The 288,358-nt window shown below is 38.6% G+C and overlaps 1 long non-coding RNA gene across 1 annotated transcript; it reads left to right on the top strand.

Annotated features, from left to right (window-relative positions):
• Positions 1 to 67,048: 67,048 nt before the first annotated feature.
• Positions 67,049 to 243,911, top strand: LOC101050906 (uncharacterized). The gene is made up of 3 exons (XR_167075.4): positions 67,049 to 67,349; positions 74,623 to 74,723; positions 243,790 to 243,911. It is a non-coding gene; the product is annotated as an uncharacterized LOC101050906 (long non-coding RNA).
• The last annotated feature ends 44,447 nt before the right edge of the window (positions 243,912 to 288,358 follow it).

The raw sequence follows: 288,358 nt of genomic DNA, 5'->3' as shown, positions 1-288,358 counted from the left end.
AGGGGCTCCCCTTCCCTGGGCTACTCCACGTAGCGAGGCTCACAATCCTAGATCTTACTTGGGCAGTACAGAAAGTTAATCATTAACTCAGAGACCAGGTCAGCACTACACACAGACAGCTTTTAAAATATGGATGGCACAGGGTCTTTGGCTTAAGCTGCTTTGGCTGGTCTTTTCCAGGACTCTGACTTTGTCTTCAGTGTGAGCCAAAGGCAACACCAACCAGAGTAGCATCAGCCTGCCTTTCAGAGTTCATACAATGTCATGCTGTCTAGATTTTCATCATGAATGTTCCCAAGACTCAAATGCAAAAGGAATTGAGTTGATTTCAACTGGAAAATATTCCTGCCATCTCAACATTCTCTGGAATAACCTGACTGCAGCTGTCACGGGGCGGCCCCTTCTTGCAGTGCGTGGCTTTTCCAAGGCACAAGCTCCTGGGATTTGGAGGAAAAAAGGAGGAGGGGAGGGGACCAGATTCTGTACTGCCACCCCCTCCAAGCCTGGGTGGTGCTTACATTTTTCAGGCCTGGAATTGGATATCTGTATTTGGGGTTGCAGGTACGGAAGAGGGGCTCATGAAAAAGACCCCTGCTGGGTGGATCCCTGTTTGCAGCTGGTTGTATTTTTTCAATTGATTGGCTTCCAATAGAAAGAAGTCATCTTCTGACGAAGAAACAAATTTTCTTGAACAGAGACTCTGGCTGGCTAGGGTGCAGAACTGGGTTTAGGTCCTGGATCTGCCATCAACTTGAATTTTGACTTTAGGCAAATCAGCCATCATCTCTCTGTGCTTCAGCGTTTTCCCTTTAAAGTGAACTACTAATACTTGCTGTTCACATATAGGTAGTAACAACAGGGTGTGGGGAACACTGATGAATGTGCTAGAGAAAATGAAGGAATATCAGGAATTTTTTCTTACCTCTCGTCCTCACCCAGGGAACTAAACTAGTTGTACTTCTTTCATTTTACACTGTTCCATGGTGTTGGCAGAATGTCAGGTGATATAGTTGAGATATTTGTCTGCTCCAAATTTCTTGTTGAAGTTTGATTCCCAGTGTTAGAGATGGGGCCTAGTGGGAAGTATTTGAGTCATGGGAAGAGATCCTTTATGAAGGGCTTTGTGCCATCCTTGCACCAATAAATGTTTTCTTACTCTACTAGTTCCTGCAAGGACTGATTGTTAAAAAGAACCTGGTCCCTCCTTCCTCTTTGTCTTCCTTCCTCTCACCATGTAACATGCTGGCTCCTCTCTGCTTTTCCTTCAGGTTTCAGACAGGGCCCAGGTTGGAGTATGGAAGGACAAAGGCAGGAGACCGCATTTATCTTAATTTCCAGTTTGGGGTCCCTCCCTCAATATGAGTGGAAGATTCCTGAGGCCCTCACCAGAAGCAAATGCTGGTGCCATGCTTCTTGTACAGCCTGTAGAAGTGTCAGCTAAATAAACCTCTTTTTAAAAATAAATTACCAAGTCTCAAGTATTCCTTTATAGCAATGAAAAGTGAACTAAGACAGCAGGGTATGGGAAAGTCTCCAGCAATTTAGATGATCAGAAGGCAAAGGGAAAAATGGTTGTAAAAGTAGTAACATAAACTGATATGAAAGTGAGGATACCCTAAAATCTTAGCAGGGAAATGATGGAAGCCAGCTAGAAGCAAAGTCCTGTGAAAATGAGAAATTAGATATTGGAATTGGGGTGAAATCTAGGGTGCCAGGAAGGTGAAGAATGCTGCCAAGCTCCCACTACTCTTGCATTCTGGGCACTTACAGATTTAGCACTATGTGGATGACACCAAGACTTACTGTATGTGTCCCCTGGAGCAGTGGCCCAAGCAGTACCTGGGACCATTTAAACTGTGATTAGAAACCTAATGGTTGGGATTTGGGGAGCAGTGTCCCAAGGTGGTACAAATCAGCAGGATCCCAGGCTGTTCTCCTGAAGCTATTGTGTCCTCTGTGGCCTCTGGGCCTGTGATGGGCAGTGGCTTTGAAGATCTCTAAAATGCCGTTTGGACCTTTTCCCCATTGTCTTAACTATCAGCATTTAGCTTCCTTTTATCCATGATAATCTTATAGTAAGCAGCACCTTTGAATTTGTCTCTTGAAAATGCTCTTTCTGACTAGGCTCAGTGGCTCATGCCTGTAATCCTAGCACTTTGGGAGGCTGAGGTGGGTGGATCACCTCAGGTCAGGAGTTTAAGACCTGCCTGGCCAACATGGTGAAAACCCATCTCTACTGAAAATATAAGAATTAGCTGGGTGTGGTGGTGGGAGCCTGTAATTCTAGCTACTGGGGAAGCTGAGACAGGAGAAGCACTAGAATCCTGCAGGGGAGGTTGCAGTGAGCTATTGCACCACTTCACTATAGCCTGGGCAAAAGAGCAAAACTCCTTCTGAAAAAAAAGAAAGAAAGGAAGGAAGAAAGGAAGAAAGAAAGAAAAGAAAGAAAGAAAGAAAGAAAGAAAGAAAGAAAGAAAGAAAGAACGAGAAAGAAAGAAAATAAATGCTCTTTTCATCTCTACCAAATGGCCAGGCTGAAAATTTTCTAAATTTTTAGATTATATTTCCCTTTTAATTATAAATTCCAATTTTAGATTATCCTCTTGCTTCTATATCTGATTGTAATCTCCTAAAAGCAACTTACCATTTACTGAACACTTTGATGCTTAGAAATATATTTTGACAGATCTTCTAGGTAGTTACTCTTAAGTTTGGCATTCCACAAAGCCCTAGGGGGATGGACACAGTTCAGCCAAGTTCTTTGCTAAGGTATAGCATAGATAACCTTTGCTCTAGTTTAAAATAAGTTTCTCATTTCCATTTGAGACCTTGTCAGCCTGGCCTTTACTATCTATATTTCCATTAGCATTTTGGTCTCAACTACTTAACCAATCTATAAGAAGTTCCAAACCCTGGTCTTCCTGTCTTATTCTGAGTCCTCTAAACTCTTTCAACATCTGCCCATTACCCAGTTTCAAAGCTGTTTGCACGTTTTCAGGTATCTTTATATTAATACTCCACTCTTGGTACCAAAAATTATTAGTCTGTGTTGCTATAAATAAATACCTGAAGCTGTGTAATTTATACAGATAACAGATTTATTTGGCTCATGGTTCTGTTGGTTGTACAAGAAACATGGTACCAGCATCTGCTTCTTTTGAGAGTTTCACGATGATTCCAATCACAGCAGAAGGAAAAGGGGAGCCAGCATGTTCAGGCATTATATAGTGAAAAAAGAAACAAGAGAAAGAGAAGGGAGATACTCTAGGTTTTCTTTTTTATAGCAACCAGTTTTCATGGGAATAAATAGAACAGAAAGTTACTCATTACTGTGAGGACAGCACCAAACCATTCATGAGGGATCTTCTCCCATGACCGAAACACCTCCCATTAGGCACCACTTCCAAATTGGGAATCAAATTTTAACATGAACATTGATGGGTCAAATATTCAAACTGTAGCAGATGGCTTAGGAGAGCACAGCCCTTCTCTGAAATCTGAGAGCTCATATCCTACCAAGAGTAGTGTAACGTGCTCATTCTTTACAAGGACTCTACAGTTCCCATCAAGAGAAATGAAAAGGGAGAGTGATCTCTGCATTTCCAACTGTGGTATCAGGGACATCTCAATGGGACTGGTTGGATAATGGGTGTAGCCCAAGGAGGGCAAGCCAAGGCAGGTGGAGTGCTGCCTCACCTGGGAAGTGCAACGAAACAGAGGATGCCCACTTCCTAAGTAATGGAGGCCTTCAGGGGCTTTTCCAGCCACTCCGGCACTCTGGTCCATATACTGCACTTCTCCCATGGTCTTTGCAGCCCACAGACCAGGAGATACCCACTGGCCAACAAGCACCACGGGTTTCCAGCATAGCTGTTTCAGCTGGTAATGTGGGTTTCCAGCATAGCTGTTTCAGCTGGTACTGTGGGTTTCCAGCACAAAAACCTGCATAAATCTGGGTGGCAGTTTTAACTGATGCCTAGAATGCCTGGGAGACAGAGCTGCCCATTTAGGGCAGCTGGTTTGTGAAAAAGAGATTCGTGAAAAAGAGGGGGCTGAAAGCAGGGAGCAAGGTGATCTGGCTTATCAGGTCCCACCCCCACAAAGACCAGCAATCAGAAATGCACTGGCTTGAGCTTGACAGTTTTGCAGCCAGTACAGCAGTTTGAGCTTGACCTGGGATGGTAGAGCTCCATGGGGGTAAGGGCATCTGCCATTACCATGGCAGTCTGCAATTACCAAGGCAATCCACCATTACTGAAGCAGTCCACCATGACTGAGGCAGTCCAACATTACTGAGGCAGCTCTAACTTTACCTGTGTAAACAAAACCACAAGGAAGGTTATATAGCAGCAGGGTAGAGACCGTGGGAGCTCAGGAATGCCTCTGCAGGCAGACTGTGACTAGACTCCCTCCATCCTGGGCAGGGCAAATCTGAAATGGGAGCAGCACATCAGGGACATAGAAATAAAGCCCCACCTTCCCAGGACAGAGCACCTGGGAAAAGAGTTGATTGTGAGTACTGCTGCAGCAAACTTAAACGTCCTTGCTGAGCAGCTCTGAATGGAACAACAGAGCTCCCAGGATAGTACTTGAGCTCTGATAACGGAAAGACTGTTTCCTCAAGTGGCTCCCTGTATATCCAAAGAGGCACCACATAAAGGGGAGTTCTGGCTGACAACTGGCAGGTATCTTTCTGGGATGAAGATAGTAGAAGAAGGAACAGGTAGCACCCCTTACTGTTCTGCAGCACCCACAGGTGATTCCCAGGCAAGCAGGGTCTAGAGTAAGCATCCAGTAGTCCTGCAGAAGAGGGGTCTGACTGTTAGAAGGAAAACTAAAAATAAAAAAGAAATAGCTTCAACATCAACAGAAAGGATGTCCACTCAGAGACCCCATACAGCACACTAATAGGTCTTGACTTTTTATCCAATTTGCCAGTCTTTGTCTGAAACTCACCAACATCAAAGACCAAAGGTAGATAAATCCATGAAGATGGGAAGAAACCAGCACAAAAAGGATGAAATCATCAAAAACCAGAACACCTCTCCTCCTCCAAGGAATCAATACTCATCAGCAACAAGGGAACAAAACTGGATGGAGAATGAGTTTGATGAATTGACAGAAGCAGGCTTCAGAAAGTGGGTAATAACAAACTTCTCTGAGTTAAGGGAACATGTTCTAGCCCAACGCAAAGAAACTAAAAACCTTGAAAAAAGGTTTGATGAATTGCTAAATAGAATAACCAGCTTAGAGAAGAGCATAAATGACTTGATGGAGCTGAAAAACACAGCACAAGAACTTCAAGAAGCATACACAAGTTTTAATAGCTGAATCGATCAAGCAGAAAAAAGGAGAACAGAGACTGAAGACCAACTCAATGGAATAAAGTGAGAAGGCAAAATTAGAGAAAAAAGAATGAAAAGAAATGAACAAAGCATCCAAGAAATATGGGATTATGTGAAAAGATCTATTCTATGTCTGATAGGTGTACCTGAAAGTGACAAGGAGAATGAATCCAAGCTGGAAAACACTCTTCAGGATATTATCCAGGAAAACTTCCACAACCTGGCAAGGCAGGCCAACATTCAATTCCAGGAAACACAGAGAACACCACAAAGACTTTTCTCAAGAAGAGCAACCCCAAGGCATATAATCATCAGATTCACCAGGGTTGAAATGAAGGAAAAAATGCTAAGGGCAGCCAGAGAGAAAGATGCAGTTACCCACAAAGGGAAGCCATCAGACTCACAGTGGAACTCTCAGCAGAAATCCTACAAGCCACAAGAGAGTGGGGGCTAATGTTCAACATCCTTAAAGAAAAGAACTTTCAACTTATAATTTCATATCCAGCCAAACTAAGCTTTATAAGCAAAGGAGAAATAAAATCCTTAAGGACAAGCAATTGCTGAGCCATTTCATCACCACCAGGCCTGCCTTGCAAGAGCTCCTGAAGGAAACACTAAAGATGGAAAGGAAGAACCAGTACCAGTGACTGCAAAACTGTACCAAATGGTAAAATCTATACAGATAAAGAAAAGAGCTGCATCAACTAGTGGGTAAAACATCCAGCTAGCATCTAAATGATAGGATTAAATTCACACATAACAATTTTTTTTTCTTTTTTTTTTTTTTTTTTTTTTTGAGATGGAGTTTCACTGTTGTTACCCAGGCTGGAGTGCAATGGCGCGATCTCGGCTCACCGCAACCTCCGCCTCCTGGGTTCAGGCAATTCTGTCTCAGCCTCCTGAGTAGCTGGGATTACAGGCATGTGCCAACATGCTCAGCTAATTTTTTGTATTTTTCGTAGAGACGGGGTTTCACCATGTTGACCAGGATGGTCTCGATCTCTTGACCTCGTGATCCACCCACCTCGGCCTCCCAAAGTGCTGGGATTACAGGCTTGAGCCACCGCACCCGGCCACACATAACAATATTAATCTTAAATGTAAATGGGCTAAATGCCTCAATGAAAAAACAAAGACTGGCAAATTGGATAAAAAGTCAAGACTTATTGATGTGCTGTATTCAGGAGACACATCTCAGGTGCAAAGACACACATAGACTCAAAATAAAAAGATGGAGAAAGATTTAACAAGAAAATGGAAAGAAAAATAAAAAGCAGGGGTTGCAATCCTAGTCTCCGATAAAACAGACTTTAAACCAACAAAGATCAAAGGAGACAAAGAAGGGCATTATATAACGGTGAAGGGCTCACTGCCACAAGAAGAGCTAACAATCCTAAATATATATGCACCCAATACAGGAGCACCCAGATACATGAACCAAGTTCTTAATGAACTTTAAAGAGACTTAGAAGGAGAGAGATCCAAGATGGCCAATTAGACACAACTCCAGTGCACAACACCCAGCGAGAGAGATGCAGAAATCCAGAGATCTCCTAGCTCCAACTGAGGTACCAGGTAAATTTCAATGGGTCTGGTTCAATGGTGAGCAAAGCCCACTTCAGAGCAGACTGAGGTGGGAAGGGGTGCTGCTTCACCCAGAAAGTGCATCTGACCAGGAAGTCAGAGGCTCCCCTCTGGCACTCTGGTCCAGATACAGTGCTTCCCTCAAAGCCTCAGCAATACACAGAACAGGGGATCTTTGCAAGTCAAGTGCCAGGAATTACCAGTGAGGAGTTGAATAAGAGCTATTGCCCCCTCCCTCTCCCCAGAGACAGAGGGAGCTGTAAGCAGGAGCTGCTGGGTGGGCCCCTACTCCATGACTGGAGAGAGAGGAAGCTGAAAGAGGGAGAGGACCAGGTGCAGCTGGACAGGTCCCTACCCTCCCCTACAAATGTCAGAGGGCTTAAGTTCTGACTCAAGTGGGTTGCGCAGCCAGTGCCACAGTCTGAGATGAACCATGAATGATCCAGCCCAGTGGAGGAAGGGCACAATCCACTACTAGAGCGGTGGGACTGGGCTACATGTTTTAACAAAAAAACACAGGAAGCCTACATAGTAATGGGATGGCATTTTTGACAACCCAGCAGTGTCTATAGGTCAGGAAGAGGTGGGCCTAATCTCCCAGTATAAACAAAAAAGACACAGGAAGCTTCCCTAGTAAACTGAAAGAGTCCCTAGGAACCCAGTAGTGCCTCAACAGGCAGAGAAGTGACTTCATCAAGCAGCTCCCTGACACCACAGCCAGGTAAATCCATGAAGATGGGGAAAAAACAGCACGAAAAAGATGAAACCATCAAAGACCAGAACACCTCTTCTCCTTCAAGGGATGACAACTCCTCAACAACACAGGATCACAAGTTGACCAAGGAGTGCAACAAATTGACAAAAACAGGCTTCAGAAGGTGGATAACAACAAACTTTTCTGAGCTAAAGGAACACGTTCTAATACAATACAAAGAAACCAAAAACCTTGAAAAAAGGTTAGACGAAATGCTGACTAGAATAACCAGCTTAGAGAAGAACATAAATGACTTGATGGAGTTGAAAAACACAGCACAAGAACTATGTGAAGAAAACACAAGTTTTAATAGCTGAATCAATCAAGCAGAAGAAAAGATATCAGAGATTGAAGATCAACTCAATGAAATAAAAAGAGAAGGCAAGACAAGAGAAAAAAAGTGAAAAGAAATGAACAAAGCCTCCAAGAAATATGGGATTATGTGATAAGACCTAATCTACGCTTGATCTGTTTACCTGAATATGATTGGGAGAATGACTCCAAGCTGGAAACCATGCTCCAGGATATTATCCAGGAGAACATCCCAAGCCTAGAAAGACAGTCCAAATTTCAAATTCAAGAAATACAGAGAACTCCACAAAGATATACCTCAAGAAGAGCAACCCAAGGCACATAATTGTCAGATTCACCAGGATTGAAATGAAGGAAAAAAACGCTAAAGGCAGCCAGAGAAATAGGTCACATCACCCACAGAGGGAAGCCAATCAGACTCACAGCAGATCTCTCAGCAGAAACCCTTCAAGCCAGGAGAGAGTGGGGGCCAATATTCAACATCCTTAAAGAAAAGAACTTTCAATCCAGAATCTCATATCCAGCCAAACTATGCTTCATAAGTGAAGGAGAGATAAAATCCTTTACAGACAAGAAATTGTTGAGAGATTTTGTCTCCACCAGACCTACCCTACAAAAGCTCCTGAAAGAAACACTAAGCACAGAAAGAAACAAGTACCAGACACTGAAAAAGCAAACCAGTTGGCAAAGGCTAAAAATGCAATGAAGAAAATGAGTCAACTAATGGCAAAGAAAACCAGCCAGTAACAAAATGGCAGGATCAAATTCACATATAACAATATTAACATTGAATGTAAAGGACCTAAATGCCCTAAACAAAAGACACAGACTAGAAAACTGGATAAAAAGTCAGAACCCATTGTTGTGGTGTATTCAGGAAACCCATCTCACATACAGAGACACACATAGACTCAAAATAAAGGGATGGAAGAAGATTTACCAAGCAAATGGAGAACAAAAAAAAGCAGGGGTTGCAATCCTAGTCTCTGATAAAACAGACTTCAAACAAACAAAGATCAAAAGAGACAAAAAAGGATACTACATAATGGTAAAAGGATCAATACAACAGGAAGAGCTAACTATCCTATATATATATGACCCCAACACAGGAGCACCCAGTTACATAAAGCAAGTTCTTAATGACCTAAAACGAGATTTAGACTCCCACACAATAATAGTGGGAGACTTAAACACTCCACTGTCAGTACCAGACAGATCAATGAGACAGAAAATTAACAAGGATATCCAGGACTTGAATGCAGAGCTGGACCAATTGGACCTAATAGACATATACAGAATGCTCCACCCCAAATCCACAGAATATACATTTTTCTCAGGACCACATTGCAGTTACTCTAAAATCGACCACATCATTAGAAGCAAATCACTCCTCAGCAAGTGCAAAAGAACAGAAATCATAACAATCTATCAGATCACAGTGAAATCAGACTAGTACTCAGGGTCAAGAAACACACTCAAACCCACACAAGCACTTGGAAACCGAACAACTTTCTTCTGAATATCAACTGGATAAACAATGAAATGAAGGCAGAAATAAAGATGTTCTTCAAAACCAACCAGAATGAAGACACAACTTACCAGAATCTCTGGGGCACCTTTAAAGCAGTGTCGAGAGGGAAATTTAGAGCAATAAATGCCCACCAGAGAAGAGAAGAAAGATCTAAAATTGACACTCTATTGTCAAAATTGAAAGAGCTAGAGGAACAAGATTAAAAAAACTCAAAAGCTAGCAGAAGACAAGAAATGACTAAGATCAGAGCCAAACTGAAGGAGATAGAGACACAAAAAAACCCTTCAAAAAAATTAAATCCAGGAGCTGGTTTTTTGAAAAGATTAACAAAATAGACCGAGAGCTAGTCAGATTCATAAAAAAGAAAAGAGAAAAGAATCAAATAGATGCAATAAAAAATGGTAAAAGGGATATCACCACTGATCCCACAGAAATATGAACTACTGTCAGAGATTACTACAAACAGCTCTACTCACATAAACCAATAAACCAGAAAGAAATGGATAAATTCCTAGACACTTGTACTCCACCAAGACTAAGCCAGGAGAAAGTTGAAACCCTGAATAGACCAACAATAAGGGCTGAAGTAGAGGCAGCAATCAATAGCCTACCAACCAAAAAAAGTCCAGGTCCAGACAGCTTCACAGCCGAATTCTACCAAACATACAAAGAGGAACTGGCTCTATTCTTTCTGAAACTGCATCAAACAACATAAAAGGAGGGAATCCTCCCTAACTCAGTTTATGAGACCAACATCATCCTGATGTCAAAACCAGGCAGAGACTCAACTAAAAAAGAGAACTTCAGGCCAATATCCATGATGAACATCGACTCAAAAATCTTCAATAAAATACTGGCAAACAGATTGCAACAGCACATCAAGAAGCTTAGCCATCACGTTCAAGTGGATTTCATCATGGGGATGCAAGACTGGTTCAACATAAGCAAATTCATAAATGTAATCGGTCACATAAACAGAACCAAAGACAAAAACTACATGATAATCTCAATAGATACAGGGAAGGCCTTTGATAAAATTCAACAGCCCTTCATGCTAAAAACTCTGAATAAACTAGGTATCGATGGAACTTATCATAAAATCATAAAAGCTGTATATGACAAACCTACAGCCAATATCATACTTAGTGGACAAAAGCTGGAAGAATTCCCTTTGAAATTAGACACTAGACAAGGTTGCTCTCTCTTACCACTTCTATTCAACATAGTATTGGAAGTTCTAGCCAGAGCAATCAGGCAAGAAAAAGATATAAAGTGTATTCAATTAGAAAAGGAGGAAGTCAAATTGTCTCCATTTGCAGATGACATGATTGTATATCTAGAAGACCCCATCTTCTCAGCCCCAAATCTTCTCAAACTGATAAGCAACTTCAGCAGTCTCAAGATACAAAATTAATGTGCAGAAATCACAAGCATTCCTGTATACCAATAACAGACAAACAGAGAGCTAAATTAAGAGCAAACTCCCATTCACAATTACTACAAAGAGAATAAAATACTTAGGAATACAACTAAGAAAAGATGTAAAGGACCTCTTCGAGGAGAACCACAAACCACTGCTCAACGAAATGAGAGAAGACACAAACAGATGGAAAAATATTCCATGCTCATGGTTATGAAGAACCAATATTGTGAAAATGGTCATACTGCCCAAAGTAATCTATAGATTCAATGCTATCCCCATCAAGCTACCAATGATCTTCTTAACAGAATAGGAAAAAACTACTTTAAACTTCATATGGAATCACAAAAGACTCCACATAGCCAAGACAATCCTAAGCAAAAAGGACAAAGCCGGAGGCATCACACGGGCAGACTTCAAACTATACTACAAGGCTACAGTAATCAAAACAGCATGGTACTGGTACCAAAACAGAGATACAGACCAATGGAACAGAACAGAGACCCCAGGAGAAACACCACACATCTACAACCATCTGATCTTTGACAAACCCAGCAAAAACAAGAAATGGGAAAAGGACTTCATGTTTAATAAATGGTGTTGGGAAAACTGACTAGCAATGTGCAGAAAGCAGAAACTGGACCACTACCTATCACCTTACACTAAAATTAACTCCAGATGAATCAAAGTTTTAAACATAAAACCTAACAACACAAAAACACTAGAAGAAAATGTAGGCAAAACCATCCAGGACATAGGCATAGGCAAGGACTTCACGACTAAAACACCAAAAGCAATGGCAATAAAAGCCAAGACAGACAAATGGGATCTAATTAAACTACAGAGCTTCTGTACAGCAAAAGAAACCATCATTAGAGCGAATCAGCAACCAACAGAATGCGAAAAAATTTTTGCAATCTACCCATCTGACAAAGGGCTAATATACAGAATGTACAAGGAACTAAAACAGATATACAAAAAAAAAAAAAAAAAAAAAAAACCATTCAAAAGTGGGTGAAGAATATGAACAGGCACTTTTCAAAAGAAGACATACATGAGGCCAAAAAACATACATATGAAAAAATGCTCATCATCATTGGTCATTAGAGAAATGCAAATCAAAACCACACTGAGATATCATCTCACACCAGTTAGAATGGGAATCATTAAAAAATCTGGAGTCAACAGATGCTGGAGAGGATGTGGAGAAATAGGAACACTCTTACACAGTTGGTGGGAGTGTAAATTATTTCAACCATTGTGGGAGACAGTGTGGTGATTTCTCAAGGATCTAAAAATAGAAATTCCATTTGACCCAGCAATTCCATTAATAGGTATATAACCAAAGAACTATAAATTGTTCTACTATAAAGACACATACACACGTATGTTCATTGCAGCCCTATGTACAATAGCAGATACCTGGAACCAACCCAAATACCCATCAATGATAGACTGGACAAAGAAAATGTGGTACATATACGTCATGGAATATTACATAGCCATAACATACAATGAGTTCATGTTCTTTGTAGGGACTTGGATAAATCTGGAAACCATCACTCTCAGCAAACTGACACAAGAACAGAAAATCAAACACTGCATGTTCCACTCATAGGTGGGTGTTGAACAATGAGAACACATGGACTGAGGGAGAGGAACGTCACACACTGGGGGAAGTTCCGGGGTGTAGGGGATAGACAGTGGGGGGTTGGAAGGAAGGGGATGGTGTGGAGGAATAACATGGGGAGATGCCAAATATAATATACACCTAAAGTAAAATAAATAAATTTTTTAAAAAGTACAAGGATAGAAATTTAAAAAAAATAAAAGAAAAAGAAAAGAGACTTAGACTCTGACACAATAATAGTGGGAGACATTAACACTCAACTGTTAATATTAGACAGATCAATGAGACACAAAATTAACAAGGATATCCAGGACATGAACTCAGATCTGGACCAAGTGACCTAATAGCCACCTACAGAACTCTGCACCCCAAATTCACATAATAAACATTCTTCTCAGTCTGAGAGAATAGGTCCCTTTTTTACACCTTATACAAAAATTAACTCTATATAGATTAAAGATTTAAACATAAGACCTAACACCATAAAAACCCTATTTAGGACATAGGCATAGGCTAGGACTTCATGACAAAAACACTAAAGACAATGGCATCAAAAGCTGAAATAGACAAATAGGATCTAATTAAACTTAAGAGTTCTGGACAGCAAAAGAAAAAATCATTAGAATGAACCAGCAACCAGCAGAATGGAAAAAAATTTTGCAAGCTACTCAACTGACAAAGGGCTAATATCCAGAATCTACAAAGATGGCAAAAGATATGAACAGAAACTTTTCAAAATAAGGCATTTATGTGGCCAAAAAACATGAAAGATGCTCATCATCACTGTTTGTTAGAGAAATGCAAATCAAAATCACATTGAGATACCATTTCACAGCAGTTAGAATGGCAATCATTAAAAAATCTGGAGACAACAGATGCTGGAGAATATGTGGAGAAATTGGAATGCTTTTACACTGTTGGTTGGAGTGTGCATTAGTTTAACTATTGTGGAAGACAATGTGGCAATTCCTCAAGGATCTACAAGTAGAAATACCACTTGACCCAACAATCCCATTACTGGGTATATGCCCACAGGATTATAAATCTATATATTGTAAAGACACATGCACATGTATGTTCATTGTGGCACAGTTTACAATAACAAAGACTTGGAACCAACCCAAATGCCAATAAAGATAGACTAGGTAAAGAAAATGTGGCACATATACACGATGGAATACTATGCAGCCATAAAAAGGATGAGTTCGTGTTCTTTGCATGGACATGGATAAATCTGGAAACCATTATTCTTTTTTTTTTTTTTTTCTTTTTTTTTTATTGCATTTTAGGTTTTGGGGTACATGTGATGAACATGCAAGATTGTTGCATAGGTACACACATGGCAGTGTGCTTTGCTGCCTTCCGTCCCCTCACCTGTATCTGTCATTTCTCCCCATGCTATCTCTTCCCACCTCCCCACCCCCGCCCCTCCCCCATTTCCCCCCAACAGACCCCAGTGTGTAGTGCTCCCCTCCCTGTGTCCATGTGTTCTCATTGTTCAACACCCGCCTATGAGCGAGAATATATGGTGTTTGATTTTCTGCTCTTGTGTCAGTTTGCTGAGAATGATGGTTTCCAGGTTCATCCATGTCCCTATAAAGGACGTGAACTCATCGTTTTTGATGGCTGCATAATATTCCATGGTGTATATGTACCACATTTTCCCTATCCAGTCTATCATCGTTGGGCATTTGGGTTGGTTCCAGGTCTTTGCTATTGTAAACAGTGCTGCAATGAACATTCGTGTGCACGTGTCCTTGTAGTAGAATGATTTATAATCCTTTGGATATATACCCAGTAATGGGATTGCTGGGTCAAATGGGATTTCTATTTTTAGGTCCTTGAGGAATCGCCACACTGTCTTCCACAATGGTTGAATTAATTTACATTCCCACCAACAGTGTAAAAGTGTTCCTATTTCTCCACATCCTCTCCAGCATCTGTTGTTTCCCGATTTTTTAATGATCGCCATTCTAACTGGTGTGAGATGGTATCTCAATGTGGTTTTGATTTGCATTTCTCTGATGACCAGTGATGATGAGCATTTTTTCATATGTTTGTTGGCCTCCTGTATGTCTTCTTTTGTAAAGTATCTGTTCATATCCTTTGCCCATTTTTGAATGGGCTTGTTTGTTTTTTTCTTGTAGATCTGCTTTAGTTCTTTGTAAATTCTGGATATCAGCCCCTTGTCAGATGGGTAGACTGCAAAAATTTTTTCCCATTCTGTTGGTTGCCGATTCACTCTGCTGACTGTTTCTTCTGCCGTGCAGAAGCTGTGGAGTTTGATTAGGTCCCATTTGTCTATTTTGGCTTTTGTTGCCATTGCTTTTGGCGTTTTGGTCATGAAGTCCTTGCCTACACCTATGTCCTGAATGGTTTTGCCTAGATTTTCTTCTAAGGTTTTTATGGTATTAGGTCTGATGTTTAAGTCTTTAATCCATCTGGAGTTAATTTTGGTGTAAGGTGTCAGGAAGGGGTCCTGTTTCTGCTTTCTGCACATGGCTAGCCAGTTTTCCCAACACCATTTATTAAACAGGGAGTCCTTTCCCCATTGCTTGTTTTTTTCAGGTTTGTCGAAGATCAGATGGTTGTGAGTATGTTGTATTTCCTGTGAGGCCTCTGTTCTGTTCCATTGGTCTATATCTCTGTTTTGGTACCAGTACCATGCTGTTTTGATTACTGTAGCCTTGTAGTATAGTTTGAAGTCCGGTAGTGTGATGCCTCCCGCTTTGTTCTTTTTGCTTAGAATTGACTTGGCTATGTGGGCTCTCTTTTGGTTCCATATGAAGTTTAAGGTGTTTTTTTCCAGTTCTGTGAAGAAGGTCATCGGTAGCTTGATGGGAATAGCGTTGAATCTGTAAATTACTTTGGGCAGTATGGCCATTTTCACGATGTTGATTCTTCCTAACCATGAACATGGAATGTTTCTCCATCTGTTTGTATCCTCTCTTATTTCGTTGAGCAATGGCTTGTAGTTCTCCTTGAAGAGGTCCTTTACGTTCCTTGTTAGTTGTATTCCTAGGTACTTTATTCTCTTTGTAGCAATTGTGAATGGCAGTTCGTTCTTGATTTGGCTCTCTTGAAGTCTGTTACTGGTGTATAGGAATGCTTGTGATTTTTGCACGTTGATTTTGTATCCTGAGACTTTGCTGAAGTTGTTTATCAGTTTCAGGAGATTTTGGGCTGAGATGATGGGGTCTTCCAGATATACAATCATGTCATCTGCAAATAGAGACAATTTGATTTCCTCCTTTCCAATTTGGATACCCTTTATTTCTTTTTCTTGCCTGATTGCTCTGGCTAGAACTTCCAGTACTATATTGAATAGGAGTGGTGAGAGAGGGCATCCTTGTCTAGTGCCAGATTTCAAAGGGAATGCTTCCAGTTTTTGCCCATTCAGTATGATATTGGCTGTTGGTTTGTCGTAAATAGCTTTTATTGTTTTGAGATACGTTCCGTCAATACCTAGTTTATTGAGGGTTTTTAGCATAAAGGGTTGTTGAATTTTTTCAAAAGCCTTCTCTGCATCAATCGAGATAATCATGCGGTTTTTGTCTTTGGTTCTGTTTATGTGGTGAATTACGTTTATGGACTTGCGTATGTTGAACCAGCCTTGCATCCCCGGGATGAATCCTACTTGATCATGGTGGATGAGCTTTTTGATATGCTGTTGCAATCGGTTTGCCAGTATTTTATTGAAGATTTTTGCATCTATGTTCATCATGGATATTGGCCTGAAATTTTCTTTTCTTGTTGAGTCTCTGCCGGGTTTTGGTATCAGGATGATGTTTGTCTCGTAAAATGATTTGGGAAGGATTCCCTCTTTTTGGATTGTCTGGAATAGTTTCAGAAGGAATGGTATCAGCTCCTCCTTGTGTGTCTGGTAGAATTCAGCTGTGAACCCATCTGGACCTGGGCTTTTTTTGGGTGGTAGGCTCTTTATTGCTGCCTCGACTTCAGACCATGTTATTGGTCTATTCAGGGTTTCGGCTTCTTCCAGGTTTAGGCTTGGGAGGTTGCAGGTGTCCAGGAATTTATCCATTTCTTCCAGGTTTACTAGTTTATGTGCATAGAGTTGTTTGTAATAATCTCTGATGATGGTTTGGATTTCTGTGGAATCTGTGGTGATATCCCCTTTATCGTTTTTTATTGCATCAATTTGGTTATTCTCTCTTTTCTTTTTTATTAATCTGGCTAGTGGTCTGTCTATTTTGTTGATCTTTTCAAAAAACCAGCTCCTGGATTTATTGATTTTTTGAAGAGTTTTTTGTGTCTCTATTTCCTTCAGTTCTGCTCTGATCTTAGTTATTTCCTGTCTTCTGCTAGGTTTTGAGTTTTTTTGATCTTGCTCCTCTAGCTCTTTCAATTTTGATGATAGGGTGTCAATTTTAGATCTCTCCTTTCTTCTCATGTGGGCACTCATTGCTATATATTTTCCTCTAGAGACTGCTTTAAATGTGTCCCAGAGATTCTGGTATGTTGTGTCTTCGTTCTCATTGGTTTCGAAGAACATCTTTATTTCTGCCTTCATTTCATTGTTTATCCAGTCAACATTCAAGAGCAAGTTGTTCAGTTTCCATGAAGCTGTGCGGTTCTGAATTAGTTTCTGCATTCTGAGTTCTAACTCGATTGCACTGTGGTCTGAGAGACTGTTTGTTATGATTTCTGTTCTTTTGCATTTGCTGAGGAGTGATTTATTGCCAATTATGTGGTCAATTTTAGAGTAGGTGTGATGTGGTGCTGAGAAGAATGTATATTCTGTGGATTTGGGGTGGAGAGTTCTGTAAATGTCTATTAGGTTTGCTCGTTCCAGGTCTGTGTTCAGGTCCTGGATATCCTTGTTGATTTTCTGTCTGGTTGATCTGTCTAATATTGACAATGGGGTGTTAAAGTCTCCCACTATTATTGTGTGGGAGTCTAAGTCTCTATGTAAGTCATTAAGACCTTGCCTTATGTATCTGGGTGCTCCTGTATTGGGTGCATATATATTTAGGATCGTTAGCTCTTCTTGTTGCAGTGATCCTTTTACCATTATGTAATGTCCTTCTTTGTCTCTTTTGATCTTTGTTGCTTTAAAGTCTATTTTATCAGAGATGAGAATTGCAACTCCTGCCTTTTTTTGCTCTCCATTTGCTTGGTAGATCTTCCTCCATCCCTTTATTTTGAGCCTTTGTGTATCCTTGCATGTAAGATGGGTTTCCTGGATACAGCACACTGATGGGTTTTGGCTTTTTATCCAATTTGCCAGTCTGTGTCTTTTGATTGGGACATTTAGTCCATTGACATTTAGGGATAGTATTGTTATGTGTGAATTTGATGCTGTCATTTTGATGCTACCTGGCTGTTTTGTTGGTTAGTTGATGCAGATTCTTGATTGTGTTGCTGCTTTTTTACCATTTGGTGTGTTTTTGGAGTGCCTGGTACTGGTTGTTCCTTTATATGTGTAGAGCCTCTTTCAGGAGTTCTTGTAGAGCAGGTTTGGTGGTGATGAAATCTCTGAGTGCTTGCTTGTTCACAAAGGATTTTATTTTTCCTTCACTTATGAAGCTGAGTTTGGCTGGATAGGAGATTCTGGGTTGAAAGTTCTTTTCTTTAAGGATGTTGAATATTGGCCCCCAGTCTCTTCTGGCTTGTAGGGTTTCTGCTGAGAGATCTGCTGTGAGTCTAATGGGCTTCCCTTTGTGGGTAACCCGACCTTTCTCTCTGGCTGCCCTTAGCATTTTCTCTTTCATTTCAACCCTGGTGAATCTGACGATTATGTGCCTTGGGGTTGCTCTTCTTGAGGAATATCTCTGTGGTGTTCTCTGTATTTCCTGGATTTGAATATTGGTCTGCCTTGCTAGATTGGGGAAGTTTTCCTGGATAATATCCTGAAGAGTGTTTTCCAGCTTGGATTCATTCTCTTCATCACATTCAGGTACACCTATCAGACGTAGATTAGGTCTTTTCACATATTCCCACATTTCTTGAAGATTTTGTTCATTCCTTTTTGCGCTTTTTTCTCTGTTCTTGCCTTCTCTTTTTATTTCATTGAGTTGGTCTTCGACCTCTGATATCCTTTCTTCTGCTTGGTCAATTCGGCTGTTGAAGCTTGTGCATGCTTCACGAAGTTCTCGTGTTGCGTTTTTCAGCTCCATCAATTCACTTATTCTCCTCTCTATGCTGTCCATTCTCGTCAGCAGTTCGTCCAATCTTTTTTCAAGGTTCCTATTTTCTTTGCGATGGGTTAGAACATGTTCTTTTAGCTCATTGTAGTTTCTTACTACCCATCTTCTGAAGTCTGATTCTGTCATTTCATCACCCTCCTTCTCCATCCGGTCTGGTTCCCTTGCTGGTGAGGAGTTGTGATCACTTTTAGGAGGAGAGGTGTTCTGGTTTCGGGAGTTTTCATCCTTTTTACGCTGGTTTCTACCCATTTTTGTGGGTTTATCCACCTGTTGTCTGTCTCTGTCCCAGGGAGTTGGAGCTTTATGAGTTTCCATTGCACTACTGCCTTTTTTGATTTTTTTTTTTTCAGGTCGGACCCGCCCAGCTAGCAGCTCGCCTAGCCTCTGCCTGCCCGCAGGGGCTTTGCTGAGCTGCTGTGGGCTCCGCCCAGCTGCCCTGAGCTCTTCCCTGTAGTCCTTTTTATATGGGCATAGTTAGAACTGTCTGGGCAATGGTGGCCCCGCCTCTGTTATGGCGGACTCTCTCTGTTGTGGCAGGTTGCCTCGGCAACGGCGGGTTGCCTCGGCAACGGCAGCCTGCCTCCGTAGCGGTGGAGAGTCTCAGTAATGGCGGAAGCCCCTCCCCCACGGAGCCGGACCGTCCCTGTTCAGCTGTGCTTGGTTTGAAGGGCTCAACCCAGAGGGTTTCCAATTACTGTTTTTGTTTTCGTTGTTGTTGGGGGTGGAGGGGTAGGACCAACCGAGCCTGATCACCTGGCTCCCTGACTCATAGTCTTTTCTTTTAAGTTGAACGACCCCGCGTTCCGGTCGCTTGTTGAAAAGGCGCCGGGATCTCCCGTGCTGCGACTCACGGAGTCGGCTCGAACCGCGGCGCCGGCTCCTGGCGGATTTTTTGCCTAGGAATCTCCTGGCCTGACTCGCTATTTCAGATGAATGGGCTATTCTGCCGTCTCAAGGCTCTGCTCGCCAGCTAAGAGGGCTCCCAGACCAGTGGCTTTTGTACGGAGAACCGCAGCAACAGGGAGTGGTCACAGCAGCCGCGCGGGCGGAATCAGCCCTGCGGGGGCCAAAACAGCCGCACCGGCTGGGACTGCGACGCTGGCGACCCCTCTGCCTGGGTATCTCCTGGTCTGTGGGCAATAAGAGTTCGTCTGGAAATGCGGCGTCCACTCACCCTCTGCACTTTCACTGGGAGCTGAAGTCCTGAGCTGTTCTTAAGCGGCCATCTTGAAAGTCCAGAGCCCGGAAACCATTATTCTTAGCAGACTGACACAAGAACTGAAAAGCAAACACCCAATGTTCTCACTCATAAGTGGGTGTTGAACAATGAGAGCGTATGGACACAGAGAGGTGAACATCACACACTGAAGTCTGTTTGGGGGTGGGGGCTAGGTGAGGGATAGCAAGGGGTGGGGAGATTGGGGAGGAACAACATGAGGCGAAATCCCTAATGTACATGACAGGGGGATGGAGTCAGCAAACCCCCATGGCATGTGTATACCTATGTGACAATCCTGCAAGATCTGCACATGTACCCCAGAACTTAAAGTAAAATAAAAAACAAAAAATAAAAATAAATAAATAAATAAATAAAATCAAATAAAACCTGGGAGAGTGTGATTGGACTAGGCCTCACATTTTCTGGTGTGCATACACTTACCTTTGCACTGAATGTAAGCCCATGGATTATACTCCAGCCTCCTGGTTCATAGCCTTTTGTACTTTGGAAAGATCATCCACAGTCCTTTTTTCACTTGAGTCTTCTTAATATTTTGGAGAGAAATATGAAAAGATTTATCATATTTATTTGACACACAATGATACTGATGGTTAGCAAGGTAAAGTAATGGGCAAGAGCTTGTAGTTATTAAGTGATAGTGTAAGCCTGATAATTGAACAAGTTTGGACAACTTGCTTTTCTCCTTTCTCCCTATTTCTACTCTGATGTCATGTCTGGATGATTTCCTTTCCTCTGTTGTTCTGTTTTTTCAAAAATATAAATTTAGGGAGTATAATGCAGTTTTGATACAGGGATATATTGTTAATCGTGAACTCTGGGCTTTTACTGTAAACATTGCCTGAATAGTATACATTGCATCCATTTAGTAATTTATTATCCTCTCATCACTTCTCACCCTTCCAGGTCTCCAATGTCTACTATTCCACACTCTCTGTCCTTGTGTGCACATTGTCTATTAATAACAAAAACTGCAATTACATTTGCACCAACCTATATAGCTCCTGCTTATAGCTGAGAACATGTGGTATTTGAGTTTCTGTTTCTAAGTTGTTGGCTTAAAATAATGACACAAGTTCCATCCAAGTTTCTGCAAAAAAAATATTTTTATTCTTTTTATGACAGTAGTATTTCATGGATATACATATACTATATTTTCTTTAATCATCCATTGATGGACACTTAGTTTAATTTCATATCTTTGCTATTGTAAATAGTGCTGTGATAAACATATGAATGAAAATATCTTTTTGATATAATAATTTTTTTTTTCCTTTGGGTAGATACCCAGTAATGGGATTCTGGATCAAATGGTAGTTCTATTTATAGTTTTTCAAGAAATCCCCATATAGATTTCCATAGAGGTAGTACTAATTTACATTTCCACCAGCAGTGTATAAATGTTCAATTTTCTTTTCGTCTTCTTCAACATCTGTTATTTTATGGCTTTTTGATAATAGCTATTCTGACTGTGTACCTGCCTTGTCCACTTTTCTCCACCATCACTGTCACTGTATCCCAAGCCCTTCAGTCCATCCTTCAGTCTGTCTTTCATGCAGCCGAGTAGTCTTTCTAATATGTAAAGGTGGACTTGACACTCTTGTTTATTACACTTCCAGTTGCTCTTAGGATAAAGAACAATGTCTTGAATCTAGCCTATACATCCCGACATGGTCTTATTAGCTTAGGTCTCCACCCCTATCTTTTTGTACCCCTTCCTTGCACTCTTCTGTTTAATAACTTTGAAATTTTTTAGATCTTTGAAGATTCTTCACTTTCTTCTGATTCTAGTCTGTGCACTTTCTACTCCCTTTGTCTATTATACTCCATTCCCCACTTCTTTTCACTTGATAACTTTTTACTTGTCCTTCAAGACCTAGCTCCAGCATTGCCATCTCAGGGAAATTTTCACTGAGATTTTCTTCTATGCAAATTATGTTAAGTGCCCCTTCTCTGAACTTCCATGACACCCAGAACTTCTTGTTAATATAGGTGTTATTATGCCATATTATAATCATCTGTTGATGTGTAATTTCCAGTAGATTGTAGGGCTCATAATATTAAGAGCCATGCCAATTTTAACTGTCAACAATGTCTCCAGCACCAAGCATAGAGCATGGCACAAAATGAATACTTACAGATATTTCTTGATTAATTGAATGAATGAATGCATGAAGACATGTGAGAATAAATGAATGATGAATCCCATGTCACCCACCCTGCACCCTAGTGTTTTTTCTACTTGAATAACTTTTTTACAACTTTGGGTTGCTTTTCTTTACTTTCTCTTTTTTTAAAAAAATAAATTTATTGTTTTTATTTAAGGTTTACAACATGATTTAATAAGCTACATGTTTGCTATAGTAAAACAAATTAACCTGTCCATCGTCTAACATAGTTACCCATTTTCCCCGCTTTCCTCAGCAAGAACTGCTATAATATATTCATTTAGCAAAAGTACTGGATAAAATACACTAACTATAGCCCTCGTGGTGTACATTGGATCTTTCAACTTGTTTTTTCAACCGCTTATTTCAACCACTGTTTCATTAGGAAACTGAAGATCAGAGAGGCTAAGTCACTTGCCAAAGACCACAGAACCATTAAGTGGTAAAGCTGGGATTTAAGTAGTAATGTTGGGAAGCTGGGATTTCAATCTAAACTTGTATGATTTTAAAACATACATTCTGTGTTCAACTAACCCAGACCATGGTTACTTGAGAACAAGTTTTGCTTCCCTATTTTCTACATTATTGGATACCCAACAACAGATTAACACTTACTTGATGATGTTATCAATGACTCATTAAAGCAACAGCTTTTCAGCAGTTCATAGATTTACAGAGTGGGACAAGTTTCTCTGCACTGCCTTATCTTAGTTCTCTTCTCCTTTCAGCTGAAATTGGCATTTGTTAATAGAGGTCAGTACAGAACAAAAGGCTAGAAATTCCATGTTTGAATCCTGTCCAAAGGGGTAGCTGCAAAGGAAAGGCTGAGGTTGCCTTTCTCAGAGTGTGGCTGTGAGGATCAGACTAAGGTTTTATGTTACTAAAAATAATGACCCTCAGTTGCATAAGGAAATGCAATTTACAGATTATTTTGTCTCCTATTATACTTGAAACTTAGAACTTCATTTGATAGATGAAAAAACAGGTTCAAAGATACCACATCACTTGGTCAAGGTAACACAGAACTGGGATTTATAGGTTTCTCAACTCTAAAAAATACTACACAAATGGAAGGACTTAATTTTATTGGGCTTGTAATAATTGGCTGGGGAGAGAGGCTGGGCTGTTTCTCACAGCTATATGTGTGTTAGAAGGCAAGTAGTGGAAGAGTCAGGCTGTAGACAGCTTTTAAACCATGCATACATTTTTTCCTTTCTTTACTTTGAGAGGTATAGCCTGTTACTTGCTCAATATTAGTTCTCCTATTCTGTAGTAATAAAAATTTTAACTGAATGCAAGCCTGCTCAGCTCAAGACTGTGTTTCCAAGCCTCTCTTGGAGCTAGGTGTTACCATTTGACTAGGTTCTACCCAATGGAAGTGACATCTACAACTTTTGGGTTGCTTTTTTTACTTCATATTTTTTTTTAAAAAATAAATTGATTGTTTTTATTTAAGGTATACAACATGATGTGATAAGAAACATGGTTACTATACTAGAGCAAATTAACCTATCCATCATCTAAAATAGTTACTCATTTTCCCCTATTTCCCCCTGGCAAGAACAGCTATAATTTATTCATTTAGAACAGGCGTCCCCAAACTATGGCCTGCAGGCTGCATGCGGCCCCCTGAGGCCATTTATCCAGCCCCCCGCCACACTTCAGGAAGGGGCACCTCTTTCATTGGTGGCCAGTGAGAGGAGCACAGTATGTGGTGGCCCTCCAACGGTCTGAGGGACAGTGAACTGGCCCCCTGTGTAAAAAGTTTGGGGACGTCTGATTTAGAAAAAGTACTGAATAAAATACACTATTATTAACTATAGCCCTCATATTGTACATTGGATCTTTCAACTTGTTTATCCTACATATTTACTACTTTGTATCCTTTGATTTATATCTCCCTATTTCCTAGTTTCCTCTCACCCTGGTAACCACTGTTTTATTCTATATCTCTATATACTTGACCTATTTTTAAGATCCCACATATAAGTGTGATTATGCAATATTCTTCTCTCTGTGTCTGGTTTATTTCACTTAGCATGATGTCCTTCAGGTCCATTCATGTTATGGCAAATGGCAGGATCTCCTCCTTTATTAAGGCTGAATAATTTTCCATTGTATATATACAGCCATGTATTGCATAACAATGGAAATACATTCTGAGAAATGTGTTGTTAAGTGATTTCATCATTGTATGAACATCATAGAGTGTAGTTTCACAAACCCAGATGGTGTAGCCTACTATACACTTAGGCTATATTGTATAAATTATTGTTTCTAGGCCATAAACTCATACAGCATTGTAGTGTACTGAATGTTGTAGGCAACTTTTATACAATGGTGTTCGTGTATCTAAACATGTCTAAATGTAGAAAAGTACAGTAAAAGCATGATATTAAAATTATATGCAATCACCATTGCATATGCAGTTCATTGTTGACCAAAAATTCATTATGCAGTGCATAACTGTATATTACAGTTTCTTTATTCATTTGTCCTTTGATGCATACCTAGGTTGTTTTCATATCTTCGCTATTGTGAATAATGCTGCAATGAACATGGAAGTGCAGAAATCTTTATGAGGTTGTAATTTTACTTCCTTTTGGTATGTACCCAGAATAAGAATTGCTGAGTCATATGGCAATTCTAATTTTAAGTTATTTAGGAACCTTCATAGTGTTTTCTGTAATGGATGCACTAATTTACATTCCTACCAGTAGTATACCAGAGTTCCCGTTTCTCAACACCTTTTCATGTACCTGTTGGCCATTTTCGTATAATCTTTGGAAAAATGTTTATTTAAGCTCTTTGTCCATTTTAAAATTAGGTTATATATTTTTGGTCTATTGAGTTGCATGTATTCTTTATAAATCATGACTATTAACCTCATTTTATTTATGGTTTGCAAATATTTCTCTTCCTATCTGTAGGTTGCCCTTCCATTTTGTTGGTTGTTGTTAATGCTATGCAGAAGCTTACTTTGATGTAGTCCCATTTATTTATTTATATATTTATTTTGGCTTGAGATTTTGGTATGATATCCAAAAAATTGTTGCATAGACCAATGTCAAGGAGATTTTGCCTTATGCTCTTTCTTAAATATATATACATATACAAATATATATATATACACATAGATATGTATATATGTATGTATACATACATATATGTATATTCTTTTATTGTACTTTAGGTTCTGGGGTACATGTGCAGAAGATGAGGCATTGTTGCATAGGTACATACATGGCAATGTGATTTGCTGCCTCCATCCCCATGTCACCTATATCTGGCCTTTCTCCCCATGTTATCTCTCCCCAACCTCCCTACCCTCCACTGTCCCTCCCCTGTTCCACCCCAACAGACCCCAGTGTATGATGCTCTCCTCCCTGTGTCTATGAGTTCTCATTGTTCAATACTCTCCTATGAGTGAGAAGATGCAGTTTTTGATTTTCTGTTCTTGTGTCAGTGTGCTGAGAATGATGGTTTCCAGGTTCATTCATGTCCCTATAAAGGACACGAACTCACCATTTTTTATGGCTGCATAGTATTCCACGGTGTATATGTGCTACATTGTCCTTGTCTAGTCTATCATTGATGGGCATTTGAGTTGATTCCAGGTCTTTGCTATTGTAAACAGTGCCACAATGAACATACGTGTGCATGTGTCTTTATGATAGAATGATTTATAACCATTCAGATAGATACCCAGTAATGGGTCCAATGGAATTTCTATTTCTAGGTCCTTGAGGAATCACCACACTGTCTTCCCCAATGGTTGAACTCATTCACACTCCCATCAATAGTATAAAAGTGTTCCTATTTATCCACATCCTTTCTGGCATCTGTCTCCAGATTTTTTAATGATTACCATTCTAACTGGTGTGAGATGGTATCTCAATATGATTTTGATTTGCATTTCTCTAGTGACAAGTGATGAGAGCATTTTTTCATATGTTTATTGGCTTCATATATGTCTTCTTTTGAAAAGTGTCTGTTTATGTCCTTCACTCACATTTGAATGGGTTTGTTTGATTTTTTTTCCTTGTAAATCTGTTTTAGTTCTTTGTAGATTTTGGATATTAGCATTTTGTCAGATGGATAGATTGCAAACATTTTTTTCACATTCTATTGGTTACTGATTCACTCTAATGATTGTTTCTTTTGCTGTACAGAAGCTCTGGAGTTTAATTAGATACAATTTGTCTATTTTGGCTTTTGTTGCCAATGCTTTTGGTATTTTCGTTATGACGTCCTCGCCTATGCCTATGTCCTGAATGGTTTTGCCTAGGTTTTCTTCTAGGAATTTTATGGTGTTAGGTCTCATGTTTAAGTCTTTAATTAATTTTAGTGTAAGGTGTCAGGAAGGGGTCTAGCTTCTGCTTTCTGCACATTGCTAGTCAGTTTTCCCAACACCATTTATTAAACAGGAAATCCTTTCCCCATTGCTTGTTTTTGTCAGGTTTGTCAAAGATCAGATGGTTGCAGATGTGTGGCATTGCCTACAGGGCCTCTGTTCTCTTCCATTGGTCTATATCTCTGTTTTGGTAACAGTACCATGCTGTTTTAATTACTTTAGCCTTGTAGTATAGTTTAAAGTCAGGTAGCATGATACCTCCAGCTTTGTTCTTTTTGCTTAGGATTGTCTTGACTATGCAGGCTCCCTTTTGGTTCCATATGAAGGTTAAGGCTTTTTTTTTTTTTTTTTTTCTAGTTTTGTGAAGAAGGTTATAAGTAGTTAGATGGAGATAGCATTGAATCTACAAATTACTTTGGGCAGTATGGCCATTTTTATGATATTGATTCTTCCTAACCATGAGCATGAAATGTTTCCTGATCTGTTTGTGTCCTCTCTTATTTCCTGGAGCAGTGGTTTGTACTTCTCCTTGAAGAGGTCTTTTCCATCCTTTGTTAGTTGTATGCCTAGGTATTTTATTCTATTTTATTCTCTTTGTAGCAATTGAGAATGGCAGTTTGTTCTTGATTTGGCTCTCTTTTAGTCTGTTATTGGCATATAGGAATGTTTGTGATTTCTGCACCTTGATTTTATATGCTGAGACTTTGCTGAAGTTGCTTATCAGTTTAAGGAGATTTTGGGCTGAGATGATGAGGTCTTCTAAATACACAATCATGTCATCTGCAGATAGAGACAATTTGACTTCCTCCTTTCCTAACTGAATACGCTTTATTTCTTTTTCTTGCCTGATTGCTCTGGCTAGAACTTCCAATTCCATATTGAGTAGGAGTGGTGAGAGAGGGCATCCTTTAATAGTGCCAAATTTCTAAGGGAATGCTTCCAGTTTTTGCCCATTCAGTGTGATATTGGCTGTGGGTTTGTCATAAATAGCTTTTATTATTTTGAGATACTTTCCATTGATACCTAGTTTATTGAGAGTTTTTAGCATAAAGGGCTGTTGAATTTTTTTGAAGGCCTTCTTTGCATCTATTGAGATAATCATGTGGTTTATGTCTTTGGTTCTGTTTATTTGATGTATTGCCTTTATAGACTTACGTGTGTTGAACCAGCCTTACATCCCCGGGAGGGAGCCTACTTGATTATGATGGATAAGCTTTTTGATGTGCTGTTGCAATCAGTTTGCCAGTGTTTTAATGAAGATATTTGCACCAATGTTCATCATGGATATTGGCCTGTAGTTTTCTTTTTTTTGTTGAGTCTCTGCTGGGTTTTGGTATCAGGATGATGTTTGTCTCATAAAATGATTTGGGAAGGATTCCCTCTTTTTGAATTGTTTGCAGTAGTTTCAGAAGGAGTGATTCCTGCTCCTCTTTTTGTGCATGGTAGAATTTGGCTGTGTACCCATGTGGCCCTGGGCTTTTTTTGGTTGGTAGGCTATTAGTTGCTGCCCCAACTTCAGCCCTTCTTAGTGGTCTATTCAGGGTTTGACTTCTTCCTGGTTTAGGCTTGGGAGGATGCAGGTGTCCAGGAATTTAACCATTTATTTCAGGTTTACTGATTTATGTGCATAGAGTTGTTTGTAGTAATCTCCGATGGTGGTTTGTATTTCTGTGGAATCTGTGGTTATATCTTGTTTATTGTTTTTTATTGTATCTATTTGATTCTTCTCTCTTCTTTTTTATTAATTTGGCTAGCAGTTTGTGTATTTTGTTGATCTTTTAAAAAAACAAACTCCTGAATATATTGATTTTTTTGAAGTGATTTCTTTTTGTCTGTCTCTTTCAGTTCTGCTCTGATATTAGTTATTTCTTGTCTTCTGCTAGTTTTTGAGTTTTTTTTTTTTAATCTTGCTCCTCTAGCTCTTTCAATTTTGATGATAGGGTCTCGATTTTACATCTTTCCTTGCTTCTCATGTGTTCATTTTTTACTACAAATTTCCCTCTAGACATTGCTTTATAAGTGTCCCAGAAATTCTGATTTGTTGTGTCTTCATTCTGGTTGGTTTCAAAGAGCATATTTATTTCTGCCTTCATTTGGTTGTTTATCTATCCAACATTCAAGAGCCAGCTGTTCAGTTTTCGCGAAGTTGTGCAATTCTGAGTTAGTTCCTTAATCTTAATCCTGAGTTCTAATTTGAATGCACTGCAGTTTGAGAGACTGTTTGCTATAATTTTTGTTCTTTTACATTCACTGATAATTGATTTACTTCCAATTATGTGGTCAATTTTAGAGTAGGTGTGATGTGGTGCTGAGAAGAATGTATATTCTTTGGATTTGGGTTGGAGAGATATGTAGATGTCTATTAGGTTTGCTTGGTCCAGATCTGAGTTCAAGTCCTGGATATCCTTGTTAATTTTTTTTTCTTGTTGATCCATCTAATATTGACAATGGAGCATTAAAGTCTCTCACTATTATTGTGTGGAGATCTAAGTCTCTTTGTAGGTCATTAAGAACTTAATTTATGTATCTGGGTGCTCCTGTATTGAATGTGTATATATTTAAGATTGTTAATTCTTCTTGTTTCATTGATCCTTTTACCATTATGTAATGCCGTTCTTTGTCTCTTTTGATCTTTAATGGTTTAAAGTTTACTTTATCAAAGACTAGTATTGCAACTCCTTCTTTTTTTTTTCTCTCTCCATTTGCTTTATAAATCTTCATCCATCCCTTTATTTTGAGTCTATGTGTTTCTTTGCATGTGAGATAGGTTTCCTGTATACAGCACACTGATGGGTTTTGATTTTTTTTCAATTTGCCAGTCTGTGTCTTTTGACTGGAGTATTTAGCCATTTACATTTCAGGTTGATATTGTTATGTGTGAATTTGATCCTGCCATTTTGATGCTAGCTGGTTGTTTTGCCCATTAGTTGATGAAGTTTCTTCATTGTGATGCTCTTTACCATTTGGTACATTTTTGGAGTTGCTGGTACTGGTTGTTCTTTTCTATGTTTAGTGCTTGCTTCAGGAGCTCTTGTAAGGCAGGCCTGTTAGTGATGAAATTTCAGCAATTGCATGTTTGTAAAGGATTTTATTTGTCCTTCACTTATGAAGCTTAGTTTGGCTGGTTATAAAATTCTATGTTAAAAATTCTTTTCTTCAAGGATGTTGAATATTGGCCTGCACTCTCTTCTGGCTTGTAGGGTTTCTGTGGAGAGATCTGCTGTCAGTCTGATGGTCTTCCCTTTGTGGGTAACCCAACCTTTTTCTCTGGCTGCCATTGGCATTTTTTCCTTCATTTCAACCCTGGTGAATCTGAAAATTATGTGCCTTCGGTTTGCTCTTCTTGAGGAAAAGCTTTATGGTATTCTCTGTATTTCCTGGATTTGAATGTTGACCTGCCTTTCTAGGTTGGGGAAGCTTTCCTGGATAATATCCTGAAGAGTGTTTTCCAGCTTGGATTCATTCTCTCTGTCACATTCAGGTACATCTATCAAATGTAGATTAGGTCTTTTCACAAATCCCATATTTCTTGGAGGCTTTGTTAATTTCTTTTTACTCTTTTTTCTCTAATCTTGCTTTCTTTTATTTCATGGAGTTGGTCTTCAATCTCTGATATCCTTTCTTCTGCTTGGTTGATTTGGCTGTTGAAACTTGTGTATGCTTTTTGAAGTTCTTGTGTTGTGTTTTTCAGCTCCATCAAATCATTTATATTCTCCTCTAAGCTGTTTATTCTCGTTAGCATTGCATCAAACCTTTTTCAACGTTCTTGGTTTGTTTGTATTGGGTTAGAACATGATCTTTTAGCTCAGCAAATTTTGTCATTACCCACCATCTGAAGCTCGTTTCTGTCAATTTATGAGACTCATTCTCCATCTAGCTTTGTTCCCTTGCTTGTGAGGAGTTGTGATCCCTTGGAGAAGAGGCATTCTGGTTTTGGGTGTTTTCCTCCTTTTTGCACTGGTTTCTTCCCATCTTTGCGGATTTATGTGTTTGTGGTTTTTGTAGTTGGTGACTTTCTGATGGGGTCTCTGAGTTGATGTCCTTTTTGTTGATGTCGAAGGTATTTCTTTTTGTTATTTAGTTTTCCTTCTAGCAGTCAGGCCCCTTTGCTGTAGGACTGCTGGATGTCCACTCCAGACCCTGCTTGCCTGGGGATCACCTGCAGTGGCTGCAGAACATTAAGGGTTGCTGTCAGTTTCTTTTTCTGTTATCTTTTTCCCAGAAGGTTAACAACCAGATGTCAGCCTGAGCTCTCCTTTATGAGCTGTCTCTTTGGATAGATAGGGATTGGGGAGCTGCTTGAGGAGTCAGTCTGTCCCTTATAGGAGCTCAAGTGCTGTGCATGGAGCTGCATTGTTCCATTCAGATCTGCGGGGCAGGTACATTTAAGTATGCTGCAGCAGAACTCTTAACTGCCTTTTTCCCAGGTGCTTTGTCCTAGGAAGGTGGAGCTGTAGTTATATTTTCCTGATGTGCTGCTGTTTTTTTTTTTTTTTTTTTTTTTTTTTTTTTTTTTTTTTTTTTTTTTTTTTTTTTTTCAGAGATGCCCTGCCCAGCAGGGAGGTAGCCTAGTCACAGGCTGCCAGCAGAGGCATTGCTGAGCTGATGTGGGCTCTGCCCAGCTGCCGTGTAAAGTTCCTTGTGGTTTTGTTTTGGTCGTCTGCCTCAGTAATGGCAGACTGCTTCAGTAATGGTGGACTGCCTCAGTAATGGTCCATGCCCTTCCCCCGACAGATCTGGACCTTTCTGGATCCAGCAGTGCTTGCTGTGAAACTCTCAGTCCAGCGCTTTTCTGATTGCTTGTCTTTGTGTGGGTGGGACCCACCAAGCCAGACAACCTGGTTCCCTGTTTCAGCCCCCTTTTTTTCAGTTGAATGGGTGGCTCTGTATCCCTAGCATTCCAGGTGCCAGTTGAAACGACTGCCCAGATTTGTGTGAGTTTTTGTGTGGTGACCCACTGCATGGCTGAAACAGCCATGCTGGAAACTCGTGGTGCTTCTCAGCCTGGGAATCTCCTGGTCTGTGGGCGGTAAATACTTGTTTGGAAATACAGTGATCACTTACCCTCTGCATTGTTCTCACTGTGAACTGCACTCCAGAGCTGTTCCTATTTGGCCATCTTGGATCTGTCTTATGTTTTCTTTTAAGAGTTTTATGGTTTCAGGGCTTTCATTTAGGTCTTTTATTCATTTTGCATTAACTTTTTTATATGGTGAGTGATAAAGATTTAATTTCATTCTTTTGCATATAAAATACAGTTTTCTCAGCACTATTTATTGTAGAGATTATCGTTTTCTCATTGTGTCATTTTGGTGCTGTATTGAAATTAGTTGATGATTTTTAAAATTTATTTCTGGTCTTTCTATCCTATTCCACTGATCTATGTGACTGTTTTTATACAAGTACCATACTGTTTTGATTATTACAATTTTGTAATATAACTTGAAATCCAGTAAGTGTGGTGCCTCCAACTTTACTTTTTTCTTAGAATTGTTTTGGCTATTTTAAGTCTTTTGTGTTGTGGTTTCATTTGAATTTTAGGATTGCTTTTTCTATTTCTGTGAAGAATGCCATTAGAATTTTGATGCAGATTGCATTGAATTTTTGTATTGCTTCAGGTAGTGTGGCCATTCTAACAATATTCATTCTTTTGTTCAATGAGCATGGAATCCCTTTACATCTATTTGTATCCTCTGCAATTTATTTTATTAATATTTTACAGTTTTCAGTGAACAAGTCTTTTACCTCCTTGGATAAATTTATTTGTAAATATTCTGTTTTATTTGATGCTATTGTAAATGAAATTGGTTTGTTGATTTTCTTTTCAGTTAATTTCTTATGTTTATGCAAATGCCACAGTTTTTCGTATGTTAATTTTATATCCTGCAACTATTTGTTGAGTTTATTTACTAGATCTAATAGTTTTTTGGTGGAGTCTTTTGAAGTCTCTTCATATAAGATCATGTCATCTGAAAATGGAAATAATTTTCTTTCTTTCTGATTTGGATACGTTTTAGGTCTTATTTTTGTCTATTTGCTCTTGATAGCACTCCCAGTACTATGCTGAGTAAGTGGCAAAAGTGACCATCCTTGTTTTGCATGAGATAGTAGAGGAAAGGCTTTTCGTTTCTCCCCACTGATAATGATGTTAGCTGTGGGATTTTCATAAATGACCTTTATTATGCTGAGGAACTTTCCTTCTATATTTAAACTGTTAAGGGTCTTTATCAAGAAAGGATATTGAACCTCGTTGAATACTTTTTGTGTCAATTGGTGATCATATGGTTTTTATCTTTCAGTCTGTTGATGTAATGCAACATATTGATTGATTTGCATATATTAAACCAGCTGTGACTGCCAGGGTAACTCCCACTTGATCATGATGTATAATCTTTTTGATGTGCTGTTTAATTCAATGTGCCAATATTTTATTAAGAATTTCTGCATCAATATTTATAAGAAATATTGGCTTTTAGTTTTCTTTCATTTTGATGTCTCTGTCTGGCTTAGGTTTCAATGTAATGCTGGCCTTATAAAATGTGTTAGGAAATATTCTCTCTGCCTCTATTTTTTTTCTTCTGAGAAGTTTAAGAAATATTTGTATTAATTCTTCTACGAATGGTTGGTAGGTTTTAGCTGTAAAGCCATCTGATCCAAGACTTCTCTTTGTGAGGAAATTTAAAATTAATAATACAATCTTGACTGGCTGTGGTGGCTCACGCCTGTAATCCCAGCACCTTGGGAGGCTGAGGTAGGCAGGTCATCTGAGATCAGGAGTTTGAGACCAGCCTGGCCAACATAGTGAAACTCTGTCTCCACGAAAAAAAAAAAAAATAATAGACAGGTGCCTGTATTCCCAACTACTTGGGAGGCTGAGGCAAGAGAATCACTTGAACTCGGGAGGTGGAGGTTGCAGTGAGCTGAGATCATGCCACTGCACTTCAGCCTGGGCAACAGAGTGAGACTCCATCGCAAAACAAAAACAGAAACAAAAACAAAAACAAAAGCAAAAACAATCTCTTTGCTAGTGGTTTGTTCAGGCTTTCTGTTTCTTCCTGATTCATGGTCTCATTCTTTTTTATGGCTGGCTAGATGGAGAAAGACATGTAGCACATTTCTTTTATCCACATAAAGAAATGTAGGACTTTTTTTTAATGCAGACAACAGTTGATGGGCAGTTAGATTGATTCCATGACTTTGCTATTGTGAATAGTACTGCAATAAACATATGTCTTTAGTGCAGAAGGATTTTTATGGTGGAAGATTTTTTATTCCTTTGGGTATATACCCAACAATGAGATTGCTGGGTCAAATGATACTTTTGTTTTTACATCTCTGAATAATTACCACCCTGCTATCTACAATGGCTGAATTAATTTACATTCTCACTAGCAGTGTATAAGCCTACCTATGTCTCTACAGTCTTGCCAGCATCTGCTATTTTTTGACTTTTAATAATAGTCATTCTGACTGGTATGAGATACTATCTAATTGTGGTTTTGAATTGCACTTCTCTAATGATTAGTGATGTTAAGTATTTCTTATATGCTTGTTGGCTGCATATATGTCTTCTTTTGAAAACTGTCTGTTCATGCCCTTTGCCCACTTTTTAATTGGGTTGTTTGTTTTTTGCTTGTTAATTTGTCTAAGTTTTCCTTTTACAGATTCTAGATGTCAGATCTTTGTCAGACTGGTAGTTTGCAAACATTTTATCCCATTCTTTATGTTGTCTATTTACTATGTTGATAGTTTATTCTGTTGTGAAGAAAAGCTTTTTAGTTCAATTAGATCCCATTTATCAATTTTTGTTTTGTTGAAATTATTTTTGGCATCCCATCATAAAATATTTGCCAGGTCCTCTGTCCAGAATGGTATTGCCTAGGTTATCTTTCAGGGTTTCCATAGTTGTAGGTATTAAACTTAACTTTTTTTTTTTTTTTTTTTTTTTTTTTTTTTTTTTGCTTTTTTTTTTTTTTATTGCATTTTAGGTTTTGGGGTACATGTGATGAACATGCAAGATTGTTGCATAGGTACACACATGGCAGTGTGCTTTGCTGCCTTCCGTCCCCTCACCTGTATCTGTCATTTCTCCCCATGCTATCTCTTCCCACCCCCCCACCCCCCGCCCCTCCCCCATTTCCCCCCAACAGACCCCAGTGTGTAGTGCTCCCCTCCCTGTGTCCATGTGTTCTCATTGTTCAACACCCGCCTATGAGCGAGAATATATGGTGTTTGATTTTCTGCTCTTGTGTCAGTTTGCTGAGAATGATGGTTTCCAGGTTCATCCATGTCCCTATAAAGGACGTGAACTCATCGTTTTTGATGGCTGCATAATATTCCATGGTGTATATGTACCACATTTTCCCTATCCAGTCTATCATCGTTGGGCATTTGGGTTGGTTCCAGGTCTTTGCTATTGTAAACAGTGCTGCAATGAACATTCGTGTGCACGTGTCCTTGTAGTAGAATGATTTATAATCCTTTGGATATATACCCAGTAATGGGATTGCTGGGTCAAATGGGATTTCTATTTTTAGGTCCTTGAGGAATCGCCACACTGTCTTCCACAATGGTTGAATTAATTTACATTCCCACCAACAGTGTAAAAGTGTTCCTATTTCTCCACATCCTCTCCAGCATCTGTTGTTTCCCGATTTTTTAATGATCGCCATTCTAACTGGTGTGAGATGGTATCTCAATGTGGTTTTGATTTGCATTTCTCTAATGACCAGTGATGATGAGCATTTTTTCATATGTTTGTTGGCCTCCTGTATGTCTTCTTTTGTAAAGTATCTGTTCATATCCTTTGCCCATTTTTGAATGGGCTTGTTTGTTTTTTTCTTGTAGATCTGCTTTAGTTCTTTGTAAATTCTGGATATCAGCCCCTTGTCAGATGGGTAGACTGCAAAAATTTTTTCCCATTCTGTTGGTTGCCGATTCACTCTACTGACTGTTTCTTTTGCCGTGCAGAAGCTGTGGAGTTTGATTAGGTCCCATTTGTCTATTTTGGCTTTTGTTGCCATTGCTTTTGGCGTTTTGGTCATGAAGTCCTTGCCTACACCTATGTCCTGAATGGTTTTGCCTAGATTTTCTTCTAAGGTTTTTATGGTATTAGGTCTGATGTTTAAGTCTTTAATCCATCTGGAGTTAATTTTGGTGTAAGGTGTCAGGAAGGGGTCCTGTTTCTGCTTTCTGCACATGGCTAGCCAGTTTTCCCAACACCACTTATTAAACAGGGAGTCCTTTCCCCATTGCTTGTTTTTGTCAGGTTTGTCGAAGATCAGATGGTTGTGGGTATGTTGTATTTCCTGTGAGGCCTCTGTTCTGTTCCATTGGTCTATATCTCTGTTTTGGTACCAGTACCATGCTGTTTTGATTACTGTAGCCTTGTAGTATAGTTTGAAGTCCGGTAGTGTGATGCCTCCCGCTTTGTTCTTTTTGCTTAGAATTGACTTGGCTATGCGGGCTCTCTTTTGGTTCCATATGAAGTTTAAGGTGTTTTTTTCCAGTTCTGTGAAGAAGGTCATTGGTAACTTGATGGGAATAGCATTGAATCTGTAAATTACTTTGGGCAGTATGGCCATTTTCACGATGTTGATTCTTCCTAACCATGAACATGGAATGTTTCTCCATCTGTTTGTGTCCTCTCTTATTTCGTTGAGCAATGGCTTGTAGTTCTCCTTGAAGAGGTCCTTTACGTTCCTTGTTAGTTGTATTCCTAGGTACTTTATTCTCTTTGTAGCAATTGTGAATGGCAGTTCGTTCTTGATTTGGCTCTCTTGAAGTCTATTACTGGTGTATAGGAATGCTTGTGATTTTTGCACGTTGATTTTGTATCCTGAGACTTTGCTGAAGTTGTTTATCAGTTTCAGGAGATTTTGGGCTGAGATGATGGGGTCTTCCAGATATACAATCATGTCATCTGCAAATAGAGACAATTTGATTTCCTCCTTTCCAATTTGGATACCCTTTATTTCTTTTTCTTGCCTGATTGCTCTGGCTAGAACTTCCAGTACTATATTGAATAGGAGTGGTGAGAGAGGGCATCCTTGTCTAGTGCCAGATTTCAAAGGGAATGCTTCCAGTTTTTGCCCATTCAGTATGATATTGGCTGTTGGTTTGTCGTAAATAGCTTTTATTGTTTTGAGATACGTTCCGTCAATACCTAGTTTATTGAGGGTTTTTAGCATAAAGGGTTGTTGAATTTTTTCAAAAGCCTTCTCTGCATCAATCGAGATAATCATGCGGTTTTTGTCTTTGGTTCTGTTTATGTGGTGAATTACGTTTATGGACTTGCGTATGTTGAACCAGCCTTGCATCCCCGGGATGAATCCTACTTGATCATGGTGGATGAGCTTTTTGATATGCTGTTGCAATCGGTTTGCCAGTATTTTATTGAAGATTTTTGCATCTATGTTCATCATGGATATTGGCCTGAAATTTTCTTTTCTTGTTGAGTCTCTGCCGGGTTTTGGTATCAGGATGATGTTTGTCTCGTAAAATGATTTGGGAAGGATTCCCTCTTTTTGGATTGTCTGGAATAGTTTCAGAAGGAATGGTATCAGCTCCTCCTTGTATGTCTGGTAGAATTCAGCTGTGAACCCATCTGGACCTGGGCTTTTTTTGGGTGGTAGGCTCTTTATTGCTGCCTCGACTTCAGACCATGTTATTGGTCTATTCAGGGTTTCGGCTTCTTCCAGGTTTAGGCTTGGGAGGTTGCAGGTGTCCAGGAATTTATCCATTTCTTCCAGGTTTACTAGTTTATGTGCATAGAGTTGTTTGTAATAATCTCTGATGATGGTTTGGATTTCTGTGGAATCTGTGGTGATATCCCCTTTATCGTTTTTTATTGCATCAATTTGGTTATTCTCTCTTTTCTTTTTTATTAATCTGGCTAGTGGTCTGTCTATTTTGTTGATCTTTTCAAAAAACCAGCTCCTGGATTTATTGATTTTTTGAAGAGTTTTTTGTGTCTCTATTTCCTTCAGTTCTGCTCTGATCTTAGTTATTTCCTGTCTTCTGCGAGGTTTTGAGTTTTTTTGATCTTGCTCCTCTAGCTCTTTCAATTTTGATGATAGGGTGTCAATTTTAGATCTCTCCTTTCTTCTCATGTGGGCACTCATTGCTATATATTTTCCTCTAGAGACTGCTTTAAATGTGTCCCAGAGATTCTGGTATGTTGTGTCTTCGTTCTCATTGGTTTCGAAGAACATCTTTATTTCTGCCTTCATTTCATTGTTTATCCAGTCAACATTCAAGAGCAAGTTGTTCAGTTTCCATGAAGCTGTGCGGTTCTGAGTTAGTTTCTGCATTCTGAGTTCTAACTCGATTGCACTGTGGTCTGAGAGACTGTTTGTTATGATTTCTGTTCTTTTGCATTTGCTGAGGAGTGATTTATTGCCAATTATGTGGTCAATTTTAGAGTAGGTGTGATGTGGTGCTGAGAAGAATGTATATTCTGTGGATTTGGGGTGGAGAGTTCTGTAAATGTCTATTAGGTTTGCTCGTTCCAGGTCTGTGTTCAGGTCCTGGATATCCTTGTTGATTTTCTGTCTGGTTGATCTGTCTAATATTGACAATGGGGTGTTAAAGTCTCCCACTATTATTGTGTGGGAGTCTAAGTCTCTTTGTAAGTCATTAAGAACTTGCCTTATGTATCTGGGTGCTCCTGTATTGGGTGCATATATATTTAGGATCGTTAGCTCTTCTTGTTGCAGTGATCCTTTTACCATTATGTAATGTCCTTCTTTGTCTCTTTTGATCTTTGTTGCTTTAAAGTCTATTTTATCAGAGATGAGAATTGCAACTCCTGCCTTTTTTTGCTCTCCATTTGCTTGGTAGATCTTCCTCCATCCCTTTATTTTGAGCTTTTGTGTATCCTTGCATGTAAGATGGGTTTCCTGGATACAGCACACTGATGGGTTTTGGCTTTTTATCCAATTTGCCAGTCTGTGTCTTTTGATTGGGGCATTTAGTCCATTGACATTTAGGGATAGTATTGTTATGTGTGAATTTGATGCTGTCATTTTGATGCTACCTGGCTGTTTTGTTGGTTAGTTGATGCAGATTCTTGATTGTGTTGCTGCTTTTTTACCATTTGGTGTGTTTTTGGAGTGGCTGGTACTGGTTGTTCCTTTATATGTGTAGAGCCTCTTTCAGGAGTTCTTGTAGAGCAGGTTTGGTGGTGACGAAATCTCTGAGTGCTTGCTTGTTCACAAAGGATTTTATTTTTCCTTCACTTATGAAGCTGAGTTTGGCTGGATAGGAGATTCTGGGTTGAAAGTTCTTTTCTTTAAGGATGTTGAATATTGGCCCCCAGTCTCTTCTGGCTTGTAGGGTTTCTGCTGAGAGATCTGCTGTGAGTCTAATGGGCTTCCCTTTGTGGGTAACCCGCCCTTTCTCTCTGGCTGCCCTTAGCATTTTCTCTTTCATTTCAACCCTGGTGAATCTGACGATTATGTGCCTTGGGGTTGCTCTTCTTGAGGAATATCTCTGTGGTGTTCTCTGTATTTCCTGGATTTGAATATTGGTCTGTCTTGCTAGGTTGGGGAAGTTTTCCTGGATAATATCCTGAAGAGTATTTTCCAGCTTGGATTCATTCTCTTCATCACATTCAGGTACACCTATCAGACGTAGATTAGGTCTTTTCACATAGTCCCACATTTCTTGAAGATTTTGTTCATTCCTTTTTGCGCTTTTTTCTCTGTTCTTGCCTTCTCTTTTTATTTCATTGAGTTGGTCTTCGACCTCTGATATCCTTTCTTCTGCTTGGTCAATTCGGCTGTTGAAGCTTGTGCATGCTTCACGAAGTTCTCGTGTTGCGTTTTTCAGCTCCATCAATTCACTTATTCTCCTCTCTATGCTGTCCATTCTCGTCAGCAGTTCGTCCAATCTTTTTTCAAGGTTCCTATTTTCTTTGCGATGGGTTAGAACATGTTCTTTTAGCTCATTGTAGTTTCTTACTACCCATCTTCTGAAGTCTGATTCTGTCATTTCATCACCCTCCTTCTCCATCCGGTCTGGTTCCCTTGCTGGTGAGGAGTTGTGATCACTTTTAGGAGGAGAGGTGTTCTGGTTTCGGGAGTTTTCATCCTTTTTACGCTGGTTTCTACCCATTTTTGTGGGTTTATCCACCTGTTGTCTGTCTCTGTCCCAGGGAGTTGGAGCTTTATGAGTTTCCGTTGCACTACTGCCTTTTTTGATTTTTTTTTTTTTTTTTCAGGTCGGACCCGCCCAGCTAGCAGCACGCCTAGCCTCTGCCTGCCCGCAGGGGCTTTGCTGAGCTGCTGTGGGCTCCGCCCAGCTGCCCTGAGCTCTTCCCTGTAGTCCTTTTTATATGGGCGTAGTTAGAACTGTCTGGGCAATGGTGGCCCCGCCTCTGTTATGGCGGACTCTCTCTGTTGTGGCAGGTTGCCTCGGCAACGGCGGGTTGCCTCGGCAACGGCAGCCTGCCTCCGTAGCGGTGGAGAGTCTCAGTAATGGCGGAAGCCCCTCCCCCACGGAGCCGGACCGTCCCGGTTCAGCTGTGCTTGGTTTGAAGGGCTCAACCCAAAGGGTTTCCAATTACTGTTTTTGTTTTGGTTGTTGTTGGGGGTGGAGGGGTGGGACCAACCGAGCCTGATCACCTGGCTCCCTGACTCATAGTCTTTTCTTTTAAGTTGAACGACCCCGCGTTCCGGTCGCTTGTTGAAAAGGCGCCGGGATCTCCCGTGCTGCGACTCACGGAGTCGGCTCGAACCGCGGCGCCGGCTCCTGGCGGATTTTTTGCCTAGGAATCTCCTGGCCTGACTCGCTATTTCAGATGAATGGGCTATTCTGCCGTCTCAAGGCTCTGCTCGCCAGCTAAGAGGGCTCCCGGACCAGTGTCTTTTGTACGGAGAACCGCAGCAACAGGGAGTGGTCACAGCAGCCGCGCGGGCGGAATCAGCCCCGCGGGGGCCAAAACAGCCGCACCGGCTGGGACTGCGACGCTGGCGACCCCTCTGCCTGGGTATCTCCTGGTCTGTGGGCAATAAGAGTTCGTCTGGAATTGCGGCGTCCACTCACCCTCTGCACTTTCACTGGGAGCTGAAGTCCTGAGCTGTTCTTAGGCGGCCATCTTGAAAGTCCCTCTTGATTCTAAACTTAACTTTTAAATCCGTCTTAAGTTGATTTTTATATATGATGTAAGGAAGGAGATCCTCATTAATCTTCTGCCTATGGCTAGCTAATTATCCCAGTACCATTCACTGAATAGTGAGTTCTTTCCCAATTGCTTGTTTTTGTAAACTTCATGAAAGATCAGATGGTTCTAGGTGTGTAGCTTTATTTGTGGGCCCTCTATTCTGTCTCATTGGTTTGTGTGTCTGTTTTTGCATTAGTACCATGCTGTTTTGGTTAATATAGCCTTGTAATATTTTTTGAAGTCAGGTAATATGATACCTTCAGCTTTGTTCTTTTTCTTAGGGTTTCTTGGGCTATTCAGGGTCTTTTTTTGGTTCCATATGAATTTTAAAATAGATTTTTTTTAATTGCTAGAAATGACATTGGTAGTTTGATAGGAAGAGTGTCAAATCCATAGATTGCTTTGGCCAACATGGCAATTTTAACAATATTTATTTAACAATATTGATTCTTCCAATTCATAAAAATAGAATGTTTTCCATTTGTTTGTGTCATCTCTGATTTCTTTGAGCAGTGTTTTGTAATTCTTATTGTAGAGATCTTTCAGCTCCCTAGTTAGCTATATTTCTAGGTATTTTATTCATTTTATCATTGTTATGAATTGGATTGTAATTTTGATTTGGCTGTCAGCTTGGACGTTGTTGGTTCATAGAAATGCTACTAATTTTTGAACATTGATGTTGTAGCTTGGAACTTTGCCAAGGTTGGTTATCAGATCTAGGAGCTTTTGAGAAAAGACTATGAGGTAAACTTGGTATAGAATCATGTTGTCTGCAAAAAGAGAGTTTGCAGATACCCTTCCTATTTGGGTGCCTTTTATTTCTTTCCCTTGTCTGATTGCTCTGGCAAGAACTTGCAGTAGTATGGTGAATAATAGTTGTGAGAATGGGCATTTTTGTCTTGTTACAGGTCTCAAGAGGAATCTTTCCAGCGTTTTGCCCAGTCAGTATGATGTTGACTATGGGTTTGTCATACATGGCTCTTATTATTTTGAGATATGTTTCTTCAAGACCTAGTTTGTTGACGGCTTTTAAAGTGAAGATGTTGAATTTCATTGAAAGCCTTTTATATTCCTATTGAGACAATTATGTTTATATTTTTAGTTCACTTCATGTGATGAGTCACATTTATTGATTTGTGTATGTTTAACAGACCTTGCATTCCAAGGATAAGGCTTCTTTGATCTTGGGGAGATTAGCTTTTTTATGTGTTGCTGAAGTTGGTTTGCTAATATTTTGTTGAGAATTTTTGCACCTATGTTCATCAATGATATTGGACTAAATTTTTTGTTGTGCCTCTGCCAGGTTTTGGTATCAGGATGCTGCTGGCCTCATGGAATGAGTTAGGAAGGAGTTCTTCCTCAGTTTTTTGAGTTTCAGTAGGAATTGTTTCAGTTTTCTTTTTTTTTTTTTTTTTTTTTTTTTTTACATGTCTGGTAGAATTTGGCTGTGAATCCATCTGGTACTGAGCTTCTCCTGGTTGATAGGTTTTTATTACTGATTCAGTTTTGGAACTTGTTATTAGTCTGTCCAGGTTTCAATTTCTCCCTGTTTTTATTGTGGAAAATTACATCTTTCCATAAATTTATCCATTTTAAAAAATTTCCTATTTTCTCTGCATAAAGATTTTTATATTACTTTTTTTTCTTTTTTTAAATTGCATTTTAGGTTTTGGGGTACATGTGAAGAACATGCAAGATTGTTGCATAGGTATACACATGGCAGTGTGGTTTTCTGCCTTCTGTCCCCTCGCCTGTATCTGTCATTTCTCCCCATGCTATCTCTTATTACATTTAAAGAATTTTTTGTTTTACTGTGGGATCAGTGGTAATGTCCTCTTTGTCATTTCTGATTGTGCTCAATTGGATCTTCTCATTTTTTTTCTTTATTATTCTAGCTAACAATCTATCAATCTTATGTATTCTTTCAGAGTAACAGTTCCTGGATTTGTTGACCTTTTGTATTTATTTATTTATTTATTTTGCACCTCAATTTCTTTCAGTTTAGCTCTGATTTTGGATATTTCTTGTCTTCTGCTAGCTTTGAGATTTGTTTGCACTTGTTTCTCTGGTTTTTCTAGTGTGATCTTTCTAACTTTTTGCTGTTGGTGTTTAGTGCTATAAATTTTCTTCACACTGCTTTAGCTGAGTTGGAGAGATTCTGGTATGTTGAATCATTTTTCTTATTCGTTTCAAAGAATTTCTTGATTTCTGCTCTAATTTCATTGCTTATCTAAAAATTACTCAGGACCAGATGGTTTAATTTCCATGTAATTGTGTGCTTTTGAGTGATTTTCTTAATGTCAGTTTATATTTTTATTGTACTGCTGTCCATGAGTGAGTTTGGTATAGTTTTGTTATTTTTGAATTTGAATTTGCTGAAGATTGTTTTATGGCTTACTGTGTGGTCAATTTTAGAGTAAGTGGCATGTGCAGATGCAAAGAATGTACATTCTTTTGTGTTCACATGGATAGTTCTGTAGATGCCTGTTAAGCCCATTTGGTCTAATGTTGAGTTCCAGACCTGAACATTATTGTTGGATTTCTCCTTGATGATCTGTTTAATACTGTTAGTGAGGAGTTAAAGTTTCCCACTATTATTGTGTAATTAGCTAAGTCTGTTTGTATGTCTATAATAACTTGCCTTATAAATATAGGTGCTCCTGTGTTGGATGCATGCATATTTAGAAAAGTTATGTCTTCTTGCTGAATTGAAATTTTTACCATTATGTAATGCCCTTCCTTGTCTTCTTAAATCATTGTTGATTTAAAGTCTGTTTGGCCTGAAATTAGAATAACAACACCTGCCTTTTTTTCAGCTTTCTGTTTGCTTGGTAGATTTTTATCCATTCCTTTAATTTGAGCCTACTCATGTAATTGCATAAAAGGTGGGTCTCTTCTAAAGAGTTGGGTTTTGATATAGTGACCAGTAATGGCCTTTCCTTTCCATATCTAGCACACACTTCATGACCTCTTGTAAGGCAGGTCTGATAGTAACAAATTCTCTTAGCATTTGCTTATCTGAAAAGGATTTTATTTCTCTTTTGTTAATGAAGTTTAGTTTGATTGCATATGAAATTCTTAGTTGAAATTTGTTTTCTTCAAGAATTCTGAATATAGAACCCCAGCCTTTTCTCACTTTTCAGGTTTCTGCTAAAAGTTCTGGTTTTAGCCTAATGAAGCTCCCTTTGTACATAACCTACTCCTTCTTGCTAGCTGCATTTAACATTTTTTCTTTTATTTCTTCCTTGGAGAATCTGACATCTATGTGTCTTGGGGATGCTGATGAAGATTTTGTATAGTATTTCATGGGGGTTATCTGCATTTCCTGAAATTCAGTGTTGACCTTTAATAAGGTTGGAGAAGTTTTCATGCATTATATCCTAAAATATGCTTTCCAAGTTGCTTGTTTTCTCTCTATCTGTTTCTGGGATGTCAGAGATTTCTTATTTATTTATTTATTTTTGAGATGGATGTCCTTTGGATTTTGATCACAGTATAATGTGATTTCAGTCAACTGGCTTTTATTTTAATTTAATCCTGGGTTTTGGAGGAGACCCTTCTTATTAGTGTCTTTCTATTAATGTCTCCATGTACGTTTTTCTTTTCTTTCTTTTTGGATGTTTTGAGACACAGAGCTCTCTCAGGCAGGGGTTACAGTTGGGAAACAGGCAATATCTCTGCTGATTCAGCCCTAATCTGCTGTCTACATGCTTCCCAAGGGAATATGGGGTTGCACCTGCCCGCAGAATTCATAAAAAGTTATGCACTTGGGTTGGATGCTTTAGTGGTTTTGGCCCATCAGACTAACAAAGGAAGGGGTGAATGGAGTTGCCTGCCCTGCCTACTGGGTGTTTTCATAGCAATGTAAATCTGCACTCCTCGTCAGATTCAGAAAGAAGAGTAACCACTGGGCAGGAACCTCTAGCAGGCATGGCTTATCTTGTTATGATAGATGAGGGTGGTGTGGGTTACCCACCCTGCCATTTGGGTGCTTCCTGGGACAAGAGTAGGCTGCACCTTCTGGCTGAGTTCACACAGAAATAGCAACACTGAGCCAGAAGCTCTAGCAGGCATTGCCTACTTGGCTAGTAGTGGTGAGAGTCAGTTTCCTGGGACAACAGGAGGCTATGCTTCTGGCTCAGTTGACACAGACATGGGACCACTGGGCCAGAAGCTTTATCAGGCATTGCTCACCTGTCTACCAGTGTTGGCAGTGGGTGGGGTCGCTTGGCCTTCAGTCCAGGTGTTTCCTTGGACAACAGGTGACTGTGTTGTCTGCCTGAGTTCACATGGAAATGAGACCACTGGGCTAGAAGGTCTAGCAGGCATTGCTCACCTGTCTACCAGTGGCAGGGGTGGGTGGAGTTAACTGTCATGCCATCTAAGTATTTCCTGGTACAACAGCAGTCTCCACACTCTGGCTGAGTTCACACAGAAGCAGGACCACTGGGCTGGGAGCTCTAATAGTTGTTGTTTGCCTGGTTACCTGGGGCAGGGGTTGGTGGGGTCTCCTGCCCTGCTGTCTGGGTGTTTACTGGGAAAGCAGGAGGCTGAGCTCTCTGGCCGAGTTTACACAGAAGTGGGATTGCTAGGCTGGAAGCTGTAGCAGGTATTGTCCTATTGGCTATCAGGGACATGGGTGGGTGGGGCTGCCTGCCATTACATCTAGGTGCTTGCCAGGAGAACAGGAGACTGTGACCACCAACTGAGTCAACACAGAAGTGGATCAACTGGACTGAAAGCTCTAGAAGCTATCATTGCCTGGTTATCAGTGGTAGGTATGAATAAGGTTACCCACCCTGCCTTCTTGGTGTTTCCTGGTACAACATGAAACTCAACCATCTTGCTACAATTATATAGAAGCTCAGCCACTGGGCTGGAAGCCCTAGCAGGTGTTGCCCACCTGGCTTCCAGTTGTGGCAATGGATGGGGTCACCTGCCTTACTGTCCAGGTGCTTCCTGGGACAACAGGAGGCTGCATCTACTGACTGAGTCCACACAGAAGAGGGACTGCTGGGCTGGAAGCTCTAGCAGGTATTGCTGCCTGGCTAGCAGTGGTGGAGATGGGTGGGGTCACTCACCTTGCCATCAGGGTGTTTCCTGGGAGAACAGGAAGCTGTGCCCTTCTGCTTAGTTCACACAGAAGTGCAACCACTAGGCTGGAAGATCTAGCAGATGTTGCTTGCCTGACTACCGGTGATGCAGGTAGGTGGAATCACTTGCCCTGCCATCTGGGTGCTTCTCAAGACAACAGGAGGCTGCAACTGCCAGAGGAGTTCAAATAGAAGCTGGAGTATTGGGCTGGAAGCTGGTGCTGAAGGCCTGTCTAGCAAGGGAGTGGGTGGGTGGAACAATCTTAACTACTTCCAGCACTGTGAGTGAAGCATCTATTGGGACTATCGTGCTGGTACTGGTTTGCTCTGGGTCCCAAGACTTGTAGAGATCCCCTTGAGAGTTGCTTCTGCAAAACATCCAGCTGGCTCTCTGCCTCAGTCTAGAAATGCAGTGAGGAGGGTGCAGAGGTCCAGAGGGATTCTCCCATTTCTAGTCTTGTACTGGTCCCTCTGAAGAGCGTGAATCCCCTAGGGGACTTTCACTCACTCACCCCTTCCCATGCTGAAGAGGTTCTCCTGGTTCCGTGCTGAGCTCAGAGGGGCTGGTGATCAGCTTAACTTCTCTTTGATTTCTTTGTCCTCCTGCTGCCTTGATGGATTCTGATGTGAGTTTCTCAGATGATTGGCTGACAGGGTCAGTTTTAATAAGCCCTTTTGTTTCTTCTCTATGAGAGTGGTACATGTAAGCTGCTTATAGTCTGCCATCTTGGCCCCTCCTCATTGTATTTTGTATTTCTTACATAAGTGTAGTTATCACTTTTGACTGTTTTGACTTTTAGCCTTCATACTAGAGGTTTATATGATTTACAGAGAACTCTAACAGTATTGGAGTACCCCAGATTTGACAATGTATTTACCTTTATTAGTGAATATTATAGTTTTGCGTTTTCATGCTAGTAATTAACATCCTTTTGTTTCCACTTAAAAACTCCCTGCAGCATTTCTTGTAAAGAGGGTCTAGTGATGATGAATTCTCTCAAATTTTGCTTGTCTGGAAAATAATATTTCTGCTTTATTTTGGAATAACAGCTTTGCTGTCTATAGTATTTTAAACTGTCAGTTCATTATCATTCATGACTTTGAATTTATCATTCTATTCTCTCTTGGCCTATAAGGATTTCTGCGGAAAAATCTGCTTATAGTGGAATAAAAATTTCCCTATATGTTACTTGACACTTTCCTCTTGTTGCTTTTAAAATTCAATCTTTAAGATGACTAATAGAAACAGCTCCGGTCTGCCCATCGTAGCGAGACCAATGTAGAAGGCAGGTAATTGCTGCATTTTCAGCTGTAGTACCTCTTTCATCTCATTGGGTCTGGGTAGACAGTGGGTGCAGTCCACAGAGGGTAAGCAGTAGCAGGGTGAGGAGTCACCTCACTTGGGAAGTGCAAGGGATCAGGGAACTCCCTCTGCTAGGCAAGGGAAGCTGTGAAGGACTCTGCCATGAGGGGCAGTGCTATCTGACCCAGATACTATGCTTTTCTTACCATTTTGCAACCAGCAGAAGAGGAGATTCCCTTGGGTGCCTGTACCACCAAGGCCATGGGTTTCAAATACAAAACTTGCAGGCTGTTTGGAGAGACACCGAGCTAGCTGCAGGAGTGTTTTTTCCATACCTCAGTACCTCCTGGAAACCCAGCAAGAGAGAAACATTCACTCCCCTGGAAAGGGAACTAAAACCAGGGAGCCAAGAGGTCTTGCTTAGCAGGTCCCACCACCAAGATCTGCTGGCTTGAAATTCTTGCTGCCAGGACAACAGTCTGAATTGACCTGCAATGCTCGAACTTGAGGGGGGTGGTGAGGGACATGAGTAGGCAGTTTTTTCCTCAAAGTGAAAATAAAGCCCCTGGGAAGTCTGAATTGGGTGGAGCCCACTGCAGTGCCACAATGGCACTATAGCCAGACTGTTTCTCTAGATTTCTCCTCTCTGGGCAGGTCATTTCAGAAAGAAAGGGTGTGTTTTATGTGGTCAGTTTTAGAGAAGGTGCAATCCGGTGCTGAGAAGAATGTATATTTTGTGGATGTGGGGTGGAGATTTCTGTAGATGCCTATTAGGTCCGCTTGGTCCAGCTCAGAGTTCAAGTCCTGGATATCCTTGTTAATTTTCGGTCTCGTTGATCTGTCTAATATTGACACTAGAGTGTTAAAGTCTCCCACTATCATTATGTGGGAGTCTAAGTCTCTTTGTAGGTCGTTACAACTTGTTTTATGTTCCTGCGTATTCCTGTATTGGTTGTGTACATATTTAGAATCATTCATGCTTTCTGATGCATTGATCCTTTTACCATTATGTAATGTCTTTCTTTGTCACTTTTGATCTTTGTTGGTTTAAAGTCCATTTTATCAGACACTAGGATTGTAACTCCTCCTTTTTTTAGTTCTCCATTTGCTTGGTATACCTTCCTCCATCCTTTTATTTTGAGCCTATATGTATCCTTGCATATGAGATGGGTTTCCTGGATACAGCACACCAATGGGTTTTGACTTTTTATTCCATTTACCAGTCTATGTCTTTTGATTGGGGCATTTGGCCCATTTACAATTAAGGTTAATATTGTCATGTGTAAATTTGATCTTGCCATTTTGTTGCTAGCTGGATGTTTAGCCCATTAGTTGATGCAATTTCTTCATTGTGTCAATGGTCTTTACCATTTGGTATGCTTTTGGAGTGGCTGGTACTGGTTGTTCCTTTCTGTGTTTAGTGCTTCTTTCAGGAGCTTGTAAGGCAGGCCTGGTGGTGATGAAATCAGCAATTGCTTGTTCATAAATGATTTTATTTCTGCTTCACTTATGAAGCTTAGTTTGGCTGGATATGAGATTCTGGGTTGAAAGTTCTTTTCTTTAAGGATGTTGAATATTGGCTCGCACTCTCTTCTGGCTTGTAGGGTTTCTCTGGAGAGATCTGATGTTAGTCTGATGGGCTTCCCTTTGTGGGTAACCTGACCTTTCTCCCTGGCTGCCCTTAGCATTTTTTCCTTCATTTCAATCTTGGTGAATCTGACAATTATATGCCTTGGGATTGCTTTTCTTAAGGAATATTTCTGTGGTGTTCTCTGTTGTTCCTGGACTTGAATGTTGGCCTGGCTTGCAAGGCTGGGGAAGTACTCCTGGAAAATATCCTGAGGAGTGTTTTACAGGTTGGATTTATTCTCTCCATCACATTCAGGTACACCTATCAAATGTAGATTAGGTCTTTTTACATAATTCCATATGTCTTGAAAGCTTTGTTCATTTCTTTTCACTGTTTTTTTCTCTAATCTTGCTTTCTCATTTTATTTCATTGAGCTGATCTTCAATCTCTGATATCCTTCTTCTGCTTGATCAATTTGGCTATTGAAACTTGTGCATGCTTCCTGAAGTTCTTTTTCTGTGTTTTTCATCTCCATCAAGTTGTTTATATTCTTCTCCAAGCTGTTTATTCTAGTTAGCATCACAGCTAACCTTTTTTCTAGGTTGTTAGTTTCTTTGCATTGGGTTAGCATATGTTCTTTTAGCTCTGAGAAGTTTGTTATTACCCACCTTCTGAAACCTGTTTCTGTCAAATAATCAGATTCATTCTCCATCCATCTGTGATCCCTAGCTGGTGAGGAGCTGTGATCCTTTGGAGGAGGAGAGGCATTCTGGTTTTTGATGTTTTCATCCTTTTTGCACTAGTTTCTTCCCATCTTAGTGGCTTTATCTACCTGTGGTGTTTGTAGTTGGTGACTTTTGGATGGGGTCTCTGAGTTGACGTCCTTTTTGTTTTTGATGATGTTATGTCTTTCTCTTTCTTATTTTTCCTTCTAACAGGCCACTCTGCTGCATGACTGCTGGATGTCCACTTCAGGCCCTGCTTGCCTGGGCATCACCTACAGCAGCTGCAGAACAGTAAGGGTTACTGCCAGTTTCTTCTGTTATCTTCATCCCAGAAGAGTGCCTGCCAGATGTCTGCCTGAGCTCTCCTTTATGAGGTGTCTCTTTGGGTATATGGTGGTGGGGATCTTCTTGAGGAAGCAGTCTGTCCCTTATAGGAGCTCAAGTGCTGTGCTTGGAGCTCCATTGTTTTATCTGCTGTGCAGGTACTTTTAAGTCTCCTGCAGTGGAACTCAGAACTGCCTCTTTTCCCAGGTCCTCTGTTCTAGGAAGGTCAGCTTTATTTATAAGCTCCTGTCATGCTGCTTCCTTTTTTCATAGTTGTCCTGCCCCACCCAGAGTAGTCTAGTCACAGTCTGCCAGCAGAGGTGTTGCTGAGCTGCTGTAGGCTCTGACCAGCTGCTGTGTGAACTGCCTTGGTAGTGGCAGACTGCCTCAGTAGTGGTGGTTGTCCTTCCCCCTACTGAGCTGGACCATTGGTCCAGCTGTGCTTGCTGCAAAACTCTCAATCCTGAGCATTTCAGATTGCTTGTTTTTTGGGGGTGGTACCTGACAAGCCAAATTGCCTCACTCGCTGTCTTTGCCCTCTCCCTTTCAGGTGAATGGGCAACTTTGTCTCCCAGGCAGTCCAGGCACCAGTTGAAATGGCTGCCCAGATTTGTGTGAGTTTCTGTGCACTAAGCCAGCACTGGCTGAAACCACTGATCTGAAAACTTGTGGCACTTTTTGGCCCGGGAATTTCCTGCTCTGTGGACAGTAAAAATTTGTTTGGATATGCAGTGGGCACTCACCTTCTGCATTGTTCTTGCTGGGAACTGCACTCTGGAGCTGTTTCTTTTTGGCTGTCTTGGATCCCAACCCTGATGATTGCTTCTCAACATTCTTAAATAAAGGAATTCTCAACGCAGAATTTCATATGCAGCCAACTAAGCTTCATAAAAGAAGGAGAAATAAAATTCTTTATGGACAAGCAAATACTGAGGGATTTTGTCACCATCAGGCTTGTCTTACAAGAGTTCCTGAGGGAAGCACCAAATATGGAAAGGAACAACTGGTACCAGCCACTGCAAAAGCACAACAAAATATAAAGAACAATGACACTACGAAGCAACTGCAACTAATGTACAAAATAACCAGCTAGAATCATCATGACAGAATAAAATTCACACATAACAATATTAACCTTAAATGTAAATGGGCTATGTGTCCCAATTAAAGGACACAGACTGGCTAATTGGATACAGAGTCAAGCCCCATCGGTATGCTGTATTCAGGAGACCCATCTGAGATACAAAGACACACATAGGCTCAAAATAAAAGGATGGAGAAATATTTATCAAGCAAGTGGAAAGGAAAAACAAAAGCAGGGGTTGAAATTATAGTCTCTGATATAACAAACTTTAAACCAACAAAGATAAAAAAAAAAAAAGACAAAGAAGGGTATTGCATAATGGTCAAAGGAACAATGCCACAAGAAGAGCTAACTATCCTAAATATATATGCATTCAATACAGGAGCACCCAGGTTCATAAAGCAAGTTCTTAGAGACCTACAAAGAGGCTGAGACTCCCACACAATAGTAGTGGGAGACATTAACACCACACTGTATCAATATTAGACAGATCAATGAGACAGATTTTTTTTCCCTTTGAGATGGAGTCTAGCTTTGTGTTCTATACTGGAGTACAGTATAGAATTGTACAGTGACCTTGGCTCACTGCAACCTCTGCCTCCTGGGTTCAAGTGATTCATCTGCTTCAGCCACCTAACTAGCTTGGATTACAGATGTGCACCACCATCCTTGGCTAATTTTTGTATTTTTAGTAGAGTCAAGGTTTCATCATGTTTGCCAGGCTGGTCTCAAACACCTGACCCCATAATCTGCCTACCCCAGCCTCTCAAAGTTCTGAGATTACAGGGTAAGCCACCACATTTGGCCCAGAAAGTTTACAACAATATTCAGGACTTGAATTCAGCTCTGGACCAAGCAGAACTAATACACAGTTACAGGACTCTTCACCCCAAGTCAATAGAATACACATTCTTTTCAGCACCAAATGGCACTTATTCTAAAATTGAACACATAATTGGAAGTAAAACACTCCTAAGCAAATGTAACATAACAGAAATAATAACAAAATCTCTCAGACTATGGTGCATTCAAATTAGAACTTAGAATTAAGAAATGCACTAAAAACTGCACAAGTACATAGAAACTGAACAACCTGCTCCTGGGAAAATAACAAAATTAAGGCATAGATAAATACGTTATTTGAAACCAATGAGAGCAAAGACAGACCATACCAAAATCGCTGGGACATAGCTAAGGCTGTGTTTAGAGGGAAATTTATGGCACTAAATGTCCACATGAGTAAGTAGAAAACATCTAAAATTGACACCCTAACATCACAATAAAAATAACTAGAGAAGCAAGAGCAAACAAATTCAAAAGTTGGCAGAAGACAAAAAATAACTAAGATAAAAAAAGAACTGAAGGAGACAGAGACAGGAAAAACTCTTCAAAAAAATCAGTAAATTCAGGAGCTTTTTTTTTTATTTTTTTATTTTTTTTTAAAGAAGATTAGCAGGATAAATTGCTAGCTAGACTAATAAAAAGGAAAAGGCAGAAGAATCAAATAGACACATTAAAAATAATAAAAAGGATCTCACCACTGATCCCACAGAAATAAATTCTACCATCAGAGAATACTATAAACAAATCTATGCAAATGAACTATAAAATCTAGAAAAAAATAAATTCCTGGACACATATACCCTCCCAAGACTAATCCAGGAAGAATTTGAATTCCTGAATAGACAATAAAAAGTTCTAAAACTGAAGCAGTAATTAATAGCCTAGCAACAACAAAAAATGCCCTGGACCAGATGGATTCACAGCCAAATTCTACTGCAGGTACAAAGAGGAGCTGGAACCATTCATTCTGAAAATATTCCAAACAATAAAAAAGAGGGACTCCTCCCTAACTCATTTTTACAAGTCCAGCATTATCCTGACACCAAAACCTGGAAGAGACACAATAAAAAAAGAAAATTTCAGGCCAATATCCTTGACGAACATTGATGCAAAAATCCTCAATAAAATACTGGCAAACTGAATCCAGCAGCACATCAAAAACATTATCCAACATGTTCAAGTCAGCTTCATCCCTATGATGCAAGACTGGTTCAACATATGCAAATCAATAAATGTAATCCATCACATAAACAGAACCAATGACAAAAATCACCTAATTATCTCAATAGATGCAGAAAAAACCTTTGATAAAATTCAATATCACTTCATGCTAAAAACACTCAATAAACTATGTATTGATGAAACATATCTCAATAAGAGCTATTTATGACAAACCCACAGCCAATTTCTTACTAAATGGGCAAAAGCTGTAAACATTCCCTTTATAAATTGGCACAAGACAAGGATGCCCCTCTCTCACCACTCCTATTTAACATAATATTGGAAGTTCTAGCCAGGGCAATCAGGTCAGAGAAAGAAATAAAGGATATTTAAATAGGAAGAGAGAAAGTCAAATTGTCTCTGTTTGCACATGACATGATTGTATATTTAGAAAACCCCATTGCCTCAGTCCGAAACCTCCTTAAGCTGATAAGTAACTTTAGCAGAGTCTCGGAATGCATAATCAATGTGCAACAATCACTGGCATTCCTATACACCAATAATAGACAAACAGAAAGGCAAATAATGAGTGAACTGCCATTCACAACTGCTACAAAGAAAATAAAATACTTAGGAATACAATTTACAAAAAATGTAAAGGACTCCTTTAAGGAGAACTACAAACCACTGCTGAAGGAAATAAGAGAGGACACAAACAAATGGAAAAACATTCCATGCTTATAAATAGGAAAAACTGATATTGTAAAAATGACCATACTGCCCAAAGTAATTTGTAGATTCAATACTATTCCCATCAAGCTAGCATTGACTTTCTTCACAGAATTAGAAAAAACTACCTTAAATTCCATATGGAACCAAAAAAAGAACCTGTATAGCCAAGACAGTACAAAAACAAAAACAAAACAAACAATAAACAAAGCTGAAAACATCATGCTACCTGACTTCAAACTATACTACAAGGCTACAGTAACCAAAATAGCATGATACGAGTACCAAAACAGATATATAGACCAATGAAACAGAACAGAGGCCTCAGAAATAATACCACACATCTACAGCCATCTGATCTTTGACAACCTGACAAAAACAAGCAATGGGGAAAGGATTCCCTATTTAATAAATGATGTTGGGAAAACTGGCTAGCCATATGCAGAAAAATGAAGCTGGACCTCTTCCTTACATTTTATGCAAAAAAATAACTCAAGATGGATTAAATACTTAAATGTAAGACCTAAAACCATAAGTACCCTAAAACCTAGAAGAAAATCTAGGCAATACCATTCAGGACATAGTCATGGACAAAGACTTCATGACTAGAACACCAAAAGCAATGACAACAAAAGCCAAAATTGACAAATGGAATTTAATTAAACTAAAGTTTCTTCACAGTAAAAGAAACTATCATCAGAGTGAACAGGCAATCTATAGAATGAAAGAAAAATTTCGCAATCTATTCTTCTGACACAGGGATAGTATCCAGAATCTATAAGGAATGTAAACAAATTTAGAAGAAAAAAACAATCCCATCAAAAATTGGGTGAAGGATTTGAATAGGCACTTCTCAAAATAATGCATTTATGCAGCCAACAAACACAAAAAGAAGCTCATTATCACTGGTCATTAGAGAAATGCAAATCAGAACCACAATGAGATACCATCTCACACCAGTTGGAATGGTGATTGTTAAAAAATCTGGAAACCAGATGCTGGCAAGGATGTGGAGAAATAGGAACACTTTTACCGTGTTGGTGGGAGTATAAATTATTTCACCCATTGTGGAATATGCTGTGGCCATTCCTCAAGGATCTAGAAACAGAAATACCATTTGACCCAGCGATTCCACTTGTTATATACCCAAAGGAATATAAATCATTCTGTAAAGACAGATGCACATGTATGTTTATTGCAGCAGTATTTACAACAGCAAAGACTTGGAACCAACACAAATGTCCATCAATGATAGAATGGATAAAGAAAATGTGGCACATGTATACCATGGAATGCTATGCAGCTGTAAAAAGAATGAGTTTATGTCTTTTGCAGGGACATGGATGAAGCTGGAAACCATCATTCTCAGCAAACTAACTCAACAACAGAAAATGAAACACTGCGGATTCTCACTCCTAAGGAGTTGAACAATAAGAACATGTGGAAACAGAGAGGGGAACATCACACACTGGAGCATGTTGGGGGTGCAGTCCTAGGGAAGGAATAACATTAGGAGAAATACCTCATGTAGATGACAGGTTGATGGGTGCAGCATACCACCATGGCACTTGTATACCTAGGTAACAAACCTGCACGTGCTGCTTATGTATCCCAGAACTTAAAGTATAGTATAAAAAATAAATAAAAAAGAAAATAAAATTCTCTCTTTGACTTTTGACAGTTTAGTTATAATATGCCTCAAGAGAGAATCTCTTTGGGTTAAATCTTTTGAAGACATTTGCACTTAACAAATCTGGATGTCCATATTTTTTCCAAGACTTTGAAAGTTTTTGGTAATTATTTTATTAAATAAACCTTCTGTCCCTATCTCTGTCTTGCTATTTTCTGGAACTCCCATAATGTGAAAGTTTGTTAGCTTAATGGTGTTCCATAAGTCCAATAGGCTGTCTTTACTTTTTCCCATTCTTTTCACTTTTTGTTCTGACTGGGTAATTTCAAAACATCTTTCTTCAAGTTTAGAGATTCTTTCTTCTGCTTGATCTAGTCTGCTATTGAAACTCTTTATTGTATTTTTTTATTTAATTCTTTGAATTCTTGAGTACCAAAATTTCAGCTTTTTTAAAGTGATATCTTTCTGTTTGTTAAATTCCTCATTCAGATCATGAATTGATTTTCTGAATTCATTCTATTGTCTACCTCTATTTTTTTGTATATTGCCGATTTTTTTAAAGATCATTATTTTGAATTACTTTTCAGGCAATTTATAAATTTCCTTCTCTTTGGGGTCAGTTACTAAAGAATTATTGTTTTACCTTGTCAGCATCATGTTTTCTTGCTTTTTCATATTTCTTATGTCCTGCTGTTGATGCTGGTTTACTCCTTTTCTTCTTGCTGATTGGAACCTGGGTAATGGTAGGATACAGGGCAATCTTCTTGTACCATGAATTGAAAGTTACAATGTTGACAATGCCAGAACAAACAAATGGGAACTTTGGTTCTAAACATGTTCAAACCACCATTCTATTTATTCATTTCATAAATATTTATTTGGTGACATTATATATATATATATATATATATATATATATATATATATATATATATATATGCAAGACACTTTCCTAGGTATTGGGGATAAGGTAAGGAACAAAACAATAATTCTCACCATGATAAAGCTTATAGTGTGGCTGAAGGGGATGTTAAACAAGCAAGATAAGTAAGTAAAACATTTAGTATGTAAGATATGTTAAGTGCTGAGGGGAAAAATAAAACGGGTGAGAGATAGGTTATAGGTGTAAGGGTTGTAAATTTTGATAGAGTTTAAAAATCATAATGACATGATGGGAGCAGGAAACATTCAGTTGGTAAAGAATAAAGAAGAGACAGTAGCCGGGCATGGTGGCTGATGCCTGTAATCCCAGCACTCTAAGAGGGCAAGTTAAGAGGATTGCTTGAACCCAGGAGTAGAGCAACATAGTAAGACCTAGTTTCTACAAAATAAAAATTAGCTAGGTATGGTGTCATGTGTTTGGTGGAGGCTGAAGTGGGAGGATTGCTTGAGCCCAGGAGGTTGAGGTTGCAGTGAGCTGTGATTGCACCTCTGCACTTCAGCTTGGGTGACAGAGAAGATACTATCTCAAAAAAAGGAAGAGACAGGGAAAACTTCAGGCTTGTGAGCCTGGCAAATTGGTGATTCATCTACCAAAGATAATAAAGTAACTTGGCTGTTTTAGAACAGATATTCTAGCATAGATACAGTCTTTTAAATGTGTCCTATGCTAAAAAATAGTGGTATAATCCAAATGATGTCTTTGAGGTGTGGAAACATATAGAACCCATAAGTAAAAATAATGAACCTCTGAGAGAAGTGAATGTGCAAACCTAGATGAAATAAGACAGCTTGATTATAGCAGAAAGGGATGGGGAGGATAGTTAGGATGCCTGGGGTTAGACCATAAACTCTGTTTGTTACTGCGTAACTTTTCCTCTCTCTGTGCCCCAGCACTCTTATCTATGAATGAGAATACTCGGTTAGACAAATAATACTTGGTTGATTAGATGTTCTGTTGCACACTGGGCTGTGAAAAACACTGTCAGGAATTATTGACGTAGATATAGAGGGAGGAAAAACAGCCAGGGGCTGTTGCCTAATCCTCTGTTTTATCAGAATCAATCAATATTTATTGATATTTATTAGATGGTATTTGGATGTCTTCCAGCTCAGATACTTTGTGATTCTGCTTGCCTGGTGACAGCACTGGGAAACTCTGTTCACCTCTCTTTATAGTCTAAATAATTTTGGGTGGTTCCTTGAGTGATATGGGTGTCACAAGGATGAGTTAAAATTCAAGGGAGAGGATTGTAGCCTGTGGCATTGAGAGTTTTCTCTTAGTGACATTGCAGAGTGGAAATAGTGATTCCTCAGGCTTGGAAGTTGGGTTGGAGTGATTTCTGTGGTGCTGGTTATTGAATGTTGGCCCTTTCCATTTGGGCCAGTCTCAAATATTGCTAATATATTCCACCTGTTTAGTCTTGGCTTGTAGGCTTAAATGTTGCAGAACTATCAGGCTTTAGTTAGCCTGTCAGGGCTGCCCTAGCTATCCATGGGAATAGAGCAAGATCAATGGGCCATTGCACATAGTGGTCTTTTTAGTTGATGGACAATTCCTTAGTGTGATTTTACCATGCCAGGCTGTCTGAAATTAAACTGTTACCATTCCGTTTTCTCTAGTTGATTGTGAGAAATAAGGAAAAGGTAGGCCAAGGATCAGGAATAATAATTCCTTCCCCTGTATGCTACGTTGTATTTTACATAGTGTTCTTTAATCCAGGATCTCAGTTGATTTTCACAGGAATCCTGTGGAGTTTATAGGGCTTGGATTGTTACTATCATTTGAGTGATAAAGACTCTATCTATTTATCATTTAAAGCTTGCCTCAAACTTCACCTCCTTAGTGATAATCTCATCCACATACTTGATCCCGACACTGCTCACCAAACGCAGTACTTAAACTCTACATTCTGTGTGTAGCCATCTCATTATTCTTTTTTGAGACTCCATTGTAGATGTTTGTGTTCTCTCAGAAAGCCATCGTCATCTCTAACATAACTCTCTAGCTGGTTTCCTTGCTCCAACTCTTATTGCCTTCCCTATTACAGTCTATTTTGAAGACAGAAGCTAGAGTGCTACTTTTGAGAAACAAGTCAAATGATGTCACTTCCTGTAATCTAAGCCTTGCAATCATTTCCAATCTCACTCAGAATAACATACAAAGTCTTAAGAACGGCTTACAGGACCCTGTCATGTTCTTTAACTTGATTGTTATCTGTCTGACTTCCTCTCTTATTACTCTCCCCTTTCTTGTTTTGCTCCAACCACATTAGCCTTGTTACTGTTTCTGGAATATGTTTAGTACATTCTTTCTCAAGGCTTCTGTAATTTCCATTTCTTCTGCCTCAATTATCTTCCCCCAATATCTACAGGGCTGGCTCTCCCACTTCTCTTGTGTCTCTAATCAATGTGACTTTATAAAAGGGGTCTTTGTTTATTATCGTATGTTAGGTAGTAAGATATATCTTAGAACTCCCTTTTCTTCTCGCTCTGTGATATGGTTTCACTGTGTTCCCACCAAAATCTCATCATGAATTGTAGTTCCCATAATCCCCATGTGTCATGAGGGGTACCTGGTTGGAGGTAATTGAATCATGAAGGCGGTTATCCCCATGTTACTGTTCTCATGTAGTGAGTTCTCACAAGATGGTTTCATAAGGGGCTTTTCTCCCTTTTGCTGGGCACTTATCCTTGCTGCTTCCATGTGTAAGAAGGACGTGTTTGCTTCCCCTTCCACCATGATTGCAAGTTTCCTGAGGCCACCACAGTCATGCTGAACTGTGATTCAATTAAATGTCTTTTCTTTATCAATTACCCAGTCTTGGGCATGTCTCTATTAGCAGCACGAGAATGGAGTAATACAGTAAATTGGCACAAGGAGTGGGGTGCTGCTGTAAAGATACCTGAAAATGTGAAAGCGACTTTGAAACTGAGTAACAGGCAGAGGTTAAAACAGTTTGGAGGGCTCAGAAAAGGATAGAAAAATATGCCAAAGTTTGGACCTTCTTAGAGACTTGGAGGGCTCAGAAGACAGGAAGATGTGGGAAAGTTTGGACCTTCCTAGGGACTTGAATGGCTTTGGCCAAAATGCTAATAGTGATATGAACAATAAAATCCAAGCTGAGGTGATCTCAGATGGAGATTAGAAACTTGTTGGGAAGTGGAGTAAAGATCACTCTTGCTATGCAAAGGGACTGGTGGCATTTTCTCCTTTCCTAGAGATCTGTGAAACTTGGAACTTAAGAGAGATGATTTAGAATATCTGGAAGAAGAAATTTCTAAGTGGCAAAGCATTCAAGAGGAAGAAGAAAATACAAGTTTGATAAAGTTGCAGCTTGATGATACAATAGAAAAGAAAAACTCATTTTCTGGGGAGAAATTAAAGCCAGTTGCAGAAATTTGAATAAGTAATGAGGAGCCAAATATTAACCACTAAGACAATAGGAAAACTGTCTCCAGGGCATGCCAGAGACTTTCATGTCAGCTCCTCCCATCACAGGCCCTGTGGCCTAGGAAGAAAAAAATTGTTCCATGGGCCAGGCGCAGGACCCATCTGCTCTATGCAGCCTTGTAACATGGTGCCTTGCATTCCAGCTGCTTCAGCTCCAGCCATGGCTAAAAGGGGCTGATGTACAGCTCAGGCTGTTGCTTCAGAGGGTGCAAGCCCCAAGCCTTGGTAGCTTACATGCAGTGTTGTGCCTGTGAGTGCACAGAAGTTAAGAATTGAGATTTGGGAACCTCTGCCCTGATTTCAGAGGATGTATGGAAATGCCTGGATCTCCAGACAGAAGTTTGCTGCAGGGTGGAGCCCTCATGGAAGACCTCTGCTAGGGCAGTGCAGAAGGAAAATGTAGGATTTGTGTCACTACACAGAGTCCCCATGGGGACACTGCCTAGTAGAGCTGTGAGAAGAGGGTCACCATCCCCCAGAAATCACAATGGTAGATTCACTTACAGCTTGCATTGTGCACCTGGGAAGGCCAAAGACACTCAATGCCAGCTTGTGAAAGCAGCCAGGAGGGGGGCTGTACTCTGCAAAGTCACAGGGGTGGCAATGCCCAAGGCTGTGGGAGCCCACCTCTTGCATCAGCATGACCTGGATGTGAGACATGGAGTCAAGGGAAATTATTTTGGAGCTTCAAGCTTTGACTTCCCTACTGGATTTTGGACTTGCATGAGGTTGTAGCTCCTTCGTTTTGGCCAATTTCTTTCATTTAGAATGTGTATATTTGCCCAATATTTGTACTGCCATTGTATCTAGGAAGTCACTAATCTGCTTTTGATTTTACAGGCTCATAGGCAGAAGGGACTTGCTTTGTCTCAGATGAGACTTTGGACTTTGACTTTTGAGTTAATGCTGGAATGAATTAAGACTTTGAGGGACTGTTGGGAAGGCATGATTGTGTTTTGAAATGTGAGTACATGAGGTTCAGGAGGGGCTGGGGTGGAATGATATAGTTTGGCTGTGTCCACACCTAAATGTCATCATAAATTGTAGTTCTTATAATTCCCATATGTCATGAAAGTGATCCAGTGGGAGGTTATTGAATCATGGGGGTGGTTACCCCCATGCTGCTGTTCTTATGATAGTGAGTGAGTTCTCATGAGATCTGATTTTTTTATTGCATTTTAGGTTTTGGGGTACATGTGATGAACATGCAAGATTGTTGCTTAGGTACACACATGGCAGTGTGGATTGCTGCCTTCCGTCCCCTCACCTGTATCTGATGTTTTTTTTTTAAGGAATTTTTCTCCCTTTAGCTCGGCTCTTCTCCTTACTGCTAACGTGTGATGATAGACATGTTTGCTTCCCCTTCCACTATGATTGTAAGTTGTCTGAGGCCTCCCAGCCATGCTGTACTGTAAGTCAATCAAACCCCTTTTCTTTATAAATTACTCAGTTTCTAGTATGTCTTTATTAGCAATGTGAGAAAAGACTAGTTTGCTCTGCTTTTTTGTTTTCCATTGCATTCACTGACATATTGTAATTTTGATTGTTTATTTAATTATCGGCTATCTTTCCTTACTAGAACATAAGCACCTGAGAATAAGGATTTTGTTTTGTTCAAGGCTACATTTTTAATATCCAGAGCAGTGTTTGTTACATGGCAGACATCCAGAAATACTGTGGGAAAAATAAAGAACTCCATAAAATCATTGAGAACAAGCACTGCTCAACGCCCTCTATTCATGTTCCTCATGCTAAACACACTGGCCTTAATCAAACAATGGAACTTAGAACAGAAAGAGCCCTTAGAGACCTTGTACTCTACCTTCCTCATTTAATAGATATTAAAGCTAGATGGAAGCATCTTGCCCAGGGTCATACAGAAAGTTGTTGTCAGAGTCAGAATAAGAATCCAAATCATCTAAGTCTAGCTCCACAACTTTTTCTACTATGCCATGCTAGACCCACAAATTAGTCTAATTTCCCAACTACAGGGCAAAGATAAGCCATTGTTATTCTGGAGAAGTAAGCTCTGGAAAAATTAATGTGGAGGTGGGAGATTTTTGCTTTTCCACAAACAAGAGTTTCTCTGAACATTTTCCTCTCTGGTTTTGGAGCACAATAACAACTGGACCAAGTATCACATAAACACTGGATCTCTTAAATCATAAATAACAGCATCACTCAACAAATCAATTAATTAAGGCTTTTTGAGTGACTAACATGTGCCAAAACCTGTGCTAGTTGCATACGGAGCTCTGAAGATGTTCAGCCCTGATTCTTGGTCTATAGGAGCAGTCTAACTAGGAAGGTAACTCACCAGCCTGAATCAAGCATATACCAAATTATGAGATATAGACAATGAACACTGTTGAGAAGAGTGGGAAACCATAAAAGGCTGATGAAGTATAAGAAGACATTATGTAGGAAAGTAAACATTTTTGTACTTATTTCACAGGTTATTCCTGTCAGTACTTTTTGTCTTCTTTTATTCCGAAGTGTTCATTTGCATCCATGGATCTGACCCTACCTCCATGGTTCTCTAGGGAAGAATGATGTATTTGAGGCAGTTACCAGGTCTCTTCCTTCCCCTTCCCCATACCCCACAATGAGGTCTACTCTCAGTTCCATACATGTTTACTGAGCACCCTGTGGATACTAGGAACTGAGGAACAGGTTTGGAATTAAAAAAAAAAAAAGATAAATAAGGCATGGTCACTTATTTCCAGTAGGGCAGAGTCTAATAGGACAGATATACACAGAGGTTTATAATATAGTTCAGTATTTTTAAGAAAATTAGTTTATTTATATTCATCTTTATTTTAAAATGGATTTAAAGTGGCAAATACGACTGCTTATAAAAAAATTGTTATCAGAACCCACATGAGAGACGGAATGATGCAGAGAGTCAACACAAACTTCTCAGACTAGGTGATACTTAAATTGAACTTAGATGATAATTAGAAATTTTCTAGGAACTCAGAAATTGAAGGTGTGGGCAGAGGGATGCATTCTAGATGAATGAAAAAGTACACAAAGGTGTGAGTTGCCTACTTGCCTGGGGAATTGCTAGTTGTTCTGTGTCTTAAGCAGGAATGAAAAATGCCTGGCATAATCACCACTATCAGTTCCTCCTATGCCCAGAAGAAATTGCTAATCAGGCATAGTGTTTCTTCCCAATAAGCCTGTATATGAATTGGAATCTTCAAAACAGAATAGCAAATGGCTACTTGTAGTCAATTTGAATTGATCCATAAGATGAAACATATTTACCATCCTCGACTGATCTGCAATGCATTTAAAGTTACAGATTTTCAGGAAACAGAATCTGATTGAGAATCTATGTTTTTAACAAACTATCTCTGCCCCCACAGCCCGTGATTCTGATGTAGTGAGTTCATGGGCCTGTATTTTGTAGCTACTGTGGTATATCATGTTGCTGAATTTAGATTTTTCTCCTACGACCAGAAATGTTAAATCAGGGTAGGGTAAGCATTTTAGAAAGCTGTATTTGGCAATAACATGGCGTATAGACTGGAGGAATGAGAGACTGTGGCAGGGAAATCATTTAGTATGTAACTATAATGCTTCAGACAAAAGATGACAAATGCCTAGGAGGAGAAGATAAATTGGAGAGACACTAACTGAGAGAGATGATAGAAAAGTAGTAATTGCCAGAAGCCAGGTGCTTTGAGGGGAACATGAAAGAAGGAAAAACAACTTGTAGGTGAAAGGAGGGAAGTTGGTGTATAAGGAAAAATTTATAAAGGTAGAAATTGAAGTATGGAGTTGGTGTTAATTATGGGATGTTTATTATTATTATTGTGAAATGTCTGTGATTATTATTAGAGGGGACCTGTGTACCAGAGAGATAGATTATAGTTTGAATCAGATGTTGACTATCTCTGCTGAAGGATGTCTTTCTGTTTGATAGTAATCCTTTCTAGTCCCAGGTGTCTTCTAAGGCAGTACCAACTCATCCCAGTCTCTGAGAGGAAAATGTTTTCTATGGATGCAGAAAAGACAACTTCATTCCCAAGGCAGTACCATTTTGTAGCTTTGCCACTATCAAAATTTTCCCACCTGCCTAATTGCACTTAGCAGCCTAAAGTCAGTCTTTCAGAAGAAACTTCTGTATGTTCAGTAAAAAATTCTTCCCTTTGTCTCTGCCTGGTCTTCCCCACTGTCCTTTTCTTTACCCTTACTTCTCATCCTCTTTCCATGTTCCTCTCAGTCAGTTTCTGAAACCTGGCCCCTGCCTCCTCATGATGAAGGAAAGCTGGCTACTTAATTCAAGAAAAATAATTGGTTGGACTCTATTTTGAGTTTCATCTTGGCCTCTGAGCCAGCAAGAACAGTGGGTACTGATAGTTTATTCCTGCACACCTCCTTCCTCTCTCCTAATGGAACAGAGAAAAGCAATTTCAACAGAGACTCCAGAAGGTGGACTGTGGGCTTTGGCACCCTTGAGAAGCTGAGAGGAGTGGAGGTGGGGGATGTGTTGAATCTCTAACTCTAAGTAATTGAGGCCCAAGTATCTTTGACTTTTTGCTAAAGGCTAAAGATGACTTCAGTTCTATTTGGTTGTTTAGATTCACTGAAGGGAAATCTGATGTCTGAGGAATGAGAAGGAATAAAATAGCAAATTTGTCCATGCACTGTTGACTCTGAGCCTCCTTGGTGTTGGCCAGCAAAGGTCGGGAGCAGCTGGCTGGCTTTTAGCTCTGGCCAGTGGCATTTGCTTTGGCCATTGTGGGGAAAGAGCACTTTGTGGAAAGCCAGGCTTTCCAGCTAAGGGCCTATTTTCATCCTGAGTCTGTTGAGTTCAGCCTGAAGGCTGGGTCCAGGATCAACAGAGGCCATGGAAAATGGGATTGGATACCTAGCAGTCAGAACTGTGGGCTTTGTCTTTCTGACCAGGACATTCATCCCTGAGCCTATGAAAGTGGGAATGATGGAGCCAGGAACTGTGTGGTATTAGCACCAGAAAGAGCAATATGTTCTTTGTGTGGTCATTGTAGCCCAAGCCTGGTTGGGACACATCACTGGACCTCACCTCTTCACAGCCTACTTAGTATAGAAAAGTAAATATGTAACAAGAGCAGAACAGCTTCCAAAGTGCCTGAGGTTCCCTAAGTGTGGGCATCCCCACACTGAGAGACCACTAAATCATTGGATAAATATCCTTCCCAACTAGTCATATCCCATAAGAACACAGAAAAGTCTCAGTTATAATCCGTTTTCTCTGGGGTCTCAAGGATTTTCTGGGGAAACAGGCCATTTTCACAAAGAGATACTTCCAGTATGAGGAAGGGTATAGTTAGGACCCTTCCTAATATGAGTGGTACAGTGAAGTGCTGAAGGAGTTCAGAGGAAGGCAAGAGCCCTGGGGGAGGTATGGTTGAGATGAGTCCTGAAAATGAGTAGGAATAAGAGAAAGATGTGACAAGATGCTCTTATGACATCTTTTATGCCTTGTAAAGTAGAAATCCTTCGAAATTGACCCAACATACATATTTCATTTACGGTGGAAGCCTGGCCTCCAATGAGATGTTCAGATTAGGGTAGCTGTATTGAGATGGTTTTGAACTTGAGTGACCAGAATGACTCAAACATCTCAAACTAGTGCAATTTATGTAGAGCCATGATAAAACTAGAATAATATCTGGAAGCATGGATCGTCTTCATCAGATCCTGCTTTTACCCTGTCAATTGACCTTATCCCAACCTGAAACTCAATAGTAGCTCTTCTCTTACTTTTAGGATGGCCAAGAAAATTTATTTTGTGCTTAAGGCCTTTCACAGTCTAACCAAAACCTTCACTTCCAGCTGTTCTTTATTCTTAGAGACTCCCTTCTCTCCACACAAGCTAAATCTCTTCCTTATCCCTTGGAATCCATGGGAAATGAAGTTATTCAAGGCCTTGGAGGACCTCGGCCAAGTCTCCTTCCTCCCTTTGAGAATTTGGGATTCTTTGTGAGGTCTCTTAACTCTCTTTCATATCTACTATCCCCATTACATTCTTACTTAAGCAAAGTCCTGTTGAAAATTGCTATTTTATTGCTTTAAATCTGTGGTCAGCAAACTCACTCTGGAAAGGGCCACATAGTAAAATACTTTGGGCTTTGAGAGTCATACTCTTTACTACCACTCAACTACTGCTACTTAACTCTGCTGTGGTAGCAAGAAAGCAGCCCTAGATAATACGTAAATGAATGAGCATGACTGTGTTCCAACAAAACTTTATTCATGGACTGAAATTTCAATTTCATATAATTTTTCATATGTCACAAAATGTTATTTTTAAAATTTTTTTCAACTATTATAAAATGTAAAAATCATTGGTAGCTCATGCTCTGTACAAAACTAGGCAGTGAGTTGAGTATGGCCTGCAAGCCCAAGCTCTCCAAACCCTGCTCTAGAAGACAGGATTCAGACTTCCAGGTGAAATACATAGGGAAGAGATTTGGGGCTAAAAAGTTTTTAAAAATGACCAGAGTTATAGGAAAATGGAATAGGTTGTTCAGAAAGTTCCAACTAGTAATTTTTCACAGAAAGTATTCAAGTACCACTGGTTAGGGATGTCATAGGAGGACTCAAAAGTCTTATGTAGAACTGGACTTGATGTTTTCTAAGTCTATACGACTGTACTTTTGTCAAAGTGTTGCTTCTTCCACATAACCATCATTCTCCAATTACTTTACTGTCTTCCTTTTATTTTCAAAGGTCTGTGAATTTCTCTTCCACTTCTCCCCACCTAGCATTTGATATCATCTCACTTCGTTCCCCACTTTTTTTTCATTGTGTACATCTTATTTCCCTCCCAGAAACCCAGGGGTTCATGTCAAAAGGGCAACGTTTATCCGGCAGCTGCTGCACTGTTGCCTAGCAACCATTAGGCGCAGCTGAGAAATACTGCGGAGGCCTTTGTGGAAATATGGTTTGACCCAACCATCAGGGCAGAGTAAAGAGCAAATGAAGAAATATATAAAAATACCCTTTATTAAATATAAAAGCAGGATTTTATTCTGTGTTACAGAACACCATATTCTTGTTTACTCTCCTATAAGGAATTTAAATTTGCTTTAAAATATTTCAGCTTCGTTTTGTTCCCCTCTCTTCCACAGTGGTTTGGTCCTACTTCTTAGAACAGTATCCTTTTTCCGTCAATCCTCCTCAGTGGTCTAACCCTGTCTTACAGACTACTAGACCCTTTACAATATTACTCTTCCCTCTTCTTTTCCTTCCCTCTCCCAGAGTGGTTTGATGGCACCTTATAGAAAAACATCCCCACTCAGCTCCCTATGCATCTCAGTGGTTTGCTCCTGTCTGGACAACATCAGCATCTTTCTTTCTCCTGTCTCATGCCAGTGACTTGATCCTGCATCACTGAGAGTCAGTTTATTTTAGCCCCTCCCCCAGGGTCCACAGTAGTTTGATCCTACTTCTTGGACTATTACATCTTTTCTCATCCCCCCCACGCCCCCAGCCCCACCACCACAAATGGTATGGTCCTTAGAATCAGGTCCATTTTGTCCCCCTACTGGTCTTCTAAGCAGATTGAAGCAGCTTCATCTCATTCCTGATTCATCGTGATCCCCTCAGTGGCTTGCTCCTGCAATAGTAATGTAAAACTGACCCAAATGGGTTTAAAATGGTCACAGGTTGATATTGATCCATTCAAATCTTTTTTGGCAAGAAAAATCAGTTCTGGTCAGTTCAAATCTACTTTGATCATTTTAAACCAGTTCTGCAGATCTCAAGCGTGTGTTGGGTAAACTCAGGAAGATGGCTGAAGACTATGCTGATTCAAGCTAAAGCAAGGAATCAGGTACTTAACAGAAGTTGAAACTGAGCTGAGAACCAGGATAGAAAACAGATAAAATAAGTAGACAGGAAAATACAGGGTCCAGGGATGGTTGAGGCTAGTTGCACTTAAAGTTGGGCTCTCATTTTTGAGAGATTAGAGGTCATTTTGAAGAGGTCATGCAGAGTTTTGGGTTCTGCCTTGGTTTGTTTGAGAAGCAGTATGTGACTTCACAGCATCAGTAGCCTTGTCTGACTGAAGCTGAGACTAGGTTGTATGTGGCCCCAGTGATTCATGGCTCTGCATGTCAGCCCCTGAAGGCTTTCTTTGTGTCTGGTCTCAGGCCAAAGTTAATGGAATACCAAACTGGGAATGACAACTTTCCTATCCTTTTAACTGTGGAAGGTCATAATGCTGTGTAGCTGTTTAGGGATGCTATTTAGGGTAGAAGGAGAGACTGGTAAATCTTGAAGAAAAGAGCTAATTATAATAGGTAAGGCATGAAGTGAATGAGTCAACTAATTAGAATTGAGTTGAGGCGTATACCTTGTGATTTTTTAAAGAGCTGTGTAGGAGAAAGTGGTAGGCTTAGAACAGGATCTAATCTCTCATCTGCAAGATTGGCTATTTCCTTGTTGTTTGTGGGCTGAGGTAGAAATTGGCTCATGTTATCTGAATTTTTCCCATCTGGTTGCCTTTCTGTCCTTTGTTGGGACTGCAATGTTAAGGGTAAGGGCTGACAAACATGGTGAATCAAGAATGAATTTTCATAGACTGCAGCATTTCTAACTTGTGCAAAATCGCTTCAGTGGGACACTGGGCAGGCCAGATGCTTTGATAATGACTGACATAATGCTGCAAGATTGCAGGAGGGATTAGAGCTCCGTTTGGTGCAATACGTGTCAACATTTTGTCTGCAGATGGATGAGGCTTTATGGCTATATAACTGTAAGGTTAAAAAGAATGGTTTCTTAGCATGACATAGAAACTTAGTTGCCTGGAAGGGAAGCTTATTCTTTTGTGAGATAACTTGGCTTAGGCACCTGTGAGTTGAAAGATGTCTTTTAGGAAGATGGCTTCATTTAGCCACTGCCTGTTTCTTGACAGTGAGGATGTCAGCCATTTTAATGAAGGCAGTTGAGTGGCAGTTTCAAGTGCTGAGGTAGAAAACAAAGCAGAAGATTTGGAGTGAGATAAGCCAGGCTTTGACTCCAGGTTCTACTATTTGCTAAGGTGGACTTTGAGCAAATTATCTAACCTCACAGAGACTTGCTTTCCTTACCTGTAAAATAAAGTTAATATTATGTGTCCTAAAACATAAAAAGCTTAGCGTTTCATGCCTTTTGGTGCAAAGTAGCTGTTATTTGACTTTTTTTGATCAAACTAGATTGTGTGACAGATAATTTTTGTATATGTGCAGAGGAATAATACATATTTAAGTTTGATGAAGATAATTTAAATTTTTCAACAGTGTTCCCCTCAAATGAAGCTACTTAGCTGTTCTGAGGAGCCAAGGAAAAAGTGCTCATTGAAGTATTTTATAAACCACAAAGCACCATACAGATGCGGGAAATTTTTATTTTTATAATAATATGTTGATTATCATTAACATGTCACTTTAAAAAGCCATAGCATACAATATTTTCCAATGTTACAGACTCATAGATCTCTCTGGTTCCAGATTCAGTTCTTTTCCTACTTCAGCCTCCACTTTTGGCCACTAGAAGTCCTAAGATGTGGTATGCAGCACAGTGACCCAAGGTGGGGGTTGGGAAGTGGGGATATCATGATATGAGTGTGAACAGAGAGATATAGGTATGAACAGGGTGGAGTACCAAATTCTGTCCTACATCCATAACACATTTTGGAATTATTGCAAGGCAAATCTGGGTTACCTTACCTGGATTCTGTTACCATTACTGAAAATAGTAGGATGAGGCAAAGTTGCAACAGGAAGGGCAATGATGCGGCCATTCAAGAATATGGAGGTCTTGATTCTGCCACTCATAGATGGGAGGAATGGGAGTCAGACAATACAGTAGATCCTCAGCTTGAAAAAATTAAATTTTAATGTATTTGTGGCTATAATAGCCCCTCAGGGGCTGTATTCTGTGCTCAGATTTGTGGGCTGGGAAATGTGGTCTTTTTTGATATGGCCATTTAACAAATAGATGCAGGGAGGTAATGATTACAGTGTACTTACATTGCAGAAAGTAACATGACAGAAATTTTATTTTTATGACACCCTTATGAACAAGATGGAGGAAACACAAGCTGGAATATTATTCCTTTAGTTGGAATCTGAACTTTTTTTTTTTTTTTTTAGATGGAGTTTCGCTCTTGTCCAGGCTGGAGTGCAATGGCATGATCTCGGCTCACCGCAACCTCCGCCTCATGGGTTCGGGCAATTCTCCTGCCTCAGCCTCCTGAGTAGCTGGGATTACAGGCACGCGCCACCATGCCCAGCTAATTTTTTGTATTTTTAGTAGAGACGGGGTTTCACTATGTTGACCAGGATGGTCTCGATCTTTTGACCTCGTGATCCACCCACTTCGGCCTCCCAAAGTGCTGGGATTACAGGTGTGAGCCACGACGCCTGGCCCTGAACGTTTTTTAGAGTACTACTTATATTGAGCACCTATTACATTTCAGGCATCATGCTAAGTACTTTATATGTATTAATCATTTAATCCTCATAACAACCCTAGGAGCTGTATATTATTAGGTCCAAGATACAAATGAAGAAACCATTTACAAAAGGTGCTAATTATTGATTTTATGTTTCCCTGGGGTAGGAATTCTTAAAAAGTACAAGAGATGAGGGCATATTCTCAGAGAGATTTATCGGAATCACTTGGATAAAAGTTTTTCCAAACTGCCTAGGCTTTTCCCCTCATTTTAGTTTTCCTCTAAGGAGTCTTGCCCCTTCTTAGATATCTAGTGTTTTGTGAGCTATTGTGATTAATGTAAATTGATGGTGGAAAGGGCTCTTAGGTATACTGAGGTAGGAGAAAATTGTGCTTCACTATTGCAAAGATAAGTCCTTGGTGGTGGGTTGTAGGGCTCTGTACCTGACTCCATCTTGGTTTCAACATTTTATTTAATGCTTTGGATGGGGATGCAAGAACAGTACACTCATTAAGTGTTAAGAGATAGCTGCAAAGAGAGGGTGTATACACACACACACACACACACACACACACACATATAATATGTATAATATATATACCAACACACATAAAATAAAAGAAAATTTTATTTGTAAGGTTTGACTCCAAGAGACATATTTAAGATTATTGGGTGAAAGTTACAGCAGAGCTGATTGAAGATGAAATGGGTTGTGTTAGAAGGGACTGAGTTCCCTTTCACAAGAAGCATTTAAGCAGATGCTAGCTGACTACATGTTATGACTTTAAGTTTGCTACAGAAACCCAAAGGCAGCCTGAATTGTTAAGTTCAGCAGATTAAGAATAACCACAAGTGGCATTTCTTCAGTTTTTTTTTTTTTTTTTTTTTTTTTGAGATGGAGTTTCACTCTTGTTACCCAGGCTGGAGTGCAATGGCGCGATCTCTGCTCACCGCAACCTCCGCCTCCCAGGTTCAGGCAATTCTCCTGCCTCAGTCTCCTGAGTAGCTGGGATTACAGGCACGTGCCACCATGCCCAGCTAATTTTTTTTTTTGTATTTTTTTTTTAGTAGAGACGGGGTTTCACCATGTTGACCAGGTTGGTCTCGATCTCTCGACCTTGTGATCCACCCGCCTCGGCCTCCCAAAGTGCTGGGATTACAGGCTTGAGCCACCGCGCCCGGCTGTTTGTTTGTTTTTAAGATCTTGCTCTGTTGCCCAGGCTCGAGTGGTGGTGTAATTATAGCTCAGTGCAGCCTTGAACTCCTGGACTCAAGCTACCATCCTGCTTCAGCCTCCTGAGTAGGTGGGACTACAAGCACATGCCACCACACCTGGCCAAGTGCTCTTTGGTTGATACAGGGGGTGATGATCAAAAAATGTATATGGTATACCTTGGTAATAACTAGTGAATCCAAGGAAACACTGGCGTGGCCCATTAAAGAATGACATTGTAGAAAAACTTTCATTAAGTACCTAGAACATGCCTGAGGCTTTTACACACATTATTTCTTAAATGTTGCAACAATCAGGTGAATTATGTTTTATTAGTCTTTCTTTTGCAGATGAGAAAACTGAGACTCAGAGAGATTAAGTGACTTGCCCAAGGTCATGCAGCTAGCAAGTGACTTTGGGGGACACATATCAGAACCCTCTGTGGGGAAATATGTCATAGAATTTCCACTTTTACCTGATTACTTCTCCAGTTGAATAAAGAGCTGGTATTGCCAGAGGTGAGTCAGGGCTGTGTGGACAAGTGCGTCATGCTGGGCTAGGTGCCTGGAGTAGATGAGAATTTCATGAAGATATATGATCAGCCTTTAGTCCAGTGGGTCCTGGAGGATGGTGTTGGAATGCAGCTGAGCTATTACACAGGCTGAATGGCATGACCACTTATTCATAATGTCTGTACCTTATATAGAACTCTGTCTTCCATAGAGTCTCATAATGGCACAGCTGTAAGAGAATGTAGAGATCTTTTTTAAATATCAGGGAAAATGTGATCCAGAGAGTGGAAGGGACTTCTCCAATTTCTTCCACTTAATAATTTTGCCCCTGATTTTCCAGGGATTTATTTTTTTTAAATGTAATCTAGAAAATTTAGGATTCAAGCTTCTTAGAGCAGCTTTGTTTTTCAGGAAGGATCAATTCCCCAGTGAAACTTGTTACTCTGTTTCAGAGCTACAAGTGATATATGTAATGTTCTGTTTTTTTTTTTTCTCCCTAATATTATAAAAGCCAGGATAATAAAAATGGAAACAGCATAAGCTTCAGAGTCAGACAGATTGGGTTTGCTTTCTTTACTGGGACCTAGGGGAAATTCTTTAACTTCGTTGAGCCTCGGGTTCTTCATTTGTGAAAATGGGAATAATAGTTGTATTTCAGTCAAGTAGAGTTTGAGGTTCCTGTGGGAAATCCACTTGGAGAGATCTAGGGAAGGCTGATCCCATTTAGATACCCAATTTGAGAATCAATGGCCAAGGAGGAAGTATATAAAACCGTGAGCTTTGATGGCATAATAGTTGTACATATTTATGGGGTACATGTGATGTTTTTATATAAGCATTTGATATGTAATGATCAAATCAGGATAATTGGGGAATCCTTATCCTCAAGAATTTATATTTCTTTGTGTTGGGAACATTCCAATTTCACTGTTTTAGTTATTTAAAAATATACAATAAATTATTGTTAACCATAGTCACCCTATTGTGCTACTGAACACTAGAGCTTATTCCTTCTGTACTATATTTTTGTACCCATTAACCAACTCCTCTTTATCCCCCGACTTCCCACTATCCTTCCCAGCCTCTGGTAACCATGATTCTACTCTGTATCTCCATGAGTTCTTTCTTTTAGCTTCCACATATGAGTGAGAACATGAAATATTTGTGTTTCTGTGTATGGCTTAAATAAGGTGTCTTTAAACAGAAACACACATAAACAAAGGTTGTGTTTTGATGGGTTGATGAAAGTGTGAACAGAGGCTCACAGTAGCTTAACTATGTATTTCTCCAGGAACAGTGATTCAAAATTCATTAATTCAGTGTTTGTAGTGCTTTATAAAACATAGCAACTATGAATAATAAGAAATAACTGCATATAATAATTATTATCTAATATGCTAATTATATCAAAATAATGTTATTGGTAAGAAAAACAGGAAGATCTCAATAAAAATGGGTGAAGGAGATGTATAGGTAATTAATAGAACAGGAAAAATAAACCATGTATATTGACATTATTGAAAAACTCTTGTCTGGGCGTGGTGTCTCATGCCTGTAATTTAAGCACTTTGGGAGGCCAAGGCAGGTGGGTCTCCTAAGGTCAGGGGTTTGAGACCAGGCTGGAAATGTGGCATAACCCCGTCTCTACTAAAAATAAAAAAAATTAGCCAGGCGTGATGGTGGGCCTCTTTAATCCAGATGCTCAGAAGGTTGAGGCAGGGAGAATCACTTGAACCCAGGAGGCGGGGGTTGCAGTGAGCCGTGATCATGTCATTGCACTCCAGCCTGGGTGACAAAGTGAAACTCCATCTCAAAAAAAAAAAAAAAAAAAAAAAAAAAGAAAAACTCTTTCATTTTACTAGTACTCAAGAAAATAAAATTGAAGTAATAATGGCATGTCATTTTTGTCATCTATCAGATTAGAAAAAAATAGAAAAGATAATAGTCTATGCTGGCGAGAGTGCAGTGGTCATTTTTGTATGGTGCCAGCAGATTACACTGGTACATCATTTTTGGTCGTAGTTTGATGTTATCTATCAACATCTCTAAACATGTTAATATTTTATGACTCAGAAATTCAACTTCTAAGAATGTCTTCTGAGGAAATGGCGATTAAGATAAAGATTTACATACCTTCCATGTAACATTATTTTTAAAACAAAAATGGTAATAAAAAGGAAAATTCCCCCAAATAGGGGAACAAATATATTATGGATGGAAAAAGATGAGACTTACAAAACTATTAAAAAAATGTTTTAGGCGAGGTGCGTTTTGGCTCACTCCTGTAATCCCAGCACTTTGGGAGGCCGAGACAGGTGAATCACCTGAGGTCAGGATTTGGAGACCAGCCTGGCAAACATGATGAAAACCTGTCTCTACTAAAATACAAAAAGTAGCCAGAGTGGTGGCATACATCTGTAATCCCAGTTACTTGGGAGGCTGAGGCAGGAGAATTGTTTGAACATGTGAGGCAGAGGTTGCAGTTAGCTGAGATTACACTATTGTACTTCAGCCTGGGCAACAAGAGCAAAACTTGATCTCAAAAAAAAAAAAAAAAAAAAAAAAAAAATTTAAAGAAAAGTTGACATGGGAAAATGTTCATGATTTAATTGAAATGAATCAGATTATGATATAGACTATAGAAATTAACGTATGCCAAATCATATACACAAAAGTAAACCTGAAAGTAAATATATTTATTCAAGAGTAAAGCATATTTTACTTTATATATCTTTAATTTTTAACCAGGAACTAGGGCATCCAGGGGATACCCTTACTTGCTGCTTGGTAACCATAACTTTAACCTTACTCAGTTGGGCATATTTTAGGAGGTGGGACAATGGGTTTTGTCAGAACAAGGATTTAGGTATCACTCACTCACTCCCCACCCCATGTCTTCCTTTCTCTCCCCTCTCCTCCCTCCCTTTCTCCCACTTTTGGTAAGAAAAGGCAAGATTCATTAACACTTGGGTGAAAAGAGTTAACATGGGCAGAATCTTGGAAGACTTCAAGAAGGTCACATTCAAACTGAGTTATGAAGAATAGGTAGGGTTTTTCTAGAAGAATGCAGGGTAGATCATAATATTTTACCTTCTAAATGTCAATGATATTACCCTAGACTATAAAGGCAATGCCTTTAAGAGGTACTGAGAGTAGTTTTCCTTTGGGACAGCTATATTTGGAATTTTCTAGTGCCTTTCCTCAGAGTTCAGATAGGTTGTCATATCCTTATGCTCTGATCTTGGGATCAATACAGGATAGATACAGAAAAAATTCAAGAATTCGACATAGTTTTGAAGAACCAAGCATGTAATATAGGGAATGGATTAAGGTTGATGGGGTGGTGGGGTGGTTGGGAGATATTGGAGAGAGGAGAAAGGAACAAATATTTGATGAGCCTGCTAATTGTTACAGCTCTTATTTAATTTTGCCAAACGTACGTAACAACCTTATGAAGAAGGTAATTATTCCAATTTTGAAGATAAGAAGTCATGAGGGCCTAAAAGAGGGTGGGGAAGTGAAGGTGGTGAGGAATAGATGCATGTGACTCATATTTTTTAAAAAAATAAAATTGAAAATAGCAGTTGCAGGTGTGGAGATAATGATAATCAGCTTAATTGTGATGTACAGGAAACCAATGGGACTCAGTTTAGTAGCAGGTTTCCTACCAATGTTCAGAGGCTTTGAGCCTGGGCCAGCTTGGGAGGATGGAAAGGCTATTAATGGAGGTGGAGACTTAAGAGGAAGAGTATGTTGGAGGGAAGCTAATATTCCCTAATTCTTCAAAACCTCTTCTGTGCTTATCAGTTCACACTACACTGCTTATTCTCTTCTACCATATTGTATAGGAACTCTATATATGTAAATATTTTTAGATGCATTTTTGGGAGGATACCTAAGAAACCTTTAAGAGTGATTGCCTCTAGAAAAGGGAACTTGGTAGGATTGGGAAGAGCACTTACTTTCACTTTGTACTTTTTGAAATATGTAGCATATAAATGTGTTACCTACTTACCTCCCCAATACACTTCCATATTCTGCACTTTAATCGCAAAATTTCTCCTGTGTCCTGCACCCTTATTGTCCATGAAACCCTTCCCTTACCATTCTAATTCATATCTTAGCCTTTCTGACTACTTGGTGTGGGAACCCATGGGAAGAAGGAAATGGGACTAGGAAGTTCAGACTATTCTTGCAGAAGATTAGTGGAGAAAGGAAGTATATTAGATAATGTGGGACCTTGGGTTCCAGAGAAGGTTTCTAATTTAGGTTTTTCCTTATTTATGACCAGGAGAGACATTTACACCTGTCTAATAGGTGTAGGGTGAACACTTGGAGAGAAGGGAGGAAAGTTGACGACAAAGGAAATGGAGAGGTTGTAAACAGGGTTACCAAAAACTATCAGCCATGTTGGGATAGAGATGCAAATGAATGTATTTCTATAGAACTGCTCAGGAATGATTCTGAAAGCCTGAAAAGGTCTGTGTAAGGAACCGAATTTCAGAACAAGCCTCTCTCTGGCCATTTCCTACAGAGCAGCTCTTCACAATTATTCCTTTTGGGTCTGCTGAGTTCTATCAAGCATTCATTCAAAAAGTGTTGAATGACTGTTACGAGTAAAGGCACAGCACAGGCCTTGGGTTGTGTTGTTTAATTAAATATATTGACTTGACATTCACAAAAGAGAGAAAAGTTCTGTGAGAAAAGGGTGCTTAAATATAGGATTTTGTGATGAATTCAAGTCCAAGTGTTGTGGATTCTAATAGACCCATTACAGTGCTTGGTTCCTAGTGTTTGTGACATTATTCATTTATTGAGCACCTCCTATCAATCAAGCACTGTGCTAGGTTCTGGGACTACATAGATAAGTTATTCAAGGTCCCACATTTTGATGTACTTAGGCCTAATGGTGATTACAGTAGAGTGACACATTTTATGACAAAGGTACAAACAGGGTTGGGAGAGGATCTGCCCCAGAAACAAAATCAGATTTCAGCATGTTGAAGGGTGAGAATGGAAAGAGTAAGTGAAGATAGTGAAAGTAAACTAATATTTTAAAAAGGTTGGTTAGAAAGAAAATGAGAAAGAGGGCAACAAACAGAGAAAGAGGTAAGGTGGAGGGACTGTTCCTTAAATGATGAGAGGTTTGAGCATATTGTTGTGCAGAGAACAAAGAACCATTAGACAGGGAAGGGGTGAAGATTCGAAGTTAAGACAGTGATCGATGAAAAGAGATGTCTGAGCATATAGCAGGAGATGGAAGAGAAAGTTGGCCAGAAACCCCTGAAGAAGTTATCATGTGGCACCAATAACTCTCCTGAAGCAGGAAACAATGAAGCTTCAAGTGGTACCAGGTCAAAATGTGGCAAGTTAAAACTAGAGAAAAGAAAATGGTTGAAATAATAGATTATAGAGCCCAGGCAAGTCAGAAAAAATAATTAGTCTGGAGTGATATACTGATATAAACCAAGAGACCACAGAATAGTAGTAGTGTAAGCTAGGAAGTAAAAGCCCTTACTGGAAAATAAAAGTAGCCAAAGAGTAGGATATACAAATTTACTATTTTAGAAGTAGAGCAGTTTTGGGTGATGAAAAGACCCTGCATGGGCCATGGGTGTGGATAAATGAAGTGTAAAAAAGGTCACTGGAATTTAATCAAACAAGTGAGGCTTTCTGGTTAATCCCCATGAAAGCCCCTCTGAGATGGTACAAAGATTTGCATCAGGAGTCAAATGTTCAATTTATGTTTGGGAGAAAACAGGAAGTAAAGAGATGTCAGTGATGAGACTACACGGTAGGGAAATGCTAGTTGTCTTAGTTGTCATTCACCTACCCTCCCAGATAAAGAGACAGGTGAGAGAAGATGTGCTGCATATCTGTGAGCTTGGCTTCCCTTTCTCTAAGAGCTTTGAAGGGAATGATATGGCAAACTCAGGCTGCTTAGGGAGTTTAACCTGTGAATACATAGTTCAACCTGTCCTAGTGGCATCAACTGCATGCAGATGTAGGCAGGATGATAACGCAGTACAATGTCTGTGGCTAGCTGGAAACATGCAATTCCTCAGAAGTGGTGAGAAGTGTAGAAAGGAAGAGGGATTGAATCACACAAAGGAGATGAAAACAACACGTCTGGGCTGAGTAATTCTCCAGAAAGTGTAATGAGCTGGCGGTCTGTCCATGTATTTCCGTGGTCTTTACAAGAACAGTAGTGAGTAATAATATATGAAACAGTTTATCACTGATGCTTTGAGATGAACATCAAGCAGAGAAGCCAAATTTTCCATGTGTCTAGGAGAGCTTCTGAGGTGTGATTTTGGTTACCAGTTGGCTCCACAGTTTAGATCCTGGTGGGGAAAATATTCCAGAGGAAGAGTAGTGACAGCAACTCCCACCTTTGGAGGCACTTGTGAAACAACAACAACAACAACAACAAACAAAACAAAACAAAAAACAGAGAAAATAGGTAATAGCTTGAGGAAGCCCTAAGCTGTCCTCTTTCACAGTAACAGCAATAATAGTGATGATGACAACAGTTAACACTTATATGGTGCTTACTCTATGCCAGGCACTGTTATAAGCACTTTATTAATATTATTTCTTTCAATGCTTAAAATAATCCTGTGAGGTAGGTACTAATATCCTCATTTTTCTAAGAGAATGACACATTGTTACAATTCCCAGGATCTCTACTACTTACCCCTACCTACTATGGCTTGACTTCTGGTCATGTAACTTAGTGATAGTTTGGTGACCTGGCTGAATCTTTGAAGATTATTTTGGCCACATGGTAAAGACCATGCCATGGGAATCAGATGTTGTTCTGAAGCAAACCTGACAGAGAAGACTTCACAAAGGTTTTATAAGATCAAAATTACAATTGTGTGTGTGTGTGTGTGTGTGTGTGTGTGTGTGTGTGTGTCTGTAAATGTAGATTATCTATGGATGGTAATGCAAGCAACTTTTAACAGTGTTTTCTTCTAGCAAAGTTAAGTGACTTTCGATTGGGGCATTTAGTCCATTGACATTTAGGGATAGTATTGTTATGTGTGAATTTGATACTGTCATTTTGATGCTACCTGTCTGTTTTGTTGGTTAGTTGATGCAGATTCTTGATTGTGTTGATGCTCTTTTACCATTTGGTGTGTTTTTGGAGTGGCTGGTACTGGTTGTTCCTTTATATGTGTAGAGCCTCTTTCAGGAGTTCTTGTAGAGCAGGTTTGGTGGTGATGAAATCTCTGAGTGCTTGCTTGTTCACAAAGGATTTTATTTTTCCTTCACTTATGAAGCTGAGTTTGGCTGGATAGGAGATTCTGGGTTGAAAGTTCTTTTCTTTAAGGATGTTGAATATTGGCCCCCAGTCTCTTCTGGCTTGTAGGGTTTCTGCTGAGAGATCTGCTGTGAGTCTAATGGGCTTCCCTTTGTGGGTAACCCGACCTTTCTCTCTGGCTACCCTTAGCATTTTCTCTTTCATTTCAACCCTGGTGAATCTGACGATTATGTGCCTTGGGGTTGCTCTTCTTGAGGAATATCTCTGTGGTGTTCTCTGTGTTTCCTGGATTTGAATATTGGTCTGCCTTGCTAGGTTGGGGAAGTTTTCCTGGATAATATCCTGAAGAGTATTTTCCAGCTTGGATTCATTCTCTTCATCACATTCAGGTACACCTATCAGACGTAGATTAGGTCTTTTCACATAGTCCCACATTTCTTGACGATTTTGCTCATTCCTTTTTGTGCTTTTTTCTCTGTTCTTGCCTTCTCTTTTTATTTCATTGAGTTGATCTTCGACCTCTGATATCCTTTCTTCTGCTTGGTCAATTCGGCTGTTGAAGCTTGTGCATGCTTCACGAAGTTGTCGTGTTGCGTTTTTCAGCTCCATCAATTGACTTATACTCCTCTCTATGCTGTCCATTCTCGTCAGCAGTTCGTCCAATCTTTTTTCAAGGTTCCTATTTTCTTTGCGTTGGGTTAGAACATGTTTTTTTAGCTCATTGTAGTTTCTTACTACCCACCTTCTGAAGTCTGATTCTGTCATTTCATCACCCTCCTTCTCCATCCGGTCTGGTTCCCTTGCTGGTGAGGAGTTGTGATCCCTTTTAGGAGGAGAGGTGTTCTGGTTTTGGGAGTTTTTCATCCTTTTTGCACTGGTTTCTTCCCATTTTTGTGGGTTTATCCACCTGTTGTCTGTCTCTGTCCCAGGGAGTTGGAGCTTTATGAGTTTCCATTGCACTACTGCCTTTTTTGATTTTTCTTTCAGGTCTGACCCGCCCAGCTAGCAGCAAGCCTAGCCACTGCCTGCCCGCAGGGGCTTTGCTGAGCTGCTGTGGGCTCCGCCCAGCTGCCCTGAGCTCCTACCTGTAGTCCTTTTTATATGGGCGTAGTTAGAACTGTCTGGGCAATGGTGGCCCCGCCTCTGTTATGGCGGATTCTCTCTGTTGTGGCAGGTTGCCTCGGCAACGGCGGGTTGCCTCGGCAACGGCGGCCTGCCTCCGTAGCGGTGGAGAGTCTCAGTAATGGCGGAAGCCCCTCCCCCACGGAGCGGGACTGTCCCGGTTCAGCTGTGCTTGGTTTGAAGGGCTCAACCCAGAGGGTTTCCAATTACTGTTTTTGTTTTCCTCGTTGTTGGGGGTGGAGGGGTGGGACCAACCGAGCCTGATCACCTGGCTCCCTGTCTCAGAGTCTTTTCTTTTAAGTTGAACGACCCCGCGTTCCGGTGGCTTGTTGAAAAGGTGCCGGGATCTCCCGTGCTGCGACTCACTGAGTCGGCTCGAACTGCGGCGCCGGCTCCTGGCGGATTTTTTGCCTAGGAATCTCCTGGCCTGACTCGCTATTTCAAATGAATGGGCAACTCTGCCGTCTCAGGGCTCTGCTCGCCCGCTAAGAGGGCTCCCAGACCAGTAGCTTTTGTACGGAGAACCGCAGCAACAGGGTGTGGTCACAGCAGCCGCGCGGGCCGAATCAGCCCCGCGGGGGCCAAAACAGCCGCACCGGCTGGGACTGCGACGCTGGCGACCCCTCTGCCTGGGTATCTCCTGTTCTGTGGGCAATAAGAGTTCGTCTGGAAATGCGGCGTCCACTCACCCTCTGCACTTTCACTGGGAGCTAAAGTCCTGAGCTGTTCTTAGGCGGCCATCTTCCCAGCATTCCCCCATGCTATATTTATTGAAATGATCGGCACACTGAGGATCACTTGTCTTCATCTCAGTTTGTTTCTTTCGGTGCTTCTCTGCTCTGCGCAGCTCCCGCGACCGCGACAAGTCCGCAGCGCCGGTGCATCGCTAGGGAAACCCCAGTTAAGTGACTTTCAAACTGTATATGGCCTTTTGAATATGTTAGAATTGTTTGCCATGTGCATGCATTTCCCTTTCAAAATTGAAAACAAAATAAAAATCTCAAAACAAATAGTAAAAAAAGACAAATTTCCAAATAATCTTTTGAAAACTCCATTTCCTCATCTTCCCATTTTCCCCTAAATAATACTGTCTCACTCCTGGACTTAAGACAGCACGTTGGATAGGGGAAAGAAACTTAACAGGAATGAAGCTTGCTGCTACAATTTTTGCCATGTTTTCTGAGAAGTTTTATTGCATCCTATAACATTCCAAATAGGCCCATAACAAACCTCAAAAGTGTACATTCTCAATTTTATATTCCAAATAGTATGACATTGCAAATATGTCCATAACAACCTCAAGAGTGTACATTTCTATACTTTATATTCCAAATAGAGAAACCAGCAGGCATTTGCAACCATTCCTATCTACTTTTATTTTGAATGGAGGTTATAACTAGGTTTCAGTTCCAGTGAGTATTTGCTTTAACTGTAACATTCTATTCCAGTTAGCCTGAGTGACTTAAAGCAAAGAAAACCATCATGTAGAAGAATGCCCTTTCAAAAAAATTTTCTGTACCCTTGGAATTCATTGTGAATTCTATTTTAATATTAGACTTCTACACACTTATGCTACATGCACTGGCTTAGTTTTGCTTGTGCTCCTTCACCTCTGTCAATGCCATCTTGCCTCTCCCCTTCAAGGTCATATGCTAGTCCTCCTAAAAGTGAAATTATGTTCCTGCTTCAACCTTCCCACACAGTCTAGAGCCTCTCTATTCTCAGCTCAAACTCTTCCCCTTCTTTCTGTTTGTCTGAGGGAACCGTTTATTATAGTTAAGTTTCAAGGTGAATTAAAAAATCTCTAAGGTCACCTCCTGCTCTATAAGTCTTTGGTTCACTTGAGGTATATATTTCACATTCCAAAGGAAAACCTCCCTCTACTGGCCCTCCTCCTCTACCTTCCTTAGGATTTATTGTGTCAAGGGTTGAATATACTTCTTTTTTTCCCCATGGTGAACACAAAAAATTTACATTGCTTAAACCAAAGAAATGAATTGTTAACATTAACAGTGAAATGTCTAGTCTCAAAGAGGCTGATATTTGGGTGGAGGCCTTCATAATGTCCCTCACATCCATACACCCTTATAAACAACTGTTCTTCCCCTGCCCTAAGTAAGGAATTGATCAACAAAACAAAACTCCATCATTCTTGTGGAGGCTCCCTTGACATTCCTCCATATATCTCAATATTATCTTTGCAATCTTGAGGTTATCTGCTAACGCAGCCTTGCTTGGTTTGGCTACTGTGTACATTACAGCCATATTGTTGTAAAGGTTTCCAACATGTGGGCCATTTGAATCCACTATGCTCTTGAATGGGTTATTCCAGCTTCAGGTCCCTGGCTGAGGGTTTTACCTTATGTATCTGTACTGTCCCAAAACTAGTTGTTGTTGACCTCAGAAGAATCAGATTGAGAATTTAGGGAAAATTAAATCCTTATGCTTTTCCTAAGGTGAAACACTGTCATTTTTATTACCTTAAGTGCCTGATAACCACTTTATTTTTTGTGGTGAAAATTAATATCATATTAAAGAAAGAGAAAATTACATGGTCTCCAGAATCAATATCAAACATTAAGTGCTACATAGTGGAAAGCAAAAGACAGGAAGAGTAGTTCTCTTCTCTAAGATCAAAGTCCTGGACCTGTAGCACTATTCCAACTTAGGACAGCTTAGAAGAGATCTCTTGCTTGGAAAATTGGAACACACACATGCATGCATGTGCACACTGTTCTAGTGTCAGTTTGCTGAGAAGCATAGTATTCCATGGTGTTTATGTACCACATTTTACTTATCCAGTCTATCATTGATGGGCATTTCATTTGGTTCCATGTCTTTGCTATTGTAAACAGTACTGCAATAAACATACGTGTCCATGTGTCTTTACAGTAGAATGATTTATATTCCTTTGTGTATATACTCAGTAAAGGGAGTGCTGGGTCAAATAGTATTTCTCATTCTACATCCTTGAGGAATCGTCACACTGTCTTTCACAACAGTTGGACTAATGTACAATGTCACCGACAGTATAAAAGTGTTATTTCTCCACAGCTTCATCAGCATCTATTGTTTCCGAACTTTTTAATAATTGCCATTCTGACTGGCATGAGATGGTATATCATTGCGGTTTTGATTTGCATTTCTCTGATGATCAGTGATGTTGAGCTTTTTTTCATGTTTGTTGGCTGAGTAAATATATTCTTTTGAGAAGTGTCTGTTCATACCCTTTGCCTACTTTTTGATTTTTTTTTCTTGTAAATACATTGAAGTTCTTTGTAAATTCTGGATATTAGACCTTCGTCAGATGAGTAGATTGCAAAAATTTTCTTTCATTCTGTAGGTTGCCTGTTCATTCTGATGCTAGTTTCTTTTGCTGTGCAGAAAATTATTTTCTTTAATTCAATCCTATTAGTCTCATTTGTCAATTTTGGCTATTGTTGCAATTGCTTTTGTCACATCCTGTATAATATTGCCTAGATTTTTTTCTAGGGTTTTATGGTTTTGGGTTTTACCTTTAAGTCTTTAATCCATCTTGAGTTAATTTTTCAATAAGGTGTAAGGAAGGGGTCCAGTTTCTGTTTTCTGCATATGGCTAGCCAGTTTTCCCAGCATCATTTACTGAATAGGAGATTCTTTCTCCCATTGCTTGTTTTTATCAGGTTTGTTGCAGATCAGATGTTTGTGGAAGTGTGGTATTATTTCTGAGATCTGTGTTCTGCTCCACTGGTCTATATGTCTTTTTTGGTACCAGTACAATGCTTCTTTGGTTGCTGTAACCTTGTAGTATAGTTTGAAGTTAGGTAGTATGATACCTTCAGCTTTTTCCTTTTTCCTTAGGATTGTCTTGGCTATAGGGAAACTTCTTTGATTCCATATGAAATTTTAGGGAGATCTGGCAAGATGACCAAATAAGAACAGCTCCAGTCTGTAGCTCCCAGGGAGACCAAGTCAGAAAGAGGGTGACATCTGCATTTCCAACTGAGGTACCGGGTTCATCACACTGGAACTGGTTAGGTAGTGGGTCCAGACCACGCAGGATTAGCAGAAGCAGGGTGAGTCATTGCCTCACCTGGAAAGTGCAAGGGGTGGGGGAATCTCCCTCCCCAAGCCAAGGTACTATGTTTTTCCCATGGTTTTTACAACCCACAGACCAGGAGATCATCTCATGTGCCTACACCACCAGGGCTCTGGTTTTCAAGGACAAAACCGGGTGGCTGTTTGGGCAGAAACCAAGCTAGTTGCAGTAGCAGTAGGTTCCCTCCTCCACCAGTGGCACCTGGAACCCCAGTGAGACATAAGCATTCACTTCGCTGGAAAGTGGGCTGAAGCCAGGGAACCAAGTGGTCTTTCTCTGTGAATCCCATTCCCACAGAGCCCAGCAAGCTAAGAACCAATGACTTGAAATTCTCTCTGCCAGCACAGCAGTCTGAACTTGACCTGGGATGATCGAGCTTGATGGATAGAGGGGCGTCCACCATTACTGAGAGTAGAATAGGTGATTGTCCCTCAACAGTGTTATAAATGCTGGGAAGTTCAGACTGGGCAGAACTCACTACAGTGTGGCAAAGCAGCTGTGGCCAGACTATCTCTAGAGTCCTCCTCACTAGGCAAGGATATCTGAAAGAGAGGCAATAGACCCAGTCGAGGGCTTATAGAAAAAAATCCCATTTCCCTTGGAGAGAGCAACTAGGGGAAGTTGCAACTGTGGGTGCAGCTTCAGCAGACTTAAACATTCCTGTCTGCTGGCTCTGAAGAGATCTCTCAGCACAATGCTTGAGCTCTGCTAATGTACAGACTGCCTCCTTAAGTGGGCCCTGACCCCTGTGCCTCTTGACTGGAAGACACCTCCCAGCAAGGGTTGACAGACACCTTATACAGGAGAGCTCCCACTGGCATCAGGCAGGTGCCCCTCTGGGAGGAAACTTCTAGAGGAAGGAGCAGGCAGCAGTCTTTTCTGTTCTGCTGCCTCCACTGGTGATACCCAGGCAAACAGGGTCTGAAGTGGACCTCCAGCAAACTCCAGCAGGCCTGCAAAAGAAGGGCCTAACAGAAGGAAAATTAACAGAAAGCAATAACATCAACATCAACAAAAAGGATCCCCATACAAAAAACCTATCCAAAGGTCATCAGCATCAAAGAGCAAAGGTAAGTAAATCCACGAAGCTGAGGAAAAAACAGCGTGAAAATGCTAAAAATTCTCCAAACCAGAAAATGCCTCTTCTCCTTCAAATGATCGCACCTCCTCTCTAGTAAGGACATAAAACTGGACAGAGAATGAGTTTGATGAATTTACAGAAGTAGGCTTCAGAAGGTGGGTGATAACAAACTCCTCTGAGCTAAAACCCAATGCAAGGAAGCTAAGAACCTTGATAAAAGGTTACAGGAACTGCTAACTAGATTAACCAGTTTAGAGAACATAAATGACCTGATGGAGCAGAAAAACACAGCACAAGAACTTCATGATACATACACAAGTATCAGTAGCTGAATTGATCAAACAGAAGAAAGGATATCAGAGATTGAAGATCACCTTAATAATTTAAAGCAGGTAGACAAGAATAGAGAAAAAATAATGAAAAGGAATGAACAAATCCTCTAAGAAATACGAGATTATGTGAAAAGACCAAACCTATGATTGATTGGTGTACCTGAAAGTGATGGGGAGAATGAAACCAAGATGGAAAACATACTTAAGGATATTATCCATGAGAACTTCCCCAACTTAGCAAGGCAGGCCAACAGTCAAATTCAGGAAATACAGAGAACACCACTAAGATACTTTTCAAGAATAGCAACCCCAAGACACATAAGCATCAGATTCTCCAAGGTTGAAACAAAGGAAAAAAATGTTGAGAGCAGCTGGAGAGAAACGTCAGGTTACCTACAAAGGGAAGCCCATCAGACTAACAGTGGATCTCTCTGCAGAAACCCTACAAACCAGAAGAGAGTGGGAGCCAATATTCAACATTCTTAAGGAAAATTTTCAACCTAGAATTTCATATCACAATGAAATTACCTTCATAAGAGAAGGAAAAGGAAATTCTTTACAGACAAGCAAATACTGAGGGATTTTATCACCCTCAGGCTTGCCTTACAGGAGCTCCTGAAGGAAGCACTAAATATGGAAAGGAAAAACCAGTACCAACAACTGCAAAATCACACCAAAATACAAAGACCACTGACACTATTAAGAAACTATATCAACTAATATGCAAAATAACTAGTTATCATCATGATAACAGGATCAAATTCACAAGGAAAAATATTAACCTTAAATGTGAATAGGCTAAATGCCCCAATTAAAAGACATAGACTGGCAAATTGGATAAAGAGTCAAGACCCATCAGTGTGCTGTATTCAGGAGACACATCTCACGTGCAAAGACACACATGGACTCAAAACAAAGGTATTGAGGAATACTTACTAAGCAAATGGAAGGCAGAAAAAAGCAGGGGTTGCAATCCTAGTCTCTGATACAACAGACTTTAAACCAATCAAAAGAGACAAAGAATGGCATTACATAATGGTAAAGGGATCAATGCAACAAGAAGAGCTAACTATCCTAAATATATATGCACCCATACAGGAGCACCCAGATACATAAAGTAAGTTCTTAATTACCTACAAAGAGACTTAGACTTCCACACAATGATAGTGGGAGACTTTAACACCCCACTGTCAATACTAGACATCAATGAGACAGAAAATTAACACAGATATCCAGGACTTGAACTCAGATCTGAACCAAGTGGACCTAATAGACATTTACAGAACTCTCCACCCCAAAACCACCGAATATACATTCTTCTCAGTCCCTCATCACACTTATTCTAAAATTGACCACATAATTGGAAGTAAAACACTCCTCAGCAAATGTGTAAAAACAAAAATCATAACAACCAGTCTCTCAGACTACAGTGCAATCAAATTAGAACTCAGGATTAAGAAATGCATCAAAAACTGCACTACTACATAGGAATTGAAGAACCTGCTCCTGAATGGCTACTCAGTAAATAAGAAAATTAAGGCAGGAATAAAGAACTTATTTGAAACCAATGAGAAACAAGAGACAACATTCCAGAATCTCTAGGTCACAGCTAAAGCAGTGTTAAGAGGGAAATTTATATCATTAAATGAACACAACAGAAAGCTAGAAAGATCTAAAATTGACACCATAGCAACACAGTTAAAATGACTAGAGAAGTAAAAGCAAACAAATTCAAAAGTTAGCAGAAGACAGAGCTATTTATGACAAACCCATACTGAATGGGCAAAAGCTAGAAGCATTCCTTCTGAAATTAGGGACAAGAAAATGATGCCCTGTCTCACCACTCCTATTCAACATAGTATTGGAAGTCCTGACCAGGGCTGTCAGGCAAGAGAAAAAGATAAAAAGTATTCAAATAGAAAGAGGGAAGTCAAATTGTCTCTGTTTGCAGATGACATGATTGTATATTTAGAAAACTCCATCATTTCAGTCCAAAAACTTCTTAAGCTGATAAGCAACTTCAGCAGTCTCAGGATACAAAACCGATGTGCAAAAATCACAAGGATTCCTACACACCAATATTAGACAAACAGTGAACCAAATCATGAGTGAACTCCCATTCACAATTGCTACAAAGAGAATAAAGTACCTAGAAAGACAACTTACAAGGGATGTAAAGAACCTGTTCAAAGAGAACAACAAACCACTACTCAAGGAAATAAGAGAGGGCATAAACAAATGGAAAAACATTCCATACTCATGGACAGGAAGAATCAATAAGACGAAAATGGCCATACTGCTCAAAGTAATTTATAGATTCAATGTTATTACCATCAATTTACCATTGGCTTTCTTCACAGAATTAGAAAAAACACTTTAAGTTTCATATGGAACAAAAAAAAAAAGAGGGGGCTTGTATACCCAAGGCAATCCTAAGCAGAATTAACAAAGCTGGAGACATCACACTACCTAATTTCAAAGTATACTACAAGGCTATGGTAAACAAAAATCATGGTACTGGCACCAAAACAGATATAGAGATTAATGTAACAGAACAGAGGTCTCAGAAATAACACCACACATCTACAACCATCTGATATTTTACAAACCTGATGGAAACAAACAATGAAGAAAGGATTGCCCATTTAATAAATGGTGCCAGGAAAATGGGATAGCCATATGCAGAAACAGAAACTAGCCCTTTCCTTACACCTTATACAAAAATTAACTCAAGATGGATTAAAGACTTAAACATAAAACCTAAAACCATAAAAAGCCTAGAAGAAAATCTAGGCAATACCATTCAAGGCACAGGCATGGTCAAAGACTTCATTACTAAAACATCAAAAGCAATTGCAACAAAAGCCACAATTGACAAATGGAATCTAATTAAACTCAAGAGCTTCTGCACAGCAAAAGAAACTATCATCAGAGTGAACAAGCAACCTACAGATTGGGAGGAAATTTTTGCAATTTTCCATCTGACAAAGGGCTAATATCCAGAATCTACAACAAACTTAAAAAAGTACAAGAAAAAAAAAAACCTCATCAAAAAGTGGGTGAAGGATATGAACAGACACTTTTCAAAAGAAGACATTTATGCCATGATCATTAAAAAGTCAGGAAATGGATGCCGGAGAGAATATGGAGAAATAGGAGTACTTTTACACTGTTGGTGGGAGTGTAAATTAGTTCAACCACTGTGGTAGACAGTGTGGTGATTCCTCAAGGATCTAGGGCCAGAAATTTCATTTGACCCAGCAATCCCATTCCTGGTGTGGCCATTTGGTGCTACAAATTTCCCTCTTAACACTGCTTTAGCTGTGTCCCAGAGATTCTGGTACATTGTCTCTTTGTTCTCATTGGTTTCAAATAACTTAATTTCTGCCTTAATTTAATTATTTACCCAGGAGTCTTTCAGGAGCAGATTGTTCAATTTCCATGAAATTGTATGGTTTTTAATAAGTTTCTTAATCCCAAGTTCTAATTTGATTGCACTGTGGTCAGACAGATGGTTATGATTTCAGTTCTTTTGCATTTGCTAAGGAGCATTTTACTTCCAATTATGTGGTGGATTTTATAATAAGTGCCATGCAGCACTGAGAAGAGTATATAGTCTCTTGATCCGGGGTAAAGAGTAAACATCTAGTAGGTCTACTTTATCTAGAACTCAGTTCAAGTCCTGAATGTACTTGTTACTTTTTTGTCTTGTTGATCTGTCCAACACTGACAGTGGGGTGTTAACGTCTCTATTGTACTCTTGGAGTCAGAATCTCTATGTAGGTCTCCAAGAACTTGTTTATGAGTCTAGGTGCTCCTGTTTTGGGTGCATATATATTTAGAATAATTGGCTCTTCTTTTTGAATTATTCTCTTTACCATTATGTAATGCTTTTCTTTCTCATTTTTGTTCTTTGTTGGTTTAAAATCTGTTTTGTCAGAGATTAGGATTGCAACCTCTGTTTTTTTTTATGTTTCCATTTGCTTGGTAAATTTTCCTCCATCCCTTTATTTTGAGTATTTTGAGTCTGTGTGTGTCTTTGTATGTGAGATGTGTCTCCTGAGTACTGCACACCAATGGGTCTTTATTCCTTATCCAATGTTCCAGTCTGTTTTTTCTTTGGGACATTTAGCCCATTTATTTAAGGTTAGTACTGTTATGTGTGAATTTTATCCTGTCCTGATGATACTATTTGGCTATTTTGCACACTACTTGATATAATTTCTTCATAGCATTATTGGTCTTTATATTTTGGTGTGTCTTTCCAGTGGCTGTATCAGTTTTTTTTTCTCTCCATATTTAGTGCTTCTTAAAGAGCTCTTGCAGGGTAGGCCTGGTAGTAACAAAATTCCTCAGCATTTGCTTGTCTGAAAAGGATTTTATTTCTCCTTCACCATTGAAGCTTAGTTTGGCTGGATATAGAATTCTGAGTTGAAAATTATTTTACGTACAAATGTTGAATATTGGCCCCCAATCTCTTCTGGATTGTAGAGTTTCTGCTGAGAAGTCTGCTGTTAGTCTGGTGGGCTTCCCTTTGTAGGTAACCTGGCCTTTCTGTTTAGCTACCCTTAACAGCTTTTCCTTCATTTTGGCCTCAGAGAATCTGATGATTGTGTCTTGGGGTTGATCTTCTTGTGGAGTATCTTAATGGTGTTCTCTGTATTTCCTGAATTTGTATGTTGGCCCATCTGACTAGGCTGGAGAGGTTCTCCTAGATAATATCCTGAGTATGTTTTCCAGCTTGTTTCCATTCTCCTCATATCCTTCTGGTATTCTGATCAATCATAGGTTCAATCTTTTTCTGAAGTCCCATAATTATTGGAGGCTTTGTTTATTCCTTTTCATTCTTTTTTCTCTACACTTGTCTGCATGTCTTATTTCAGTAAAGTGGTCTTCAAACTCTGATTCATTTCTTCCACTTGGTCAGTTTGGCCTTTGATACTTGTATATGCTTCACATAGTTCTCATGCTGTGTTTTTCAGCTTCATGAGGTTGTTTATATTCCTCTCTAGACTGGTTTTTCTAGCTAGCAATTCTTCTAACCTTTTATCAAGGTTCTTAGCTTATTTGCATTGGCTTAGAACATGCTCCTTTATCTCAGTATAGTTTTTTATTGCCCGTCTTCTGAAATCTACTTTCTTTAATTTGTCCACCTGATTCTCCATCCAGTTCTGTGCCCCTGACAGAAAGACTTTGCAATCATTTGGAGAGAAGAGGCACTTTGTCCTTTTGTATTATCAGCATTTTTTTCATTGATTCTTTCTCATCTTTGTGAGTTTTTCTATTTTTGGTCTTTGAGGTTGCTGACCCTTGGATGGGGTTTTTTTGGGGCCCTTTTTGTTGTTGTTGATGATACTATATTGCTGTAGCTTTCTGCTTATTTGTTTTTCTTTAACTAGTCAGGTCTCTCTTCTGTAGGGCTGCTGCAGTTTGCTGGGGGTTCATTTCTGGCCCTATTCATCTGATTCACTCTTGTGCCTTGAGATGTCACTCAAGGAGGCTGGAGAACAGCAAAAGTGTGTGTGTGCTCCTTCTTCTGGGACCTCTGACCTCGAGGGGCACCAACTTGATGCTGTAGGACTGCTATGGTATAGGATATCTGACAACCCCTGTTGGAAGGTCTTACCTAGTTTGGTGGCATGGGGAGCAGGACCCATTTAATAAAGCACTTTGTCCCTTGGTGGAGAGTGTGTGCCTTGCTGGGGGGTAACTCTCTCATCTGGGCTGCCTGGATTCTGTGTGCTGGTCTGCAGCCTGCGGCCACTCCTTTCGTAGGGGCTCAGGACCAGGAAGATCCTAATTCTGTCCCTGAGCCTCTGACTGGAGTTATTGGAGATCTTGCAGGGAAGCCTCACCCAATGAAGAAGGATGGATCAGATTTAGGCCTGAAGAGGCACTCTGATTGCAGACTGTCACAGCCAGTGTGTTGAACTGTGGGGACAAGTCTTGGGACCAAGCATTCCACCCTTCCTGGCTCCAGCAGGGGAAAAGCACAGCCTGGAGCTGTAGAAATGGGTGCCGTCCTTTCCCTACCTAGGGAGCTTAGTGTGTCAGGCAGTTGGGAGTCCTAGTGCTGGCTGCTGCCCCTCCCGCAAAGAGCTCAAATGTCTTCAACAGCAGGCAGCTACAGGTGAGGCTGGTAGACCCTCCCCCCAGGAGTTCAGTAGATTTTAGCAGGTTTCAGATGAGAGTCTGTAAGAATCTGCATATTCTGGGGTTAGGACGTTAGGCCCCAGTGGCACGGTTTTGTGAGTGTGTTCTTCAGATCCATGGGTTGCACAGTTTCATGAAAAAAGCACAGTTTCCCCGGCTGGGTAGCATGCTCCCTCACTTCCTCCATGTGGCTCTCAGGTGGGTCATTGTACCACATTTTTCTGCCTTCTCTCCATAAGTTACGTCAGCCTTCTAGTCAACTTTGATGAGGGAACTTGAATACCTTGGTTTCTGGTGAAGGATTCACATGCTTATTATGGTTTGTTTTGAAGGGAGCCTCTGAAAGCCACTGCTTCTAGTCAGCCATCTTGACTCCACCTGCTGAGGAAGTAATTTTAATGTGGATGTTTCTTTGTAAGCAACGTATTAAATATTGGACTACTACTTTGGCATTCCAGCCAATTTTCAGTGTAATGACTATGACTATTGGTAGAACAGAGTTGTTAAGGAAGGTAGCAAACCCTCAGCAGTCACCACACAAGGTCCTTTGGTTATTCCTGGGAGGAAATAGAGAGCTTTACAAGAGTGCTATGAAATCCAATAGGTGACAAACAAAATTGACAGTCATGCTGAGAGGGTGGGAATGAGGACATTTTTTTTTTGATATTTACTTTGTTTCACTAAGTATGCACAATATACTAGTTACATAGACTATATTTTAAAATTGTAATAAGGAAAATGCTATATAAAAAGGAAAAAAGATAAAAAGAATGCTGGAAAGGAGAAAATTATTTTAAAAGCATAGGTGGAAAGGTTAAAGGATTAAAAGGAGGAAAGGAGAAAATATTTAAAACTAACAAAGGTGAGAAAAGAAGATGAGGGAAAATAGAAGAAAAATTGAAATGAATAGGGAACAAATGTAAAAGAAGAGACAGAAATAATTTTCAAAAGTCACATGAGTTAAAAAAATATAAGGAACAGGGCACGTCAAAGGAACACAGGAGCCAAACTGAGTAGAATCCCAATCTCAAAGCTGGAGCAATTGGAGCAGCAAAAATGTGGTACTGGATTCTAAATAATTGTTATAGACACTCTTTCAGAAGACGGATCTTAATCTCTATCATTTCAAGCATGGACCAGACTTAATGACTTGATTCCAAAAAATACATAATACAAAGGGGGGAAAGTAACTATATAGTAAAGAAATTTGGCAAACACACCTCAGCCAGGTGATAAGGTTAGCATCAATAGTGATAAATCATGTGGATAGTATGTACTTTTGTTTTAATGTGATGAGAAAAGCACTTCCCCTCTGTAGTTTTCCTCTCTGAAACACATTACCTCAGTCTAATTATAAGATAACTATTGGAAAAATCCCATTGTAAGGACATTCTATAAAACACTTGACTAGTACTCTTCAAAACTGTTAAGGTTCTCAGAAACAAGGAAAGCCTGATAAGCTCTCCAAACCAAGAGCAATCTAAGGAAACATGACAACTAAATGTAATATGGTATCCTGTATGAGATCCTGGAACAGAAAAAGAACATTAGGTAAAAACTAAAAAAAAAAAAAAAAAAAAAAAAAAAAAATCTCATACTAACCATAATAATGTAAGATGTTAATAACAGGGGAAACTGGGTGTTGAATATATAGAAACCTGTTGTACTGTCTTTGCAACTTTTATGTAAATCCAAAATTATTCTAAAATAAAAATGTTACTTAAAAACGGAAATGCAAAAGACAAAAGTGAAAAATGACACACAAATAAGGAGGAGAGAAAAAGGGATTTTAAAAATTAAAGAAATAGCATAGAAAAAGGGAAAACTTTTAAAAAGTCTTAAATTCTAAAAAAATCTAAAAATGCTAAGCAAAAGCCCCCCCCAAAAAACAAGAAAAACACAATTAAAACCCCAAATAAAGAAAGCATGGAGAATAAAAATACAGAAAAGAAAAAAAAGCAAGCAACAAGAGAAAGAATTTACAAATGGAAAATAAAAAGTTCTAAACAAAAAAGAAACAAAACAAACAAAAAAACCACACAAAACACAAAATAACAAAACAAAAAGATAACCCCAAACTCCAAACTTCCAAATCCCAAAACACAAAAATTTTAAGCAAATTCGTGTAAACAGAAAAGGAAACTGTCCTAAAAACACAACAGTAAAAGAAAAAATTGAAAAATGAGAAAGTAAAGTGAAAGCATCATCATGAACAATAACAAAGCCAAAAAACCCAACATTAAAAAGGATACAAAGAAAAAAAGTCCAATAGACTAAAAGCAAAAGAGAAAGAAAAACAAAAACAAAAATTTAACAAAGAAAAAGAAAAAATTTAATAAATTTTTAAAAAGTTTGAGAGAGATAAAAAATGATCTGTTTTCTTTGGATAGGTGTGTGGAGTGGGATAGAAGTACTCACAAAGTGAGACTGTCCACAGTACATGGCCTTTGGGAGCTGCTGGAAGGAATGCAAAGGGCATGTTATTGTAACACAGGCAGACAGGCATTTAAGTGGCTTATTACCACCATATTAACTTTTCCCCATGTGAGTCTGGGAAGCTGACTGTTTTCCCCACAGGCCCTAAGCCTTGTTTTATTTTTTGAGGGACTGAGAGATAAACAGCTATAGATGGACCAGGTCCAAGATCTATATTGGGCTTTTGCCTCTTCAGATGGAGATACTGGTTTCTTTTTCAAATGTTATTGTTATGAATAAAGGCAGTTTCTGGTTGGTCCAGAGCTAAGTGACTATGTAGTTCCTTCCAATGCTCTGATGAGTCAGGGCCCTGAAAGTTGCTAACCACCAACTAACCGGGAGCTAGAAGGGAGTATTTGCCATCTGTTTTAAAATGATTCTTGCCCACCTAAAGGAGTACAGAAATGGAGAGATTATCCCAAACAGCCAGAATCCCAAAGGCATTTGGGTTTGGCTTTAGAACATGTTATGTGGTGTTTTGGTTTAGTATTATTTGCTTTACTTTTAAATTTCTGTTCAGTTTAGGATGATGCTAAAATCCATTTAGATAATCAGATTGAGTCTTGATTGAGTGGTGGAAGGTGGCGGTGGCTAGGATGAAATATTTGTCTTAGATAATCCATAAGCAAAGTAGTCTAAACAAAGATCATTGAAAATTTTATGATAATGATGATGCCAGGGCATACATTTTGATATACAAGTACACTCCTCTGGTGTTCAGCTTACTAGAAGTGGTAGCAAGAGATAGCTACAGCAATAGGACTGTCTGGGCACTTACCTTTTACAAATCACATCAGTGAGTGGCCAGGAGCCAGAGACACTTATACTCCCATAATCTTGTAATCCTTCTGGGTCCTGGAGCCTGTTATTTCTTCGGTCTGGCATCTAGAGTTGTGATGCTGAGCACTAGCATCTAGACAGATAGCACATACCACAATATTATTGTCCAGCTGATGGGTCATAACCAGAAACAGAGTTAACATTCATAAAGAATAAACATGTAGACTCAAAGAAGAATTATGAGATCTAGAATGAAGTTGCAGGATTTATTTCTGGCTCAATCCCATATTAACCATGTGATTTTGGGCAAGTCACTTAACCTCTCTAAGCTTCTTTTATACAGTGTACCTACCTCACAGAAATTGAGTGTCTGTGGCTTTTTTCCTCATGATAAAAATTTGAATTAAGCCACAAATGATAAACATGAATAGGTAATGAAAGAGCTATTGCTTATTAAATTAGGATATTACAGTAATTTGGTTACTATAACAAAAAATAGGATGAGGTATTGATCACAGGCCAGTTTGTTCCTCCATGTTCTGTCATGTGCTTCTTTTCTTTTCAAGTTTGTCCTTTAGCCCATATCCCAGCCAAACAAGTGTGTTTCTTGAACCTATGGGTTTAAGCAATGTTCCTGCCTCAGTCTCCCAAGTAGCTGAGACTACAGGGGCATTTAACCGCACCTGGCTCAAACCAGTCTTTCTCTAATGCATTGTTTACCATGTTACACTTTTAAGTGGCATATTCCGTGAGTGCAAAAACTCTTAGGGTCAGAAAAGACATTGGGTTGAGTGGTGATATTCTGCCTAATGGCAGGAGATTGGACTAGACTAGTGATATAAGACTTACAGTTTTTGCACACAAAATATTTTCCAAAAAATATGAAAGAGTCATATAGGGCTGCTAATTTATTATTTTGCTAATTAAGGGCATTATAAAACAACAGCTACTCTCTGATTTTCATCATATCATATAAGAAGAGGTACCTTCACATCAAAAATCAGAGAAGACAATCTCAAAATTAAAATAGCTAAAAACTTTTAACTTTACAAAGCAATCACGAGATAGTTTTTGTTTTGCTCATTTTTCATTTGGACAAGTGAAAGTTTTATTATGGATTGGTATTTAGGAACCACCCCACTAGATTTGGGTTCCAGTCTTCACTCTGCCAATAACTTACTGTGTGACATTTGCCCATGTTTCTTTCTCATTTGAGGTCTCACTTTTCTCATCTCTACAATGGGACAATTAGATTAGAGGAAATTTAAGGGTTTTTTTTTTTTTTTTCTAGCTCTCAGGATTCTGTGACTTTTAGAGCTTCCTTTTAGTCCTTGGAATCTGAATTTGTGCTGGAAAAAAAAAGGATACTTTACTTATAATTACAGAACCCTAAATCAAGTAGCAGATGATTCACATTCCTGGCATGCACATTACAGAGAGCATTTGTATCAGCCATGATACGAGACATCAAGTTTTTTTTTTTTTTTTTTTTTCCTTTTTATATTCTTTACATTTTTGGGAGTAGAGTTACTTCTTTGAGATCAAGTTGTCACTTCTCTAACATTCCCTGTGATCATTGCTTTTACTGTTTTACTTTATGTTTACTCCAAATCATACAAACTCAAAGCCTCCAGGCCCTCCTCTGGTGTGTGTGTGTGTGTGTGTGTGTGTGTGTGTTTGTGTGTGTGTGTGTGTGTGTGTGTGTGTGTGTGTCTGTTTGGGCTTGATTGCTATAGAAAGATTTTTACTTCTTGTCACTTTCCTCTCCTGTCTGTCCTAGTCCCCAATCCCCTAAAATGCACTTTCCATGGATCTTTCCCTATTTGTTTTTTCTTTTTTCTCCCTTTAGACAGAAAGCGTGACCTCAGCTGTTGGCATGGTCCATAAATGGCATTATCTAAATTCTTGGCAAAATCCCAATTGGGGAATGTTGGGCTTCAGTTAGTTCTAGGTAGCTAGAGGAAATATAAAATTAATTAGCAACATAATTTTGGGCTTTACCTGCCTGGTAAACGTGCACTAGTGTTTGTACTAGAAAGCACTTTCTGGCCAAAATCCTATTCTGCTGTTTTAAGACAAGGAGTTTAAATTAGACATTTTGAGCAAAATGGTCATTTTATTGGCAACCCCAGCTTTACTAGTCCTGGGCAAAAAATGTGAGAGCAAATTTAGGACTTTAAGGCTACTGCCTTGAAGTAAAAGGAGAGTTCATTCTGCACTTGTTTGGAGATTTAAGAGACCCTAAATCTCCAAAGATGAAGTTCTGCTTCCTTGCCTCCAGTGTCTCTCTTTATAGATTATTTTCTTGCTATCTGTTTATATGATATCTGAAGCATGGTTCACTGCAAGGAAGAAAACATGGTATTCAATAAGTAGCCCAAATTGTAATGTTTTCAAAAATTGAGTTTATTTTAAAATAAATGGTACAATCTAAAATCCAATTTTGAATTTAGTTCCTCCAGTTGTTCACTGTTAAGGATGATGCATTGTTTTGTTTCTGGGAAGGTCTGAGATGAGGCAATTTCCATGTGATCTACACTTGCCCATCCCCCTGCCTGCTTACCCACTCCAGCCTTCTTCATTGCTCTAGCACTGGGCCTTCACAGCCTGGGGTAGTGGGAGTTTGGCACACTGTACTTCTGGATTCTTCCAGCTGTACTCTCACTGGGGAAAATCAACTTTGAAGTAAAGCTGGGGACCTGCCAAAGAACTGAGAGGAGGTTATTAAAAATGGTATTTTTCAAATCACAAATGATGTTTTGCTAGCAGAGGGTAACAGGTTACTTGGAATCTGAACTGCTTTGGGTTTTGGATTAAATTGCAAAGTTGGCTGAGATTTCATACCTCCAGGGTCCTGAGGGCTGAGGGCACAATTGAAAGCATATTAGATGCTGGCTGCATCTATACAATACCAACCAGCTAGTTAAAATGGGATAATTCACTAGAATCTATTTATTTAGTGTCATGAACACAAAAACATTAAGTCTGAGTTTAGTCTTGTTCTTTTTTTGATATAGTTTTATTTATTTGGGCTTATTTTACTAAATTCTTACTAGAATATATTTTGAGTATGGATATAGTGTGTATTTCTATTGTAAGCATCATATTGTTTACATTTTCACTGTATTCGCTTTTATATTTCTCTCTCCAACAGTTTTCAGTGGTAATGATTCTACATTAAGGGAAAAAAATGAGTTCTATGGATTCTTTAGTACACCACTCATATTCTACTCTCCCAATTGCTTTCCCTACTAAACTATGACAGTGCTTGAAATTTTACAAATAGCATTTTAGCCTTTTATTCATTCAGGTACTTAAGGAATTTTGATTTTCAAGACTCTACATTTTAATCTTTGTTTGTGGTTTATCCAGGTCTTTGGCATCATTTCTTCTGGATCATAGTTGATAACCCCCACAGCATGAAAGAACTTTCTGTCCTTGTGTCCTCCTGTTAGGAGTTTAGAGGTATTTCCTTCTATCTGTCCTTAAGAACTTCCCCAGCCTCCTGTTCCTTGATTCCCTTCCATTAGATCATTTGCTATTCCCTTAACATGCTTGGATATGTTACTTGAGCTCTGAGTGCTGGCTGTGACGGTCTTGAGCTGTGTTCTCTGGGATATCTCCTGGTCACATGGCAAGGTTTGCTTGGTAAAATTCTCAGGGAAAAGTTTACCTTATTATCAGCTCATAAACTGGCATTTCTGGCCTAGAAACCTGCAGTTTAAAGTTGTTCTTGCTTTGAGCATGACTACCTGGACTTTTGTTGTGAATATAGTCTTGCATTGCCCACTCCTCTTTCTCCTTTCCCAAATATCCCAAAGAGAAATGGCTTGGGGAAGCTATGGACAAACCCTGTTGAGATGGATGGATGCATGGGGTGCACAATAACTTTTAAGTGTCTAAACCCATTTGAGTGTTTTCCAAATTCCCAATCCCAGAAGTTGTTTAAACCACTAGGCTGTTAGAGATCTTCTAGTTAAACCTCCTCATTTTTATGATGAGGAAACCAAGGTTGGAGTAGAAATTTGGCCAAAGTCACATAGCTTGCAAGTGAAAGAAGTGGGATGAGAGCCTTGAGCTTTAGACTATGTTGTGTAATATTATATTTAATAATAGTAAGCAGTGGTACTAGATTCAATCTCTGGCCATTTCAACTCCCAAGCAACTCTTTTCACTCTTCCTTTCATTCTTCTTGATAAGAGAAATGCTAACTGATAAAATAGTAAGCACACAGAAAATACCAACACAGGTGTTAGAATTTTTTAGTTCTTGATATTTCAGCTACATCATCTTAGGCCCTGCCCTGCCTCCCACAGCTCCTCTCCTCATAAGATACCTGAGGTGGGGGCTCTTTCTTTACTGTCCATGACAGTCCATGAAGGGAAGGTGAGATATTTTTTCTGCCTCCATTGAAGACCAACACTGGCCTTAGACCAGCTTTCCTGAGTTTCTCCGAGGCAGATTCCACAATAGATGGGGGTAGGAGAGGCATAATTGGCCCAGACTCTTTTTATTTGGTTTCAGTGTAGAAGACCAGACGTCCTAAAAGAGAATTGAAAACACTTTTTTCTTTGGATTCCTGAGGCTGTGTAGGGAGAGGTTGGGCCCCACTTGGCACAGAGTTGATTACAATATTGAAATAAAGCTCCAATATAGTTGCCCAAGGCTGAATGGAAAGTTTTCCTTCCAGTCAGGGCTGACTCCTAAACTCCAAGCTTCTTAAGCCTTTGATTAGCAGACACCTGCCGCCAAGGAGGCCAGCCAACAATAAAGCTGTGAGGGGCTGCTCCTGAGGGTGGATCAGCATTAACAGAGCCTGGATGGGAGGAGTACAATGATTTGCCGTCTCTGCCTGATCCCCAAGGACACAAAACTCAGCATATTTTGCTGAGATTTAAACAATCTTTCTTTGAATCTGTTGAAAGTAGCATTTTCTGTTTTTGACTCATTCACATATAATGAACATATAAGAGTATCACTTTGTTAAATGCCACTGTGTCCAAAGAGTTAACCCATGTCTTCCATCTTTCATTTAGGGTGAGAATGATAACCTTCTCACCTTTTATCATCTCTTATTCAAAATGTTTTAAGAAGACTAGAGGCAGAAAGATTGTTATATTACCAATGACTGCTTCATGGTAATTTGTGGCTTAAAAGGTGTTGGAAGAAAGTTATGATGAATTCGAAGGAAAAAAGAATAATGACTCACAAACAGAGGAACTTCAGACATACTGAGGAGGCTAGAGCTTTTCTAGATACCTCAAATCAGCTTGCCCACATGTGAGACTATCTCTGGAAATAAGCCTCCATTCATCAGCATAAATAACTACTTAAAATATTAATGGTTATTATTTCTACCCCATGTACTTTCAAAACATATTTTGGATTGCTAAGAGTAAGGATTTTGATCTGATGGGAGGTCATTGCAAAATGCTCCTTCTGCAACTGGCCCTGATGAAGTAATTACCCAGAGCAGAGCACATTGGCCTAGTTGTCTTGGTGATAGACAACTTGGCAGCAAGAGCTGTCTGTACAGCTCTGAGGTGGGGTTGAGTTGTCTGTAATGTCTCCATTCAAGTTTGGCTAATTGAAATCAGGAAGAAAAGTTAATGTAGAAAGAAGGCAAAAAATTACATCTCCAGTCAAGTTTTGCATACCTGTCAATACGCTGGGTTAAATAAAAAGGTTTGGGGAATTCCTGTTCTGTCATTTTTACTGTGTTGTTGTTGTACATGAGGTGGCACATTAGCCTCCACAACAGGTTTAGCAGCTGTGGCAACATACCAGTCTCCTAAGGACCCCAAATGAAATTGACCTGTGTCACTAGCCATGCTTCATCAGCATAGTATCTGAGGAAGAGAAAAAGTAAGAAACATGTCTCTGGAAGTGACTCTGCTAGTATCCAGCTAATGATGTTATATCTTTAGCCAGGAAAGTAAGCTCAGGGCCAAAAGAACCAAGACAGAAGCCCATTGACTTCAAGTCTATGAATCCCTAGAAATCATAAGCCAAAAAAAAATTTGTGTATATGCATATATGCATTTTTCTGGAGTCCTTAGCTTTGATCAGATTTTCTGAGGATCTGAAACTCTCAAAAAGTTAAACATCACTGCTACATAGATTCAGATTTACAGGCTTGGACCCAGTTATTTTTTACTGGTATTTAAGTATTGAGTGACAGGAGAATGGTGGAATCTTATATATTCTTCAAGTAGAACCATTAGCAAGACATGCCATAGTTCACGATAGTTGAGTGTGGAGACTATTTAGCATATTATACTTTGGGTAAAATAAATCATAATATTAATCTTTATTTTTTGTTAGATATGCCACAGTACATTATGTAGAGTAAGGTTTAAAGAAATCTAAACACATATGTACAAATTTAAAAGTTTATCATCTATTTATATGTTACTATTTAATTCTGTCTTTGTTGCTTTATCTCTTGCTTCCATGCAGTATTGAAACACTTGTATCCACTTCTCCTTTTTATAAAGCCACTGTGCATCTTTATGTAGTTGTTGACATTACTGGAGTCCCCTTGATGACACATTTTTTATTCTGGTAATGTTCTTTGTTAATCAATCTCTTTTATTCTGGTGTCTCATGTTTTCCAGTTCAGCCACCATCTCCTACTGTCAGAAATCTAAAGCAAGACATTTTGACTTTGTCATTTCAATACTATTACAACTAGGAATGGTTATTATTGTTTTAAACCTCTCAGTTTTTGTGTGTAATACACAACTCTACCTAACTCCAATACTATTTAGTAGAGTCTTTTTCTTTATCCTGTATTTTCTTTCTTTAAAAAATGGGTGTGTGTTTTACTTTTATGGTTAGGAATAAAGAAAATAAAAAAATATGTATCTGTTTAGCCAGCAACATTAACTTCTAAGGAGGTATCAATTAAGCTTTTGAAAACCCTCAATTAAAGGGTTATTATGATATTAAATATACATATATTGCTGGAATACCTAAGATTACTGTTAGATATTTAACTGAAGATTTCACGTACAGTCTGGATCGCAGAATAGGAGATCATAATATGGCTCAAATATCTTTTCTCTCCAACATCTCTGATGTTTACGCAAAGATCAGAATGTTTAAAGCGTGTATTCAGATACATGTAAATTCTCAGAATGAGAAGATAGTTTGCTGAGTGTGACTGTTGACCATTTATGAGGTGATTAAGGGTGGTCAACACACAACTCTTGGTAAATGAAAAATATAAATATGGCGATCATTAAAAAATCTGGAGACAACAGATGCTGGAGAGGATGTGGAGAAATAGGAACACTTTTACACTGTTGGTGGGAGTGTAAATTAGTTCAACCATTGTGGAAGACAGTGTGGTGATTCCTCAAGGACCTAGAAATAGAAATTCCATTTGACCCAACAATCCCATTACTGGGTATATATCCAAAGGATTATAAATCATTCTACTATAAGGGCACGTGCACACGAATGTTCATTGCAGCACTGTTTGCAATAGCAAAGACCTGGAACTAACTCAAATGCCCATCGATGATAGACTGGATAGGGAAAATGTGGCACATATACACCATAGAATACTATGCAGCCATAAAAAATGATGAGTTCATGTCCTTTGTAGGGACATGGATGAACCTGGAAACCATCATTCTCAGCAAACTGACACAAGAGCAGAACATCAAACACTGCATGTTCTCACTCATAGGTGGGTGTTGAACAATGAGAACACATGGACACAGGAGGGGAGCACTACACACTGGGGTCTGTCGGGGGGAAATAGGGGAGGGATGCTGGGGCGTGGGGAGTTGGGGAGAGATAGCATGGGGAGAAATGCCAGATAGAGGTTATGGGGAAGAAGGCAGCAAATCACACTGCCACATGTGTACCTATGCAACAATCTTGCATGTTCTTCAAATGTACCCCAAAACCTAAAATGCAATAAAATAAAAAATTTTTAAAAAAGAAAAATATAAATATGCCAAATCCCCACTCTATCCCTGAACATGTCCTTCTTGTAAAGACTAGCATTATGGTGAGTCTTGGGAATGGGGTTAGGTAATGTGTTTTGCACATTACTTGGTAATTTATAAAACAGCTGAAAGTGTAATGGTGTTTTTATAGGCCTCATCAAAATGGCTGGGTTAAGCTAGCCAGGTCAAAAACTTCCTAGTGGGAAAATAATTGTATAAAAATCTGAACTGATGCTCCAGTCAAGTGCTGTCTCTTTTAGGGGGCTTTCCAAGATATCCCACATCAAAATTAACTGCTCTCCTTCTACTCTCATAGCCCTTATTCTGGTACCTCATTATAGCACTTATTTTAGATTTCAGTACACGGTATATACAACTGATTCTTCTTATTAATTCATAAGCTTTTTGAAAGCATTAAACATGTCTTAGTGTCTTAGTCATCATTGCTGGCTACAAGGTACCTTTTATTAATGAATTTATTGAGTTATCAAACTTTATTAAATGCATATTGTATGCCAGACATTCTGATGCTGGGCACCTTAAGAAGAAAATACATAATTCCTGCCCTCAAAGAGCCTAAAATTTGACATAGTAAGAACTTAAGACATATTGAACTACTATGCTTTTCTGCATTCTTCTATTATTTTTGCTTAGAATAGGAAAAGATAATTGTATAAGGAAGTCTCCATATTTCTAATTCCTGTGTCCTTCTGAAGAACATTGCATTTTTCTTTTTTAATCATTTCAAATGAACACTTTAGAAATATAGAAGTTTCTTCACAGATACTAAATTTCTTCACAGCTATTACATTTTTTTTCATTGTACCTTAGGTTCTTGGGTACATGTGCAGATCATGAAGGGTTGTTGCACAGGTACTTACATGGCAAGGTAGTTTGCTGCCTCCATCCTCCTGTCACCTATAACTGGCATTTCTCCCCATGTCATCCCTCTCCAACCTCCCCACCTGCAACTGTCCCTCCCATAACCTCCCCAACAGACCCTAGTGTATGATGCTCCCCTCCCTGTGTCCATGCATTTTCATTGTTCAACACCTATTTATGTGTGAGAATAGATTTTCTGTTCTTATTTCAGTTTGCTGAGAATGATGGTTTCCAGATTTATCCATGTCCCTACAAAGGACATGAACTCATTTTTTTTTATGGCTACGTAGTATTCCATGGTGTATATGTGCCACATTTTCCTTGTCCAGTCTGTAGTTGATGGGCATTTGGGGTAGTTCCAGGTCTTTGCTATTGCAAACAGTGCTGCAATCAACATACATATGCATGCGTCATTATAATAGAACTATTTATAATCAATTGGGTATATATCTGGTAATAGGATTGCTGGGTCAAATGGAATTTCTATTTCTAGACCCTTGAGGAATTGCCACACTGTCTTCCACAATGGTTGAACTAATTTACACTCCCACCAACAGTGTACAACTGTTCCTATTTCTCCACATCCTCACCAGCATCTGTTGTCCCCAGATTTTTTAATGATCACCATTCTAACTGGCTTGAGATGATATCTCAATGTGGTTTTGATTTGCATTTCTCTAATGACCAGTGATGATGAGCATTTTTTCATGTGTTTTTTGGCCTCATATATGTCTTCTTTTGAAAAGTGTCTGTTCGTATCATTTGCCCACTTTTGAATGTTTTTTTTTTTTTTTCTTGTAATTTTGTTTTAGTTCCTTGCAGATTCTGGATGGGTAGGTTGCAAAATTTTTTTCCCATTCTATTTGTTGCCAGTTCACTCTAATGATTGTTTCCTTAGTCGTACAGAAGCTCTGAAGTTTAATTAGATCCTATTTGTCTATTTTGGCTTTGGTTGCTATAGGTGTTTTAGTCATGAAGTCCTCAGTTATGCCTATGTCCTGAATGGTTTTGCCTAGGTTTTCTTCTACAGTTTTTATGGTATTGGGCCTTATGTTTAAGTCTTTAATCCACCTTGAGTTAATTTTAGTGTAAGGTGTCAGGAAGGGGTTCAGTTTCTGCTTTCTTCATATGACTAGTCAGTTTTCCCAACACCATTTATTAAACAAGGAATCCTTTCCCCATTGCTTGTTTTTGTCAGGTTTTTCAAAGATCAGATGGTTGTAGATGTGTTGTGTTGCCTCTGAGGCCTCTATTCTGTTCCTTTGGTCTATATCTCTGTTTTGGTACCGGTTCCATGCTGTTTTGATTACAGTAGCATTTTAGTATAGTTTGAAATCAGGTAGCGTGATGCCTTCAATATTTGTTCTTTCTGCTTAGGATTGTCTTGGCTATGTGGTCTCTCTCTTGGTTCCATGTAAAGTTTAAGGTGTTTTTTTCCAGTTCTGTGAAGAAGGTCATTGGTAGCTTGATGGGGATAGCATTGAATCTATAAATTACTTTGAGCAATATGGCTATTTCGATGATATTGATTCTTCCTAACCACCAGCATGGAATGCTTTTCCATCTGCTTGTGTCTTCTCTTATTTCCTTGAGGAGTGGTTTGTAGTTCTACTTGAAGAGATCCTTTACATCCTTTGTTAATTGTATTCCCAGGTATGTTATTCTCTTCGTAGCAACTGTGAATGGGAGTTTGCTCTTGATTTGGCTCTCTGTTAGTCTGTTATTTGTGTATAGGAATGCTTGTGATTTCTGCACATTGATTTTGTAGTCTGAGACTTTGCTGAAGTTGCTTCTCATTTCTTTATCCAAAATATTGTTATTTTTATATGTGATTAGGATGTAATTGTTAATAAAGCATATACATTTTTGAAGTTAACTCTTTGAATGTAATCTTGTATTTTGCCTTTCTAGCACATTGCAGTTCAGACCAGCCACATTCCAGCACTCTGTAGCCATGTCAGAAGAGTGTGAACCAGAGCAATTGCATGTGGAATACATGCTGGGTGAAATGGGACTTAGACCTACAGGAGTTCCTTTCCATGAGGTTATACGTTCTAAGTCACTGAATAAATAGGAGATTGGCAGAAGGTACAATTCACAAAGACCTTGTTGATAAAATAGTTTGTAGTAAAGAAGTCACAAAAATCCACCAAAACCCATATGGGAATAAAAGTGACCTCTGATTGTCCTGATGAATCATTACATGCTAATTATAACGCATTAGCATGTTAAAGACATTCCCACCAGTGCCATGACAGTTAACAAATGCCATGGCAACATCAGAAAGTTACCTTACGTGGTATAAAGAAGAGAAACACTCCTTACTGGAAATTGCCCACCTCTTTCTTATAAAACTCATGAATGATCCATCCCTTGTTTAGCATATACTCAAGAGATAAACTTAATGGTCCTTTACTGAGCAGCTCACACTGCTGCTCTGCCTATGGAGTAGCTATTTTTTATTCCTTTATTTCTCTACTAAATTTGCTTGGATTTTCCTCTCTCTGAGCTACCTTTGAAGATTCTAGATTTTGTGAAAACTGCTTGCACTTTAAAAAAAATAGCTTGTACACTCATAGTTAGGTTTATAACCTTAGTTACAGCTTATTGGCTTCAGGAGTTGCAGATTGCAGTGAGCTGAGTTTTGCCACTGCACTTCATCCTGGGCAATAGAGGGAGACACCATCTAAAAAAAAAAAAAAAAAAAAAAAAAAAAAACCTGTTGGCTTATTGGTTTCGCTTGGGAGGTTATTTTTGTGTGTGTTCATAGGAGTTCTTCTACCATAATTTATTCACTTGTAGTTAACTCATGACCTTGGAGAATGAGCAGAATAACAGATGAGAAAGGGCTGAGAGAAGGAAAAGAAATGTATGTGCTCCCACTGGGCATGGTAGCTCATGCCTGTAGTCTCAGCACTTTGGGAGGCCCAGGCAGGAGGATTGTTTGAGTTTAGAAGTTCAAGACTAGCCTGGGAAATACAGCAAAAGTTTTTCTCTACTAAACATAAAAACAAACAACAACAACAACAACAACAACAACAACAACAACAACAACAACAAACTGAACATGATGGCATGCCTATAGTGCCAGCTACTTGAGAAGTTGAGATGAGAGGATCACTTGAGATTGGAAGATCAAGGCTGCACTGACCTAAGATTGCATCATTGCACTCCAGCCTGGGTGACAGAGTGAGACTCTGTCCCAAAAAAAAAAAAAAAAAAAAGAAAAGAGAAAAGAGACAAATGTATGTATTCTCTACACTACTCATTATACAAATGCAGGTGGGGATAAACTGGTTTATAAACAAGGTTTTACTTGCTCTTCCTGATCTGAGCTGTATCCTTGTATCCTCATTTTTTTTTCTCTCTCTCTCTGCCTCTCTTTCTCTCTCTCTCTCTCTCTCTCTCTCTCTCTATATATATATATATATATATATATATATATAATATATATATAATATATATATTATATATATATATATATTACACTTTAGGTTCTGGGGTACATGTGCAAAACATGCAGGATTAATGCATAAGTAAATACATGGCAATGTGGATTGTTGCCTTCATCCCCCAGTCACCCACATCTGGCATTGCTCTCCCTGTTAGCCCTCCCCAACCTCCCTACACTGTGCTGTCCCTCCCCTATTCCCCCCAACAGATCCCAGTGTGTGATGCTTCCCTCGCAGTGTCCATGTGTTCTCATTGTTTAACACCTGCCTATGAGTGAGAAAATGCAGTGTTTGTTTTTCTGTTCTGTGTCAGTTCAGTGAGAAAGATGGTTTCCAAATTCATTCATGTTCCTACAAAGGACATGAACTCATCGTATTTTATAGCTGCATAGTATTCCATGGTGTATATGTGCCACATTTTCCTTGTCCAGTATGTCATCGATGGGCATTTGGGTTGGTTAAAAGTTGCTATTGTAACCAGTGCCACAATGAAAAAATGTGTGCAAGTGTCTTTGTAATAGAATGATTTATAATCCTTTGGATATATACCCAGTAATGGGATTGCTGGGTCAAATGAAATTTCTATTTCTAGGCCCTTGAGGAATCACCACACTGTCTTCCACAATGGTTGAACTAATTTACACTCCCACCAATAGTGTAAAAGTGTTCCTATTTCTCCACATCCTCTCCAGCATCTGTTGTCTCTAGATTTTTTAATGATTGCCATTCTAACTGGCATGAGACGGTATCTCAATGTGGTTTTGATTTGCATTTATCTAATGACCAGTGATGATGAGTATTTTTTCACATTTTTGTTGGACTCATAAATGTTTTCTTTTGAAAAGTGTCTGTTTCTATCCTTCGCCCACTTTTGACTGGGTTGTTTGTTTTTTTCTTGGGAATCTGTTTTAGTTCTTTGTAGATTCTGGATATTAGCCCTTTGTCAGATGGGTAGATTGCAAAAATGTTTTCTCATTCTGTTGGTTTCTGGTTCACTCTAATGATTGTTTCTTTTGCTGTACAGAAGCTCTGGAGTTTAAGTGAATTGATGGAGCTAAAAAATGCAACACGAGAACTTCGTGAAGCATGCACAAGCTTCAACAGCCGAATTGATCAAGCAGAAGAAAGGATATCAGAGGTTGAAGATCAACTCAATGAAATAAAAAGAGAAGGCAAGAACAGAGAAAAAAGCACAAAAAGGAATGAACAAAATCTTCAAGAAATGTGGGACTATGTGAAAAGACCTAATCTACGTCTGATGGGTGTACCTGAATGTGATGAAGAGAATGAATCCAAGCTGGAAAATACTCTTCAGGATAGTATCCAGGAAAACTTCCCCAACCTAGCAAGGCAGACCAATATTCAAATCCAGGAAATACAGAGAACATCACAAAGATATTCCTCAAGAAGAGCAACCCCAAGGTACATAATCGTCAGATTCACCAGGGTTGAAATGAAAGAGAAAATGCTAAGGGCAGCCAGAGAGAAAGGTCGGGTTACCCACAAAGGGAAGCCCATTAGACTCACAGCAGATCTCTCAGCAGAAACCCTACAATCCAGAAGAGATTCGGGGCCAATATTCAACATCCTTAAAGAAAAGAACTTTCAACCCAGAATCTCCTATCCAGCCAAGCTAAGCTTCATAAATGAAGGAAAAATAAAATCCTTTGTGAACAAGCAAGCACTCAGAGATTTCATCACCACCAAACCTGCTCTACAAGAACTCCTGAAAGAGGCTCTACACATATAAAGGAACAACAAGTACCAGCCACTCCAAAAAAACACCAAATGGTAAAAGAGCACCAACACAATCAAGAATCTGCATCAACTAACCAACAAAACAGACAGGTAGCATCAAAATGACAGTATCAAATTCACACATAACAATAGTATCCCTAAATGTCAATGGACTAAATGCCCCATCAAAAGACACAGACTGGCAAATTGGATAAAAAGCCAAAACCCATCAGTGTGCTGTATCCAGGAAACCCATCTTACATGCAAGGATACACAAAGGCTCAAAATAAAGGGATGGAGGAAGATCTACCAAGCAAATGGAGAGCAAAAAAAGGCAGGAGTTGCAATTCTCATCTCTGATAAAATAGACTTTAAAGCAACAAAGATCAAAAGAGACAAAGAAGGACATTACATAATGGTAAAAGGATCACTGCAACAAGAAGAGCTAACGATCCTAAATATATACGCACCCAATACAGGAGCACCCAGATACATAAGGCAAGTTCTTATTGACTTACAAAGAGACTTAGACTCCCACACAATAATAGTGGGAGACTTTAACACCCCATTGTCAATATTAGACAGATCAACCAGCCAGAAAATCAACAAAGATATCCAGGACCTGAATACAGACCTGGAACAAGCAAACCTAATAGACATTTACAGAACTCTCCACCCCAAATCCACAGAATATACATTCTTCTCAGCACCACATCACACCTACTCTAAAATTGACCACATAATTGGCAATAAATCACTCCTCAGCAAATGCTAAAGAACAGAAATCATAACAAACAGTCTCTCAGACCACAGTGCAATCAAGTTAGAACTCAGAATGCAGAAACTAACTCAGAACCGCACAGCTTCATGGAAACTGAACAACTTGCTCTTGAATGTTGACTGGATAAACAATGAAATGAAGGCAGAAATAAAGATGTTCTTCGAAACCAATGAGAACGAAGACACAACATACCAGAATCTCTGGGACACATTTAAAGCAGTCTCTAGAGGAAAATATATAGCAATGAGTGCCCACATGAGAAGAAAGGAGAGATCTAAAACTGACACCCTATCATCAAGATTGAAAGAGCTAGAGGAGCAAGATCAAAAAAACTCAAAACCTAGCAGAAGACAGGAAATAACTAAGATCAGAGCAGAACTGAAGGAAATAGAGACACAAAAAACTCTTCAAAAAATCAATAAATCCAGGAGCTGGTTTTTTGAAAAGATCAACAAAATAGACAGACCACTAGCCAGATTAATAAAAAAGAAAAGAGAGAATAACCAAATTGATGCAATAAAAAACGATAAAGGGGATATCACCACAGATTCCACAGAAATCCAAACCATCATCAGAGATTATTACAAACAACTCTATGCACATAAACTAGTAAACTTGGAAGAAATGGATAAATTCCTGGACACCTGCATCCTCCCAAGCCTAAACCTGGAAGAAGCCAAAACCCTGAATAGACCAATAACATGGTCTGAAGTCGAGGCAGCAATAAAGAGCCTACCACCCAAAAAAAGCCCGGGTCCAGATGGGTTCACAGCTGAATTCTACCAGACATACAAAGAGGAGCTGATACCATTCCTTCTGAAACTATTCCAGACAATCCAAAAAGAGGGAATCCTTCTCAAATCATTTTACGAGACAAACATCATCCTGATACCAAAACCCAGCAGAGACTCAACAAGAAAAGAAAATTTCAGGCCAATATCCATGATGAACATAGATGCAAAAATCTTCAATAAAACACTGGCAAACCGATTGCAACAGCATATCAAAAAGCTCATCCACCATGATCAAGTAGGATTCATCCCGGGGATGCAAGGCTGGTTCAACATACGCAAGTCCATAAACGTAATTCACCACATAAACAGAACCAAAGACAAAAACCACATGATTATCTCAATTGATGCAGAGAAGGCTTTTGAAAAAATTCAACAGCCCTTTATGCTAAAAACCCTAAATAAACTAGGTATTGATGGAACGTATCTCAAAACAATAAAAGCTGTTTACAACAAACCAACAGCATATATCATACTGAATGGGCAAAAACTGGAAGCATTCCCTTTGAAATCTGGCACTAGACAAGGATGCCCTCTCTCACCACTCCTATTCAATATAGTACTGGAAGTTCTAGCCAGAGCAATCAGGCAAGAAAAAGAAATAAAGGGTATCCAAATTGGAAAGGAGGAAATCAAATTGTCTCTATTTGCAGATGACATGATTGTATATCTGGAAGACCCCATCATCTCAGCCCAAAATCTCCTGAAACTGATAAACAACTTCAGCAAAGTCTCAGGATACAAAATCAACGTGCAAAAATCACAAGCATTCCTATACACCAGTAATAGACGTCAAGAGAGCCAAATCAAGAACGAACTGCCATTCACAATTGCTACAAAGAAGAGAATAAAGTACCTAGGAATACAACTAACAAGGAACGTAAAGGACCTCTTGAAGGAGAACTACAAGCCATTGCTCAACGAAATAAGAGAGGACACAAACAGATGGGGAAACATTCCATGTTCATGGTTAGGAAGAATCAACATCGTGAAAATGGCCATACTGCCCAAAGTAACTTACAGATTCAACGCTATTCCCATCAAGCCACCAATGACCTTCTTCACAGAACTGGAAAAAAACACCTTAAACTTCATATGGAACCAAAAGATAGCCGGCATAGCCAAGTCAATTCTAAGCAAAAAGAACAAAGCAGGAGGCATCACACTACTGGACTTCAAACTATACTACAAGGCTACAGTAATCAAAACAGCATGGTACTGGTACCAAAACAGAGATATAGACCAATGGAACAGAACAGAGGCCTCAGAGGAAATACAACATACCCACAACCATCTGATATTCGACAAACCTGACAAAAACAAGCAATGGGGAAAGGACTCCCTGTTTAATAAATGGTGTTGGGAAAACTGGCTAGCCATATGCAGAAAGCAGAAACAGGACCCCTTCCTGACACCTTACACCAAAATTAACTCCAGATGGATTAAAGACTTAAACATCAGACCTAACACCATAAAAACCTTAGAAGAAAATCTAGGCAAAACCATTCAGGACATAGGTGTAGGCAAGGACTTCATGACCAAAACGCCAAAAGCAATGGCAACAAAAGACAAAATAGACAAATGGGACCTAATCAAACTCCACAGCTTCTGCACGGCAAAAGAAACCATCACTAGAGTGAATCAGCAACCAACAGAATGGGAAAAAATTTTTGCAGCCTACCCATCTGACAAGGGGCTGATATCCAGAATTTACAAAGAACTAAAACAGATCTACAAGAAAAAAACAAACAAGCCCATTCAAAAATGGGCGAAGGATATGAACAGATACTTTACAAAAGAAGACATACAGGAGGCCAACAAACGTATGAAAAAATGCTCATCATCACTGGTCATCAGAGAAATGCAAATCAAAACCACATTGAGATACCATCTCACACCAGTTAGAATGGCGATCATTAAAAAATCGGGAAACAACAGATGCTGGAGAGGATATGGAGAAATAGGAACACTTTTACACTGTTGGTGGGAATGTAAATTAATTCAACCATTGTGGAAGACAGTGTGGCGATTCCTCAAGGACCTAAAAATAGAAATCCCATTTGACCCAGCAATCCCATTACTGGGTATATATCCAAAGGATTATAAATCATTCTACTACAAGGACACGTGCACACGAATGTTCATTGCAGCACTGTTTACAATAGCAAAGACCTGGAACCAACCCAAATGCCCAACGATGATAGACTGGATAGGGAAAATGTGGTACATATACACCATGGAATATTACGCAGCCATGAAAAACGATGAGTTCACATCCTTTGTAGGGACATGGATGAACCTGGAAACCATCATTCTCAGCAAACTGACACAAGAGCAGAAAATCAAACACCGTATATTCTCACTCATAGGCGGGTGTTGAACAATGAGAACACATGGACACAGGGAGGGGAGCAGTACACACTGGGGTCCGTTGGGGGGAAATTGGGGAGGGGCTGGGGGTGGGGAGGTGGGAAGAGATAGCATGGGGAGAAATGACAGATACAGGTGAGGGGACGGAAGGCAGCAAACCACACTGCCATGTGTGTACCTATGCAACAATCTTGCATTTTCATCACATGTACCCCAAAACCTAAAATGCAATTAAAAAAAAAGAAGCTCTGGAGTTTAATTAGGTCCCATTTGTCTATTTTGGTTTTTGTTGCCAATGCTTTTGGTGTTTCAGTCATGAAGTCCTTGGCTATGGCTAAGTCCTGAATGGTTTTGCCTAGGTTTTCTTCTAGGGTTTTTATGGTGTTAGGCCTTATGTTTAAGCCTTTAATCCATCTTGAGTTAATTTTAGTGTAAGGTGTCAGGAAGGGGTCCAGTTTCTGCTTTCTGCACATGGATAGCTAGTTCTCCCAACAGCATTTATTAAACAGGGAATATTTCCCCATTGCTAGTTTTTGTCAGGTTTGTCAAGATCAGTTGGTTTTAGATGTGTGGCATTGCCTGCAGGGCCTCTGTTCTTTTCCATTGGCCTGTATCTCTGTTTTGGTACAAATACCATGCTGTTTTAATTACTGTAGCCTGGTAGTATAGTTTGAAGTCAGGTAGGGTGATGCTTCCAGCTTTGTTCTTTTTGCTTAGGATTGTCTTTGCTATGTGGTCTCTCTTTTGGTTCCATATGAAGTTTAAGGTGATTTTTTCCAGTTCTGTGAAGAAGGTCATTGGTAGCTTGATGGGGATAGCATTGAATCTATAAATTACTTTGGGTAGTATGGCCATTTTGATGATATTGATTCTTGCTAACCATGAACATGGAATGTTTCTTTATCTGTTTGTTTCCTCGCTTATTTCTGTGAGCAGTGGTTTGTAGTTCTCCTTGAAGAGGTCTTTTACATTCTTTGTTAATTGTGTTCCTAGGTATTTTATTCTCTTTGTGGCAATTCTGAATGGCAGTTAGTTCTAGGTTTTGCTCTCTTTTAATTCTGTTTTTGGTGTATAGGAATGCTTGTGATTTCTGCACATTGATTTTGTGTCCTGAGACTTTGCTGAAGTTGATTATCTGTTTCAGGAGATTTTGGGCTGAGATGATGGGGTCTTCTAAATAAACAATCATGTTGTCTACAAATAGAGACAATTTGACTTCCTCCTTTCCTAATTGAATACCCTTTGTTTTATTTTCTTTCCTAATTACTCTGGCTAGAACTTCCAATATTATATTGAATAGAAGTGGTGAGAGTGGGCATCCTTGCCTTGTGCCAGATTTCAAAGGGAATGCTTCCAGTTTTTGCCCATTCAGTATGATAATGGCTGTGGGTTTGTCATAAATAGATTTCATTATTTTGGGATACGTTCCAGCAACACCTAGGTTATGAGTGTTTTTAGTATAAAGGGCTGTTGAATTTTGCCTCCTGGGTTCAAACAATTCTCCTGCCTCAGCCTCCTGAGTAGCTGGGACTACAGGCACGCACCACCATGCCCAGCTATTTTTTTTTTTTTTTGTATTTTTAGTAGAGACAGGGTTTCACCATGTTGACCAGGATGGTTTTGATCTCTTGACCTCGTGATCCACCCACTTCGACCTCCCAAAGTGCTGGGATAATAAGTGTGAGCCACTGCACCTGGCCCCTTGCTTCTTATGTGGGCATTTATTACTATAAATTTTCCTCTAGACATTGCTTTAAATGTATCCCAGAGATTGTGGTATGTGTGTCTTTGTTCTCATTCATTTCAAAGAACAGTTTTATTTCTACCTTCATTTCATTGTTTATTCAGTTGATATTCAGGAGTCAGTTGTTCAGTTTGCATGAAGTTTTGTCATTCTGAGTGAGTTTCTTAATCCTGAGTTGTAATTTGTTTACACTGTAGTCTGAAAGACTGTTTGTTATGATTTCTGTTCTTTTGCAGTTGCTGAGAAGTGATTTACTTTCAGTTATGTGGTCAATTTTAAAGTAAGTGTGATGTGGTGTTGAAAAGAATGTATATTCTGTGGATTTGGGGTGGAGAGTTCGGTAGATGTCTATTAGGTTTGCTTGGTACAGATCTGAGTTCAAGTCCTGGATATCCTTGTTAATTTTCTGTCTCTTTGGTGTTTAGTATTGACAGTGGGATGTTAAAGTCTCCTACTATTATTATGTAGGAGTCTAAGTCTCTTTGTAGGTCATTTACAACTTGATTTATGTATCTGGGTGCTCCTGTATTGGGTGTGTATATATGTAAAATCATTTGCTCTTCTTGTTGCATTGATCTTTTTACCATTATGTAATGCCCTTCTTTGTCTCTTTTGATCTTTGTTGGTTTAAAGGCTGTTTTATCAGAGAATAGGATTGCAACTCCTGCTTTTTTCTGCTCTCCATTTGCTTGATGAATCTTCCTCCATCCCTTTATTTTGAGCTTCTGTGTGCCCTTGCATGTGAGATGAATTTCCTGAATACAGAGTACTGATGGTTCTTGACTTTTTAATCCAATTTGCCAGTCTGTGTCTTTTGATTGGGACATTTAGCCAATTTACATATAAGGTTAATATTTTTATGTGTGAATTTTATCCTACCATTTTTTTTTTTTTTTGCTAGCTGGTTGTTTTGCCCATTAGATGACATGGTTTCTTAATTGTGTTGATGGTCTTTACCATTCGGTATGTTTTTCCAGTGGCTCATACTGGTGGTTCCTTTCCATGTTTAGTGAATCTTTTAGAAGCTCTCATAAGGCAGGCCTGGTGTTGACATAATCTCTCAGCAATTGCTTGTCCATAAAGGATTTTATTTCTCCTTTGCTTATGAAGCTTAGTTTGGCTGGATATGAAATTCTAGGTTGAAAGTTCTTTTCTTTAAGGATGTTGAATATTGGCTCCCACTCTCTTCTGGCTTGTAGGGTTTCTACCAAGAGATCCACTGTGAGTCTGATGGGCTTCCCTTTGTAGGTAACCCAACCATTCTCTCTAGCTGCCTTTAGCATTTTTTTTTCTTTACTCAACCCTGGTTAATCTGACAATTGTGTGCCTTGGGGTTGCTCTTCTTGAGGAATATCCTTGTGGTGTTCTCTATATTTCCTGGACTTGAATATTGGCCTACCTTGCTAGGTTGTGGAAGTTCTCCTGGATAATATCCTAAAGAGTGTTTTTTAGCTTCAATTCATTCTCTCCATCACATTCTGGTACACCTATCAAATGTAGATTAGGTCTTTTCACATAATCCCATATTTCTTGGAGGCTTTGTTCATTTCTTTTCACTCTTTTTTTTCTGTAATCTTGTCTTCTCATTTTATTTCATTGAGTTAATCTTCAATCTCTGATATCCTTTCTTCTGCCTGGTTGATTTGGTTATTGAAACTTGTGTATGCTTCACTAAGTTCTCGTGTTGTGTTTTTCAGGTCCATTAAGTTATTTATGTTCTTCTCTAGGCTGGTTATTCTAGTTAGTATTTCATCTAACTTTTTTCCCAGGTTCTTAGTTGATTTACATTAGGTTAGAACTTGTTCTTTTAGCTCAGAGAAGTTTGTTATTACCCACCTTCTGAAGCCTGCTTTTTTCAATTCATCGGACTCATTCTACATCCATCTTTGATCCCTTGCTGGTGAGGAGTTGTGATCCCTTGAGGGGTGAGAGGCATTCTGGTTTTTGGTGTTTTCATTCTTTTTGAGCTGGTTTCTTTCCATCTTCGTGGATTTATCTGCCTGTGGTCTTTGTAGTTGGTGACTTTTGGATGGGGTCTCTGATCAGACCTCCTTTTTGTTGATGTTGAAGCTATTTCCTTCTAATAGACGGACCCCTTTGCTGCAGGACTGCTGGCTGTCCACTCCAAACCTTGTATGCCTGGGAATTACCTGAGGGGGCTGCAGAACAGCAATAGTTGCTGCTACTTTCTTCTTCTGTTATCTTTGTACCAGAAGGGTACCTGCCAGATGTCAGCCAGCACTCTCCTTTATGAGGTTCCTCTTTGTATCTACAGGGGTCAGGGAGCTTCTTGAGGAGACAGTCTGTCCCATATCAGAGCTCAGGTTCTGTGCTGGGAGCACTGTTGTTCTGTTTAGAGCTGCTGGGTAGGTACGTTTAAGTCTGCTGCAGTGCAACTCATAACTGCCTCTTTTCCCAGCTGCTCTTTCCTAGGATGGTGGTGCTTTATTTATAAGTTCCTGATGTGCTGCTGCCTTTTTTCAGAGATGCCCTTCCCAGCAAGGAGGTAGTCTATCACAGTTTGCCAGCAGAGGCATTGCTAAGTTGCCATGTGCCCTGCCCAGCAGTTGTGAATACTTCCTTGTGGTTTTGTTTACAGAGCTGCCATTAGAACTGCCTCAGTAGTGGTGGACTGCCTTGGTAATGGCAGATGCCCTTCCCCCACAGAGCTCTACCATATGGGTCCAGCTGTGCTCGCTGCAAAACTCTCGAGTCAGAGTGTTTCAAATTTCTTGTCTTTGTGTGGGTGGGACCCACTGAGCCAGATCATCTAGCTCCCTGCTTTCAGCCCTCACTTTTTCACTTGAATGGGTGGCTCTGTCTCTCAGGCATTCCAGGTGCCAGTTGAAGCAACCATGCAGAGCTGTGTGATTTTTTTGTGGAAACTTGCCATACCAGTTGAAACAGCCATGCTGGAAATTTGTGGCACTTTTAGGCCTGGGAATCTCCTGGTCTGCAGGCAGTAAAAACTGCAGGAGAGGTGCAGTATCTGAATTGTAGTGTTGGAGTGGATGGAAAAGCCCCTGATGGCCTCTGTTGTGTAGGAAGGGGAGGGGGTCCTCTGGGAATTGCACTTCCCACATGAGGCAGCACCTCACCCTGCCTCAGCTCACCCTTCCTGGGCTACACCCACTGTGCCATCAGTCTCAGTGAGATGCACCTGGTACCTCATTTGGAAATGCAGAGATAACTCACCCTCTGTGCAGCTGTCACTGGGAACTGCACTCCAGAGCTGTTCCTCTTTGGCCATCTTGCTTCAGCCCCTCCTCCACAGCTACTACATTTCTTTTGGGTACCTGCACGTGCCCTAAAATTAAGGCATGTAGTGTGAACTCTTATTATTTAAATCTTAACTGGAAATCATAATACACTGGGATGGGAGTGAGGTTAGAGTCTGCAAGTAGTGTATTCCAGAGAATTTTTAAATGTTCCAGTGACTGTACCAGGTTAGATACGTGGTATGTGTATGGTAGGAGGAAGGCAGAGTGAGTGTGTAAGATAATGTGATTAAGTCAAGATGGGTTTCCAACTTTATGAAGTCTTCTGAAATGAATTAGAGGAGAGGTGAAGACTCCCTCGGAATCACATTATTTGAACAGATAAATATTTCTACAAATTACAGCTTACTCCTAGGGTAAAGAGCATGACCAGAATACATATATCTTAATAGTTGTTCACATCATGGATTTAATGTTTTGATCTGGTTTGTATATATATATTTCCTATAAATACATATTTGGCTAAACTTAGATTATGAGCTACCAGTGAGCATGCCTAAGCCCATGTGAATTTTGATCCAATATCCCTGTGTGGTAAGTTTCTTACTAAATGCTTTTTGGTGCTACTGATTATGCAGATAGTCATTTATGAAATGGTATGTTAAGAATGAAAACTGATGAAAGTCTTTCTTCCAATAAAACTGAAAAATCTGCATCAGTATTTCAAGTTATGAATAACACATCTAAAAATGCTCCCATGGTCCATCTTGAGGATGTTAACAATATCAGGTTAACAATAAATTACAATTTGCAATTTTATTTCCCACAAAGTATCCCTTAATTCAGGGGTTTTTATGAGTTTGCTTTGGCAAATTCTGGCTTGGCACATTTAACATATACCAGAAAAAAGAGCAAACTCTTACATTACGTGTGAGAATCTTTCAGGAGCTCTGTGCCCCCTCCTTCAAGTATTCTGTCCATTCTTATCAGTTTATTTAATTAAATGACTATAATTTGTTAAATATGCTTTTTTGATTAATAGAACTGACAAGTAGTTATACTGAATTAATTAGTCGTGAGGCAGAACTGACCTAGTAGACTGAATTGTCTATTTGACTGAAGTAATATTTCAAATTGGCTAGCAGAATGTTTCCTTGACCAAATTACTTAATTTTGTTATATCGACTGGAAAAATGAATTCAACTGTATAACTAAATTAACTATTTTCTTGCCAGAGACAACAAATTTGTTTAATTAAAATTGTTCATTTCATGGCCCATGTAAACCATAAGCAAAGTGGAAAAGAGTTTCAGAATTGGACATTTTCATCTTCTGGGACTGTAGAAATTCAAAAGCAATGACTCTCAATGAAAGTTTGATTGAGAAGTTTTGGGCTTGCAAGATGCCTCATATTTTCTATGTAGGCTTATTAACTCATCCTAGAGAGATCCATTGGACTAACAAATTGGAGGCTCATGCTGCACTTATCTTTTGGAGAGTGTGGTTTTCCAAGAGCAGCATGAGTTCTCTTTTGGGCAGTGTCTCATTCCTGGAACCAGTCGAAAAATTCAAAATTAGTTATTGAAAATTGTCTGTGATCTGAAGAAGCAACTGAAATAGCTTATTTTAAAAATAGCGTAAGAAACAAATGTGTCAGAGGAGGGTAGAGAAAACACATACTAAAAGTACACTTAAAATTCACTGTAAGCATCATAAATTCTACTTTAACAGGCTTCTGGAAATTAAGATGATGCTACCCTATCTGCTGTCAGATGAGTGGCTGGTATGGGGATGAGGCAATCAGAGTTAGGCTGGCATAGTAAACTCTCATCTTTGGATCTCATCTTTGGCTTAGTTTTTGCAGGGGAAACCATTTGATGGATCCCTTTCCCTTTCTACATCCATTCTTCCAGTATTTAAAATATAACTTAAATTTCTTTCATTGCTTTAAAATCACTCTTATCTCCCACTCTGCCTTCAAATTACCTTTTTAAGTTCTCTTTTGTTTTGAGACATGCCAAAAATATTTTTTTTTAAGAGTCGGTGGCTTTATGATCAATAAGGGCTACTGGTTCCACCTACTCTGTAAGTTAAAATGTGTAAGGTCAAGCACATTTACTTTCTGTATGTAACATCCCTTCCTCTCTCTTCTTGACTTCCTTTCCAAATCAAATTCTCTATGATATCTTCTTAACTGGACTTGGGAAACTGTCATAAGATACATTCCTTGCTGAACTGGCTCAAGGGAGCTGAGTTACTCTATTTACAACTCTAAGAAGCAATAAACATAAAAAGTGTGTAAAAGCTCTCCCCAGTCTTTCATTCTCTGGAGCTCTTATGATTCAAAGGGATTCTAACAATTGGTTTTCTCATCAGGCAGGAGGGTAGTGGGGCCAGAGAAGTTCAGTAGGGATTTACTTGGAAACAGGTTTTGGGGAACCCCTTATATCACATATACTTGGGGTGAGTTGGCTCTCACATTTCTCCTGGAAATATGTAAACTTGGAACTGTCCCTGGTTACTGGAGCAAAATCCATTTCCAAATAAACAAAAATATATTTTATAATGAGAACCAGGTGACATACCTTAAGTGTTTGAAAAGTTCTCACGCCGGGCACGGTGGCTCACACCTGTAATCCCAGCACTTTGGGAGGCCAAGGCAGGTGGATCACGAGGTCAAGAGATCGAGACCATCCTGGTCAACATGGTGAAACCCCGTCTCTACTAAAAATACAAAAAATTAGCTGGGCATGGTGGCGCATGCCTGTAATCCCAGCTACTCAGGAGACTGAGGCAGGAGAATTGCCTGAACCTGGGAGGCGGAGGTTGCGGTGAGCAGAGATCGTGCCATTGCACTCCAGCCTGGGTAACAAGAGTGAAACTCCGTCTCAAAAAAAAAAAAAAAGAAGAAAAAAGAAAAGTTCTCAAGAGTTGGCCATAGATATTACATTTTAGGATTGATGATAGAATTTAGATGCAAGTCCATCTCTGAACATGCTGGGGTTTAGCTCTTAGGGCTTGGGCAGCTGTGTATAGCTGATATCTTCATATCAGATGTATATAGCTGATATCATTATTTGATGGATAATTTGACAGTCACTGCCACAATCAAATTACAGATAACTGGAATAAAGTGCCTGACACTTGCTGAATATCTACTATGTGCCAGGTAATGTTCTAATCATTTTACATGAATTTACTCATTTATTCTTCAACACAACCCAAAGAAATAGGTACAATTATCATCTCTACTTTACAGATAAAAAAAAGTGAGGAAAATATAGTGCCTGATCACAGGTGACTGAGCCAATATTTAAATCCAGGCAATCTAGCTCTAGACTTAGTATAATTTATAAAAATTATTATAACTACCACTTTAAATTTATAACAATTGCTTGTTATAACACTTGTGCACATGAGTATTTATATACACTATGTCAGAGGTCCCCAACCTCTGGCATGAACCAAACTAGCAATGGTATGTGGCTTTTTAGGAACTGGGCTGCACAGCAGGCAGTGAATGGTAAACAAGCAAGCAATATCACTGAGCTCTGCCTTCTGTCAGATCAGCAGTGGCATTAGATTCTCATAGGAGTGGGAATCTTATTATGAACTACACATGCAAGGGATTTGGGTTGTGTGCTCCTTATGATAATCTAACTAATGCCTGATGATCTGAGGTGGAAAAATTTTATCCTGAACCCATTCCCCACTCTCCTATCCATGGAGAAATTGTCCCATGAAACTGGTCCTTGGTGCCAAAAAGGTTGGGACCACTACCCTATCTTATTCCAGAAGGTATATCAGCTTAGGACACTATTCCAGGTCTAAAGTACAGGTGATATTTTTCTTTTGTGAATGACGACACAGGCATAGATAAATTCAAATAAATAGCAGGACAGCCGGAAAAGAAGCTGAATTTTCTAACTCATAAAGAAGCATATGAAATTATTGTTTATTTGTAAATTTTTATAAGGGTTGAAAATAATTAAACGTGTAGTAGAATTCCAGTGTTATTGGAGTCGTCTCATACATAGAGAATATTTTGTATTAAGACACCCTGTTTTGGGAACTGATGCCATACAGTTAAGTTAGACAAGATCTTTATCCTTAAAAAACTTATGGTGTAGTCAGAGAGTTAGCCATGGTTATAATAGTGTAACCCGTAATATGGTGAGAGATGAGGCAGACAGAGAGCAAGTCATGGATGACTTTGTATACTATTCTTAAGAGATTCAGGTTTTTGTCCCCAAAGCAATACACACCTATTTAACTAGGACAGTAATCTGATTATATTTGTGGGAAAGTTCACTCTGATAGAAGTATAGAGAGTACACTGGAGAAAGATGATATTAGAAGTTTTCATCCTGGATTCATTTCTGATTTCATTTCGTGTAGTTCATATGTGTCTTTTATTTGCTAATTTTTTAATGTATTCAAACATATTTCAGTGGGGATCCACTACATTTTTTAGGTATAATGGAAACATAAATGTAAAGAACTGCCCTCAAAGGTCCCACAACCCAGCTCGAGGGCATTCATTATAAACATACATTTAACAATACAACCTCCTAAATGTTTAGTTGTTCTATAAAAACAGTGATAGGAAAGCACAAATTGGAGTGTCAGTAGGGTTATTGAATTGTAAGTACTCCTTGAGGAAACATGACTGTGTCTTTTGATTTCTTGTATCCACTGAAAACAGAGAAGATTCATAGCTAAAGCTCAATAAAAATGTGCTGTTGTTGATGCAGGGTCTAGTATTTCCACCAATGATGAGCCCTATAGTGACAGCTCAGAGCCTAGGTCTATTACTGATTCCGTCTCATCTTGGTCACCACTTCCACCTCTTGGTAAAGTTAAATATGTAAAATCATAGCTAAAAATACTTTTATGGATCACCCTTCTCTTATTAACACAATATGCATAGTAATTGGAAATATTCAGTAACACATTGGATAAGACCCTACTTTAGATATCCAACCATATGACCTTATTCTTTTTGATTTGAAAGCCTTGCTAGACAGGATTTCATGCTGCATAAACTCAGAACCATTGATATCCAAAAGAACAGGCTTTAAAAGTCAAGTTCCTTTTTTGTAATATCAAGATGATATCCAGTAGAGGATTTGCAGCTGGACACAGAGAGAACAAAATTAACTGACTTAATAGGCTTTTGGGAAGTCTTTGGAGGACTTAGTTTTCAAAGAAATCTCCTCAAAATCTATTCTGGAAGCTTTTCAGTCACGTCTTGTACTGGAAAAAGACTGTTGGTTATGGACAACTGCTTTTGTTTTGCACTGGTTCACAGGCATTCACAATAGGGCTGTAACTCATGACTCCAACTTGCCTTTAATTTATGGCCAAATAGTGATGGCTGACCTTAAATATATTTTTCAAACCTTCAGATATGAATGTTATGTCATATCCTGAGTTTATTTGCAAGATAATGGGATTGATAAAAATGCAGTAGAAGTGAACATCTATGACAGAGGTCAAGTTTGCTATTTTTAAAAATACTATTCTTCTACATGTGGCTATCTGATTTCCCCAGCACCATTTGTCGAATAGAGTGTTTTTCCTCAGTGCTTGTTTTTGTCTGCATTGTTGAAGATCAGTTGAATATAAGCATTTGACTTTCTGGGTTCTCTATTCTGTTTCCTTGGTCTATGTGTCTACATTTATACTAGTACCATACTGCCTTGTTTATTTTAGCCTTGTAGTATAATTTGAACTCAGGTGATTGTAATGCCTTCAGATTTGTTCTTTTGGCTTAGGATGACTTTGGGAATGTGGACTGTTTTTGGGTTCCCTATAAATTTTAGGTTGCATTTTTTTTTCTAATTCTTTGAAAAAGTGTGTTGATATTTTGATGGAAGTGGTATTGAATCTGTAGATTGCTTTGGTCATTATGGCAATTTTTATGATACCGACTCTTTCAGTCCATCTCTCACTACATACAAAAATTAAATCAAAATGGATTAAAGACTTAGGTCTCTAAACCACAAAAATTCAGAAACAAAATCTAGGAAAAACACTTCTGGATATTGTCTTAGGCAAAGAATTTACAACTAAGACCCCAAAAGGAAATGCAACAACAACAATAACAACAACAATAAATAAATAAATGTGGCCTAGCTATACTGAAAAGTTTCTGCACAGTAAAATAAATAATGAACAGGCATCGAAATATCTGCCAAAATTGTTAAATAGGAACAGCTCCAGTCTGCAGTTTCCAGTGAGTGTGCACCAGAAGATGAGTGATCTCCACATTTCCAACTGAGGTACCAAGTTCATCTCATTGAGACTGGTTAGATTGTAGGAATAGCTTAAGGTGGGCAAGATGAAGCAGGGTAAGACACCGCCTCACCCAGGAGGCATAAGGGGCCAGAGAACTCTCTCCCAGCCAAAGGAAGACATTAGGGACTTTTCTGGACACTCCAGCACTTTGGCTCAGATACTGTGATTTTGCCACAGTCTATACAACCTGCAGACCAAGAGACTCCCTCCAGCACCTACAACACCATCACTCCAGGTTTCCAGCATAAAATTTGGTGACCATTTTATTCAAGTGGCACCTGGAATGCCAGTGAGACAGAACTGCTTATTCCCCCTGGAAGAGGAGGCTGAAGCAAGGGAGCCAAGCTAGCTGGCTCAGCAGGTCTCACCTCCATGAAGACCAGCAAGCTAAAATCCACTGGCTTGAAATTCTCACAGCCAGCACAGCAGTCTGAGATTGACCTGGCATGTTTGAACTTGGTGGGGGAAAGGGCACCCGCCATTACTGAGGCTTGGGTAGGCAGTTTCAACATTGCCTGTGTAAACATGGCCCATGGGGAGTTTACACAGCAGCTGGGTGGAGCCAAGCACAGCAGCTCAGTGAGGCCTCTGCAGGCAAACTGTCAAGTAGATTCCCTTCTTACTGGGCAGTGTATTTCAGAATAAAAAGACAGCAGCCTGTGAAGGACTTACAAAGCCCCCACCTTCCTGGGACAAAGCACCAGGGAAAAGAGGTGGTTGTAGGTTCCACTTCAGCAGACTTAAATGTCCCTGACTGGTAGCCCTGAAGGGAGCAATGGATCCCCTAGCACAGTGCTTGAGCTCCATTAGGGGACAGGTTGCTTCCTCAAGTGGCTCCCTGACTTGCTGTTTATACTAACTGTGAGATATATCATACAGGAAAGCTCTGGCTGACATCTGGCAGGTACTGTTTTGGGATGAAGCTACCAGAGGAAGGAGAAGACAACAACCTTTGCTGTTATGCAGGCCCTGCAGGTGATTCCCATGTAAGCAGAGTCTGGAGTGGACCTCTACAAATTCCAGCAGACCTGCAGCAGAGGGACCTGACTTTTAGAAGGAAAACTAACAGACAGAAAGAAATAGCTTCAACATCAACAAAAAGGACGTCCACTCAGAAACCCCATCCAAAAGTTACCAACTTCAAAGACCAAAGCTAGATAAATCCACGAAGATGGGAAGGAATTAGCACAAAAAGGCTGAAATCGCCAAAAGCCAGAATGCCCCATCTCCTCTGAAAGATCACAACCCATCACCAGCAAGGGAACAACACTGGATGGAAAATGAGTATGATGAATTGACAGAAGCAGGCTTCAGAAGGTGGATAATAATGAACTGCTCTGAGCTAAAGAAGCATGTTCTAACCCAATGCAAGGAAACTAAAAGCCTTGAAAAAAGGTTAGAAAAAAATGCTAATGAGAATAACCAGCATGGAAAAGAACATAAATGACATGATGGAGCTGAAAAATACAGCACAAAAACTTCGTGAAGCATATACAAGTTTGAATAACCAAATCAATCAAGTGGAAGAAAGGATATCAGAGATTGAAAATCAACTCAAAGAAATAAAGCGAGAAGGCAAGATTGGAGAAAAAAGTGAAAAGAAATGAACAGAACCGCCAAGAAACATGGGATTATGTGAAAAGACCTAATCTACATTTGATAGGTGTACCTAAATGTGATGGGGAGAATGAATCCGAGCTGGAAAACACTCTTCAGGATATTATCCAGGAGAACTTCCCCAACCTAGCAAGGCAGGCCAACATTCAAATACAGAAAATACAGAGATTACCACAAAGTTATTCCTCGAGAAAAGCAACCCCAAGGTGCATAATCATCAGATTCATGAGGCTTGAAATAAAGGGAAAAATGCTAAGGCAGCTAGAGAGAAAGGTTGTGTTACCCACAAAGGGAAGCCCATCAGACTCACAGTGGATCTCTCAGCAGAAACCCTACAATCAAGAAGAGAGTGGGGGCCAATATTCAACATTGTAAAAGAAAGAATTTTCAACCCAGAATTTCATATCCAGCCAAACTAAGCTTTGAAAGCAAAGGAGAAACAAAATCCTTTACAAACAAGCAACTGGTGATTTTTGTCACCACCAGGCCTGCCCTACAAGAGCTTCTGAAAGAAGCACTGAACTAACGGGTAAAATAACCAGCTAGCATCAAAATGGTAGGATCGAATTCACACATAACAATATTAAACTTAAATGTAAATGGGCTAAATGCCCCAATCAAAAGACACAGACTGGCAAATTGGATAAAAAATCAAGCCCCATTTGTGTGCTGTGTTCAGGAAACCCATTTCAAGTGTGATGACACTCATAGGCTCAAAATAAAGGGATGGAGGAAGATTTACCAAGCAAACAGAGAGCAAAAAAATGCAGGGGTTGCAATCCTAATCTCTGATAAAACAGACTTTAAACCAGTAAAGATCAAAAGAAACAAAGAAAGGCATTACATAATGGTAAAGGGATTAATGCAACAAGAGGAGCTAACTATTGTTAATATATATGCACCCAATACAGGAGCACCCAGATACATAAAGCAAGTTCTTAAAGACCTACAAAGAGACTTAGACTCCCATGCAATAATAGTGAGAGACTTTAACAACCCACTGTCCGTACAAGACAGATCAAAGAGACAGAAAATTAACAAGGAAATCCAGGACTTGAACTCAGATCTGGACCAAGTAGACCTAATAGACAGCTACAGAACTCTCCACCCTAAAATCACAGAATATGCATTCTTCTCTGCACCACATGACACTTATTCTAAAATTGACCACATAATTGGAAGTAAAACACTCCTCAGCAAATGCAAAATAATGGAAATCATAAAAAACAGTCTTTCAGACCGCAGTGCAATCAGATTAGAACTCAGGATTGAGAAACTCACTCCAAACCACCCAACTACATGGAAACTAAACAACCTGCTCCTGAATGACTACTGGATGAATAATGAAATGAAGGCAGAAATAAAGATGTTCTTTGATACCAGTGAGAATAAAGACACAATATACCAGAATCTCTGGAACACAATTAAAGCAGTGTGTAGAGGGAAATTTATATTACTAAATGCCCACCAGAGAAGTGAGAAAAATATAAAATCAACGCCCTAATGTCACAATTAAAAGAACTAGAGGAGCAAGATTAAACAAATTCAAATGCTGGCAGAAGTCAAGAAATAATTAAGATCAAAGCAGAAGTGGAGGAGATAGAAACACCAAAAAACCTTCAAAAAAAATCAACAAATCCAGGAGCTATTTTTTTTGAAAAGATCAACCAAATAGACCACTAACCAGACTAATAGAAAGAAAAGAGAGAGGATTCAAATAGATGCAATAAAAAGTGATAAAGGAGATATCACCACCGATCCCACAGAAATACAAACTACCATCAGAGATTACTACAAACAGCTCCATGCATGTAAACCAGTAAATATAGAAGAAATGGATAAATTCCTGGACACTTACACCCTCCCAATCCTAAACCAGGAAGAAGTTGAATTCCTGAATTGATCAATAACAAGGTATGAAGTTGAGGCAGCAATTAATAGCCTACCAACCAAAAAAAGTCCAGGACCAGATGGGTTCACAGCTGAGTTCTACCAGAGGTACAAAGCGGAGCTGTTACCATTCCTTCTGAAACTATTTCAAACAATATGAAAAGAGAGAATCCTCCCTAACTCATTTCGTGAGACCAACATCATCCTGATACCGAAACTTGGCAGAGACACAACTAAAAAGGAAAATTTCAGGCCAATATCCATAATGAACTCTGATGCAAAAGTCTTTAATAAAATACTGTCCAACCAAATCCAACAGCACATCAAAAAGTTTATCCATCATGATCATGTCAACTTCATCACAGGAATGCAAGACTGTTTCACATCTGCAAATCTATAAACATAATCCATCACATAAACAGAACTAAAGACAAAAACTACATGATTATCTCAATAGATACAGAGATGGCCTTTGACAAAATTCAACAACGCTTTAAGCCTAAAGCTCTCAATAAACTGGGTATCAATGGATTATATCTCAAAGTAATAAAAGCTATTTATGACAAACCCACAGCGAATATCATACCGAATTAGCAAAAACTGGAAGCATTCCCTTTGAAAACTGGCACAAAACAAAGATGCCCTCTCTCAAAACTATTCAACATAGTACTGGAAATTCTGGCTAGGGCCATCTGGCAAGAGAAAGAAATAAAGGGTATTTGAATAGGAAGAGAGGACATCAAATAGTCTCTGTTTGCAGATGACATAATTGTGTATTTATAAAACCCCATTGTCTCACCCCAAATCTCCTTAAGCTGATAAGCAACGTCAGCAAAGTCTCAGGATACAAAATCAATGTGCAAAAATTGCAGGCATTCCTACACACCTATAATAGACAAACAGAGAGCCAAATCGTGAGTGAACTCCCATTCACAATTGCTACAAAGAAAATAAAATATCTAGGAATACAACTAACAAGCAATGTGAAGGACCTCTTCAAGGAGAGCTACAACCCACTGCTCACGGAAATAAGAGAAGACATAAACAGATGGAAAACATTCCATGCTCATGGTTAGGAAGAATCAGTATGGTGAAAATGGCCATACTTTCCAGAGTAATTTATAGATTAAATGCTATCCCCATCAAGCTACCAAAGATTTTCTTCATAGAATTGGAAAGAACCACCTTAAACTTCATATGAAACTAAAAAGAGCCCACATAGCCAAGACAATCCTAAGCAAAAAAAGAAAAGAAAGAAAGAAACAGAAGAAAGAAAGAAAGAAGGAAAGAAAGAAAGAAGAAAGAAAGAAAGAAAGAAACCCAGAGACATCATGCTACCTGACTTCAAACTATATTACAAGGCTACTGTAATCAAAATAGCATGGCACTGGTACCAAAACAGAGATATAGACCAATAGAACAGAACAGAGGCCTCAGAAAGAATGACACACATCTAAAACCATCTGTTATTTGACAAACCAGACAAAAGCAAGCAATTTGGAAAGGATTCCCTATTTAATAAATGGTGTTGGGGAAACTGGCTACCCAGATGCAGAAAGCTGATACTGGATTGCTTCCTTACACCTTATACAAAAATTAACTCTAGATGGATTAAAGATTTAAACATGAGGCCTAACACCATAAAAACTCTAGAAGATAGCCTAGACAATACTATTCAGGATATGGGCATGGGCAAGGACTTCATGACTAAAACACCAAAAGCAATGGCTACAAAAGCCAAAATAGACAAATGGAATCTAATTAAACTTAAGAGCTTCTGCACAGCAGAAGAAACTATCAATACAGTGAACTGGCAACCAACAGAATGGAAAAAAAATTTTGCAATCTACCCACCTGACAAAGGACTAATATCCAGAATCTACAGAGAAATTAAATAAATTTACAAGAAAAAAGAAACAATCCCATCAATAAGTGGGAAAATATATGAACAGACACTTCGAAAGAAGACATTTATGCAGCCAACAAATATATATATATAACTCCTCTTCCCTGGTTATTAGAGAAATGCAAATCAAAACCATCTCACGCCATTTAGAATGGTGATCATCAAAAAGTCTGGAGACAACAGATGCTGGAGAGGATATGCAGAAATAGGAACCCTTTTACACTGTTGGTGGGAGTGTAAATTAATCTAACCATTGTGGAAGACAGTGTGGCGATTCCTCAAGTATCTAGAAATAGAAATACCATTTGATCCAGCAATCCCATTACTGGATATATACCCAAAGGACTATAAGTCATTCTGTTATAAAGACACATGGACACCTATGTTTATTGTGGCACTATTCAGAGTAGCAAAGACTTGGAACCAACTTAAATGCCCATCAATGTTAGAATGGATAAAGAAAATGTGGCACATATACACTGTGGAATACTATGCAGCCATAAAAAAGCATGAGTTTCTGTCCTTTGCAGATACATGGGTGAAACTGGAAACCATCATTCTCAGCACACTGACACAACAACAGAAAACCAAACACTGCATGTCCTCACTCATAAGTGGGTGTTGAACAATGAGAACACATGAACACAGGGATGGTACATCATATACCAGGGTTTGGGGGATGGGGAACTAGGTTTAGATGAAATTGATGAAATTTCAACTTAGACGAAATTGAAGGACATTATCATAAGTTGAGTAACTCAGGAACAGAAAACTAAATACCTCATGTTCTCACTTATCACTTATAAGTAGGAGCTAAGCTATGGGCATACAAAGGCATACAGAGTGGTATAATGGACATTGGAGACACAGAAGGAGGGAGTATGGGAGGAGGGTGAATGATGAAAAACTACCTGTTCAGTACAATATACACCATTCAGGTGATGAGAACACTAAAATTCCAGACTTCATCACTGTAGGAAATCTGTCAGGGTGGTGGGAAAAATTATAAGGAAAGCTGCAAACCTTCTTGGAAGGCTGGGAGGTTTTGCAAAAGCCTCGGGAAATAATTTTGGCAGAAGGCAACTAAATCCTCTTATCTTGGGGCTAGGGCAAAGAACAGGTTACAAGGGAGTGCAAAGGAATTTATCTAATTAAGTTTGTTTACCTATTTCCCCAGAGAACAACTTTGATTATCTGCTCTCTACTAGGGGGTCGACAATGTTAATTACCTACAAACAGTGTTTGCTCAAGACCTTTTTTAGAACCTCTGTTCTAAAATAAATGCAAGCATCTCTGGCATATTGGGGCTGTATGGCTGGACTCCCTTTTTGGAACCTGTAAGCCATGGGGTCCCTAGCCATGCTCTCAAAGGCAAAACACCTGTGTCTGTATACTTTTGTCATCTGTCACTTGGCCAGAGTCTGTGAGTCAGACTTGGCACATCACTATACAATTTATCCATGTAACCAAAAACGACTTGCACTCCTAAAGATAATAAAATTTTTAAAATATAAAATTATTTTAAGGCCCACTGTTAGCAGGGGAGCATCAAGTTGTCAAATTGTGGGTTTTTTTCTGAATTAATTTATATTTAATTGAAGAGATGTAGTTTCCATTTCTCATACATAATTATAAAAGGAAGTTTAGTTGTCTGACTGGATCAGTTGGGTTATTCTTATAATTGCAGAAGGAGGGGAGAAAGAGAGAGAGATAACTTATTCTACAACTGAATAAAAAAGGAAGTAAAAACAAAAAGACATTTTGTAGATTTGAAAAGGATAATACAATTAGGTTATGTTAAGCAAACAACACTGTGCTTTTATTTCAAAAACCCTTCCAAATCCCCATCTTGCTTTCTGAGCTAAGATTTCCTCCTGATAGTCATTCAAGTTCCAGGTGACTGACCCTAAACCCAGAGTGTGGGAGAGAAGAGAGATGAAGCAATATTTATTTCTGACAGCAATTCAGGCCTGATTCAAGATGTCTTTATCTCTGTCTAGCTATCTAAAGCAGAAGAATCATTTTGTTAGAATTTGTTTGATCATTATAGCTATAAAATATCATTCTGTCCTATAGCCATGATGAGGACTCAGAGAACACAGAGGCTTCATTACCAAAGATATTTCCTACAAATGCTTTGATAACCTGAGCACAATGTTCACCATGTGCTATAAATGCTTATTTTTCCTTGACAGTACTCAATGGAAAAACACTACTAGTATCAAGTAAAGGCAAAATATTGAATCTGTAAATTACTTTGGATGGTATAGCCATTTTCACAATGCTATCCCAATCAAGCTACCAATGATCTTCTTCAGAAAACTGGAAAAAAAGCACCTTAAACTTCATAAGAGAGTCCGCATAGCCAAGAGAACCAAAAGAGAATCCGCATAGCCAAGGGAATTCTAAGCAAAAAGAACAAAGTGGGAGGCATCACACTACCAGACTTCAAACTATACTACAAGGCTACAGTAATCAAAACAACATGGTACTGGTACCAAATAAGAGATATAGACCAACGGAACAGAACAGAGGCCTCAGAGGCAACACAACATATTTACAACCATCCAATCTTTGACAAACCTTACAAAAACAAGCAATGGGGTAAATGATTCCCTGTTTAAAAAATGGTGTTGGAAAAACTGGCTAGCCATGTCCAGAAAGCAGAAACTGGACCCCTTCCTGACACCTTAAACTAAAATTAACTCCAGATACATTAAAGACTTAAACATAAGACCTAACACCATAAAAACCCTAGAAGAAAATCTAGGCAAAACCATTCAGGACATAGGCATAGGCAAGGACTTCATAACCAAAACACCAAAAGCATTGGCAACAAAAGCCAAAATAGACAAATGAGACCTAATCAAGCTCCACAGCTATTTCACAGCAAAAGAAACAGTCATTAGAGTGAATCAGCAACCAGCAGAATGGGAAAAAAATTTGCAGTCTACCCATCTAACAAAGGGCGGATATCCAGAATTTACAAAGAGCTAAAATAGATTTACAAGAAAAAAACAAATAAGCCCATTCAAAAGTGGGCGAAGGATATGAACAGACACTTTACAAAAGAAGACATACATGAGGCCAAGCAAACATATGAAAAAATGCTCATCATCACTGTCATTATAGAAATGCAAATCAAAACTACATTGAGATACCATCTCACACCAGTTAGAATGGGGATCATTAAAAAACCTGGAGACAACAGTTGCTGGAGAGGGTGTGGAGAAATAGGAACACTTTTACACTGTTGGTAGAAGTGTAAATTAGTTCAACCATTGTGGAAGACAGTGTGGCGATTCCTCAAGGACCTAGAAATAGAAATTCCATTTGACCCAGCAATCCCATTACTGGGTATATATCCAAAGGATTATACATTGTTCTACTATGAGGGCACATGCACATGAATGTTCATTGTAGCACTGTTTACAATAGCAAAGACCTGGAACCAACCCAAATGCCCATCAATGATAGACTGGATAGGGAAAATGTGGTACATATACACCATGAAATATTATGCAGCCATCAAAAACGATGACTTCATGTCCTTTGTAGGGACATGGATGAACCTGGAAGCCATCATTCTCAGCAAACTGACACAAGAACAGAAAATCAAACACCACATGTTCTCACTCATAGGTCGGTGTTGAACAATGAGAACACATGGACACAGGGAAGGGAGCATCACACACTGGGGTCTGTTGGGGGGAAATAGGGGAGGGACAGTGTGGGGTGGGGAGCTGGGGAGAGATAGCATGGGGAGAAATGCCAGATATAGGTGAAGGGGAGGAAGGCAGCAAATCACACTGCCATGTGTGCACCTAGCAACAATCTTGCATGTTCTTCTCATGTATCCCAAAACCTAAAATACAATAAAGGAGGCACAATATTATAAAATTGCAATCGTTTTTCAACTTGTGAATTATACCCTTGATATCTTTGATTTGTTTCAAGTAACAGAGGTCAGTTTTCTACATGATGTTTCTAAATTGCTGCAGTTACAATCTCATCCATTTTGTGCCCTTCCAGAGTCCTCACCAGGCAGCCATTTTACCTATCTGGTAAGTACCTTGATGATGATGACAGTAGATATGACTATGTGAGTTTTATCTGGAGTTCTCTGAAGGATCAACATTCCTATGTAGATAGTTCAGTGATTTATTTCAGAATAAAGGAAGACTTGTAGCTGACATTTGCTGGTCAGAAAACCTTAGATGATAATGATTTAGAACATTGAGAGGCTAAAATATAAGTTTCAAGGAAGGATACATGGAGGGAATTTTTCTGATATAAAAAAACCTCTTAGTGGGGGTGTGTGTGTGTGTGTGTGTGTGTGTGTGTGTATGTGTGTGTGTGTGTGCATATCTATCCTAAAAGCTTAACAGTAAAAAGTTCCCTTAAGAAATTTACATTGAATCAGAGCTTCTTGGAGCTGGAAGACATTTTATTTTAGTTTTTTTTGAGACAGGGTCTCACTTTTTCTTCCAATTATGTGGTCTATTTTAGAGTAAGTCTCACTCTCTCACCCAGGCTGAAGTGCAGGGTTGTGATCCTAGCTCACTACAGCTTCAATCTCCCAGCCTCAAGCAATCAATTCTTCTGTTTCAGTCTCCCAAGTAGCTGAGACTATATAGACATGTGCTAACATGCCCAGCTATTTTTTTAGTTTTTTTTTTTTTTAGTTTTTAGTAGGGTTGAGGTCTTGCTATGTTGCCCAAGCTAGTCTCAAATTCCTGGCTTCAATTGATCCACCTGCTTCAATCTTCCAAAATGCTGGAATTACAAGCCTGAGCCATTACATGTAGCCTGGGAGAGATTTTTTAATAGTTAAGTAGTGAGTCTACCTCCTTCCTTAACTCCATGTTTGAATCACCCCTGTAAGATTCTTTCCTGATAGTGATCCACATTAAGCTGCACACTTGGAGTTAAGGTAGTCACTCCTTTATAAGGCAACCCATTTTATTTTTGAATTTCTGCTATCTGGAGAAAGAACAATCTTGTTTAACACATTTTTAATTTAAATAGACATGGATTTAAATCCTGGATCCACACTCTACTGGGTGATAGTGAGAATCTTGCTTGTCTCTCTGAACCTCAGTTAGCAAGTTCTTCCACATAGATGGGCTTTCTGGGCCCACAAAGGAACTCAACCTTATCATAAGAACTCTTTCTAATTAGACAAGCAATTCTTAACCATTAATTATTTTGTGATAAGACTTCGATTATTTCTTGTTATTTGAGTTAGTCAATATCTTCCAAACTGGATGTACTTCTTCTACGTGGCCATACTTAAATAATTTTTAAGTATGTTAATATTTTCAAAGACTTCAAGTCACCAAAGTTATCCCAATAACAGCTTTTTTTTTTTAAACAACAGACAGTGTATGGCCTTTAGAAGCATATTTTTTGTTTGTTTGTTTGTTTGTATCAGCACTTCTACTTATGCTTCACCCCAAATTTGGTATGCCATTTTATTCGCCTCTCAATTAATAAAAATCATGTTTATTCTTAAGTACAGGATTCAATTTTAGCTTCATTATGAAGCCTTTCTTGGTCATTCTGAAACCCGGGAAATATAAAACTGTGAACAGAGTCTTGCAGCATATACATGGACATAGCTATTTATTTGGATTTGAGTCAAAACCATAATAATAGAGCAGCATAAATGTTTTAATTCTAGCTTCAACCAAGAGGTAGATGTTGATGGTGAAGCATGGGCAGTTTGGACCCGAGACTTGGTAAAGTGTGGAGTGAAGAGGATTCAAAACAAAGCAGTACAGACTTGAAGACTTCCTAATACTAGGGAGTCCAAGAGCAAGCTAAAGAGCATAGAGGTGAAAACAGCTGGAACTGGAAAAAACAAGATCTTGTGTGTTAAGTAAACTGATATTTCTGCTGTCTACTACAGCATGTAAAGAATTTGGAATTTATTATTCACATCCTCATAATGAGAAAAGAATAAATGAAAAATGAGCAACTCTTCTCAGATTAATCAGAGAGTTAAGGTCACAGGGAAAACCATTATCCCCTAAATTGAACAGATAGGCCAATACAGAGAATCACAGCTTACTGAAGCAGAAACTCAGGAGCATAAATTACCACTGGAGCCAGGATTGTGGTAGAAAACAAAGTATAATTGAAAAATTTCTGGAGGCACAGTGTGGACAAGCTTGATAATAAAAACTCCAGAAGAGGGAAGTTTTAGAGGAACCCTCACATTTTCATGCATTTTATGTCTAGGAGCCCTACCACATTCTACAGTGAAGATGTGAGAAAAGTCTCCTGTGCTTTCTGCAATTGTATGGGTAAAGTAGCTATCTTGAAAGCACCTGGAGCATTATTCTCTTCGTAAAAACATCTGCCTGTAAGGGAAGCTATTCTACCAGATACTAACTGGCTAGAGTTCTGTGAGAACCTAGCTGACCTGAGGAAAGGAAAATACTCAACTCCAGTCTCATTTATCCTTCCTGTCTTGCCTTAAGAAACAAAAAGCTGAGAAGCACTTGTTAAGGTCACAGTCCTGGGGCACAGGCTCACCAAAAGGCTGAAGCCTAATCATAGCACTGTAGCATACTTCCTACCATATCTATAAGGTTCCTGTATAACAACAGGGGAATATAACTGATGGAACTGCATATCTCAGATTTTATTTTAGAAGTCTGTAGAAAAACAAAAAAGCAAGTAAGAGAAACAATTTTAAACTTCAACATCTACAGCTATTGTAAATAGTAAACGTAATCTAATCCCTTGTCAGATAAACTTAAAATCTCACACTAAAGGCTTATCTACAGCAGTTTCTTTTACCCAGTACATCATGTCTAACTAACAACAACAAAAAATTACAGAAGCATACAAAATAACAAAAAACACAGATTGAAGAGACAGAGCAAACACCAGATTCAAACTCAGATATAACAAAGATGTTGAGATTATTGGGCTAGGAATTTAAAACAAATAGAATTAATATGCTAAGGAATGTAGTGGAAAAAAATAGATAACATGGAAGAACACATAGGTAATATAAGCAGAGAGGTGGAAACTATTGGAAAGAATAAAAAGAAAATGGTCGAAATCAAAACCACTGTAACAGTAATGAAGAAATATAGATAGACTCATCAATAGGTTGGATGGGGCACAAGAAAATATTAGTGAGCTTGAAGAAATGTCAATAGAGACTTTGAAAATTGAAATGAAGAGAAAATTAAAAATGAAAGAGGCAGAATAGAATACACAAATACACAAGAACTGTGGGACAATTACAAAATGTGCAACATGTACATAGTGGAAATATCAAAAAAAGAACAGAGAAGCAAAATAAATATTTGAGGCAATAATAACTGGGGACTTCCAAAAACCAATGAAAGCCACAAAATTACAGATCCAGGGAGTTCAGTAAATACAAAGCAGGATAAATAAAAAAAAATATTATTTTTTTGGCAGATCAGAATCAAACTACAAAAATCAAAGAGAAAAAATCTTGAAAGTAGGCAGGGAAGCAAAACTCCTTACTGATTCAGAATGAGGATGAGAATTACATTCGTTTTCTCCTCAGAAACTATGTAAGCAAGAAGGTAGTATAATGAAAAATTTAAAGTGTTGAAAGAAAAAAACCTATGGACCAACAACTCTGCACCCAGTGAAATTACACTTCAAAACTGAAGAAAAACATTCTTGGACAAACAAAAATGAAGGGAATTAGTCACAAATTTATCTGCTTTGTGAGTGTGAGAAATGTTAAAATAAGTTGTTCAGAAAGAGAGAAAATAATAGAGGTCAGAAACTTGGGTCCACATAAAGATAGGAAGAATGTTAGAAAAACAAGAAATGAAGATAAAGAAATATTTTTTAAATATTCTTAGTTTAGCTAATAGACAAATAGCAACATTGTAATTGAAGATTGTATGTTATGGATAAGTAAAATAAATGACAGTGATGTTATATTAAACGAATACAGTTAATTGGTAAGGCTCTGTTATGATATATTTGTGCTCCCCATGAAATGGTACAGTGTTATTTAGAAGTATACTTATATTAGTTGTAAATGTGTATTGTAAACTCTAGGTCAACCAATAAAAAGAGTAAAAAAAAAAGCATAACTTATATGCCAGGAAAAGAGAGAGAATGGAATCATATAAAATACTCATTTAAAACTAATAAAAAAGCGGAAGAAAAATAAGAAACAATAAAAAAGTCAAAAAATAGAACAAGTAAAAAAATGTGGTAGATATTTAACCAACTATTTCAATAGTCACTTAAATGTCAATGGTCTGACTATCCCAAATAAAAGACAGAGACTGTCAGAGTGGATAATAAAGCAAGACTCCAACTGTATGTTATCTATGGGAAACCCACTTTAAATATAAATGCACAGATAGATAAAAAGTAAAGGGGTAGAGAAAAATATACCATGCTAACTCTAATCAAAAGAAAGCTGGATAAAGAGTGGGCAAGATGGCTGACTAGATGCACCAAGAGGAACATCTGCCACTGAGGGACCAGGATATCAGGAAGACTGGCACACCCCAACTGGATCTTTGGAAGAAAGACATTGAGAGTAGGTGGAGGGAGGACTCAGATGCTGGGTTAAAGGAAGAGAAAGCTGGAAACCTTACACGGAATTACTGCACAGCACAACTCATTCCTAGCTCTCAACATCTCCTGGGAAAGGGGTGAGTTGAACAGGCAATGAGAGATATTATCTCTCCACAGACCTCTGGAAACCTGGCTGAGCTGGCAGGGAAAGCTCCTTAGAGAGATGGCAGAAGCAGGACTGCAACCTGTGAAGAGCTCAAGGGATTTGTTGTGGGAACATCTGCAGTGGAGCATGGCCAAGGATGCCCATTGCCAAAGGCTCACCATGCTCCCCTAGGAGACTTTAGCCTTAGAGGAACCTTTGGACTTCAACAGAACAAGACATTCTTACCTGTGAGATGGGTCAGTCCAACCTCAGCACCCCTGTCTGCTGTCATTTTCTGGGACCTCAGCCAAGCCATGCCTACTTGCAGTGCAGCCTCAGATACCCAATGACTGCCTGCTGGGGGCCAACAACATGGGTCCTATGCTGGCAAACCACATCTGACCTTCAGAGAGCTCCAGCAGAGTGACCCCCATCAATGCATAGCAGCCCACCTGTACCCTCCCCTACTGCAGGCTCCCCTGTACCACCTTGTCAACACACCCACTCATGGCGACCCTCCCCCATTACTTTACTGGTGCATGTGCTCATGGGTGGACCTCATTACTCCTCCCTAGATAGTGCATGTATATTCATTCACCCCACCACACAACTGCTGATAGTGTGAGGGCACCCCACCACCCCCTGCTGCACTAGCATTGTGATCCTGAATGAACACACAGTGCCAGTGTTCCCCCCCCCAGGCCACCAATGCTGCCAACATGAACCCATGCATTCAAGCCAGTCCCATGTTGCCAAAACCACTGACATGAAGTCATGCATAGGGGCTGCTAGCCATGTACTCACTAGCACCTTGTGCCAGTGCTGATGGTGCCACTGGCGTGAATGCATGCACAGAGACCACCAACAGTCCCATTACCCATACCATGACACCAATAATGCTTGTGTGAATGTGCAAACAGCAGCCACCAGTAGTCTTGGCCCCCCATGCCCCTGTTCCAGCTGATGAGTGTGGACCCCACTGTGTTTCTACTGCTGGCATGTGCGAGAGCACAGCTAGCACCTGATAAAGTGCTTTGGCTGGCACCACCCATTAGAGTGTGGTGGCCAGCATTTGGAGAGAATCCTGACCTCTCCCAAGAACAGTAGGTTTCTAATTTTAAGGGGCTGAAGAACAAAACTGTGGGCCTGAAAGCAGTTCCCAGAGTGAGATCATACAGCTCAGGAGTGCTGGGCTGAGACTTGACCCCCTAAAATCTTTCAGAAATGAAGCCACTCAATGGAATCCATGTTATAACACAATAGAAACCCCAAGAACATAAAAGAAGATAAAAGGAAAAAAATCCACAGGACAGAAAATTCAAAGATGAAAGGAACATCAGCTCACACAGACAGGAAAAAACCAGTGCAAGAACGCTGGCAATTCTAAAAGCCAGACTGTCTTCTTACCTCAAAAACACCACAATAGTTCCCCAGCAATGGTTCTTAACCAGGCTGAAATGTCTGAAATGACAGAAATAAAATTCAGAATATGGATAGGAGCAAAGATAATTCAGAAAAAAAGTAGAAACTTAATCCAAGAGTTCTAAGGAATAAAACAAAATTTTATTTCCTGATGCAGAAAATGAAAGGTAAAATGGTCATTTTAAAAGGTAACCAAAGTGATCTAATAGAGCTGAAAAACTCACTTCAAGTGTTTCAGAATGCAAGTATGCGTATTAGCAACAGAATCAACAAAGGTAAGAAATGAATCTCAGAGCCTGAAGTCCAGTTCTATGAAATAACTCTCATACAAAAATAAAGAAAAAAGACTGAATCAGAATGAACAGAACCTCCAAAACATCCCTGAAAGAGAGCTAGAGAAAGCAAGCAACTTGAAAACACAAATTAGAATATTGTACATGAAAATTTAGCCAACTTCTCTAGAGAGGCCAGTTTCAAATCAGGAAATGCAGAGAACCCTGCAAAATATTTCACAAGACAGCTATCTGCAAGACACATAGTCATCAAATTCCCCAAGGTAAAAATGTAAAAGGCAGTTAGAGAAAATGAGTAAGTCACTTACAAAGGGAACCTCTTCAGGCTAACAGCAGGCTTTTCAGCAGAAAAACCAGAAGACATTGGTGTACTATGTTCAACAGTCTTAAAGAAAGGTAATTTTATTTATTTATTTATTTATTTATTTATTTATTTATTTATTTATTTAACTTTAAGTTCTGGGATACATGTGCAGATCATGCAGGTTTGTTACATAGGTATACACATGCCATGGTGGTGGTTTGCTGCTTCCATTGCCCTGCCATCTACATTAGGCATTTCTCCTAATGCTATCCCTCCCCAAAACCCCCACCCCCTGCTATTCTTCCCCTAGCCCTCCCACCCTCCTGGTCTTGGTGCGTGATATTCCCCTCCCTGTGTCTGTGTGTTCTCATTGTTCAACACCCACTTATGAGTGAGAACATGCAGTGTTTGGTTTTCTGTTCTTGTGTCTGTTTGCTGAGAATTATGGTTTCTGGTTTCATCCATGTCCCTGCAAAGGACATGAACACATCCTTTTTTATGGCTGCAAAAGAAAAGTAATTTCAACCAAGAATTTTATATCCAGCCAAACTAAGCTTCATAAGTGAAGAAGAAATAAGATCTTTTTAAGATAAGCAAATATTAAGGGAATTTATTACCACCAGGTTTGTTTCACAAGAGGTCCTGAATGAAGTGCTAAATATTGAAAAGAAAGACTGTTATTTGCCACTATAAAAACATATCAAAGTGCATAGGCTAGTGATATTATAAAGCAACCACACAAACAAGTCTGCATAATCACCAGCTAACAAATGATGACAAGATCAAATCTGCAAATATCAATGCTAACCTTGAATGTAAACAGGGTAAATATCAATACTTAACTTGAATGTAAACAGAGTAAATACCCCAATTAAAAGGCACAGGTGGTAATTTGGAAAAACAAGCAAGACCCAATAGTATACTGTCTTCAAGAGATTAATCTCACATGCAATGACATCCATAGGCTCAAAGTAAAAGTAAAATCTACCAAGCAAATGGAACAAAGAAAACAGCAGGGTTTGTGCTTGGTATTTCAGTTTTAGACAAAACAGAGTTTTGTAAAGGGCTCATTTCAACAAGAAGACCAAACTAGCCTAAATATATATACATCCAATACAGGACCACCCATATTAATAAGGCAAGTTCCTAGAGACCTATGAAGAGACTTAGATAACCACATGATAATAGTGGGAGAATTGAACTCCCCACTGACAGTACTAGAAACATAATCAGGGACAAAAACTCACAAAAATAGAGCATACCAGAATCTCTGGAGACAGCTAGAGCAGTGTTAAGAGGAAAGTTTATAGCAGTAAACACCCAAATAAAAACTTTAGAAATATGTCAAAAACCTAACATAACACCAAGAGGAGGTAGAGAAACAAGAGGAATCCAACCCCAAAGACAGAAGAAGATAAGAAATAGAATCAGAGCTAAACTGAAGGAAATTGAGATGTGAAAACACACACACACACAAAAACAAATTCAGGAGTTGGTTTTTTGAAATACTAAGATAGATAGACAACTAGCTAGATTAATAAAGAAATAAACAGGAAAAAAATGCCTTCAGAGACTACTACATAAACCTTTATGCACACAAAGTAGAAAATCTAAAAGAAATGAATAAATTTCTGAGAAGAAAAAAGCTCCCAAGATTGAGCCAAGAAGAAATTGAATCCCCGAGCAGACAAATAATGAGTTCCAAAATTGAATCAGTAAAAGTAGCTTACCAACAAGAAAAAGCCCAGTGCTATAGAGATTCACAGCTGAATTCCACCAGATTTATAAAGAAGAGCTGATAGCATTCCTACTATAACTATTCCAAATAAATGAAAGAGGAGTGATTCATTCCTAACTCATTCTGAGGCCAATATCATCCTGATACTAAAACTTGGTGCATTCATGTGAACACGTGTGCACATGCATACACACACACACACACACACACACACGCACACACACACAAAGGAATGTCTGGCCAATGTCTCTGATGAATTGTCTGGCTAATATCTCTGACGAATGTAGATGCAAAAATTCTCAACAAAGTAATAGCGAACTGAATCCATCAACACAACTAAAAGATAATCCAACATAACCAACTAGGCTATCCCTGTGATCAAAGACTGGTTCAACATATGCAAATCAATAAATGTGATTCTTTACATAAAGAGAATTAATCTCAATAAATGAAAAATAATGTCCTGATAAAATTCAACATAACTTCATGTTGAAAAACTCTCAATGAACTAGACATTGAAGGAGGAACATACTTCAACATAACAAGAGTTACCTACAGTAAACCCACAGCCAATATCATACTGAATGAGTAAAAGCTTGAAGCATGCCCCTTGAAACCCAGAACAATACAAAGATGTCCCCTTTTACCAATCCTATTCAATATAGTACTGAAAGTCTTGGCCAGAACAATTAGGCAAGAGAAAGAAGAAAAAAGCATCCAAATAAAATGAGAGGAAGTCATACTGTCCCAATTTGCAGATAATATGACTCTATACCTAGAAATCTCTGCCCAAAGAACCTTGGTATGATCCTTGATATAGTCTCTGCCCAAAAGATCCTTGGTATGATAACCAACTTAGCAAAGTTTCAGAATACAAAATCAGTGTACAAAAATTAGTAGCATTCCTATACACCAATAACATTCAAGTTGAGAGTCAAATTAAGAATTCAATGTCATTCACAATAGCCACAAAAAGAATAAAATACCTAGGAATACATCTGACCAGGGTGATGAAAGATTTCTACAGTAAGAATTACAAAAAAAAATTGCTCAAATAAATCAGAGCTGATAGAAACAAATAAAAACTTTTCATGTTCATGGATTACAAGAATCAATATTGTTAAAATGGCCATACTGCTCAAAGCAATTCTCAGATGCATTACTATTCTCATCAAACTACCAAAGACATTCTTCACAGAACAGAAAATTCTATTTTAAAATTCATATGTAACCAAAAAAGAGCTCAAATGGCCAATGTAATTTTAAGCAAAAAGAACAATGCCAGCCACATTACATTACCTGATTTCAAACTGACTTCAGTAATCAAAGCAGTATGGTACTGGTCAAAAACAGACACACAGAGCAATGAAATAGAATAGAGGGCCCAGAAATAATACCACACACCTACAATAATCTAATCTTTGACAAAGCTGACAAAAAATAAGCAATGGGGAAATGACTCCCTATTCAATAAATGTTGCTGGGATAACTGGCTAGACATATGCAGAATATGGAAACTGGACCCCTTATTTATGCCATATACAAACAACCACTCGAGAAGACTTTAATGTAAAACCCAAAACTACAAAAATCCTGTAAGATAACTTAAGAAATACCATCTGGACATAGGATCTAGCAAAGATTTCATGAAGAAGATGCCAAAAGAAACTGCAACAAACCAGAAATTGACAAATGGTACCTGATTTACTCAAAGAGCTTCTTCAGAAAAATAGAAATTATCAAAAGAGTAAGTAGACATCATACAGAACAGGAGAAAATATTTGCAAACTATGTATCCAACAAAGTTCTAATATACGGAATCTATAAGTAAATCAAATTAACAAATAGAAACTTAACAATTTCATTAAAAAGTGGGTGAAGGACATGAACAGACACTTCTCAAAAGAAGACATACATGTGTCCAACAAACATATTAAAAAATGGTCAACATCTCTAACCATTAAAGAAATGCAATTCAAAACCATGATGAGATATCATCTCACATTAGTCAGAATGGCTATTATTACAAAGTCAAAAATAACAGTTGTGGGCAAGGTTGTAGAGAAAAAGGAATGCTTATACTCTGATGGTGGGAATGTAAGTTTGTTCAGCCATTATGGAAAGCAGTTTTGTGATTTCTTAAATAACTCAAAGCAGAATTGTCATTCGACTATTGGGTATATACCAAAAGGAATATAAATTGTTCTGCCATAAAGATGCATGCATACATATTTTCATTGAAACACTATTCACAAAAGCAAAGTCTTGGAATCAACCTAAATGTCCATCAATGGTAGGCTGGATTTTAAAAAGGTGGTACATATATACCACGGAATACTATACAGTCATACAAAAAAATGAGATCATGTCCACTGTAGCAACAGGTGTGGAGCTGGAGGCCATTATCCTAAGCAAACTGATACATTACAAGAAACAGAAAGCAAAATACTTCGTGTTCTCACTTATAAGTGGTAGCTAAACAATTAGTACATGTGGACACAAAGAAAAGAACAGACACTGGGCCTACTTGAGAGTAGAGGAAGGAATAAGGGTGACAACTAAAAAACTAGCTATGGGCTACTATGCTTATTACCTAGGTAGCAAAGTAATCTGTACACCAAATAAACCCCTGTGATATGCAATTTATCTATATAACAAATTGCATATGTACCCTTAAATCTAAATTAAAAGCTAAAATAATAAGTAAAAATAAAGAAAGTGGGAGTAGCTACATTAATTTCGATTAAGCAAATTAATTATCAGGAGTAAAGAAAGACATTAATAATATAACATATAAGGGTTCACTTCTTCATAAAGACATAAAAATCCTTATGTAAGAACAAAGCATGTGACGTAAGCACTTATATACTATAAGAAAAAACAAATGCTATGAGAACAAAACATGTGAAGCAAACACTTACAGCACTGCAAGGAAAAATAGAGAAGCCCACTCTTGTATTTGGAGATTTCAAACCCTGTCGTCTATTAGTTGTTGAAAGATCTAGAAGGCAGAAAACCAGCAAGAAGATCATTGAGCCTAAATAGCACCATCAATCAATTGGATCTAATTGACATCTATAGAACACTTCATTTAACAACAGTCAAATATATTTCCTTTCCTTTTTTTAAAATTATACTTTAAGTTCTAGGATGCTTGTGCAAAAGGTGCAGGTTTGTTACACAGGTATACATGTGCCATGGTGATTTGTTGCACCCATCAACCCATCTACATCAGGTATTTGTCCCAATGCTATCCCTCCTTTACCTCCCAGCCCCACACAGACCCCAGTGTGTGTTTCCCTCCCTGTGTCCATAAGTTATCATTGTTTAACTCCCACTTATGAGTGAGAACATGCAATGTTTGGTTTTCTGTTCCTGTGTTAGTTTGCTGAGAATGATTTTCTGCTTCATTTATGTCCCTACAAAGGACATGAACTCATCCTTCTCTATGGCTGCATAGTATTCCATGGCATATATGTGCCACATTTTCTTTATCCAGTCTATCATCGATGGGCATTTTGGTTGGTTCCAAGTCCTCACTGTTGTGAATAGTGCTCCAATAAACATATGTGTGCATATGTCTCTATAGTAGAATGATTTATAATCCTTTGGTTATATATCCAATAATGGGATTGCTGGGTCAAATGGTATTTCTGGTTCTAGATCCTTGAGAAATCACCACACTGTCTTTCACAGTGGTTGAACTAACTTAAATTCCCACCCTAAGTGTAAAAGCATTCCTATTTCTCCACATCCTCTTCAGCATCTGTCATTTCCTGACTTTTAAACGATCATCATTCTAACTGGCATGAAGTGGTATCTCTTTGTGGTTATGATTCACATTTCTCTAATGACCAGTGATGATGAGCTTTTTTCATGTTTGTTAGCTGTATAAATTTATTCTTTTAAGTGTCTGTTCACATCCTTTGCCCAATTTTTGTTTTTTTAAATTTTTTTTTTGGTACTTTATTTTAGTTCATTGTAGATGCTGGATATTAACACTTTTTCAGATGGATACATGACTCTTTTATTCTGTAGGTTCCCTGTTCACTCTGATGAGAGTTTCTTTTGCTGGCAGAAGCTCTTTAATTAGATCCTGTTTGTCAATTTTGGTTTTGTTGCCATTGCTTTTGGTGATTTAGTCATGAAGTCTTTGCTCATACCTATGACCTGAATGGTATTGCCTAAATTTTCTTATAGGGTTTTCATGGTTTTAGGTCTTATGTTTAAGTCTTTAATCCATCTTAAGTTAATTTTCATATAAGGTGTAAAGAAGGCATCCAGTTTCAGTTTTCAGCATATCTAGCCAGTTTACCCAACATTATTTATTAAATAGGAAATCCTTTCCCATTGCTTGTTTTTGTCAGGTTTGTCAAAGATCAGATGATTGTAGATGTGTCACATTATTTCTGAGGCCTCTATTCTGTTCCATTAGTCTATATATCTGTTTTCGTACCAGTACCATGCTATTTTTGTTACTGTAGCCTTGTAGTATAATTTGAAGTCAGGTAGAGTGATGACTCCAGCTTTGCTCTTTTTGCTTAAGACAATCCTAAATACTAAGCAAAAAGAGCAAATATGGAGGCATCACTCTACCTGACTCTTTTTTGGTTCCATATGAAATTTAAAGTAGAATTTTCTAATTCTGTAAAAAAAAATGGTAGTTTGATGAGCATAGCATTGAATCTATAAATTACTTTGGACAGTATGGTCATTTTCACAGTATTGATTTTTTCTATACATGAGCATGGAATGCCTTTCCATTTTGTTTGTACTCTTTTATTTCCTTGAGCAGTGGTTTGTAGTTCTTCTTGAAGAGGTCTTTCGTATCCCTTGTAAGTTGTATTCCTTACAAGAAATTATTTTTGAGACCTCTGTTCTGTCTCATTGGTTTATATATCTGTATTGGTACCAGTATCATGCTGTTTTGATTACTGCAGCCTTGCAGTATAGTTTGAAGCCTGGTAGTATGATGTCTTCAGCTTTGTTCTTTTTGCTTAGTATTGTCTTGTCTCTACAAGCTCTCTTTTGGTTCCATATAAAATTTAAAGAAATTTTTTTTTAATTCTCTGAAGGAAGTCAATGGTAACTTGATGAAGATAGCAGCAGTGGTTTGTAGTTCTCCTTGAAGAGGTCCTTCACATCCCTTTTCAGCTGTATTCCTTGGTATTTTATTCTCTTTGTAGCAATTGTGAATGGGAGTTCACTTATAATTTGGCTTCTGTTTTGTCTGTTATTGGTGTATAGGAATGCTTGTGATTTTTGCAAATGGATTTTGTGTTCTGAGATTTCGCCAAATTTGCTTATCAGCTTAATAAGCTTTTGGGTTAAGGTGATGGGGATTTCTAAATGTAAGAGAAAGAAATAAAAGGTATTCAAACAGAGACAATTTGATTTCCTCTTTTCTATTTGAATATCTTTTATTTCTTTCTCTTGCCTGATGACCCCAGCCAGAACTTCCAATACTATGTTGGATAGGAATGGTGAGAGAGGGCATCCTTGTCTTGTGCTGGTTTTCAAAGGGAATGCTTCCAGTTTTGCCCATTCAGTATGATATTGGCTGTGGGTTTGTTATAAATAATTCTTATTATTTTGAGATACGTTCCATCAATACCTAGTTTATTGAGAGTTTTTAGTATGAAGTGGTATTAAATTTTATTGATTCTTTTTGCATCTATTAAGATAATCATGTAGTTTGTGTCATAGTTTCTGTTTACATGGTGATTACATTTATGGATTTGCATATGTTGAACCAGCCTTGCATTTCAGGGATGAAGCTGACTGGACCATGGTGGATAAGTTTTGATGTGCTGCTGGATTTATCATGCCAGTATTTTATTAAGGATTTTCACATCAGTTTATCAGGGATATTGGCCTAAATGTTTTGGTTGTGTCTCTGCCAGGTTTTGGTATCAGGATGATTCTGGCCTCATAAATGGGTTAGGGAGGAGTACCTCTTTTTCTATTGTTTGGAATAGTTTCAGAGAAAATGGTACCAGCTCCTCATTGTACCTCTGGTAGAACTCAGCTGTGAAACCATCTGGTCTTCAGCTTCTTTTGGTTGGTAAGCTATTAATTACAGCCTCAATTTCAGAACTTGTTATTGGTCCATTTAGGGATTCGACTTCTTCCTGGTTTAGTCTTGGGAGGGTGTGTGTGTCCAGGAACTTATTCATTTCTTGTAGATTTTCTAGTTTATTTGTGGAGAGATGTTTATAGTATTCTCTGATGGCAGTTTGTATTCCTGTGGGGTCTGTAGTGATCACCTCTTTATCATTTTTTTGTTTGTTTGTTTTTTGTCTTCTTTTTCCTTTTTAAGGAGAACAGAGTCTCACTATATTGCCCAGGCAGGCCTTGAACTCCTTGGTTCAAGCTATCCTCCTGCCTCTGCCTCCCTAAGAGCTGAGATTATAGGCATAAGCCACAGTTCCCAGCCTCCTTTATCATTTTGTATTGTGTATATTTGATTCTTCTCTCTTTTTCTTTATTAGTGTGGCTAGTGGTCTATTTTGTTAATCTTTTCAAAGAACCAGTTCCTGGATTCACTGATTTTCTTGGAAGATTTTTCATGTCTCTATCTCCTTCAGTTCTGTTCTAATAGTAGTTATTTCTTGTCTTCTGCTAACTTTTGAATTTGTTTGCTCTTGCTTCTTTAATACCTTTAATTGTAATGTTAGAGTGTCCATTGCTTTGGGGTGGAAAATTTCATAGATGTCTATTAGATCTGCTTAGTCCAGAGCTGAGTTTAAGTCCTAAATATCCTCGTTAATTTTCTGTCTCATTGTTCTGCCTAATATTAACAGTAGTGTGTTAAAGTCTCCCACTATTATTGTGTGGGAGTCTAAGTCTTTTTGTAAGTCTGTAAGGACTTGCTTTATGAATCTGGGTGCTCCTGTATTGCATGCATATGTATGTAGGATAGTTAGCTCTTTTCGTTGCATTGATCTTTGACCATTATGTAATACCCTTCTTTGCCTTTTTTGATCTTTGTTGGTTTGAAGTCTGTTTTACCAGAGACTAGAATTGCAACATCTGCTTTGTTTTTTGCTTTTCATTTGCTTGGTAAATATTCCCTTATCCTTTAATTTTTAGCCTATGTGTGTCTTTGCACATGAGCTGTGTCTCCTGAATACAACACACTGATGGGTCTTGACTCCTTATTCAATTTGCCAGTCTGTGTTTTTTAACTGGGGCATTTAGCCCATTTACATTTAGTGTTAATATTGTTATGTGTGAATTTTGTCCTGTCATTATGATCCCAGCTGGCTATTTTGTTCTTTAGTTGCAGGTTCTTTACAGTGTCAAGGGTCTTCACAATTTGGTATGTTTTTGCAGTGGCTGGTGATGGTTTCTTGTATTCATATTTAACACTTTCTTCAGGACCTCTTGTAAGGTAGGCCTGGTAGTGACAAAAGGAGGATTATCCCTGTCGGCATTTGCTTGTCTAAAGGATTTTATTTCTTCTTCTCTTATGAAGGTTAGTTTGGGTGGATATAAAATTGTGGGTTGGGAATTCTTTTTTTTTTTTTTTTTTCCAAGAACGTTGAATATTGGCCCTCACTCTCTTCTGGCTTTTAGGGTTTCTGCAGAGAGATCCACTGTTAATCTGATGGGCTTCCTACTGTGCATAACTTGACCTTTCTCTCTCACTGCTCTTAACATTGTTTTCTTTCTTTCAACCTGGGTGAATTTGACAATTATGTGTCATGGGGTTGCTCTTCAGGAGGATTATCTTTGTGGTTTTCTCTGTATTTTTTAAAGTTGAATTTTGGCCTGTCATGCTAGGTTAGAGATGTTGTCTTGGATAATATTCTAAAAAATGTTTCCTAACTTGGTTCCATTCTCTCCATCACTCAGCTACACCAATCAAACTAGGTTTGGTCTTTTTACATAGTCCCTTATTTCTTAGAAGCTTTGTTCTTTTATTTCCATTCTTTTTTTCTGATGTTGTCTTCACACTTATTTCATTAGATTGATCTTCAATTTCTGATATTCTTTCAACTACTTGATCATTTTGGCTATTCATATTTGTGTATGTTTCATGAAGTTCTCGTGCTGTGTTTGTCATCTCCTTCAGGTTATTTATGTTCTTCTCTAAACTAGTTATTCTAGTTAGTAGTTGCTCTAACCTTTTTTCAAGGTTCTTAGTTTCCCTGTATTGGGTTAGAACATAATCTTTTAGCTCAGAGGAGGTTGTTATTACTCACCTTCTGAAGCATCCTTCTGCCAATTAATCAAACTCATTCTCTGTCCATTTTTGTTCTCTTGCTGGTGAGGAGTTGTGATCTTTTGGAGGAGAAGAGGTGCTTTGGTTTTTGAAAATGTTCAGGCTTTTTGCACTAGTTTTTCTTCATCTTCATGTATTTATCTACCTTTGGTCTTTGATATTGGTGACCTTCCAATGGGGTTTTTGTGTGGATGTCCTTTTTGTTGATGTTGATGCTTTTCCTTTTTGTTTGTTAGTTGTCTTTTAACAGGCAGGGCCCACTGTGGCAGGTCTGCTGGAGTTTGCTAGAAGTCTACTCCAGACTCTGTTTGCCTGGGTATTACCAGCAGAGGCTACAGAACAGCAATGCTTGCTGCCTGTTTCTTCATCTGGAAACTTCATCCCAGAGGGGCATCTGCCAGATGCCAACTGAAGCTCTCCTCTATGAGGTGTCTGTTGACCCCTGCTGGGAGATGTCTCCCAGACAGGAGGCACAAGTCTCAGGAACTCACTTGAGGAGGCAGTCTGTTCTTTTACCAAGTTCGAGTGCTATGTTGTGGGATCTACTGCTCTCTTCAGATCTGGCAGACAGGAATGTTTAATTCTGCTGAAACTGTGGCCACAGCCTCCCCTTCCCCCACATGCTCTATTCCAGGTAGATGGGAGTTTTATCTATAAGACCCTGACTGGGGCTGCTGCATTTCCTTCAGAGATGTGGGGCCCAGAGAGGAGGAATCTAAAGAAGCAGTTTGGCTACAGTGGCTTTGCCAAGCTGTGGTGAGCTCCGCCCAATTTGAGCTTCCCAGTGGCTTCGTTTACACTGTGAAGGGAAATCCACCTACTCACACCTCAGTAATAGTGGATGCTCTTCCCCTCACCAAGCTCAAGTGTCCTAGGTCGACTTCAGACTGCTGTTCTGGCAGCGAGAATTTCAAGCAAGTGTATCTAAGCTTGCTGGGCTACATGGGGGAGGGATGCCCTGAGCTAGACCACTTGACTTGCTGGCTTCAGCCTTCTTCTTCTTCTTCTTCTTCTTCTTCTTCTTCTTTTTTATTTTTTTATTTTTTTTGAGATGGAGTTTCTCTCTTGTTACCCAGGCTGGAGTGCAGTGGCACAATCTCGGCTCACTGCAACCTCTGCCTCCTGAGTTCAAGCAATTCTCCTACCTCAGCCTCCCAAGTAGCTAGGACTACAGGCACGTGCCACCATGCCCAGCTAATTTTTGTATTTTTAGTAGAGATGGGGTTTCACCTTGTTGACCAGGATGGTCTCGATCTCTTGACCTCATGATCCACCCACCTTGGCCTCCCAAAGTGCTGGGATTATAGGCATGAGCGATCGTGCCAGGCCGGATTCAGCCTTCTTTCCAGGAAAGTGAATGGTGCTGTCTCACTGGCATTCCAGGTGTCACTGGGGTTTGAAAAAAAACAAAACCAAACAAACAAAAAAAACTTCTGTGGGTAGCTTGATGTCTGCCAAAACAGCCTCCCAGTTTTGTGCTTGAAACTCAGAACCCTGATGGTGTAGGCACTTAAGGGAATCTCCTGGTCTTCGGGTTGTGAAGACCACGGGAAATGCATAGTATCTGGGCCAGAATGCACCATTTCTCATGGCACAGTCACTTATAGCTTCTCTTGGCTAGGAGAGGGAGTTATCTGACCTCTTTTGCTTCCCCTGTAAGGCAATGCCCCAACCTGCTTCAGTTATCCCTCTGTGGACTGCACCCACTGTCTAACCAGTCCCAATGAGATGAGCCAGGTAACTCAGTTGGAAATGTAGAAATCACCCACCCTCTGCACTGATCTCGTTGGGAGCTGCTCTCTAGCTCACATTTGGTTGCACCTCTGGCATAAAAGGTACCATAAGAAACTTAAAAATGTATAAATCATACAATGTCTTCTTTCAGATGATAATACAATCAAACTAGGAATAAACAGCAGAATGATAGAAAACTTCAAAACAACACACTTCTTTTTTTAAATTATGCTTTAAGTTCTGGGATACATGTGCAGAATGTGCAGGTTTGTTACATAAGTATACATGCGTCATGGTGGTTTGCTGCACCTGTCAACCGGTCATCTACATTAGGTTTTTCTCCTAATGCTATCCTTCCCCTATTTTTCCATCCCCCAGCAGACTCCAGTGTCTGATGTTTTCCTCCCTGTGTCCATGTGTTCTCATTGTTAACTCACACAAGTGAGAACATGCAGCATTTGGTTTTCTGTTCCTATGTCAGTTTGCTGAGAATGATGGTTTCTAGTTTTATCCATGTCCCTTCAGAGGACAGGAATACATCCTTTTTATGGCTGCATAGTATTCTATGGTGTATATATGCCACATTTTCTTTATCCAGTCTATCATTGATGGGTATTTGGGTTGGTTCTAAGTCTTTGCTATTGTGAATAGTGCTGCAATAAACATACATGTGCATGTGTCTTTATAGGAGAATGATCTATAACCATTTGGGTAAAAGTCAGGAAACCACAGATTCTGGAGAGGATGTGGAGAAATAGGAATGCTTTTACACTGTTAGTGGGAGTATAAATTAGTTCAACCATTGTGGAAGACAGTGCAGTGATTCCTCAAGGATCTAGAGCAACACGCTTCTAAATAACACATAGGTTGAAGAAGAGGTCTGAAGATAAATTTAAAAATATTTTGCATCAGATTAAGATAAAAATACAACTCATCAAGTTTTGTGGGATACAGCCAATGCAGTGACTATAGGGAAATTTATGGCACTGAATGTGTATTCTGGAAAATAATCTAAAATTAGTCATTAAGCTTTCACCTTAAAAGACTAGAAAAAGAGTAAATCCAAAAAATCACAAGCAATAAAATGATCAGTAGAGAAACTTAATAAAGCTAAATGATGTTTCTTTGAATAGATTAACAAAATTTATAAACCTCTAGCCAGGTTAGTGAGAAAAAAGAGAGAAAACCCAAATTAATAATATCTAAAATGGAAGAGGGACTATTACTACTAATCCCATAAATATTAATAGGATAACCAAGGAATATTATGAATGGCTCTATGACAACAAATTTGATAACCTAGATCAAATGGGATAATGCCTTGAAAGACAATATCTACGAAAACTCACAGAAGGAGAAATAGATAATTTAAATATGCATGTGTACATTAAATAAATTGAATTAATAATTAATAACCTTCCTAAACAGAAAGTATCAGATGCAGATAGGTTCACTGATAAATTCTGCCAAACACTTACCGAAAGATTTTTTTAAACTAATTCTCTACGAATTCTTCCAAATAAAACATAGAAACGGAAATGCAATAAAAAAATAGAAACAGAAGGAGCAATTTCTAATTCATTCTATATGGCAACATAATAAAGTACAAAGAACTCAGGACCAAGGATTAACTGTTCTGAGTTCTAGTCTTGACTTTATTACTTACTAGTATGTGAAAAGCACTAAACCTCTTTGAGACTCAGTTTTTATTTTTTATCAGTGAAGTATGGTTAACAGTACTGTTATAAACAGAATTGTGTCTCTTCAACCCTCAAATTTGTATGTTGAAGCTGTAACGTCAATGTGACTATATTTGGAGATAAAGCCTTTACGGGTATAATTAAGGTTAAATGATGTCATAATGTTGGGGTCCTAATGCAATGGAACTGGCATGATAGTAAGAAGAGGAAGAAATGCCAGAAGTTGCTCTTTGTGCGTGCACAGAGAAAATGCCATGTGAAAACACAGTGAGAAGGTCACTGTTTATGAACTGAGAAGAGAGCCCTCACAGAAAATCAACCCTGATGTCTTGACCTTGGACTTCTAGCCTCCAGAATCATAAGAAAATAACTATTTGTTGTTTAAGCCATCTAGTCTATGATATTTTACTCAGCCTGATTTGAATTTCAGTCTAAAGAGCAGATCTTCTAAGCTTGGGTGGTGAGGATGTAACATACTGATATGTGGGGTGCCCATGGTTTGAAGATTTTATCTGTTGCTCTTTAGATTTCATTTAGGACCTGAATTAAAGACTAAAACATATCTTGTTCAACATCCTCTCTATTGCCTTTTTTCCCTCTTTAGCTCCAAGATATTCAAGCTATATGCTGTCTCTGTGTGTGTGTTTTTCCCAGAGGCGTTATCCAGGCACCAAAAACAAAGATGGAAAGAGACAGATTTAATCCAAAGTACCAGTTTCCATTACCTTAAGCTGTCTCAATAATTTTTCTGATGGAATCAAATTCCTTACACTTGGTTTGAAGCCCAAGATATATGCAATACTTTAATCAAATTGCTTGCGACATATTGGAGTGAGTGCCTGGGAACTATGAGTTCCTCAATTTTTTATTTAAAGGCTGAATATGTCGTGTACAGGCACTGAATTAAAAGAAAAACAGTTTTCAAAGTTTCTAATTTTTAGGTAGTTACCCTAATATTGACATTGTTTGGTTTTGCATAACACACAAAGGTGTACAGTCACAGCCTATGTCAGAAGTAATAGATTTGAGGAGCTTCATTCCAAGTCATCAGTATTCTAGCTCTGGCTTCCAATTCTATTCTAATCTTCTATTGCATTCACTCTTTTATAAGTTTCATATACATGTATTTGAGTGATTGAATCATACTTGCTGGCCACATTCTAGGCTCCAGGAATAGACAAATAAATCTATACAGGCCCTTCTCTTCTTTCACAGTTTTGGGAATGGAAGTCTCTATGCTCTCCAGCCTGTAGTTCAGTGGCTATTCATAAGCACTATCACAGTACACTGCAACCTTGAACTTCTGGGCTCAAGTGATCCTCCTGCCTCATCCTCATGATTAGCTATGATTACAGGCATGTACCACCATGCCTGGCTCTACAGATCCTTTTTTAAGCTCACAAGCTGATAGTCTCAGAAGGGAATATTTTAAAGTGTCATGGATGATGAATAGAATTATGAAAGCTTGCTCCACATAAACAAGTCATACATGACGGAGTGGGGGCACCCCTGTTTCATTTCTGGCCTCTAATTTTTTGAACAGCCTTGGGAGGCAGTAGAAAATAAGGAATTGATATTTATCATGATAAATGTAAATTTTGGGTTCCAAGTCTTCTGTTGTATTGGTTTTGAGCAAGTTATTTCTTGTAGCATATACAAATTTAATATTATGTTCTTGATTAACCATAGGGAAGAAGTTTAACAAACTTCAAAGAATGAGATATAACCATCAGTAATTTTTCTCCCAGTAGTGAATCTCTGCCCCTGAGCAGGAAGTTTTGGTCCTTTCAACAATTTTGAGAAAAGCATGGAAAGCAGGAGATGTATTGACGTTTAAGCAGGATAGATGTGTGCAAAGTTCTTAACTTTTAGTCTTCTGGGAATAACCACTACCCAGGTTTCATTTATGTTTCCCTTTGATGTCCTGTAATGATACTAAGACACTTGCTGTAACAGAGGTATAGGTGTTTCAGCTGAGAAGAGGGAAAGATAGTTGGGTGATGGGTGGAAGTGATGTTTCTATACAACATAGGAATTTGAGATGATGGACATTGAGGGTTCCATATTTTGCACTGTGCCCTCCTGATGGTAAGCCCCCTTTCTCTAGGTATTTCCAAGGCCAAAAAAAGGGATGAGATGTGAAGAAGGAGCAGAGAGGCTGTAGTCCAAATGGAGGTTTGGTGATCAGGATACCTGGATTCTAGTCCTAGTTCTGCCATTGATTTGCTGTGTAACCTTGGGGGAGCCATTTTTTAGTTCTGGACCTCAGTTTCTTTATATGAAAAAAGGTCATTCAATTTATTTATCTCCAAGGTACATTCTCACTGTGACTTTCAATACTTTTGTGTCCTCATGTTCTTTAGAGAGGAAGCAAATATCAAGACTGTTAGGCATCCTAAGCTGGAAGTTATATAATACAAAATCATTTTAAAAAACACTTTTAGAGTACAAAAAACATGAGGAATGCATCGTGTTACTTTTTTTTTTTTTTTTTTTACTCTATGTACTTCCCAGAGTTTCCAGGATAAATATTCTGTCCTTTTGTCCTTAGGAACAATACAACTATCCTGAAAATTGCAATGTTTCACCATTCCAATAACATCTCCAAAATTGCACCATTTAATCAAAAGGGACTTCAGAACATCAAAGTTATGCATTTTTAAACAGGAGTCAATGAACAATTTTGGTTTCAGAAAATTATGGTCACCATAATTCTGTAGCACTTACCTGATCTTTCTGTGTTTTTCTCATGTGTATTAATTTCTTCATCAGTATAAATAATTTTTGAAACAATTGAAACTTTGATTAATTTAATCAGCTTGAATCACTTATTACTCACAAATGATACATGCTTGAGAATATGAAGAACCACTCTTAAAACTAGACATTTACAATGAATGCTTGGAATAGACAAAGAGGCCAATTAGATTTTTTTCACTGTAAGGTTCTGGAGATAGTTAGAGGGCAGAATAATTGGGAAGTGGGAAGGACTGGCAGCAGAAACAGGGAGAAGGCAGAAAATTTCAAATAGCCTTTGTATGTAGTCTCCACTTCGAAGGATTAAAAATCAGCAGGTTTGGACTTAGGTAAAGAATTCAGCAAGTGATGCCTGCCTGAAATTTTATCTTTAGCCCAAACCTCTATCCTCAGAATTTCACAATGCCTGTTCTCTGTCTCAATTTGACACCTCAAACTTATTTTTCTTTCCCCCCAGACCTCTTTCCTTCTTTTACTGGCACTACTATTTTCATTTCCCTGGTCACTAAGAATAATAATCTTTGCAATACATCTGATTCTTCCATTGTCCCACTAAATCCAGTCAGTTGCCAAGTTGTGTGGATATTCCCTTATAATCTGTCTCACAATCAGCAAACCCTTTCCATACTTTCTGCCACCACTGTCATTTAGGCCTTCATGACTTCTCATTTTAAATATTGTACTAACCTATCTGATCCATTCCCTTTAAACCTTGTCATTTTCAGTTAATAAAAAACTACACAAGCCTTTAGCTTAGTTTCTTTTTCTACCAGTAGTATTATACCAAGTGTATGGTGGTGATTACATTCTCAACTTTCAACGATATAATTGCATTTTGCATTGAGGAAGGTAGACAAGGAATAGCATTCTCAGTTACAAGGAATGGCATCAGCTTGCGCAATTTCTTGGAAAATTTGGAGGAACTTTTCAGAAGTTCATAGTAGCCTAATGAAAGTTTCTCCCATACTTAGATTAGTGTCAAACTTTGAAGCACTCCCATTGCATATTTTACATGCTAATTCGGACATTAAAGCAGACCTGACACCTATAGTTTTTCTATGACCACAACCCCATAAGATTTAATATTATTTGCTTCTTTCCTTCATTACCTATATCAGCTGAATATTTTTCTCTTGCTTTTTGTCCTCAAGCCTCATCTGATCCACTTCACAGATGTTGGGAATTCAGGGATTTCCCTTAGGTTTAAGTATCTCCCATCATTACTAATGTTGGCCTCTTCCCACAGTCATGTTCCCATCAATCACATGGACTTGGCCACATGGCAGCTTTGCTGATGGGCTCTGCAGCCATCTCCCACAAACCCTGGCCAAAAGGTGACATTCAATATATCCACAGAGAATACTTCCCTCCTGCTAAGGCTGTAAAACTGTCTGGGATTGTAGTATCTTCAAGTTATGTGCACTAGGAGGCACCTTTAAAGATATTAATCAATTTCTTAATGATTTCATGGTACAGCAGGTGGAGCTCAGGTAACTCGTAGCAGGAAAGTAAGGCCAGAGTAATTCTGGCCTAATGGTTTAAGTCAGAGCCCCTGAAACTCTTAAGTCACAAGGCAAGAGAAGTCCATTGAGTGTTTCTGGAGCCTGTCCCAAAGATGAGAGAATATCCAAGCAGAAGAGAAAGTAAAGACTAAGAGAACACAAATGTCCTAGTTGTCAGGTGAAGAATGCTCCCTAAATGGGGGTTATAAGATGACTCAGCCTATTGGTGATCTCAGCCCCATCACTCCTGGACTGCCATCTCCTCAGTGGGCCTTCTTGGCCAGAACTAGAAGCATCTCTAGAGGGCTTGCCCAGTGTCCCAGGCAAGTACAATACTTCCACCTAACTCAAACCACATGCAGAATGATCATGTCATACTTGGCATTTAACCAATCAAGAAAGGCATTAGAGGGGTCCAGACCTCAACTTGTTTGAAGAAATGTTCAAAAAACATTTCTAAGGGGATTTTCCAGAAAGGCATACTCACATAAGCTCCTAAAACAGATGGTAATTCTCTAGGATTGTGTTGCTTTTCAGCCATTATTATTGAGTAGAGTAAGTGGTACCAAATCACTTTAAAGTTTGAATCATGATGGCTCTTCAGATTTTTCTTGCAGCTTTATTGTGGGATAGGGGACGAACGTGGCAGAGAGCAGAACATAATGCTGAGGAAGAAACATACTGCTGTATTTCAGTGCCTCACCTTTAGAGTTAGGGAGTCAAATGCTTAGATCCCTGATTAACTAGGTGACTTAACTTCTTCAAGCCTCAGTTTTCTTGTTTATAAAATTGAGATAATAATGTTGCATACTTGATAGGTTTGTGAAAGGAACTAAAAGAGATATCACATATAAAAGGTGATCATACTGTATGTCATGTAGTAGGAGTAGGAGTAGGAGTAGTACTGTTGCTGCTGCTACGTCTCAAACAGGCAGTGGTGGTTATTCCCAAATTAAATGGGGAGCTTAAGAGGGCCTCAGGATCATGATTTTCTAGCTAAAAAGAAGGTGGTCAGACCATGGAGAAAGACTGCAGGAGTGCAATTTTAACTTGGAACAGGATAAATATCAGAGCATGCAAGGAACTGATATTTTATTTTCCACACCTGAAATCAAAGTGCTTCTTCCCTTCATCAGTTTGCTATGTGCCCCAGCTCAAGCCACTGTAGATCTCTGGGTTTCAGTTCCCACCCTTGAAAATAAAACCCCATGGCATGTATTTGCAAGCTAGCTGGCCTAAACCAGAGTCTTAATCTGTGAATGGAAGATGGTATACACAAACTGGTACACAAGGGACATGATATTAGCCTCTAAAGGCACTAAGCTAATCTAATCAGCTCCTAATCCAGACATATGCTATAGCTATCACTAGATCTTTGTTAACAACACCAAATGGTGATATCTTGGGTTCATTGCCAGAAAAAAGCATGGTTTTACTTTCAATATAGTCATCATTGTGGTATTTCACATTTTAAAAGGTTAGATTTCTAAATATGTATCATAGGTTTGGACTTAACGGTTGTACAACTCCATAAGAAGTTTTATAACTTTCTTTAAAAAAAACTGAATCAAAAATTCTTTGCACTTTTTTTTTTATTCTTTGCATTCTTTTAGTTACTTTATGTAGTCTTCTGCACATGAGTCTTAAAATGTGCAATATAGTTATTTGGTTATTACTTATGCTGTTACATTTTCTATTATACTTCAAGTTCTGGGGTACATATCCAGATTGTGCAGGATTATTATATAGTTATACACATGTCATGGTGGATGCAACATCTTTTTTTATTGTATTTTGGATTCTAGGGTACATGAGCAGATTATGCAGGACTGTTACATAGGTACATACATAGTAAGGTAGTTTGTTGCCTTCATGCCCCCATCACCTATATCTGGTATTTCTCCTCACGTTATCCTTCCCCACCACCAAACTCCCTGCTGTCACTCTCCTATCCCCAGCAACTAACTACAGTGTGTGATGCTCCCCTCCCTGTGTACATGTGTTCTCATTGTTCAACATCCACCTATGAGTGAGAACATGCAGTGTTTGGTTTTCTGTTATTGTATCAGGTTGTTAAGAATGATAATTTCAAGATTCAGCCATGTCCCTATGAAGGACACAAACTCATTGTTTTTTTTTTTTATGGCTGCATAGTATTCTGTGGTGTATATGTACCACATTTTCTTTATCCAATCTATTGCTAATGGACATTTGGGTTGGTTCCAAGTCTTTGCTATTGTGAACAGTGCAGCTATAAATATACGTGTGCATGTGTATTTAAAATAGAATGATTTATACTTCTTTGTTTATATACCAAGTAATGAGATTGCTGAGTCAAATGGAATTTCTATTTCTAGATCCTTGAGGAATCGCCACACTGTCTTCCACAATGGTTGAACTAATTTACACTCCCATCAACAGTACAAAATTGTTCCTATTTCTCTACATTCTCTCCAGCATCTGTTGTCTCCAAATTTTTAAATTATCACCATTCTAACTGGTGTGAAATGGTATCTCAATGTGGTTTTGATTTGCATTTCTCTAATGACCAGTGATGGTGAGCATTTTTTCATATGTTTTTGGCCTCATATATGTCTTCTTAAGTGTCTGTTCATATTGTTCACCTACTTTAGAATTTTTTTTTTCCTTGTAAATCTGTTTTAGTTTTTTTTCTTTTTATTGCATTTTAGGTTTGGGGGTACATGTGAAGAACATGCAAGATTGTTGCATAGGTACACACATGGCAGGGTGGTTTGCTGCCTTCCTTCCCCTCACCTGTATCTGTCATTTATCCCCATGCTATCTATTCCCACCTCCCCACCTCCCCGTCCCTCCCCGGTTTCCCCCCAAAGGACCCCAGCATGTAGTGCTCCCCTCCCTGTGTCCGTGTGTTCTCATTGTTCAACACCCGCCTACGAGTGAGAACATTCGGTGTTAGATTTTCTGCTCTTGTGTCAGTTTGCTGAGAATGATGGTTTCCAGGTTCATCCATGTCCCTACAAAGGATGCAAACTCATCGTTTTTGATGGCTGCATAATATTCCATGGTGTATATGTACCACATTTTCCCTATCTAGTCTATCATTGATGGGCATTTGGGTTGGTTCCAGGTCTTTGCTATTGTAAACAGTGCTGCAATGAACATTCGTGTGCACGTGTCCTTATAGTAGAATGATTTATAAACATTTGGGATTGCTGGGTCAAATGGGATTTCTATTTTTAGGTCATTGAGGAATCGCCACACTGTCTTCCACAATGGTTGAATTAATTTACACTCCCACCAACAGTGTAAAAGTGTTCCTATTTCTCCACATCCTCTCCAGCATCTATTGTCTCCAGATTTTTTAATGATCGCCATTCTAACTGGTGTGAGATGGTATCTCAATGTAGTTTTGATTTGCATTTCTCTAATGACCAGTGATGATGAGCATTTTTTCATATGTTTTTTGGCCTCTTGTATGTCTTCTTTTGTAAAGTGTCTGTTCATATCCTTTGCCCATTTTTGAATGGGCTTGTTTGTTTTTTTCTTGTAGATTTGTTTTAATTCTTTGTAAATTCTGGATATCAGCCCCTTGTCAGATGGGTAGACTGCAAAAATTTTCCCCCATTCTGTTGGTTGCCGATTCACTCTACTGACTGTTTCTTTTGCTGTACAGAAGCTCAGAAGTTTAATTAGATTCCTTTTGTCTATTTTGGCTTTTATTGCAATTGCTTTTGGTGTTTTAGTCATGAAGTCCTTGCCTATGCCTATGTCCTGAATGGCTTTGCCTAGATTTTCTTCTAGGGTTTTTATGGTGCTAGGTCTTAAGTTTAGATCTTTAATCCATCTGGAGTTAATTTTAGTGTAAGGTGTCAGGAAGGGGCCCAGTTTCTGCTTTCTTTATATGACTAGCCAGTTTTCCGAACGCCATTTATTAAACAGGGAATCCTTTTCCCATTGCTTGTTTTTGTCAGATTTTTCAAAGATCAGATGATTGTAGATGTGTGGTGTTGCTTCTGAGGCCTCTGTTCTGTTCCATTGGTCTATGTCTCTGTTTTGGTACCAGTACCATGCTGTTTTGATTACTTGTAGTGGCCTTGTAGTATGTTTTGAAGTCAGGCAGTGTGATGTCTCCAGCTTTTCTTTTTGCTTAGGATTGTTTTGGCTATGCAGGTCTGTTTTGGTTCCATATGAAATTTAAGGTGTTTTTCTCCAGGTCTGTGAAGAAGGTCATTGGTAGCTTGATGGGGATAGCATTGAATCTATAACATCTTTTGGGCATTATGACCGTTTTCCCAATATTGATTTTTCCCAACCATGAGCATGGAATGTTTTTCCATCTATTTGTGTACTCTCTTATTTCCTTGAGCAGTGGTTTGTAGTTCCCCTTGAAGAGGCCTTTTACATTCTTTGTTAGTTGTATTCCTAGGTATTTTATTCTCTTTGTAGCAATTGTAAATGGGAGTTCACTTTTGATTTGGCTCTCTGTCTGTTGTTGGTGTATAGGAATGCTTGTGATTTCTGTACAGTGTTTTTGTATTCTCAGACTTTGTTGAAGTTGCTTATCAGTTTCAGGAGATTTTGGGCGGAGACAATCATGTCTCAGCAATCATGTCTTCTGCAAATAGAGACAATTTGACTTCCTGCTTTCCTATTTGAGTACATTTTATTTATTTTTCTTGCCTGATTGCTCTGGCTAGAACTTCCAATACTATATTGAATAGGAGTGATGAGAGAGGGCATCCTTGTCTTGTGCCGGATCTCAAAGGAATGCTTCCAGTTTTTGCCTGTTAAGTATGATATTGGCTGCGTGTTTGTCATAGATAGCTTTTATTGTTTTGTGATATGTTCCATTGATACCTCGATTATTGAGTGTTTTTAGCATAAAGGGCTGTTGAATTTTGTTGAAGGCCTTCTCATTTATTGAGAAATTCATGTGGTTTTTGTCTTTGTTTCTGTTTATGTGATAGATTACGTTTATAGACTTGAATATGTTGAACCAATCTTGCATCCTCGGGATGAAGCCTATTTAGTCATGATTAATATGCTTTTTGATTTGCGTTTGCATTTGATTTGCCAGTATTTTATTGAAGATTTTTGCATCGACGTTTATCATGGATATTGGTCTGAAGTTTTCTTTTTTAGTTGAGTCTCTGCCCTGTTTTGGTATCAGGATGATGTTGGTTTCATAAAATGATTTCAGGAGGATTCCTTCTGTTTGTATTGTTTGGAATACTTTCAGAAGGAATGGTACCAGCTCCTCTCTGTATATCTGGTAGAATTGGACTGTAAACTTGTCTGGACCTGGACTTTTTTTGGTTGGTAGACTATTAATTGCTGCCTCAACTTCAGTTCCTCTCATTGGTCTATTCAGTGTTTCAACTTCTTCCTGGTTTCGTTTTGAAAGAGTGCAAGTGTCCAAGAATTTAGTCATTTCTTCGAGATTTCCTGGTTTGTGTGCATAGGGTTGTTTGTAGTAATCTCTGATGGTAGTTTGTATTTCTGTGGAATCGGTAGTGATGTCCCTTTACAGTTTTCTATTGCATTTATTTGATTCTTCTCTCTTTTATTTTTTATTATTCTGGCTAGTGGTCTATCTATTTTCTTGATCTTTTCCAAAAACCAGCTCCTAGATTTGTTGATTTTTTGAAGGGTTTTTTTGTGTCTCTATCTCCTTCAGTTCTGCTCTGATCTTAGTTATTTCTTGTCTTCTGCTAGCTTTTGAGTGTTTTTTAAGTCTTGCTCCTCTAGCTCTTTCAATTTTGATAATTGGGTGTCAATTTTAGATCTTTCCTTGCTCCTCATGTAGGCATTTATTGCCAGACACTGCTTTAAATGTGTTCCAGAGTTTCTGTTATGTTTTTTCTTCGTTCTTGTTGATTTCAAAGAACTTCTTTATTTCTGCCTTCATTTCATTGTTTATCCAGTCAACACTGAGGAGCCAGTTGCTCAGTTTTCAGGGAGTTGTGCAGTTTTGAGTTAATTTCTTAATCCTGAGTTCTAATTTGATTGTGCTGCGTTATGAGAGACTGTTTGTTATGATTTCCATTCTTTTGCTTTTGCTGAGGAGTGATTTACTTCCAATTATGTGGTCGATTTTAAAGTAAGTGTGAAGTGATGCTGAGAAGAACGTATATTATGTGGATTTTGGCTGGAGAGTTCTGTAAATGTCTATTAGGTTCACTTGGTCTAGATCTGAGTTCGTCTTGGATATCCTTGAGGAATCACCACATTGTCTTCTACAATGGTTGAACTAATTTACACTCCCACCAACAGTGCAAAATCATCCAATAAACTGTACACAATGCCTGTAATAAATATGCAACTAGCAAGATGCCTTAAATATATAGGAAAACTTCAAGATGCCAACCAGCCATCCCTATGACATCTTTGGATTGGAATATTTATTTTAGCAATTCTACTTACTTATCTGTTTATATGTCTACATATTAATCACCATTTTCATAATAATAGTGCTGCTTAATTTTCCTATCTCTCACAAATTCCTGGATTTTTACTAGCTATTTTGTGATTCAGGGCTTCAAACATGCTCGTTTTAAGAGGCACTAGAAATAAAAACAGGAATTAAGGGAAACTTGTTTATCACATCTTATAAAGCCCATCCAAATTTTCATATTCCTGTTCACAAGCTTTAGCTCAAGCTTTCTTTTTTCTCACCCTACCTCACTTGACTCCATGTAAACAATTTTTTAATATCCTAACTCCTCCCAAGTTTTCCTAGGCTACTCAAAAGAAACCCAATAAATTTTACCAACCTCCTTTGCCTCAACTTAAAACATCACTGCCTTTCCCTGCTCATCTCCCTGCTAATGGGCATGAGTATGCACATGGTGTGATTGCCTTATCTATATATTTGATTCCCATCTGTATTTATCTTATTTTCATTTATTATTTTGAAATGATCTACACATTGATTTACATCAACATTGTCTGTTGTATGTTATCTCTATTTAACTACCCCCCACCAACTTGGAGATGAAGAGAAAATATTTGAAATAGTTTAGCCTTTGAGAGTTAAGATCATATTGCATCACTGACTGGAATTCTTTACTCTCTTAGGCTGGAGTATTTCCAGTCCATTACAACAATTAAACAAATTTGGTTAACTTCTGTTTGACTAATGGAACTGAACCATCCCAGTAAGCCTAGTAAGATAAAGCCAGGGAATGCGCTAGCAACATGGGATATGGAACTAAGAGGGAAACCTTAGTGGTTAGGCAGAGCCTTGTAACAATTGACATCAAAATCCAGTATAGGTGCCAAGGAATTGGTTGATGTTGTAAGATGCTGTTGAGTAATATTTGACAGTCATGTAAATGGATGCTTTAACCTGCTCAGATGACAAACCTCACTCCAATTTTAATCTCTACTGTATCCAGAGGTGACTCAACTCTCAGGGTCCAGCTCAGATCTCTTTTCTCTGTGAAACTCCTCTAGTTGCTTTGGGCCAGACTGGCCTATCATTTTTTTTTTTTTTTTTGGAAAAAAAAACTTCTCCAGCCCTTTAAGTTCATTCTCTCTCTAGCACTGAATTGTGCCAATCTAATTATATACTGTAGGATATATTTTTAGGTATGATATTTTTCATCTATGGTGACCATATTTTTCAAACTAAAAGTTGGAATACATTATCTGAAAATTTAGGTTGCCCATTTAAAATTAATGGTGCTTGAAAAATGGATGCTTCTTCCCCACTATGTGCCTCATCCACTAAATATTCAATATTGGCTGCTATTGATGATACAAGGATAAAAAATGATGCAAGGTGTCATCTACTAAGTGACAAGTGAAGGACACTAATATACTTTGGATTTTCTAGTACACAGAGGCATTGACCAAATACATTGTCACTGCACTTGAGGAATAATCTATTGATTCTGAAAAACAAAAAACAACATGGTGTGGGAAGGGAAGAATGACAACAACAATACTACTAGTGAGAAATATTATGTAAGAAACATATAAGACATCATATAAGGATAGTCTAAAAAGATAGGAACTTGTTATTTAGAAAGACCAAAGTAAAAGTGGTATCATTGAAGTCTGTAAAAGGTGGATCAAGTGGACTTGGCTTTGTTTACTAAACTACCTGTATTCCTGCATACGAAAATTTCACATAAATTGAGGAAAATAAAAGGGGTGATTAGCACTTGAAATTTGTTATTTTGAGAGGTAGTAAAGGCTGATAATAAAGCTTAGGAGAAGAGTGCAGGTTTATTTAAGGCTGGCAGATCTATAAAGGACATTAAACTGCTTTTATTTATGAACATTTTAGCTGAATTAGTTAAGGTAATAACTAGTTGATCTATTTTAGACAAGAAAGCAGTCATTTCATTTGGAGCCAGCTCTGCTGACAGCAACTGGAAGAAACGTCTTACAGTGAGGAGAAGATAAATGTGGAGAAATTTATTTAAGAATAGCAATCGAAAATCAGCTTAGGGGATAACTTTCCTACACACCTTAATTACCCTAAGAGTAGCACAGCATAGTACGTTGCTTCATGTTTATAATGGTAACCTTGAAATATTAAGACAAATATAGATTACATTCCATCTACTCAGTTCATGTGTAATTCATGGTTTTTAAAAATATGACTCCAATAATTTTTTTTCTAATCAAATTGGAAGGCCTCACCACAACACATGGGATATTTTCATATTGAGAAAAAGTGTTATAAGGTACAAATAATTTCCAAACATGGGAAGGAGTTATTTTTTGAGAGTAACAGTTCAGTTGATGGAAGGCAAGACAAGATATTCCTGCTAGTAAAGTCGATTGGACTTTGAAAGGTCACAAACGGAAACACGATTGTACAGTAGTATTTTGACCCTTCTGCCAAATGCTAATAGAATTTTTTTTTTGGCAACTCAGAGAAATTAGCAAGCTCTGAAGTTCCAGCAGGGAGAGAGTAATGGTTTTAGGTATTCTTTAAATTGGATATCATCAACAAATACTGAAGTTTCAAATCTGTTCTCTACTGAGCAGTGTTTATGACTAATGGGCCTAAGGGATGTAGCATTTTGAGGCCATCATTCACTATGACAGTATGCAAGCAAGCCACAGAGTAGATGATAGTGTGCCAAAAAAAACTGAAAGGAGAAGCAAGATGGCCGAATAGAAACAGCCCCGGAGCACAGTTCCCAGTGAGAGTGATCCAGAAGGTGAGTGTTCTATGCATTTCCAACTGATGTACCAGATTCATTTCAAATGGGCAGTGGGTGTAGACCAAATAGGGCAAACCAGGGTAGTGTGGGGTGCTGCCTCACCTGGAAAGTGCAATGGGACAGAAGACTCCTCTCCTACCCAACAGAGGTCATTGGGGACTTTTCTGGACACTCTGGCACTCCAGTTAAGATATTGCACTTCTTCCATGGACTTTAAAGCCCACAGACCAGGAAATTCCCACAGGGCTGACAAGTGCTGCAAGTTTTTAGCACAAATCTGGGTGGCTGTTTTAGCTGGTACCACAGGTTTCCAGCACAAATATGGCTGGCTGTTTTAACTGGTGCCTGGAATGCATGTGAGACAGAGCCATCCATTCCCCTGAAAAAAAAAAAAAAAGAGGGGCTGAAGGCAGGGAGCCAACTGATCTGGGTTGGCAAGTTCCACCTCCACAAAGACCAGAAAACTGAAACACACTGACATGAAAGTTTCACAGCCAGCACAGCAGCTTGAGCTCGAACTGGGATGGTTAAGCTTGGTGAGGGGAAGGTTGTCCACCATTACTGATGCAGTCCACCATCACTGAGGTTGCCCACCATTACTGAGGCAGTCCGCCATTACCAAGGCAGTTCTAACCTTACCTATGTAAACAGAATCACAAAGAAGTTTACACAGCAGCTGGGCAGAGCCTGTGGCAGCTCAGCAGTGTTTCTGCAGGCAGACTGTGACTAGACTCCCTAATTACTGGGCAGGGTATCTCTGAAAAAAGACAGCAGCACATCAGGAACTTACAAATAAAACCCCACCTTCCCTGGACAGAGTACCTGGGTAAAGGGGTGGTTGTGAGTTCTGCTGCAGCCAACTTAAATGTCCCTGCCCAGCAGCTCTGAAGGGAGTAATGGAGATCCCAGCACTGCAGTTGAGCCCTGACAAGGGACAAACTGCCTCCTCAAATGTCTTCATGACTCCTGTATATCCAAAGAGACACCTCATAACGAAGAGCTATGGCTGATGGTGGGTACCCTTCTAGAATGAAGCTATCAGAGGAAGGAACAGGCAGCAACCCTTGTTGTTCTGCAGCCCAAACGGGTGATTCCCAGGCAAGCAGGGTCTGAAGTGGACCTATAGCAGTCCTGCAGCACAGGGGATTGACTGTTAGAAGAAAAACTAAAAAACAGAAAGAAAAAGCATGGGTTGCAATCCTAGTCTCTGATAAAACTGACTTTAAACCAACAAAGATCAAAAGAGACAAAGAAGGACATTACATAATGATAAAAAGATCAATGCAACAAGAAGAAATGACTTACCTAAATATATATGGACCAATACAGGAACACCAAGATAAAGCAAGTGCTGAAAGACCTAGAAAGAGGCTTAGACTTTCATACAATAATGGTGAAAGACTTAAACATTCTACTGTCAGTATTAGACAGATCAATGAGAGAGAAGATTAACGAGGATATCCAGGACTTGAACTCAGATCTGGACCAAGAGGACCTAATAGACATCTACGGAACTCTCCACTCTAAATCCACACAATATACATTCTTCTCACACCACATCACAGTTACTCTAAAGTTGACCTCATTATTGGAAGTAAATCAATCCTAAGCAAATGTGAAAGAACGAATATCATAACAAACAGTCTCTCAGACCACAGTGCAATCAAATTAGAACTCTGGATTAAGAAACTCACTGAAAACTTCAGATCTACATGGAAACTGAACAACCTGCTCCTGAATGACTACTGGATAAATAATGAAATAAAGGCAGAAATAAAGATGTTCTTTGAAACCAATGAGAATGAAAATAATGTACCAGAATTTCTGGGACACATTTAAAGCAGTGTCTAGAGGGAAATTTATAGCACTAAATGCCCATATGGGAAGTGAGGAAAGATTTAAAATCAACACCATATCATCACAATTAAAAGGGCTGGAGGAGCAAGATCAAGCAAAGTCAAAAGCCAGCAGAAGACAAGAAATAACTAGGATCGGAGCTGAACTGAAGGAGATAGAGACACAAAAACCCTTAAAAAATCAATAAATCCAGGAGCTGGTTTTTTGAGAAGAGTGACAAAATAGATAGCCCACTAGCCAGACTAATAAAAAAGAAAGGAGAGAAGAATCAAATAGATGCAATTAAAAAAGATAAGGGAAATATCACCACAGATTCCACAGAAATACAAACTGCCATCAAAAATTACTGTAAACACCTCTATGCACATTCATTAGTAAATCTAGAAGAAATGGATAAATTCCTGGACACTAATACCCTCCTAAAACTAAACCAGGAAGAAGTTGAATCCCTGAATAGACCAATAACAAGGTCTGAAGTTGAAGCAGCAATTAATAACCTACCATCCAAAAAAAGTCCAGGTCCAGATGGGTTCACAGCCAAATTCTACCAGATGTACAAAGAGGAGCTTGTATGATTCCTTCTGAAACTATTCCAAACAATACAAAAAGATGGAATCCTCCCTAAGTCATTTTATAAGACCAACATTATCCTCGTACCAAAACCTGGCAGAGGCTCAACTATAAAAGAAAATTTCAGTCCAATATCCACGATGAACATTGATACAAAAATCTTCAATACAATATTGGCAAACCAAATTTAAGGCACATCCAAAAGCTTATCCATCACCATCAAGCAGTCTTAAACCCAGGGATGCAAGTCTGGTTTAACATATGCACATCTGTAAACATAATCCATTGCATAAACAGAACCAAAGACAAAAACCACATGATTATCTCAATAGATCCAGAGAAGGCTTTGACAAAATTCAACAGCCTTTTATGCTAAAAACACTCAATAAACTAGGTATCAATAGGTCATATCTCAAAATAATAAGAGCTATTTATGACAAACCCATAGCCAATATCATACTTAATGGGCTAAAACTAGAAGAATTCCCTTTGATAACTGGCATAGGACAAGGGTGCCCTGTCTCACCATTCCTATTCAACATGGTATTGGAATTTCTAGCCAGAGCAATCAGGCAAGAAAAAGAAATAAAAGGTATTCAATTAGGAAAAGAGGAAGTCAAATTGTCTCCATTTGCAGATGACATGATTGTATATTTAGAAGACCTCAACATTTCAGCCCAAAATCTCCTTAAGATGATAAGCAACTTTAGCAAAATTTCAGGATACAAAATCAATATGCAGAAATCACAAGCATTCCTAATACACAAATAGCAGTTTAACAGGGAGCCAAATCATAAGCAAACTTGCATTCACAATTGCTACAAAGAGAATATGATACCTTGAAATACAACTAACAAAGGTCTTGAAGGATATCTTCAAGGAGAATTACAAGCCACTTCTCAAGGAAATAAGAGAGGACATAAACAGATGGAAAAACAACATTCCATGCTCTTGGTCAGGAAGAATCAATATCTGGAAAATGGCCTACTGCCCAAAGTAATTTATAGATTCAAGGTTATCCCCATTCAGCTACCATTGACCTTCTTCACAGAATTGTAAAAAAAAAAAAAAAAAAAAAAAACCAAACAAACAAAAAAAAAAAACAAAAAAAAAAACACCTTAAATGTCATATGGAACCAAAACAAAGCCTGCATAGTGAAGATAATCCTAAGCAAAAAGAGCAAAGCTGGAGACATCATGCTACCTTACTTCAAACTACACTACAAGGCTACAGTAATAAAAACAGCATGGTACTGATACCTAAACAGAGATTTAGATCAATGGAACAGAACAGAGGACTTGGAAGTAATGCCACACATCAACAACCATCTGATCTTTGACAAACCTGACAAAAACAAGCAATGGGGAAAGGATTCCCTGTTTAATAAATGGATAGGGAAAACTGGCTAGCCATGTGCAGAAAGCTGAAACTGGATCCCTTCCTTACACCTTATACAAAAATTTAACTCCAGAAGGATTAAAGATTTAAACATAAGCCCTAACACCATAAAAACTCTGTAAGAAATCCTAGGCCATACCATTTAGGACATAGGCATGGCAAGGACTTCATGACTAAAACACCGAAAGCAATGGCAACAAAAACCGAAACAGACAAATGGGATCTAATTAAACTTAAGAGCTTCTGCATAGCCAAAGAAACAATAATTAGTGTGAACCGGCACCAAACAGAATGGGAAAAAATTTTTGCAAGCTACTCATCTGACAACGGGCTGAAATCCATAATCTACAAAGAACTGAAAAAAAAAATATATACAAGAAAAAAAAACAAACAACTCCAGGAAAAAGTGGGCAAAGAATATGAACAGGTACTTTTCAAAAGAAGACATTTATGCAGCCAACCAACATATGAAAAAATACTCATCATCACTGGCCATTAGAGAAAAGCAAATCAAATCCACATTAAGGTACCATCTCACACCGGTTAGAATGGTGATCATTAAAAAATCTGGAGACAACAGATGCTGGAGAGGATGTGGAGAAATTGAAATGCTTTTACACTGTTGGTGGGAGTGTAAATTAGTTCAACCACTGTGGAAGTCAATGTGGCAATTCCTTAAGGATCTAGAAATAGAAATACCATTTGACCCAGAAATCCCATTACTGGATATATACCCAAAGGGTTATAAATCATTGTATTATAAAGACACAGTACACATGTGTTCATTGCAGCATTGTTTACAATAGCAAAGACTTGGAACCAACCCAATTGCCCATCAAAGATAAAATGGATAAAGAAAATTTAGTACATATACACCATGGAATACTATGCAGCCATAAAAAAGGATGAGTTCATGTCCTCTGCAGGGACATGGATGGATCTGGAAACTATCATTCTCCGCAAACTGACACAAGAACAGAAAACCAAACACTGCATGTTCTCACTCATAAGTGGGTGTTAAACAATGAGAACACATGGACACAGGGAGGGGAATATCACACACTGGGGTCTGTGGGGGTTGGGGGGCTAGGGGAGGGATAGCATAGAATGAGAAGATTGGGGAGGGATAAGATTAGGTGAAATACTTAATGTAGGTGATGAGGGGGGAGATGGAAGCAGCAAACCACCACAGCATGTATATACTTATGTAACAATCCTGCACGATCTGCTCATGTACCCCAGAACTTAAAGTTAAAAAAAAAAAAACCTGAAAGGAGAAGATAAACACTTTTTATTCTGTAGCAAACCACTGGGTAAATTTAAGATTTGTTGAAAAACTTGGTTTTGTTCCTTCTTCTCAGGAGAATAAGCTAGGCTTCTAATTGTACCTTGCTCCATAAATGATCTTTGGCATCAATGGTTTGTCCTGTATTTGTCACCAGTAATTTGGTCTGCTAGATGTTAAGCTCATCAGAAGTAATGTTTATGTCTAAGTTCATCCTCTATCCCCATTCGTCTGCCTTCCCCTCCCCCTACCATGCCACAATAGTGTCCTGCACATATTAACAGTTGAATAAGTATTGCTAAAACAATTAATTTATTAAACAGTTTGTTAGTTGCTATTAGCATTTAAATAGAGTGCTATTAAACTGCAAGGGTTGAGGTACAAATGATTCCATCACCCAGGTACTTAGCATAGTATTCAGTAGATAGTTTTACAGCTCTTCCCCTCTTCCCTTACTCCCAACGTTTGAAATTCTTATTGTCTATTATCAACATCTTTATGTCCGTGAGGGCTCAGTGTTTAGCTCCCATTTATAAGTGAGACCACGGGATGTTATGCTTTCTGTTTCTACATTAATTTGTTTAGGATAATGGCTTTCAGGTGCATTCATGTTGCTGCAAAGGACGTGATTTTCTTCTTTTTATGAATAGCTTCATAATATTCCATGGTATGTATGTACCATATTTTCTTTATCCAATTCATCATTGATGGACACCTACGTTGGTTCTATGTTTCTGCTACTGTGAATAACATGGCAATAAACATGTGAGTGCTTGTGTCTTGTTAGTATAATGATCTAGTTTTCTTTGAATATATAGCCAGTAATGGGATTCCTTGGTCAAATGATAGTTCTGTTTTAAGTTCTTTGAGGAATATCCAAACTACTTTCCACAGTGACTGAACTAATTTACACTCCCACCAATGGTGTATAAATGTTTCCTTTTCTCTGCAGCCTCACTGGCAACGATTTCTTTTCTTTCTTTCTTTTCTTTTTTTTTTTTTTTTTTTTTTGACTTTTTAGTAATAGCCGTTCTGATTGGTGTGAGATGCCACCTCACTGTAGTTTTAATTTGCACTTCTCTGATGATTAGTGATATGGAACATTTTTTGTGTTTGTTGCTGGCTTGTATGTCTTCTTTTGAGGAGTGTCTCTTCATTTATTTTGCCTACTTTTTAATCAGGTTATTTGTGGGTTATTTTGTTGTTGTTGTTGAAATGTTTAATTTCTTTATAGATTCTGGATATTAGAACTTTGTCAAAATGCAAAATTCACAAACAATTTCTTCCATTATGTAAGTTTTCTGTTCACTCTGTTGATAATTCCTCTTGCTGTGCAGAAGATCTTTAATTTGATAAGGTCTCACTTGTTGATTTATGTTTTTGTTGCAATTGCTATTGAGGATTTAGTCACAAATGCTTTCTAAAGACCAATGCCCAGAATGGTAGTTTCTAGATTTTCTTTTATGATTCTTATAATTTGAGGTTTTACATTTAAACCTTTAATCTATTTTGAGCTAATTTTTTGTATATGGTAAAAGGTAGGGGACCACTTTCATTTTATGCATATGACTAGCCAGCTATCCCAGAACCACTTATTGAATAAGGAATCATTTCCTAGTTGCTTATTTTTGTTGATGGTTCTAGGTGTGAAGCTTTATTTCTGGATTCCCAATTCTCTTCCATTAGCTATGTGTATATTTTCATACTAGTACCATATTGTTTTTGGTTATTTATAGTATAGTTTGTAGTCAGGTAACATGATGTGACTGGCTTAGTATTTTTGCTTAGGATGGCTTTGACTATTAGAGATCTTTTTTTGACTCCATATAAATTTTAGAATAATGTTTTCTAATTCCTTGAAAAATGACATTGGTAGGTTGATAAACATAGCACTAAATGTGTAAATTGCCTTAGGCAGTCCGGCTATTTTATTAATATTGATTCTACACATCCATGAGTATGAAATGATTTTCCCTTTGTTTGTGTCATCTATGATTTTTTTAACAATGTTTCATAATTCTCATTGTAGAGATCTTTCACATTCCAGGTTGATGTATTTCTAGGTATTTTAATCTTTTCATGGCTAATGGGAATAAAATAGCATTCTTGATTTGGCTTTCAGGTTGGACATTATTGTTGAATGGGAATGCTACTGAGTTTTGCACATTGATGTGTTCAGAAATATTGCTGAAGTTGGTTATCAGATCTAGGAGCTTTTGAAAAAAGACTAAGGGGTTTTTTAGGGAGAAAATTCTGTTATCTGCACATAGAGTTTGATTTCCTCTCTTCCTAACTGGAAGCCTTAGATTTCTTTTTTGTGCCTGATTGCCCTGGCTACAACTTCCAGTAGAAGCCAAAACCCTGAATAGACCAATAACAAGGTCTGAAGTCGAGGCAGTAATTAAGAGCCTACCACCCAAAAAAAGCCCAGGTCCAGATGGGTTCACAGCCGAATTCTACCAGACATACAAAGAGGAGCTTCTACCATTCCTTCTGAAACTATCCCAGACAATCCAAAAAGAGGGAATCCTTCCCAAATCATTTTATGAGACAAACATCATCCTGATACCAAAATCCGGCAGAGACTCAACAAGGAAAGAAAACTTTAGGCCAATATCCATGATGAACATAGATGCAAAAATCTTCAATAAAATACTAGCAAGCTGATTGCAACAGCATATCAAAAAGCTCATCCACCATGATCAAGTAGGATTCATCCCGGGGATGCAAGGCTGGTTCAACATACGCAAGTCCATAAACGTAATTCACCACATAAACAGAACCAAAGACAAAAACCACATGATTATCTCAATTGATGCAGAAAAGGCTTTTGACAAAATTCAACAGCACTTTATGTTAAAACCCCTCAATAAACTAGGTATTGATGGAACGTATCTCAAAATAATAAAAGCTATTTACGACAAACCAATAGCCAATATCATACTGAATGGGCAAAAAGAGGAAGCATTCCCTTTGAAATCTAGCACTAGACAAGGATGCCCTCTCTCACCACTCCTATTCAATATAGTACTGGAAGTTCTAGCCAGAGCAATCAGGCAAGAAAAAGAAATAAAGGGTGTTCAAATTCGAAAGGAGGAAATCAAATTGTCTCTATTTGCAGATGACATGATTGTGTATCTAGAAGACCCCATCGTCTCAGCCCAAAATCTCCTGAAATTGATAAACAACTTCAGCAAAGTCTCAGGATACAAAATGAACATGCAAAAATCACAAGCATTCCTATACACCAGTAACAGACTTAAAGAGAGCCAAATCAAGAACGAACTGCCATTCACAATTGCTACAAAGAGAATAAAATACCTAGGAATACAACTATCAAGGAACGTAAAGGACCTCTTCAAGGAGAACTACAAGCCATTGCTCAACGAAATAAGAGAGGACACAAACAGATGGAGAAACATTCCATGTTCATGGTTAGGAAGAATCAACATCGTGAAAATGGCCATACTGCCCAAAGTAATTTACAAATTCAACGCTATTACCATCAAGCTACCAATGACCTTCTTCACAGAACTGGAAAAAAACACCTTAAACTTCATATGGAACCAAAAGAGAGCCGACATAGCCAAGTCAATTCTAAGCAAAAAGAACAAAGCAGGAGGCATCACACTACCAGACTTCAAACTATACTACAAGGCTACAGTAATCAAAACAGCACGGTACTGGTACCAAAACAGAGGTATAGACCAATGGAACAGAACAGAGGCCTCAGAGGAAATACAACATATCTACAACCATACAATCTTCGACAAGCCTGACAAAAACAAGCAATGGGGAAAGGATTCCCTGTTTGATAAATGGTGTTGGGAAAACTGGCTAGCCATGTGCAGAAAGCAGAAACAGGACCCCTTCCTGACACCTTACACCAAAATTAACTCCAGATGGATTAAAGACTTAAACATCAGACCTAACACCATAAAAACCCTAGAAGAAAATCTAGGCAAAACCATTCAGGACATAGGCGTAGGCAAGGACTTCATGACCAAAACGCCAAAAGCAATGGCAACAAAAGCCAAAATAGACAAATGGGACCTAATCAAACTCCACAGCTTCTGCACGGCAAAAGAAACAGTCAGTAGAGTGAATTGGCAATGAACAGAATGGGAAAAAATTTTGCAGTCTACCCATCTGACAAGGGGCTGATATCCAGAATCTACAAAGAAGTAAAAAGGATCTACAAGAAAAAAAAACAAACAAGCCCATTCAAAAATGGGTGAAGGATATGAACAGACACTTTACAAAAGAAGAAATACAGGAGGCCAACAAGCATATGAAAAAATGCTCATCATCACTGGTCATTATAGAAATGCAAATCAAAACTACATTGAGATACCATCTCACACCAGTTAAAATGGCGATCATTAAAAAATCTGGAGACAATAGATGCTGGAGAGGATGTGGAGAAATAGGAACACTTTTACACTGTCAGTGGGAGTGTAAATTAATTCAACCATTGTGGAAGACAGTGTGACGGTTCCTCAGTGACCTAAAAATAGAAATCCCATTTGACCCAGCAATCCCATTCCTGGGTATATATCCAAAGGATTATAAATCATTCTACTATAAGGACACATGCACATGAATGTTCATTGCAGCACTGTTTACAATAGCAAAGACCTGGAACCAACCCAAATGCTCATCGACGATAGACTGGATAGGGAAAATGTGGTAGATATACACCATGGAATATTATGCAGCCATCAAAAACGATGAGTTTGCATCCTTTGTAGGGACATGGATGAACCTGGAAACCATCATTCTCAGCAAACTGACACAAGAGCAGAAAATCAAACACCACATGTTCTCACTCATAGGCGGGTGTTGAATAGTTAGAACATATGGACACAGGGAAGGGAGCCCTACATGCTGGGTACATTGGGGGGAAATGGGGGAGGGTCAGGGGGGTTGGGAGGTGGGAAGAGATAGCATGGGGAGAAATGACAGATACAGGTGAGGGGAAGGAAGGCAGCAAACCACACTGCCATGTGTATACCTATGCAACAATCTTGCATGTTCTTCACATGTACCCCCAAACCTAAAATGCAATAAAAAATAAATAAAAATAAAAATAAAAATAAAAAAAAGAAAAAGAGTGGTGAGAGTGAGACATCCCTGTCTTGTTCCACTTCTCAAGGAAGAACGCTTCTAGCTTTTACCTGTTAAGTATGATATTGGCTATGCATTTGTCATAGATGGCTTTTATTATTTTGACATATATTCCTTCAACACCTAGTTTTTTGAGAAGTTTTAACATAATGACAAGTTGAATTTTGTTGAAATACTTTTTTTGTGTCTATTGAAAGACCTTATTTTATTTATTTATTTATTTATTTATTTATTTATTTATTTAGATGAAGTCTCACTCTGTCACCAGGCTAGAGGGCAGTGGCATGATCTTGGCTCACTGCAACATCTGCCTCCCATCCATGCTGGTCAGGATGGTCTCAATCTCCTGAGCTTGTAATCCACCTGTCTCAGCCTCCCAAAGTGCTGGAATTACAGGTGTGAACAACCATGATTGGTTCATTATTTTAGTTCTCTTTCAATAATCAATAAATATGATTGATCTTTGTGAATTAGCTTTCTGATGTGCTGCTGGATTCAGTTTGCTAGTATATCATTGAGGAGGTTTACATATATATTTATTAGAGATATTGGCCTCAAGTTTTCTTTTTTTGTTTTATGTCTGCTAGATATTTTGGTTTCAGAATGCTGCTGGCCTCATAGAATGGGTTAGGGAGAAGTCTTTTCTCCTCATTTTTTTTTTCAGAGTAATTTCAGTAGGATTGGTACCAGCACTTCTTTATATGTTTCTTTTTTTTTTAATTGCATTTTAGGTTTTGGGGTACATGTGATGAACATGCAAGATTGTTGCATAGGTACACACATGGCAGTGTGGTTTGCTGCCTTCCGTCCCCTCACCTGTATCTGTCATTTCTCCCCATGCTATCTCTTCCCACCTCCCCACCCCCAGCCCCTCCCCCATTTCCCCCCAACAGACCCCAGTGTGTAGTGCTCCCCTCCCTGTGTCCATGTGTTCTCATTGTTCAACACCCACCTATGAGTGAGAATATACGGTGTTTGATTTTCTGCTCTTGTGTCAGTTTGCTGAGAATGATGGTTTCCAGGTTCATCCATGTCCCTACAAAGGACGTGAACTCATCGTTTTTGATGGCTGCATAATATTCCATGGTGTATATCTACCACATTTTCCCTATCCAGTCTATCATCATTGGGCATTTGGGTTGGTTCCAGGTCTTTGCTATTGTAAACAGTGCTGCAATGAACATTTGTGTGCACGTGTCCTTGTAGTAGAATGATTTATAATCCTTTGGATATATACCCAGTAATGGGATTGCTGGGTCAAATGAAATTTCTATTTTTAGGTCCTTGAGGAATCGCCACACTGTCTTCCACAATGGTTGAATTAATTTACATTCCCACCAACAGTGTAAAAGTGTTCCTATTTCTCCACATCCTCTCCAGCATCTGGTGTTACCAGATTTTTTAATGATCGCCATTCTAACTGGTGTGAGATGGTATCTCAATGTGGTTTTGATTTGCATTTCTCTGATGACCAGTGATGATGAGCATTTTTTCATATGTTTGTTGGCCTCCTGTATGTCTTCTTTTGTAAAGTATCTGTTCATATCCTTCGCCCATTTTTGAATGGGCTTGTTTGTTTTTTTCTTGTAGATCTGCTTTAGTTCTTTGTAAATTCTGGATATCAGCCCCTTGTCAGATGGGTAGGCTGCAAAAATTTTTTCCCATTCTGTTGGTTGCTGATTCACTCTACTGACTGTTTCTTTTGCCGTGCAGAAGCTGTGGAGTTTGATGAGGTCCCATTTGTCTATTTTGGCTTTTGTTGCCATTGCTTTTGGCGTTTTGGTCATGAAGTCCTTGCCTACACCTATGTCCTGAATGGTTTTGCCTAGATTTTCTTCTAAGGTTTTTATGGTATTAGGTCTGATGTTTAAGTCTTTAATCCATCGGGAGTTAATTTTGGTGTAAGGTGTCAGGAAGGGGTCCTGTTTCTGCTTTCTGCACATGGCTGGCCAGTTTTCCCAACACCATTTATTAAACAGGGAATCCTTTCCCCATTGCTTGTTTTTGTCAGGTTTGTCAAAGATCAGATGGTTGTGGGTATGTTGTATTTCCTCTGAGGCCTCTGTTCTGTTCCATTGGTCTATATCTCTGTTTTGGTACCAGTACCATGCTGTTTTGATTACTGTAGTCTTGTAGTATAGTTTGAAGTCCGGTAGTGTGATGCCTCCTGCTTTGTTCTTTTTGCTTAGAATTGACTTGGCTATGCGGGCTCTCTTTTGGTTCCATATGAAGTTTAAGGTGTTTTTTTCCAGTTCTGTGAAGAAGGTCATTGGTAGCTTGTTGGGAATAGCGTTGAATTTGTAAATTACTTTGGGCAGTATGGCCATTTTCACGATGTTGATTCTTCCTAACCATGAACATGGAACGTTTCCCCATCTGTTTGTATCCTCTCTTATTTCAATGAGCAATGGCTTGTAGTTCTTTTTGAAGAGGTCCTTTACGTTCCTTGTTAGTTGTATTCCTAGGTACTTTATTCTCTTTGTAGCAATTGTGAATGGCAGTTCGTTCTTGATTTGGCTCTCTTTAAGTCTATTACTGGTGTATAGGAATGCTTGTGATTTTTGCACGTTGATTTTGTATCCTGAGACTTTGCTGAAGTTGTTTATCAGTTTCAGGAGACTTTGGGCTGAGATGATGGGGTCTTCCAGATATACAATCATGTCATCTGCAAATAGAGACAATTTGATTTCCTCCTTTCCAATTTGGAAACCCTTTATTTCTTTTTCTTGCCTGATTGCTCTGGCTAGAACTTCCAGTGCTATACTGAATAGGAGTGGTGAGAGAGGGCATCCTTGTCTAGTGCCAAATTTCAAAGGGAATGCTTCCTCTTTTTGCCCATTCAGTATGATATTGGCTGTTGGTTTGTCGTAAATAGCTTTTATTGTTTTGAGATACGTTCCGTCAATACCTAGTTTATTGAGGGTTTTTAGCATAAAGGGTGCTTGAATTTTGTCAAAAGCCTTCTCTGCATCAATTGAGATAATCATGTGGTTTTTGTCTTTGGTTCTGTTTATGTGGTGAGTTACGTTTATGGACTTCCGTATGTTGAACCAGACTTGCATGCCCGGGATGAATCTTACTTGATCATGGTGGATGAGCGTTTTGATATGCTGTTGCAATCAGTTTGCCAGTATTTTACTGAAGATTTTTGCATCTATGTTCATCATGGATATTGGCCTGAAAATTTCTTTTCTTGTTGAGTCTCTGCCGGGTTTTGGTATCAGGATGATATTTGTCTCGTAAAATGATTTGGGAAGGATTCTCTCTTTTTGGATTGTCTGGGATAGTTTCTGAAGGAATGGTATCAGCTTCTCTTTGTATTTCTGGTAGAATTCAGCTGTAAACCCACCTGGACCTGGGCTTTTTTTGGGCGGTAGGCTCTTTATTGCTGCCTCGACTTCAGACCATGTTATTGGTCTATTCAGGGTTTCGGCTTCTTCCAGGTTTAGGCTTGGGAGGATGCAGGTGTCCAGGAATTTATCCATTTCTTCCAGGTTTACTAGTTTATGTGCATAGAGTTGTTTGTAATAATCTCTGATGATGGTTTGGATTTCTGTGGAATCTGTGGTGGTATCCCCTTTATCGTTTTTTATTGCATCAATTTGGTTATTCTCTCTTTTCTTTTTTATTAATCTGGCTAGTGGTCTGTCTATTTTGTTGATCTTTTCAAAAAACCAGCTCCTGGATTTATTGATTTTTTGAAGAGTTTTTTGTGTCTCTATTTCCTTCAGTTCTGCTCTGATCTTAGTTATTTCCTGTCTTCTGCGAGGTTTTGAGTTTTTTTGATCTTGCTCCTCTAGCTCTTTCAATTTTGATGATAGGGTGTCAATTTTCGATCTCTCCTTTCTTCTCATGTGGGCACTCATTGCTATATATTTCCCTCTAGAGACTGCTTTAAATGTGTCCCAGAGGTTCTGGTATGTTGTGTCTTCGTTCTCATTGATTTCGAAGAACATCTTTATTTCTGCCTTCATTTCATTGTTTATCCAGTCAACATTCAAGAGCAAGTTGTTCAGTTTCCATGAAGCTGTGCGGTTCTGAGTTAGTTTCTGCATTCTGAGTTCTAACTCGATTGCACTGTGGTCTGAGAGACTGTTTGTTATGATTTCTGTTCTTTAGCATTTGCTGAGGAGTGATTTATTGCCAATTATGTGGTCAATTTTAGAGTAGGTGTGATGTGGTGCTGAGAAGAATGTATATTCTGTGGATTTGGGGTGGAGAGTTCTGTAAATGTCTATTAGGTTTGCTTGTTCCAGGTCTGTATTCAGGTCCTGGATATCCTTGTTGATTTTCTGTCTGGTTGATCTGTCTAATATTGACAATGGGGTGTTAAAGTCTCCCACTATTATTGTGTGGGAGTCTAAGTCTCTTTGTAAGTCATTAAGAACTTGCCTTATGTATCTGGTGCTCCTGAATTGGGTGCGTATATATTTAGGATCGTTAGCTCTTCTTGTTGCAGTGATCCTTTTACCATTATGTAATGTCCTTCTTTGTCTCTTTTGATCTTTGTTGCTTTAAAGTCTATTTTATCAGAGATGAGAATTGCAACTCCTGCCTTTTTTTGCTCTCCATTTGCTTGGTAGATCTTCCTCCATCCCTTTATTTTGAGCCTTTGTGTATCCTTGCATGTAAGATGGGTTTCCTGGATACAGCACACTGATGGGTTTTGGCTTTTTATCCAATTTGCCAGTCTGTGTCTTTTGATTGGGGCATTTAGTCCATTGACATTTAGGGATAGTACTGTTATGTTTGAATTTGATGCTGTCATTTTGATGCTACCTGGCTGTTTTGTTGGTTAGTTGATGCAGATTCTTGATTGTGTTGATGCTCTTTTACCATTTGGTGTGTTTTTGGAGTGGCTGGTACTGATTGTTCCTTTATATGTGTAGAGCCTCTTTCAGGAGTTCTTGTAGAGCAGGTTTGGTGGTGATGAAATCTCTGAGTGCTTGCTTGTTCACAAAGGATTTTATTTTTCCTTCACTTATGAAGCTGAGTTTGGCTGGATAGGAGATTCTGGGTTGAAAGTTCTTTTCTTTAAGGATGTTGAATATTGGCCCCCAATCTCTTCTGGCTTGTAGGGTTTCTGCTGAGAGATCTGCTGTGAGTCTAATGGGCTTCCCTTTGTGGGTAACCCGACCTTTCTCTCTGGCTGCCCTTAGCATTTTCTCTTTCATTTCAACTCTGGTGAATCTGACGATTATGTGCCTTGGGGTTGCTCTTCTTGAGGAATATCTTTGTGGTGTTCTCTGTATTTCCTGGATTTGAATATTGGTCTGCCTTGCTAGGTTGGGGAAGTTTTCCTGGATAATATCCTGAAGAGTATTTTCCAGCTTGGATTCATTCTCTTCATCACATTCAGGTACACCTATCAGATGTAGATTAGGTCTTTTCACATAATCCCACATTTCTTGAAGATTTTGTTCATTCCTTTTTGCACTTTTTTCTCTGTTCTTGCCTTCTCTTTTTATTTCATTGAGTTGATCTTCGACCTCTGATATCCTTTCTTCTGCTTGGTCAATTCGGCTGTTGAAGCTTGTGCATGCTTCACGAAGTTCTCGTGTTGCGTTTTTCAGCTCCATCAATTCACTTATACTCCTCTCTATGCTGTCCATTCTCGTCAGCAGTTCATCCAATCTTTTTTCAAAGTTCCTATTTTCTTTGCGTTGGGTTAGAACATGTTCTTTTAGCTCACTGTAGTTTCTTACTACCCACCTTCTGAAGTCTGATTCTGTCATTTCATCACCCTCCTTCTCCATCCGGTCTGGTTCCCTTGCTGGTGAGCAGTTGTGATCCCTTTTAGGAGGAGAGGTGTTCTGGTTTCGGGAGTTTTCATCCTTTTTGCACTGGTTTCTTCCCATTTTTGTGGGTTTATCCACCTGTTGTCTGTCTCTGTCCCAGGGAGTTGGAGCTTTATGAGTTTCCGTTGCACTACTGCCTTTTTTGATTTTTCTTTCAGGTCTGACCCGCCCAGGTAGCAGCAAGCCTAGCCACTGCCTGCCCGCAGGGGCTTTGCTGAGCTGCTGTGGGCTCCACCCAGCTGCCCTGAGCTCTTCCCTGTAGTCCTTTTTATATGGGTGTAGTTAGAACTCTCTGGGCAATGGTGGCCCCGCCTCTGTTATGGCGGACCCTCTCTGTTGTGGCAGGTTGCCTTGGCAACAGTGGGTTGCCTCGGCAACGGGAGCCTGCCTCTGTAGCGGTGGAGAGTCTCAGTAATGGCGGAAGCCCTTCCCCTACCGGGCTGGACTGTCCAGGTTCAGCTGTGTTTGCTTTGAAGGGCTCAACCCAGGGGGTTTCCAATTACTGTTTTTGTTTTCGTTGTTGTTGGGGGTGGAGGGGTGGGACCAACCGAGCCTGATCACCTGGCTCCCTGACTCAGTCTTTTCTTTTAAGTTGAACGACCCCGCGTTCCGGTCGCTTGTTGAAAAGGCGCTGGGATCTCCCGTGCTGCGACTCACTGAGTCGGCTTGAACTGCGGTGCCGGCTCCTGGCGGATTTTTTGCCTAGGAATCTCCTGGCCTGACTCGCTATTTCAGATGAATGGGCAACTCTGCCGTCTCAGGGCTCTGCTCGCCAGCTAAGAGGGCTCCCAGACCAGTGGCTTTTGTACGGAGAACCGCAGCAACAGGGAGTGGTCACAGCAGCCGCGAGGGCGGAATCAGCCCCAAGGGGGCCAAAACGGCCGCACCGGCTGGAACTGCGATGCTGGCGACCCCTCTGCCTGGGTATCTCCTGGTCTGTGGGCAATAAGAGTTTGTCTGGAAATGCGGCGTCCACTCACCCTCTGCACTTTCACTGGGAGCTGAAGTCCTGAGCTGTTCTTAGGCGGCCATCTTCCCAGCATTCTCAAATGGAACTTCTCTCTGTATGTGTTTCTTAGAATTTGTCCGTGAATCCACCTGGTCCAGGATTTTTTCTTGTTAGTAGACTTTATTATTGATACAGTTTCAGAATTCATTATTGGTCTGTTCAAGGGTTTAATTTCTTTCTGGTTCAATCTTGGAAAATTGTATGTTTCAAGAATTTATCTATTTCTTCCATATTTTCTAGTTTGTGTGCATAGAGGTGTTCAAAGTGCTCTCAAAGTGTTTTTAAACTTCATTATAAAGTGAGGAAAAGGACATGAACTGACACTTCTTAGAAGAAGACATTTATGCTCTTAACAAAGATATGAAAAAAGCTCTACAGTATTGATCATTCAATAAATGGAAATCAGAAGCACAATGAGATATCACTTCACACCAGTGAGAGTGGTGATTATTAAAAAGTTATGAAACAACAGATGCTGGTGAGGCTGTGAAGAAATAGGAATGCTTTTACACTGTTGGTGGGAATATAAATTAGTTCAACCATTGTGGGAGATAGTGTGGAAATTCCTCAAAGACCTAGAGGCAAAAATACCATTTGACTCAGCAATCCCATTACTAGGTATATACCCAAAGGAATACAAATCATTGTATTATAAAGAGACATGCATGCTTATGTTCACTGCGGCACTATTCACAATAGCAAAGACATGGAATCAACTCAAATGCCTATCAATGATAGGATAAAGAAAATGTGGTACGTATACACCATGGAATACTATGCAGCCATAAAAAGAATGAGATTATGTTTTGCAGGGACATGGATAAAGCTGAAAGCCATTATCCTCAGCAAACTAACATGGGGACAGAAAACAAAATACCATATATTTTCACTAATAAGTGGAACCTGAGCAACGATAACACATGGACATAGGGAGGGGAACAACACACACTGGGGTCTCTCAGAGGTGGGCTTGGGGGTGAGAGAGCATGAGGATAAATATCTAATGCATGCATGGCTTAATTCCTAGGTTTGCTTCACTAGATAGGTGTAGCAAACCACCATGACACATGTTTACCTATGTAGCAAACTTGCACATCCTATACATGTATCTTGGAACTTAAATTAAATTTTAAAAAGACAAAAAAGGGTTTTTATACTACTGTGAGGTTGGTAGTAATGTCCATTTGTCATTTCTGATTGTGTTTATTTGGATTCTCTCTCTCTTTCTTTGATTTGTTTAGTAATTGGTCTATCAATCTTTATTCTTTCACAGAACCAATATTTGGTATGTTTTATATGGTTTTTCATGTCTCAATTTCATTCAGTTTAGCTCTGATGTTGATCTTTTTGTTGTTGTTGTTAGCTTTGAATTGTTTTTTCCTTGTTCTTCTAGATCCTCTATTTGTGATGTTAGGCTGTTAATTTGAGATCTTTCTAACTTTTTGATGTGGGCATTTAGCAGTACAATGTTTCCTCTTGACGTTGCTTTTTCTGTGCCCTAGAGATTTTGGTATATTGTACCTTTGTTGTCATTAGTTTTAATAAATGTCTTGATTTCTGCTTTAATTTTATTTTTTACCCAGAAGTCATTCAGGAGCATATTGTTTAATTTCTATGTTATCGTATGGTTTTGAGACACCTCCTTAGTATTGATTTATGTTTTTATTGTGATGTGGTCTGAGAGTATGGCTGGTATGATTTTAGTTTTTTGGGATTCATTGAGAATTGTTTTATGGCAAATCATGTGGTCAGTTTTAGAGTATGTGTCATGTGCTCATGAGAAGAACATATATTCTGTGGTTGTTGGGTGGAATGTTCTGTAGGAGTCTGTTAGGCCCATTTGGTCAAGTGTCAAGTTTACATTTTAAATATCCTTGTTAATTTTCTGCCTTGATGATCTGTCTAGTCATTTCAGTGGGATGTTGAAGTCTCCCACTATTATCATGTGGTTAGCAATGTCTCTTCATAGGTCTCTTAGAGTTTCTGTTATTAATCTGGATGCTCCAGTGCTGGGAGGTATATATATTTAGGATAGTTAAGTCTTCTTGATAAATTGAACCCTTTATAATTATGTAATGCTTTTCTTTGTCTTTTTTACGATCATTGTTGGTTTGAAGTCTGTTTTGCTTGAAATTAGAATGGAAATCTTCACTCTTTTTGTTTTCCATTTGCTTGGTAGACTTTTTTTTTTTTTTTTTTTTTAACAGTCTCACTCCATCAACCAGGCTGGAATGCAGTCATGTGATCTCGGCTCACTGCAATTTCCACCTTCCAAGTTCAAGAGATTCTCCCACCTCAGCCTCTCGAGTAGCTTGGATTACAGGCACATGCCACCATGCTCAGCTAATTTTTGAATTTTTAGTAGAGATAGGGTTTCACCATTTTGGCCAGGCTGGTCTTGAACTCCTGACCTCAGGTGATCCACCCACCTCGGCTTCTCAAAGTACTGGGATTACAGGTTTGAACCATTGTGCCTGGCCTTGGTAGACTTTTCCCCCCCATATTTTTACTTTGAGCCTATAGATATCATTGTATGTGAGATGATGATTTTCTTGAAGATAGCATACAGTTGGGCCTTGCTTCTTTATCCAACTTTCCACTCTGCTTTCATGTGCAGATTTCATCCTGTCATGATGTAGTTAGCTGGTTTTTATGCAAACTTAATTGTGTAGTTGCTTTCTCATATCAATGGTCTATGTACATTAAAGTATTTTTTTGGTGGCTCATAATAATCTTTCATTTGCAGGTGTAGCACTCCCTTAGGAACCTCTTGTAAGTCAGGTCTGGTGGTACAAAGTTTTCTTAGCATTTGCTTGTCTGAAGAGAATCTTATTTCTCCTTCACTTATGAAGCTTAGTTCTGCTGGATATGAAATTCTTGGTTGGAATTGCTTTTCTTAAGAATGGTGAATGCTGTGAGTCTAATGGGCTTCCCTTTGTGGGTAACCCGACCTTTCTCTCTGGCTGCCCTTAGCATTTTCTCTTTCATTTCAACCCTGGTGAATCTGACGATTACGTGCCTTGGGGTTGCTCTTCTTGAGGAATATCTTTGTGGTGGTCTCTGTATTTCCTGTATTTGAATATTGGTCTGCCTTGCTATGTTGGGGAAGTTTTCCTGGATAATATCCTGAAGAGTATTTTCCAGCTTGGATTCATTCTCTTCATCACATTCAGGTACACCTATCAGACGTAGATTGGGTCTTTTCACATAGTCCCACACTGCCATGTGTGTACCTATGCAACAATCTTGCATGTTCTTCACATGTACCCCAAAACCTAAAATGCAATTAAAAAAAATAAAAGTAAATAAATAAATAATTTTAAAAAAATTAAAAAAAAAAAAAAAAAAAGAATGGTGAATGTAGGTCCACAATGTCTTATGGCTTGTAGGGTTTCGGCTGTTAGGCTCACGGGATTCCCTTTGTAAGTGACTTTCTCCTTCTCTCTAGCTGCCTTTAATATGGAGGATCTCATGGCTATGAGTCTTGAGGATGATCATCTTGTAGGCTATCTCACAGGGGTTCTTTGTAGTTCATGAATTTGAATGTTGACCTCTGTAGTAAAATTGGGGAAATTTTTGTAGACTATATCCTCAAGTATGTTTTCTAAGTTGCTTGTTTTTTTTTTCCTTCTTGTTCATGGACACCAATGTGTCACAGATTTGGTCTCTTCACATAATCCCATATTTCTTCGAGGTTCTGTTCATTTAAAAAAAATTATTGTTTTCTTTATTCTTTTGTGTAACTGAGTTGATTCAAGGAACCAATCTTTCAGCTTGAGATTCTTTCCTCAGCTAAGTCCATTTCTCTGTTAATACTTCTGATTATATTTTAAAATTCTTGTAGTAAGTTTTTTTTTGTCTCTATCAGTTCAGGTTTGTTCTTTCTTAAAATGACTATTTTATCTTTAAGCTTGTGAATCATTTTATGGAGCTCCTTAGATTCCTTGGATTTAGTTTTTATTTTCTTTTGTATCTTGATAATCTTTTTTATCGATTCTGAATTCTATGTATATTATTTTAGCCGTTTCAGCCTGGTTAACCATTATTCCTTTGGAATTAGTGTGACTGTTTGAAGGTAAGGAGACACTCCTTTCTTTTTTTTTTTTTTTTTTTTTTTTTTTTTTTTTTTTTTTGCTTGCCAGAGTTCTCATGCTGGTTCTTTCTCATCTGTATTAGCTGATAGTCCTTTAATTTTTAAATTTAATGATCTTCAATTTTTTTTTTGCTTTTATATTCTTTGATTCCCTTGAGCATTTGACTGTTGTATTAGGCACATTAAGTGAACTGGCTTCATTTCTTGAAGATTTCATGGAGCCAAGGCTTAGTTCAGTGCTCCTTGGCTGCATGCTCTAACACTGGGGTACTGGTTCCAGGTCCACAGCTTTGTTCTCTGGCTCCTTGAGTTTAAGAACTTGCTGCCCAGGAGGGCCTGAGGTGTTTCTGGTCTGGTGGCAACAATATTTCAATAGGGATTGCTCGTCAGTGCACTTAATCAGGGCATTGGCAGCAGAGTTCTCATTCACATACATGTGCCAAAATCAATGGTGGCATGGCATGGTGCATGCATGTTGGTGGGTGGTAGGCTGCCTGTGGAAGTGAGGCAGTGGCATTAACATGCACATACGTGTGCCAGCAGGAGCAGTGGTGCTGCAGAGGGTACATGCATGCTGATGGTAGCAGTGCAGTGTTATCTGTGCACTTGGGCATGCCAGCCACAGCTGCAGTGCAAAAGAGTACATGAGTATCATCAGGGATGTGGTGTCTGTGGGCTTGAGGTAGATGTCTCTGCATATGCACACTAATGCTGGTGCATTGAGGCTTTTTATATTGAGTGGATATTAGATTTTATTGAAAGCTCTTCTGCATCTATTAAGATGGTTATATAGTTTTTGTTTTTAATTCTGTTTATGTAGTGAATCATATTTATTGTTTTGCATATGTTAAAACAACATTACATTCTAGGAATAAAGCCTGCTTGATTGGGATGAATTAGCATTTTGATGTGCTGCTGGATTCGGATTGTTAGTATTTTGTTGAGAATTTTTGTATCTCTGTTTTCAGGAATATTTTGGCTCTATGCTCAGCCCCATAAGGATAGACCAAGATGGGCAGGGCTGTAAAGGGCTGTACCTCCTATAGGTCCCCCAGTGGCAGGCACAACTTCCAGTACCAAGGGAGGGTCCAGTGAGCAGCCAGAAGACACCCAAAATTATGCCAAGCTGTGGATCTGGGAAATCTCCTTGGTTCCAATTTCTCCTTCTGGCAAGGAGTGGGTGGCCTGAAATCCTAATCTAGGAGAATGGGTGATACAGATGCCTGAAGATATACATGAGCATGGAGCACAGAGTGCTCTGTTATATCACACTCTTTACAGGGAAGGTTGGGTGATTCAGGCTGCTGATCCAGGTGAGAGGGTGTTCTCAATATCTGGAGACCTGCCTGGACATGGAACAGGAGGGCCCCACTTCAACACAGACTCTGCATATGAAAAGTGAGGAAAGCTCAAGCTAATGATTTCAGTGAATGATTACTCCACATGCCTGGTGAGCGGCCTGGACATAAACAGAAAGGCCCTCCCTGCACATGAACCTCCACACATGAAGATTGGGGCACCTCAGGATGACAATTCAAGTGAGCAGGTGCTTTGCATGCCTGAATATCTGCCTGAGCATGGAGTAGACAGGGTCCTACTGTACCAGGATTTCTGCACAGGAAGGGTGGGGCAGGTCTAGATGCTATTCTATAGGAGTGAGTGCTCTAAATTCTTGGAGGTCTGCCTGGGCGTGGAGTGGAGAAGGGTTTGCTGTACCATGATCTATGCACAGGAAGGGTGGGCTGGCTCAGGCTGCCAGCCCATGAGAGAAGGTGCTCTGCAAGCCTGAAGATCCTTCAGGGTGTGAAGTGGAGATGACCCTCCTGCACCCGAATTTTTGCACAGCAAAGATGGAGTGACTCAGGCTGCTAGTCTATGTGAGCAGTTGCTCTGGATGCCTGTATTTCTGCTTGGGTATGGAGTTGAGAGTGCCCCATTGCACAATAATCTCAGAAGAGCAGCGCAGGGCACCCAGGAATGACACAAACGGAACATTACTGGGTTGCCAAACTGGCTCTGCCTGAAGGATTCATCACCCAGGAGAAAACATGGCTGTAGCAGCTCTCCTTTCTCCCCAGGCATGTGGCAGGGGATAGCTTAACTCCAGTGCCTGGAGTTAAGCTGAAGCACTTTACAATTTTGGCTGCGGAGACCTTTACTCTGCTCCAGAGAAAGTGCTCCTTATTTGTGGCCTAAGACTAAAATATCTGCATGGCCATGCTGCTGAGTCAACAATGATTGATTGACTTACTATGTACCCAGATTAAAAACGGCATCCTCCTCTTGGTCCCAGGTCTGGGAAAATGCCTGACGCTTTTCCTGGTATCTTTCCGTCAGCATCTCCAAAATGACATATTAGCTCCAGGGCTTGGGAGAAACAAAGTGTTCTCTCTTGGCCTTGGTTGTTCATATATGTAGTGGAAAAGTGAGTCACAGAGGGGAGGCTCTCTGTCCCTCTCACATATCAGGGTTTCACTCACTTTTATAAACTGTACTGCCATTACAGGCACTTTTCTCTACATTCTCCTCCTGGGATCTGGGGTGTTCTTTATGTTTTTGGTAGATTCTCATTTTTCTTATTGAATTAAAGCTCACAGAGTTGATCATTATGCACTATTTTTCTATTTCCAAGTGGCTGAGGCATACTGAAAGCCCCTAATATGCCATTCTTGGGAAAAAACAGGATATACTTTTTGATAGGGAGCAAGAACAAAAAATATGGTTCGTGAAATGAGAATTCTAATCCAAAGATTCATGAAAATCTCCCTGGAAGGTCTGCAAGCCTTTGCTAAAGCCCTTGTCAGTAGGAAATGACAAATTAATCCTTTATCAAAAAAAACAAGAGTTTAATATTATCTAAATCATACTTTTTGATTCACTTCAAATATCTCTGGGGGACTTCTTTATGCTCAATTCTGTGTTACTTCAAGTGAAAGCTAGCTTAGAAACAGTAGAACCAAGAATTTCCTGAGTCTTCAACTAGTGTTGCTTAGTGTGTCTTATGCCTTTTGTGAGCCCAGTAAAGAATTGGAAATTGTAGGAGACAGAAAAAGGTGTAAGGCTTTATGTTTGTCCTGGAAATGCTTAAAGAGCCACACGGTTATCTCAATATTGCTTTCCCCCAAAGTACCACTCATCTTTGTCCTGTTACTCATTTTCTCATTCCATTCTCATTTTCTCTTTGGAGGAGAGATTCAGACTCTCATCACCTCCTGTTTAGATTTCTGCAATAACTTCATAAAAAGCATCTCTGCCTCTAGGCTGCTCTCCTAAAATCTTTGCTTTACACTGTAGCCAGAGGTCTTGTCCTAAAACACAGATGTGGTCATTTCACTCCCTAGTTTACAAATTTTCAGTGTTTATCCATTGCTCATAGGATTAATTTCTAACACTGGGAATAGCATTCAGTACCTTTCACAGTGTGACCATAAACTAATTCAGGTTCAACTTTCACCATATAAATGATTCTTCAGACTCACCCAGCTACTGTTTATTTTTTTCAATACAGCACATTCTTACATACTGGTATATTATTTCATATATTTTACTATCTATCTGAAATGTCCTTCTCTATCATTTGCTACCTGGAAAACTCCAATTTGCTCTTCCTGAAGATTTTTTTCAATGTACCTCGGTAAAGTTAAGAGCTCAAATTCATAATCAGCTTTGTTCACAAACAGCCAAAATAGCCTTTGTGATGTAACCTGAAGCCTGTTTGTAAGGTCTCTATCATTGGCAATTCATAAAATTTAAGTCTGAAAGAAACCTTAAAGTAAGCTGATTGAAACCCTTTCATAGCAATGAATGGTCTCCAAGGGCCAGAATGGTAAAATGACTTCTTCACATTTACACTGTTTGTGTATGTGTTAAGTCTTTCTGGGTAAATCAGTGGCAGACTTTCATTCTAATTCTTTTCCACTTTGATCACATTGCTGCTTGTGATGGATCAAAGTTGCTTTCCAGAATTGTCAATGTAGTTATATCCTCCAGTTTTGTGTTTGTCATTGCCTTCTCCTAGCATCTTTTAAAATGAAATAATCTATAAAGGAATATTATCTTACATCTTTCGTGCTTCAATCCATATATATATATATATATATATATATATATGATAAATACATTTATCAGATCAATTTCTTCTGCAACAGGAGGCATTAGCAGCAGCATGTGAGTGTATAGGATAAAATGGAGATGAAAGACAAGTTGGGCCAACATCCTGATTTTGATCCTGAATAATATCCCACTGAGAATAAAGAGGAATAAATAGGCACAAGAAGATTAGAATTCAACAGGTGAAATGTGGCATTTTCATCAGTTTCTGAATTCTGCTGTCATGAAAATACTCTGTGGATTTTGGTACTGTGCTGGTACTAGAAGTATTCAGGCAAGACCTTTATTTTTCATTTTATTTAAATTTTTATGTTTTAAAATTTGGGGGTAAATGTTAAGTGTATATATTTTGGGTTACATGAGATATATTGACACAAGCGTGCAATGCATGACAATAACATCAGGGTAAATAGTGCATCCATCACCTAAAGCACTTATCCTTTGTGTCTCAAATATTCCAATTATACTCTTTTAATTATTTAGAAATGTACAATTGAGTTTTTTGTTTTTGAGATGAAGTCTTACTCTTTTACCCAGGCTAGAGTGCAGTGGCATATTCTCAGCTCACTGCACCCTCTGCCTCTTGGTTTCAAGCAATTCTCATGCCTCAGCCACCCAAGTAGCAGAGACTATAGGTGTAAGCCACCATACCTGTCTAATTTTGGTATTTTTAGTAGGGATAGGGTTTTGTCATGTTAGCCAGGATGGTCTCGAACTCCTGGACTCAAACAATCCACCAGCCTCAGCCTCCCAAAATTAAGCTATTTTTATGATAACTTAAAATATCATTTAAAATTATTAAAATGACTTAAAATATGCTGTGCTGGCAAATAATAGGTCTTATTTATTCTTTCCAACTATTTTCTATACTCATTAGCGATCCACCCATCCCTACTACTTCTCTACCTGACTATCCCTCCTAGCTCCTGGTAACATTCCATCTACTTTGTACCTTCATGAAGTCAGTTGTTTTAATTTTTAGCTCCCGCAAATAAATGAGAATATGCTATGTTTGTCTTTCTGTACCTGGTTTATTTCACTTAACATAGTGATCTCCAGCTTCATCTACATTGTTGCAAATGACAGGATTTCATTTCTTTTCATGGCTAAATACTAATACTACTCCATGATGTATAAATATCACATTTTGTCTCTCTATGTGTGTGTCAGTAGACACTTAAGTTGCTTCCAAATCTTAGCTATTGTGAATACTGCTGCAATAAATGGGAGTGTAGATATCTTTTCAACATATTGATTTTCTTTCTTTTAGGTTTATACTTACAAGTGGGATTGCTAGATGGTATGGTACAGGCTTCCCCAAACCACAGCCCGCGGGCCGCATGCGGTCCCCTGAGGCCATTTATCCAGCCCCTTGCCACACTTCAGGAAGGGGCACTTCTTTCATTGGTGGTCAGTGAGAGGAGCACAGTATGTGGTGGCCCTCCAACGGTCTGAGGGACAGTGAACTGGCCCCCTGTGTAAAAAGTTTGGGGACGCCTGGTATGGTAGCTCTATTTTTAGTTTTTTGAGGAATCTCCAAACTATTCTCCATAGTGGTTGTAGTGATTTACTTCCCCACTAACAGTGAGAAGGGTTCCCCTTTCTCCATATCCTCACCAGAATCTGGTATTGTCTGTCTTGGATAAAGCCATTTTAACTGGAGTGAAGTGATATCTTATTGTAATTCTGATTCGTAATTCTTTTTTTTTTTTTAATTGTACTTTAGGTTCTGGGGTACATGAGCAGATCATGCAGGGTTGTTGCATAGGAACATACATAGCAAAGTGGTTTGCTGCCTCCATCCCCCCCCATCACTTATGTATGGCATTTCCCCCCACGTTATGCCTCCCCACCCACCACTGTTCCTCCCTTAGCCTCCCAACTGACTCCAGCGTGTGATGCTCCCCTCCCTGTGCTCACGTGTTCTCATTGTTCAACAACTGCCTATGAGTGAAAACATGTAGTGTTTGTTTTTCTGTTCTTGTGTCAGTTTGCTGAGAATGATGGTAACAAGATTCATCCATGTTCCTACAAAGGACACAAACTCATCGATATTTATGGCTGCATAGTATTCTATGGTGTATATGTGCCACATTGTCCCTTTCCAGTCTATCATTGATGGGCATTTGGGTTGGTTCCAGGTCTTTGCTATTGTAAACACTGCCACAATGAACATGCATGTGCATGTATCTTTATAATAGAATGATTTATAATCCCTTGGGTATATACCCAGTAATGAGATTGCTGGGTCAAATGGAATTTCTATTTCTAGGTCCTTGAGGAATCACCATACTGTCTTCCACAATGGTTGAACTAATTTACACTTCCACCAACAGTGTAAAAGTGTTCCTGTTTCTCCACATCCTCTCCGGCAGCTGTTGTCTCCAGATGTTTTAATGATTGCCATTCTAACTGGGGTGACATGATATCTCATTGTGCTTTGATTTGCATAACTCTAATGACCAGTTATGATCAGCATTTTTTCATATGTTTTGGCCTCATATATGTCTTATTTTGAAAAGTATCTATTTATATCCTTTGCCCACTTTTAAATGGGTTTTTTTTTCTTGTAAATCTCTTTTAGTTCTACATAGATTCTGCATATTAGCCCTTTGTCAGGTAGATAGATTGCAAAAATTTCTTCCCATTCCATTGGTTGCTGGTTCACTCTAATGACTGCTTCTTTTGTGGTGTTGCTTCCATGGCCTGTGTTCTGTTCCATTGGTCTAGGTCTCCGTTTTGGTACTACTACCATGCTGTTTTGATTACTGTAGCTTTGTAGTATAGTTTGAAGTCAGGCGGCGTGATGCCTCCAGCTTTGTTCTTTTGGCTAAGAATTGTCTTGACTATGTGGGCTCCATTTTTGTTCCATATGTAGTTTAAAGTAGTTTTTTCCAGTTCTGTGAAGAAGGTCGTTGGTAGCTTGATGGGGATAGCGTTGAATCTATAAATTACTTTGGGCAGTATAATATAGTCATTTTCATGATATTGATTCTTCCTAACCAAGAGCATGGAATGTTTTTCCATCTGTTTGTGTCCTCTCTTAATTCCTCAAACAGTGGTTTGTAGTTCTCCTTGAAGAGGTCTTTTACATCCATTGTTAGTTGTATTCTTAGGTATATTATTCTTTTTGTAGCAATTGTGAATGGGAGTTTGCTCATGATTTGGCTCTTTGTTTGTCTGTTATTGGTGTATAGGAATGCCTGTGATTTATGCACATTGATTTTGTATCCTGAGACTTTGCTGAAGTTGCTTATCAGGTTAAGGAGTTTTGGGGCTGAGACAATGGGGTCTTCTAAATGTACAATCATGTCATCTGCAAATAGAGAAAATTGACTTCCTCCTTTCTTAATCAAATACATTTTATTTCTTTTCCTTGCCTGACTGCTCTGGCTAGAACTTTCTATACTATATTGAATAGGAGTGGTGAGAGAGGGCATCCTTGTCTAGTGCCAGATTGCAATGGGAATGCTTCCAGGTTTTTGCCCATTCAGTATGATATTGGCTGTGGGTTTGTTGTAAATACCTTTTGTCATTTTGTGATTCAATCCATCGAGACCTAGTTTATTGAAAGTTTTTAGCATAAAGGGCTGTTGAATTTTATTGAAGGCCTTCTCTGCATCTATTGAGACAATCATGTGTTTTTTGTCTTTGGTTCTGTTTATGTGATGGATTACGTTTACAGACTTGTGTATGTTGAACCAGCCTTGCATCCTCAGAATGAAGCCTACTGGATCATAATGAGTAAGCTTTTTGATATGCTGTTGCATTTGGTTTGCCAGTATTTTATTGAAGATTTTTGCATTGATGTTCATCATGGATATTGGCCTGAAGTTTTCTTTTTTAGTTGAGTCTCTGCCAGGTTTTGTTATCAGGATGATGTTGGTCTCATAAAATGAGTTACGGAGGATTCCCTCTTTTTGAATTGTTTGGAATAGTTTCAAAAGGAATGGTGCCTACTCCTCTTTGTATGTCTGGTAGAATCTGGCTGTGAACTCAACTTTTTTTGGTTGGTAGGCTGTTAATTACTGCCTCAATTTCAGCACTTGTCATTGGTTTATTCAGTGTTTCAACTTCTTCCTGGCTTAGTCTTGGGAGAGTGCAAGTGTCCAGGAATTTATCTATTTCTTTGTGATTTACTGGTTTGTGTGCATAGGGTTGTTTGTAGTAATCTCTGATGGTAGTTTGTATTCTGTAGAATTGGTGGTGATATCCCCTTCATCATTTTTTATTGCATCTACTTGATTCTTCTCTCTTCTTTTCTATTAGTTGGGGTATTTGGGGTGGAGAGTTCTGTAGATGTCTATTAGGTCCTCTAGGTCCAGATCTGAGTTCAATTCCTTGATATCCTTGTTGATTTTCTGTCTCATTGATCTGTCTAACATTGACAGTGGAGTGTTAAAGTCTCCCACTATTTATTGTGCGGGAATCTAAGTCTCTTTGCAGGTCATTAAGAACTTGCTTTATGTACCTGGGTGCTCCTGTATTGGGTGCATATATATTTAGGATAGTTAGCTCTTCTTGTTGTATTGATCCTTTTACCATTATGTACTGTCCTTCTTTGTCTTTTTTGATCTTTGTTGGTTTAATGTCCGTTTTATCAGAGTCTAGTATTGTAACCCCTGCTTTTTTTTTTCTCTCCATTTGCTTGGTAAATCTTCTTCCATCCGTTTATTTTGAGTTCATGTGTGTCTTTGCACGTAAGATGGGTCTCCTGAATGCAGCACACCAATGGTTCTTGAATTTTTATCCAGTTTTCCATTTTGTGTCTTTTGATTGGGACATTTAGTTTGTTTACATTTAACATTAACATTGTTACGTGTGAATTTGCTCCTGCCATTTTGTTACTGGTTGAATGTTTTGCCCTTTGGTTGGTGCAGTTTCTTTATTGCATCATTGGTTCTTTTTCGCAGTGGCTGGTACTTGTTTCTTTCCATGTTTCGTGCTTCTTTCAGGAGCTCTGGTAAGCCAGATCTGGTGGGGACAAAATCTCTCAGCAATTGCTTGTCCATAAAGGACTTTATTTCTCCTTCACTTATGAAGCTTAGTTTGGCTGGACATGTAACTCTGGGTTTAATGTTCTTTTCTTTAAGGATGTTGAATATTGGCCACCTTTCTCTTCTGGCTTGTAGGATTTCTGCTGAGAGATCTGTCGTGAGTCTGATGGACTTCACTTTGTGGGTGTCCTAACCTTTCTCTCTGGCTGCCCTCAGCATTTTTCCTTCATTTCAACTCTGGTGAATCTGACAATTATGTGCCTTGGGTCGCTCTTCTTGAGGAGTATCTTTGTGGTGTTCTCTGTATTTCCTGTATTTGAATGTTGGCCTGCCTTGCTAGGTTGGGGAATTTCTCCTGTATAATATCCTGAAGAGTATTTTCCAGCTTGCATTCATTCTACCCTTCATCTTCCAGTACACCAATTAAGTGTAGATTAGGCCTTTTTACATAATCCCATATTTCTTGGAGGATTTGTTCATTTCTTTTCACTCTTTTTTTCTCTTTTCTTGCCTTATTGTTTTATTTCATTGTGTTGATCTCCAATCTCTGATATCCTTTCTTCTGTTTGGTTGATTAGGCTATTGAAACTTGTGTATGCTTCATAAAGTTCTATTGCTGTGTTTTTCAGCTCCATCAAATCATTTATGTTCTTCTAAAAGCTTGTTATTCTAGTTAGCACTTATAGTAACCTTTTTTTCAAGGTTTTTAGTTAATTTGCATTGGGTTAGAACATGTTCCTTTAGCTCAGAGAAATTTGTTATTACCCACCTTCTGAAGCCTGTTCCTGTCAGTCTGTCAAATTCCTTCTCCATCCTGCTTTGTTTCCTTGCTGGTGATGAGTTGTGTTCCCTTGGTGGCAGCAAGGAGTGCTGTTTTTGATGGTTTCATCCTTTTTGCCCTGGTTTATTCCCATCTTCTTGGATTTATCTGGCTTTGATATCAGGTAGCTGCTTGGGTAGGTGGCCTTTCTTTTGTTTGCTTGCAGAGGTTCTGCTGGGCTGCCACCGATTCAGTGGAGCTGTTGCATAGATTTACTATGTCTTTTGTTTACTCAGGAAGATTAGGCCTGCTTCTGCAATGGTGGCTGCCCTTCCCCATGCAAAGTCTGATCATTCCTGGTGGCACTCTAACTGATGTGTTGGGTATGATACTCTCAAATGAGAGGGCTTCAGCCTGCTTGTCTTTGTTGAGGAGGGATCCTCCTAGCCGTGTTGCCTGATTCCCTGCTTTCAGTTCCCTTTCTTTCTGGGGTGTCAGGTAGCTCCATCCTGCAGGCTTTCTCTGTGTCAGCCATTGCTTCCACCTATATCTGTGCCAACAACCCCAGCACCACTGGAGTTGCTGCTCAGCCTTCTTCAGTCAGTTTGCATGGGCTTTTCAGCCAAGTGAAGATCTCCTGTTCTGAGGGTTGTGGAGGGCTTGGGTGAAGCATAGTATCTGAACCAAAGTCCCAGACAGGGAGAGCCCCCTGTTCTTTGGTCAGTTGCATGCAACTCCTCCTGGGTGGGGCGCCTCAATGTGCCCTCTTGGTTTATACCCAGTGTCCAACCAGACGCTCAGAATAAATCTGGTACCTCATTTGGAACTGTGGAGACCACTCGGCTTCTGTGTGTCTCTCCCTGGCAACTATGTTCCGGAGTTGCCCCTATTTGGCCATCTTGGAAACCTCCTCTCTGATTTGCATTTCTATGTTGATCAGTGATGTTGAGCATATTTTCATATACCTGTTGGCAAGTTATATGTCATCTATTAAATGTCTATTCAGAACTTTTGCCAAATTTTTGATGAAATTATTACATGTTTTCCTATAGAGTTGCTTGAACTCCTTATATATTCTCGTTATAAATCTCTGGTCAGATGGGTAGTTTACAAATACTTTCTCTCATTCTGTGTATTGTCTCTTCACATTGCAAATTATTTCCTTTAATGTGCAGAAGTTGTGTGGTTTTTCTATGTTGCATAAGAGCTGCAGCTAGTTTCCCTCTCAATGCTCTGATAGTGTGGGTTCTTCTCTCCATTTAGTGCTGGCTGTAGATTATGGCTTGGTACTCCTGGTCTGACCACTGAAGCTCTAAGGCAATCTCAGTGTTTATGTTTCTTTCCCCACTTCAAGAAAGCAGAAGGGACCTTAGTAGTGGTTGTGGCCAAGGGTTTTTGCTTGTCTCCCAGAGGCACTCCCCCAGAGAGATGCAGGTCAGGAATTTCCCAGTACAATCAGCCCCAGATGGAAGATCTGTGCTATGGGCCCAAGCTGGTCTTTCCGTTCTTTGACAAACAGGTGGAGGAGGCGTGGATAAACCTGTGGGAGATGTACTAGTCTCCTCTTCCTGGGTCGACTGCAAGTTGTTGGTGGTGTGGATAAGGCACTTAGGGTCTTTGCTTCTTTGCTAGTCTGTAGATAGCAAGGGTGTTTCACTGAAGAGGCAGTGGCAGAGGGGCTTTCACTTGCCCCTCAGAGCTCTGTCCAGGTAGTTGCAGAGTTGCTACAGCTTGATAGCTCTGGCACAGGGTGACTGAAGGCCCAGAGAGGAAGGACATGCCTGGTGAGGAGATATGGGAACAGACACCCACATAATAGTCTGGTTACTTTTCCATAGGGCTGCGGTGTTATGGTGGTGGTCTGATCCTGTCCTGTCCCTAATTATCTTGGATTTTTCAGTGCCACTTCCCTAGGTGTGGAAGGTTTCCCTGGTTCCACATTGCTCTTGGATGAGTCATCATCCTTTATTTTCTCCATTTCCATGGGTCAAACTTTTCCTTGATTAGTCCCAAGTCGTGTGCCTAAAGGTTTCTATTAAAGGTGTGTATTTACTCACCACTTCCATTTCTCTTTAAGACAGCAGTGTACACTAGCTGCTTCTAGTTAGACTTGTTGGCCAGTAGTCTTTTCCTTTTCAATTTGGATGCCCTTTTTTTGTCTCATTGCTCTAGTTCGGACTTCCAGTAATATGTTGAATAACAGTGGTAAAGGTGGGCATCCTTATCATGTTCCAGATCTCAAAGGAAAGCCTTTCAGTTTTTCACCATTCAGTATGATGCTAACTGTAACTGTCATATATGGCTTTTATTATATTGAGGTATGTTCCTTAAATCCCATTTTATGAGGTTTTTTTTTTTTTTTCATGAAGGAGTATTGAATTGCATCAAATTCTTTTTCAGCATCAGTTGAAATAATCATAAGGTTTTGTCCTTTATTCTGTTTCTATGATTTATCACGGTGATTGATTTGTGTATATTGAATCATTCTTGCCTCCCTGGTAGAAATCATACTCGGTTATAATGAATGATCTTTTTAATGTGTTGTTGAATTTGTTTTGCTAGTATTTTGTTGAGGATTTTTGCATCAATATTGATCAGAGATACTAGTCTGTAGTTTTTTGATGTGTCTTTGTCTGATTTTTTAAATCAGGGTAATACTGAGCTTGTAGTATGAGTTTGAAAATATTCTCTCTTTTTTTATTTTTCAGAAGAGTTTGCGAAGGATTGCTATTAATTCTTCTTTCAATGTTTTTAGAATTCAGAAGCCAAACTGTGAGGCTCTAGTCTTTGCTAGAAGAGTTTTAATTATGACTTTGGTCTTCTTACATGTTATTGATCTTTTCAGGATTTTGATTTCTTCCTGGTTCAGTCTTGGTAGGTTTTATTTGTCTTGAAATTTATGCATTCCTTCTAGAGCTTAAATTCTTCTAGTGCTTTTAGTTTATTGACAAACAATTGTTCGTAGTAGCCACTAACAATCCTTTGAATTTCTGCAGTATCAGTTTCAGTGTCTTCTTTTTAATCTTTTATTCTATTTATTTGAATCAGTTCTCTTTTTGTATTTGCCTGGCTAATGATTTGTTAGCTTTATTTAAAGTTTCAAAGAATCGACTTCTTGTTTCATTGATGTTTTGTATTGTCTTCTTCATTTCAATTTTATTTAGTTCTGCTCTAATTTTTATTTCATTTCCTCCACTGATTTTAGTTTTGTTTACTCTTGCATTTCTAATTCTGTAAGATGCAGTGTTAGTTTTTTTATTTATTTATTTTACTTTGAGTTATGAGATACACGTGCAGAACGTCCAGGTTTCTTACATAAGTATACACGTACTATGGTGGTTTGCTGCACCTATCAACCTCTCATCTAAGTTTTAAGCCCCACATGCATTAGGTATTTGTCTGAATGTTCTCCCTCCCCTTGCTCCCCATCCCACGGCAGGCCCTGATGTGTGATGTTTTCCTCCCTGTGTCCATATGTTTTCATTGTTCAACTGCCCCTTAAAAGTGAGAAAATGCAATGTTTGGTGTTTCCTGTTCCTGTGTTAGTGTGCTGAGAATAATGGCTTCCAGGTTCATACATGTCCCTGCAAAGGACATGAACTTTCCTTTTTATGGCTGCATTGTATTCCATGGTGCATATATGACACATTTTCTTTATCCAATCTATCATTGATGGGCATATGGGTTGGTTCCGAGTCTTTGCTATTGTAAATAGTGCTGCAGTAAACATATGTGTGCATGTGTTTTTACAGTAGAATGATTTATAATCCTTTGCCTATCTACCCAGTAATGGGGTTGCTGGGTCAAATGGTATTTCTGGTTCTAGTTCCTTGAGGAATCACCACACTGTCTACCACAATGGTTGAACTAATTTACATTCCCACGAACAGTGTAACAGTGTTCCTATTTCTCCACAGCCTCTCCATCATCTGTTATTTCCTGACCTTTTATTAATAGCCATTCTAACTGACATAAGATGGTATCACATTGTGGTTTTGATTTGCATTTCTCTAATGAGCAGTGATAATGAGATTTTTTTTTTCATATGCTTGTTGGCCACATAAATGTCTTCTTCTGAGAAGTGTCTGTTTATATCCTTTGCCCACTTTTTGATGGGTTTCTTTGATTTGTTCTTACAAATTTGTTTAAGTTCTTTGTAGATTCTGCATATTAGACTTTTTCAGATGGTAGATTGAAAAAATTTAACCCATTCTTTAGGATACCTGTTCACTCTGATGACAGTTTCTTTTGATGTGCAAAAGCCCTTTATTTTGATTAAAACCCATGTGTCAATTTGTGCTTTTGTAGCAATTGCTTTTGGTGGTTTAGTCAAGAAATCTTTGCCCATGCCTATATCCTGAGTACTATTGCTCAAGTTTTCTTCTAGGGTTATTATGGTTTTGGGTTTTACATGTAAGTTTCATGTCCATCTTGAGTTAATTTTTGTACAAGGTGTAAGGAAGGGGTCCAGTTTCAGTTATGTGCAAATGGCTAGCCACTTTTCCCAGCACCATTATTAAATAGGGAATCGTTTCCCCATTGATTGTTTTTGTCAGGTTTGTTGAAGATCAGATGGTTGTAGATATGTGGTGTTATTTCTGAGGTCTGTCTTCTGTTCCATTCATTTACATATCTGTTTTGGTTATTGCAGCCTTGTAGTTTAGTTTGAAGTCAGGTAGTGTGAAGCTTCCAGTTTTGTTCTTTTTGCTCAGGATTGTCTTGGATGTAATTGGCTCTTTTTTGGTTCCCTATGAAATTTAAAGTAGTTTTCTCTAATTCTGCAAACAAAGTCAGTGGTAGCTTGAGGGGAATAACATTAAATCTATAAATTACTTTGAGTGGTGTGGCCATTTTCACAATATTGATTTTTCCTATCCATGTGTTTGGAGTGTTTTTTTTTTTTTCATTTGCTTGTATCCTCTTTTATTTCCTTGAACAGTGTTTTATCGTTCTGCTTGAAGAGGTCCTTTACATCCTTTTTAAGTTGCATTCCTACATTTTTTAATTCTCTTTGTAGCAATTGTAAATGGGAGTTTATTCATGCTTTAGCTCTTAGCTTGTCTATTATTGGTATACAGGAATGCTTGCGATTTTTGCACATCAATTTTGTGTCCTGAGAGTTTGCTGAAGTTGCTTATCAGCTTAAGGAGTTTTTAGTCTGAGGGGATGGTGTTTTTTAAATGTGCAATCATGTCATCTGCACACAGAGACCGCTTGACTTCCTCTCTTCCTTTTTGAATACTCTTTATTTTTTTTTTCTCTTGCCTAATTGCCCTAATCTTCCCTAATTGCAATACTATGTTGAATAGAAGTGTTGAGAGAGGGCATCCTTTGTCTTGTGACAGTTTTTAAAGGGAATGCTTACAGCTTTTGCCCATTAAGTATGATATTGGCTATGGATTTATCATAAATAGCTCTTATTATTTTGAGACATGTTTCATCAATATCTAGTTTATTGAGAGGGTTTTTTTTTTGGTCTTCTTTTTATTTATTGTACTTTAAGTTCTGGGGTACATGTGTAGATCGTGCAGGATCATTACATAGGTATACACAAGCCATGGTGTTTTGCTGCATACATTCCCCCATAACCTAGCTTAGGTATTTCTCCTAATGTTATTCCTCCCCAATCCCTCCACACCCTGCTATCCCTCCCCAAGCCCCCTCACACCCCAACAGGTCCCAGTGAGTGAAATTCCTCTTACTGTGTCCATGTGTTCTCATTGTTTAACACCCACTTATGAGTGAAAATATGTGGTGTTTGGTTCTCTGTTCTTGTGTCAGTTTGCTAAGAATGATGGTTTCCAGCTTCATCCATATCCCTGCGAAGGACATGAATTCATCTTTTTTATGGCTGCATAGTATTCCATCGTGTATATGTGCCATATTTTCTTTATCTAGCCTATCCTTGATCAGCATTTGGGTTGGTTCCAAGTCTGCTATTGTAAACAGTGCCACAATGAACATAAGTGTGCAAGTGTGATGAACATACATGTGCATGTATCTTTATAATAGAATGATTTATAATCTTTGGGGTATATAACCACTAATGTGATTTCTAGGGCAAATGGTATTTCTATTTTTAGATCCTTGAGGAATCACCACGTTGTCTTCCACAATCGTTGAAATCATTTACACTCCCACCAACAGTTTAAAGGTGTTCCTATTTCTCCACATCCTCTCCAGCATCTGTTGTCTCCAGATTTTTTAATGATCACTATTCTAACTGGTGTGAGATGGTATCTCAATGTGGTTTAGATTTGCATTTCTCTATGACCAGTGATGATGAGCATTTTTTCATATGCTTGTTGGCTGTATAAGTGCCTTCTTTTGAAAAATGTCTGTTCATATCCTTTGCCTACTTTTTGATGGGGTCGTTTGTTTTTTTCTTGTAAATTTGTTTTAGTTCTTTGTAGCTTCTGGATATTAGCACTTTGTCAGATGAGTAGATTGCAAAAAATTTTTCCCATTCTGTTGGTTGCTGGTTCACTCTAATGATTGTATCCTTTGCTGTGCAGAATCTCTTAAGTTTGATTATATCTCATTTGTCTATTTTGGCTTTTATTGCCATTGCTTTTGGTGTTTTAGTCATGAAGTCCTTGCCTATGCATATGTCCTGAATGGTATTGCCTAGGTTTTTGTCTAGAGTTTTTATGGTGGTAGGTTTTATGTTTAAATCTTTAATCCATCTAGAGTTAATTTTTTTATAACATGCAAAAAAAGGGGTCCAGTTTCAACTTTCTGCACACTGCTAGTCAGTTTTCCCAACAGCATTTGTTAAACAGGGAATCCTTTCCCCATTGCTTGTTTTTGTCAGGTCTGTCAAAGATCAGATGGTTGTAGATGTATGGCAGCACTTCCAAGGCCTCTGTTCTGTTCCACTGGTCTAGATCTCTGTTTCGGTACCAGTACCATGGTCAAGTAGCATAATGCCTCCAGCTGTTTTTGTTTTGTTTTGTTTTGTTTTGTTTTGTTTTGTTTTGTTTTGCTTAAGATTGTCTTGGCTATGCAGGCTCTTTTTTGGTTCCATATGAAGTTTAATATATATATTTTTTGAGTTCTGTGAAGAAAGTCAATGGTAGCTTGATTGGGATAGCTTTGAATCTGTAAATTACTTTGGGTAGTATGAAAATTTTCACAATATTGATTCTTCCTAACCGTGAGCATGGAATGTTTTTTCATCTGTTTTTTTATTTTTTATTTTTTATTTTATTTTTATTTTATTATTATTTTTTTTATTGCATTTTAGGTTTTGGGGTACATGTGATGAACATGCAAGATTGTTGCATAGGTACACACATGGCAGTGTGTTTTGCTGCCCCCCGTCCCCTCACCTGTATCTGTCATTTCTCCCCATGCTATCCCCTCCCACCTCCCCACCCCCCTCCCCTCCCCCATTTCCCCCCAACAGACCCCAGTGTGTAGTGCTCCCCTCCTTGTGTCCATGTGTTCTCATTGTTCAACACCCGCCTATGAGCGAGAATATACGGTGCTTGATTTTCTGCTCTTGTGTCAGTTTGCTGAGAATGATGGTTTCCAGGTTCATCCATGTCCCTACAAAGGACGTGAACTCATCGTTTTTGATGGCTGCATAATATTCCATGGTGTATATCTACCACATTTTCCCTATCCAGTCTATCATCATTGGGCATTTGGGTTGGTTGCAGGTCTTTGCTATTGTAAACAGTGCTGCAATGAACATTCGTGTGCACGTGTCCTTGTAGTAGAATGATTTATAATCCTTTGGATATAAACCCAGTAATGGGATTGCTGGGTCAAATGAAATTTCTATTTTTAGGTCCTTGGGGAATCGCCACACTGTCTTCCACAATGGTTGAATTAATTTACATTCCCACCAACAGTGTAAAAGTGTTCCTATTTCTCCACATCCTCTCCAGCATCTGTTGTTTCCTGATTTTTTAATGATCGCCATTCTAACTGGTGTGAGATGGTATCTCAATGTGGTTTTGATTTGCATTTCTCTGATGACCAGTGATGATGAGCATTTTTTCATATGTTTGTTGGCCTCCTGTATGTCTTCTTTTGTAAAGTATCTGTTCATATCCTTCGCCCATTTTTGAATGGGCTTGTTTGTTTTTTTCTTGTAGATCTGCTTTAGTTCTTTGTAAATTCTGGATATCAGCCCCTTGTCAGATGGGTAGACTGCAAAAATTTTTTCCCATTCTGTTGGTTGCCGATTCATTCTACTGACTGTTTCTTTTGCTGTGCAGAAGTTGTGGAGTTTGATTAGGTCCCATTTGTTTATTTTGGCTTTTGTTGCCATTGCTTTTGGCGTTTTGGTCATGAAGTCCTTGCCTACACCTATGTCCTGAATTGTTTTGCCTAGATTTTCTTCTAAGATTTTTATGGTATTAGGTCTGATGTTTAAGTCTTTAATCCATCTGGAGTTAATTTTGGTGTAAGGTGTCAGGAAGGGGTCCTGTTTCTGCTTTCTGCACATGGCTAGCCAGTTTTCCCAACACCATTTATTAAACAGGGAGTCCTTTCCCCATTGCTTGTTTTTGTCAGGTTTGTCGAAGATCAGATGGTTGTGGGTATGTTGTATTTCCTGTGAGGCCTCTGTTCTGTTCCATTGGTCTATATCTCTGTTTTGGTACCAGTACCATGCTGTTTTGATTACTGTAGCCTTGTAGTATAGTTTGAAGTCCGGTAGTGTGATGCCTCCTGCTTTGTTCTTTTTGCTTAGAATTGACTTGGCTATGCGGGCTCTCTTTTGGTTCCATATGAAGTTTAAGGTGTTTTTTCCAATTCTGTGAAGAAGGTCATTGGTAGCTTGATGGGAATAGCGTTGAATCTGTAAATTACTTTGGGCAGTATGGCCATTTTCACGATGTTGATTCTTCCTAACCATGAGCATGGAATGTTTCTCCATCTGTTTGTATCCTCTCTTATTTCGTTGAGCAATGGCTTGTAGTTCTCCTTGAAGAGGTCCTTTACGTTCCTTGTTAGTTGTATTCCTAGGTACTTTATTCTCTTTGTAGCAATTGTGAATGGCAGTTCGTTCTTGATTTGGCTCTCTTGAAGTCTATTACTGGTGTATAGGAATGCTTGTGATTTTTGCACGTTGATTTTGTATCCTGAGACTTTGCTGAAGTTGTTTATCAGTTTCAGGAGATTTTGGGCTGAGATGATAGGGTCTTCCAGATATACAATCATGTCATCTGCAAATAGAGACAATTTGATTTCCTCCTTTCCAATTTGGATACCCTTTATTTCTTTTTCTTGCCTGATTGCTCTGGCTAGAACTTCCAGTACTATATTGAATAGGAGTGGTGAGAGAGGGCATCCTTGTCTAGTGTCAGATTTCAAAGGGAATGCTTCCAGTTTTTGCCCATTCAGTATGATATTGGCTGTTGGTTTGTCGTAAATAGCTTTTATTGTTTTGAGATACGTTCCGTCAATACCTAGTTTATTGAGGGTTTTTAGCATAAAGAGTTGTTGAATTTTGTCAAAAGCCTTCTCTGCATCAATTGAGATAATCATGTGGTTTTTGTCTTTGGTTCTGTTTATGTGGTGAATTACGTTTATGGACTTGCGTATGTTGAACCAGCCTTGCATCCCCGGGATGAATCCTACTTGATCATGGTGGATGAGCTTTTTGATATGCTGTTGCAATCGGTTTGCCAGTATTTTATTGAAGATTTTTGCATCTATGTTCATCATGGATATTGGCCTGAAATTTTCTTTTCCTGTTGAGTCTCTGCCGGGTTTTGGTATCAGGATGATGTTTGTCTCGTAAAATGATTTGGGAAGGATTCCCTCTTTTTGGATTGTCTGGAATAGTTTCAGAAGGAATGGTATCAGCTCCTCCTTGTATGTCTGGTAGAAATCGGCTGTGAACCCATCTGGACCTGGGCTTTTTTTTGGGTGGTAGGCTCTTTATTGCTGCCTCGACTTCAGACCATGTTATTGGTCTATTCAGGGTTTCGGCTTCTTCCAGGTTTAGGCTTGGGAGGTTGCAGGTGTCCAGGAATTTATCCATTTCTTCCAGGTTTACTAGTTTTTGTGCATAGATTTGTTTGTAATAATCTCTGATGATGGTTTGGATTTCTGTGGAATCAGTGGTGATATCACCTTTATCGTTTTTTATTGCATCAATTTGGTTATTCTCTCTTTTCTTTTTTATTAATCTGGCTAGTGGTCTGTCTATTTTGTTGATCTTTTCAAAAAACCAGCTCCTGGATTTATTGATTTTTTGAAGAGTTTTTGGTGTCTCTATTTCCTTCAGTTCTGCTCTGATCTTAGTTATTTCCTGTCTTCTGCTAGGTTTTGAGTTTTTTTGATCTTGCTCCTCTAGCTCTTTCAATTTTGATGATAGGGTGTCAATTTTAGATCTCTCCTTTCTTCTCATGTCAGCACTCATTGCTATGTATTTTCCTCTAGAGACTGCTTTAAATGTGTCCCAGAGATTGTGGTATGTTGTGTCTTTATTCTCATTGGTTTCGAAGAACATCTTTATTTCTGCCTTCATTTCATTGTTTATCCAGTCAACATTCAAGAGCAAGTTGTTCAGTTTCCATGAAGCTGTGCGGTTCTGAGTTAGTTTCTGCATTCTGAGTTCTAACTCGATTGCACTGTGGTCTGAGAGACTGTTTGTTATGATTTCTGTTCTTTAGCATTTGCTGAGGAGTGATTTATTGCCAATTATGTGGTCAATTTTAGAGTAGGTGTGATGTGGTGCTGAGAAGAATGTATATTCTGTGGATTTGGGGTGGAGAGTTCTGCAAATGTCTATTAGGTTTGCTTGTTCCAGGTCTGTATTCAGGTCCTGGATATCCTTGTTGATTTTCTGTCTGGTTGATCTGTCTAATATTGACAATGGGGTGTTAAAGTCTCCCACTATTATTGTGTGGGAGTCTAAGTCTCTTTGTAAGTCATTAAGAACTTGCCTTATGTATCTGGTGCTCCTGAATTGGGTGCGTATATATTTAGGATCGTTAGCTCTTCTTGTTGCAGTGATCGTTTTACCATTATGTAATGTCCTTCTTTGTCTCTTTTGATCTTTGTTGCTTTAAAGACTATTTTATCAGAGATGAGAATTGCAACTCCTGCCTTTTTTTGCTCTCCATTTGCTTGGTAGATCTTCCTCCATCCCTTTATTTTGAGCCTTTGTGTATCCTTGCATGTAAGATGGGTTTCCTGGATACAGCACACTGATGGGTTTTGGCTTTTTATCCAATTTGCCAGTCTGTGTCTTTTGATTGGGGCATTTAGTCCATTGACATTTAGGGATAGTATTGTTATGTGTGAGTTTGATGCTGTCATTTTGATGCTACCTGGCTGTTTTTTTGGTTAATTGATGCAGATTCTTGAATGTGTTGATGCTCTTTTACCATTTGGTGTGTTTTTGGAGTGGCTGGTACTGGTTGTTCCTTTATATGTGTAGAGCCTCTTTCAGGAGTTCTTGTAGAGCAGGTTTGGTGGTGATGAAATCTCTGAGTGCTTGCTTGTTCACAAAGGATTTTATTTTTCCTTCGCTTATGAAGCTTAGTTTGGCTGGATTGGAGATTCTGGGTTGAAAGTTCTTTTCTTTAAGGATGTTGAATATTGGCCCCCAATCTCTTCTGGATTGTAGGGTTTCTGCTGAGAGATCTGCTGTGAGTCTAATGGGCTTCCCTTTGTGGGTAACCCGACCTTTCTCTCTGGCTGCCCTTAGCATTTTCTCTTTCATTTCAATCCTGGTGAATCTGACGATTATGTGCCTTGGGATTGCTCTTCTTGAGGAATATCTTTGTGGTGTTCTTTGTATTTCCTGGATTTGAATATTGGTCTGCCTTGCTAGGTTGGGGAAGTTTTCCTGGATAATATCCTGAAGAGTATTTTCAATCTTGGATTCATTATCTTCATCACATTCAGGTACACCTATCAAACGTAGATTAGGTCTTTTCACATAGTCCCACATTTCTTGAAGATTTTGTTCATTCTTTTTTGTGCTTTTTTCTCTGTTCTTGCCTTCTCTTTTTATTTCATTGAGTTGATCTTCAACCTCTGATATCCTTTCTTCTGCTTGGTCCGTTCGGCTGTTGAAGCTTCTGCATGCTTCACGAAGTTCTCGTGTTGCGTTTTTCAGCTCCATCAATTCACTTATACTCCTCTCTATGATGTCCATTCTCGTCAGCAGTTCGTCCAATCTTTTTTCAAGGTTCCTATTTTCTTTGCGTTGGGTTAGAACATGTTCTTTTAGCTCACTGTAGTTTCTTACTACCCACCTTCTGAAGTCTGATTCTGTTATTTCATCACCCTCCTCCATCCGGTCTGGTTCCCTTGCTGGTGAGGAGTTGTGATCCCTTTTAGGAGGAGAGGTGTTCTGATTTCGGGAGTTTTCATCTTTTTTGCGCTGGTTTCTTCCCATTTTTGTGGGTTTATCCACCTGTTGTCTGTCTCTGTCCCAGGGAGTTGGAGCTTTATGAGTTTCCGTTGCACTACTGCCTTTTTTGATTTTTCTTTCAGGTCGGACCCGCCCAGCTAGCAGCACGCCTAGCCACTGCCTGCCCGCAGGGGCTTTGCTGAGCTGCTGTGGGCTCCGCCCAGCTGCCCTGAGCTCTTCCCTGTAGTCCTTTTTATATGGGCGTTGTTAGAACTGTCTTGGCAATGGTGGCCCCGCCTCTGTTATGGCGGACTCTCTCTGTTGTGGCAGGTTGCCTCGGTAACGGCGGGTTGCCTTGGCAATGGCAGCCTGCCTCCGTAGTGGTGGAGAGTCTCAGTAATGGCGGAAGCCCCTCCCCAACGGAGCCGGACCGTCCCGGTTCAGCTGTGCTTGGTTTGAAGGGCTCAACCCAGAGGGTTTCCAATTACTGTTTTTGTTTTTCGTTGTTGTTGGGGGTGGAGTAGTGGGACCAACCGAGCCTGATCACCTGGCTCCCTGACTCAGAGTCTTTTCTTTTAAGTTGAACAACCCCGCGTTCCGGTCCCTTTTTTAAAAAGCGCCGGGATCTCCCGTGCTGCGACTCACTGAGTCGGCTCGAACTGCGGCGCCAGCTCCTGGCGGATTTTTTGCCTAGGAATCTCCTGGCCTGGCTCACTATTTCAGATGAATGGGCAACTCTGCCGTCTCAGGGCTCTGCTCGCCAGCTAAGAGGGCTCCCAGACCAGTGGCTTTTGTACGGAGAACCGCAGCAACAGGGAGTGGTCACAGCAGCCGCGCGGGCGGAATCAGCCCCGCGGGGGCCAAAACAACCGCACCGGCTGGGACTGCGATGCTGGCGACCCCTCTGCCTGGGTATCTCCTGGTCTGTGGGCAATAAGAGTTCGTCTGGAAATGCGGTGTCCACTCACCCTCTGCACTTTCACTGGGAGCTGAAGTCCTGAGCTGTTCTTAGGTGGCCATCTTCCCAGCCTTTCCTTTTTCATCTGTTTGTGTCCTCTCTGATTTCCTTGAGCAGTGGTTTGCAGTTCTCCTTGAAGAGGTCCTTTACATCCTTTGTTAGTTGTATTCCTAAGTATTTTATTCTCTTTGTAGCAATTGTGAATGGGAGTTCATTCATGATTTGGCTCTCTGTTAGTCAGTTATTGGTGTACAGAAACACTTGTGATTTCTGCACATTGATTTTGAATCCTGAGACTTTGCTGAAGTTGCTTATCATCTTAAGGAGACTTTGGTTAGGTCTGATTGGAAGGGGGGGGGAATATGATAATATTCCTCAAATATAAGAAATTGAGAAGAGTTCTTTAGACGGGTACTAGGGTAGAAATTAAGATAAGTGATATAAAATTAAAAGGAGATGGTAGAATATATAATGACAACGTAGAACAGATCTTAGCAAACAGAAGCAATTAATGATGATGTCATCATTTCCTGGGAGAATTTCGATAATTTTGGACTTGAAACATGCCCAAGGCCATAAAACACAGTATAGCAGTATGTTGGGAATAAACCTAAGGAATTATAGCTTGGGTGACAGGATGAGTATTTTTTAAGTTAGAACTTCAGGACTCAGGAAGTCTTAGATATCTGCTCCTCAATCTTTTAGATTTTATGGAAATAACACTGAAGTGAGACAAAAGGTAACTATGAGGTGAGAAATTATTGGTAGATATTGTCTCTGGGTTGAATTTTATCCAGATATTGAGGTAGGGAAACCAGCAATGATGATTGTGCAAATATAAGAATAACCAAATTTGATATATTCTTTTTTATTTACATTCAAGATATTTTCTTTGTCATTAGTTTTCAGAAGTTTAATTATAATGTTTGTTGACATGTGTTTCTTCACGTTTTTCTGTTTGGGATTTGCTCAGCTTTAACAATCCACACATTTATGTCTTCCAATGAATTTGAGATATCCTGAAAGCTACTCTTTCTCTTCTTCTGGGACCTGATTATACAAATGATCTCTTAATATTGTTCCACAAGCCCCCGAGACTCTATTTCTTTTCCCCCAGTCTATTTCTTTTCTTTTTTTCTGTTGATTAAATTCTATTTATATTTTCTCAAATTTAGTGATTCGACCTTCTGACACCTATTCTTGATTATTGAGCCTATCTGATGAGTTTTAAAAATATTTTCTGTTATTCTGTTTTTCACTTTTATAATTTTTATTTTGTCTTATTACAATTTTTATTTACTTTTTGAGGTTTTATGTGTCTTCTTGTATTTCAAGAGAATTTATTATTCTTGTTAAATAATTTTGTGATTTAAAACCCTATTCCTTCAAAATCTTTGTCAGATGATTCCAACATCTGATTTATTTTGGTGTTGATATCTGTTGATTGTCTTTTCTCATTCAAGTTGTAATTTTTCTTTTTCTTGGTATAACAGGTGATTTTTTTTATTGCATGCTGGACATTTCATCTATTATGTTAGCTGATTCCGTGTCTTGTTTATATATATATATATATATATATATATATATATATATATACACACACACACACACACACACACACACACACACATATATATATATATATATATGTATATATATTATTTTAGCAGGTGGTTAGCTTGTTTAGGTTTAGCACACAGGTTCTACTTGCCTACTTTCGTGAGCTGTAGTTTTAAAGAAAGTCTAATTTCCTGAACATTTCCAGTCCTATTCTCATCTGTTTGGTTTATCTTATACTACTGGTTCTCCCACTGGTCTCAGCTACTGCTGCTTGAACTGGCAGGTCTATCTGCAGCTTCTAAATGGGATCATAAAATTTCTGAACTATGAGGATGAAAAGTGCTTTCCACTCAGGTTCTTGTGTTTGGATCCTTTTGTCAGTACCACCCAGGCACTCAGTTCCACTTGGTGATGGTGGTGTGAAATTTCAGACCCTTCAGAGAAGACAACATTCCCTGGCCACCTGCTATCAGTGGAGAGATTAATCCTTTTTGCTTGTGGTGCTGATATTGCTTGGTGTTACAGGCAGGATTCTACATGATCTGGGAGATGAATTAACCTATCTGCACTACCTTCTGGTGTTAATTTGGGAGTAAGAATATGCCATGTGCCAGGGTTACTTTCACTTACTGAGTGGTGTGATGCAAGGCACTCTGTTACTGTGTTTTTCCTGCAACCCTGTTGCTCCTTAACCAGTTCTATTTTCCAGGATCCAAGATGGCTGAATAGGAACAGTTCCAGAGTGTCAGTTCCCAGCGAGAACAGTGCAGACAGTGAGTGAACACCGCATTTCCAAACAAGTTTTCACTGCCCCCAGACCAGGAGATTCCTGGGCCAAAAAGTGCCAAGAGTTTTTAGTGTGGCAGTTTCAGCCAGTGCTGGGTCAGTACACAGAAACCCACACAAGTCAGGGCAGCCATTTTGCCTGGCACCTGGAATGCCTGGGTGACAGAACTGCCCATTCAACTGAAAGGGAGGGGGCTGAGACAGGGAACCAGATGATCTGGCTTAACAGGTACCACCCCCAGAAAACAAGCAATCTGAAACACTCTGGATTGAGAGTTTTGCAGCAAGCCCAGCTGAACCCAGGATGGTCAAGCACATTGTGGGGAAAGACGTCCTCCACTAGCGAGGCAGTCCGCCACTACTGAGGCAGTTCACGCAGCAGCTGGGCAGAGCCAGCGGCAGCCCAGCAATGCCTCTGCTGTCAGACTGTGACTAGACTACTCCGTGCAGGGCAGGGCATCTGTGAAAAAAGGTAGCAGCACAACAGGAGCTTATAAATAAAGCCAACCTTCCTAGGAGAGAGCACCTGGGGAAAGAGGTGGTTATGAGTTCAATTGCGGAAGACTTAAAGGTACCTGCTCAGCAGCTCTGCATGGAAAAATAGAGCTCCCAGAACAGCACTTGAGCTCCTATAAGGGACAAACTACCTCCTCAAGCAACTCCCCAACCCTCATATACCCTAAGAAACACTTCATAAAGGAGAGCTCAGGATGACATCTGGCAGGTACCATTTTGGGATGAGGATAGCAGAGTAACAAACCAGTGGCAACTCTTGCTATTCTGCAGCCCTGGCAGGTGATCCCTGGGTGAGCGAGGTCTGGAGTGTACCTCCAGTGGTCCTGCAGCAGAGTGGCCTGTTAGAAGGTAAACTAAGAAACAGAAAGAAATAGCTTCAACATCAACAAAAAGGACATCCACTAAGAGACCTCATCTGAAAGTCACAAACTACAAAGACCACAGTTAAATAAAGCCACTAAGATGGGAAGAAACCAACACAAAAAGGATGAAAACACCAAAAACCAGAACGCCTCTCCTCCAAGGGATCACAACTCCTCATCAGCTAGGGATTAAAGAAGGATGGAGAATATGTCAGATAAATTGACAGAAACGGGCTTCAGAAGGTGGGTAATAACAAACTTCTCAAAGCTAAAAGAACATTTGCTAACCCAATGCAAAGAAACTAAGAACCTAGAAAAAAGGTTAGATGAGATGCTAACTAGAATAAAGAACTTAGAGAAGAATATAAATGACTTGATGAAACTGAAAAATACAGCACAAGAACTTCGAAAAACATATACAGGCTTCAATAGCTGAATCGATCAAGCAGAAGAAAGGATATCAAAGATTGAAGATTAACTCAATGAAATAAAATCAGAAGGCAAGAATAGAGAAAAAAAGAGTGAAAATAAATGAACAAAGTTCCCAGAACTGTGTGAAAAGACTTAATCTACATTTGTTAGGTGTACACGAATGTGACGGAGAGAATGAATCCAAGCTGGAAAACACTCTTTAGGATAGTATCCAGGAGAATTTCCCCAACCTATCAAGGCAGGCCACCATTTGAGTCCAGGAAATACAGAGAACATCACAAAGATATTCCTCAAGAAGAGCAACCCCAAGTCACATAATCATCAGATTCACCAGAGTTGAAATGAAGGAAAAAATTCTAAGGAAAGCCAGAGAGAAAGGTTAGAATACCCACAAAGGGAAGCTCATGAAACTCACAGAAGATCTATCTGCAGAAACCCTACAGGCAAGAAGAGAGTGGGGCCCAATATTCAACATCCTTAAAGAAAAGAACTTTGAAACTAGAATTTCATATTCAGCCAAACTAAGCTTCATAAGCAAAGTAGAAAGAAAATCCTTTATGGATAAGCAATTGCTGAGAGATTTTGTCACCACCAGGCCCGCCTTACAAGAGCTCCTGAAAGAAGCACTAAACAAGGAAAGGAGCAACCAGTACCAGCCACTCCAAAAATGTACAAAATGGTAAAGACCATAGACACAATGAAGAAAATGTGTCAATTAACAGGGAAAACATCCAGCTAATATCAAAATGGCAGAATCAAATTAACACATAACAATATTAACCTTAAATGTAAGTGGACTAAATGCTCCAATAAAACAACACAGACTGGTAAATTGGATAAAAAGTCAAAACCCATCTGTGTGCTGTATTCAGGAAACCCATCTCACATGCAAGAACACACATAGGCTTAAAATAAAGGGATGGAGGAAGATTTATCAAGCAAATGGAGAGCAAAAAAAAAGCAGTAGTTGAAATCCTAGTCTCTCATAAAATGGACTTTAAACCATCAAAGATCAAAAGAGAAAGAAGGGCATTACATAATGGTAAGAGGATCAATGCATCAAAAAGAGCTAACAATCCTAAATATATATGCACCCAATACAGGAACACCCATGTACATAAAGCAACCTACAAAGAGACATACACTCCCACACAATAATACTGGGAGACTTTAACACTCCACTGTCAATATTAGACAGATCAACAAGACAGAAAATTAACAAGGATATCCAGAACTTGCACTCAGATCTGGACCAAGCGGACCTAATAGACATCTACAGAACTCTCCAGCCCAAAACCACAGAATGTACATTCTTCTCAGCACTGCATGGTACCTACTCTAAAATTGACCACATAATTAGAAGTAAATCACTCCTCAGCAAATGCAAAAGAATGGAAATCATAACAAACAGTCTCTCAGACCACAGTGCAATCAAATTAGAACTCAGAATTAAGAAACTAACTAAGAACCACACAACTTCATGGAAACTGAACAACTGGATCTTGAATATCAACTGGATAAACAATGAAACAAAGGCAGAAATAAATACGTTCTTTGAAACCAATGAGAACAATGACACAATGTACCAGAATCTCTGGGAAACATTTAAAGCAGTGTCTAGAGGGAAATTTATAGCAATAAATAGCCACCGGGGAAGTGAGGAAAAATGTAAAATTGACACCCTATTGTCAAAATGGAAAGAGCTAGAGGAGCAAGATCAAAAAAACTCAAAAGCTAGCAGAAGACAAGAAATAACTAAGATCAGTAATAGCCTACCAGCCAAACAAAGTTCAGGTCCAGACGAGTTCACAGCTGAATTCCAGCAGACATACAAAGGGGAGCTGGCACCATTCCTTCTGAAGCTATTCGAAACAATACAAAAAGATAGAATCCTTCCCAGATCATTTTATGAGACCAACATAATCCTGATACCAAAATCCAGAAGAAACTCAATGTAAAATGAAAACTTCAGGCCAATATCTCTGATGAACATAGATGCAAAAATCTTCAATAAAATGCTGGCAAACCGATTGCAACAGCACATCAAAAAGCTTATCCATCACAATCAAGTAGGCTTCATCCCAGAGATGCAAAGCTGGTTCAAAATACACAATTCTATAAAAGTAATCCACCACACAAATAGAACCAAAGACGAAAACCACATGATCATCTCAATAGATGCAGAGAAGGCCTTTGACAAAATTCAACAGCACTTTATGTTAAAAATTCTCAATAAACTAGGTATTGATGGAAGTATCTCAAAATAATAAAAGCTATTTATGACAAAACTACAGCCAATATCATACTGAGTGGGCAAAAACTGGAAGCATTCCCTTTCAAATCCAGCACAAGACAAGGATGCCCTCTCTCACCACTCCTATTCAATATAATATTGGAAGTTCTAGCCAGAGCAATTAGTCAAGAAAAAAACAATAAAGCCTATTCAATTAGGAAAAGAGGAAGTCAAATTGTCTCTATTTGCAGAAGACATGATTGTATGTTTAAAAGACCCTATCATCTCAGCTGAAAATCACTTTAATCTGATGAGCAACTTCAGCAGTCTCAGGATACAAAATCAGTGTGCAGAAATCACAAGCATTCCTGTATACCAATAACAGACAAACAGAGAGCCAAATCATGAGCACACTCCCATTCACAATTACTACAAAAAGAATAAAATACCTAGGAATACAACTAACAAAGAATGTAAAGGACTTCTTCAAGGATAATTAAAAACCACTGCTCAAGGAAATAAAAGAGGACACAAACAAATGGGGAAACATTCCATGCTCATGGTTAGGAAGAATCAATGTTGTGGAAATGGACATACTACCCAAAGTAATTTATAGATTCAATCCTATCCCCATCAAGCTACCAATGACCTTCTTCACAGAACTGGAAAAAAAAAACACCTGAAACTTTATGTGGAACCAAAATAGAGCCCACATAGCCAAGACAATCCTAAGCAAAAAGAACAAAGCTGGAGGCATCATGATACTTGGTTTCAAACTATACTACAAAGCTACAGTAATCAAAACAGCATGGTAGTAGTACCAAAACAGAAGTGTAGACCAATAGAGCAGAATAGAGGCCTTGGAGGCAATGCCACACATCTACAACCATCTGATCTTTGAAAAACCTGAAAAAAACAAGCAATGGGGAAAGGATTCCCTGTTTAATAAATGGTGTTGGGAAAACTGGCTAGCAGTGTTTAGAAAGCAGAAACTGGACACCTTCCTGACACCTTACACTAAAATTAACTCCAGATGGAGTAAAGACCTAAACATAAAGCCTAACACCATCTCTCTTGGTTCTCCTAACTGGATGTGGTCTGCAACTGTGCATCTTTTCTTTTCTTTTTTCTTTTTTGGTTTTCAGACAGCATAGTCTGGGATTCCGCCATGACTTGTCTTTGTTAGTCATAAAGTATGGTGTCCAGCAATAAAAACAATAATCTCAAATGTAGTCTTAACAACTCAGATTAGAATGGAACAATCATCTCCCTCATTCTGAGTATTATGCTTCTGTTAATGCAACCTAATTTTCTTGACAACCAGCTGACTCATCCTGAGCTTATAATAAACTAACTGGACTTTAGTCTGTAAAGCCTGTGCTATTGCAAAGCTGTATCTTTCCAGTTCTAACTTTGTACTGTCTTTTTTTTTTTGAAAGTACATGTAGTGTCTATCTCTATCTCTCTATCTATCTCAATTTCTATTTCTATCTCTATCTCTAATGCTCCGAGCACTTGGAAACTGTGTGGAAATTTTTGACACAAATATTGAGCTCCAAGACACAAAGCAGTTTCTTGGTCTGTCTCTCTGACAGGCAATTAGTGAAGAGGTTTTTTAAAAAGTTAGTCACTGATCTTATTTTCCTCTTTGCCATACCTAACTCTTCACTTTTAACCTTCAAATTACTGTTCGTGCAATAAAGACAGTGGTTGGAATCCCCTATCTTTAGTTTATCTGCACCTGTTTGCCATGAGCCTTCAGCTTTGTCCCTTGCTGAGCCTGCTGAAAACCATGAAAGAGTTTGCTGAAATTAAATTCTTGGCCAATAATAACAGAGACAGTTAATCCAGATAAAGCCAGAGACTAACAGGAACTTTGATTCCAGGATGTGAGTAAATTACCTAAGGAGTCATCAAGGAGAAGCATCTTGGAGCCACCCCTTTCCAAGCTTTTACTAGAGGCTCACTCCCTCTCAGAGGTCATCAGAAGGATGAGTCAAGGGGAACTAATACAGCATGATTAAGTATTTCTGAACTCCAAACCTAAGCCCAGGGAGACAGGCCATTTAAAGGAAATTGGGTTTTGTTGGTATCAAAGAAAGAGGTGGGTTTTATCAGAGGAAAAACTTCTTGGTTATGGAATGAGTAAGGGAGGACAGTAACTTCCATAAACCTTTAGCAATAGTATAGCATTTGTACATACAGTAGATATATGTTTTTCTAATGCTCTATGATTAAATGACAGCAGGATGAAAAATTTACATCTGAGAATTTTGTGACAGATGGACCAACTCCATTGTGACTTCTCTGGTGGAATACATCCTAGAAGTCAGATTCTTTTCTGCAAACTTGTCATTATATTATTTGGGTCAGGACGGAAGAGTTACATATTATGTTGTCTTCCATTTGTCTCTCCCTTCTTGAAATAGATGTATACCCTCTGTTCTTGCACTGTTCACTTTCTTCCATCCTCTCCCCAATATTCACACTTGTTCCTTCATTTATCCCATGTGAAATGAGATAGGTCTGATTGATGTGTTCCTTTAAGATAGTATCTTTCACAGAAACCTTATCATAGAAGTTATTGACCAGGTAGCCTCTCTGTCCCATTTGCTGGCAGAGTTATTGAGGTTTCCAGCATTACTATCCACTTAAGACTGTAGCCTTCAAGGTAGAATTGGGAAGCAGCTTTTCTTAGCAGAAATACTGCTGACAGCCTAGGCATTAGGAAACACATTGCTGGGAAATTGAGGTGGGAAATCATCTGGGGAGAAAATGATATGTTCTTATGTTTTAAAATGATTGCAAAGACTCACATTTCCCAAAAGGTACATTGTATTACTTCTTAGATTGCTAAATTGTAGGTATGGTAGTGAGAGGTGGAAATAGGATGAGTAACACTTTTGGAGCATAAAACTCAAAAGCTCAGTGGAAATGCTACATTTTTTCCATTTTATATCTAGTTGAGACTATATTTAAGAGACCAAAAACTTTACATTACCCCAAGAAACTCCCCCTAGAACATTTCAAATTGTACTACTTTATTAAGGAATCTAATAAAAATCCAGTTTTAGTCTCTCCATCTCTCATTTATGAAAAAAAATTGTGGCTTTTGGTTTTTCTTCCTATGGTGGGGTACATTTCTCTGAGCTTAAAGGGAAATATAGAGTACTCGATTAGACTCCTATTTGATTTTCTTACTTTCTGCTTACTGCCTTTCATCTTAGGTTAGTGGAGAAATCCTGTGTAATAACCATAAAATAATGTGGAAACCAGAATAAAGTGATTAAGAGTCTAAATTCTCAAAATAAATTGAGTTCACACCTTGACTCAGCAACTCACTACCTTTTAATTACAGATGCCAGTTAATCTCCTTATACCTTACTTTCCTCATCTATAGAGATAATAACACCTATCTGTTAGAATTATGGTGTAGTTAAATCAATCTATCTTCCCCCTCTCTATATGTAATATATATATATCATATATATATATATATATAATCTTATATCAGTGATACAATACTATATATCAGTGATACTATAGTCTTTATGTATATATATGTATATATGTATATACATTTATAAAAATCTTAGATCAGTGGCAGTACACATGATTGTAGTCATCAAAATTGGATGCAGTTTTGCTTGAAGATAGGAAATGGATAGTGTGACTTTTGGCAACCCCTTCCAAATTAGGAATTATAGGTCTTTTAGAAAAATTGGATCTTTTATATTCAATAGTGCTCCTAGATATTTATTTAATACGAATTATTCAGTAGTGATTCATCTGTGAATGCCTTAAGTATTTTGACACTCTCCAGTTCAGGGCCTGCAACATTGTAAGTTATGTGCTTGTTGAGATGATAAGTGAATTAATGAATGTCATATGCTATAGATTCTATTAGCTATAAGAGCTATTCTGATATTAGTGAGGAAACATGATATGAGAAGTACTATGTGGTATAGCACATAGTGGTATAGCACAACACCCAACTAGGAAGAATAAACTCTAGGTTTCAGTTTCAGCTCTGCTGTCTTAGTCGAGTTACTGCATCTCTTAGGTCCTCATTACTCTAGTCTGTAAAATGAGGCTATTAGTACTTTAAATACACTCCTGGAAACAATGTCTTCTTATTCTTGTGGGTAGGCTAGGTCCTATTAATTCCTTTTTACAGATGGGGAATTTTTTTAGGCTAGTCTGTGTGCAGCAAAGTGTGTAAATTCATGGTAGATGGATTAGAGCTGCTGTATCAAAATTGGGAAGTTCAGACAATTATTATTAGCAGCAGAATAAGACTAAGTGTCTCAAATATAAAGATCAGATTTTTACAGGCTTGGTGGTAAAAATAAAACTTAAAAATGTCTTGCAAACATAAAAAAATTATAAATATTGCCCAAATTTGACAGATTCTGGAAATATGGTGAATTCTTTATTTATCTATTTTAGGTACAAGTCCTTTGTCATATATATAGTTTTCAAATTTTTTTTTCAGATATAGGACTCTTGGCTGTGTTAGTCTGCCAGGGCTACCATAAAAAACTACCACAGACTGAGTGGCTTAAACAACAGAAATATATTTTCTCATAGTTCTGGAGGCTGGAGGTCCATGATCAAGGTGCCAGCAGGGTTTGTTTTTCCCAATGCTTCTCCTTGGCTTGCAGATTGCCATTTTCTCACTATGCCCTCACATGGTCTTTTCTCTTTATGTGCATACTCCTGGTGTTTCTCTCTCTTCTAAGGACAGCAGTACTGTTTGGTTAGAGCCCCCAGTGACCCATTTAACTTTAATAACCTCCTTAAATACACTATTATTAAATACATTTGCATTGGTATTAGGGTTTCAACATATAAATTTTATGAGATACAATTAATTCCAAACATTTCTGCCCTCTGTGCCCCCCAAATTTATGTCTTTTTCACATGTAAAATATGTTTACCCTATTCCAGCATCCCTAAAAGTCTTAAGTTATTCCAGCATCAATTCTAAGCCCCAAATCTCATCTACATATCATCTAAATCAGCTATAGTTAAAATTCAAGGTATGATTTATGCTAAGGCAGAATACCTCTCCAGCTGTGAACCTGTGAAACCAGACAAGTTATATGCTTCCAAAATACAATGGTGGACAAATACAAAATAGATATTTCAATTGCCAAAGGAAGAGATAAAAACAAAAACAGAAACAAAAACAAAAACAAAAAAAAACAGAAAGAAAGAAAGAAATATTTGTCCCAAGAAAATCTAATACCTAGCAAGGCAAATTTTATTTAAGTCTCAAGAAAAATTCTCTTTAGCTTGATGCTCTGCCTTCTGGGCCCTTTAGAGTGGCAGCGTTTCCTTTTCCTTAGGGAGACAGCCTGATTCTCTGAAACTGAGGAGGTGGCCTCACCCTCTGAAACAGGATGAGACACCCTTGACTCCTGGAATTGTGCTCTGTGGGCCCGTGGTGAAAGTGGCAGCCATACTGATCTCTGAATCACCTTTGGAGTCATTTTTCTCTTTTATTGAAGAACAATGAAAATTTGCATCTCAATACCTATATTGTTCCATTCTGTAGAATTTGAGCAATCTAACAGCTTTCCTTCATTTTGTTCTGCCTCTTTAGCGGTGTTTCTGATAGTATTACCCCATAATCTCTTTATGAAGTGATAGTTTAGCCACACCCTTGGTATTCTTTCCAGAACATAATCTCTCACTTCTTATAATATAAATCGAGAATTTTTCAAGTCTTTAAGTTCTGTCCCTTCTTGCTTAACAATTTCTTCTTCAATTCATTTCTCACCTCTTGCATCTTACTATAATTATTAAGGATATCATATCAGACCATAACTTCAACACTTGGTTTAGAAATCTCCTCAGTTAAATATTTAAGATCATCTGTCACGAATTCTACCTTCCACAAAACACTAGCAGACAACGCAGCTAAGTTCGCTGCCACTTCATAGTAAAGGTTACCTTTCCTTCAGTGTCCAACAGCATGTTTCTAATTTCCATATGTGACCTCACCAGAATAATTTTTAATGTCCATGTTCCTACCAACAATTTCTCCATGACAATCTAGGCTTTTACTAATACAAGCCTCTAAAGTCTTTCCTCTTCTTATTACCCAGTTCCAAAGCTATTTCTACAATTTTAGAATTTGTTACACCAGTATACAACTTATGGTACCTTAATCTGTATTAGTCTGGGTTGCCATAACAAAATACCATAACAACCTTAAGAATATTCTGTTGTTTAAAATTGTTATAGCATTTTGTTATGGCAGCCAAAGCAGACTAATGAAGACATTTAGCGTCAGAATGTTTATTCTTTTTATAATTTTAATCTTTTTATTCATATTCTCATTTTGTTCATATATGGTTTATTTCCGTGCCTCAAACAACAGAAAGGTATTACTTTCACAGTTCCAAAGGCTGAAAGTTCAAGATAAAGATGCCAGCAAGTTTGGTTTCTCCTGAAGCCTTCCTTCTTGGATACCAAATGGCCATCCTAGTTCTGTGTTCTCACATGGCCTTTTCTTTGTGCATGCACACTCCTGGTATTTCTCCCCTTATTATCAGAACATCAGTCCTGTTGGATTAGCACCCTCATTATCTCATTTAAACATAATTACCTCCTTAAAGGCCTCATAACTCTAAATAAAGTCACATCAGGGGTTAGGGTTTCAACATAAATTTCAGAAGAACAAAACACATTCCATAATACTGCTTTAAATCCACCCCCTCACCAGCTCTTTAAACATATAATCCAACTGCCTTGTAGACTCCAGTTTCAGATGAGAAATAAATTGTTAACCTTATTTTGTATCCCCTGTATGTGATGAATCACCTCTCTCCTGCTATTTTCAAACTTATTCTTTAGCTTTTAACAATTTGACTATAATGTGTCTTATTGCGGATCTCCATTTGAATTTTTCCTTCTTGGAGTTTTGGAGCTTCTTGGATGTGTTGATTCATATCTTTCATCAAATTTGGAACTTTTTGTCTATGACTGCTATCATTTTTTTCAAATAATCTTTCTGCATTGTTCTCTCTTCTCCTTTTACTATTGATATAATACATATGTTGGTCTGCTTGATAGTCTCCCACAAGTTCCTTCAGCTCTTTTAACTTTACTTCATTTTTTTCCTTTCTGTTCTTCAGAATGGATAATTTCAATTGTTTTATCTTCAAACTTAATAATATTTATCTTCTTATTAAAATCTGCTGTGGTTTCTTTCTAGTAATTATTTCATTTCTGTCATTGTACATTTAGCAAAAAGAAAAAGATGGAAGAATAGTAATTGAGAAGGAGTTTAACCAAGGTGTCACTAGGCACAGTGCTGCTAATATCCGCTGTTCACTCCTGACACATCCTCACATTACAAAGACCCTGTGACCTGCAACTTGACTTCAGAAAAGATCTGATAAATAAACAAGCCCAGGCCAAGAGATAATCAACAGATATATCTTCTTATCCTCCCCAGCAAAAGAAATGTCATTTTCTTTCTTCTGTTCTCCAAGAGGTAAACAAGTCTTGTTTCCTAGAAACAGTTGGGAATGTAAGGAAGAACATTATCTGTTCTTGCCAGCCCCAGAGTTTATTCCAGGGATCTAATTTTCTTTTTCCATCATACTGGTCCTTTAGACAACCCATTTGCAGACACAAAACTCCACACCACACCCATCATATATATGCCAAAGTAGATATTTTGTGTTCCTTCAGAGATCCCAGGGTTTGGACAGTGCTCTCTATCTTGAGGTGGCATCACCTAAATTCTTTTGTACAAAAGAACAAATCATTTCTACAAGTTTTTCTTTTTTAAAAGAAAATCTGCATAGGACACTTACTGTCTTACTTTGACTTTTACATGTTTGATTCCTAGTTCTGTTGTACCTAGTCCCCATCCCTTAATGTCTTATATAGCTCTTACATTTCTACTCTCAATCCTTCTACCCTCAAGTACCTATAACCTTCATTCATCTCTCTCCAGCTTCTCGTCACATGGCTCCAGTGAGAAAAATAAATTATAAAGAAATCATTAGTCAGAAACCCTTGAGAGAATCACTCAGCAAACCACCTGCTTTTTTCTACCTTGGGGACTCTGTCCTTATTTAAACTCTATCAGAGGTCAAATTGTATGAATACATACAGTTAGACAGAAGAAATGAAACTCAGCATTTCATTGATCATTAGGATGACTTTAGTTAACATTAATCTACTGTACATTTCAAAATTATTAGAAGGAAAACATTTAAATGCTTTTAGCATAAAGAAAATAGATATTTAAACTGATGGATGTATTAGTCAGTTTTCACGTTGCTGATAAAGACATACCTGGCACTGGGAAATTTACAAAAGAAAGAGATTTAATGAACTCACAGTTCCACATGGCTGGGAAGGCCTCACAATCATGGCAGAAAGAGAAAGGCACATATTACATGGCTGCAGACAAAAGAAGAGAAGATGTGCAGAAGAACTTCTCTTTATGAAATCATCAGATCTCATGAGATTTATTCACTATCATTAGAAGAGCATGGCAAAGACCCACCCCCAGGATTTGATTACCTCCCACCAAGTACCTTTCGTAACACATGGGAATTCAAGATGAAATTTGGGTGGGGACACAACCAAACTATATCAATGGATATCCCAATTACTTTGATATGATATTATATTAATGTATTGTCACATTTACCCCAAAATATGTACATCTATTATGTATGAATATGAAATAATACAAAGAGCTAAAACCATACAAACAAAATTGTACTCAGGCCAGTGAATAAAACAACAACAGTAATTCTGTATTTTTCTATGGCACTTTACAACTTACCAAACAGCTTTGTATTCACTACCACATTTGAGACTCATTGTGATATTCTGATTCAAACGCTCAATTTACACATGAGGCAGACAAGAACGTACAAACTGTACATTTTTAATTGTTGGAAACAAGGACAACTTGGGTCTTCAAGATAACAATCATATGTTAATTCAGTCAACAGTGCAGTGGTGAACCAATCTTATAAATGATGGTATATAAGTGTTCCTCCACTTGGAATGTCTGGCCTTGTAATTAAAATCTCCTTTCCGCTAGCATGACCACTAACATGAAATTATTTACCCTTGGAATTTGGAAGGAACTTAAATATGATTTAATCCATCACCTCATCTGATCTCTGATTCTATCGATTTTATTTCTATCAGATAGTAATTTGGCCTTTTCACATAAACTTTCAACAAAAACCCACTACTTCTTGAGACATCCCACACTTCTAATACTTACTAGTATCTTTCTGTTAACTTGAAATATGTACCTGTGTTACATCTACCTACAAACCACAGTATACCTTTTTATTTAGATTTTGAGTCACTCCTATTTCCCACAAGAACCCTTGAGATGCTAAAAACAGGGGCCAAGACTTTTTTGGAGGTCTTCTGACTGCTCACCCCTGTACCTGTCTGCTCTTCCTTATGTGGCATAATTCAGAGACTCCCATCATCCTGAAACCTCTCTAATCTCTTTTGATCCCCTAAAATGTGATGCCTAGCTTCGATAACCACACTCCTGATTTGCCATGAGAGGTAAGAAGTAGAGTGGGCCTGTTATCACCTCCTCCCTGGATTCTGAATTCCTCTCTGTGCAGACTCACCACAAGGCTGACTCACATCAGCTCTGACAATTAAGAATTGCTTTAGGAGATATGCATTTAATTGGGAAATCATTTTGTGTCCACTGGGAAGATGGCATTATACTCAGCCTATTCATTTATTTGCTCAAACCATTGTCACCCTGTGCAAGACAATTCCCAGTACTATTAATCTTTCATGAATTACAGAATAATTGAGTTGGAAGTGCTTTTAGAACCAAGAGGCTCAGGGAGGTGAAGTTGTCTGCCCAAGGTCACACAGGGTGTTAGTAGCTGAGCATAGTCTAGGACTCAGATTTCCTGAAACCCATGTAAGAGCTCCTTAGGGCCTCAGAGAGGTGGCCTCAGCTGCCTTTTATACAGCTCTTGTCTTTCAGGTTATACCTCAGTAGTTGTAAAATAGAACCCCAAAGCTGCCAAATATTTCTCCTGATCTCATACCTTCCTCATATATTAAAAACCACTGCCTGACTTCCTAAGTAGTCAAAACATGAGAGAATCGCAATGTGTATTAACAAAGGGCCTAAAGAATCTCAGGGAAAACATAAACCTGTGACATAAATACTGCCATTAGAAACGCAAAAACTCTGCAGGACACATAGCACTTGATTGGCTCTATTAACTTGTAGGTTGATACCCTGATACCAGGCCCAAGAGCTAAGATAAGTATTCTAGGGATGTGAGTTCCACTAGATACTAGAGTATCATAACTACATTCAAGCCATAGATCCTTCACACTAAAAACACACCTTTAGTAGACTATATCTTTCTTGAGAACAAGCAAACAAAACAAACTCATATGCCATCATTTATAAGACTGATTTTGGTCACTGCCTACTGAACAAATATCTGATTGTTATCTTGAAGACCCTGGCATTTTTGTCACTATTTTCCACAACTCAAAAAGTACATCTTTTTTTTTTTTCCAGTTTGTTCATTCTTATCTGCCTCCTCAAATGTAAATTTAATATTTGAATCAGAATATAACAAAGTTGTTGAGTTTCAAATATGATAATGAATACAAAGCTGTTTGGTAAGTTGCAAAGTGACATAGAAAAATGCAGGATTATTATTTTTGATGTAATTATATTCACTCACAAGAGTACAATTTTTTTTGTTTGTCTGGATCAAAAGTTATACAGTGGTTTGGGAGGAAGCCTTTTGGCACTCATGAGTGGTTGTCTCCACTCAAATTGTGGCATATGGCAGAAGTCCAAACGAGGTAAGCTTGTGGGTTCAAAAAGCAACATGTCTGTCAATTTTTCTTCATATTCTTGTGTTTCAAGTTCCAAAGTTTCAAGGAGTGTTTGGGTTGGGGTGGGATAAATGAATGTGCAGGTTGGGGAAGGTGAAACTTCTGAGTAAAGATAGCAGATTGAACACCCACACATCTAATTTCATTATCTCTTGAAACCACAAAAATATAGAGAAATGTTATATTTTTGTAGGAAAAATTCTACAAGAAAGGGAGGGATAAAAATAGAGATAGAGGCCACTAAATTTGGCAGCCAGAGTGCAGACGGATACATAACAACCAAACAAACATGCCGAAGAAAACACAATACAGGGTATTAGAAATAGAGAGGAGCTGAGAACAAATTTTATACTTAATCATCCTAAAAACTCAGGAATGGTGGCAATAGTTAAATCAAAAGTAAAGATTAAAGGGAGTCAGTAACAATAGGCTAAGTTATACTGTAGTACCAATCAATCACAGAATCTCAGGCTTAAAACAACAACAACAAAAAGATATATCTATTGCTCATACTAGCTATCTAATGTGATACATAGATAGTCAGGCTTATGGGAGAGCCATATTAAAACATACCTCTATGACTACTATAGTGAAGAAAAAGTAACATGGAAAATAACATACTCACTTTTAAACTTTTGCCTAGAAATGTCACTTGTCATCTGGTCATATTAAATGGCCAAAACAAGTCGCATGGTGTACTTAACATCCAAATGGAATGCAAAAGTAAAATTCTACGATATGCTTAGAATGAGAAAAATGGGGGATTATTGTTATATGACCCTAACGTCTACCATAAAGGAGGTTGAAATAAAAATTATTGGTTGAAGGATTTTTAGCAAGCAGATTTGAGTCCTTGATTCTTTCCTCCCTGCACCCACAGGGTCATGTTGTTGGGTAACCTTATTTTTCTACCTTGGCAGAAACCTAAGAATTTATTTACAGGAGAAGGTAAAACAAAAGGTAACTTGACTGAAGGTGAAAAGGCATGGTTAAGGACAGGGCCGTTGTAATGAACTGAGACTACCTCCTTCTAGTCTTCTTCTTCTTTTGGGCTCCCAGAAAGCCAGCAGAAAGGACTTTGCCTTTCAGCTGGGAAGCCAGAAATGTAATGAGGGGGCAGTCTTACCATTTTTAAAGGGAAAATAAAATCATCCTAACAGTAAGCTTAAAATGAAGTCCAGAGTCAATAAATTCTTAATGTAAATTCAAAGATTCTCAGCTTAAAGGTAAGAGCAGTTAACTAAAAACTATGAGACAACCAAAGAGACTAATGGAAAATGCAAGATAAAGCAGAGATTATGTAGGGAGAACTATGAACAGCTAAGAACAGGATGTTAGACAAATGAAATATTCAGAGAACAAAAATGACTCTTAGAATGTAAAAACATTATAGTAAAAATTTTAAAACCTGATACAAATTTTTGAAGATAGTTAAAGAAATCTCCCAGTGAATGGAACAAAACAACAGAAAATAGAAAATAGGGGAGAAAAGATCTGCAAATTAAAGAGAAATCCAGAAGATATAACATTCATATAATAGAAGTTACAGAGAGAAAAACATAATAGTGAAAACGGAAGCAGAGAAATGATTCAATCAGCAAGAAAACTGAAAAAAGTCTCAAGACTAAAATGTACAAGTTTCTAGACTGAGAAAGCCTACAGAGTGCCTAGGAAAATGAATTAAAATAGATCCACATCAAATAAGATTCCTGTAAGATTTCAGAGTGTTTACAACAAATAAAATATATTAAAGCTTCCTGAAATATATAAGCAGGTAATATATTAAAAAATCAATAATTAGAATGACTTTAGATTTCTCAGTAAGCAACATTAGAAGCTAGACAACAATAAGGCAATACTTTCCAAACCTGAAGAAAATTTATTTCTGACATTGAATTTTATGACCAGTCAAATTTTAGGTTGGAATGAAAATATTTTTATACATCTGACTTGTTATGCATTGAATTATGTCCCTTAAAATTTACCTGTTGAAGTCCTAAATCCCTGTACCTTAGAACATAATCTTATTTGGAAGTAGGGTTGTTGCAGCTCTAGTTAGTTAAAATGAGGTAGGGTGGACCCTTAATCCATATGACTGGGGTTCTCATTAAAAGGGAAAATTTATATAGACACACACATATTGAGACTTCCATGCAAACATGAAAGTAGAGATTAGAGTGCTGTGCCTACAAGCCAAGGAATGCAAAAGATTGTAAGCAACCCATCTGAAGCTAGGAGAGAGCTATCAAAGAGTTTCTCCATCACAACCCTCAGAAAGAACAAAACCTGCCAACACCTTGATTTTAGACTCTTAGCCTCTGTAAGTGTGAGATAATAAATGTGTGCTGTTTAAGCCACTCAGTTTGCAGTACTTTGTTATGGCAGCCCTAACAAACTAATATATTAAGTTTTAAAAACTTCACTTACTGTGCACCATTTCTCATATAGAGACTGGAAGATGTACCCTAGCAAAATTAGGTAGTAAATACTAATAAAAGAGAAAGGCATAGAATACAGGAAACTAGAATCCAACGCATGAAAAAGTCAAAGGGAATCCCCAGAATAATGATAAAGGGAAATATTTTGTTTGCCCCCAGTATTGAAGGCAACCATTTATTTTTATAATCTGAGGACAGAATTTCTTGATGTGCCTGGCCCAGATTCTTCTGTGGTACTTGGTTATCCTAGATCATGTGTTGATGAAGTTCCTATTGTCCCTTTCATGTTCTATGAATCAACTAAAGATGATGGCAGAGAATGCTCACCCGGCCTACACACATGGTACTATGATGTGTTTAAAATAAAATTTTATTGTTTTAATCTATCAAAATTTTGTTTATTGAAGTCACTGGCCTACCCTGACTAATGCATCCCAAGTAAAGTGCTTTGCCTTGATCTGCTCCTGAGAGAGGTAGATTGGCTATGATGGTTTCAGAAGGAAGAAAATATAGCTTATCCCACCCTTTCATCATATTTGTCAGATGTCCAGTACCACACCCACATTACTTCTCTGGCATATATGCTCACTTAGATGAGCCTGTGTCCTGGGACTAACTTAAAGCTTTGCCTGAAAAGAATTTATAAACTCTTGGAGAAACTGAAGCCAGATTTTGAAACTTCAAGACTCTTTTCAGGCTTCATCTACCTCAACACTTTCCTTTCCTTACACATTGGGGTCTGTGTTAGCTCTCAGTTTTTATATTTATTATCTTTAGCATTCTTATATTTGCATATTTGTTCAAAAATAAAACATTTGAGAAAAATAGAATAATAAATAATGGGAGAAGCAAATCAAGAAGGCGGTGGAGGTCAGATGATATGGGTAATGTAATGAAGAGGTTTTTTTGCATTTTCTCCAACACTTTTTTTTTTAATGCTTTTGTGGACTACTCTCCATTTCTGACATTTCAGACTTTCTTGATAAAACCAGTTCACACTGCCAAATATGACACATATAAGGAAATGTAAAAGTAGTATAATCTACTCTATGTGTTTTACAGGTACACAAATTGAGAAGTGTATTGTACAAATTCACATAGGCATTAAATGACTAAGCTGGAATTTAAACTGAGATCAGTATGTAAGCATGTCTTTTAAATCATCATGCTTTACTGCCTCCTCAGACTTAATGCCTAGAGATGTGGATCTTCCTGAAAAAAAAAAAAAAAAAAAAAAAAAGTCTATATTATCAAGAGAGAAAATGAGGACCTGAGACAGGGTGAAAGTTTGAGGGAAAAAAATCAATAATGTGCAATGAAATTTTCAATGACATTGATAGAAAAGCATTCAGGAGAACTAAACTAGCATATTTGTAATTTTTTCAGAAGCTTAAACTTTTGTCAGTGCCCATATTTGCTATTTTTCTTTCCTTCATCTAGTTGTCAGTGGTCAATATACCTAAAACACGAAGAATCATTGAGCTTATTTGAAGGAATAATAGGAAGAGAGATAGGAGTTCAATAAATAATGGCCTGCTTTTCAGGCAAGTATGATATGAAGAGATGAAGAGACTTTCCCGAAATATATAGTTGGTTCCTGACTTACAATGATTTGATTTATGATGGTTTTTTTTTTTACTTTACAATAGTGTGCAAGTGATACACATTCAGTAGAAACTTACAGTACTTATAAAACCATTCTATGTTCTGCCGGGCGTGGTGGCTCACGCCTGTAATCCCAGCACTTTGGGAGGCCAAGGCGGGTGGATCACGAGGTCAAGAGATAGAGACCATCCTGGTCAACATGGTGAAACCCCGTCTCTACTAAAAATACAAAAAAATCAGCTGGGCATGGTGGCGCGTGCCTGTAATCCCAGCTACTCAGGAGGCTGAGGCAGGAGAATTGCCTGAACCCAGGAGGTGGAGGTTGCAGTGAGCCGAGATCGGGCCATTGCACTCCAGCCTGGGTAACAAGAGCGAAACTCAAAAAAAAAAAAAAAAAAAAAAAAAAAAAAAAAACAAAACATTCTGTGTTTTACTTTCAGCAAAATGTTTAATAAATTGTATGAGATATTTAACACTTTATTTTAAAATACATTCTGCTTTCAATGGCTTTCCCCAAGGGTAGGCTAACGTAAGTGTTCTGAGCACATTTAAGGTAGGTTTAAGGTAGGTTAGGTTAAGCTATGGTGTTTGGTTGGTTCAATGTATTAAATAAATTTTTTGATATAATGCTTCTAGTTTACAGTGGGCTTATACAATGGGTTTACCAGGAAATAAAACCATATGTCAAGGAGAACCTGTTCTTAGTAACAGATGCTCTGAATATATATCAGCTATGATCTAGGAGTGATGGATTCTGCACCAATTTAAAAGTACAGGAAGGCTGAGTTAGAGCTGGAACTGAGAAGTGGACCAGGGACTGAAGTGATTTGGTATTCATTTGCATATTTGGAATTCTCTGATGCATTCTGGGTCACTACTTAAGTGATATTTGAAGTCCCTTGGCTATTCTTCTAGGTTAAACTCATCCCAGGTATCACAATTGGCTATGGCATTAGTGGCATCCTATGCTTCCTTTAATAGCTATTCTTCCATGTCTGTCTGAGGTGGCTATCTAGGTATGGTTATATGATTGGAAATTCATGACCTGGACATTCAAGAGGGATGGAAGACCAGGTGGATCCTTATAACTGGTGGAGTTGGAGGCAGGATGCTTGGTAACTTTTAGATAACTTTTGGGGTATTAAACCAGGGGGGAAAAAATCCCAAGCAAACTCCCTCAGCTTACCTAGAGTGGATTAAATTTTCTCATTAGCTATGCCAGTCCCAGGTGCCAGGCACCTGGCAGCTAATAAAAATGTGCCTCTAAGACTTGTGAGTTCAGTTCCAGACCAAAGCAATAAAGCAAACCTATCAATCAAATGTCATGCAATATTTTTCTTTTATTTTTAGCTGACATCTAATAACTGTGCCTATTTATGGGATACAGAGTGATATTTTGATACATGTATAATATATAATGTGTAAGGATCAAATCAGGATAATGGCATATCCATCACCTTGAACTTTTATCACTTCTTTCTGTTGTGACCATTGAAAATACTCTCTTCTAGCTTTTTGAAAACATACACTAAATTTTTGTTAACTGTATTTACCTTACAGTGCTACAGAACATTAAAACTTTTTCTTCCCATCTAACTGTCACTTTGTATATGTTAATTAACCTATTCTTATCCTTTCCTCTCTCAATTATTTCTACCTTCTAATAACAATTCTACTCTATACTATGAACTCAATTCTTTTTAACTTCCATATATGGATGAGAATTTATGGTATTTATGATTCTTTTTTTAAATTTTATTTTAAGCTCAGGGATACAAGTACAGGTTTGTTACATAGGTAAACTTGTGTCATGGGGGTTTGTTGCACAGATTATTTCATTGTCTAGGTATAGTGCCCGTTAGTTACTCTTCCTGATTATCTCCTTCTCTCACCCTCCATCTTCCAAAAGGTTTTGGTGTGTGTTGTTCTCCTTTATGTGTCTGTGTTCTCACCATTTGGTTTCCACTTATAAGGGAGAACACTCAGTATTTGTTTTTCTCCTCCTGTGTTAGTTTGCCGAGCACAACGGACTTTAGTTCACCCATGTCCCTGCAAAGAACTTGATCTTGCTCTTTTTATGACTACATAATATTCCACGGTGTATATATACCATGTTTTCTTTATCTAGTCTATCATTGATGGGCGTGTATAATTCTCATTGAACATAATGTCTTACAGGTTTGTTATCTTGCTGTGAATGACAGAATTTTATTCTTTTTATGGGTGAATAATATTTCATTGTGTATATATACCATGTTTCCTTTACCTATTCTTCACTTGATATTTATATTGCATCTATATCTTGCCTATTGTGCATAAACTGCAATAAGCATATATTAACATCCTTTCCTTTGAATTAATACCCAGTAGTGGAATTACTGCACTGTAATGTACTTCTATTGTTAGTTTTTTGAGAAACATCTGTACTATTTTTCATAGTGGCTGGATAAAGTCACATTCTTACTGATATGGTTTGGATGTTTATCCACTCCAAATCTCCTGTTGAAATGTGATACCCAATGTTAGAAATGCAGCTTGGCAAGAGGTGATTTGGTCTTGTGGTTGTATCCCTCGTGAATGCCTTGGTGCTGTCCTCATGGTAATGAGTGGGTTCTCACTTTATCACTTCACAAGACAGCTGGTTGTTTAAAAGAGCCAGGCATTTCCCTCGCTCCCTTTCTCACTGTGTGGCATGCTGGCTCCCTGTCCACCTTCTTCTATGACTAAAAGCTCCCTGAGGTCTCACCAAAAGCTTCAGATGCTGGTTCCATGCTTGTGTAGCCTGCAGAACAATATGTCAAATAATTTTGTTTATAAATTATCCAGCCTTAGGTATGCTTTCATAGTAACCCAAAATTGTCTAATACACCCACAAACAGTGCATAAGTTTTCTTTTGTATACATCTTCCTCAGCATTTATTTTTTGTGCTTTTGATAATAGACATTCTAAATGGGATAAGATGATGTCTAACTGTAGTTTTCATTGGCATTTTCCTGATGATTAGTGATGATCATTTTTCATACATTTGGCCATTTGTTTATCTTCTTAAGAAAAAACGTCTATTCAGATCTTTTGGCTATTTTTAATCATATTTTTTAGTTATTGAATTGAGTTCTTTGTATAGCCTGGCTATAAGGTTCTTGTTGGATGAATAGTTTGCAAATATCTTCTCCCATTCTACAGGTTGTCTCTCACTCTGTCGATTGTTTTCCTTGCTGTACAGAAGGTTTTTGTTTTGATATAATCTTATTTATATATTTCTGGTTTTGTTTCTTGTGCTTTTGATTTTTTTAAATTGCATTTTAGGTTTGGGGGTACATGTGAAGAACATGCAAGATTGTTGCATAGGTACACACATGGCAGTGTGGTTTGCTGCCTTCCTTCCCCTCACCTGTATCTGTCATTTCTCCCCATGCTACCTCTTCCCACCTCCCCATCCCTCCCCCATTTCCCCCCAATGGACCCCAGCAAGTAGTGGTCCCTTTCCTGTGTCCATGTGTTCTCATTGTTCAACACCCGCCCATGAGTGAGAACATGCGGTGTTTGATTTTCTGCTCTTGTGTCAGTTTGCTGAGAATGATGGTTTCCAGGTTCATCCATGTCCCTACAAAGGACGTGAACTCATCGTTTTTGATGGCTGTGCAATATTCCATGGTGTATATCTACCACATTTTCCCTATCCAGTCTATCATAGATGGGCATTAGGTTTGGTTCCAGGTCATTGCTATTGTAAACAGTGCTGCAATGAACATTTGTGTGCATGTGTCCTTATAGTAGAATGATTTATAATCCTTTAGATATATACCCAGGAATGGGATTGTTGGGTCAAATGGGATTTCCATTTTTAGGTCCTTGAGGAATCGCCACACTGTCTTCCACAATGGAACTAACAAGGAACGTAAAGGACCTCTTCAAGGAGAACTACAAGCCACTGCTTAATGAAATAAGAGAGGACACAAACAGATGGAGAAACATTCCATGTTCATGGTTAGGAAGGATCAACATCGTGAAAATGGCCATACTGCCCAAAGTAATTTACAAATTCAACACTATTCCCATCAAACGATCAATGACCTTCTTCACAGAACTGGAAAATACCACCTTAAATTTCATATGAAACCAAAAGAGAGCCCGCATAGCCAAGTCAATTCTAAGCAAAAAGAACAAAGCAGGAGGCATCACACTACTGGACTTCAAACTATACTACAAGGCTACAGTAATCAAAACAGCATGGTACTGGTATCAAAACAGAGATATAGACCAATGGAACAGAACAGAGGCCTCAGAGGAAATACAACATATCTACAACCATCCAATCTTCAACAAACCTGACAAAACCAAGCAATGGGGAAAGGATTCCCTGTTTAATAAATGGTGTTGGGAAAACTGGCTAGCCATGTGCACAAAGCAGAAATAGGACCCCTTCCTGACACCTTACACCAAAATTAACTCCAGATGGATTAAATAATTAAACATCAGACCTAACACCATAAAAACCCTAGAAGAAAATCTAGGCAAAACCATTCAGGACATAGGCGTAGGCAAGGAATTCATGACCAAAACTCCAAAAGCAATGGCAACAAAAGCCAAAATAGACAAATGGGACCTAATCAAACTCCACAGCTTCTGCACAGCAAAAGAAACAGTCAGTAGAGTTAATCAGCAACCAACAGAATGGGAAAAAATTTTTGCAGTCTACCCATCTGACAAGGGGCTGATATCCAGAATTTACAAAGAACTGAAACAGATTTACAAGGAAAAAATAAACAAGCCCATTCAAAAATGGGCGAAGGATATGAACAGACACTTTACAAAAGAAGACATACAGGAGGCCAACAAACATGAAAAAATGCTCATCATCACTGGTCGTTAGAGAAATGCAAATCAAAACCACATTGAGATACAATTTCACACCAGTTAGAATGGCGATCATTAAAAAATCTGGAGACCACAGATGCTGGAGAGGATGAGGAGAAATAGGAACACTTTTACACTGTTGGTGGGAGTGTAGACTAACATCAAGAAGCCTTTTTTTCAGTGGTTTTTTCTAGTAGTTTTATGGTTTTGGTCTTATGTTTTAGTTTTTTATTTAAATTTAATTTGATAGGAGACAATGATCTAGTTGCATTATTGTGCATATGAATATCCAATTTTCCCAGAACCATTTATTGAAGAGGATATTCTTTTCCCAGTGTATGTTCTTGGCACCTTTGTTGAAAATGAACTGGCTATAAATGTGTGGATTAATTTCTGAATTCTCTATTCTTTTCCATTGATCTATGTGTCTGTTTTTATACCAATACCATGCTATTTACTTACTATTACATAGTGATATCTTATAAAGTTAGATAGTTTGATTCATCTAGCTTTCTTTCTTTTTTCATATACGTATATATCTATATATATTATTGCACTTTAGGTTCTGGGGTACATGTGCAGAACATGCAGGATTGTTGCATAGGTACATAGATGGCAATGTGATTTGCTGCCTCCATCCTCCCATCACCTATATCTGGCATTTTTCCCTATGTTATCCATCCCCAACCTCCATACTCCCTGCTGTCCCTCCTGTATTCTCCGCCAACAGACTCTAGTGTGTGATGCTCTCCTCCCTGTGTCCATGTGTTCTCATTGTTCAACACCAGCCTATGATTGAGAACATGTGGTGTTTAATTTTCTGTTCTTGTGTTAGTTTGCTGAGAATGATGGTTTCCTGATTCGTCTATGTCTTACAAAGACATGAACTCATCGTTTTTTATGGTTACATAGTATTACATGTTGTATATGTGCCACATTTTCCTTGTCCTGTCTAACATTGATGGGCATTTGGGTTGGTTCCAGGTCTTTGTTATTGTAAACAGTACCTCAGTGAACATACATGTGCATGTGTCTTTATAATAGAACAATTTAGAATCCTTTGGATATATGCCCAGTGATGGGATTGCTGGGTCAAATGGAATTTCTATTATTGCTTTGGCTATTTGGGTTCTTCTGTGGTTCCATATAAATTTTAGAATGGTTTTCCTATTTATGAGAGAATTTTCCTCAGTGTTTTTATAGGAATTGCATTAAATCTGTAGATTTCTCTGTGTAGTATGGCTATTTTAATAATATTAAATCTTCTGATTCATGGTCATAGAATGACTTTACATTTGTTTATGTCCTCTTCAATTTCTTTCACCTATGTTTTAAAATTTTTATTGTAGAAATATTTCACCTCCTTGTTTAACCTTATTCATAGGTATTTTATTATTTCATAGCTGTTGTAAATGGGACTGCTTTCATGATATCTTTGTTAGCTGATTTATTATTGTTATGTAGAAACCCTACTGATTTTTGTATGTCGATTCTCTATCCTGCCACTTCACTGAATTTGTTTATTCGTTATAAGGGAATTTGGATGGGGTCTTTAGGTTTTTCTATATATAAAAGCAAGTCATCTTCAAAGAGAAATCTTTTGCCTTCCTCTTTCCCAATTTGAATGCCCTTTATTTACTTATCTTATTGCTTTGGCTAGGACTTCCAGTACTATGCAGAATGAGACTGGTGAAATTGAGCATACTTGTCCACTTCTTAGAGGAAACAGAGGTATGCTCTTTTTACATCTAATTTAACAAGAATTTTTTTTTTTTTTTTTGAGACAGAGTCTCACTTTTGTTGCCTAGACTGGTGTGCAGTGGCATGATCTCTGCTCATTGGGACCTCTGCCTCCCAGGTTCAAGGGATTCTCCTGTCTCAGCCTCCTGAATAGCTGGGGTTACAGGTGCACACCACCGTGCTTAGCTATTTTTAGTTTGTTTGTTTTGTAAGACTGGATTTTCACAGCCAATAAGTTTTTATCATGAGACATTGTTGTTTTATTTTTTATTACATTTAATTTTTGTGGGTACATAGTTGGTGTATATATTTATGGGGTACATAAGATGTTTTGATTCAGGCATGCAATGTGAGATAAGAACATCATGGAGAATGGGATATACATCACCTCAAGAATTTACACAGGTATTGATCGACTTACAACCTATGCAACTTACCACCATTTGACTTTACGACCACAATTGCTAGCCATGACTGCTCCATGTCTGGCAGCACAAACGTTGCCCAGCTGGGCATATGACAGTGTGGACCAGCTTCCGGCAGAACCACCATCTCTGCGTGCACCATTTCAACTGTTATCCCAGACTTGGTACAGCAATTTGTGTTTTGTACATGTTTATATATTTTGATATGTTTTGCAATTGGGAAAATGTTTCCCATGGTATTTTTTACACGTGTATTTTGTATTTTTGTATGCACCTGTATTTTGTAATTTTGTATGTTTTGCAAATATTAAACCAGTTGTACTGGCAATGTAGTGTTTTACTTAAACCTGATGAATGTAAAAATAAGAAACAAAATGGTGTAGAGATGATACAAATGGCATAAAATGAACAAAGAAAATTATGATATATAACAATAATGAAAGAAAATTATGATGAAATATGACTTAAATATTTTTATAACATCATTTCACAGTACTGTACATATAGCCTACTCAACTTACGACCAAATTGTGTTACGACCCGTCTGTTGGAACCAATCGTGGTCATAAGTGGAGCACTAGCTGTACTGTACTTTGAATTACAAACAAACCAATTATTATTTTTAAGTTATCTTAAAATGTACAATTAAGCTATTATTTACTGTAGTCACTCAGTTGTGCTATCAAACAGTAGGTCTTATACATTCATTCTAACAAAATTTTTGGACACATTTACTATCCCCACTCTCTTCCAGCCCCTCCAGTACCCTTGCCAGCCTCTGGTAACCATTCTTTTACTCTCTATGCCCATTAATTCATTTTTTTAAATTAGATTCCATAAATAAGTAGTAACATGTGATGTTTGTCTTTCTCTGGCATATTTCACTTAACATAATGATCTCCAGTTTCATCCATATTGTTGCAATGGCTGGATCTCATTTTTTATGACTAAATAGTACTCCATTGTGTATATGTACCATATTTTCTTTGTCCACTTGCCTGTTGATGGACACTTAAGTTGCTTCCAAATCTTAGCTATTGTACGTAGTTCTGCAACAAACAGAAATGTAGATATATTTTTGATACACTAATTTTCTTTCTTTTGGATGTTAGCCCCAGAATTGCTGGATTATATGGTATTTCAATTTGTAATTTTTTGAGGAACCTATAAACTGTTCTACATAGTGGTTGTGCTAATATACATTTCCACTGACAGTGCACAGGGTTTTCTTTCCTCTACATCTTATCCAGCACTTGTTTTTGCCTATCTGTTGGATATAAGCCATTTTAACTGGGGTAAGGTAATATATCACTGTAGTTTTGATTTGTATTTCTCTGACAATCAATGATGTTGAGCACCTTTTCATATGTTTGTTTCCATGTAAATGTCTTCTTTTGAGACATACTCAAATCTCTTACCCATTTTTAAAATCAGATTATTAAACTCTTTTCCATAGAGTTGTTTGAGCTTTTTATATATTCTGGTTATTGTTCCCCTGCCAGATGGGTAGTTTGCAAATAGTTGTTTTTTTTTTTTTTTTTTTTTTTCATTCAGTGGGTTGATTTTTTACTCTGTTGCTTCTATTCTTCCTGTGCAGAAATTGATGAACTTGATGTGATCGCATTTGTCCATCTTTGTTTTGGCTGCTTGTATTTGTGGAGCATAGCTCAAGAAATCTCTGTTCAGACCAATGTCCTGGAGGTTTTCCGTAATATTTTCTTGTAGTATTTTCATAGATTGAAATTTTAGATTTGCATCTTTAATCAATTTTGATTTGATTTTTGTATATGGTGAAAGAAAAGGGTCAAGACTCCAGTTTCTCCAGCATCATTTATTGAAGAGTCTCTGTTTTGTAGCGTATGTTCTTGGCACCTTCATTTAAAATGAGTTCACTGTAAGTGACTGAATTTGTTTCTGGGTTCTCTATTCTCTTCCATTGGTCTATATGCCTGATTTTATGCTAATACTATACTATTTTGGTTACTACACCTTTGTAGTATAATTTGAAGTCAGTTTGTGTGATTCATTCAGTTTTGTTCTTTCTGATTAGGATAACTTTGGCTATTTTGGGTCTTTTGTGGTTCTGTATAAATTTTAGGATTATTTTTTTCTATTTCTGTGAAGAATGTCTTTGATATTTTGATAGGGATTGCACTGAATATACAGGTTGCTCTGAGTAGAACAGAAATTTTAACAATATTGATTATTTCAATTCTTAAACATAAAACATTTTTTCATATTTGATATTTTCTTCAACTTCTGTAATGGTGTTTTATAGTTTTTATTATAGAGAACCTTCACTGCTTTGGTAAATTGCTGGTTGTTTAATGTTATATATAGCTATTGTAATTGGAATTATTTTTTGAATTTCTTATTTAGATTGTTCATTGTTCTCATATAGAAGTACTGATTTTTGTATGGTGATTTTACATCCTGCAACTTTACTGAATTTTTTTTATCAGTTCTAATAGTTTTTTTTTTTTTCAGGCTTTAGGTTTTCCCAAATATGAGCTATATCGTCTGCAAACAAGGATTATTGGACTTCATTATTTTTCCAATTTGGATGACCTTTATATCTTTCTCTTGCCTAATTGCTCTAGCTAGGACTTCCTGTACGATGTTGAATAATAGTGGTGACAGTGAGCATCCTTGTCATGCTCCAGATTTTTGAGGAAAGGCTTTCAGTTTTTCCTTATTCAGTATGACACTAGTTGTGGATCTGTTATATAGAGGCTTTAATTATGATGATATATATTTTTTATCTCCAGTTTTTGAGGGGTTTTCTCATAAAGAAATGTTAAATTTTATCAAATGCTTTTTGGTATTAATTGTAATGATCATATGGTTTTTATCCTTCATTTGTATCACACTATTTTATTTTTATATGTTGAATCACCATTGTATCCCGTGGATAAACCCAACTTGGTCATAATGGATCACCTTTCTAAGTATTGTTGAATGCAGTTTGCTAACATTTTGTTGAGTGTTTTTGCATCAATATTGATTAGAGATATTGGCCTGTTGTTTTCCTGTTTCTTTTTTATGTGTCTTTGTCTGGTTTTGGTATCTGGGTAACAATGAACTTGTGGAATGAGTTTGGAAGTATTCCTTCTTTCTCTATTCTTTTGGAAGTGGTTGAGTAGGGTTAGTATTAGTTCTTCTTTAAGTGTTTGGTAGAAATCAGCAGTGAAGCTTTAAGTCCTGGGCTTTTCTTTACTGGGGGAATTTTATCATGGCTTTGATCTTGTTACTTGTTATTGATCTGTTAAAGTTCTGAATTTCTTCCTGGTTCAACTTTGGTAAGTTTTATATTCTGCATGTGTACCCCAGAACTTAAAGTATAATAATAAAAAAAAGAAAGATGCATTGTTATATTGTTTATTTGAACATTTTCCTCTTGTTTGATGTAGACACTTATAGCTACAAACTTGTATCTTAGTACTACTTTTGCTGTATCCCATAAGTTTCGTATGTTGTGTTTCCATTATCAAATGTTTCAAGAAACTTTTCAGTTTCTGTCTTAATTTCGTCATTGATCCACATGTCATTCTGGAGCATATTGTTTAATTTCCATGTATTTGTATAGTTTCCAAAATGCTTCCTGTTATTAATATCTAGTTTTATTTCCTTGTAGTAAGATATTTGATATTACTTCATTTTTTGAATGTTTTTAGACTTGTTTTGTGATCTAATGTGTAGTCTATTCTTGAGAATAATTTATGTGCTGAATAAAAGAATGTGTATTGTGCAGCCATTGGATAAAATGTTCTGTAAGCATCTATTACATCCATTTGGTTTATAGTTGAGACTAAGTCTGATTTTTTCAATTGATTTTCTATCTAGACGGTGTGTCCAATGCTGAAATTGGGGTGTTGAAGTCTCCAGCTATTATTTATCTCTCTTTTTAGCTCAATAATATTTCCTTTACATATCTCTGATAAAAGAAAATCTCAGTTAAATTAAATGGAAAAATATTTAATTGAGCAATGGATGATTCACAAATTGGACAGCCTTCTGAGCCAGAGTAGGCTCTGAGGTTGCAGTGCAGCCACAGATGGAAGAAGATTTATGGATAGAAAAAGAAAGCGACACACAGAAAATGGAAGTGAGGTACAGAAACAACTAGATTGGTTAAAGGTCGGCTTTTTCCTTATTTGAATAAAGTTTAAACAGTTGGCTACATTTGGTTGGCCAAAACTCACTGACTTGCACAAGAGTAGACTGCTGTCTCTTTATACCTCCACTTGTTATAGTTCATAACGACAATGTACAGAAAAACTTTTAGGCCAAACCTAAATATGTAAGGAGACAGCTTTAAGCTAAATCTAATTTAACATCTTGTAGGCACTGTGGATATTACTTTAAACTTTTAACATCATCATTTATTCCATAAACAAGAGAAAGCACTTTTAATGGTAGTGCTCTCTCTTGTTTATGGAATAAATGATGATGTTTATTTTTGTCTTTAACATTTTCTGTGGTTTTTAAATTTTGTATAATGATTGGTGTATATTTTACAGCCATAGAAATGTTATTAAAAAGAAAATATTATGAAGAAAATAAATAGAAAGGAGATCATGGGATCTGTCTGATCTTCTTTTCCCGTGTAATCAAGAAAGCCTGGGAAGAGAATTATTAGAGGTAAGTTCCAGGAAATGTCCCTAGACGCAAACCCCAGATGCAGATGAAGGACATTCTTGTCAAGTGAAATATACTTGTTGCAACTGTAGGTGTTCTTCAAAAACAAAGGGTGGGAGGAAGAGATGGCTTTATCAGTGGAGCAATACTGCCACCAAAAGAAAAATATTGAAGAAATATCCATGACAAGAGAGAGAAAAAGAGAGTGAGAGAAGACTAGAAGAGAAAATTGGGAGGTTATGACACCAAAAGCCTCAAAGTAAAGGGACGAAGAAAAATCTTTCAAGAAAGTGGAAAATAGAAAAAAAGCAGGTGTTATCATTCTTATTTTAGAAAAAAAATCAGACTTTAAAACAACAAAAATTAAATAAGACAAAGAAAAACATTATATAAGAGTAAAAGGCAGTTTTCCCCTCACAGTGTAAACAAAGCCACCTGGGTGAGATGACACCACACCCTTCTGCTCAGGAAGGTTTCATATGTAGAGTACCTGATATTCTGCTTTAGCTGACATCACTCATCAGTGATCCTAAGGAAAGCAGTCTTACCCCTTAGTTGCCACTAATAAAATAGATATGGCTGGCCCCGTCTTGAGACATTTAAGAAGTTGGAAGGAGGCAGATCTCTGAGGGGCTGGGAATTCTCACTAGAAAAAATAAAAGACCATATGGCAAAGGGATGGGATGATGGGATTTGCTAAACATATAGATTAAAATCAAGATCTCTGGGGGAGGTTGCAGAATATTGAGTTGTCAAATTGTGTTTCATGGAGTGCTAGGGTTTCAGTGAAAGTGGCACAGACAACTCATTTAAATAGTGTCTCATTTTTAAAATCTATTGAGTATCTACACGTAATTTTGTTTGAAGAATAAAGTGATATCAAAACCACTAGCCTAGATTACCACCTAGTTTTTTGTGCTTAATTTTATGTTTACAGGGTCATAACGTGTGGGAGATTCAACTTGGTCTATGGGACTAGGATTGGAGCATTTATTTGCTTCACTTGCTCCTTTCCCCACAACTAGATGAAATCAGGAAACCTTGAGGGTTATTCACCTTGTGGAATAGACTATACATTTTGGGGTACTCAGGAAGTAAGAAATGGGTTCCAATTATGACATTAGAGTTTCCATTAGCACCACTGGAAATTCAAAGCTCACTTCCTTATGTATTCCAATTTCTCACAGGGGTTGTTGTGAGAAGTTACAATAGGTATAATAAAGAAGAAAGGCCTGAGTATTTTAAGCAGTGGAATGACATATAAAGATTCTATTTTTATGTAATTAAATATTTTTAAATATCATCTTCGTAAATGAAACAGTTAAAAATAATAGTTTAATTCTTAAAAAAGTAAATAATGAGGGACAGCCCTACCAAATATTTAAACATAAATCCATGGTAACTGATATAAGTACAGAAATAGTCTGACAGAACCCTGGGACAGAACGTATTAGTCCATTTTTGTACTGCTATACAGATACTACCTGAGACTGGGTAATTTATAAAACAAAGAGGTTTTTGTTTTGTTTTGTTTTGGCTTTTTTGAGACCGAGTTTCCCTCTTGTTACCCAGACCGGAGTGCAATGGCAGGATCTCGGTTCACCGCAACCTCTGCCTCCTGGGTTGAGGCAATTCTCCTGCCTCAGACTCCTGAGTAGCTGGGATTACAGGCACGTGCCACCATGCCCAGCTAATTTTTTGTATTTTTAGTAGAGACGGGGTTTCACCATGTTGACCAAGATGGTCTTAATCTCTTGACCTCGTGATCCACCCGCCTTGGCCTCCCAAAGTGCTGGGATTACAGGTGTGAGCCACTGCGCCCGGCAACAAAGAGTTTTTATTGACTCACAGCTCTGTATGGCTGTGGAGGCCTCAGGAAAGTTATAATTATGGCAGAAGGCAAACCAGAAGCAAGCTCCTTTTTCACATAGTGGCAATAAAGAGAAAAAGAGGGAGTAAAAGGAAATTGCCACACTTCACAACCATCAGATCCCATAAAAACTCCCTCACTATTACGAGAACAGCATGGGAGAAACTGCCCTCATGATCCAATCACCTTCCACCAGGAATACTTTAAATATATAAAATAAAAATCCAGAGGTATTAAAAGTAAATGTTGATAAGGATTTTAAAAATTATGGTTTGGGGAAAGGTTTTTTTTCCCCTAAATATGGCATAAAAGCCACAAACTAATAAAAATGATGGAGAGATTTGACTATATCAACATTGTAAAACATTTTAAAAGTACATAATGAATAACAAGAACTATAAAATATAGCAAACCGATTAAAATACATACAAAACGCTGAAAATTGTAACATACACAAAAAACAATGGTAAATATATCTAGTATAAAATAGCTATTGCTAATTAATTAAATAGTTGCTGATCACTCCTCTATCAGTTAACTTACACTAAATTATACTAGAATTTTTAAAAAGCCTGAAAATATTTGCAGTTTATCACCACAGATGTTTATTTACTTCTCAGGCTACATGTCTTTATCAGATCACCTGTGGCCCTGCTGTCTGTCATCTACCCTTTAAAATTCTAGCTGAAAGAGCAGCCTCTGTCTAGGACATTACTAATCTTGTGGCAGAGAAAAGTTGGTGAATTATACAAGGTTTTTTAAACCTTTCTTAAAAGTCCCACATTTCATATCCACATGCATTTCATTGGCCATAGTAGTCACACAGCCAAGTCTGATATCTGTGAGACAAGAGTATAAGCTTATTCTGGGGAAAAGTTTCATTGAGAAGAATAGAAAGTATTTTAAACAAAAATACAAACTATATGAACTCTGTAGAAAAATATACAAAGAACACAATTGTCAAATACTTTCTTAAAAGCTCAATTTTGTCACACAAATTCAAACAATGACCACCTGTCATATTGAAGCTAAGCAAAAAAAAATTTTTCAGTTTTTTTGTTATTTCTTTTTTCTTTTCCAGAATTTATTTTATTTTTTTAAATTATACTTTAAGTTCTGGAGTACATGTGCAGAATGTGCAGGTTTGTTACATACATATACAGATGTCATAGTGGTTTGCTGCATACATTACCCTGTCATCTACATTAGGTGTTTCTCTTTTTTTTTTATTGCATTTTAGGTTTGGGGGTACATGTGAAGAACATGCAAGATTGTTGCATAGGTACACACATGGCAGTGTGGTTTGTTGCCTTCCTTCCCCTCACTTGTATCTGTCATTTCTCCCCATGCTACCTCTTCCCACCTCCCCACCTCCCCGTCCCTCCCCCATTTCCCTCCAACGGACCCCAGCGTGTAGTGCTCCCCTTCCTGTGTCCATGTGTTCTCATTGTTCAACACACGCCTATGAGTGAGAACATGCGGTGTTTGATTTTCTGCTCTTGTGTCAGTTTGCTGAGAATGATGCTTCTTATATTTTATACAAAAATTAAGTCAAGATGGATTAAAGATTTAAATGTAAGATTTAAAACCATAAAACCCTAGAAGAAAACCTAGGCAATAACATTCAAGACATAGGCATGGGCAAAACTAAAACACCAAAAGGGAAGGGTTGGCAGGGTGGTGAGGGGAGAGGAGAGAGATAGTATTAAGAGAAATACCTAATGACATAGATCCAAAGACTCACCTTACATTTAAATCTTTAATCCATCTTGACTTAATTTTTGTATAAAATATAAGAGAAGGATCCAGTTTCAGCTTTCTGCCTATGGCTAGCCAGTTTTCCCAATGCCATGTATTAAATAGGGAATCCTTTCCCCATTGCTTGCTTTTGTCAGATTTGTTAAAGATCACATGCTTATAGATATGTGGTGTTATTTCTGAGGAATCTGTTCCATTCCACTGGTCTACATATATGTTTTGGTACAAGTACCATGCTGTTTTTGATTACTGTAGCCTTGTAGTATAGTTTGAAGTGAGGTAGTGTAATGCCTCCAGCTTTATTCTTTTTGTTTAGGAATGTCTTGGCTATGCAGACTCCTTTTTGATTCCATGTGAAATTTAACATTTTTTTCCAATTCTGTGAGGAAAGTCAATGGTAGCTTGATGAGGATAGCACTGAATCTATAAATTACTTTGGGCAGCATGGCCATTTTCATGATATTGATTTTCCCTATCCATGAGCACAGAATGTTTTTCCATTTGTTTGTGTCCTCTCTTATTTTCTTTAGTAGAAGTTTGTACTTGTCCTTGAAGAGACCCTTCCCATCCCTTGTAAGAGAGTTCACTCATTATTTGGGTGTTTGTCTATTATTGATGTATAGGAATGTTTGTGATTTTTGCACATTGATTTTGTATCCTGAGATTTTACTAAAGTTGAATATCAGCTTAAAAATATTTTGGGTTGAGACAACAGGGTTTTCTAAATATACAATCATGTCATCTAGAAACAGAGACAATTTTACTTTCTCTTTTCTTAATTGAATATCCTTTATTTTTTTCCCTTGACTGACTGCCCTGGCCAGAACTTCCAATACTATGTTGAATAGAAGTGGTGAGAGAAAGCATCCTTGTCTTGTGTAGTTTTCAAAGGTAACGCTTCCAATTTTTGCTTATTGAGTATGATATTTGCTGTGAGTTTGTTATAAACATATATTCTTGAAAGCACCACCTCCTATCTAGAGGCCAAGCCACACAAAACCCTTGTAATTAACAAAAATACAACCAAGGACTATCAAAGAGTCCACTTCACTCTCCTGCTACCTTTACTGAAGCAGTTGTTGGTATCTGTGGCTGAGAGACCTGAAGATGAATCACATCACAGAACTCTACAGACACTCCCTAGTACCATCCTGGAGCCTGGTAGCTCCACTGAGTGCCTAGATTCAAAAAAGAAATAACAGTCACTGAAATTCTGCTCTCAGGAAGCCCTATCTTTAGGGAAAAGGGAATAATGCCACGTGAAGTAAGCAGCTTATGAGACAAAGGAATCTGAACAGTCTTGAGTGACAGATCTTCTTTCTGACATATTCTATTCAAATAAAAAAAAAAAATCCAGAAATGCAATTCTGGTAATATGATAAAACAAGATCTTTAACATTTCTATAATATCACACTAGCTCACTAACAATGGATCCAAACCAAAAATAAATACCTTAATTGTCAGAAAACAAATTGAGAAGGTCAATTATTAAGTTAATCAAGGAGGCACAAAATAAAAGTGAAATCAAAATTAAAAAAAATAAAATACAAATGCTCGGAAGATGGCCGCCTAAGAACAGCTCAGGACTTCAGCTCCCAGTGAAAGTGCAGAGGGTGAGTGGACGCCGCATTTCCAGGCGAACTCTTATTGCCCACAGACCAGGAGATACCCAGGCAGAGGGGTCGCCAGCATCGCAGTCCCAGCCGGTGTGGTTGTTTTTGCCCCCGTGGGGCTGATTCCACCCGCGCAGCTGCTGTGACCATGCCCTGTTGCTGCGGTTCTCCGTACAAAAGCCACTGGTCTGGGAGCCCTCTTAGCTGGCGAGCAGAGCCCTGAGACGGCAGAGTTGCCCATTCATCTGAAATAGCGAGTCAGGCCAGGAGATTCCTCGGCAAAAAATCCACCAGGAGCCGGGGCCGCAGTTCGAGCCGACTCAGTGAGTCACAGCACGGGAGATCCCGGCGCCTTTTCAACAAGCAACTGGAACGCGGGGTCCTTCAACTTAAAAGAAAAGACTCTGAGTCAGGGAGCCAGGTGATCAGGCTCAGTTGGTCCCAGCCCTCCACCCCAAACAACAACAAAAACAAAAACAGTAATTGGAAACCCTCTGGGTTGAGCCCTATAAACCAAGCACAGCTGAACCTGGACGGTCTGGCTCCGTGGGGGAGGGGCTTCTGCCATTACTGAGACTCTCCACCGCTACGGAAGCAGGCTGCTATTGCCGAGGCAACCCAACATTGCCGAGGCAACCGCAACCTACCACAACAGAGAGAGTCCGCCATAACAGAGGTGGGGCCACCTTGCAGAGACAGTTCTAACTACGCCCATATAAACAGGACTGCAGGGAAGAGCTCAGGGTAGCTGGGTGGAGCCGACAGCAGCTCAGTAAAGCCCCTGTGGGCAGACAGTGGCTAGGCATGCTGCTAGCTGGGCGGGTCAGACCTGAAAGAAAAATCAAAAAAGGCAGTAGTGCAACGGAAACTCATAAAGCTCCAACTCCCTAGGACAGAGCACCTGGAAACAAAAAGTGCTTTATGAGTTCAGCTGCAGCAGACCTAAACATACCTGCCCAGCAGCTCTGAATGAACAACGGAGCTCACAACTCAGGACTTAAGCTCCAATAAAAGATAGACTGTCTCCTCAAGTAGCTCCCTGACCACCATAGATCCAAAGACGCACCTCATAAAGGAGAGAACGGACTGACAGTAGGCAAGAATCCTTCTGGGACAAAGGTAGCAGAAGAGGAAACTGGCAGCAACCCTTACTGTTCTGCAGCTGCTGCAGGTGACCCCCAGGTAAGCAGGGCCTGGAGAGGACCTCAGCAGTCCTACAGCAGAGGGGCCAGACTGTTAGAAGGAGAGCTTAAAAAAAAAAAAAAAAGAAGTAACTTCAGCATCCATGAACTAGAAGCTCACTCAGAGACCCAATCTGAAAGACAGTAATTACAAAGACAACAGGTGGATAAACCCACAAAAATGGGAAGAAACCAGCGCAAAAAGGATGAAAACTCTCGAAACCAGAACACCTCTCCTCCTAAAAGTGATCACAACTCCTCACCAGCAAGGGAACCAGACTAGATGGAGAAGGAGGGTGATGAAATGACAGAATCAGACTTCAGAAGGTCGGTAGTAAGAAACTACAGTGAGCTAAAAGAACATGTTCTAACCCAACGTAAAGAAAATAGGAACCTTGAAAAAAGGTGGGACAAACTGCTAACGAGAATGGACAGCATAGACAGAATTATAAGTGAATTGATGGAGCTGAAAAACACAACACAAGAACTTCGTGAAGCATGCACAAGCTTCAACAGCCGAATTGACCAAGCAGAAGAAAGGATATCAGAGGTCGAAGATCAACTCAATGAAATAAAAAGAGAAGGCAAGAACAGAGAAAAAAGCACAAAAAGGAATGAACAAAATCTTCAAGAAATGTGGGACTATGTGAAAAGACCCAATCTACGTCTGATAGGTGTACCTGAATGTGATGAAGAGAATGAATCCAAGCTGGAAAATACTCTTCAGGATATTATCCAGAAAAACTTCCCCAACCTAGCAAGGCAGACCAATATTCAAATCCAGGAAATACAGAGAACACCACAAAGATATTCCTCAAGAAGAGCAACCCCTAGGCACATAATCGTCAGATTTACCAGGGTTGAAATGAAAGAGAAAATGCTAAGGGCAGCCAGAGAGAAAGGTCGGGTTACCCACAAAGGGAAGCCCATTACACACACAGCAGATCTCTCAGCAGAAACCCTACAAGCCAGAAGAGATTGGGGGCCAATATTCAACATCCTTAAAGAAAAGAACTTTCAACCCAGAATCTCCTATCCAGCCAAACTAAGCTTCATAAGTGAAGGAAAAATAAAATCCTTTGTGAACAAGCAAGCACTCAGAGATTTCATCACCACCAAACCTGCTCTACAAGAACTCCTGAAAGAGGCTATACACATATAAAGGAACAACCAGTACCAGCCACTCCATAAAACACACCAAATGGTAAAAGAGCATCAACAGAATCAAGAATCTGCATCAACTAACCAACAAAACAGCCAGGTAGCATCAAAATGACAGTATAAAATTCACAAATAACAATACTATCCCTAAATGTCAATAGACTAAATGCCCAAATCGAAAGACACAGACCGGCAAATTGGATAAAAAGCCAAAACCCATCAGTGTGCTGTATCCAGGAAACCCATCTTACATGCAAGGATACACAAAGGCTCAAAATAAAGGGATGGAGGAAGATCTACCAAGCAAATGGAGAGTAAAAAAAAAAAGCAGGAGTTGCAATTCTCATCTCTGATAAAAAAGACTTTATAGCAACAAAGATCAAAAGAGACAAAGAAGGACATTACATAATGGTAAAACGATCACTGCAACAAGAAGAGCTAACGATCCTAAATATATATGCACCCAATCCAGGAGCACCTAGATACATAAGGCAAGTTCTTAATGACTTACAAAGAGACTTAGACTCCCACACAATAATAGTGGGAGACTTTAACACCCCATTGTCAATATTAGACAGATCAACCAGACAGAAAATCAACAAGGATATCCAGGACCTGAACTCAGAACTGGAACAAGCAAACCTAATAGACATTTACAAAACTCTCCACCCCAAATCCACAGAATATACATTCTTCTCAACACCACATCACACCTACTCTAAAATTGACCACATAATTGGCAATAAATCACTCCTCAGCAAATGCTAAAGAACAGAAATCATAACAAACAGTCTCTCAGACCACAGTGCAATCGAGTTAGAACTCAGAATGCAGAAACTAACTCAGAACCGCACAGCTTCATGGAAACTGAACAACTTGCTCTTGAATGTTGACTGGATAAACAATGAAATGAAGGCAGAAATAAAGATGTTCTTCGAAACCAATGAGAACGAAGACACAACATACCACAATCTCTGGGACACATTTAAAGCGGTCTCTAGAGGAAAATATATAGCAATGAGTGCCCATATGAGAAGAATGGAGAGATCTAAAATTGACACCCTATCATCAAAATTGAAAGAGCTAGAGGAGCAAGATCAAAAAAACTCAAAACCTAGCAGAAGACAGAAAATAACTAAGATCAGAGCAGAACTGAACGAAATAGAGACACAAAACCTCTTCAAAAAATCAATAAATCCAGGTGCTGGTTTTTTGAAAAGATCAACAAAATAGACAGACCACTAGCCAGATTAATAAAAAAGAAAAGAGAATAACCAAATTGCTGCAAGAAAAAACGATAAAGGGGATATCACTACAGATTCCACAGAAATCAAAACCATCATCAGAGATTATTACAAAGAACTCTATGCACATAAACTAGTAAACCTGGAAGAAATGGATAAATTCCTGGACACCTGCATCCTCCCAAGCCTAAACCTGGAAGAAGCCGAAACCCTGAATAGACCAATAACATGGTCTGAAGTCGAGGCAGCAATAAAGAGCCTACCACCCAAAAAAAGCCCAGGTCCAGATAGGTTCACAGCCGAATTCTATCAGACATACAAAGAGGAGCTGATACCATTCCTTCTGAAACTATTCCAGACAATCCAAAAAAAGGGTATCCTTCCCAAATCATTTTACGAGACAAACATCATCCTGATACCAAAACCTGGCAGAGACTCAACAAGAAAAGAAAATTTCAGGCCAATATCCATGTTGAACATAGATGCAAAAATCTTCAATAAAATACTGGCAAGCAGATTGCAACAGCATATCAAAAAGCTCATCCACCATGATCAAGTAGGATTCATCCCGGGGATGCAAGGCTGGTTCAACATATGCAAGTCCATAAACGTAATTCACCACATAAACAGAACCAAAGACAAAAACCACATGATTATCTCAATTGATGCAGAGAAGGCTTTTGACAAAATTCAACAACCCTTTATGCTAAAAACCCTCAAAAACTAGGTATTGACGGAACGTATCTCAAAATAATAAATGCTATTTACGACAAACCAACAGCCAATATCATACTGAATGGGCAAAAACTGGAAGCATTCCCTCTGAAATCTGGCACTAGAAAAGGATGCCTTCTCTCATCACTCCTATTCAATATAGTACTGGAAGTTCTAGCCAGAGAAATCAGGCAAGAAAAAGAAATAAAGGGTATCCAAATTGGAAAGGAGGAAATCAAATTGTCTCTATTTGCAAATGACATGATTGTATATCTGGAAGACCCCATCATCTCAGCCCAAAGTCTCCTGAAACTGATAAACAACTTCAGCAAAGTCTCAGGATACAAAATCAACATGCAAAAATCACAAGCGTTCCTGTACACCAGTCTTAGACTTCAAGAGAGCCAAATCAAGAACGAACTGCCATTCACAATTGCTACAAAGATAATAAAATACCTAGGAATACAACTAACAAGGAACGTAAAGGGCCTCTTCAAGGAGAACTACAAGCCATTGCTCAATGAAATAAGAGAGGATACAAATAGACGGAGAAATATTCCACGTTTATGGTTAGGAAGAATCAACATCGTGAAAATGGCCATACTGCCCAAAGAAATTTACAGATTCAACGCTATTCCCATCAAGCTACCAATGACCTTCACAGAACTGGAAAAAAAACACCTTAAACTTCATATGGAACCAAAAGAGAGCCTGCATAGCCAAGTCAATTCTAAGCAAAAAGAACAAAGCAGGAGGCATCACACTACCAGACTTCAAACTATACTACAAGGCTACAGTAATCAAAACAGCATGGTACTGGTACCAAAACAGAGATATAGACCAATGGAACAGAACAGAGGCCTCAGAGGAAATACAACATACCCACAACCATCTGATCTTCGACAAACCTGACAAAAACAAGCAATGGGGAAAGGACTCCCTGTTTAACAAATGGTGTTGGGAAAACTGGCTAGCCATGTGCAGAAAGCAGAAACAGGACCCCTTCCTGACACCTTACACCAAAATTAACTCCAGATGGATTAAAGACTTAAACATCAGACCTAACACCATAAAAACCCTAGAAGAAAATCTAGGCAAAACCATTCAGGACATAGGTGTAGGCAAGGACTTCATGACCAAAACGCCATAAGCAAGGGCAACAAAAGCCAAAATAGACAAATGGGACCTAATCAAACTCCACAGCTTCTGCACGGCAAAAGAAACAGTCAGTAGAGTGAATCGGCAACCAACAGAATGGGAAAAAATGTTTGCAGTCTACCCATCTGACAAGGGGCTGATATCCAGAATTTACAAAGAACTGAAGCAGATCTACAAGAAAAAAACAAACAAGCCCATTCAAAAATGGGCGAAGTATATGAACAGATACTTTACAAAAGAAGACATACAGGAGGCCAGCAAACATATGAAAAAATGCTCATCATCACTGGTCATCAGAGAAATGCAAATCAAAACCACATTGAGATACCATCTCACACCAGTTAGAATGGCGATCATTAAAAAATCGGGAAACAACAGATGCTGGAGAGGATGTGGAGAAATAGGAACACTTTTACACTGTTGGTGGGAATGTAAATTAATTCAACCGTTGTGGAAGACAGTGTGGCGATTCCTCAAGGACCTAAAAATAGAAATCCCATTTGACCTAGCAATCCCATTCCTGGGTATATATCCAAAGGATTATAAATCATTCTACTATAAGGACACGTGCACACGAATGTTCATTGCAGCACTGTTTACAATAGCAAAGACCTGGAACCAACCCAAATGCCCAATGATGATAGACTGGATAGGGAAAATGTGGTACATATACACCATGGAATATTACGCAGCCATCAAAAACGATGAGTTCACGTCCTTTGTAGGGACATGGATGAACCTGGAAACCATCATTCTCAGCAAACTGACACAAGAGCAGAAAATCAAACACCGTATATTCTCACTCATAGGCGGGTGTTGAACAATGAGAACACATGGACACAGGGAGGGGAATACTACACACTGGGTTCCTTTGAGGGGAAATGGGGGAGGGACGGGGTTGGGGAGGTGGGAAGAGATAGCATGGGGAGAAATGACAGATACAGGTGAGGGGACGGAAGACAGCATACCACACTGCCATGTGTATACCTATGCAACAATCTTGCATGTTCTTCACATGTACCCCCAAACCTAAAATGCAATAAAAAAATAATAAAATAAAATAAAATAAAATAAATACAGGATGTGAATCAACAAAATTTCAAGTAAAATTAATAGCATAAGTAAAAAGCAATCATATCTTCTGAAATGAATGAAACGTGCAGAGAAATGCAAAATGCACTGGAAAATCTCAACAATAGAATCAAATAGTAGAAAAAAGAACTTCAGAGCTCGAAGGCAACATATTCAAATTAACCCTATCTGACAAAGGGTTGGGAGAAAAGAATAACATAAGTAACAAAAAAATGAACAAAGCCTCCAAGAAGCTTGGGATTATGTTAAACAATCAAGCATAAAAATACTTCATGTTTCTGAAAAAGAAAAAAAATAAGTGTCTGAAAAGATATTTAAGGGAATAATCAAGGAAAACTTCCTTAGCCTTGCTAGAGATATAGACGTCCAAATAAAAGAAGTTCAAAGAACACTCAAGAAATTCAGCACAAAAATTTTATAACTTTGCACTTTGTTATCAGATTATCTAAAGTCAATACAAAGGAAAGAATCTTAAGAGTGGTGAGGCAAAAGTCTCAGGTAATCTTCAAAGGAAACCTAACAGATTAACAGCAGATTTCTCAGAAGAAACTTTACAAGCTAGAAGGGATTAAAGTCCTATTTTGGCCTTCTTAAAAAGTATATCAGCCAAAAGTTTTATATCCAGTGAAATTAAAGTTCATAAATAAAAAATTAATATGGTTCTTTTTGGAAAACAAAAATGCTGAGAGAATTTATCACTGCAAAGCCAGAAATACAATAACTGTCAAAATGAACTCAAAATCTTGAAAAATATCCTGGAAATACATCAAAATAGAATCTCCTTAAAGCATAACTCTCATAGGACCTATATAACAATAACACAGTAATAATTAAAAAAAGGTATTTTCCAACAAATAGCACAATGAATAGAATAGTACCTCATATGTTAATACCAATATTGAATGTAAATGGCTTAAATGCTCCCCTTAAATCATATGAAATGGCAAAATGAAAAAGAATTCACCAACCAAATATCTGCTGTCTTCAAGAGACTCACCTGACATGTAAGGACTCACAAAAACTCAAGGTATAAAGACAGAAAAAGATGCTCTGTGCAAATGGACACCAGAAGCAAGCAGGAGTAGCTCTTCTTGCATCAGACAAAAATGAACTTTAAAGCTCCAGCAGTTCACAAAAGACCAAGAGAGATATTATATAATAATAAAAGGGCTTGTCTAAGAGGAAAGTATCACAATCCTAAATACATATGTGCTTAGCACTGGAGCTTCCAAATTTATAAAATTGTTACTCCTAGACCTAAAAAATGAGATAGACAGCAACACAATAATAATGGGGGATGTCAATACTCCACTAACAGCTCCAGAAGGGTCATCAAGAAAGAACATCAATGAAAAAAAATGTACTTAATACGTGCCCTAGAACAAATGGACTTAATATATATTTACAGAACATTTTACCCAACAAATAGGGAATAAACTCTATTCCTCAGTGCACAGAACACTCTCCAAGATAGACCATATGATAGGTCACAAAACAAGTTTCAACAAATCTAAGAAAATTAAAACTATTCCAAGTACTCTTTCAGACCACAGTGTTATAAAATTGAAAAATCAACTCTAAAAAGTGCCCTCAAAACCATGCAAATACATCAGCTCCAGAATGACAATTGGGTCAAAAATAGAATATTGATAGAAATTTAAAAATTATTTGAACTGAATAAACAAGCCAAATCCAAACCCAGTAGAAGAAAGGAAATAACCAAGATTGGAGCAGAACTAAACTAAATTGAAACAACTATCTCTCACCACTTCTATTCAACACAGCATTGGAAGTTCTGGCAAGGGAAATTAGGAAAGAAAAATAAATAAAGGGTACACAATTAGGAAAAGAGAAAGTCAAATTGTGTCTATTTGCAGATGACATGATTGTATATTTAAAAGACCTCATCATCTCAGCCCCAAATCTCCTTAAGCTGATAGGCAATTTCAGCAAAGTCTCAGGATACAAATTTCAATGTGCAAAAATTAAAAGCATTTTTATACACCAGTAACAAACAGAGACAAATCATCAGTGAACTCCCATTCACAATTGCTGCAAAGAGAATAAAATACTTATGAATACAACCAACAAGGGATGTGAAGGACTTCTTCAAGGAGAACTACAAACCACTGTTCAAAGAAATAAGAGAAGACACAAACAGTTAGAAAAACATTTCATGCTCATGGTTAGGAAGAATCAATACCATGAATATGGCCATACTGCCCCAAATAATTTGTAGATTCAATGCTATCCCCATTAAGTTACTATTGACATTCTTTACAGAATTGGAAAAAAAAAAAACAAAAAAAAAAACAAAAAAAAAAAACAAAAAAACAAAAAAAAAAAAAACGCTTTAAACAAGACAATCCTAAGCAAAAACAAACAAACAAAAACAATAACAACAACAAAAACACAGCTGGAGGCATCATGCTACCTGACTTCAAACTATACTACAAAGCTACAGTAATCAAAACAGCATGGTACTGGCACCAAAACAGAGATACAGACCAATGCAACAGGACAGAGGCCTCAGAAATAGCACCATAAATCTACAACCATAGGACCTTTGACAAACTTTACAAAAACAAGCAATGGGGAAAGGATTCCCTATTTAACAAATGGTGTTGAGAAAACTGGCTAGTCATATGTAGAAAGCTGAAATTGGATCCCTCCCTTACACCTTACACAAAAATTACCTCCAGATGGATTAAAGATTTAAACATAAGACTAACACCATAAAAACCCTCGAAGTAAACCTAAGCAATACCATTTAGGACATAGGCATAGGCAGGAACTTCATGACTAAAACACCAAAAACAAAGGGAACAAACAAAATAGACAAATGGGATCTAATTAAACTAAACAACTTCTGTAGAGCAAAAGAACCTATCATTAGAGTGAACCAGAAGCCAACAGAATGGGAAAAAAGTTTTTTAATCTACCCATCTAGCAAAGGACCAATAACCAGAATCTACAAAGAACTTAAACAAATTTACAAGAAAAAAAACAACTCCATCAAAAAGTGGGTGAAGGATATGAACAGACACTTCTCTAAAGACGACATTTATGTGGCCAACAAACATACTAAAAAACTCATCATAGCTGGCTGTTACAGAAACGCAAATCTAAACCACATTGAGATACCATCTCACGCCAGTTAGAGTGGCGATCATTAAAACATCTGGAAACAACAGATGCTAGAGAGGATGTGGAGAAAGAGGAACGCTTTTACACTGTTGGTGAGAGGTAAATTAGTCAACCATTGTGGAAGATAGGCAATTCCTCAAGGATCTAGAAATAGAAATACCATTTAACCTAGCAATCCCATTACTGGGTATATACCCAATGGATTATAAAACATTCAACTATAAAGACACATGTACACATATGTTCATTGTGGCACTGTTCACAGCAAAGACTGGGAACCAATCCAAATGCCCATCAATGATAGACTGGATAAAGAAAATGTGGCACATATATATCATGAAATATTTTGCAGCCATAAAAGATGATGAGTTCATGTCTTTTGCAGGGACATGGATGAAGCTGGAAACCATCATTCTCAGCAAACTGACACAAGAACAGAAAACCAAACATTGTATGTTCTCACTCATAAGTGGGTGTTGAACAATGAGAACACATGGACACAGGGAAGAGAACATTGCACACTGGGGCCTGCTGGGGGGTGCGGGGTTAGGGGAGGGATAGTAGGAGGTGGGGGATTGGGAAGGGCTAACATTAGGAGAACTACCTAATATGTATGACAGGGGGATGGATGCAGCAAACCACCATGGCACGTGTGTACCTTTGTAACAGACCTGCAAGTTCTGCACATGTACCCCAAAACTTAAAGTATAATAAAAAAATACAAAAGATAAGTGAAACAAAAAGCTAGTGTTTTCAAAAGATAAATAAAATTGATAGACGACTAGTAAATATTAACCAAAAAAAGAGAAAATATCTAAGTAAGCCCAATTAGAAATGGAATGGAAGATATTGCAACTGATATCACAGAAATAAAAAAGACCATTCAAATCTATTATAAACACCCCTACACACACAAACTAGAATACCTAGAGAAGAAGATGAAATTCCTGAAAATAAATAACTCTCCTAGGTTAAGCCAGGAAGATATAGAAACTCGGAACAGACCAATAACAAGCAGCAAGAAAAAAATAGTAATTAATGTTACCAACAACAGAAACATAGCCCAAGATAAGATAGATTTAGAACTGAATTCTGTCTGACATTCAAGGAAGAATTGATGCCAATCCTACTGACATTTTTTTAATTGAGAAAGAGAAAATCCTCTCTAAATCATTTTATGAAGCCAACATCACCCTAATACCAAAACTGGGAAAAGATATAACAAACAAACAAACAAAAGGCAACTAGAGACCAATATTCCTGATTATCATAGATGAAAAAATCCTCAACAAAATACTAGTGTGCCAAATGCAACAGTATATCCAAAAGATAACTCACCATGATCAAGTGGATTTCAAACCAGATATGCAGGGATGGTTTAACATATGCAAGTCAATAAATGTGAAATAATACATAATGATAATTAAACACAATAATCACATGATCACCTCAATAGATGCCAAAAAAGTATTTGACACAACTCAGAATCACTTTATCATTAAAACCCTCAGCAAAATCAGCATAGAAGGCACATACATTAAGGTAATAAAAGCCATCTATGGCAAACCCACAGTTGACATTATGCTGAATAGGAAAAAGTTGGAATCGTTCCTCTTGAGAAATGAAACAAGACAAGGATGCCCATTTCTACCACTTATATTCAACATAATCCTGGAATTCCTAGCCAGAGAAATCAGACGAGAGAAAGAAATGTCATCCAAATCAGTAAAGAAGTCAAACTCTCGCTCTTCGCTGATAACATAATCATGTACTTAGAAAATGCTGAAAACTCATCCAAAAACCTCCTAGAACTGGTAAATGAATTCAGAAATGTCTCAGAATAAAAGATTAATGTACACAAATCAGTAGCTCTTCTATACACCAACAGAGACTAAGCTGAGTATCATATCAAGAACACAACTCTCTTACAATAGCTGAAAAAAAAAAAAAAGAAAACTTACAATATACCTAACCAAGGAGCTAAAAGACCTCTATAAGGAAAACTAATAAACACTGCTGAAAGAAATCATAGATGACACTAACAAATGGAAACACATCCTATACTCATGGATGGGTAGAATCAACATTTTGATAATGTCCATACTGCCAAAAGTAATCTATGATTTCTATGCAATTCCTACCAAAATACCACCATGATTCCTTACAGAACTAGAAAAAAAATCCTAAAATTTGTAGGAAACCAAAAAAAAAAAAAAAGCCTACATGGCCAAAGCAAGACTAAGCAAAAAGAACAAATCTGGAAGCATCACATTATTTGACTTCAAACTATGCTATAAGGCCCTACTCACAAAAACAGCTTAGGAGTGTTATAAAAATAGGCATGCATAAGAATGGAACAGAATTGATAATTCAAAAATAAGCCAAAATATTTACAGCCAACTGAGTTTTGGCAAAGCAAAAAAGAAACATACAGTGGGGAAAGGACACCCTATTTGAGAAATGATGGTGACATAACTGGCAAGCCACATATAGAATAATGAAAGTGGATCTTTATCCCTCACCTTATACAAAAGTCAACTCAAGAGGAATCTAGGACCTGAAACCATAAAGATTCTAGAAGATAATATCAGAAAATCCCTTCTAGATGTTGACTTTGACGAAGACTTCATGACCAAGAACCCAAAAGCAATACAACAAAAATAAAGATAAATAGATGGAACTTAATTAAACAAAAAAGCTTCTGCACAGCAATAATAACAATAATAATAATCAGCAAAGTAAACAGACAATCCACAGAGGGAGAAAAAAATCTTCAAAATACATGAATAGAAAATTCTTAAAAGAAGATGTACAAATGGAGAACAGACATAAGAAAAAAATGCTCAACATTACTAATTAGCAGGAAAATGCAAATCAAATCCATGATGTAATACCATCTCACTTCTGCAAAAATGGCAATAACCAAAAAATCAAAAAATAATAGATGTTGTTATGAATGTGGTGAAAAAGGAATACTTTTCTAATGTTTGTGGGAATGTAAACTAGTATAAATAACCATTATGAAAAACTATGGAAATTCCTTAAAGAACTAAAAGTAGATCTAGCATTTGATCCAGCAATCCCACTCCTGTGTACCTACCCATAAGAAAAGATATCCAAAAAGATACTTGCACACACATGTTATAGCAGCACAATTTGCAATTGCAAAAATATGGAACCAGCCCAAATGCCCAATGCTCGTTAATCAATGAGTGGATAAAGAAAATGTCAGACACACACACACACACACACACACACACACACACACACACACACACACCATGGAATACTACTCAGTCATAAAAAGGAACAAGAAAATGGCATTCACAGCAACCTGGATGGAATTGGAGACCAGTATTCTAAGTGAATTAACTCAGATACAGAAAACCAAATCACCACTGAAGTATTTATTTGTGGGAAAAAAAAAAAACCAACCATTTAAATAAAACTAATGCATCATTCTTTAAAAAACAAACCAAAAAATGGAGCAATATACATCGTGGAGTTTTAGTCAGTCATGAAAAATGAGATTCTGTCATTTGCAACAACATGTTTGAAACTTTAGGTTATGTAAGTAAAAATAGCCAGGTACAGAAAGACAAACATTGCCTGTTCTCACTTATTTGTTGGATCTAAAAATCAGCACAATTGAACCCATGGAGATCAGAGAGTAAAGGGGTGGTTACCAGATATTATGAAGAATATTGAGGAGCTATTAGGAATGTGGGATGATTAATGAATACACAAAATATTTAGAATTAATAAATAAGGTCTGCTATTTGATAGCACAATAGGTCAAGTATAGTCAGAAATTATTTAATTGTACATTTAAAAATAACTAAAGGAATATAATTGGATTGTTTTTTACACAAAAGATAAATGCTTGATTAGATGGCTTCCCCATACTCCATGATGAAATTACTATGCATTGCATGCCCATATCAAAACATCTCATATACCCAAAACTATGTAGACCTACTATACAAAATATAAAAATCAAACAATATATATTTGGGAAAATTTGACTTCTGTTAATAATTTTTAAAACTCTGAAATAATTAAGGATAGAAATAATAAACTCAATATAATAAATATTGTATATAAGAATCACACAGCTTATATCATACTCAATAATAAAAATCTGAAAGCTTTTCTGATAAGATCAGGAACAAGGCAAGTGTGCTCACTTTTGTCACTTCTATTGAAAATAGTGCTGAAAATCTTAGCCAAAGAAAATAGTGAGAAAAAAAGAAATAAAAAGAATATAAATTGAAAAGAAGTAAAATTATTTCTGTTTGCAGATGACATAACCTGAGATGTATGAAACCCTAAAGACTCCACCAAGAAACTTCCAAACTGAATAAATGTATTCAGTAATGTAGCAGGATACAAAATTACCATTCAAATTCTGTTGAACTTATTTTACTTGTTTTATAATTTCAGCTTTCATTTTATATTCATGAGGTACATGTACAGGTGTGTTATATGTGTACACTGTGTGATGCTAATGTTTGGGATACAAATAATCCTGTCACACAGAGAGTAAACATAGTACCTAGCAGTTAGTTTCTAAACCCTCACCCTTCCATCCCTCCTTCTTCTAGTAGTCCCCAGTGTTTATTGTTGTCACCTTTATATCCATGAGTACCCAAATTTTTTTTATTATTGCATTTTAGGTTTGGGGGTACATGTGAAGAACATGCAAGATTGTTGCATAGGAGTACCCAAAATTTAGCTCTTGCTTACAAGTGAGAACATCTAGTATTTGCTTTTTTGTTTAATTTGCTTAGAATAATGGTCACCTGCTTCTAAAATTGATCCCATCGGTATCTCTTTCAAAAACTAGAATTTTTGCTCTAAGAGTAGAATATAAGGCTCATCTCTCTTTTAGAATAGGTATATGAATTGAAACATACCCTGAAAGTCCTTGTGTTTCAAACTTGTTCCAAGTAAACTTTTACACTTCCCAAACTCACATTTATTAAAAGTACTTTGCTAGATAAGGTTGAGCTACTTCTGAGAGTGGTCACCAGTTCGGTTGGGGTCTGGTTTGAGGGTCCTGGAGGGGCCAGTCTTCTCCCAAAATGTTGTGATGGGGATGTTTCTGCAACCAGACAGAGGATACTGCTTTGCCTTCACCTGGTGCCTGCGTGGCCAGAAGAGAAGTCAGTTAGATTAAACATCTTGGTATACTTGGCTGTTATTTTAATTTTTTAAAAAATTTTGGAGGATAGGGTCTTGCTGTGTCATCCAGGCTAGAGAGCAGGGCATGATCATGGCTCACTGCAGCCGTGAAATCCTATGTTCAAGCAATCCTCCCACCTCAACTTCCTGAATAGTTAGGACTACAGGTGCATGCCACCTTTCCTGGCTATTTTATTTTTTGGGTAGAGATGGAGGTCTTGCTGAATTGCCCAGACTGGTCTTGAACTCTTAGGCTGAAGTGATCCTCCTTCCTTGGCCTCTCAAAATGCTGGAATTAGAAATGTGAATCACATGCTCAGCCATAGTAAGTGGAAGTTTTAGAAGGTTTTCCGAGTGTTACATAATTCCTGGATGTTCACCCTTCTTACACTTCAAATATTAAAATTGACAAAATTCAGCCAATGATTTTTTAAAAAATTACTTTAGATCTCTGTGGTTGGGATATTTTAACATTGATGTGGGAAAAAATAATTGAAGTTGATATTTTTACAAAATCATGTTGTAATAAGTCTTCATTTCATGATTCAAAAGAATAAATAAAGCAAAGCCTAGGAATAATAGATAACTTTAAGCTTCTATATAAGATATATATGGAATGAATTAAAAACTTTTGTGAATTCAGGTTTATTATTTTTAATCTAAAACATTATCTTTGGTTCATTCATCCCCTCATGTCATGGGGACTCATTGGTTTTCCTTCTTTGTCATATTTAAATATGTTTTCAACAAAATATCTAGAAGTCAGCTTATTATTACAACATTAATGCAAAGGGCTCATGTTTCTGATTGGTCCATTCACTGACACAACAATTTCAAATCCTATGCATAAAAAGAAAAGGCCAAATATCCAGTGAAATTCACTGAGGAAAGGAAGCATTCTGCTCAAGACAGCAGCAGCAACAAACAGTCATCTGTTACAAACAAGATTTAGCTTGATTTTTGGTTTGACATATGTCGTACGGATAATTAAAAAGAAAAAAAAAAACTGTTTTAAGGCTACACTGGCCATCTACAAAGTATTGTTTATCAGTTGATGACACGGATTTAACTAGATTAAAGAGATCAAAGTGTGGTTTTTCTCTGCTTTTTAAAACCAGAATTTGTAGTTGGGCCAATCAACACATTTTACTTTTCAGTTGAATTTATTTTTCTAGTGTTTCAGAATTTTAACACATTAATAATAAAACAACGTTCTCAGAGTCTACCCTTTTTCACATTACGTAAATCTATAGAAATCCTTTGAAATGTGTTGGTGTAAGATAAGAATTATCTTGTATGATTTAATCATATGCAGTGTTGTCTTTGTTATGTTCATGGAAATGTTTCTGTCATTCAGAGATGCTTGATGAATTAACACTTCCCACCCTGAGTGAGAGGTTGATTAGTTGTTGGGAGATAATTTTGGCTTCACTGGGATCTGTGACAAGTGGGGACTGGGCTGGATGTCACCAACAGAATACTGGTAGAAATGGGGCAAAGGAAGAAAGAAGTTTCTGGTAAAAATCATTACACCATTACACTTTGGGTGACCAAGGAAATGGCTGAGTTACAATAGGTGAGGAATTTTTTCCCCCCTGTAACAGGAGATGTTTCCTTATAATAATTATTCTAAGACTTGGTCACTTTGTTTTTAAATATGGAGTTGCTGAACTCATTCAGAAGCCATTTGCTGCCTATCAGTACTTTCCGAATAAGTTATTTTGCCTCTGCCTACCCTCTCACACCTTCCCTTGAGGGCACAGGGGATACAGAGCTAAAGCAGCACTGGGTCATCTCCAAAACTCCTGGTGTGTGTGTGTGTGTGCACTTTGTATCCCCCAAGGTAGAGAGACAGTGTCTGGATCACTGTGAATGCATTGCACCATTGGTTAGTTGGGGACATTGTTACAAATCCAATGAAGTCCTAGTAAAACTCTCAGAATAATATGCCTCTTCTGTACTGCCCTGCTCACTTCTACAGTGAGTTACAATCCTGGGAACACAGTAATACCTCATCTCTTCAAAAAAATTTTTTAAGTGATTAACTAGTAGTTTAAATATTTCTTCTAAAGATTTAACATGATTTTTGCCTCCTATGGAAAGTTTACTGGAAGATTTGAATTAATTACTTAAATTCATGTTAATATATATATTTTTTAAAATCCAGATCACATTTTAACTAAGTTTACTATGAAACGAATAAAATTTAAACACTAAAATGGTATTCTGTGGTTTCCTCAAGTTATAATGAATTTTATACATTCTTTGTCCTTAAAGACGAAGATAACTATTTTATTTTAGGAAAATAACAGAGATTACCACTCCTGCAGGCTCCCACAGCTGGCCCAATGGGGCTGTCATTTTGACCTAGCTGTGTTAGCACTGATTGAGAAATGCTGGACCCCAAATTTTAAATCGCCTTTATTAAACACACACACACACACACAAAAACTAAAGAAAATGGATTAAGAGTATATGTATTTCATCAAACACATATAGGAAAAAAAATACTTCATCATTTAAAAAAAATTTTTTTTATTGTACTTTAGGTTCTGGGGCACATGTGCAGATCATGTAGGATTGTTGCATAGGTACACACATGGCAATGCCTCCATCCCCCATCACCTACATCTGGCATTTCTCCCCATGTTATCCCTCCCAGACCTCCCCAGCCCCTACTGTCTCTCCCTTGGGCACTCCCAACAGACCCGTGTGTCATGCTCCCTTACCGGGTCCATGTGTTCTTATTGTTCAACACCAGCCTATGAATTAGAACATGTGGCGTTTGCTTTTCTGTTCTTGTGTGAGTTTCCTGAGAATTGTGATTTCCAGATTCATCCATGTCCCTACAAGGGACACAAACTCATCATTTTTTATGGCTGCATAGTATTCCTTGGTGTATATGTGCCAAATTTTCCTTGTCCAGTCTATTATTGATGGACATTTTGGTTGGTTCCAGATCTTTGCTATTGTAAACAGTGCCGCTATGAACATACATGTGAATGTGTCTTTATAATAGAATGACTTACAATCTTTGGGTATATATCCAGTAGTGGGATTGCTGGGTTAAACGGAATTTCTATTTCTGGATCCTTGAGGAAGTGCCACACTGTCTTCCACAATGGTTGAACTAGTTCACACTTCCACCAACAGTGTAAACGTGTTCCTATTTCTCCACATCCTCTCCAGTATCTGTTGTCTCCAGATTTTTCAATGATCACCATTCTCACTGGTGTGAGAAGGTATCTCAATGTGGTTTTGATTTGCATTTCTCTAATAATCAGTGATGATTAGCATTTTTTCATATGTTTGTTGTTCTCATATATGTCTTCTTTTGAAAAGTCTCTCCTCATATCCTCTGCCCACTTTTGGATAGGTTTGTTTGTTTGTTTTGTAAATCTGTTTTAGTTCTTTGTAGATTCTGGTTATTAGCCCTTTGTCAGATGGGTAGATTGCAAAAAATTTTTCTCATTCTGTTGGTTGCTGGTTCACTCTAATGATTGTTTCTTTTGCTGTGAAGAAACCCTGGAGTTTAATTAGGTCCCCTTTGTCTATTTTGGCTTTTGTTGCCAATGCTTTTGCTGTTTTAGTCATGAAGACCTTGCCTATGCCTATGTCCTGAATGGTTTTGCCTAGGTTTTCTTCTGGGGTTTTTATGGTGTTAGGTCTTATGTTTAAGTATTTAATCCATCTGGAGTTAATTTTAGTGTTAGATGTCAGGAATGGATCCAGTTTCTGCTTTCTGCAAACTGGTAGCCAGTTTTCCCAACACCATTTATTAAACAGGGAATCCTTTCCCCATTGCTTGTTTTTGTCAGATTTGTCAAAGATCAGATGGTTGCAGATGTGTGGCATTGCCTCCAGGGCCTCTGCTCTGTTCCATTGGTCTATATCTGTTTTGGTATCACACTGTTTTGATTACTGTAGCCTTATAGTGTAGTTTGAAATTAGGTAGCATGATGCCTCCAGCTTTGTTCTTTTTTCTTAGGATTGTCTTAGCTATGCAGGCTCTCTTTTGGTTCTATATAAAGGCTAAGGTGGTTTTTCGCAGTTCTGTGAAGAAGGTCATTGGTAGCTTGATGGGGATAGCATTGAATCTGTACATTACTTTGGGCAGTATGGCCATTTTCACAATATTAATTCTTCCTAACTATGAGCATGGAATTTTTCTCCATCTGTTTGTGTCCTCTCTTATTTCGCTGAGCAGTGGTTTGTAGTTGTCCTTGAAGAGGTCCTTTACATCCTTTTTTAGTTGTATTCCTAGGTATTTTATTCTCTTTCTAGCAATTGTGAATGGAAGTTTGCTCTTGATTTGGCTCTGTGTTAGTCTCCTATTGGTGTTTAGAAATGCTTGTGATTTCTACACATTAATTTTGTATTCTGAGACCTTGCTAAAGTTGCTTATAAGTTTAAGGAAATTTTGGGCTGAGGTGATAGAGTCTTCTAAAAATACAATCATGTCATCTGCAAATAGAGAAAATTTGACTTCCTCTTCTCCTAATTGAATAAACTTTATTTTTTTCGTTTATTATTATTATTATTATTTGCCTAATTGCTCTGGCTAGAACTTCCAATACTATATTGAATAGGAGTGGTGAGAGAGAGCATCCCTGTGTAGCACCGGATTTCAAAGGGAAGGCTGTTAAATTTTGTCGAAGGCCTTCTCTGCATCTATTGAGATAATCATGTGGTTTTTGTCTTTGGTTCTGTTTATGTGGTGAATTACATTTGGAGACTTGCATATGTTGAACCAGCCTTGCATCCCTGGAATGAAGCCTACTTGATCATGATGGATAAGCTTTTTGATGTGCTGTTGCGATCGGTTTGCAGTATTTTATTGAATATTTTTGCATCTATGTCCATCATGAGTATTGGCCTGAAGTTTTCTTTTTTTGTTGAGTCTCTGCCAGGTTTCAGTATCTGGATGATGTTAGTCTCATGAAATGATTTGTGAAGGATTCCCTCTTTTTGTGTTGTTTGGAATAGTTTCAGAAGGAATGGTACCAGCTCCTCTTTGTATGTCTGGTAGAATTCAGCGTGAACCCATCTGGACCTGGACTTTTTTTTGTTGGTAGACTATTAATTGCTGCCTCAACTTCAGCCCTTGTTGTCCAGGAATTTATCTATTTCTTCCAAGTTTACTCTTTTATGTGCAGAGTTGTTTGTTGTAATCTCTGATTGTAGTCTGTGTTTCTGTGGAATCAGCAGTGATATCCCCTTTATCATTTGTAAGGCATCTGTTTGATTCTTCTCCCTTTTTTTTTATTAATCTGGCTAGCAGCCTGTCAATTTTGTTGATCTTTTTAAAAAAAATCCTGCTCCTTGATATATTGGTTTTTTGAAGGGATTTTGTGTCTCTATCACCTTCAGTTCTTCTCTGATCTTAGTTATTTCTTGTCTTCTGCTAGCTTTTGAGTGTTTTTGATCTTGCTTCTCTAGCTCTTTCAATTTTGATGGTAGGGTGTTGATTTTAGATCTTTCATCGCTTCTCACATGGGCCTTTATTGCTATAAATTACCCTCTAGACACTGCTTTAAATGTGTCCTAGAGATTCTGGTATATTGTGTCTTTATTCTCATTTATTTCAAAGAACATGTTTTTTCTGTCTTCATTTCATTTTTTTTCCAGTCAACATTCAGGAGACAGTTGTTCAGTTTCCATGAAGCTGTGAGGTTCTGTGTTAGTTTCTTAATTCTGAGTTCTAATTAGATTGTCCTGTGCTCTGAGAGACTGTTACGATTTCCGTTCTTTTGCATTTGCTGAGGAGTGATTTATTTCAAATTATGTGGTCAATTTTAGAGTAGGTGCCATGCAGTGCTTAGAAAAATGTATGTTCTGTAGATTTGGGGTAAAGAGTTCTGTACATGTCTATTAGATCTGCTTGGTCCATATCTGAGTTCAAGTTCTGGATATTCTTGTTAATTTTCTCTCATTGATCTGTCTAATATTGACAGTGGAGTGTTAAAGTCTCCCACTATTATTGTGTGGGAGTCTAAATCTCTTTGCAGCATTAAGAACTTGCTTTATGTACCTGGGTGCCCCTGTATTGGGTGCTTATATATTGAGGAACGTTAGTTCTTCTTGATGCATTGATCCTTTTACCACTTTTTAATGCCCTTTTTGTCTCTTTTGATCTTTGTTGGTTTAAATTCCATTTTATCAGGGACTAAGATTGCAACTCCTTTTTTTGCTGTCCATTTGCTGATGAAATTTTCCTCCATACTTTTATTTTGATCCTATGTGTATCCTTGCACGTGAGATGGGTTTCCTGAATACTGCACACTGATGAGTTTTGATTTTGTATCCAATTTTCCAGTCTGTGTCTTTTAATTGGGGCATTTAGTCCATTTACATTTAAGGTTAATATTGTTATGTGTGAATTCGATTCTGTCATTTTGATGCTAGCTGGATGTTTTGCCCATTAGCTGACACATTTTTTTCATTGTGTTACTGGTCTTTACCATTTGGTATATTTTTGGAGTGGCTGGTACTGGTTATTCCTTTCCTTGTTTAGTGCTTCTTTCAGGAGCTCTTGTAAGGCAGGCTGGTGCTGACGAAATCTCTCAGCAATTGCTTGTCCATAAAGGATTTTCTTTCTCCTTCAGTTATGAAGCTTAGTTTGGCTGGATATGAAATTCTAGGTTGAAAGTTCTTTTCTTTAAGGATGTTGAATATTGACCCTCACTCTCTTCTGGCTTGTAGGGTTTCTGCCAAGAGATCCACTGTGAGTCTGATGAGCTTCCCTTTGTGGGTAACCCAAGCTTACTCTCTGGCTGCCCTTAGCATTTTTTTCTTCATTTCAACCCTGGTGAAATCTGACAATTATGTGCCTTGGGGTTGCTCTTCTTGAGAAATATCTTTGTGGTGCTCTCTGTATTTCCTGGACTTGAATGGTCGCCTGGCTTGCTAGGTTGGGGAAGTTCTCCTGGATAATATACTGAAGAGTGTTTTCCACTCATATTCGGTCTTTTCACATAATCCCATATTTCTTGGAGACTATGTTCATTTTTTTCACCTTTTTTCTCTATTCTTGCCTTCTCATTTTATTTCATTGAGTTGATATTCGATCTCTGATATCCTTTCTTCTGCTTGGTCGATTTGGCTGTTGAAACTTGTGTATGCTTCACAAAGTTTTCATGCTGTGTTTTTCAGATCCATCAAGTCATTTATATTCTCTGAGCTGTTTATTCTAGTTAGCATCTCATCTAACCTTTTTTCTAGGTTCTTAGTTTCTTTGCATTGGGTTAGCACATGTTCTTTTAGCTCTGAGAAATTTGTTATTACCCACCTTCTGAAGCCTGTTTCTGTCACTTCATCAGACTTATTCTTCTTCCATCTTTGATCCCTGTCAGTGAGGAGTTGTGATCTTTTGGAGGAGGAGAGGTTTTTGGTGTTTTCATCCTTTTATCACTGGTTTCTTCTCATCTTAGTGGCTTTATCTACCTGTGGCCTTTGTAGTTGGTGATTTTTGAATGGGGTCTCTTAGTTGACATCCTTTTTGTTGATGATGAAATTATTTCTTTCTGTTTCTTAGTTTTCATTCTAACATTCAGGCTCCTCTGCTGCAGGACTCCTGGAGGTCCACTCCAGACCCTGCTTGCCTGGGGATAACACATAGGGTCTGTAGAACAGTTAGGATTGCTGCTGGTTTCCTCTTCTGCTATCTTCATCCCAGAAGGGTACCTGCCAGATGTCAGCCTGTGTTTTCCTTTATGAGGTGTCTCTTTGGGTACAGGGAGCTGCTTGGGGAGACCATCTGTCCCTTATAGGAGCTCAAGTGCTGTGCTGGGAGCTCCATTGTTCCATGCAGAACTGCTGGACAGGTACTTTTAAGTCTGCTGTAGCAGAACTCATAACCACCTCTTTTCCCAGGTGCTCTATCCTAGGAAGGTTGGCTTTATTTATAAGTTCCTATCATGCTACTGCCTTTTTTCATAGATTCCCTGTTCTGCACAGAGTAGTTTAGTCACAGTCTGCCAGCAGAGGTGTTGATGAGCTGCCATAGGCTCTGCCCAGCTGCTGTGTGAACTGCCTCAGTAGTGGTGGACTGCCTTGGTAGTGGTGGTCGCCCTTCCCCTCACTGAGATGGACCTTCCTGTGCCCAGCTGCACTTGCTGCAAAACTCTGAATCCAGAGCATTTCAGATTGCTTGTTTTGTGAGGGTTGTACCCATCAAGCCAGATCACCTGGCTCCCTGTCTCTGCTACCTCCCTTTCAGTTGAATGGGTGGCTCTGTCTCTCAGGCATTCCAGGCACCAGTTGAAGTAGCCACTCACATTTGTGTGACTTTCTGTGCACCAACCTGGCACCAGCTGAAAGTGCTGCGCTGAAAACTTGTGGCACTTTTCAGCCTGGGAATCTCATGGTCTGTGGGCAGTGAAAATTTTTGGAAATGCAGTGGGCCCTCACCCTCTGCATTGCTCTTGCTGTTTACTGCACTCTGGAGCTGTTCCTATTTGGCCATCTTCAAAAATCCTTCATCTTAGAATTAAATAACTCAGTTTTGTATAACAGAGTTAGCTCTCCAATATCTAACAATCTCAAAGTCATCTCTGAAAACAAGTAACTATGTTTCCATTTTTATTTATTTATTTATTTATTTATTTATTTATTTATTTATTTTGTGTGTGTGTGTTTGTGTGTGTGTGTGTGTGTGTGTTTGTGTGTGGGCAGTATGGCTGTTTATTCACCTGGGTGCAGAAGGGCTGAATCTGAAAATAGGGTCAGTGGAGGGCAATGGGATAGTACTTGGTTTTATAGGTTTGTGGTAGGCAGTGGAAAGTTACAGAAGTTACAGTTTAAGGTGGTTTTTGCAAGCTGGAAAGGAGCCATAGGGTCTGGAATCATGAGGTTGACCAAGGTCGGTTACAAAGTCTAATTGCCTTATCAATTGAGGCAGGAATAAGGAACAATAGAGAATATCTCAAAATCAATCAGTCGCTCCTGGGGTTGATCATTCCTTCTCCTTTTTGGTTTTCCAGTTACTCCAGACTGTCTTTGTCCAGGAACACATCTGGAGGTACGGGCAGGTCACAGAGGTTACCATGCCATCCATGGCACAGCCAGTCTAAAAGACCTTACATTCCTGTCTTTTTATATTAGTAATATTAAAAAAAATGAAGATTGGGGGGGCTGTGGCATAATATGAAGGCCTGCACAGAGGGGTGATGGGGCGATGTTTCTCAGGGCTTCTTCAAGCAGGATTGAGGGCAGTGTGAAAACCTAAAAATGGGAAAAAATTTATACTGCTGGGAGATCTTGCAGCAAGGGGTAATCTTGTGGGGTTGTTAGAAGGAGCATTTGTGGTATTAACTGATTGGTTATGGCTTGTATACAATTTTGTAGAAATTAAGAAATTAATCAAAATCACAGGATCCAAATAAGAGAAGGAAAAAGATAGACATCAGAGAAATAAGGATTGGAAGAAGCCATGGCACCCAGTTAGAGTGCTCAGCCAGTCTAGGCAAGTCCAGAATAACCATTTGCCTGATTAGTGAGCTTTTGAGCTCTGGATTTTAATCTATTGATGGCATCATACACCAGCCAGGCTGGTTTACATAAAAACAACATTCTTCATTTAGGAATAGGCAAATATCTCCTTTTTCAGCTGTCAGTAAATCAAGACCTCTGTGGTTTTGGAGGAAAATTGCAGCTAGGAAATTTACTTGAGATTGAGGAAGGGATAGTGATTGAGTTAGTTCTGCAATGTTAGAAGAAAAATTATTAGAGAGACTATGGAAGGTGACAATTGAGGTGGTAAGGCCTGCTATGCCTATACCATGTGCAGTAGTAATTCCTAACCCTACAAGTAAGGGGATCAATGGAAAGACCCACTTGTGTCATGTTGGGACCACAAGGGAACAGGGAGGCTTTTGTCTCCTTTGGCAATCTGAATTTTGGGAGTATGAAAATCTAGGGCATAAGTACCTGTCCAGTTGGTAGGAAGGCAGATGTAAGAAGAATCACAGAGGAAAAAAGTCTTTGGCTTAGAGGGAACTGGAAGTGTAAGCTGAAAAGGTAGGAAAATGTTCTGAGTGGGCTGGGGCTTTGGACCCAAATGCAAAGGTAACCAACAAGGGCTGTGGCTGTTAAAAATTGTAGCGGGGTGTGGTAGGGTAACTGCATGGAGGGAGAGCTTTTGTTTTCATGGTATATGAGAAAATGTGTGGTATCTATAAGTAACCACTCACTTTCATTAACAAGATTGGGTATGAACAGAGAACAGGAGGAGATTAAGCATGAGTCTAAAAGAAAGGATAGGGACTTTATTGGGATGGAAGAATTGGTGAGTTCCCTGTCACTAAAGATTATCTATCCACTCTAAGAATTAAAGGTGGCAGCCTGAGGGTAAAACCATGAAATATCAGCTGTAATTGCCTGGAGAAAAAGTGTAAACTGACCATTTAAACAAAAGCAGGACATATGAAAGTAAATGAGTACAGTGAATTTGAGCACAGGTAGACAGAAAATAATAGACACGGAGACTTTCTGAGGTGTGGTTTAAGTAGTAAGATCAACTGCGTTAAATATTGGTGTTAGGAAAAAGATGCCTAATGAAAGTAAAATGTAATAGAGTTACTCTTCCACTTCAGGGATACATGTGAGTTTAAGAGAAGTAGGGGAGAGTACTTGCGATTTCCAGGAGGAGGTAGAGGAGTCAGGCTGATAGTCTGATGGACACAGCTTTATCCTGGAATGATGGACTCACTTGGGAGGGTCTTGTAGATGAACAGCGGTTGGGGTGCTATAGATGATCAGGAAGTGTCCTATCCACTGAGATTGCAGAGACCAACGTGTTAGGCTTTTAAATAGGACCGATCTGGCTAGTGTGTTTTCATATGGCTGGGTATCTGGAGTGAGTAAGAGGAAATTAGCAGCCTGGTGGATTACATGTCTGGCCTGTTGGAGGACTGGAAGATAGTCACTAAGAGGACTGGTATCTGGAATAAGGTTTGGCCAAAGCAGAAAGGTGTAGACATATAGGAATTCAAAAGGGCTATACACTGTGGGTTCTCTAGGAGTGGCTCAAATCCTGAGTCATCTGCAGTGCCAGGACTGAGGGTCAGCCCAGGACTGTGAGAATAACTCCAGCCTTGGCTGGGAGGAGAGTGACCTTAAGGAGCGCCTTTATTAAGGGGGCATTGATAATAGAGGACCCCTGTGTGGTGAGAAAACCTCTTTCTGCCCATATGGCAGCATGATGGTGTAGAATGTGGAAGGTGTATTTAGAGTCAGGATATTAACATGTAGTCCTTTGGCAAGAGTAAGAGCATGGGTTGAGGCAATCAGTTCAGTTTTCTGAGAAGTGGAAGAGGGGAGTGTGGCAGCCTTGATACTATATGAGTGGAATACAATGCATAGCCAGCTTTGGACGATGCCAACCAACTGGGCTTGGAGGAAATGCCATTAATCATGTGTGGTCTGGGTCCAGAATAAGAAAAGAGAAATATGGGGAAATAGGGAGATGCTATATGGATTAGGGAGATACAGTCATGGGGTTCAGGGTTTGTCTTGGGTATTAAATGTAAGGCTGGGTTGAAGTCAGGTCCAAGAGCAAGGGTTACTGTGGAGGTTTGAATAAAGAGTGCTTACAGCTGGAGAAGGCAAGGGGCTGAAAGTAAGTGTGTGAGGTGTGAAAAGGAAACTAAACTTTGGAGGTTGTGAGAGCTATAGAGTGTAAGCGGAGCATAGCCTTTGATTTTGAGGGACTCTAAGAGTATCAGGGCGGCAGCTGCTGCAACACATAGACATGAGGACCAGCTCAGGACTGTGAGGTTAAGTTGTTTGGATAAAAAGGCTACAGGCCATAGGCCTGGCTCCTGTGTAAGAATTCCGATGGCACAGTCCTTTATTTCTGCTGTTGAGAGGAGTTGGGGAGCACTAAAGTAGGAACAGTCACTAAGGTTTTTTTAAGAGAAAAGAAGGAACAATGAGGGAAAGATTTATGCTCTATGGGGTCAGCTAGGTTTCCTTTTGTAAGTTCATAAAGTGGTTTGGTTGGCAAAACCTGGGGGCAGGCAAAACCTGGTATCCAGGGGCAAAAGTATCCTACAATGCCTAGGAAGGAGAGAAGCTGTTGTTTAGTGGATGGGGTTAGGGTTTGGGAAAATAATTGGATATGGTTGACAGGGAGAGTGTGTGTATGCTGGCAAAGGATTATAACATATGGGGAAGATTTTTGGGCTTTAGAAAAAAGCATTTTTAAGGTCAAGAACAGAATAGTGAGTTGTGGAAGGGGGTATGGAAGATAGGACAGTATAGGGGTTTGGTAGAACCAGATGGATGGGAAGTACAATCTGATTGATGAGGCAGAGGACTTGACTTTTGGACAGGTAGGACAGGAGAATTATAAGGATAGCTAGTGGGAACTAAAAGGTCATGTTGTAGTAAGCTAGTAATAACAAACTTCAGCCCTTTTAAGTCTTGTGCTGGGATGGGGTACTGGCGCTGGGTGGGATAAGGATGGCTCGGTTTTAAGGGGATGATGAGGGGTGAGTAACCCGTAGCAAGGGATGGGGAGGTGGTGTCCTGCACTGTAGGGTTAAGGTAGGGGAACATAAGGGGAGCTTTTGAGGGAAGTACAGGTTCAGGGAGAAGGACAGTAATGAGGTGTGGGTGTAGCCCAGGAATAGCTAAGGAGGCAGACAGTTTTGCTAGGATAGTCTGTCCTAACAGGGGAACTGGACAAGTAGGGATCATTGGGAAAGAAAGGGGATAAGAGTGCTGACCTAATTGACACCAGACTTGGGAGTTTTGAGAGGCCTGAAGGCCTTGCCATCAATTCCTGCAACAGTTATGGAGGCCAAGGAGAAGGTCCTTGAAAAGAAGGCTGCGTGGGGTGGCTGGTATCCATATTGATTAAGAAGAAGATGGACTTGCCCTCCACTGTAAGAGTTACCCAAAGCTAAGTGTCCATGATGGTTCAGGGGGCTTTGGAGATGTTCAGGCAGCATCAGTCTTCAGCTGCCAAGCAGAGGAGATCTGGGAAGGATTCAATCCAGGAGCTTTGGATTGGAGCTCCGGGAGCTCCGGGAGCAGCGATGTGAGTTGAGCAGTCCAACTTCCCAAGGGGGCACCACACAAACAAGGCAGGGATTAGTAGGAATCCTGGACTGCAGGCATTCCTTGGCCCAGTGGCCAGGTTTCCAATACTTGAAGCAAGGTCCAGGAGGGGCAGCTGGACGCTGCAGTCTGGGCACTTTGAAGTCTTTGTGAGCCGGTGGTATGGCTGGGTTTTGTCTTACGGTAGAGGTAAGCATCTGTGGTTCTGAGATGCACTGCCACTGAGCAGCTTCTTCCCTATTATTGAACACCTTGAAGGTGAGGTTGATTAATTCCTGTTGTGGGGTTTGAGGTCCAGATTCTAAATTCTGTAGCTTTTTTAATGTCAGGGACTGATTGGGTGATAAAATGCATATTAAGCATTCTTCAGGGGTGAGAGTAAAAGTAAGGATGACATTTAAGTCACTCCAGGTGAGATTATAGGACTGAGTTAAATATTGGAGGATCTGATGAAAAGGAGCCTAACCATTGGCCAATTTGGGAAAGGTCAGATAAAGAGAAAGGAACGTCCACTCTAACTATCTCTTCAGCTCCAGCCACCCCTTGAAGGGGGAATTGTTGGGCAGGGGCAGAGGAGTTAGCTGCACGGCTAAACTGTAAGCTGGACTGGGTATGAGGTGGGGAGGTGACAGGAGGGGCATAAGGAGGTGGGTTGTGAGCAGAGAAAGAGGAGGAAGGCTCAGTGCATGGGAAGTGGGGGTTTCGGGCCCAGATTAGAGTCTGGTTTGAACAGGTGAGGAGGAGAAAAATCAGAAGGGTTGATGGACAAGGAGGATTTGGGGTCACTGGCAGAGGCAGGAGAGGCAGATGGAAGGGAGAGAAGGAAAATTTGGGATAGGTTGCATTGAGAGCAGAGATTAGGGAGGTATTGGTGTTTTAAAAAAATGCTTGGATGTCTAGCACCTCAGACAATTTGCTCATTCATTGACAAAAATTGTTTAGGTCTCACAGAATAAAAAAAATTGAAAGTGCCATTTTCTGGCCATTTGGAACCATTGTCTAATTTGTATTGGGGCCAGGTCATATTACAGAAATAAATTAGACATTTAGGTTTTAGATGATGTGACAGTTGAAGAGGTTTTAGTCTTTTAAGATGCAGGCTAGAGGCAAAGACTGAAGAATAGAGAGAAGAATAATGCCCCTGGTGAAGGAGATACATTTTTAAGGAGAAAAGTAGAGTAGAGATGAGGAGAAGGAGCGAGCAGCTTCCAGGGTTTTCGGTAGGCATCCCTGACTGAATCCTGGGGTATAGCATGGGTGAGTGATCAAGGCAGGTGACCATGTGATTGACCAGACAACAAGGGAAGTCTTGTCTCCTCTGTCTCTACATGGATAAAGAGTGTCTCCTTTGTCTTCTACTTAGGAGAAAGATTTAAAGGAAAAAAGAGAGAAAGAGGGAGAGACTTGTCTCCTTTTCTCTACCTAGAAGGAGATGGATTTAAATGAAAAGAGAGAGAAAAAGGAAGAGATTTGTCTCCTTTCCTCTAAAGAAAAAGAGAGAGAAAGAGGGAGACACTGCTTACCTGATCTGAAGGTGTCGAGAAGGTGGTTGAACTGGTCTGATGCACTGAGGTCTCAGGTGAGTCTCTTCCCAGAGGAGGAGTGGGAGCAACGGGCTGACCTCCCCAAGGGAGTATCCCTGTCCCGGGTTTTTGGCACCAAATGTTAAAGCACATGCTCTGAATGAAGAGACCCCCCCCCCCCAAACAGGCTTTATGTGAGCAACATGGCTGTTTATTCACCTGGGTGTGGGGGAACTGACAGAAAAGAGAGTCAGCTGCTTCCATTTTAAATTTGGTCCTAAGTATCAGATGTCTTTGACGTAAGGGCAGGGAATGGAGAAACATTTTCAATTATGTATTTGTATTACAAAGGACTTGAAATTTACATTCTTTAGGGGTTTATATTAAATTATGTATATGTTGTGTGGTTTATAAGCTCAACATTAGCCATTTTTTAAGTTTTACTGTTAAATGATATTTTTCTATATTTAATTATAATAGATATGGCTTTTTCTGGATAGCATAAAGATCACTAAACTATATACATATATACATACACATATATATGTGAAACAATAGTTCTATTTTAACACAAAAGTATTTTATATTGTTTACTGAGTCCATAAGTTTGTGTTCATCAAAAACATTCTGTATTATTTCTGCTCCTTTTTATTTGTATAGTTTGTTATTTAAAGAAATGGCAGTTTCTCCTTTTTTTAATAAAATGAAATTGAAATAATGCACATAGCCATGTGGGCCAACATCTCTTCTCACTACCATGGACTGTTTTCAACAACAGTTGATCTGGTCTGTGCTGAGAGACACATGCATGTCTTTTGTCACATTGGGCAGCAAACTTGCTGTGAAATACTGCTTTCATCTACCTCTTCAGAAGGCTTCTTTCTTGTTGACAAGTACCCCAAAGGTTTTATTCTGAACTGGCTATATCATGAAAGGATATCTGTAAGACTTTGCACTGTAATTCCCTCAGAATCTAGGTTTGTTTGTAAAGCCAAGGTATTGTCCAGGAGCCCCTGTGCATGGGGCAGGTAGCTATGCCTCCCATGTTTTCAGTAATCCTTTAGGATTTGAGGTACAACTGCAAGCTTCATTTCTTACCCTTATTGTGCCAAATCCCAACTGTCAGCCTTGCCATTGCCTTAAGATTTGATGATTGCACCTGATTACCCAACCACTAATCAGAAATGTCACCTTTGCTCTTTCAAAAAGACAAGCTGTGTTTAGAAACACTGCTTTTAAGAGTAGCAAATTTGAGTGTGACTTTTTCCCCACTTCATTATTTCAAAATGGTTTAGAAAATGGGGTCTTTAAGGTAAGCACCCACATGCATGACTAAAACTTTGTAAGAGGTCCTATATTTGAATAGACCTTCAAGGATTTATGTGAAATAGAATGAAGTCCTGTCTCTGTGAGAGAACGTGCCTCTTGACCTATTTGTCTGTCTGTTTTCATAGCCATCAATATAGTAACATGTTTACTATGTTCTTGGAAAAAGTATAATCCCCTTAAAGAAAGGAATCCATTTTCTATTGTGCAGTGCTATACAGTGAAGCCAGGAAATTAGATACTGTAAATCTAGATATTATACCTAGAAAAATTATCATTGGTTCTATTTCTTTTTATATCTATTGTACCAGGGAAGGTTTATAATCCCTTCTCAGTATACACTCACAAGTGCACATGTGAAATAGTATCCCATGGGGGATGCTGCTCCAAGTCTGAGGTCACCTGCCCTGTGTGGGGCACAACAACATCAGTTAGCACCACCATTTTTAGTTATTTGGAGCTGCTAGACTGGTTTTCTGTGTTGGTAAATTGCTTATATAAATCTCAATAGAAAGGATATGTACAAAGAAGAAAAGAATAATGGTCTCCTGCATCCACGTTGTGTCTAAAGATAAAATGTCTTTTTTCTTTATGGCTGTGTAGTATTTTATGGTGTATATATATACCACATTTTTAAAAATCCAATCCACCATGAATGTGCACCTACGTTGATTCCTTGTCATTTCTATTGTGAATAATACTGTGATAAACATGATTGCATATCTTTTTTTAGTAAAATAATATATTTAGTTTTGGATATATATTCAGTAATGAGATTGCTGAGTATAATAGTAGTTTTGTTTTAAGTTCTTTGAGAAATCTTCAAACTTCTTTCCACAGTGGCTGAACTGATTTACATTCTGACTAATAGTATATAAGCATTCCCTTTTCTCTGCAGCCTCACCAGCATCTGTTGTTTTTTGATTTTTTGATAACAGGGATTCTTGACTAGGCATGGTGGGTCATGCCTGTAATCTTAACACTTTGGGAGGCTGAGAAAGGTGGATCGCTTGAGGCCAAGAGTTTGAGACAAGACTGGCCAAGATGACAAAACCTTATCTCTGCTAAAAATACAAAATTTAAGTGTGTGTGGTGGCATGCACCCATAATCTCAGCCATTCAGGAGGCTGAGGCATGTGAATTGATTGAATGTGGGAGGCAGATGTTGCAGTGAATCAAGATAGCCCACTGCACTCCATCCTGGGTAACAGAGCAAGACTGCCTTAAACACTAAAATAATAATAATAGCTATTCTGACAGATGTAAGATGGTGTCCCATTGTGGTTTTGATTTGCATTTTCCTAATGATTAGTGATGCAGAACATTTTTTCATATGATATTTGGATGTTTGTAGGTCTCATTTTGAGTAGTGTCCATGTCTTTTGACCATTTTTATTGGGATTAATTAGTTCTTAGTGTTTAAGAATTTTCTACATTCTGGATAATAGACTTTTATTGGATGTATGATTTGTGAATAGCTTCTCCTCTGTAGATTGTTTGTTTAATCTTTTGAGAGTTTCTTTTGATGTTCAGATGTTTTTTAGTTTAATTAGGTCTCACTTGTCAACTTTTGTTTTGTTGCAATTGCTTTGGGAACTTAGCTAAAAACTGTTTGCTAAGTCCAGTGTCAGGAATGCTATTTCACAAGTTGTCTTCTAGGATGTTTGCAGTTTGGCATCTTATCTTGAAATATTTAATTCATTTTTAGTTAATTTTGTGTATACTGAATAATAAGGGTCCAATTTTATTCTTCTGCCTATAACACAGCAGTCATCTCAGCACTGTTTATTGAACAGAAAGTCCTTCAGGCATTGCTAGTTTTTGTTGGCCTTGTGGATGGTCAGATGGTTGGAGGTATACAGCATTATTTCTGTGTTTTTTCTTTCTTTCTTTCTTTTTGTGTGTGAGTTAATGTTCTTTTGATGTCAACCCAGCACAACGAGGGGCATTCACCCCGGGAAGCACCGTGATTGCAGACACAGATGTGGACAGAAGGGAAGTCAAGGTAGCTTGTGAATAGGGAGAGATTTTAGCTGTGGCCAGCCTGGTAGCCCTTGCACAGGTGGAAGTGTCTTGTTGGGGCCCTGCCACCTGGCAGATCTCTCTGGGGCTCTATTTCTGTGTTTTCTGTTCTCTTTCATTGGTCTATGTGTCTGTTTCTTTGCAAGTACCATGTTGTTTTGATTACCACAGTCTTATAGTATAGTTGTAAGTTGGGTAGTGCGATGTTTTCAGTTTTGTTCTTTTTGCTTAAATTTTTGTTTGTTTGTTTGTTATCCAGACTCTTTTTTGGTTCCACATAAGTTTTAGAATAAGTTTTTAAAAGTACTTGCAGAACAACATTGGTATTTTGGCAAGAATAGCATTAAATCTGTAGATTGCTTTGGGCAGTCTGGCCTTTTTAAGAATATTGACCCAAACGATTAGCATACATTTTTTTCCATTTATTTGTGTTGTTACTGATTTCTTTCAGCAGCATTTTGTAATTCTCTTTGTAGAAATCTTTCACCTTCTTGGTTAGCTGTATAGTTATTTCATTTTTTGTAGGTATTATAGATAAAATTATTTTGTTGATTTGACTGTGAAACTGGATAATATTGATGCATAGAAATGCTACTAATTGTTGTATGTTGATTTTGTATTGTGAAACTTTACTAAAATTGTTTACCAGTTCTATTAGCCTTTTGGCAGAGTCTTTCGGGTATTCTAGATACAGAATTATCTCATCAATAAAGAGAGATACCTTGGCTATTTTTAAAATCTTATTTGGATGCCTTTTATTTCTTTTTCTTGTCTGATGGCTCTGGCAGGGACCGCCAGTACTATGTTGAATAGAAGTGGTGATTGTGGGCTTATTTCAGTATTGATACAGATCTCAAAGGCAATGACTCCAGCTTTTGCCCTTTCAGTAGGATGTTGACTGTGGGTTTGTCATAATTGGCTCTTATTATTTTGATGTTCTCTCAATGCCTAGTTTGTTGAACGTTTTCATCGTGAAGAGATGTTAGATTTTTATCAAAGGATTTTTGAGATGATCACATGGTTTTTGCTTCTAATTTTATTTCTGTGATGAATTACATTTACTGACTTGCATATACGAAGCAAACTTTACATCATAGGAATGAAGATTACTTAATTATAGTGAATTAACAATTTTATACACCACTGGTTTCACTTTGCTAGTATCTGTTGATAATTTTTACATGTATATTAATTATAAATTTTGGCTTGTAGTTTTATTTTTCACATGTGTTTGTCAGACTTTCATATTAGGATTATGCTGGTTTTGTAGAATCAGTGAAGGAAGAGTCCCTCTGCCTAAATTTTTAAAAATCATTTAAGTAGAATTAGTATCATCCTTTCTTTGTACATCTAGTAGAATTTGACTATGAATCCATGTGGTCCACAGCTTTTTTGGTTGATATTTTATGCCAGATTTAATTTTGGAACATGTTATCAGTCTGTTCAAGGTTTGAATTTCTTTCTGATCCAATCTTAGAAGTCTGTGTGTTTCCAGACATTTATCCATTTTCTCTAAATTTTCCAGTTTCTGTGCATAGAGGTGTTCATCATAATTTCTGAAGATCTTTTGTATTTCTGTGGGGTAAGTTATAATGTCCCCCTTTGTCATCTGAATGGGCTTATTTGCATCTTCTCTGTTTGGTTTTATTGATTATTTTTTATATCTTTCTGTCTCAATTTCATTCCATTCTGCTCTGATTTTAGTTGATTATTTCCTTCTATTAGTTCTGGGGTTAGTTTGCTCTTTTTTCTAGTTCCTGTAGGTGCAATGTTACACTGTCAATTTGTGACCTTTCTAACTTTTTTATGTAGGCATATGATGCTACAAACTTTCATATTAATACTGCTTTTGTTACATCTCAGAGATTTTTTTGTTGTAGCTCTGTTTTAACTTATTTCAAAGAATTTGTTGACTTCTGCCTTAATTTTCTTGTTAACCCCAAAGTCATCTGGGAATAAGTATCTTAGTTTTCAGTTAATTTTGTGTTTTTTGAGAGATCTTCTTGGTATTGATTTATATTTTTATTCCATTGTGGTCTGAGAGTATGCTAGGTATGTCTTTTTAAAAAATTTATTGAAACTTGCTGTATGGATGAGCATGGGATTAATCTTAAAGTACATTTCATAAGCAGATGAGAAGAATGTATATTCTTTGGATAATGGGTGAAGTATGTCTATTAGTTCCCATTTGTCAAGGGTTTAATTTAAGTACAGACTTTATTTGTCAGTTTTCTGCCTTGACAATCAAACTAATGTTCTCACTGTGGTGTTAAAGTCCCCCACTATTATTCTGTGGCTGGGTCTTTTCATAGGTCTAGACATGCATACTTTATTAAACTGGGTGCTCCAATGTTGGATGCATGTATACTTAGAATAGTTAAGTCTTGTTGAATTGAGTCATTTATCAGCACATAATTCCCTTATTTGTCCTTTTTTAAAATCCATTTTTGTTTAAAGTCTGTTTTATCTGATATAAAAATAGAGACCCCTGCTTGGTTTTTTTTTGTTTGTTTTGTTTTTTGTTTTTTGTTTTTTGTTTCGTTTTTTAATCTCTTTCTCCATGACTTTATCTTGCACCAATGGATGTAGTTACATGTGAGATGGGTCTCGTGAAGACAGCAATAATTGAGTCATAGTTTTATTCAAATTGCTACTCTCTGTTGTTGTTGTTGTTGTTGTTGTTGTTTTTGAAGTGGGGCATTTAGGCCATTTACATTCAAAGTTTATATTGCTATATGAGATCTTGATCTTGTTGTGATTTTAGCTAGTTGCTTTGTAGTCTTAATAGTGTGGCTGTTTTATAGCCTCTCTGAGCTATGTATTTAATTATGTTTTTGTTATAGCAAGTATTGTTCTTTCTTTTCCATCTTTAGAATTCCCTCAAGAATCTTTTAAAAGGCTGGTTTATCATTGATGGGCATTTGGGTTGGTTCCAGGTCTTTACCATTGTAAATTGTGCTGCAATGAACATTCGTGTGCATGTGTCCTTATAGTAGAACAATTTATAATCCTTTGTATATATACCCAGTAATGGGATTGCCGGGTCAAATGGGATTTCTATTTCTAGGTCCTTGAGGAATCACCACACTGTCTTCCCCAATGGTTGAATTAATTTACACTCCCACCAACAGTGTAAAAGTGTTCCTATTTCTCCATATCCTCTCCAGCATCTGTTGTCTCCTGATTTTTTAATGATCGCCATTCTAACTGGCATGAGATGGTATCTCAATGCAGTTTTGATTTGTATTTCACAAATGACCAGTGATCATGAGCATTTTTTCATATGTTTGTTGGCCTCATGCATGTCTTCTTTTGTAAAGTGTCTGTTCATATCCTTTGCCCACTTTTGAATGGGCTTGTTTGTTTTTTTCTTGTAAATCTGTTTTAGTTCTTTGTAAATTCTGGATATCAGCCCTTTGTCAAATGGGTAAACTGCAAAAATTTTTTCCCATTCTGTTGACTGCCAATTCACTCTAATGACTGTTTCTTTTGCTGTGCAGAAGCTGTGGAGTTTGATTAGGTCCCATTTGTCTATTTTGGCTTTTGTTGCCAATGCTGGACAGGGAAAATGTGGCACATATGCATCATGGAATATTACTCAGCCATCAAAAACAATGAGTTTGTGTCCTTTGTAGGGACATAGATGAACCTGGAAGCCATCATTCTCAGCAAACTAACACAGGAGCAGAAAATCAAACACTGCATGTTCTCACTCATAAGCAGGTGTTGAAAAATGAGAACACATGGACACAGGGAGGGGAACACTACACACTGGGGTCTGTTGGAGGGATTTAGGGGAGGGACAGCAGGGGGTGAAAAGTTGGGGAGGATGACATGGGGAGAAATACCAGATATAGGTGAGGGGGAGGAAGGCAGCAAATCACACTGCTACGTGTGTACCTATGCAACAATCTTGCATGTTTTTCACATGTACCCCAAAACCTAAAATGCAATTTAAAAAAAGGCTGATTTAGTGAAAACAAATTCCCTTAGTGATTGTATGCAAAGTTTTTATTTCTTCTTTGCTTGTGAAGCTTACTTTGTAGGAATATAAAATTTTTTGTTGGAATGTATTTTCTTCAAGAATGTTGAAAATAGGCTATTCTGTATTGTAATACTGAATTGTACTGGTAATTTCATTGTTAGCTTGATGGGGTTTCTCTTGTAAGTGATTTGATTCTTTTCTCTAGATTTCTTTAATTTTATTTTTTCATATTGACCTTGAAACGTCTGATGGCTCCATATCTTGGAGCAGTCACCTTGTATAGCATTTCTCAAGGGTTTTCGGAATTTGTTGAATTTGAATGTCAACTTTTGTAGAAAAATTGGGGAACTTTTCATGGACCATATCCACAAATATGCTTTCCACGTTGTTTATTCTTTCATTTTTTCTCTTAGATATGTTAGTGTGTTAATATATTACTGGTAGAAAGTGTCGAGGTTGTTGGCATCTTGAACAAAGAATTGGAGAAAATACACAAACGAAGCAAGGAAAGCAAAAGCAGGGATATATTGAGAATGAAAGTACATTCCACAGTGTGGGAGTGCGCCCAAGCATAGAGGATGAAGAGCTCCGCTTACAGAATTTTCTGGGGTTTTAATACTCTAGAGGTTTCCCATTGGTTACTTGGTAAATATTCTATGTAAATAAAATGAATAAAGTGAAGTCACAGAGTAATTTACTCATAATGTACCCTATTGTAAATGGAGAGGATATTACTTGGCGTGTGTAATCTATGTAAATGGAGAAAATGAATGTGAGGTTACAAAGTGTAAAAGGAGAGAATGTTTCTTGGAGCATGTGGTCTATGTAAATGGTGAGAATGAATGTTGCCTTTACAAAGTGTAAATGGTGTAAAAAGGAAAAAGTGAAGTGACAAAGCCATTCACATTTCTGTCATTCCTTAAGTGCTTTCATTTGCTTTAGTTCTGGGAACTCAGTGTAGATTGGCCCAATGTTTCCTGCCCCCAGGCCCTATTCTCCTGCCTCCATGGGTCTGATTTGTTTACATAATCCTACATTTTGGGAAGGCTCTGCTCATTTTTCTATTCTTTTTTCTTCACTTTGGTCTGACTGGGTTGATTCAAAGAATGAGTGTTCAAGCTCTAACATTATTTCCTCTATTTGTTCTAGTCTATTTTTTAAGTCTTCCAACTATATTTAGAAATTTCTGTAATAAATTGTTAAATTTTAGGAGCTGAGTTTGGTTTTTTTTTTTTTAATGTCTATGTCACTTTTCAGCTCTTGGATTATTTCACATACTTCCTTGGATTAAATTTCAGCTTTCTATTAAATCTCATTGAGCTTCCTTGCCATCCAGAGTCTGATCTCTATACCTGTTACTTCAGACATTTCAACATGGTTAGAGTCCAACTGCTAGGAAGCTCATGCAATCCTCTAGATGTAAAAAAAAAAAAAAAAAAAAAAACACTATGACCTTTTAAATTGTTCGATTTCTTTCACTGATTTCTTCTCATCTGAAGTGGTTAGTGTTCCTTTTTTCTTTTTAAAATTGCTGTTGTTTAAATGGGACTTTTTGTTTTTATATTCTTTTTTTCCCTTGAGGATTTGACTGTGGTGTATGTTGGGTATGGTCAATTTGCTTCATTTCTGGATCCTCTCAGAAGGCCAAGTCATATGGATTTCTTAGTTGTAGCTGGCTTTCTAAATTGGGATTTACAGACATTGATTGGGTGCTGAAGGAATTTATTTTTGCTTTGTGGTGTAATGCAGGCTATAATCCAGTAGATAGTGCTTAAGAGTAAGTAAGTATGAGCAGAGAGATTCTTTGCTTTATTCCTCTTTTCTATTTTAGTGCATATACAGCAGTGCTCTGCGAAGGGGCAGATGGGGGATGGGGATAAGAGATTATTCCCTCACTAAGTCTGTTCATAGGCCTTGAGCGAGCCCCTCTGATCAGTGGAACTGAACCCACATTTTGTTAGCCTCAAGGGGACCCTCATGGGCTGCACTCCTCCCTCACTTGGCATGACTTGAGCTGAAGGTTAGGTTACTGGGATACCTGCAACTCCCCAGTGACCCAATGGTTTTCTCAGCTTGGCAGGGTCACAATGTGTTGTGGAATATGTCTCTGAGTGGTCTGGTGATGCAGTGTATGAAGGGCAGAAAATTCATAGGTAAGGTGGTGGTTCCGTAGGTTTGCATCTGGTGTAGTACCTGCAGCCTGTTTTTTGTTTGTTTGTTTGTTCATTTTGTTTTTTCCCAGCAGATGGCTGTGCTTTCCTCCCAGCTTGCAGTTTTCTGACTGAGTCTCCCTTTGGTTTCTCATGTGCAGACTTGACCAGTTAGATTTGTCCAAGTCCTTCTGCACCCAGATCACTGAGCTGTTCCAGGTGTTCTGGTTCACATGGCTCCCTCAAACAAAAGCTATAGC

The sequence above is a fragment of the Saimiri boliviensis genome, chromosome X (genome assembly GCF_048565385.1).
Source record: "Saimiri boliviensis isolate mSaiBol1 chromosome X, mSaiBol1.pri, whole genome shotgun sequence".
Taxonomy (NCBI): domain Eukaryota; kingdom Metazoa; phylum Chordata; class Mammalia; order Primates; family Cebidae; genus Saimiri; species Saimiri boliviensis.
The sequence above is the reverse complement of the archived record's forward strand: the minus strand, read 5'-3'. Positions and strand labels throughout refer to the sequence as shown.